Genomic DNA, 268,484 nt, shown 5'->3' on the forward strand with positions numbered 1-268,484 from the left:
CTGCTGTCCAGAGGGCTTTATCTTCTGGTACTCCAGGGGCACTTATTTATATATATATATGTTCACTTATTCATTTTTAAACAATTCAAATAGAGCTCTTTAAGAATTTTTTGCTATTACCACCTGGGCATGAGACTATACATTGAACAGGCAAACAGACACAAATAGAAAATTACTCATGAGAAACAGAAACACAGAAATACTTTTGAGAGGGACAAATAAAGCATTGATTATTCTTTATCTTATCCCATTTCTGCCCTTTGGAGAGCAATTATAGAGCCATTCTCATGCCATTTCTCTGTTGATTCTAAATTATATTGAGGCCAGATTGTGTTACAGAAATAATCTTTTTCTCATAGACTCAACTAAAATATTTCCAATTTTCAATACAGTCCAAAGCTTTCTGTTTTAAAGAATTTCCATAATCAGTAATCAGTTAGTTCTAACTTGACCAATACAAATGCAATAAGACACCAATTATCAAATGTAAAGACACAACACTACATTTTTAAGTAACATAACCATTCACAACTAGACCAAACACACAAATTGACAATTAAATAAGCATTTAACACTTACTATGCTGTTCCCGTAAGCACAACTCTAAGACCAAGGAATGTGCAGACAGAAGATTAGCCCTGAGTCTAACCAGGGACTTATGGACAGGAGGAAGATCTTCCCAATGGTGGCCAGCTTGGAGGTGAAAGTCTGCACTCCACCGAAAGCCAAGAGATAGCTGTCCAGGAACAGCTTCTAAAGTTTAGCAGTCTCATGAGATTTGGCTACAATGGAGTTCCAGCAGACTCTCTTGAGATTTGGCTATTAGGGGAGGGGGGTTTTACATTCTTTGACCTTTGACATCTGTCTTGGTCATGTAGGCAGTGTGTGACTTGCTCTGAAAATGGAGGAGGGGGCGGGGCCAGGCCCTGGGTCCTTACCGTCCACCCTACACGGCAAACTATGTTGACCATGGGACAGACCTACATTCAGTAATGGTGTGAGACATAGAACATCAGAGATAATGGCTCCACAGTGAGGCCACCTAGAAAGGGAATGTAATCATTCTACTGATGATTGATGAAACCTGTGATTAGTCCTAAAGGAGCTTCTCTCCCAGGTTTTCTGATATGCTGAATTTTGCCAGGCCAGCAGGGTATTCTCCATAGTCCAAGGCAGCTGGTGGCACCTGACAGTGGCAGTTCAGTGCACACTCAGCATTGAGATCTATCATGCACGTAGTTACCACAGAAGCCTATTGTATGAAGGTATTTGCTATGACACTAAGGGCAAAAAGAATATAAGCTAAATTTCCATTAGTAGACATACCACACCTTTCCCCTCTGCAATTGTAGGGAGCTTTCTGAAGTCAACTCCACACTTAGCCTGGGCATAATAAGTGTCCACAGAGTCATACGTACTGTGCTTTGGGGTATTGGGGGGGGGGGTCCCCTCCTGATTACATATAAAACTTGGGCATTTTGTGTATAAACTTTGATCTAATGCTTAAATTCTGGGTGATACCAATACCCCAGGGACCTGGGATTCCTGGCCAGCATGGCTGCATTGGCCAGGACCATCACCAATCAACCTTATTTTCCCCAATTTTTAATGCTGTGGCACAGGCAAGAGCAAGTCATTTTCATTACCTTGTAGCTATCATGTTGCTGAGCCTGAATTCACAGAACCTGCATGGGCTCTGCTGTTACCAGTGCAACAAGGGCAGGAGCAGCTGCTGGGGCCATTAGTTGATGCAGGTAAGGGCCAGTACAGCCAGTGTGACCACTGCTGCAGAAGTTGCTTATCATCTTTTAATGGCTCTTTTAAAAGCTTTATCATCCTTGCAAATACAAATGGCTAAAAAGCACATGAAGAGATGATCATCATTAGCTATAAGGGAAATGCAAATCAAGATGACCATGAGAAACGGAATGATCATATGTTAAGAATGTTTGAGTTTCTTTCTTGTCATATATTCTTTTTCATTTAAAAATTTAAAAAAACAAAACAACTTACTAGGCAGAACCTGTGCTTTTTCTCTGGACTCTAGTCAGAAGTAAAGCACTTCCCTTTCCATTAGAGCCCTGTTTGATGAATAGGTCATAAAATGTTTCCTGCTCATTGTTGCATTTTGCTTTATGCGTAAGAACTCTGGTTGTCATTTCTTTAAACATGTATAAATGTAGTAGTTTTATTAATTAACCTAGCAGACATTTATTAAGTGCCTTCTATATACTAGGCACTGTATGTAGAAGTGGACACTGAGATGCAGAAAATAAGACTTATTTCCTTGTCATTCTCTTTAACTTAAAGCAAGCACTTTGAATCCAGGATTATTTGTGTCATATTGGTTTCATCCAGTATCTAGCACATGACTTTGTATTCATGTTTAATAAATATTTAACAAATTCAAAAAAAAAAGATGACAATGAGATATCACCTCACACATATAAGAATGGCTACTATTAAACAAATAGAAAACTAAAAATGTTGGAGAGGATGTGAAGATATCAGAACACTTATATACTGTTGGTGGGAATGTATAATGGTACAGATGCTATGGAAAATAGTTCAGCAATTCCTCAGAAACCTAAATATTGAGTTGTCATATCACCCAGTGTTCTAGTTTGCTAGCTGCCAGAATGCAATATACCAGAAACGGAACGGCTTTTAAAAAGGGGAATTTAATAAGTTGCTAGTTTACAGTTCTAAGGCCAAGAAAATGACCCAATTAAAGCAAGTCTATAGAAATGTCCAATCAAAGGCATCCAGGGACTGATACCTTAGTTCAAGAAGGCTGATGAAGTTCAGGGTTTCTCTCAAGTGAGAAGGCACATGGCAAACACAGTCAGGGCTTCTCTCTCGGCTGGAAGGGCACATGGTGAACATGGCGTCATCTGCTAGCTTTCTCTCCTGGCTTTCGGTTTCATGAAGCTCCCCAGGAGGTGTTTTCCTTCTTCATCTCCAAAGGTCACTGGCTGATGGACTCTGCTTCTCACGGCTATGTCATTCTGCTCTGCTCTCTCTGAATTGCTTATTCTCCAAAATGTTTCCTCTTTATAGGACTCCAGAGACTTACAGAACCCACTCCAGTGGGTGGAGACATGTCATCACCTAATCCAGCTTAACCAACCACTCTTGACTAAATCACATCTCCAGGGAGATGATCTGATTACAGTTTCAAACATACAGTATTCAATAGGGATTATTTTACCTTTATGAAATGGGATTTTGATTAAAACATGGCTTTTCTAGGGTCCACATATCCTTTCAAACCAGCACACCCAGCAATAACAATACTTGGCATATACCCAGAAGAGCTGAAAGTAGTGACACAAACAGACATTTACACACTGATGCTCATAGTGGCACTATTCACAATTGCCAAAAGATGGAAACAATCCAGTGCCCATCAACAGAAAAGTGGATAAATAAAATGTGGTATATACAGATGATGGAATATTATGCAGCAATAAGATGAAGTGAGGTCCTGAAGCATATGACAACATGGATAAACCTTGAGGACATGATGCTGAGTGAAATAAGCCAGACACAAAAGGACAGATACTGTATGATTTTGCTATTATGACTCTGGTAAACGTAATCTCAGTGGTTACACTGTACAATATAGCAGACCTAGAGGTACACAGAAGCTAGAGACAGGGGAAAGGCTACTCAATGAGATTGAACTTAAATGTAAGTGAATGGATAAAAGTGATGGTAACTAATTAGTGGGGTTATTAGTAACATTGCCATATTTAAGGCAATGAATATGATTGAAAGGGAAAGTGTAGTATCTGGTATCCCACTGACTAAATCTACAATTTTAAATAAATTCTTGCATGAACTATATCAAAGGTTTGATATTGGACAAACAGTCAATAGTGTAGGGGTATGGGGGAAAACTAAAAATGCATGTTATGGCTGATAGTTAACAGGAAGGCATCAACAGTACCATAGCACTGCCAGGGGCAATTGGGGAGAGGGGACAAGTGATAGGGGTAGTTTTGATTTGATATTTGGTGAGGCTATGTGTGCTAGTTTCAAACTGGTTATGCACCCCAGAAAAGATGTTTTCTTTCAATCCTGATCCAATCTTGTGGGACTAGACCTATTGTTTAGGGTGGAACCTTTGATTAGATTACTTCCATGGAGATGTGACACACCCGACTGTGGGTGTGGCCTTTTAATTGGATGGAGATGTGACTCTGGCCATTCAAGGTGGGACTTGATTAGTTTACTGGAGTCCTTTGAAAGGGGAGACATTTTGGAGAAAGCTCAGTTGCTTCATAGCTAACAGAGAGACAAATATTGGAAATGCAGAAGCCCCAGGAGATGCCAGGAGCTGAGAGAGCTGACAGAGATGCAGACATTTGGAGATGCTTGCAGTGCTGATAGAGAAAGCAGATGCCTAGACATGATGTTTGGAGATGCAAGACCAGCAGCTGTCACCATGTGCCTTCCCATGTGACAGAAAAACTCTGGATGGGAATTGGTCTTTCTTGAGTGAAGGTATCCTCTTGTTAAGGCCTTAATTTGGACATTTTTCATGGCCTTAGATATGTAATCTATTTAATCCCTTTTATAGAATCCTTTTTATAGAAGCCATTCCATTTCTGGTATATTGCATTCCATCAGCATTAGCAAACTAAAACACTGTATCTGTAAGTTCTTTGTATCTATGGACCAATGAAGATTGTCTACAACTGAGAATGCTGCTGATTGTACAACCAAATGAGGATACTGTAAGACATGGTTTATTTAGTTTGGATATCATCCATGATGTCCAAAGGACAGATGGAGCCAAAGGCTACAATGACTGAGAAGCAGAATGGTGAACTGTGATATGTTTATATGATGGAATACGGTACAGCTACAAAAAGGAATGATGTTCAATGAACTGAATAAACCTTGGGGACGATGTATTGTGCAAAATAAGCCAGAAACAAAAGAACAAATATGCTAAGGTCTCTTTCAGAAAATATTTATGAGAAAATGGGAGCCTAGATTATAAACTCATATAGCAGTCAAACTTAACCTGAAGTTGTAAGTGTATTTCTGGATTCTGAGACATTGTGCTGTATGTTATCAGTAGGTATTTACCTGAAAATTTGAGTAACTCTGTGACACCTAAGACCCAGAAATGGAGTACTACAGCACTGAAAGTGAGCACAGCTATATACAACATCAGTTAAAGTAACTGAAAAAGAGATTAGGCCTCAATTAGAGATAAAAACAAAGACAATCTGGCCGAGACTAAGGTAAATCAGAGTAAAAGATGATCCGTGTATGTATGCTAGACCTTCACCTACTGTACGTGGCCAAAGGCAGAGAGGTTTATTATGTCTAGAAGTTAAAATCTATAACACACAATCTAAATTAACCTGTCTGGATAGTTCATTTAAACAACCCAAACTCCTGAGGATGAGGCCTTGTAATTCTGTATAGCTTAATTTAATACCCAGATATATCCCAGACTATGGTGGATACCCAGATACATCCCAGACTATGGTGGACTTATATTTAAATAGTATTTGTAGAATCCTTAGGGTCTGAAGAAAAAAAATAGAACTATTAAACTTTCCCTTCTAGGAAACTCTGGTACCTTCTCAACCACTGGGAACTCCCAAGAAAATAGGCCAAGCCTTGATTTTGAGGCTTGCCCTTATGAAACTTATTGCTGTAGTTGAAGAAACTACTACCTATAACAAGGCCTAGGAGTTGCTTCCAGAAAACCTTTTTTGTTGCTCAAATGTGACTCCCTTTAAACCCAACTCTGCAAGGAAAATCATTACCTTCCCTTCTATGTGGGACATGACATTCAGAGGTGAAAGTCTCCCTGACAACATGGGGTATGACTCTGGAGAATAAGTCTGGCCCTGGCACATAGGATCAACAATTACCTTCCTGACCAAAAGAGGGAAAAGAAGTGAAATAAAATAAGGCATCAGTGGCTAAGAGAGCAAATAGAGCCAAGAGGCTATTCTGGAGGCTACTCTTATGCAAGCTTCAGTTAAATTGTATTAATTGCCATGGTTTGCTAAAGCCCAACCAACATCACTCCTATAAAACTCTTAAGAATATCTAGGGCTCAAACTGAGACTCTCTAAAAGTTTCATGCATTAAGTTTGCTTTCCTGGAACCTATAATTTCCAGAGGGTTCCTAGGCCAGATAAATCTTGAAACCCAGAAGGACCAATCTCTACAAAATTATCAACTAATAACATCCCCAAACTTTAGTTTTGATATCCTTTCTCAACATGAAAAAGTCAGACAGCATTACCTAAAGAGCCCTATACATTGGAAGAAGAATCAAAGGAGAAATAGGGATTATAACAGAGAAACTAGGATTTAACAGCTGAGTATGACTGCTGAATTACTATATTGATATTTCTTCTAACCTCCAGTGTTTCGAAGAAGCTAAAAGGAAAAAATCTGAAATAGTGGAATAGTAGCTCATGACAAACTCTGAAATCTGTTCTGTAACTACTTGCTGATGTGTATTTTGAAAATTACTGCTTTTACTTTTTCTTTTCTTTGTATTTATTTTATATTTTACAATAAAAAAACTTAATTGAAAAAAAAAAAGCCCATTCAGCATTTGAATTAACCCTGCTGCTGTGGGGTTGTAAGGAAAATGAAATGTCCGTAAGATGTCATGTTCAGTAGCCTGAGCTTGGGACAATTGTCCAGGAAAGGGGGATCCCCATCACTCTCCACATGCAGGGGACCACGAAGAACACACTGAACTTTTCTAAGCTATGTATTGTAGCTCTTTGGTTAGCTTTCCTTACTAGGAGTTCGGCAACAGTCCAGTAGCTGTATTATGGCTATAAAGCTATAGTTTGCACCTCTGGATAAGGGAAGGGGTCCAGTAGAATTTACCTGCCACTTGGTGACCGGAACCTGCTCACAGCCGATGTGACCAAGTTAATGAGAAAGCATCCTTGGGGATCGCAGCAGACAGGAGGGGCAGGTGTCCACGACTTCTTTAAGTTGTTGTCTGGTGATGGACAGCTGGAACTGCTGTGCTTTCTCCACGAAGTGGTACTCATGACGACTTGCTTCTCTATGCAACCACTCGGCATCCTCATGTGATGTTGGCTTTAAGCCAAGAATTTTTGCTAAACCATCTGCTTCAATACTGCCAGGTAAAGAATCAGTGTTATGGGAAGAGACATAAAACATGGTTACCTTTTGCTTGTGACAGGTAGTCCAGATATCTTCCTACAATCTCTTTTTCCCATAATGGGCAGCTGACATCAGTCCATTGCTCTTGCTTCCACATGGCTGTTCACACGGCCAGGCCCTGGTATACAGGCCAATTGTCAGCACAAATGGTTAATGCATCTCCTGGCTCATGAACAATGACCATCCAAACAGCCCTTAATTCAGTCCATTGGCTGCTTTGCATAGTCCCAGTTTCCCACAATATAATGTCTGTATTAGGTTGCACGGCTACTGCCATCCAGCTGGTAGGCTGCCCATGTGCTGACCCATCAGTAATACCAGGCAGACTTAGGTATACTGCCACATCCATCAACAGTGGACACAGACACAGCAACCTTGGGAGGGCCAGCAGGGAGGGGTAAGCATTGCTCTTCCACATAGAAACCTGGTCTCAGGATATCATGCATTTCTGCACTTAAGGGGCTGTTGTTGAAAATGCCATATCAGATAAGCTTTCCATGTCATTAATGTGCTCAATTATGTACTACCAGAGTGAGGCTTAGTGACAGTGTCCCATATCCACCCCTGTATGAGGATGGCTGTTCTTAATTTCACAGGACATTTCTGAGTTAGTCCTTCAACTTGCAGAAAAGCATTATAGGCAGCACGTAGCTTAAGGGACTGTACTGCAGTTTGGCTCTTTTAACTCATTTTGCCTGTTACCTTTGCCACCATCCCCACCCAAAACCAATATCCATATTGACTTTATCTAATTCACCAGTCACATCTGTGTTCATCTCACACAAAGTCTGAACCAGTGTAATGGCCCATGTGGATTTTTTAAAAGCAGTCTGCTGGGAGGTATTCCATTCCCAGGGATAGCTTTTCCTAATCAAAACATACATAGGTTTTAACATTTGGGCTGAGTGAGAAACAAAAGGTTTCCAATACCCTAACAATCTTTAGAAAACCATTAGTTGTTTTTGGCATATCCACATAGGAAAACATTGTGCCTTATCAATTACGACAAAAGGAATACATTTTGCCTTTCCCAACCATTCAATACCCCGAAGAATCTGACAGGGTAACCAAGGCATTGCAGTCCATCATGATTAATTGTCCATCCCTGGCTATTAAGATGAAATAGCAATGAGATTGAAGCTTGTTTTAGTTCTGGAAAAGAATTACTATTTAACATGACATCATCAATATAATGAAATAGACTTACATTTTTCCATTTAGCCAAATCCTTTGCTATGAGCCCATAGCAGATGGTCAGGCTATGTGAATAGCCTCACAGGAGCACTATGACATTCCTTTGTTCTCTTTCCCAGGTGAGGTAAAAAATGGATTGACTGACCCTATTTAAGGGACTATTAAAAAATTGAGTGTTAATTACTAGTAGTAAAGACGCAACATTTGGAAATGTGGCATACAAGGTGATGTCATTCCACTCTTTGCCTCCCAAATTTCTTCTTTTTTTCTCCTTTTCATTATCAGATAAAGAATCTCTGGGATCCCAGTCAGGGGAAATCAGGATATGTCCTCTTACTCTAGCATACCAGCATGCTAATATTTCTAAACTCTTATGTACAAGGTGTAGCCTGTCTTTGAACGCATCCTCCAAATCTACTGATTTCTGTCTTTCTGAAATAGTCCACTACAATGGAACCCAAGAACTTGCAGACTTCTCTGTCTTCTCTGAGACAGCCTGCCATAGCTGGCTGCATCACACACAATGGCCAACTGATTGCAACATAGTTAAGCAACTGGGTGACCAAGAAAACAGGCCACACTGGGATTACCCAACAGAGCGCCCCTTCCCCAGACTTATGCTCTCTTTGGTTGGCAACACTTTGATCTCCTGGCTGGCTCACCAAATGTTGCAGCCCAGCTCTGCCCTGAGACTAAAGAACACACAGACAGAAGAATACCCATGCATTTAGTTAGGGGCTTACAGAAAGGAGGAAGATCTTTCCCAGTGGTGGCTGGTTGGGAGATGAAAGTCTTCATCTGCCTAAAGCCAAGAAATGGAAAGAGAGAGAGAGAGAGAGAGGCATGCCCAGGAATGGCTTCAAAAGTTGAACAGTCTTATGAGATCTGGTTATTAGGGGAGGGAGGGTTTATATTCTTTGATCTTTAACCACTATCCCAATCATGTAGGCGGCTGTGTGATTTGCTCTCAAAATGGAGGAAGGGGCAGGGCCTGGGCCCTGGGTCTTTATATATACCTAAGTTACATACCTGTTAACAGCTAAACAGGCACCAAAAGAGTCTGCAGTGCTGGCAGAACAGAGAAAACCCGGTTGCCAAGCCTCTGGAGAAAAGAATGTCTAGGGCCGTGAAAGGTTTGATTACCACATCTACCTGCTCTGCTGGGGCTCCAGAACTTCCAGCAGTTGGACTCCTTAGGAATCTTTGTCCCATCTAGGGGTCACCAAATTGTAACCAGGCAAAGGTGGGGAGTCTTTTGTTCAATGTGCTCAAATGACCAATTCCTGAAACACAGGGGATTCAAAGAATGAAAGAGTTTATTGCTATGTAGCAAGCAGGAGAGCAGAAGGCCTACTGGCTCAAAAGTCTGTCTCCCTGAACTGCAGTAATTCTGAAAGTTTTATAGTATCAAAAGATGGGCAAGATTTTAAGATAATGAGCATAGTGGCTCCAGATGATATAATTAGAGGGGATCTACTTATTGAACATGCACAGATTGATTACGTGCTTAGTCACAGAACATATGTAAGAAAATGGTGGCCTTAATATAATGATGGGTATGATTTTAGTATTAGAGGTATAGGTGATTTATAGGTTAAAGTCTAAGCTACTGCGCATGTCAGGCAGCTCGTTTTGGTCAGATCCAGCTTGGCTTATCAAAATAACTTTGGAATTGAGGTGGATTAGTTCCAGGCTGACTCAAGGCCCTTCATTAATAAACATAAGGGGCCATCTTTAGTGATAAGAATAGCCTCTGCCCTGCATGGGACCAGCATCCTGGTCATGCTCCCCATCATCCCTGTGCGGTGGGGCTACTAAGGAAAACAAGACCTGCAAGCACCATGCCATCCCTTGCAAGCTGAAGGACCCTGTAGCCCTGTGCTAGTTGTCTCATCCCCAGCCCCAGAGGCACTGGCAGCGTCACGGCTTGGGTACCCAAGAAGCTGCTGCCATTGGCAAGTAATGACGATGGCTGCACAGCCACTCCAGGCACTTTCACCAAGACCATCTTTGAGGCCATTTCTGAGACCTACAGCTGTCTCCTCCCTGACCTCTGGAAAGACTCTGTGGTAGTTAGATTCAGTTGTCAACTTGGCCAGGTGAAGGCACCTAGTTCTGTTCCTGCAGACAGGAAATGGTTCATGAACCTCATCTGTTGCTGATTACATCTGCAGTCGGCTAGGAGGAGTGCCTGCTGCAATGAATGACGTTTGACTTAATTGGCTGGTGCTTAAATGAGAGAGCGCAATGTAGCACAGCCCAAGCAGCTCAGCATACCTCATCTCAGCACTCGCAGTTCAGCCCAGGCCTTTGGAGATGCAGAAAGAAATCACCCCAGGGAAAGTTATTGGAACCTAGAGGCCTGGAGAGAAAGCCAGCAGGACCATCCTGTGCCTTCCCACGTAAGAAAGAACCTCAGTGGAAAGTTGGCTGCCTTTTCTCTGAAGAACTAACAAAATAAATCCCCTTTTATTAAAAGCCAATTGGTCCGTGGTGTGTTGCATTCCAGCAGCTAGCAAACTAGAACAGACTCTGTTCACCAAGTCTTCTTCTCAGGAATTTGCCTGCCATCTTGTCAGGACCCATGCCAGAGTCTGGGTACAGAGGTCCCAGGCCCCAACTGCAGGCATCAGGTAGGGTTTTTATGAGAGTAAAATAAAGTGAATTAATTAAGTTTGTTCAAACAAACAAACCACCACAAAAATACCAAAACAACCCTACAGTAATTAAAATAGTGTTATATTGGTACAGGATAGACAAAATGGAGCAGAATGAAAAGCCCAGAAATAGAGCCAAATATACCTAGCCAACTAATTTTTCAACCAAGACACAAATGCAATTCAATAAGTGAAAGCAATGTCTTCTTATCTAATGGTACTTGAGTAACAAGATAGCCACATAAGAAATGATCACTGACCTCTGTCTCACATCTTACACAAAAATTGTTTTGAAATGGGTCATAGATCCAAACATAAAAGCTAAATTTTTAAATATTCTAGAAGAAGGATGCACAAACACACACACAAAATAAATTTGACATCATTGGAATTTAAAATTTCTGATTACCAACAGATATTGTTAAAAACAATAACAAAGTCCTGACAAAGGACTTATAGTCAGAATATAATAAAATGCCTATAAATCAATAAAAAACTTAATTTTAAAATGGAAAAATAATCTTAAATTGCTATGACAGAAAAGAAGATAATACAAATCCCAATAAGCATTTGAAAAGGTGTTCAATGCAAATTAAAGCCGTAATGAGATACCATTACACATCCATTAGAATGGCTAAACTTAAAAATATAAAAGATGGACAATGCTAAACTTTGTTGAAAATGTAAAGCAACTGGAAGTCTCCTAACTTGCTTGCTGGAGTGTAAAATGGAATGATCATATTAGAAAACTCTGGCAATTTTTTAAAAAGTTAAATGCACACCTGTCCTATGATGCAGCAATTCCATCTCTTAGTCAAGAGAAATGAAAACATATGACCATAACAAAACTTAAACAAGGATGCTCATAGCAGCTTTACTCATAATAGCCCTAACTGGAAACACTCCAATTGTTTATCAACAGATAAATGGATGAACACATTGTGGAATATTTATACTATGAAATTTGGCAATAAAAAGAAATTATGATATACCCAACATAACAACTCTTAAAAACTTTATAGTGTACAAAAGAATCCAGACACAAGTACAAACTGTATAATTTCATTTACATGAAATTCTAAAAAAGCAAAATTAATATACAATGATAGAAATCAGAACAGTGGTTACCTCTGTGGGTATGGGGGATAGTGACTGGAAAGGAGCATGACGGAACTTTCTGGGCCAACAGGGATGTTCTACTTGATTTGGGTTTTGGTTACATAGACGTACACATTTGCCAAAATTCTTTGAACTGTACATTTAAGATCTGTGCATAATGCTGTTTATAAATATGTCAAAAAAGAAAAAAGAAAAATTCAATCACATTTACAACTCAAACATGGCATCTGTGCTTGAATTCAAATATAGCACAGTCAAACTTGTGTTGTTTTGTTTATAACTTAAGTCCTACAAGTTTCATTTAATTTAGGTTACAACCTTGTAACCAAAAGGGAAAGCTTGTTATGATAATGTTTGCTTAAAGGAGCCAGATCTTTCAAAACATGGTTTCTCCAGGACCAACCAATGCACAGAAGAATGAATGCAAAGGACAAGGCCAGAGGAAGGTAAAAGTCTGAAATGTTTAGTTTGTCTTGACATCCAAGTTTAGTTTGCTTTCTGACATATTCTCTGCTCTCTGGACCTATTCAGTCCATCCTCCCCACCGCAGCGAAAGAGATCTAAGATGCAAATTTGAACCTAGCTCATGTGATCTCTCTCGAGTTATTTCCAAACTTTTGCCAGGCCCCAAGCACCCCCCCCCCCCCCCCCGCCCAAATACTCACACACACTAATAGAGGCTGTTCACAACCTATACCAATCTCTTTAATGCTTCTTCCCGTTTGGAATCCAGCCCCTCCAGTTTACCTTCAAACCTTTCATTCTTTGACACCAGCTATCTCCCTTTCAAGCTCCCTGTATTTCTTCCTCAACTCTAGTGAGGATGTCTTATACACATTGTCATCTCTACTTGCCCAGTATCGTGTCTGGTTCACAGTAAGTACTTAACAAACATTTGAAAGAAAGAATGGAGAGCTGGTGGTGGCGGGCAGGGTAGCATTTACAGTTCTCCTCCCAGGGAGTATCCCTGAAGTTTTAGGAAGACAAATGAATTATCTTCACGTGTGTGTAGTTCATGTGGGTGTTCGAGTGGATAATGTTTGGTGGGAGAATCTGAGGCTTTGAACTCGCTCCAGATAGTTGTAGGAAGGGCCCAGAATTCAGTTAAAATTAATTCAGTGAAGGAATTGTTGAGAAAGACAGGAAATTGAAGGTAAGGACTGTCTTACCAGCTCAGGCTCAACTGACGTCTGAAGAGGAGGGGGAAAGGTCAGAGATGAAGCAAAGATAACTGATTTTTCCTAGTGTGAAAGGTGAGATGAGCATCTTTGTGCGAGAGAATTCAGCAACAGTTTATGAAAAAAGTTTGAGCAGCAAAGGAATGTGGTGAATAGATGTATCTAAATGTTTTCCCCCTATAATTTCTTCCCCCTATAATGTATTCTCTCATTTTGCTAAGATGAACAAATTTTCATCATCATAATCTCATTATGAGATTGGTATAGGTTGTGAACAGCCTCTATTAGGTTTGTGTGTTGCTTATCCAAGCTGGCATCCTACTGCTTACTAGATGAAATGCTATGTGAGACTTTAAAATGCCTACATTTAGGCAGATCAAAGAAAGTGGCTTCTCAAGAATACTGGCAACTATACCTAACTGCTCTATTTTGTTATTCAAATGTAACTTGAATCATGTTTTTTCCTTTGGGGTAGTATTTTATTATGACAACACAGCCTAAAGTATAAGGAATAAACTTATTTAGGAACAAATTATGTTCATCCCTGTCCATGTGCAAACACGGCATATTCTTTGATTCAAGAATTGTATGCCAGTGATGCTAATGACTTGTCCTATTAGGCATCCTGCTAGGTCAGGTGCTGGGAGTGCAGAGGTGAATAAAACCCAGGCCCTTATCACAAGGAACTTATGGGGACAGACACGTGCTTTTGTTTTTCTAGCAGTGGTAAGGCATTTGTCCAGGCATCCACTTTCTTAGTCCAGTGGCTGGTCAGAAAGGCAGCTGTGGTCAAAGAACAGTTTTCCAAGAGAAGATCTGTCCAATAGCACAATATTGAATGGACAATCGATGTCAACCATTGAAGCAGCCAAGTTGGACATGTGCAATGTCTATTTTAAGTAGAAATAGAGGTTTCCTGTTGATGTCACTTAAACATTCCTCATCCACCCCATTATGCTTTTGACTGTTGGGGTAACCACTGAAGATTCATCAGGTAAATTAGAAAAGAGACAGCTGGGCACAACAGCTCATAAAAGGAGAAACGCCCAACCTCCCACTCACTCACAAAATGCTACTTTGTGTTTTCTAAAACATCATTCTAATTTTAATTAAAAAAAAAGATGGTTCCCCCAGAGATGTTTTAAAAACTATCATTTTCCTTCTGAGGTTTTTGCAAGCTTTGCTTCTGTGGTTTTGTGATGTCATAAGCATCCTGAATAAAATAACATATTGCAAATCATGGGGTGACTACATGTCTTGTGTGTAGTCTCTGCAAGACAAGTGCAGTCTTATAGATTTCTAGGCACACAGAGAACATTTTAACACTAAACCTGATTACAAGAGTACTTCTATATTTAAAAATTCACACAGACACAAAGTCAATTAAATTTTATTACAACCAAGAATATAAAATAAATGCAATGTAATTTATTTTAGTTTTAACAGTCATTTCAAGAAGGATGTCAGGACAACTCAAAAGCGATAACACTCAGCTCCAAAGCGGCAGCTCGTCCTGCACCCCCATGGTGCAGGCTCATGGTGGGTGCAGATGGCTCAGAGCGCGCCCCTTGCAGTGGAGCATGGAAAGTGTACACAGTTGTCTATATAATCATAGAAAGAGAGATGCGTGCATAAAATTACTGAAAAAGGAGACGAGGACAGGCACACTTCACAAATAGGAATTATGAGAAATACAAACTAGGGCAGTTTAGAAAGGATATAACTACATAACATATAAAAAGTACTTTAAATTGTTGTTAAAAAGGACATCTTTAGTCCAGATTTTGTGTAATACTTTTAGTGTCTACACAGACAAATCTTTAAAAAAATTAAATAGTATTAATTTACTAAATATTTAGGAGATAACAGTGCATTAAGGATTTTTTTTCATATAATACATACATATCACTCCTTCGCAGTGATAGCATAGAAGAGTAAGTATGGCCTTAGGTACAACACATTTTTAAAAAATCCTAAAACAATGAACTTTGCTTTATGGTATTCGTGTTTATCCTGGAAGATTATGGGGACCTAAACTGCTATGTTTTCTACTAAAGATTACTCGTACTTGAATCCTTCAAGCCTCTTCTGGCCTAACTGCTACTGCACTGCCTCTCTGTCTGACCTAGGAAGACGTCCTCACAGAATTAAGGGTTTGTGATTTTTGCAAAATTCTTTCTTCATTGTATAGTTTCTGCTATATCAATTTATTCAGAGCAGATCAAGCTGCAGTTTTTATTCATCACTGCTTCTTTTCCCTTTAGTAGAGAAAATACCATCAATTTAGAGGCATATAATTAGGGTTACTTCACCAGGAATGAGGCAATGAACATGCAGGTAAATGTTGTCCTTTTCCATTCTTAAACTGTTTTTGTAAAAGCAAAACAGCAGTGCAGAAAACCAAAATTCTAAGTCCTAAAGTTCCAAAACCACACACATAAAAAAAATATACATGTCCCTGGTATTTGTGTTACTGCATGATCCACTGCATCACCAGGGTTGCTTCAGCCTCAGCCCTGCCAACCAGGATGCCCTACCCCTGACCTCATTTCTCCTGTGACTCTAAAATTCCTTTTCCCAAATACACATCTTGCCAGAAATCCAACTCAAAAACGGAGTTGTAACACAGAGAGCCGAAAACTTTCACTTTGATTCATTCTTTCTTTTCAACGACCTCCCCTGGCCTGGGGACTGCCATGGGTGGTGTATGTCCATGGAAGAGTGGCTCAATGTCCCTCAGGGGACATGAATGTATCTAATGATCTTTTGAAGAGGAACATGGTCATTTGGGGACCACAAAGGTAAATTTTAACCTCAAAATGCTTCACAAGTTTCCTTAGAGGTCCCACAGTTTTAGGGTCCATGTGTGTTAAATGCTTTGTTCTCCTTTATAAATTTTGGTAATCTGGAAAAGGAAATTACCAAAATTATTTCAAAGGGCATCAGAGGTTGTCACCAGCCCTGAGGCAAGAACAGAGGAGAAAAGGCCCAGTACCAGTGCAGTGACCAAGAAATCCTGTCTTCTGTAATGGGGATTTCTGACTATGTCTTGGAGAACCCAGTGTTCTGTGGGGAAGTGAGAAAATCTCCTTAACAGTTTATATAACAGTTCTGCAGTAAAATTCATTATATACATACAAAGAAAACAGGGTATCCTGTCAATGTTTGAATACGTATCACAAGGGTTGTATGTCAAAGTTGCTTATAAAGTATTAAAGGGCATGGCATTTTGGTTTTTGCATATATTTGGGTTTGTCTTTTTATTAAATGTAAGTTCCCCTTGAAGGCAGGAATGAAGCTTCTTCTATTTTCATTATAATTTCCTACAACCCTTAGTAGAAGCGTTTTCTGTCTGTAACGGCCAACTGGTTGCCGAGAGGCTGCTGTGACAGTTGTAAATATACAAGAATGCCTTCTTTGATAGTTGACCTCTGGCTTTCTCTAAGGTAGACAGACATAGAAAACTCTCCATAGCACTGTTTACGATAAAGCAGAGTTAGGAATAATACCTTTATCAAGTAGGTTTAGAAATAAACAAAAGGACCTTCATATGGTTAAGAAGGTTTTACCTATAAGTCAATCCCATGGCATAAACATCCCAGAAGACCTTAACTTGTCACCAAATCAATCTTAGGTTCCTTAATGCAAGTATGTCTTGGCCTTCCTTTGTGTCTTCCACCCAGTACGTGCCGGGCACAAGATGAGAGGGCAGCAAGCATCTGATGACGACAGCTCTGGACAATGAGGCTTCAGGATACAGGACAGAACTTTATACAGGTAGCTGCATTATACAGAGGGCTATTCAGTTCTTATTTTAAAAAATGGAAGGGGTAAACTATCATGGAGACAATCAGAAATTCCATCAAATGGAGCATGTCAACTGTTTCATCTTCAGTCTTGATGTGTCACTATACAGTCTTTATTAAGAAGCATTATTTTGCTGAGATCAGTTAAGGTCCTTTGCTGGCTACGGTATCACATCAATAGTGCAAAATGTATACTGGCTTTTGTCTAAAATCTTATTTTACTTCTGTATGGACCCAGAGTATCATAACCAGGTAGATAAGTTCACAAAGAATAGTAAAAAAATGCATAAAATTTGCATATACAACAATCAGCTATTCTTCTAGCTCAAGAAAACAATGTTTAAAACAAGGCTGGTGCTGCTAGTAGCATTGAGAAAAACACGAATATCTTGCCCCTTACATTACAATGGGAGCTCTAAGTCTTTACATTACCTTCTGATTCTGGGGAGGAAAAGGTTCCTTAAACTGGCCAAGAAAGAACTCAGCCTCTAATTCATAGATAATGGAAATGCAAAATTCACGTTATCTAGTACAGTCTTATACTATCTGCCCATAGTTTTTAGGCACAATTATTAAGTTTTCTCCTAGGGGCAAAAGAAAGCATTCAGTGCAATGAAAAGCTTCTTGATAGAACTGTTTCAGTAACAACAACAAAATTATGCATACATAATACATACTTTAAACGTGAATAAAACCTAAATTTTTAACATGCTTTAAAAATAGTCACTCTATGTCTAATGCAAATATGAATGGAGAACACTGCCTTTTTATTTTAAAAGCACATTAATTTCAGGCTTCTAATTGAGTACCCTTGATTATTTAAGAAAGTTACTCAAGTTGACCCAGACGTGAAGAAACCAACAGTTCTTTAGCGAAGTCAACTTTTCGTGTATAATACACATTAAAATCTTTTCCTTCAAAGCGAAGTCATATATCCTTTTAGCAACGTTACTCCTTAAATCCTAGTGCAGTTAAATCTTCTCTTCCAGCTTTTTGGTGTGGGTCACCAGAGGACTGTATTTCATCAAAACTCTTGAAACCCTTTTTGAAAGTAGAATTAGCTATGTGAAGATTAAAATTATAATTTGTAATTACTGAATATTATTCAGATAAGATGGTGATTCTGGGAACTAAGTTCCATATGAATGCTTATATAAAAATTACAACAGACTTCAGTTTTTCATAGCATAAAGCATAGTAACTGCAAAGGTCTAGGCTGTTTTTGGTTGTAAGTTCACTCTGTCCCACCATTTTGTCTTTTTATCAGACCTTCCCTGAAACTAGATAAATAAAAACATAACAGTAAAGTACTTTGGACAGTATTAGTTTCTGTTTGAGACGTCCATGGGCAAAACAGTTTATATGCTGTGAACACAACACATCTTAAAAAGGTGCATCTTTACCTGTGTTGCTAATTCAGTTCATGTCATATAAAACTATACACTACTGGAATCCTGTTTCTAAAACATTAAAATACTATTAAAAGAGCTTTGAAAAGACAAATCATAGTGATTGCTAGAGCATGAGAAAGGTGCACCAGGAAATCCTTCAAAAAAATGCTGAAGGTTACAGAAGTTAAGTGCTGGAATTAGATCAGACGCTTATTAGAGAAATCACAATGCAACACATGCAGGGGGAAGGTGTCTGGGAGACTTCACAAGAATCCTCTTTAAGAAAGAAGAGCGATCGGTCCTGCAAAATGCTCAGGATTATCAAGTTTTCCTCCTAAACGTGTGAGTTTTAAATCGGCATCATAGGTTGCATTTTTTGGTTCTTTTCAATGCAGACGTCATATATTGCTGGAGTCCAGGAGGGCTGGTTGGTCAGTACCGGTGCGCCTGGTGAGAGGGGTGGTACTGAGCACTCTGCTGAGAGGAGGAGGAGTAGCCCAGCGCGCTCTGGGACTGTGACTGTCCCTGGACACTGCTTTGGTAATTCAGACGTGAACTGGAGTGCTGGGAGAAGGAAAGAGGATAAGGAAATTAGGGATGGAAGGAGAGAATGGCTTGAGATTTAATCACAAAAGCAGGGGGAAATGAGTCATTTTCATCATCAGGCTCTTGATTTGAGTCCAGGGTAGCTGGGAAGCTACCCTGGCTTGTAATATATTGTGCTTATTTGAAACCACAGCCTCCTACCACTGTAATCATATGTTCTGACAGGCACAAAGTTTGTCTGGGATTTCCTTGAGAAATAAGCTATACTGGCAAAGAAGAGCAGAAGGGAAATTTATGCACTTTAAAGTATTGATAAGTTTTAATAAGTATTTATAAGTATTAGTAAATATAAGAGCTTAAATATATGCTCTTTTTTTTACATGGGCAGGCACTGGGAATCGGACATGGGTCTCCAACATGGCAGGCAAGAACTCTGCCTGCTGAGCCACATGGCCTGCCCTAAATATAATATGCTCTTTATATTGACTAATTCTAGGGTCTGATTTAACCCTTCACATAACAGAGATCTGCAAAATAATAGTCAATCTGGCACATCTAAGCAATGGTATTCCTAATGTATACCAACATGCTGTTACGTTTTCTCATTATCTATAACACAAAGCTGTGATTAAGAGATCATTATTTTTAGAAAAAAAGAGTTTGCAGAGGTAGAGGTAGCATGGCATCAGCAGCAGCATCTGTGAGACAAAGCAAGGCTAGGCCGGATAGAGTGTGGCAGCAGTAAATGTGTTTTATAAGCTTTAGGTAATAGTTAGAGGAAACCAAATACATGACTGACCTCAAGAGAAGGCAGAGACAAAAGTATTTCAGTTCAATATGTTTTTATCACTTTAAATGAGAGATTCATCATGGTACCAAAGGCAAATATGAAAAACTATGTAGAAGGCACATTCAGCTATAGAATAAGACCATGGTACCTCGTTAAAAATAAACAGAGCTGGAACTAGTGTCTCTGGCTATGCTCAGAAGGCTGGGTCTTTCTTGAGCAAAGTGGGAGCAACCGTACATAACAGAATTATTACTTGGAGTTAAAAATGTAATGACCTTAAGGTGGCAATGGGGGTCCTCTCCTAAGTGCACAAAGGCTGCCAAACTGGATTTGCAACATCTGGTCTAAGATAACAGTGTAGTAAAATAGTCTTGGTCAAAAACAACTGGGTTAAAACAAAACAAAACAAAAATGGCTATGCTCCTTCCTAAGGTATATAAAACTCTGACAGGTTGTGTTGGTGGAAGAAGCCTTTCAAAATTCCAAATTTTAACTGCATGCTTTATGTTGAAATTTGCTATGAAAAATGTTTCCACTCACAAGGCAACAGTGGCAATTTTTGCTATTAAATATAATGTAGACATACACAAATCTAGTATGTTGCATATCTTTTCTAATAACATTTTTTTAAGACAGAAAAAATGCTAATGCCCTATTTTAATTGTACTTGCTTATAATTCACTGATGAAACACCACAAAGCCTTGTCATTCTACTAATGGAATGCACGAAAAAAATAGCAGAAGTTCTACTTAATAGCAAAGTTAAGTCTAGTCTTGCATAAATTGAGATAAAAGTAACTCAGAGAGGGCAGGCAATGGTGGCGCAGTGGCAGAGTTCCCGCCTGCCATGCGGTGCCTGATCATGCAAAAAAAGTAACTCAGAGAGAAAAACATACTATATTAGCCTTTCTTTGACATTCTGAAAGATGGATATTCATTTTTCATTTTAAAACGTGTTCATGATGAAACTGAGATCCAAATATAAGATGTTTTATTCTTGAAAGGGCCTAATAGAACTGGGAAATATGCGAGAAAAGGAAGATAATGATAAGAGTAATGACTTGTAATTGTTAAGCTATGATTACTCTCTTTTTTTTTGTAAGATTTTTTGTTTGTTTATTTTATATGCAAAGAGCTAGCACTGTTTTTTAGCTGGGTAGATAGATGTCTTGGATAATTCATTCCAGGAGGATCACTTAGTACAACTTGATAAAGCCTCTATTCTTCATATACTGGCAGGAGCATTGCAACACATATTTAGACCATTATTTCCAGATCTGATCATGCAGGTTTGGGCAGATACAATATGTGTGGGGAACCCTGGTCGAAATATTCCTGGGTGACTCCAGTAGAGCTGCTGGTAAGGCATCTTGTTTTCAGGGATACAATGAGGCAAAAGGGGACTATGATTATTTCTACTTTAGCAGGTTAGCAAAAACAGCTCTTCAATACTAGTTGCAAATCAAGTGCAATGGAGACTTCTCTCCCACCACCCACCCCACCTCAAGCTAGTCTCTCCAACTAAAAAGCTCAAATATCTATCCATTTCAAAGATGAGCTGCTTTATTCTTAAGCAGATAGCACAGTAAGGACAAAGAAAAGCATCGAGTTTGAAAGAATAGGGGGAAAGGTAATATTTAAGTAATCTGTCTATAACTATAATCAGGATAATTTAATATAATCAGAGATACAAAGAAGAGCCAGTATATAGCAAGGTTTGTTGCTTATATAATAGGAATGAACTAATATTAAGGTTTGGGAAAAAACTGAATTTATAACAAAATTCAAGGATGTCCATGACTACTACCCAAACAACAAACTGCTTTCAGTGGCTCAAAACTGAAGCCAAGACTTTGTTTGGGGTCATGTAAAAGAACTTTTCAGAAAAGTAGTGTGTAAAAACAGATTAGTTTAAGATATTCACAATGTGAAACCGGTTTAGGCAGCTCTTTATTAAGTTGTTTTTGTTCATGTTTCTCTTTATCCCAGCTCCTTATCACTGAGTTTATGGCTCCCTTGCCTGAGGTCTCTTTTCTATTTTCTCCATCCTAAATGTTCCTCCTACACCAGTTCTCCGAGGGATTATGGTTCTAAACCTTCTTTTACCTTTCATTTAACATTTCCCTTTTTCAGTCTTTTCTTAGCCTGTTCCTCTCTCAAAAATCTTTTGTTTTTTTTTTTTGTTGTTGTTGTTCTTAAAAGATTCCCTTCTGTTTTCACAATGGGTATTTTTACTTCTCTCTCCAAATACCAACCCTCAGCCTCTTTCTAAAAAAAATTTCCTTTATTAGTAATACAATTGGAGCTTTTTTTATTTTAATACCAAAAAATATTTTATAGTTTCAAAATAATTTCTGAGACAACTATTTCTGAGAAGTCACAATCTTATCCCCTTTCTCTTCTATACCTATGCAGCTACTTATAGATTATTTCCTCCCAGTAAAAGCATATCCTTCTGAAACATGCTGCTTCTTTTGCCCAAAGTAAGCCTAAGCTATTGCCTCCCTCTCTCCCTTTCCAATTGCTTATCTGCTTTATCCAGGTATTTCCCCCCACCTAAAGCTGACAGGTAGCTGTAAAGGTAATGATTAAATTTTCTCAGGATGTAGGGATAAATGAGTCATGAAACAAAATATCTTACAATTACACGAAGTATGACAAAAATCTTCATTTTCACATAATGCAGATAAGAATGCAAAATCTGTACAGTGCTACTTAAGTCTAAAAGAATCTGTGATAATATCTAATTGAATCTATCTGGTTAATTTATTTAAACAACATAATTACATGGAACCTAGAATAGGGAATGAGATCTTGTTTTTCTGTACAGGTTAATGTAATACCCAATACACTCCAGAGCATTTTGGGCAGAAAATTTAAAAAGTACTTGCAGAGTCTCCCTGAGGGACAGGGGAAAAATGTGGAAATACTAAACTTACCCACCTAGGGAATTCCTGATATTTTCTCAAGCATTAGGGACTCCCAGTTTAATAAGCCAAGACCTCACTCTTAAGGCTTATTCTAGTGAAATTTAGTTCTGAAATGGTGAAGCTAAGCCTACTTATAATTATGCCCAAGAGTCACCCTCAGAGAGCCTCTTTTATTGTTCAGATGTGGCCTCTCTTAGCCAGCTCTGCAAATAAACTCAACATCTCCCCCAACGTTGGATGTGACTGGGTGTTAAGTCTCCCTGGCAACACAGGACATGACTTCCAGGGATGAGCCTGGCCGTGGCATCCTGGAATTGAGAATGCCTTCTTGACCAAAAGGAGGAGAAAAGAAATGAAACTAAATAAAGTTTCAGTGGCTAAGAGATTTCAAATAGAGCTGAGAAGTCATTCTGGAGGTTGCTCTTATGCAAGCTTCAGCCAGAAACTGCTAATTGCCACAGTATGCCAAGCCCCCACTAACAACAGTATTCCTAGAGAATACTCTGGGCTCTATCGAAGACTCGATAAAGATATACAGATTAAAAAAAAATCTGTATAATGAGTCAGAAGTCATAATCCTGTGTTAGAAACCAATTTCTTAGTTACTCCTCCTCCCTCTCATTTCAGTCTTCAGGGATATCTAGGCAATGACCATTTTAACTTCTTAGTGCTGGAAAGGAATGTTGACCTTTTTGGGGGGTTTTTAGAGGAATGAAACTTGCTGATGTTCTTGGAGAGACTGCTATCTCTGGGTTTCAGGGCTTATCTGGCATAGGAGAAATCTGGAGGCCTTAAGTTTCTGAAGAAATAAACTTACTAAGAAAAACCTTTATTGAGTCTTCAATAGAGCCCAGAGTATTCTCTAGGAATACTGTTAGTGGGGGCTTGGCATACTGTGGCAATTTGCAGTTTCTGGCTGAAGCTTGCATAAGAGCAACCTCCAGAATGACTTCTCGGCTCTATTTGAAATCTCTTCGCCACTGAAACTTTATTTTGTTTCATTTCTTTTCTCCTCCTTTTGGTCAAGCAGGCATTCTCAATTCTAGGATGCCATGGCTAGGCTCATCCCTTTTTTTAGTTTCCAGTGTATTATAATAGCTAGAAGGAAATACCTGAAATTGTTGAAGTGTAATCCAGTAGCCCTGATCTTTGATAGTGATTGTATAAGTACACAGCTTTCATTGTGTGATCATAAAAACTTTATGACTGACACTCCTTTTATCCAGTGTATGGGTGAATGAGTAATAAAATAAAGGCATTAAAAAAAAAAAAGATCTGTGATAGATCTGTTTTCTGTTTCAAAAATCATGAGCCCAGACAAGAACAACATTCAGGGAGTACCTGATAATCTGACTGCATGACAGGCCCCCCGGAGCTTGCGCCTGAAGGCCCCAGCCTGGGCTTCTTGCTGGGTGGCACCTGGTTGAGGCCAGCGTCCTGGCTGTGTTGCAGCCCCGCCCCAGCACCCGCAGCCCCAGCCCCTCCTGCAGTCCCATTGGTCTGGGTGCTGTTCTGCTGCGGGGGAGGTGGTGCTGGTGGAGGGGCTGCTGCCTGCTGCGGGGGCGCAGCTGGCTGCTGATGTTGGTTCTGCTGCTGTGGCTGGTTCTTTTAATAGGAAAAAAAAAGTACACGGCATGAAACTAAATTCACAGTAAATTTCATTATTTGATATGTGCATGTAGCTGCTGATAAATCCAGGGAGCAACATGGGACACCAAAGAGACTGGAGCAGCTGGAGGAATACAGCATCCTCCAGTGGTCAAAGAACCCAACCCTGAACATGTCTCATTCCCTGAAGTTCATTTAAGTTGCACAGTAATTCTCTGAATCAGTCACCAATATCTCAGTCAAGGCCAAAAGGCACATAGGAAATAATCTTGCACTCATTTAAAACAACTGTAAGTAAGACTTTTCATCGTGATTTTAGGAAAGTAGAGGAGTATGGGGAGAGCGCTGATAATAAGCAGTTATGATAAAAGAACAGGGGGATGCTTTGATAAGCCAGCCTGCCTGAAGTAATGCTACCAACACTGAACAAAGAAAAAGAAAGAATTAGGTATCAGGGATAAAATGGGCTATAAAACAAACCAGGAGTTCACCAGGAAGTTCATTCATTTAGCTGCAAGCTTATCATATTTCAGATTTGAAGGTATTCCTACAATCCTTAAATTTCCACAGAAACTAAAGTAAAAACATAATTAAATAAAAGGCAGCTAAATATATAGAAATTATTAAGTTATACTTCCCTAACGTCCTTTTGCCTCCCTTCCTCTCTGTAAAGAGCAAAGTATACCACGCACTTATACCTTGTCACCTTTCTCTTCAGGTTCATCTTCATTAAGGAATTCTCGTTTGGGATAAGGAATCTGGCAGCCAGCAAATACACTAAAATCAATTTTTAAAAAAGAAAAAGGGATACATGTCATGGCCTAAAATATTGACCACGTTAATTTAAAAATTCTACTTCTTTTCTTAATAGAGTTATGTTCTCCTACTCCTCATGTATGGCTATTGTTTACTGGATGTCTTCCAACACAACTTGAGCAATAATTAGTTTCGGAAATTTTACGTAATTGAGACTTTCAATAACAAATTTAAACAGCAGTTAGGTAGTTGACATATATGATATAGAAATTTCTCCAAACTAACTTCATCAGTACCAAAAAACAACTGAATTTGCATTTATGGCAAAGGAAAAGAATTTTTTCTCTAAGAAAAGCTGTACTTCTAATAAATCCAAGAACAAATCATACACTTGAGTGTAAGGAAATCCAATGATAAGGAAATAGAGGATGTGTGTTTTAGTAGACACACCATGGAAAACAGAATTTTAAACTTTCATTTAACTTGGAAGTTAAGGGTGACGTCTCAAAAGAAAATATTTAAACTTGGTTTAATCTCTCTGATCTGGTGAGGATCCCATCTATTCTCAGTTTAGTTTTTATCTGTAAAATAGATTAATGGTCATTTCTAAAACAGTTATTCTTATCACACCTCTCTACAGCTTTGCTTGTTTCTAAATACAAATGCTACTTTCTTTGGTAGTTTTTCTCTCAGGTATTATCAATAAAGAGAATAAAAATTGTTTAGTAAAAGTGTTTTTTTTTTTCTTTTAGCTGTCATACCACATTCTCACTCTGGAGCAAAGGACACAGGAACAGGAAGGATACATACTCTAATGTTGGCAAGGGATCCTCCTGAAAATAGGGATCCTGCAGAGCCTGCTCTGAGGTAATTCTCTTGGTTGGATCCATAGTAAGGAGTTTCTGCAGCTAGAGTAACACACAAGAAATCGGTAATATGTGAACAACATGCTGACCCGTGCATTAACGTCTGACAGGATTAACATCAAATACAGTTCACTGTATAATTGGTATGTTAAACTCATTTATGCAAAACTGGCAGAAATCATCAGCATTCAAGCCCTTTTAGAATTTTTGTTTCTGCTGATAAATCTTCTAAAAAAATTCAGGCTGGAAGTTAAGGGTGACGTCTCAAAAGAAAATATTTAATTTTGCCTCAGCATCCACCAATTTCTCTTCTTTCTAACGAGGAGGAATAGCTGGGACAATACCATGATAAATAGGGTGAGAGGAGAACTGTGCTAAGATGAGACTTCACAGTCTGGGAGAGAGGCACCTACCAAAAGGAACACTTTGCTGTCAGGCTTGACCTTGTGTTTCTCCATGTACTTGATGAGGCTACTGTTGGCGTACCTGCAAGGACATGGACAATCACACGTCATTGGGAACACTCACACAGTTCATATTTCTTAATGTAAAGCCCCAAGGTTGGGGTTCATATAAGGCCCGTGTGTGTAAGCCACTGTTTTCTCTGATTAAAAAGGAATACCATCCCTGATGTTGGGAAATGTGTGAATAAATAGGAATTGTTACAGACTGTATGAGAGAGCTTATATTGTTACAATCATTCTGGAAAATAATTTTGCAAAAACCACTAGAGTTGAAAGTAAGACAAACTGGAAACAACACAAACCTCGATCAACTAAAGAATGGGTAAATAAATTTTAAATATACACAGGATGAAATGTTATACTATAGAAAAAATGAACTATAGCTTTATACATAAGGTTGAGTGGGAAAAAAACAAGTTCCTGAAGATAATACACAGTATGATACTATTTATATAAAGTTCAAAGACATATTAAACTGAACAATAATTTATATAGAGATACATACATGTTATAAAACCTTAATGAAAAATGGGAACGACAAACACAAATTCAGAATAATGGCTGCCCTTTGCAAGGATGTCTCAGAGAGGGGGACCCTCAGGGTACCTCAGTGATCTTAGCAATGTCTATTTCCTAGGTTGAAGGGTGAGGAGAATGGTACTCATTTTATTCTAAATATACTACTGTTATATTTTTACCATGTATATTCTCTCTTGTATAAGAAATACTTCAACTCTAAAGTGTCAAAAATAGTATATTCATGGGAGAAAATTCAGAGAACATAGAAAAGTATAAGGAAGAAAATTAAAATCATTTATAATCAAACTCCTCAGTGATAAATAACCACTATCAAGACTTTTGATAATTTCCTTTTGGAAATGTATATGATACAGACAAACACAGGGAGATTTAAAAAAATAAAATTTGGATCATAATATGTAAATGGTCTGTAGCCTTTTTTACTTGGTATTGCTTCATAAACATGTTCCCTTGTCAAATACTCTGTAAGTTTATTATTTTTAGTGGCTGTATACCTCCTCTTGTTACTTATGTTGTTTGTTTCATGATGACTATGAAATGAGGAACCTTGTAGGTCCCTGTAAATCTGGGGTACATTGGATGGAAGCAATGTTGCAGAGGATGCGAGAATCAGAGGCCCTACTGGACCCTGACTCGGTCATTACCAGCTGTGTGGTCTCGAACAAGCTGGTTAACTGCTAGTAAGCCTTAGATTTCACATCTGAAAAATGGGGATGATAATTATACTTACCTCATAGAGGGGTTATGTGGAGCCTATGGAAAATGTAGGTAAAAAGCTTGGCACTATGCCTGACACATGGTAAGTACTCATCTATCTGTGGCTGCTCTGATTACTTCTACAGGATAAATTCCTGTATAGGTCGAAAAGTATTACATGTTAAAGCCTTTTCTATGTTTTCTAGAACTTTTCTTACATTAATGTGGCCCTTGGACCAGCAGCATGGGCATCACCTGAGAGCCTGTTAGCAATGAAGATTCCTAGGTCCCAGCATGGAGTCTGTATCAGAATCTGCATTTTAACAAGGTCACAGGTGATTTGTAGGTATATTGCAGTTTGAGAAACACTCATTCTCAACATAGTGCACAAGTAAAAGTGCTCATTTTACTGCACTCTTGCCAACACTAGGTATTTTCATTAAAAAACAAAACAAAACAAAACAAAACATTCCTTCAAATTCAGGGAAAATTTTATTGGTGAAGTAGCCACATGGAAAGAAACCTTAGTGTTTAGGTAGAGAGTCTGTTTACATGTCTTTGGTCTTTATATTGAATGAATGTTCACATGGTGCTATGGGTTGAATTGTGTCCCACAAAAAGATATGTTGAAGTCCTAATCCCCCGTACCTGGGAAATGACCTTATTTGGAAACAGGGTCATTACAGTTGGACTTGGTTAAGTTAAAATGAGGTCATGCTGGAGGCAGAGTAGGCCCTTAATCTAATAAACCTAGTGTCCTTATAAGATGAGGAGAAGAGAAGCAGACAAGGGGAGAATGCCATTTGATGACTGAGCTGGAGAGCACCAAGAATTGCTGGTCTCCACTTGAAACCAGGGGCCTGGAAATAATTTTTTCTCATAGACTTTAGAGGGAGCCTGACACTTCTAACACCTTGATTTCAGACTTCTAGCCTCTAGAACTGTGGGACAATAAATTAGTTGTTTTACTGGTGCTGGAAAAGTCTGTGGTACTTTGTTACAGCAGCCCTAGGAAACTATGACACTTGGGTGAATACTCCAGATTTTAGGTTATTTGATATAATTTATGATGTAATTTCATTCTTGACTCTGAGATGTCCTATGCCCAGTCTTGGAGTCCATCTACTTGAATCTATTCTGTTTGGGGTACGCTGTACTTCTTGGATCTGTAAGTTTAAGTCTTCAGTGATAATTTCCTCCATTAGTTTTTCTCCTCTTTTTCCCTTCTCTTTTCCTTCTGGGACACCCACAACATGTATATTCATGTCCTTCATGTTGTCATTCAATTCCCTGACTCCCTGCTCATATTTTTCCATTCTTTTCCCTATATTTTCTTTTGCTTGTCAGATTTCAGATGTCCCATCCTCCAGTTCACTAATCCTGTCTTCTGCCTTTTGAAATCTGACATTGTAGGTTTCCATTGTTTTTTTCATGTACCTTGCATTCCCATAAGTTCTGTGGTTTATTTTTTCAGACTTTCGATTTCTTCTTTTTTTCATTCCTTGCCTTCTTTATATCCTCCCTCAATTCAATGACTTGATTTTTGATGAGGTTTTCTGTGTCTGAACATTCTGAATTAATTGTTTCAACTCCTGTATCTCATTTGAATTGTTGGTTTGTTCCTTTGACTGGGCTATATCTCCAATTTTCCTAGTATGATTTGTTATTTTTTGCTGGTGTCTAGGCATTTAATTATGTTAATTAGTTTATTCTGGAGATTGTTTTCACTTTTTTAACCTAGGATTTTCTTGCTGGATAACTTTGACATTCAGTTCAGCTTATTTTGGACCTCTAGCTTAGGTTTTGTTTAACAGATCAGAATTTTTCAGTTCTTGTTTTCTTGTTTCTTGCCCTGCCTGTATGGGGCCTTTTTTCTCCCCTTAGGAGGGTCTACTTAGGTATTATAGACCCCAGCCAGATTTTCCCAGATCAAACTGGCCTCCTGTCAGGAGGAAAGAAAGAGTCACCTGCATCAGTTTTCCCTGAGGGTGAGACCCAGCAGATTGAAAGGCTTTCCTATGAAGCCTCTGGGCTCTCTGTTTTTCCTATCCTGCCCAGTGTGTGGCACCTGTCTGCCTGCAGGTCCCACCAGCATAAGGTGATGTGGTCCTTTAACTTCAGCAGACTCTCCCTGCTTGGGACATGGTGGAGACAGAGGACAGGCTGTAGTCTCGTTTTAATCGCTTTACTTTTTCAGACCCTGAATCCTTGAGGGAGGGATTCCACCTGAGCTGGACCCCATCCCCTATGCCCAGTCTTGACACTGAGGTAGCCTATGCTCAACACTCATTTTGGTTTCTTCTTATACTTCCTAATATTAAAGTTAAGCTGAATTTTATAACATTTTCTGAATCATCCTTTCCATGTTTGCTATAGTTTAGGAGCTGAACAGTTTTCAAAATGATTTAAACTCTTTACATGCTTTATAAAGCATTATTTGCTTTACTTTGCGTTTATTTGAACAAATTCAATTTTTTAAAGTTAATTTTATGATTTCATTTTAATTCTGTTTTCACCTTACCTTCTAATGAGGTAGAGTTGACATTTTAGAAAGATTACAGAATCTTCATTTTAGAAAGATTACAGAATCTTTAGAAAGATTACAGAATCATTTTAGAAAGATTACAGAATGATTTCATTTTAATTCTGTTTTCACCTTACCTTCTAATGAGGTAGAGTTGACATTTTAGAAAGATTACAGATTATCCTTGCCAATTCACTTGGAGAATAATTTTTTAAATCTAGTATTAATGAAAACAAGTTACTATCCTTTTACTTTTTAGGTCATTTGAAATAGCATTTTTCTTCTTTACACTGTACTTTATTACTTACATGTATTTCATTTTAGGTTTCTGGACAGCTTTACATTTTGGTACTTACTAATAAATCCCTATTTGTATTAGTAGCCTGCTTTCATGTGGGGAGAACAGTTTGATTAGGAAGTTGGGCTTTTATCTTTGGACTTCCTATTGTTTTCTAACTGAATTTCATTTACCTTTAAAAATCTATCTTCTATTTCTGGTAATTGAAAACACTATCATTTTATTAATTCTCAGGTAAAAATTATCATTTAGTTTTTAAATACTAACAGTAAGTGCCTTGGTTAATTTTCTCCATTTTTTTATATTGTTAGAGTGTCTCCCATTACTTAAACCACTTTCATCCAGTGCCCACTTGACAAGTTAATTATTGAGCACGTACTATGTGCCAGGCTTGGAGATATAATAGTGTGCAAGGTAGACATGATTTGTACTATCTAAGTAGAAAGACAGATGAGTATCCAAGAACTAACTGTAGTGCAGGTGGCCGGTGTGGAAAGAAACAGCACAGGATGCAACAGGCCTCACAGATGGGGAGCACCTAACTCCTACCGGGAGCGCATAACTCAGAACTGAAAGGTCAGGGGAGGCCTGGGAAGTGGTGTCTAAGCCTAGACCTAAAGAATAGCAGGAGTTAATCTGATGAAGGAGGCAGAAGGAAAGTGTGTACTAGATTTAGGGAACAGCATGTGTAAGAATCCAGAGGTCAAAATAAGCTCACAGTATCTGAGGTACTAAAAGAAATCCATGATGTCTGGGCTATAGAATGCACAATGTACAGTGGTCAGGAGGTGAATGTGGATAGGTAGCAGCCAAGGCTTCATAAGCCATATTAAGGAACTGAGAGCATGGTGAATTAAGGGCTGCCAGGTAAATGACATGATCAAATTTGTACTTAATGAGGATCGCAGTATCGATAGTGAGCTGGAATGATGAGTAGAGGGAGAAACATCACTGAAGAGGAGACTACAGGGTTCTAGGTGAGAGATGGTATAGTCTGGACTACAATAGTGGCAGGGTAAATGAAGAGAAATAGGAAGATTCAAAGGATATTCAGAAGAAAGAACTGACTAGATTTGGTAATTGTTTGGACACTCATGATAAGACAGAAGAAGGATCAGGGTTAACTCCCAGGTCTTCAGCTTGAGCAATTAGGTGAATGATGGGACCATTTCCTAATATAGGAAATACAGTGGAAGGAGAAATTTAGAGGGATAGATGGTAAGTTCTGTTTTGGACATTTAATTTGAAGTATTTTTGGACACTCAAGTTGGGACTCATTCCATAAGGCACATAGATGAATGGTTCTGAAACTTGGGAAAGAGATCTGAGCAGGATCTACAAATTGGGAGTTACCAGGCTAACTGATAACTCCTCATTGAAAATTGAGAGACTGATTGGGAAAATGTCTAGAGTGAGAGAAGAGCCAAGAGCAGAACCTTGAGCAATACCAGTGTTATTCTTTAAGAGATGGATAGAGGCAAAAAACCCTACCAGGGACAGTACATGAAAGCAATGATGGTGGCATCCTCTACTTTTCTTTAGGATGTGTGGCTTCATTCCTACATGCTATCCTGCCCTGAAATTCTTCTGTTAAGTTGCCAAAAGGGAACCTTTTCTACCTTTTCCTCTGCATGTATGTTTATAACAAATTCCGATATGCCATCACCTTTACTCTCCTCTCATTTCTACTCAACATACATCTTTCTACCAGTCTGTTTTTCTTATATCCCAGGCCAGGTGTTCTTCTTCTGCCATCCTTCCTGGTTGCCTAGTCATCCATTTACCAGTCATGACTCAGGTAAAAATAAAAATCACAGCTCTAAAGGTTTGAGTGGCGGATTGGTGTATGGGAATCCTGAATTTTATGCACGATTGTTCTGCAAACTCACAACTTCTCTAATAAACAAAAAACTGTTTTTAATTTTTAAAAAATTGTATTAAAAAAACCACAGCTCGTGGTCTTGAACTAAGATCTTTATCATGGTAAAACAGAATGGACTTTAAACTACTACTGACCCATCTTAAAAGTTTAAACATTCTACAACCTAAACCTGACATACACACTAACACCACCTGGAATATCTTCTTGAGATCATAGGCACAATTTATGTGCTAAAACCAAAGTTTCAGGTTTTAATAATAATTTATATCTGGATTTTATTTTATTTTTTTGGTGCAAGATCTGGGAATCAAACCCCGGTCTCCCGCATAAAAGGCAAGCATTCTACCACTGAACCACTCATGAACCCTATTTATCTGGCTTTTTAAAAAATTAATTAAAATGTTTCCATTGAAGTTATGACCTATATGTAATATTGAATTACTTACGTTGTTCTTCTAAAGTCTTTTTGAAGTGTGGGGTATTCCGGCATCTTTCTAATATCTTCCCAGTCTTTATCTTACAAAACAATATCAAATATTGTTACATGAAGTAATGTGTTACTCATAAATATCACTTAATTGTTTAAAATATTCATAAATACATAAAATATACTTAAAATATACTTGATTTTGAAAAGGGAAATAAATTACCTGCAGGAAAGCCCATGACACTAAAGATCCGATCTAGTTGATCATGATGAAAGGGATTGCTTGTTTTTATATCTTCCTGACGACAGTGAAAAATTGGTTCTGAAGTCAACAATTCAGCAAATATGCAACCTATTGCCCATATATCTATGAAAGAATAAAAGCAATTTTTGGTACAATTTATTATATTTTCTTGGTTATAACTCCTGGATATGATCACAACCTACATATAAAAATATTTTTTCACTGAAACAATATACAAAGCACCACATATCAGATTGAAAGCCAAATAAAAAGTGTTTATCTGTAAATTTCTTGATGAAGTTAAGCCTGGGAAACTTAACTTAGTAACCAACGAATTCCTTAGATTTAGGCAAAAGCCTTTCTAACTGCTATTAATAATTTAATCAAAGAATCATTCAAGTGAAAATCAAGAACACGGCGTAGTACTCAAGATCTGATTAATTGAAACAAAAACATTATCGGATATAGTGATATAACTTCTTTTAAAGCAATCAAATGCATAATGATAGAAAAGAACTAAACCATTATAAAAGGATTTGGAGAAACTCAACTTTTATCTGAAAGACTATCAACTTCAGTCTTTTCAGCAAATTGTAAAGTCTAGAAGCTAATAAATACTGCACTACATGAAACCACAGAGTCAGGGTTTATCCATACAAATATTCACTTAGATGTTGCCCCTCAACCTCCAGAATAAAGTTAAACATCTTTGAAAGCTTTATTAACTCTATCAAATCACTAGTTATAGATTATTGTATTTGAATTTTACACGCCAAAAGGTTGCAATTTATATTCTAAGACCATAATATTGTATTCACAATGCATTGCCAAATGTACAAGTGAATTAATTTTTGTGAAATATACAGTCATATTTTTCCATTTAAATAAGTGCTATTTAGTATTTTTTTATAAAAGATAACAATGGAAGGACTACTGTATAGTATTTAAAAAGTACAGTGTTTTTTTAGTAGTCTATAAAATATAAGAATCATACTCTGCAAACAAGCTACATAAGAAAAAACTTTAATTCTATCCATTATCAAGAATTAACATGGGGCGGTGCAACAGTGGCTCAGTGGCAGAATTCTCACGTGCCATGCCCGAGACCCAGGTTTGATTCCCAGAGCCTGCTCACGTAAAAAAAAAAAAAAAAAAAATTAAATTAATGTGGATGTGTTACCTAATAAACAGCCAAATGGAAAAAACTATATAGTAACATCTAATTTATCTGGCCTCATTCAGAAATGGTTCCTGTCATGGTCAGGTTCATGTGTCAACTGGGCCAAGTGGTGGTACTTGTTTGTCTGGGTGGGCAAGTGCTGGGCCTATCTTTTGCTATGAGGACATTTCATAGAATTAAGTCATGATTGGCTACATCCACAGCTGATTCCATTTGTAATCAGCCACGGGGAGTGTCTTCTGCAATGAGTGATGGTTAATCTAATTACTGGAAGCCTTTTAAGGAGGATTCAGAAGAGACAAGTTCTCTTTCCTGCTTTGGCCAGCGAGACTTTCCTGTGGAGTTCATCCAGACCCACCATCAGAATCGTCAGCTTCACAGCCTGCCATGCAGATTTTGGATTCTACGTTCCCACGGTTACGTGAGACACTTTTATAAATTTTATATTTACGAATATTTCCTGTTGATTCTGTTTCTCTAGAGAACCCTAACTAATACAACGTGGTACCAGGAGTGGTTCTTAAGAGACAGAATCTTAAAGATGGGTTTTTATGAATGGTTTTCTATTCTGACTGGACCAAAAGGTACTAAGGACTCTGATTCCCATAATCAGAATGAATTACCAATCTATGAAGTGAGCTGGCAAAAGAGATAGTCAAAATATCACCATTAGATTCTTCTAATGCTTTGCTTGTTCAAAGTCAGGCTCTGGGGATTAAGGTTTTGACACCTTTACGGAGTTTTGTGGAAATAGGAAGTATAGAGGTGTTGGCTGATTGTTGTTACATAATACTGTATACACTAATGAGTGAAAGGTATGAGCTTAAGGCTTCAAACGAGAAGCTTAAGCATGGTATGACAGATGTAGACTTTTTGGTGAGTGTCCTGAAGGAAAATCTTATTTCCTGTAGCAGTAGATTTGAGACCTCCAAAAATCAGACTCAGAATCTTACTGTTAGAGTAGCAACTTTACAATGTAAATTGAAACCTCAATCTTGGATGGTGTCTGACGTTAGGTGGGGGCATTGATTAGAAAGCAGTGGGACCCTGAAAAATGGGATGGTGACATATGAACGGATAATGATGTCGGTGGCAAGGTTGAAACCCTAGGTCATGCTGAGTCTTCTCTAGATAACCAAGTAATAGTCTGTCCTGAGGACACAGCTGCCCCACCTACAGCCTGCCTTGAGGAGTTGGCCACCCAAACTCCATCTGAAGGGATAAGCCCTAGAGTGATTAATCCTGTTTCACCAGATGAAACTGCAAAGAATGCCCTGAAGCAAATGGTTTGGAAGAAACTTTTAATTCTTTTCATGACCCACCCTCACACCCCTCATTTCTTCCAGACCTATATTAGACTAAAGTCCCAACAGGCCCCTAAAGGTGAGGTACAAAGTATCACACATGAGGAGGTACGTTATACTACAAAAGAACTGTGTGAGTTTTCTAATTTATATAGACAGAAATCAGGGGAATATGTGTGGCAATGGATTTTTAAGGGTGTGGGATAATGGTGGTAGGAACAGAAGGCTGGATCAGGCTGAATTTATGGATATGGGCCCACCAAAGAGAGATTCTGCATTCAATGTTATAGCTCGAGGGGTCAGAAAAGGTGTTAACAGTTTGTTTGGATGGTTGGCTGAAATATGGATCAAAAGATGGCTGACATTACCTGAGGTTGAAATGCCAGAACTGCCCTGGTATAATGTAGATGAGGGAATCCAGAGACTTAGAGAGACTGGACTGTTAGAGTGAATTTATCATGCAAAGCCTGCTCTTACACCTGAGGAATGTCCGAAAGAGTGAGAAATAAATTTGTGAGACTAGCACCATCATCCCTTAAGAGCTCTGTAGTTGTACTTCTCTGTAGCTCAGATATTACAATGGGAACTGCTGCCACTGAGCTGGAATCCTTAAACACAATGGGGATGACCGGACCCCGACTTGGCAGAAGTCACGTGGCAGCACTTAATGGCCAAAGACAGGGTGGATATGGCTATTATATTAGACAGCTAACTCAAAGCAGGAATCAAAATAATCTGACTAGCAGAGATTTGTGGCGTTGGCTAGTATATCATGGGGTACCTAGAAATACAATAGATGGGCAGTCTACTAAATTATTTTTTGAGTTGCATAAACAAGACTTCTAGGTCAAGTGAACAGAAGTCTAACTTGAATTACAAAAACACAGAGTCACAGCCCCTTAATCAATTTCCAGACTTGAGACAGTTTACAGACCCAGAGTCCCTTGAATGAAGGGGAGATCAGGTCCCTTTGGGGGAGAATCCTGTTACACTGCCACAAATCTATACTGTTAATCTTCCTCCAAGACTTCCCCAAGGGGACCGAAGGCCTTTTACCAGAGTAACTGGGCACTGGGGAAAAGGAAATGATCAGATATTTCGGAGATTATTAGACACTGGTTCAGAAGTGACATTAATTCCAGGGGATCCAAAACGTCACTCTGGTCCATCAGTCAGAGTGGGGGCTTATGGAGGTCAAGTGATTGATGGAGTTTTAGCTCAAGTCCATCTCACAGTGGGTCCAGTGGGGACCTGGACCCATTCTGTAGTTATTTCCCCAGTTCCAGAATGCATAATTGGAATAGACATACTGAGCAACTGGGAGAATCCCCACACTGGCTCTTAAACTTGTGCAGTGAGGGCTATTATGGTGGGAAAAGCCAAGTAGAGGCCACTAGAACTGTCCCTACCAAGAAAAATAGTAAATCAGAAGCAATACCAGATTCCTGGAGGGACTGCAGAGATTACTGCCGCTCTTAAGTAAGGACTTGAAGGATGCAGGGGTGGTGATTCCCACCACATCCCCGTTCAACTCTCCTATTTGGCCTGTGCAGAAAACAGATGGGTCTTGGAGGATGACAGTGGATTATCGTAAATTCAACCAAGTGGTAACTCCAATTGCAGCTGCTGATCCAGATGTGGTATCATTGCTTGAGCAAATCAATACATCCCTTGGCACCTGGTATGCAGCTATTACTCTGGCAAATGCTTTTTTCTCAATAGCTGTTAGTAAGGACCACCAGAAACAGTTTGCTTTCAGCTGGCAAGGTCAGCAATATACTTTCACTGTCCTACCTCAGGGGTATATCAACTCTCCAGCCCTATGTCATAATCTTGTCCGCAGGGACCTGGATTGTTTCTCCCTTCTACAAGATATCACACTGGCCCATTATATTGATGGTATCATGTTGATTGGACTTAGGGAGCAAGAAGTAGCAACTATTCTAGACTTACTGGTAAGGAACTGGTGTGTCAAGAGGATGGGAGATAAATCCAACAAAAATACAGGGGCCTTCCACCTCAGTGAAATTTCTAGGTGTCCAGTGGTGTGGGGCATGTTGAGATATCCCTTCTAAAGGTGAAGGATAAGTTGCTGCATCTGGCCTCTCCTATGTCCAAAAAAAAGAGGCACAACACCTAGTTCGTCTCTTTGGATTTTGATGACAACATATTCCTCATTTGGGTGTGCTACTCCAGCCCATTTATTGAGTGACCAGAAAAGCTGCTAATTTTGAGTGGGGACCTGAACAAGAGGCGGTTCTGTGACAGATCCAGGCTGTTGTACAAGGTCCAGCGGATCCAATGGTGCTGGATGTGTCAGTAGCAAATGGAGATTCTGTTTGGAACCTTTGGCAGGCACCTATAGGAGAATCACAATGCAGACCCTTAGGATTTTGGAGTAAAGCCTTACCATCTGCTGCAGATAACTACTCTCCTTTTGAGAAACAGCTTTTGGCCTACTACTGGGCCTTAGTAGAGATGGAATACTTCACCTTGGGCCACCAAGTTACCATGAGACCTGAATTGCCTATCATGAGCTGGGTATTGTCTGACCAACCAAGTCATAAAGTTGGGCGTGCGCAGCAACACTCCATCATAAAATGGAAATGGTGTATATGAGATAGGGCCAGAACAGGTCCTGAAGGCACAAGTAGGTTACATGAGGAAGTGGCCCAAATACTCATGGTCTCCACTCCTGCCACATTACCTTCTCTTTACCAGACCAGAGCTATGGTCTTCGGGAGTTCCTTACAGTGAATTGATGGAGGAAGAGAAAATTCATGCCTGTTTACAGATGGTTCAGTATGATATGCAGATACTACCCGAAAGTGGTATCTACAGCACTACAACCCCTTTCTGGGGTGTCCTTGAAGGACAGTGGTGAGGAGAAATCCTCCCAGAGGGCAGAACTTTGAGCAGTGCATCTAGTTGTTCATTTTTCTTGGAAGGAGAGCTGGCCAGAGGTGTTTGTATACTGATTTACGGGCTGTTGCTAATGGTTTGGCTGGCTGGTCAGGGACTTGGAAAGACCGTAACTGGAAAATAGGTGGCAAAGAGATCTGGGGAAGAGGTATGTGGATAGACCTTTCTGAGTGGGCTAAAAACATGAAGATATTTGTGTCCTATGTGAATGAGCATCAGAGAGTGACTTCAGCAGAGGAAGGTTTTAATAATCAAGTGGATAATACGAGCCATTCTGTGGATACCAGTCAGCCTCTTTCCCCAGCAACTCCTGTCATGGCCAAATGGGTTCATGAACAAAGTGGTCATGGTGGTTAGGGATGGAGGTTATACATGGGCTCAGCAACATGGACTTCGACTCACCAACACTGACCTGGTTACAGCCACTGCTGAGTGCCCAATCTGCCAGCAGCAAAGACGCACATTCAGCCCCCAATATGGCACCATTCCCCAAGGTGACCAGCTGGCTACATGGTGGCAGGTTTACACTGGACCACTCCCTTCATGAAAGGGGCAGCGATTTGTTCTAACTGGAATAGACACATACTCTGGTTATGGGTTTGCTTTCCCTGCATGCAATGCTTCTGCCAAAACTACCATCCCTGGGTTTACAGAATGCCTTATCTATCGTCATGGTATTCCACACAGCATTGCTTCTGATCAGGGAACACACTTCACAGCAAATGAAGTGTGGGAAGGGGCACATGCTCATGGAATTCTCTGGTCTTATCATGTTCCCCATCATCCAGAAGCAGCTGGATTGATAGAATGGTGTAATGGCCTTTTGAAAATTCAATTATGGTGCCAACTAGGTGGCAATACTTTGAAAAGCTGGGGTAATGTTCTCTAGGAAGCTGTTTATGCTCTGCATCAAGTTGAAGAATGAATATTACCCAAGGACTTGCATCCTATTCTAGAGAGATTTAATGTGTTTCTGATTATATGCAGAATAGTTCAGTATTGTTAGATGAGAAAAAAAATGTATCTTATTGTTTTCTATTTAGAAATTAGGTATGGTTTAAGGTGATGAGTATAGCTGCCAATTTGACATGGGGTGGACTGTCATGGTCAGTTTCATGTGTCCACTTGGCCAAGTGGTGGTATCTGTTTGTCTGGGTGGGCAAGTGCTGGCCTGTCTTTTGCCATGAAGACATTTCCTAGAATTAAATCATGATCATACCGGCTATGTCCACAGCTGATTCCATTTGTAATCAGCCAAGGGGAGTGTCTTATGCAATGAATGATGGTTAATCTAATCACTGGAAGCCTTTTAAGGAGGATTCAGAAGAGATAGGTTCTCTTTCCTGCTTCAGCCAGCGAGCCTCTCCTGTGGAGTTCACCCAGAACCTCTATTGGAATCATCAGCTTCACAGCCTGCCCTGTAGATATTGAACTCTACGTTCCCATGGTTATGTGAGACACTTTTATACATTTTATATTTACAAATATTTCATGCTGATTCTGTTTCTCTAGAGAACCCTAACTAATACAGTTTCTTTTTATGTAAGTTTGCCTTCTGGCTAATGGGAACATGTCCCTTCAACAACTACTTTTTATTACAACATTACCTGCAATTTAAAAGACCATAAAACATAATTTAGTCATTCTTAATGACACAGTAAGGTCATCATCATAAATATCCATCACTAAAGAGGAAGGTAATAATACTGGGTCTAATTTTTAATTCTTGCCCTCCTCCACCCCCGCAACATCCCCACCTCATATTGACTGCCTGTCCCTCTTGGCCCTGGTATAGGAGCCTCTGACAGTCTCAGCTCCTTTCCTGCTGGCTGCCTCTACTCCGCAGTTGACTAGGACTGATATGCTGCCCATCATGCGATTTCTGGTTTCATCTAGATCTCCCTGTGAATTGCCAAAAAAAGGAAACTTGGTATGGCAAAGAGGCTTAAATTCTAGGGTTACCCACCTCTTTGTAGCCACTAATTTTAAATGGCCATATGACTCCTGCACCATCTATACCCACCTCTTAGCTCTCTTGCTCTGTCAGTGATTTGTTCTCAACACACAAACACATACCACCTGAAATATCACTCCATAAATGTCCACTAACAGCAAATCATCATCTCTTTTTCTCTATACTCTAAATAGGAATAATACTCATTTCTGACATGGACCAAGTATGGAGAAAATAAAAGTAAGTGAATGTGTATAAACACTGCTAGAATATGAATATATTTCAAGCCCCAAAATAACTGATTTGGGAATTATTCGTTTTCTGTGTTCTCACTCTTCTCCTAACTCCTATCTACAATGGATAACTAGAACTTGACTAAAGTTAGAAATAAGAGATCATATTTTAACTTTGCATTAAATATCATTTACTTGCTAACAGTGAACCTTATTGTAAATGATGGACTATAGCTAATAGTACAATTATAAAAATGCTCTTTTATGAATTGCAAACATGCTAATACAAGGTGTTAAATAATAGGGTGGTATATAGGAACTCAGCATTTTATCCATGATTTCTCAGTAATCTTACACCTTCTCTAATTAAAAAAAAAACTTTAAAAAATCCCATTTACTGAGCAAGTAAGTTGCAAACTAGATAAAATTTCAGTTCCTTACGCTGAGGAAATAAGAAATATGATTGGTTTTCAATTCATACCCAATAACCTTTCCTTCTGAAAAAACCACATCTATTTTTATTTCAACACCGAAGCACTTAACAGAAAATACTCATAAAACTGTATTTTTCAAAGTGTGGGCTTTAGGATCATTCTCAACAGAATCACCCAAGGGCACATAAAAAGAGGCCTTACATCCAGACCTTCATAATGGGAACCTCCTTTTTAGACACAGACTGTACCAGTGTTTGGTGAGAGCCCAGCGCATAGGGATTTGTATATCATCACATCATCTACTTTCTACCCCTCATCCTGGGTTACTGCACCACTAACAGCTGTTCTAGGCTGTCACCTGTTTGCTGGCACCTAACGTTCCCCCTTTCCTTGGTTTATTTTCAGTCTCTTCCTATCTTCTGTTGCCTTCTGAGATTGTCTAAGGGATTTTACTGTTTTTAATAGTGGTGAAGACTAAAAGGCTCAAAAATACAACTCCACAGTAAAAGTCACTCATAAGAATGTAAACAGAGTTAGCCTCTGATTTTAGCGCCTCATTACTCTTGGGACAACTCAATCCCTTCCATTTGCTTTTGGTAGTTCTCCTTTCTTCGTCCTTCACCCACAGCTGCCACTGTCCATAGCTGATGGTGTGTGCTTGGCAGCCTATGATCTAGGGGTTCTGCTGTCAGGGGGAGGCTCTAAGGTTAGTCTCAAATCCTCTACTGTCAAACATGAACTGGTTTTCCTCACAGTTCTGAGACTACTAAATTAGAGGGTTTCCCCCTAATTTAACGAAATCAGTCAAGTTCTGGCCCTGTGCTAGGGTCTCAGTCCCTGGACAAAGGATAGGTACGTTTTGGGTGTTTAAGTTTTGCAGAAATCAGAGTACCTGATAAATGAGGACATTATTATATTTTAACTTGTTTGCCTTTTTTACCCATGAACAAGTTAATCATCAGAATCTTTCTAAGTGTAAGAACTGCTTACCAATTTTTCACAAGCTTGCTTACAAAGAAAGTATTGAGCTCACTTGTCTGTTTTTAATAATTTATACCTTTAGTGCCTTTGTTCATTGGAACGCAACAAAAAAAGCTAAATATAGTCAAAACTGATATTAACCTAATACCAGTAAACAGACTATTCAGCAAAAATAAAATTTAAAGAATTAATCCTAGCAAATTTAGATAACTTACAGAGCTAGCCCTTCATTTAAAAAAAATTATTTTGTATTATCAAACCAAGACAACATACAAACATGAATACTCTTAACATACAAATATTATGTGTATGGTGTACAATCAATGGCTCACAATATCATCACATAGCAGTAAATTCATCACCATGGTCATTTTTTAGAAAGTTTGTATCACTCCAGAAAAAGAAATTAAAAAAAAAACTCACACATACTATACCCCTTACTCCTCCCTCTCATTGACTGCTAGTATTTCCATCTACTCAATAGATTTTAACCTTCGTTCCCCCTATTTTTTTCTATACCCCTTACCACTCCCTTTCACTGTTCACTAGCATTCAATCTACTCTATTTTAACATTTGTTCTCCCTATTATTTATTTATTTTTAATCCATGTTTTTTACTCATCTGCCAATATCACAGATAAAAGGAGCATAAGACACAAGGTTTCACAATCACACAAGTCACATTATGAAAGCTGTATCATTATACATTCATCTTCAACAAACATGCTACTGGAACATAGCCCTACAGTTTTAGGCATTTCCCTCTAGCCTCTCAAATACACCTTAAACTAAAAAGGGGATATCTATAAAATGCTAAGAACAACCTCTTATCTTATTCAGGGTAACCTCTCCATTCTGTTTGAAATCTCTCAGCCACTGACACTTTATATCGTCTCATTTCTCTTTTCCCCTTTTCGGTCGAGAAGGTTTTCTCAATCCCTCGATGCTGAGTCCCAGCTCATTCTAGGATTTCTGTCCCACGTTGCCAGGGAGGTTTATACCCCTGGGAGTCATGTCCCACGTAGAGAGGGGGAGTAGCCCTTCATTTTAACAGCTATTGTTTCCTCTCCCTGTTCTCTCTTTTACCCACTTTAAGGAAATCTCTAGAGTTGAGGAGGGCCCTTTCCTTCTGATTTCCTCAATTCACAGCTGGGCCCTCTGAGGACACCACAGTGACCAGGTAACAGTATCTCTGAAGCCTCTGCTAACAGGTAATCATACGCAGTATTTTTACTTGGTTAGATGGCAAGATGCTGAGTACCGCTAATCCACCCAGATTCAGTCTACTTCATTCCTTAAGGAAGAGACTGCAGTTCCGATAAAGGGCAAGATAGAAAGATTAGTCACGCTGTTTCTTGTTTAGAAAAGGAGGCAACTGATGAACTTTTCCCTAAACAGAAGAGGCTTTGTCCAACACCATACTACTTCTGTTTTTCTTTTAGTGAATAAAACAATTCTAAACCTCTTTCTAGCTCTTCTGATCAATAGCTAGGTAATGGCAATGTAAAATTTATGTGTTACTTTTTCATAGCAACTCAACAGGATGGGATCAGATACCTCTATTCTCTGAGCTTTCTGCTTTTAAAAGAACTGTATTCTCCTGTACAGTTCAACTCAACAGAACAAAGTCTTGGAACATAGAAACAGAACTTATATAAAGAGACATAAAGTGGTTATTACCAAGTAGCTTTATTATTATACCATTTGGTATTTATGATAGCACAATGCCAGTGTAGTAAAATCATTTTAGACCAACTTACCAATGGCCTTTGTATAATGCCTTGCACCAAGCAAAAGTTCTGGAGCCCGATACCAAAATGTCACCACTACTGGATCCAAATCTGCCAGAGGCTTTAGAGGAGAATTGAACAATCTGGCAAAACCCATGTCAGCTAAAAAATAAAATAAATTAATATAAAACTTAGCTTGCTATGCAATTAAATCCATGTAGCCATATAAAATTGACAACAGTAGCTGCTAACCTTTAAAGAAAGCCTTGCCTTCCCATCTTAAGAAGGGACTAGAGAGGAATGAATTAATTTATCTCTAGTTTCCCTCTTTGAGGTATATATTTTTATTATGCCTATTTTACTGGTGAAGAAAATTAGTATCTCTGTAAGATACTCTGACTTGCCCAAGGTCATAGAACTGGTAAATACAGAATTAGAATCTGGGTCTGACTTCAGATTCTTGGCTTTCAGAGACATCAAAAATAAAATCCTTAAATGTTTTAAAAATCCAAAATAGTCTAAAAGTCTCCATGATGAATTATGATGTCTATATGCCTATTCTTCCCAAACCTGAGCACATCCTAGTTTGGGGCATGCTGGAGCTGGCTTCCATGGGCTCAGGAGAGCCAAATGGGTGCTTCTCTCCCCTACTCTAGGTTCAGGGACATCATGTTGGGGGCCTGAAACTGGCTATGGAGGGAGTCTTTACCTCATGGAAAATAGCAAATGCTAAAAATTGGGGCTTTTTTTCCCCAGAAGGCCAGGTGTTGAACATTTATAGGCACATCAATTTTAGTAATACATATTTCCTAAGTAACATGTATAGAATACATGAGATAATTTGCTATAATCCAACATTAAACAAAGATCTACACCAAAGCTAACTGATTTAAATATTAGAGAGTATAACAGTAGTAAAAAGGAATCTCTATTACTATAATTCGGTCTTAGAGATGATAAAATTTTCTTAAGATTTCATAACAAATACCTTGTATTTACAAAACATTTTATAGTTAACAAATGATTTCACAAACATCACTGATCACCTCATTTAATCCTCATGAGAACACTGGTTTAGCGCATATTTTAATCCTCCTTTCTGAGATGAAGAATCTAATGCCCAGAGCAGTTAAACAACATGACTGTAGTCATGGGGATAGTAAGTAGAGATGCCAGTGCTCAAACAGAAACCACACTATAATTTAGGATCTACATTCTTAACCACGGATCTGACATAGAATAAATTATATATATAATAATTGCAAGCACAAGAATGATAAACCTCTCTAATTTGAAATACACAGGGTATATTTTGATTGTATAAGGTGCCCCAATGTACAACAAATTGCACATGTAGCACATAAAAAATTTCAACTATAGAGCATCATTTAATCTAAAACCAATATGCTATAATATAACACATTAAAATTTTAATTTACAGTGATTTTATTTCTTTAGCATTTGAATAACTTATAAGACATTCTAAGAATACTTTAGAATACCCAAGTCTTAAAAATAAAGCTGTCTATACTTCTTGGGGTGATGGAAAAATTTTTATAAGGATGTGATGATGGCAGCAACATTGTAAATGTGATTAACACCCCTGAATTGTATACTCGAGAGGGGTTGAAATGTGAAATGTTATGTTGTAAATACATTACCACAATAAAAATTTTTAAAATAAATTTAAAAAAACACCTGTCCAAGGAAGCCTGTGACAATGCTACTCTTTCTTAACTAACTCTCCCTATATCAAAGATATTCAAAATCATTGTACCAATAGTACATTTACTTTAAAGCACTGCGTCATATATTTAATAGATACTGATTATCGTTGATGGTAAAGTAATATGATGGAATGTTGTTTCATCCACTAGAAAGCACTTTATTTTCAAGAAAAATATTCTAAAGCCAGTATTCTTCCCCTTATTCTCTACTTCCTTAGTCTTATCTAGATGCCATCTATTCACCATCACATGAAATCAAGGCCAGGAAGAAACAATAAATAGTCTTAAAAACAATTCCTGTCTACTCTATGAACTTTAAAGGTGCTTCAAACCATTTTGAAAATAATTAAAAAATTATTTTTCAAATAATTACTAACTCAGCCAAAGGTAATGAGCCTAAATGTTACTGGCATTTGTTTTCCTAAAATTAGACATGGGTAAAACTGTTTCATTCAATGAATAGGGATAATAAAATTCTGGTATGAATGTTAAATAGACAATAAAAGATAAAAAAGCAGCAGAAGACAATGCCTACTACCCAAGATGCTCATAAGAAGGCAAGATGACAAAACAAATGTAGTTGAAGAAAATAAAAAGGAGATAAGTACTTTAAGAATAAAAGAAAAGTTTTTACTAGCTTCTATAAGATTCTTAGTTCCTTGGAGCAAGGGTTTTTTTCTCCTTCATGGTTTTATCTGGAACAATGTTTAGTAAATATCTGTAGAAGCGGACTAAATTGAAAATGGAACTTGAGCTAATTCCTGAAGGATGAACCATTTTAACAGTAAAAGAAAAGACAACAAGCATTTTAGGTAAGGCGTGAGCAGAAGATTGTTAGATATGAAAGGGTGTATATCTAATAACTAGGCTTTTCTTTTAAGCTAAAAAAAAGAAGTGTTTTAAAGTGTAAGTATAGGTATCAATGCGACTACTTCAGCTAGTCAGGGAATATCTTTTAAGATCCAGATAGCAGAATAGTCTATAAAGAATGAAGATTTTGAGGCCATAAGAATTTATGAATTCCCTAAAGATGTCATTGTGGAGGAGGCCACGTGCCAAGCCAGTGCCTTGAGTCTGAAAACAAGAGGCTAATAGGAATAAGAGGCAAAAGGACTAATAAAATTCAGAAATAAGAGCAAGAGTGTCAGGTAGAAAAATGGGAATTGTGCACAGAGGGAGAAGATAAGCCTCAAGCCAGGTTGGACAGCAGAACAAATGGTTTAAGGCAGTAAAGGAGAAGGGAGGCTGAACACCTAAACACAGGCCTTCTGAGTAGGTGAGAGAGGTCATGGGTATCCTTTTAGAGAGCAGTTTCAATAGGGGATGGAATTAGATGCTGAAAGTTTCGGAAGTATAGGAAGAAGGAAATACAGCAAACGCTTAAAAAGACAATGGGGGTATGAGAAGATTTACTTTCAAGTTGGAAAGAGAAGTAGGAGTAAGTGTTTAAAGGTGAAGAGAAATTTGAGAGGGGTAGATGGAGATACTGTCCTATGAGGAGCGTTTAAGTACATCAGGAAGATGTTTAGTAGCCATGAAGGGCAAGAGTAGATAGGATTTAAGAAAGGGAGGGCCACTTGTTCTCTGAGACAGTTTCAAAGACCAAGATGTGGAGAGGAGGCTGGGGTCAATGTCAGCACACGCAGGCCTCACTCTGATACCACTGGGCAGAGACCCGGAGTTCAAGTCTCCCCTTTGAAAGACTGAGCTAGACCCCTCTAAATTCGGCTTCCTTATGGTAATATCTATCTTGGGGAAGCATCGTGTAATATACATGAGGTAACAAATGAAACTACTGTGGAATAAACAGTTTATTTTATTGTCTCTCTCATAGGGAGGAGCCATTCTTTCTCTCCCTTCATCAGTGTCTGTGGCAAAAAGTAGGTACTCAAAAAATGCCCGTAAGAAAAAGAGTGTGAGAGATAAACAGAAACAGGAGTTAGTGACCAGTAGTGGAAAGTAGGGGGAAGGGATGAGGAAGAAAAGAGGGAAAAGAAGGAAAGCAGCTTCCAGGTACCTAATCAACAAATTTTGGAATGAGTAAGAATCTCAGTAAACACAGAGTACAGATGTAAAAGAAAGGGAAGTCACTTCAAAACTGCTTCTTCCCGGACTCAGCCAGAAGTTAGGTGAGGTAGAAAACCAAGCCACGCAGACTCAGTTGAAGCTGGACAGCCTGAATTTTTAGCAGGTGACGTTAGCACAATTTTGCATCAATGTAGCATGATGTATTCTAATAGCAAAGAAAGCAGGCAGATGAAACGTCTATTTAAAAATCCTTCTAAAACCACTGAACATTCAATAAACATAATTTCTATTAAATGCAATTAAAATAAAGCATTTCTTAGCTCATTTTCTCCCCACATATATCACAGGTTTAGATGATGCTAATTTCTTTTAGAACCTTCAGGGTTGCAAAGGAAATTTTAATATACAGATAAGACCCCTACCAGTGCCTGAGAGATAGTAAACATATATATTCATTTCAAAATGTTGTGTTGAAACCTGGCACACTAGGCCTGAGGGCAGGAGGGACCTGTGAGGGTCTATATGAGGTCAGGGTGGGGAAGGATGTATTTCAGGAAGGGAACATTTGGCAAAGCTGGGCCAAAAGTAAGATTTAAGGGATTATGTTCAGGGTGATGTACAGTGGTGGTGACATAAACGTATGCTTTGGATATGATGTGGGAATCAGTGTTTTTGTGGGCTTGCTGGTCAATTCCCAGTGATGGCTCAGTTGGGATACAGAGAATCATATTTTGGGAATAAATGTGAGGAGTTATAAATTATGCATTTACATGTCCCCACATCTTTTCTAAAAATATTGTGAGGAAGTAATTGTAAAATTAACTACTTAAATAGTATTAAAAAAGGGAAACCATCTTTGCAGTCACTTCAGTGTCTTGGTAAATTATTTGAGGAATAATTACCTACCTATTTTGACTCTCCCCCTCTCAGGACCTTCTCCCATTACTAGGATATTTGCTGGTTTCTAGAAATAAAAAAATAGAGCATTCAAATTACTATGTTTATTCTTTTGACATGCTCAAAAATGAAAAAAAGAGAAATAATTTTTGCAATGTGAAATTGTCACTTCTATATTTTCATTAAAACTATAGTCAAATATTAAGCACCCTTGACACAGTTGAAGCATCTAACAAACTGGAAGTTAACACTAACTTTATATAGGCATTGTTGCTATGGAAATATACCTTATTTTCAAAATTATATCATACAAATAATTACGAAGTAATTAAAGCTACTATTTCTATTCATCCTATAGAAGAAACTAATAATAATAATAATAATAAACAGCCCTGTACAAATTGTAAACTGTCTGTTATCGCCCCAAACAAAGAAACTTATGTGGTTAAAAATTGTATATCATTTTAAACCACAACATAATTATAATCATTTACATGAATCAATGGACTATACCTCACTAAATGTTTTTTTAATTACTATAGGGAAACATTGACCAATTATTCCATAGAAACCATTAACATTCATACATCGTTTAAGCTGCAGTGCAAGCAAAAAGTGACAAATTCCAAATATAAAAACCAAGGCTGGGCGGGCCACAGTGGCTCAGCGGCAGAGTTCTCACCTGCCATGCCGGAGACCTGGGTTTGATTCCTGGTGCCTGCCCATGTTAAAAAAAAAAAAAAAAACAAGCAAGGCTCTTTGGAAGCAAATAACTGTAGGAATAGGGTTTTTTGGTTTGTTTTTTATTTTAGCTAAGTTTCCTTTGTAAACTCTTTAGGGAGAAATTGTGTGGGTTTTTAACTGACTGGACTCATTTATTTAATCAATTAGTATATTTTTATTGTCTTCTAGAGACAAAGAACTATTTTAAGCACTAAGGAAAAACAAAAGTAAACAGAGTTCCTAACTCCAGATGTTTACTATATAAGTAAAAAGAAAACTATAAAGCTTTGTGTAATAATGTTGGATAAAGCCCTATCACCTTACACACAGTTCCCTTGCCTCCCCTCTCCTGAAATCACAGCCTATAATATCAAGGTCAGGTTACTTCCCTTGGCTTAAAAGTAGTGCTGTGTATGTTACATATAAAGAGGATTCCAGTCTTAGATTAGACGTTAAAATGGATTTCTTTTAATATCCTTTCCAATTTGTTGATTAAAAAAATTTCTATGAAAACAATTAGCCAAAAAATAGAAATAAGAAAATTCAAAGAAAGCCATGATTAACCAGGAATTCCATTGTTAATGGAAATGCTCACTGGGGGGAAGGGAGGGAAGCTGCCCATTAGCCAGGTCCCAAAGAATGGACAGGAACCAGCATGGCAGAGGAGAAGGTCAAGGGTGCTGCAGGAGAAGGAAACGGCTATGCACATGGTATATGTGTAGGAGATAGAAAGAAGTCTGATTTGGCAGAAATGAGAGGGCTCATGTTGGGGGTGGAAGAATGAACCTATACTCAGTTCATTTTAAGACTATTTAAAAGCCAAGGGAAGTAACCTGACCTTGATATTATAGGCTGTGATTTCAGGAGAGGGGAGGCAAGGGAACTGTGTGTAAGGTGATAGGGCTTCATCCAACATTATGCCAACTGAAATGGAGAGGAACATACGGAGTTGAGAGACAGTTTAAAGGAGCAATTAACAGGACTTTGTGAAAGGTTAAAGTCAGAAGATTAAGAAAATAGGAGATAAAGATGTCACCAAGGTTCTGAATTTATGTGATTGGCAGAATGATGGTGCCTTTTATGGTAACAGAGAAGTTACGTCAGGCACTAGTTTGGGACAGGGTACAATGCAGAGAAGAGGATGACATACTGAATTTGAGTAATGTGAGATGCCTAAGAGAAGAAGAAAATTGGGATTTGAAAGCTACTGTCACTAGAGTGTGAGGACTGAAGACATGAGACAAGATTAGTACACCACAGCACAAAGAGAAAAATAGCAGGGAGACAAAAATTGAACCTTCAAAATTGAAGTTTTGTTAACTATTTATCAAAGATCTATCATATATAAAACACTGCACTGGAAACTTCCAGCAACAAAGAGAAATAAAACATTAAGACCTTGACTTCAAAGGAGCTTAAACTCTAGTAGAGAAAGAAAGACAGCTTTTTAGAATATAAGGCAGATAATGAAAAGTACCAAGGCAGCAAACTAAAATGCAAGGAACAAAGTGTTTTCAGTGAACTTCAGAACAGTCTTCAGGAAAGAGATGACTATACATGACTTAAGGACCACTGAGATTTTGGTAAGCATAACAGAAGAATAATTTTCAGGCTCATGGAATCACATAGATAAGGGCACAAGTCATAAACAAATACAAACACAGCATATGGGGCAAGCCCATGAGTATTTTGTTGTGTCAAGAGCACTGGATATTTAGTATAGAAATAAGACTGGGAAAATAGGTTGGGAATAAAATGCCACATTAACGAGACAGGAATTTATTTTACAGGAAAAATAGATCAGGCAGTAAGATAATGAGATTTATATTTAGGAAGAATTCTGGTAGCAATGTGCAGGAGGATTAGAAAGGATCTACAGACCATAAAATAGAGACAGAGTGAACAATAGGCAGTGGCCTGGGAAACAGTCCAGGGAAAAGTAAAGAGCCCCTAACTTGCAACAATGGTCAGGGCAGAATATATAAGAGCATATCACTGTAAAAGATCAAACTTGGCATCACTTTTTTACACCATCCCCACCCCCACGTCCCTTCATAGGGATTCACTCAACAAATATTTATTGAGTAGTGGTTTAGATGCTTAGTTGCTGAAGATACAGCAGTGAACATAACTTGGAAAAATCCTTGACATCATGGAGCTTACATTCTAATGGGAAGAAAAAGACAAATATATGGTATATCAGGTATTAATAAGTATTGTGGAGAAAAATAAAATAAGGAGAACACGAGATACTTCCACATCTGGCATTACGGCTGACTGGGAGCTCTGAAGGACACTGCCACTACAGAACAGTTTATGCTGCATGAGAAGCATTGCTTGAAGCATCCTGATCTCAAAAGAGGTCAGGGACATCTACAACAACCTCTCTGCCCATGCCACATAATGCATCCATATAATGTAATGGAGTTAAGTGGCTGGGCCAGAAGTTTGGAAAGCCAGAGGGAAAAAAGGACAGACCTGAGGGCAGCTAATGACACACATTAGTAGAGATACCTAACCTTGGGCCACCAGAAAGGTGAGGAAGCTGAGCCTGCTCTTCCCCCACAGTCAACCAAGATTCAAGGGGACTAAAGTAAACCTTGATTAGTAACCTAGATGCTGCCAAAAGAAGCAAAAGAAACCCTTCTCTGAAGGAAGACATCCCAACTTAGGCCTAAAAACTAAAACAAGACATCTTCTAGCTAAAGGTTAGATATTTTTATGTTGGATTTAAAAAATCCATTCACATGCTAGTTACAAGAGACCCACCCAAACATTAGAATCCATAAGAAAGTAAGGCTGAAAAAAATATATGAGGCAAGCTGCTAAAAGAAAGCTGATCAACTACAGTAATGTTAGACAAAATAGCTTTTAAGACAAAAAGTATTATTAGGGCTAGAGGCATATGCTGTATAACAATACAAGGTTCAACTCACCAAGAAGAGACAACAATCTTAAACTTCTCAGGTAATTAAAATATATATATATAAGACGGTGGGGCAGGGCTCATTCCTCTTCTAAAAATACATAGTGGACAGGCAGAAATGTTTGAAACAACTATTCTGGAGCTCCAGGGATAAGGGGAGTACTGTACAGCATCCAGGAAAGAGCAGGACAAAGAGACTGAGAAACCGCAGTGAAAACCTGTGCTTAACTCACTCAGCTGGGGCTCCTGGCATCCATCATCCGCCCTCGAGGCAAGCAGCTTTGGGTAGGCCCAGTGAGCTACCTGGTGGGTTGCTGCATACAGGGAGGCTGTGGAAGCCCTCCTCCCCTCCTCCCCAAGAAGAGACAGGGAAATGGCCCAGTACCGATGCTCAATATCACTAGCTGTCAGGGAAATGCAAATCAAAACCACAATGAGATATCATTTTACACCCACTAGAATGGTCATTATTAAAAGAAAAACAAAACAGAAAACTACAAGTGTTGGAGAGGATATGGAGAAATAGGAAAACTTTTTCACTGCTAGTGGGAATGTAAAATCATGCAGCCACTTTGGAAGACAGTTTGGCAGTTCCTCAGGAAGTGAAGTATAAAACTGCCATTTGACCTGGCAATCCAACTACTAGGTATATACTCAGAAGAACTGAAAGCAAGGACACAAACATACATTTGCATACTGATATGCAAAGTGGCATTATTCACAATTGCTGAAGGATGGAAGTAGCAACTGAAGAATTAATAACAACTGATGAATGGAAAAACAAAATGTGATATATACATGTAATGGAATACTATTCATCTATAAGAAGAAATGAAGTCCTGATCTTAATTATATGAAGAAACAGATGAGTGTCTTCCATAGTGGCTGTACCATTTTACATTTCCTCCAACAATGAACAAGTGGTTCCTATTTCTCCACATCCTCTCCAATACTTGTTATTTTCCATTTTATCAACAGTAGGCTTACTAGTGGGTGTGAAATGATGTATCTCACGTGGTTTTAACTTGCATTTCCAGAATGGCTGATGATTTTGAGCATATTTTCATGTGCTTTTTGGCCATGTGTATATCTTCTTTGAAGAAATGTCTATGCAAGTCTTTTGTCCATTTTATGACTGGGTTGCTTGTCCTTCTATTGATGGATGGCAGGATTTCTTTATATATTCTGGATATTAAACCCTTATCAGATATGCAGTTTCCAGATATTTTCTCCTACTCTGTAGGTTGTCTTTTTATTTTCATGAAGTCCTTTGATGTAAAAGATTTTTTAAATATTGATGAAGTTTCATTTGTCTATTTTTTCCTTTGATGCTTGTGCTTTGGGTATAATGTGTAAGAAATCGCCTAACACAAGGTCCTGAGGGTGCTTTCCAATGTTTTCTTATAGGGGTTTTATAGTTTGGATTCTTAAATTAAGTCTTTGATCCATTCTGAATTAATTTTGTATGTGGTGTGAGGTAGGGGTCCACCTTCATTATTGTGAACATGGATATCTAGTTTTCCCAGCACCATTTCCTGAAGAGACTATTTTTTCCCAATTGAGTGGAGTTAGAACCCTTGTGGAAAGTAGCTCATAGATGTAACAGTTTACTTCTGAACTCTCAATTCAACTTCATTGGTCTATATGTTTGTCCTTGTACTGTACTGTACTGTTCTGATTATTTGGCTTTGTAATAAGTTTTAAAATTGGGAAGTGTGAGTCCTCCAATATTCTTCACTCTTCTTTTTCAAGACTGCTTTGGCTATTAAGGGCACTTTACCCCTCCATATAAATTTAATGATTGGCTTTTCTGCTTCTGCAAAGAAGGCTTTTGGAATTTTGACAGGAATTGCAATGAATCTATATTGCTTTGGATAGAATTAACATCTTAACAATATTTAACCTTCCAATTCATGAACATGGAATGCCCTTCCATTTACTTAGGTCTTCTTTGATTTCTTCCAGCAATGTTTTATAGTATTCTGTGTAAAAATCCTTTAGCTCCTTGAATACATTTATTCTTAGATATTTGATTTTTTTAGCTGTTACTGTAAATGGAATTTTTTTCTTGATTTCCTCTTCAGATTGTCCACTGCTACTGTATAGAAGCACTACTGGTTTTTGCATGTTGGCCTTGTACCCTGACATTTTGCTAAATTTGATTATTAGCTCTGGTAGCTTTGTTGTGGATTTTCCAGGATTTTTCTATATATAGGATCATATATCTGCAAATAGGGAAATTTATACTTCTTCCTTTCCATTTTGGAGGCCTTTTTTTCTTGCCTAGTTGCTTTGGCAAGAACTTCCAGTACAATGTTGGATAACAGTAGTGACAATGGACATCCTTGTTTCATTCCTGATCTTAGAGTGAAAGATTATTGAAATAATCTTAGCAGTGGATTTTCCTATATGCCTTTTCTCGTGTTCAAAGCGTTTCCTTCTATTCCTAGAAGTGTTTTTATCAAGAAAAGTGGTGGATTTTGTCAAATGCCTTTTCTGTGAGATTTAAGATGATCATGTGTTTTTTCTTTTGTCATATTAACATGGTGTATTACATTAATTGATTTTCTTATGTTGAAGCATGCTTGCATACTTGCATACCTGGAATAATAAATCATTTGATCATGATGTATAATTTTTTTACTGTGCTATTGGATTCAATTTGCCAGTATTTTGTTGCAGAATATTGCATCTCTATAAATAAGGGATATTGGTCTGTAATTTTCTCTCTCTTTTTAGTATCTTTACCTGGCTTGGGTGATGTTGGCCTCACAGACTGAATTGGGGATTATTCCCTCCACTCCGATTTTTCTGGAAGAGTTTGAGCAGGATTGGTGTTGATTCTTCTGGAATGTTTGTTAAAATTCAACTGTGAAGCCATCTGGTACTGGGCTTTCCTTTTTGGGAAGGTTTTTCATGATTACTTCAGTCTCTTTACTAGCTATTGGTTGAGATCTTCTGTTTCTTCTTCAGTCAATGAAGGTAGTTGGGTGTTTCTGGGAATCCGTCCATCTAATGTAGGTTTTCTTATTTATTGGCATACAGTTGTTCATAGTAACTTCTTATAATCCTTGATTTTTGTGGGATGGTAGTAATGTTTGCCTTTTTCAGTACTTGCATGCTCTTATTTGTCAGTCTGGCTAAAGGTTTATTAATTTTATTGATATTTTCAAAAAACACATTTTTGGTTTTGTTAATTCTCTCTATTGTTTTTCCTATTCTTTATTTCATTTATCTCCACTCTAATCTTTGTTATTTACTTCCTTTGGTTTTCTTTCAGTTCAGTGGTGCTCTTCTTTATCTAGATATTCCAGTCGTGAGGTTAGATCTCTGATTTGAGCCCTTTCTTCTTCTTTACTGTAAGCATTTAAAGTTATGAAGTTCTCTTTTAGCATTATCTTTGCTACATTTCATGCTCTGTTATGTTGTGCTTTTGTTTTCATTTGCAAGATTGTTCTAGTTTGCTAGCTGCCAGGATGCAATATACCAGAAATGGAATGGCTTTTGAAAGGGGAATTTAATAAGTTGCTAGTTTACAGTTCTATGGCTGAGAAAATGTCCCAATTAAACAAGTGTATAGAAATGTCCAATCTAAGGCATCCAGGGAAAGATACCTTGGTTCAAGAAGGCCGATGAAGTTCAGGGTTTCTCTCTCAAGTGGAAGGGAATATGGCGAACACAGTCACAGTTCCTCTCTCATCTGGAAGGGCATATGGTGAGCATGGCATCATCTGCTAGCTTCTTCTCCTGGCTTCCTGTTTCATGAAGCTCCCCGGGAGGTATTTTCCTTCTTTATCTCCAAAGGTCACTGGCTAGTGGACTCTGCTTCTTGGGGCTATGTCGTTCTGCTCTGTTCTCTCTGAATCTCATTCTTTCTATAAATGTTTCCTCTTTTGTAGGACTCCAGAAACTAATCAAGACCCACTCAAATGGGTGGAGACATGTCGTCACCTAATCCAGCTTAACAACAACTTTTGATTAAGTCACATCTCTGGGGAGATGATCTAATTACAGATTCAAACATACAGTATTGAATAGGGATTATTCTGTTTTACAAAATGGGATTTAGATTAAAACATGGCTTTTCTAGGGGGCATACATCCTTTCAAACAGCACAAAGATATTTCTTGATTTCCCTTGTGATTTCTTCTTTCACCCACTGGTTGTTTAATGATGCATTCTCTACTTTCCACACATATGCGAGTTTTCAGTTTTCCCACTGTTATTGATTTCTAGTTTTATTCCACTTTGGTCAGAAAAAAAATACACTGTATGATTTCAATATTTTTGAATTTATTGAGACTTGTTTTGTGACCTAACATATGGCTATATTGGAGAATGATCCATGTGCACATGGGGAGAATCTATATCCAGCTGCTGTTGGGTGAAGTGTTCTGTATATGTCTCTTAGCTCTAGTGGGCTTATAGTACCATTCAAGTCTTCTATATACTTATTGATCTTACGTCTAGATGTTCTGTCCATTACTGAAAGTGGTGTATTGACGTCTCCTACTATTACTATAGAATCATCCATTTCTCCCTTTAAATCTGCCAATATTAGCTTCATGTATTTGGGGATTTTTTTTAAAGTACATATATATTTGTAATTGCTATGTCTTCTTGTCGAAATGAACTCTTTATCAGTTAAGAGTGACCGTCTATGTCCCTTGTAACAGTTTTTGACTTAAAGCCCATTTTATTTCATCTTAGTACAGGCACATTATGCTTTTTTGTGCTTTGCTTTACTGTACTTTGCAGATACTTTTTTTTTTCCCTCAAATTTAAAGTTTATGTCAGCTTCTACATTGGTAAATTCTTACAGTGCCATTTTTCCAACAACATGTGCTCACTTTGGGTCTCTGTGTCACATTCTGGTAATTTCTGTAATATTTCAAACTTTTTCATTAACATATCAGTTGTCTTTGATGTTACTATTGTAATTGTTTTGGGGTATCACAAACAGTGCCCACGTAAAATGGCAAACAACCAATAAATGTTGTGCGTGTTTTGACTCCTCCACCAACTGGCCATTCCTCCATCTCTCTCCTCTCCTCAGGCCTCCCTACTCCCTGAGACACAAACATATCAAAATTAGGTCAATTAATAACCTTTCAATTGTCTCTAAGTGTCAAAGTGGAAGGAGGAGTCACCACATCTCTCATTTTCAGTCAAAGGCTAGAAACGATTAAGCTTAGTTAGGAAGGAATGTCAAAAGCCGAGATAGATCAAAAGCTAAGCCTCTTGTACCAAACAGTTAGCCAAGTTGTGAATGCAAAGGAAAAAGTTCTTGAAGGAAATCAAAACTGCTACTCTATGAACACAAGAAATGATAAGAAAGTAAAGCAGCCTTATTGCTGATATGGAGGAAGTTTTAGTGGTTTGGATAAAAGATCAAACAAGCTACAACATCCCATTAAGCTAAAGCCTAATCCAGAGCAAGGCTCTAACTCTCTTCAATTCTATGAAGGCTGAGAGAGGTGAGGAAGCACAGAAGAAAGGTCTGAAGCTAGCAGATGTTCAAGAGGTGTAATGAAAGACCCTATCTTCATAACATAAAAGTGCAAGGTGAAGCAACAAGTGCTGATGAAGAAGTGGCAGCAAATTAGCCAGAAGATCTAGCTAAGATGACTGATGAAGGTGGCTGGCTACACTAAAGAACAGATTTTCAATGTAGATGAAACAGCCTTCTTTTAGAAGAACATGCCTTTTAATACTCTCATTCTAGAGAAGTCAGTGCCTAGCATTAAAGCTTCAAAGCACAAACTGACTCTTGTTAGGGGCTAATGCAGCGCATGACTTGAAGTTGAAGCCAATGCTCATTTACCATTCCAAAACTCTCAGGGTCCTTAAAAATTATGCCATATCTATTCTGCCTGTGTTCTATAAATGGCAAAACAAAGTCTGGAGGACAGTACATCTGTTTGCAACATGGGTTACTGAATATTTTAAGCCCACTTTTGTGACCTACTGCTCTTGAAAAAATACTTTTTTCAAAATATTACTGCTCATTGACAATGCACATGGTCACCCAAGAGATCTGATGAAGATTTACAAAGAGATTAATGTTATCTTCATGCCTGCTAACAAAACATCCATTCTGTAACCCATGTACCAAGAAGTCATCTTAACTTTCAAGTCTTAGTATTTAAGAAATATATTTCATAAGGCTATAGCTCCCATAGTGATTCCACTGATGTATCTGGGCAAAAAAAGTTAAAAACCTTCCAGATGCCATTAAGAACTTCATGATTCATGGGAGGAGGTCAAAATATCAACATTAACAGGAGTTTGGGAGAAGTTGATTCCAACCTTCATCAATGACTTAAGATTTCAGTGGAGGAAGTAACTGCAGATGTGGTGCAAATAGCAAGAGAACTAGAATTAGAAGTGGAGCCTAAAGATTGGAGACTGAATTGCTCCAATCTTACAATTAAACTTGAATGGATGAGAAGTTGCTTCTTAAGAGATGAGTATTCTTGAGATGGAGTCTATTCCTGGTGAAGATGCTATGAAAAGTAAAGTCAATTGATGAGGTAAACATCACTGTTGTCTTATTCTACAAAATTGCCACAACCACCCCAGCCTTCAGCAATTACCACCTTAATCAGTCAGCAGCCACTAACATCAAGGATGTTTTGGGTGCTCTTTTTTACTTTTTTTTTTTCTGGGGTAATAAAAATGTTCAAAAATTGATTGTGATGATTAATGCACAGCTAAATGGTGATACGGTGAATCATTGATTGTACACTTTGGAGGATGATATGTGAATATATAATATACATCAATAAAATTGCATTAGAAAAACAAATCATAATGAAAGAAAAAAAATATCAAGGCAAGACCCTCCACCAGCAAAATGCTTATAACTCACTGAAACCTCAGGTGATGGTTAGAATTTTTTAGCAATAAAGTATTTTAAATTAACATTTGTATATTTTTTTAAACATAATGCTATTTTACACTTAATAGAATACAGTATAATGTAAACATAACTTTTATATGCACTGGGAAACCAAAAAATCTATATTCCTCACATTATTGTGATATTTGATTTATTGTGGAGGTTTAGAACCCTACAACATCTCCAAGGTAGGCCTGAATAGCTACCCCAGCTTTCTTTTCATTATTATTTGCATGGTATATTTTTTTCTATCCTTTCACTTTCAACCTACATGTCTTTAAATTTAAGGTTAGTCTCTGGTAAAAGGGATATAAAATCTATTCCTATATTCTCTGCCTTTTGACTACAGAGTTTAATCCATTTACATTTTAAGTAACTACTGATGATGTATGACTTTCTCCTGCCATTTTGCTATTGGGTCTTTATATGTCTTTTGTCCTTCAATTCTTCCATTAATGCCTGTCATATACATTTCATTTTTTGTATTGTACCATTTTGAGTCTCTTCTCATTTCTTTCTGTATACATTTTTCCTGTATTTTCTTTCTAGTTACCATGGGCATAAATTTAACATCCTAAGCATATAACAATCATGTTTGATTTGACACCAACTTAAATAGCAGATGCAAATACTATTCCTGCACCCCTCTGTCCCTGTACCATTTTTTTTGTACTTTTAACAAATTATCTTTATATATTGTATATGCAAAATGATAGATTTTTATGGGTTTGCATTTTGGAAGCTGTAAAATGTAAAAGTGGAGTCACATACCAAAAAAAATAAAAAATAAAAAAAGCAATGTAATTATAATTTATAAAAACTACCCATAAGGCTACCTTTACCAAAGGTCTTATATTTTATACAACTCTGATTCACTGTTTAATGTCTTTTCCTTTCAGTTTGAAGAACTCTGTTTAGCACTGCTTGCAGGGCAGGTCCAGTGGTGATGAAGTTCCTTGATTTTTGTTTACCTGGGAATGTCTGAAGCTCTCTCTCATTTTCGAAAGACAGTCTCACTGGTTATAAAATTATTGGTTGGTAATTTTTTTCTTTCAACATGCAGTAGTTTGGAAGCTGCCAAATGTGATATACCAGAACTGGAATGAGTTGGGTTTTTTTTCACATGGGCAGGCACTGGAAATTGAACCCAGGTCTCTGGCATGGCAGGCTTTGAGAACTCTGACTGCTGAGCCACTGTGGTCCTCCCCAGAACAACTTTTAAAAAGGGGAATTTAATAAGCTACAAGTTTACAGTTCTAAGCCTATAAAATTGTCCAAACTAAGACATCCAGGGAAAGATACCTTAATTCAAAGAAGGCCGATGGGTCAAGAACACCTCTGTCAGTTGAAAAAACACATGGCTGGCATCTGGTGGTCTCTTGCTCCTGCGCTCCATTGCTTTCAGCCTCTGTTCCTGTGGTGGTTCCTTACTTTACTTCTTTGGGGCTGGCTTTCATCTCTTGGCTTCCCTTGGCTTTCTTCAGGTTCCGGCTTGCTTAACATTTCATGGCAATGTCTGCTGGGCTCCAAACATCTCCAAACATCTGTGTCTCTGTTCTCCAAATGTTGACATCTGTATCAGCTCTGCTCTGAAATTCTATTGGCTCTATCATTTCTCCAAAACGTTTCCTGTTTAAAGGGATTCTGGTAAAATAATCAAGCAGAGTCACATCTCCATCTAGTCAAAGGGTCACACCCACAACTGGGTGTGCCACATCTCCGTGGAGATAATCTAATAAAAAATTTCCAACCTACAGTGTTGAATCAGGATTGAAAGAAATGGCTGCTGCCACAAGATTGGATCAGGATTAAAACATGGCTTTTCTGCGATACATACTTTCAAACTGGCACATAATACTTCAAATATTTTGTCCCTCTGCCTTCTTGCCTGTATGGTTTCTGATGAGCACTACTTATTGGGACTCCCTTGTACGTGACACATTGCTTTTCTCCTGCAGCTTTCAGAATTCTCTCTACATTCTACAATTTGACTATACATCTGGACTTTGTTCTCCTTGAGTTTAGGGTCCACTGGGCTTCTTGAATGTGTGTATCTATGTCTTTTGTTAAATTTGGGACATTTCCACCATTATCTCTTTGAATATTCCTTTTGCCCTTTCTCTCTTTCTTTTCCTTTTGGGACTTCTGTAATGAGTATATTGGTATGCTTGAGACTGTTCCAAAGGTCTCTTAGGCTCTGTTCACTCTTTTTTATTCTTTCTGCTCCTCAGCCAGAATCATTTCAGCTGTCTTGTCTTTTAGATCACTGATTCTTTCTTCTGCCAGTGCCAAATCTACTGTTGAAGCTCTTGGGGAATATTTAATTTCAGGTACTATGACTTTCAGCTCCAATAAGTATTTCATTTCTTTTTAAAATTTCTGTCTCTTTACTGAGATTCTCATATCGTTCATTCAGTCTTATCTGATCCTGTGTGGAGCCCACTTCTTACTTCTGGGCTTGTGCTTGCTTGTGGGCCTTAGGAATTCCCGTTTGTAGGAATTCAAATGCCCCTTAACTCTTTATGAAATACTTTCACCCTCAGCTGGATGCCTATTGTATGACTTAACGCAGTCAATCCTTTGCCCCGGGCAACTTTGACTTAATTATTTCTTACACTGCTTTAGCTGTCTGAAAGCTGCTTCTACCTGCAGCACAAGTTCTGGGAGCACAATCCCAAGACAAGTTTTCTGGTCCAGTCTTTCAGGCTGCCATCAGACAGGCACCACAGTATGCAGGTAGGGTTTACTCTGCTCCCTCGGGAACAGGCCAGGGACCCACAATGGGAGTGCAGGCTGGCTCCACACAGCTCTGGGGTAGGGGCAGGCAAGGATACCACAAGCTTTGCCCACTGTTTTGCAAGCTGCATTTTCTTGATTCAGCCCTTGCTCTTTACTGCAGCCCTTTCACTGTTTTCTGGAGTTCTGAGGAAGATGGGGCTACTGGTTTTTGCTAGACATTCAAATATTCTATGGTTGAACAGCACCCAAGAGCATCTTACATCACCATGTTGGTTAACCGGAACCAAGTAATAGATTCTTGACTGTTTACTGTGTTATTATGAGTTGCAACATACATTCATGCTCCAAATATTTTCTGTATGTATCATACATTATATTAAAAAGATAAGGAAGGCAAAAATACAGCAAGGAATAGGAAGAGCACTGGTGGGGCTGGGGTGGGAAGATATTGTCTTAAGCATTATTTTAAGCTCCTCAGAAAAAGTGTCTTTAAGAAGGTCATATTTGAGATAAAACCTGAAGGAAGTACAGTAATAAGGCAGGTGGAGATCTAAAGGAAGGGCAATCGAGGCAGAGGCAGAGAGAAGAGCAAGATGAAAGGTTTGAGGCAGGAGTGTACCTGGTGAACTAAAAAGGACACCAAGAGAGAACACAGAGAACTGGAAGAACAAGTTAGGATGAACGGAGAGATGAGACAGTCATAGGGCCAGACAGAAGGCAACCCAGTGGAGGGATTGCATGCTATTTCGGATATTCCACTTGGACACAAGTTATTTTAGCATCAGAACTGAACAGGTTCTTAAACACTGTATGGCCTGGGATCTGAAAGTTGGTAAGGGCTGATACAAGTTTTGTAGAAGGGCAAGGTCATAGAGCAGTTAGGAATAACCTTGGTGAGCTAGTGGACTGCAAATTGGAGAAAAAACAGAAGCCACTGTGGCTAGAGTCAATGTGGAAGGAAGAGAGTAGAGGTAGAAGGAGTCAGAAGGTAAAGGCAAGGGTTGGGGAATGGGGTGTTGATCACACAGAATCTTACAGGAACTTGGAGGGACTTTAGGTTTTACGTGACAAGAATTAGCATCACTTTGTTTTTCACGTTTCTGTCTTATCCATAATTTTTACATAGTTGCATAAGATATATAGATTTTGGTATTTTGCTCAAAAACTGATAGCCAGGCCAGGAGAGACTGTCATTTTCTACTTCATTATATATTTCTATAAAGTTCTATTTGGTATATTTTGGTGTTGTTTACCCATAAAAGTGGTAATTTAAAAATAAGTAATGGTGAGGAGAATAAAGGAAAGTTAGATGAAAAAGAACAATGAAACAACCTTGAAGGTAGAAAACCAAAGGTGAGAAAACCTAAATAAATAGCACAAGGTGCTAGAAGCCAAGAGAATAAAAAGGGAAGAGGTGGCCATCAGGTGCATTAGAATGAAAACAGAGAGGGATTGAATTGGACAATAAAAAAGCCATTGATAACTTACAAAAAGATTATTTCTGCGCATTTATAGAAGCCAGACATAGTAAATGAGGTTTAAATAAATAGAAAGAAGATCAAGATTGGTGGAGAGTACACTTTTGAAGGCCTTAGTGATAATGGTATGCTTAGGACATCATAACTGAAATGGTATTATTAGCAAATAGCCATCTTACATACTATTTGTCATATCATTTGTAACTCCTAAATTTTGAGCTTAAACCCTCTGCAAATAATGATAGCAAGATAAAAACACAGATTATGAGATATGGGAGCAAATACTGCTTTGTGGAAGAAATGAAAACATATTATGAACTGCTGGATGGGAGAAATGCAGGAAACTGGTTTTAGATGACTGCTAGGTAACTCCTGCTAGAAGGTTTTGCAGTCATGCTATGTTGAAAGAGAGTACATGAGCACCACAACAGAAGGAGGATACAAAGAGAGAGAAAAAAGAAACTAGTTAGCATTGAAATTAGTAGAGAATACCTTGGATGGAAAATACTTGAAGCCTATGAAAGTTCTAAGGGTGGGGTTATCATGGAGACCTGAGACAAGGGCAGAGGAAGTGACATGGTTTAAGAGAGCAGTCGACAACAATCTCTTTCGTAATTTCTAAGAAAGGAAGTCAGAGTTTGGGCAGTATATAGTATCTACAAAGGAGGACTCCCGTAGCCAAGTCAAGACCCAGAATTGCAGAGTGAGTCACATTTTAAAATGTGTATCTCTTAACCCTTTAGAACAAGTAAATAAATATACTTGTTGTTTCAAAACAATAGTCAAGAACAACAACAAAAAATGATACAATCATCACTAAAGTGCTTTTAACTTCTCAAAGCATTTTCACACCAATCATTTCATTTTCTGAATGAGAAATTTGTGCAGGGATATAGGGCAAGTCTCAGAGCATACCCATCCAATCTTCAAGGTTCTACATTGACTTGTGTTTACAGCTGTTATGCTTAGTTTTCAAAAGACTAACTTTGAAAGCCATATGTTAAAAAAAAAAGGAAACTGAAGCTCATATGCACACACCTGCACCCCTACACACAGACCTAAAAGGATGAAGAAAGGATATCAAAATTGTTCTGACCTAGTTACATTCCAATTAACACAAACTATGCTTTACTAAAACTCCTCTTCTTACTGTGAACACAAAATGCCAGCTGTGAAAGAAAGTGATACTGCTGGGTTTGCACACTTTGGTTACCATAGAAACAGCAGAAATGGCAAGAGTTGGATACCTCACAATTAAGTTATCAACAATAAAATCAGATAGGCAAATCAATGCTGAAAGATTCATTTCAGTTAAATTGTATTTTAAAGGCAATAGTCAGGGAAATAATGAGACAAATAATATGATTACAAAGAAACTATTCTTGAAATATCTGCTATTTTAGTAGAACTTAGTTCATTCTTGAATTTATATTCATGATGCTTTATATGTACTCTAGATTTGCTTTTGCTTTTATAGAATCAATTTTCTCACAGGATTAAATTTATTTCAGTTAACTGGCATATCACAAATAGAACAGTTTAATGATACAAAATCCCTCTACTACGTTTGTTTTGCACTCCCCACCCCAAGACATCTGGAACACAAATATGAAACTCACAATATGATTCTTAATCTCTATCAATAAACAAGGCAGAAAACACAAGCACAATTGTCTACAATCCTGAATAATAGGAACAAAAACTATCAGAATATCAATTGGACTAGTTTCCAAAACAATGAACAGTGCTGGCCTAACACTAATGGCTATAACCATTCTTTTACTTAAATACAGTGGGGGTACAAATCTCACATTTGATAAAGAAGTGCATTCCCAAGAGAAAACCTTCAGTTCATGTTCCTTTCTTTACACTGTTCTCCATTGTTTATCCTGAACAAATAAGATTCTGTGTTAGAAGAAATAGGGCAAAGAATTATCTAAAAGTAAGATTTATGCTTTTTTGGCAAATATAACAATCATTTGCTAATAGCATGTGTCTATCAAGGCTGCTTACTCCTTAAAACAAGTACACTAATCAGAGAGTGGTGGGTTCTAAAATACAGAGAATTGCAGCATGTCATGAAGATGCACAGATTCTGGACATTGTACTGCACAACCTCCGGGAGGGCAATGAGTATATTTCCAGCACTACTTTATATTTCTGCTGAAATCCAGGCACACAGTGAGTGTTTAATAAATATGAGGTGAATGAACGAAGAAATAAATGAATGAAATAAAATTGCTAGTGGCTAGTATTTATGGTCCATACAGCTATGAGCTAAGACACAAGTACCTTTCTTTGATAGGCAAGTACCCAGTTTTAAAAGTTACAAGAAGCAAGAATAAGTACTTATCCCCAAATATGTGAGCTCATTTACAAATACAGATTTTTTTTTAAATCATGATTTTAGCTTTACTCCAGGGTTTACACAATCATCCATAAGCTAATGACTCCCAAATCTATACCTCTATGTCTCTAAACATCCATATATCTTAGAGATATAATAATTGTGTGCTGGCCACCTCTACAATCAACTCAAACAAATATATCCAAAACCCAACTTCTACTTTATCCTGCCTAAACTGCCTTTTTCTGATATTCTCTTCTCAGTCATTCAATCACCTAGGGCAAAAGTCTGAACTCTACCTTCTCCTTTAGCTCTCAAATACTAAATATTTATCTACTATCTCCCCTCCCCTCTATCTTGGCCACCTCTGCACTAATTCAGTTCCACAAAATTTTTCAACCAGCCTACTAACAACAGCCTGATAAAGCTGGCATCCCTGGCTTCTCAAATGCATTGTCAATACCCCTTTCTGAATGGTCTGTCTTAAACAAAAATCTGACCAGCTCAGTTTCAATGCTAACCATAGAATAAAATGCACACTTCTAAACAAGACAAATCCTGCCTCTGTCTCTCTTTTCTGGCTTCTTGCACCCCCCCCACCCCCACCCCCAGTACCGAAGTGCTTGTTGTTTCTTAGCCATGCCCTTAGTCTCTGCCTGGAATGCTCTCCCAGCCCTCACCCCTCTTCACTGTATTAGTCCCTACTCTCCTTTTAGATGCAGTTCAGTGTGAGTTCTCCAGGAGAGCACCCATCCCACCCAGTGAGGTGTTCTCCCAGTGCTCTCAGGACTATGCACAGACGATCCTTGACTGTACTCCCTAATTTCGTTTTTAACTCTGGTTATTTTATGATTACGCACTTAGTGTACCTTCCCTACCTTGCACTCACGAGGGAAGGGATTGTACTTTATTAATCCCTGTATTCCTTGTGCCAAGCAAAGTGCGTGGTACACATTAGATGGTCAAAATATATTTCTAAAGCAAACATTCAAAGTCTGTACATCAGCATAAGCTGTAGAAAAATACAGGTACAAACAATCTAGTTAAAAACGACAACTACATTTCATAGTTCTATTAGTGTTCTACTTTAGGTATACTGTGGGTTAAACAATTTAGGCATTTCTATTCAGAGAGCTTAATCATTATTTAAAATGTTGTTTCTGATTGAAATTGCCTTCCAAGTTCCAAATTACATAATTACAACTAGAATCAGGCTATCTGTAAAATGGGAACAATCAATAAAATTAAATACTGTGATTGATATCACTTTAAAATTGTCCAGTGGTATCTGTAATACAGAACTTATGTTAATTCAATTTTGGTATTCACAGTAAACAAAGCCTGCCAGCCCAGCACTGCCAACAGTTAACAATGCACTTCTTTGTCTTTGCCTTTTAGGAGTGGTTACAGGCCTGAGCAGCAGAGATAAGGTTTTCTTTCCTCTAACATGAACCACTAAAAAGCAACCATTACAAAGCTACCATGCAAGACAAATACAAGGCTATTTACCTAACTTCAAGGTCACTCAGAGGGTATAATCAAGATATATTCCAAGTCAGACAGCAATGGCAGGAGTGATGTTACGAACACATTCGGTCTGTCCTATTCATTAGTAAGTACAATCCATCCTCTGAGAAGCAACACCAGTGGAAAATAGTTTTCCATTTACATTTGTGACATTCACATTCAAATCAAATCACTCAGTCCTATTTTTATATCATCAGAAAATAAGAGTGCCAGAGATAGAGACATTCAAACTACTCTCTCTCATTTTATTGATGAAGAAACTGAGGCCCAGAGAGGTGAAGACCTTGACCCTCAACCAAACTCATTCCACAGGGACAGCAGCAGACCTAAGGTGAGAACCCAAGTCTCCAGGGATGTACTCTGTCAGGGTATGAGCACAAAGCTGCCCTACACATGGAAAATGCACAGTACTTAATTGATTTATAGTTCTCGCTTCCAGAAGACTTCTACCCAGACATATGCTTAATTGAGATTATGATCCCACAAAATAACCGTCATAGGTAATTTCCTGGCAAAATGAACAAATCATCAGTGTTTTCATGCAAGATCCTCCCATCATTCTCAATAAGGAATCTAGAATCATCCTGTACTGCTAGTCAAATAAAATGTCTGTGGTAGTGATTACACAAGTATATGCATTTATCTAAACTCATCAATTTATAAAGTTAGAATGGATGTACCCTACTGCATGTAAAGTCTACCTTAATAGAATTGCTCTAAAAAAACCCCAGCATGCCTGAATTGATTTTTAAATTTTAACCACAGGCCTCAAAGTACTAGGGCTCCTGTGTGTGGCCTTTGGTTCCTAACTGGTTCCTGCCATTACTGCCGACGTGGAATATATCTTGATAATAGCCTTAGTGACCTTGAAGGTGACGTGGAATATATCTTGATAATAGCCTTAGTGACCTTGAAGGTAGTCAGGTAAACAGCTTGTAGACACTGTTTGTCAGCACCAGATACCAAAACTTTATGCCAAATTCAAGGATCATTCAAAGGAGAGAACCCTGTCTTGGAGCCGGACCTTAAGAGGCTTCCTGTGGCACTGTGGGGTCAAACCACAGCCCTTTGCAGTTGGCCCTCTGCAAATGTGATTCTTCATGTGCATGCTCTGCTTAGGGAACAGACAGCAGAGCACTGCACTCGAACTCAACTGAAGGTGCTGAAAGCTTCAGTTACTGGGCTATGGTGTGGAAGAGGGAAAAACTGTTATGCCAAAAAAACAACACAGCCCATGTATAGAAAACACCTCCACAGCACTTTCAACATCAGCAAGGTGCATGTCAGTGTAAGATGCCTGGGCCAGTCTAACCTACCCCCAAGTCTTGTGAAGAGGTAGGGTAGGTGTCACTGTGCATGGATGACATTGTTACCAGCAAAAGCTCCCGAAAGCAGATGTGAGTGAATGAACCACAAACTTCTGAGGACCCAGTTCTAAGGCATGAGTTAAATCAGAGGACACAGGCAGGAATCCCAGTGTGGTTTTTCATGGTGACAAGATTTGCCGTTGTCTAAACCACCTAAAATCACCGGTTAGATGATATCCTAGCAATGCTTTACTTTTTATTGTTAGGTCAGTCTTTTTTTCTTTCTTTTTATTAATAAAACCAATCAACATATAATATGAATATTCTTTTTTTATCACATAGCTGTATATTTATCATCACAATCATTTCTTAGAACATTTGCATCAATTCAGAAAAAGAAATAAAAAGAAAACAGAAAAAAATTCATACATACCATATCCCTTACCCCTCCCTTTCATTGACGACTAGAATTTCAATCTACTAAATTTATTTCAACATTTGTTCCCCCTATTATTTATTTATTATTAATGCATATGTTTTACTCATCTGTCCATAAGGTAGATAAAAGAAGAATCAGACACAAGGTTTTCACAATCACATAGTCACACTGCGAAAGCTATATCATTATACATTCATCTTCAAGAAACATGGCTACTGGAACACAGCTCTACATTTTCAGGCAGTTCCCTACAGCCTCTTTGTTATGCCCTAACTAAAAATGTGATACCTATTTAACGTGTAAGAATAACCTCCAGGATAACCTCTCACTCTGTTTGGCATCTCTCAGCCATTGACACTTTATTTTGTCTCATTTCTCTCTTACCCATCTTGGTCGAGAAGGTTTTCTCAATCTCTTACTGCTGAGTCCCAGCTCATTCTAGGATTTCTGTCCCATGCTGCCAGGAAGGTCCACACCCCTGGGAGTCATGCCCCACATAGACAGGGGGTGAACGGTGAGTTTGCTTAGTATATTGGCTGAGAGAGAGAGGCCACATCTGAGCAACAAAAGAGGTTCTCTTGGGGGTGACTCTTGGGCCTAATTTTAAGTAGGCTTAGTCTATTCTTTGCAGGGTTAAGTTTCATATGAACAAACCCCAAGATTGGGGGCTCAGCCTATTGCTTTGGTTGTCCCCACTGCTTGTGAGAATATCAAGGATTCTCCATTTAGGGAAGTTGAAATTTTCCCCTTTCTCACCATTCCCCCAAGGGGACTTTGCAAATACGTTTTATTCACTATTCAAATCATTCTGGGATTTACCGAGGCATCATCCTGGACAAACCTACAAAAGTCTCATGCCCTACTCAAGGTTCCATGTACTTACGATGTTCAATTAAGCTGTCCACATAAGTTATATTAGGAAATGCACTATTGGAAATTTTGTACCAAATAAATATTTTTTGCTTTAGTTTCACACATAAAACTTTTAAAATATTAACTACCATCAATTTTCAACACCCTGCATCATTGACATTCCTTTGTTCTTCCTCATGCAAAACATTTTTAAATTCGTACCTTTAGTCACTATCACTATACACTCTAGGCATTCCTACATTATACCATCTCAGTCTTTATCATCTATCTTTCCTTCTGGTTTCATATGTGCCCCCAGCCCTCCTCCCTCTATCCTTCTTATGTTCAGCTTCATTCAGTATACAGACATTATTGTGCTAACATCAGGTAGTATTATGCTATCCATTTCTGAATTTTTACAATTAGTTCTGCTGCACAATCTGTATCACTTCAGCTTCAATTACCCAATATCTACCCTATTTCTATCTCCTGATGACCTCTGTTCTTAACTGAAATTATCCACGTTTATTCATTAATGTTAGTTCATATCAGTGAGACCATACAGTATTTGTCCTTTTGTTTCTGGCTGATCTTACTCAGCATAATGTACTTAAAGTCTATCCATGCTGTTACATACTTCACAACTTTATTCTGTCTTACAGTTGCCTAATATTCCATCGTATGTATGTACCACAGCTTGCTTAGCCACTCATCTGTTGATGGACACTTGGGCTGTTTCCATCTCTTGGCAACTGTAAATAATGTTGCTATAAACACTGATGTGCAAATGTCCATTTGTGACTTTTTCCTCACGTCCTCTGAGCTTTTACCTAACAATGGTATTGCTGGGTCATATGTCAATTCTATACTTAGCTTCCTGAGGAAACACCAAACTGCCTTCCACAGTGGTTGTACCATTTGACATTCCCATTAAAAGTGTTGAGTGCCTCTTTCTCCACATCCTCTCCAGCACTTGTTGTTTCTGTTTTATTAATAATGGCCATTCTGGTGGGTGTGAGATGATATCTCATTGTGGTTTTGATTTGCATTTCCATAATAGCCATGGAAGTTGAGCATCTTTTCATGTGCCTTCTGGCCACTTGTATTTCTTCTTCTGAGAAGTGTCTGTTCAAGTCTTTTGCCCATTTTGTAATTGGGTTGTCTGTCTTTTTTGTTGATGAACTGAACAATGTCTTTATATATTCTGGATACAAGTCCTTTATCTGATATATCATTTCCAAATATTGTCTACCTTTGTGTAGGCTGTCGTTTTACTTTCTTGACGAAGTTCTTTGATGTACAAAAGTGTTTAATTTTGAGGATCTCCCATTTCTTTCTTTCTTTCTTCAATGCTCATGCTTTGGGTATAAGGTATAGGAAACCTCCTCCTATTATAAGATTTATAAGATATTTCTCTACATTTTCTTCTAACAGTTTTATGGTCTTAGATCCATTTTGAGTTAATTTTTGTATAGGGTGTAAGATATGGATCCTCTTTCATTCTTTTGCATGTGGATATCCAGTTCTCTAGTGCCCTTTATTGAAGAGACTGTTCTGTCCCAGGTGAGTTGGCTTGACTGCCTTATCAAAGATCAATTGTCCATAGATGAGAGAGTATATATCTGCATACTCTGTTTGATTCCATTAGTCAGTATATCTGTCTTTATGCCAGTACCATGCTGTTTTGACCACTGTTGCTTCATAATACGCCTTAGAGTCAGGTAGCGTGAGACCTCCAACTTTATATTTCTTTCTCAGGATATTTTTAGCTATTTGGGGCACCCTGTCCCTCCAGATAAATTTGGTTATTGGTTTTTCTATTTCTGAAAAATAAGTTTTCGGTATTTAATTGGTATTGAATTGAATCTGTAAATCAATTTAGGTAGAATTGACATCTTAACTATATTTAGTCTTCCAATCCATGACCACGGTATGCCCTTCCATTTATTTAGGTCTTCTGTGATTTCTTTTAATGAGTTCTTGTAGTTTTCTTTGTATAGGTCTTTTGTTTCTTTAAATTTATTCCAAAATATTTTATTCTTTTGTTTGTAATTGTAAATGGAATGCTTTTCTTGATTTCCCACTCAGATTGTTCACTCCTAGTGTATAGAAACACTACAGATTTTTGAGTGTTGTTCTTGTAACCTGCCATTCTGCTGTACTCGTTTCCTAGCTCTGGTAGTTTTGCTGTGGATTTTTTGGGGTTTTTGACATATAGTATCATATCGTCTGCAAACAGTGAGAGTTTTACTTCTTCCTTTCCAATTTTGATGCCTTGCATTTCTTTCTCTTGTCTAATTGGTCTGGCAAGAACTTCCAACACAACTTCAACAAGAACTTCCAACACAATGTTGAATAACAATGGTGATAATGGACATCCTTGTCTTGTTCCTGATCTTGGGGGAAAGTTTTCAGTTTCTTTCCACTGAGGATGATGTAAGCTGAGGGTTTCTCATATATTCCCTTTAACATGTTGAGGAAGTTCCCTTCTATTCCTATTCTTTGAAGTGTTTTCAACAAGAAAGGTTGTTGAATTTTGTCAAATGCCTCTTCTGCTTTGAGTTGTTGATATGGTGTATTACATTAATTGGTTTTCTTATGTTGAACCATTCTTGCATACCTGGGATGAATCCTACTTGGTCATGGTGTATAATCCCTTTAGTATGCTGCTAGATTCGATTTGTAAGAATTTTGTTAAGGATTTTTGTATCTATATTCATAAGAGAGGTTAGTCTGTAGTTTTTTTTTAATATCTTTGTCTGGCTTTGGTATGAGGGTCATGTTAGCTTCATAGAATGAGTTAGGTAGCTTTCCCTCCGCTTCAATTTTTTTGAGGAGTTTGATCACGATTAGTACTAATTCTTTCTGGAATGTTTGGTAGAATTCACATGTGAAGCCATCTGGTCCTGGACTTTTCTTTTTGAGGCACTTAATAACTGATTAAATTTCTTTACTTGTGATTTCTTTGTTGAGGTCGTCTATTTCTTCTCAAGTCAACATTGATTGTTCATGCCTTTCTAGAAACTTGTCCATTTCATCTACATTGTCGAGTTTATTAGCATAAAGCTGTTCATAGCATCCTCTCATTACTTCCTTTATTTCTGTGGGGTCAGTGGTTATGTCTCCTTTTCCAATTCTGATTTTATTTGCATCCTCTCTCTTCTTCTTTCTTGTCAGTCTTGCTAAGGGCCCAGGAATCTTATTAATTTTCTCATAGAACCAACTTCTGGTTTCACTGATTTTCTCAATTGTTTTCACGTTCTCAATTTCATTTATTTCTGCTCTAATCTTCATCATTTCTTTTCCTTGGCTTGCTTTGGGGTTAGTTTACTGTTCTTTCTCTAGTTCTTCCAAGCGGACAGTTAATTCCTCAATATTTGCTCTTTCTTCTTTTTTGATAAAGGCATTTAGGGCAATAAATTTCCCTCTTAGCACTGCCTTTGCTGCATCCCCCAAATTTTGATATGTTGTGTTTTCATTTTCATTTGCCTTGAGATATTCACTGATTTCTCTTGTAATTTCTTCCTTGACCCATTGGTTGTTTAAGAGTGTATGGTTGACCCTCCGTGTATTTGTGAATATCTGGCACTCTAACTATTATTGATTTCCAACTTCATTCCTTTATGATTTGAGGAAGTGCTCTGTATGATTTCAGTCTTTTTAAACTTATTGAGACTTGCTTTGTGACCCATCATATGGTCTATCCTTGAGAATGATCCATGAGCACTTGAGAAAAAGGTATATCCTACTGTTGTGGGGTGTAATGTTCCATAAATGTCTGTTAAGTCTCGCTCATTTATTGTATTATTCAATTTCTCTGCTTCTTTATTGATCCTCTGTCTAGATGTTCTGTCCATTGATAAGAGTGGGGAATTGAAGTCTCCAGCTATTATGGTAGATGTGTCTATTTCTCTTTGCAGTATTTGCCTCATGTATTTTGTAGCATTCTGGCTCGGTGCATAAATATTTATGATTGTTATGTCTTCTTGTTAAATCGTTCCTTTTATTAATAAATAGTGTCCTTCTTTTTCTCTTTTAACTGTTTAACATTTGAAGTCTAATTTGTTGGATATTAGTACAGCTACTCCTGCTCTTTTCTGACTGTTATTTGCATGAAATATCTTTTCCCAACCTTTCAATTTCAATCTATGTTTATCCTTGGGTCTAAGATGCATTTCCTGTAGACAGCATATAGATGGGCCCTGTTTTTTAATCCATTCTGCTTGTCTATGTCTTTTGATTGGGGAGTTTAATCCATTAACATTTAGTGTTATTACTGTACGGGCAGTATTTTCTTCTACCATTTTGACTTTTGCATTTTATATGTCAGATCTAATTTTTCTTCTTTTTACCTTTACCGATAGTCTTCATTTCTACACTTGTCCACGCCTCTCTCTCCTGTCTTTTCGTATCTTTCTCTAGTGTTTCCTTTAGTATTTTTGGCAGAGCCAGTCTCTTGATCACAAATTCTCTCAGTGATTTTTTGTCTGAAAATGCTTTAATTTCTCCCTGATTTTTGAAGGACAATTTTGCTGGATATAGAACTCTTGGTTGGCAGTTTTTCTCTTTTAGTAAAGGAAATATATCATCCCACTGTCTTCTCACATCCAGTCTGCTGAGAAATCTATGCATAGTCTTATTGGGCTTCCCTTGTATGTGATGGATTTTTTTCTCTTGCTCCTTTCAAGATTCTCTCTTTCTCTTTGACATCTGACATTCTGATTAGTAAGTGTCTTGGAGTACATCCATTTGGATCTATTCTGTTTGGGGAACGCTGCATTTTTTGGATCTGTAGTTTTATATCTTTTGTAAGAGTTGCAAAGTATTCAGTGATAATTTCCTCCATTAGTTTTTCTCCTGCTTTCCCCTTCTCTTCTCCTTCTGGGACACCCACAACACGTATATTCATGTCCTTCATGTTGTCATTCAATTCCCTGACTCCCTGCTCACATTTTTCCATTCATTTCCCTTTTTTTCTTTTGCTTGTTGGATTTCAGATGTCCCGTCCTCTAGTTCACTAATCCTATCTTCTGCCTCTTGAAATCTGACGTTGTAGGTTTCCATTGCAGTTTTCAACTCTTCTACTGTGCCTTTCATTCCCATAAGTTTTGTGATTTGTTTTTGCAGACTTTCGATTTCTTCTTTTTGTTCATCCCTTGCCTTCTTTATATCCTTCCTCAATTCACTGATTTGATTTTGATGAGGTTTTCCATGTCTGTTTGAACATTCTGAATTGTTTCAACTCCTGTCTCTCATCTGAATTGTCAGTTTGTTCCTTTAACTGGGCCATGTCTTCAATTTTCAATATGATTTATTATATTTTCTGGCGTCTATGCATTTAATTATGTTAATTAACTTATTCTGGAGATTGTTTTCATTTTTTTACCTAGGATTTTCTTGCTGGATGACTTTGTTGTCTAGCTGTTCTTTGACATTCACTTCAGCTAATTCTGAACCTCTAGCTTAGGTTTTGTTTAACAGATCAGAACTTTTCAGTTCTTGTTTTCTTGTTTCTTGCTCTGCCTGTACGGTGCCTTTCCCCCCTACTTCCCCTTAGTAGGGTCTACTTAGCTATTATGGACCCCAGCCACATTTCCCAGACCAAACTGGCCTTGTTTCAGGAGGAAAGCATCACCTGTGTCAGTTTTCCCTGAGGGTGAGACCCAAAATATTGAAAGGCTTTCATATGAAGCCTCTGGGCTCTCCTTTTTTCCTATCCTGCGCACTATGTGGCTCTTGTCTGCCTGCGGGGCCCACCAGCATAAGGTGATGTGGTACTTTTATCTTCAGCAGACTCTCCTTGTTGGGGGCGTGGTGAGGTTGTAGTCTGGTTTTAATCACTTTACTTTTCCAGATCCTGTGGTCTGAACTCCTTGAGGGAGGGATTCCACCTGAGCTGGGCCCCACTCCTCTCCTGGGGAAGGCAGAGGCTCCAGATAAACACTCAAACAAGCTTAATTCAGCCTATGCCCGGGGCAGTGGAGCCCGAGAAGCCTTGCAGGGTATCTGAAGAGCAGTCAAGCCATAGAAACACAGCCACCAAAATGAAAGAGATAAATCCTTTTCAGAGCAGGACCCCTTTTCCTCAGGTTTGCCAATCAAGAGCTTAAGTTGGTACGCTGCTCCATGTATCTCTAGGTCCTGTGTGCCCCACCCTTTCCTTCAGGGCTCAGACCTTTTCAGATCCAAAAAATCCTGTTTTTTTAAAATTTTATTTTCCATCAGCCCTGCCCCCTGTGTGCTGGAGCAAAAGCCAGCAACCTCTGCTTTTACTTGAGATTCAGCTGAGCTGGGGCCTATTTTTAGTAGTCTGAATTTGTTAATTAATTCCACAATTGGAGTTTGGTTACACTCAGCACCTGCTATTTTTAAACTCTCTTTCCTTTCCCCTCTGGGAAGCAGCCTGTGGTGGAGGGGCGCTGGCCACCGTGGCTTGGGGTACTCATGGTTCTGGGTGGGCTCATAGCTGGCCCAGCTTTTCCAGACTGGAGTACGCTATGTGTCTGGTCACTGATGTGACCCCAGCAGTTGTTCTGTACTGTTCCTCCCTATTTATTAGGTGCTCTGGAGGACAAACTAAATCCCACACCTCACTAAGCCACCATATTTGCCTGAAAACTAGCTCAGTCTTTTGAAAGAAACTTGGATGGATAAGTCTTTTAAAAATAACTACTTTTTCTCATAACTCATTTTAAGTAGAATGTTAATAAATCAATGAAAAGTAATCAAAAAATCATTTTACTAGCATGGAATTGATACCACCAAAGCCTCTCTTAGCTATGTCTCATTCAAGAAGAAAAAAATGCAAAGTTATTTGAAGCACATATTAATTCTGAGTTCACTTAAGCAAGGTTTTTTTTTTTTAACTTTCATATTTTAAAATATGAATACTGGGCAAAAAAATGAAATATTTAAATATAAGTGGGGATGAAACATGGCCTATTTTTTTTTTTTTAAACACCAGAAGATATACTTCACATATTTATTTTAGGTGAAGCAGAACAAGTTAGGAAGAATATCAAGCTAAAGAGTTTTGGGGAAAGAAAGAGGTTAAGAGAAGGGCATCCTTGGATCCGTTTTGTTGATGGGACCAAGAAAGAATTTACAGAAGCTTCTACAAAGGAGAATTTAGGAGGAATTCAGTAACTGTGGAACCAAGTCAGAGACTGGGTATTTGGTTGTGTAGGGGCAGTATGTAGGAAGAGGATTCCTAGAGAAAGAAGGGCAGGGTACTGTAGTCTCACTCAATAAAGATCTTACACATATCATGTGCTAGGTACTGGGATGTGATAATGAAAAAGAGATACTCTAATTTTTAGTTCAGCTTATGCCACTGATCCAATGGCAAATATTTTGTAACTGAGGAGCCATAAATCTCCTTAACAATACTATTATTTATCCAACATTTCTCCATCTTTGCTAAAGAATTATGTGAAATCGTCAGATGCTTCGCTGAAATTCAATTCAAGTAATTTATGAGAATAAACAATATGCCAATGCTAGGGATACAAAAATTAGTAGGACATGATCTCTGCTCTCACAAAGCTCATAATTTAGAAAAAGAAATAAACTATATCTCCGCATTCCTCTAGTCTACCAGAATAGTAACCCCATAAAAGTGAGTCATTCTGTATTTCATCTTCTTATTCTCTGCTATATTCTTCTGTAAAATTAAAATACATCTTTTCTCCCATGATGTTTACAAGTTCCAAAATTTATAGACTTATGTCTTATTTCACTGTCTCTCAGCCAAGATGAACATATTTAGCCCTTTTTCTCTTTTTCTTTTAAAGCAGTTCCTCAATATAAGTAATCTTATTGGTGACTTTATTTAAATTCTCTATTTCTGTATTAAATTCTACAATCCAAATGACATAATTAAATTACTATTTCAGATATATCAATCATAATGAAAATCACCAACCTCCTTGATGATATAATGCTTCTGTGAGTGAAGTCTAAAACACTGGCTTCTATCTACTTTTTTTCTTTTCAGAGGGTGGAGGATGATTAATACTACCACACTACAAATTTGTATTTACTCTAACACCTTTAATTGTATGGATTTTCAAGGTTTCTCACATCAAATGAAAATTAGAGAAGGTGACTACTCTGAAACCATTGTGACTAAAAAATAGTGTAAAGCCAGATTTCTTACAGCAATAGGAAATGAAGCATTAAAAAAATCTACTCACTGACAAACAGCAACTCCACTCTAAAGCTCATAAAAAACAATTTCTCAAAAGCTCCATCATCCTCATTTTAGCACCATATTCATATTTTTTATTCTTGGAATTTTATATCTGCTACAGAATATATCTACAAAGTAAACACACAGTTTAAATCTTCTACTCCTGAAAACACTCTGACAAAATGATGACAATACTTTCCAGATATCAGGATTATAACCACTGAAAAGAATTGAGGGGGCTGTCACAGACAAGATTCCTATCAATTTAAAGGTTCATACGTTATTGAGAGTTACTTACTTAAGCAGGAGAGATGTTCAGTGAATGTGTAAGTAGAATATACATAAGAACTACACTAGAATACACATCAGAACACAATTCAATACTGTGTTTATGCTATGGATGAGGTAATAATAATGAGTGCTGGCTTCATGAGTTAGGAAAAAAAATTCATTCTATTGCTCACAAATATCAGCACTTAAAAAAAATGCCTAAACTTGATATTCAGGGTCTTCCCCAATGGGGCTCCAACCCTTACCTTTCCAGTCTTCCCTCACACTGCTCTAATTAAACCTACCCATATTGAGCCAGATAGAATTATATACCCTTTCTGGGATAATCCAAGTTCTTTCTCATGTCAGAAGTTTTACATTCAACACTCCCTCAGCTTACCCTCATCCCATAAATCTCTATTTAAATTCTACTCACACTTCAAAGTCCAGCTCAAAAACTACCTGATTTCTGGAGCTTTCCCTTTTCCCCATTCAGAACCTCTTCTGACCATGAATAGCATTTAGTCTTTGCCTCTCATGTAGCCACGATTATATTCTTTCTCAGCTATCTTAAAGTATATCTGTTTTTGTGTACATCATCTTCTCCTGGAGAAATTCTTTGATGCAGTCATAGTTGTACTGTCCCCATCCTTCTATGCTTTAAACACATAAGCAAATAATAAATATTTATCAGGGGCACTTTGTTCAAATATATAATGTATGTCTACTTGATAAAAAAAAATCTATAATATTTGTTATGGATCAAATTATGTCCTCTGCAAAGGCATGTTCATGTCCTTAACCCACACTCCTATGGATGGCGACCCATTTGTAAATAGGATCTTTGAAGATGTTATTTGTTAAGGTGAGGCCAAACTAAATCAGGATGGGCCTTAATCCAGTATGACTGGCATCATTACAAGCAGAGGAAATTTAGAGACAGAATGAGGCAGACTTCAGAGAAAGCGTGGTCCTACCAACACCTTGATTTTGGACTTCTAGCCTCCAAAACTGGGGGACAATAAATTCCTATGGTTTAAACCAACTAGTCTGTGATACTTTGTTGCAGCAGCTTGGCAAACAATGACAATATTCAATCAACACTTTTACTGATACTAATTCACTAAAGAAATATTTACATAGCACCTATCATATACATGGGTAAGTATATAAAAATCAATCAGACATAGCACCTTCTTTCTCAAGATTTTATGGTCTAGAAGAGAATCTAAGACCTCTATGTAACTTGCTATAATACTGAGATAAATGCCATAAGAGCAGTAAAGGTGAGGTGCAACAGGAGTCAACAAGGAGAGATTATTTCCAAGTATGATGGATATCAAGGTAAGTTTTAACATGTGTGCTAGATCTGGAAAGACAGGTAGTATTTGAATATGTAGTGATGGGGATAAAGTGTTTTAAGACAAAAAATAAAGATCAGGAGGCAGGAAATCTCTGAGAAATATAAGAAACAATCAATAGTCCAATAAGACTATAGTATAATGTATGTGAAAGACGATGGGGTTAGCAAAACTTGTACGCTGAAAACTATTAAAACATTATTGAAAGAAATTTTAAAAGACATAAATAAATAGAAAAACATCCCATGTTCATGGTTTAGGACTCTTAATCTTGTTACAATACTCTCCAAACTGATTTAAAGATCCAAGGCAATTGTTATGTCACAATCCCAGTTGACTTCTGTGTAGAATGGATAAGCTGATTCTAAAATTCATACAGAATTCGAAGTGACTCAGAATAGTCAAACATCCTGAAAAGGAAGAACAAAGTAGGAAGACTAACATTCTCTGATTTCAAAACTTACTAGGAAGCAACAGTAATCACGACAGTGTAGTACTGGCACAAGGATAGACATATCAATCAGTGGGATAGAACTAAGAGCCCAGAAATAAAATCATATATCTATGGTTAAATAATTTTCAACAAGAATGCCAAGATCATTCAATGTAGAAAGAATAGTCTTCAACAAATGATGCCGAAACAATTGGATATCCACATGCAAAAGCATGAAACTGGATTCTTACCTCACACATTATAAAAAAATTAAATCAAAATGGATCAATGATCTAAATATAAAACTATAAAACTCTTAGAATAAAACAAAGGGCAGTATCTTCAGGACCTTGTATTAGGCAGTGGGGTCTTACAATTTACACCAAAAGCATGAGCAACAAAAGAAAAAGATAAATTCGAATTCATCAAAATTAAAAATTTGTTCATCAAAGAAAACTTTCAAGAAAATAAAAAGACTATCTATGATGATATTACTATTCATGTAGAAAATCCCAAAGAATTGACAAATATCTCTTGGAACTGATAAGTGACTTTAGCAAGGTTACGGTCAACAAGGTTAATATGCAAAAAAGCTAATTGCTTTCTGATTTACCAGCAATGAACAACTGAAATCTGAACTCAAAAACATGCCACCATTTAAATTAGCACACACACACAAAAAAACAAAGAATATATGGATAAGATATATATGAGGAAAACTACAAAACTCTGATGAAAATAATAAAATGGAATGTAAGTCCATGTTTTTAGATAGGAAGACTCAATATCATTAAGATGTCAATTCTTCAACGCAATCTCAATCAATCCCAACAAGTTTTTTATGAGCATCGACAAACAGATTCTAGAATTTTTATGGAAGGGAAAAAGACTCAGAATAGCCAACACCATAATACTGAAGAAGAAAAAAGTCAGAATACTGACACTTTCAGGTATCAAGACTTACTATTACAAAAGACAATTCACAGAATGGAAGAAAATATTTGCAAATCATATGTCTGAAAAAGGATTTGTATTCAGAATAAAGAACTCTTATAACTCAATAATAAAAAAGACAAATAACCCAATTAAAAAACTAGCAAAGGATCTGAACAGACATTTCTACAAAGATGATATGCAAATAGCCAATAAACACGTGCAACATTTGCTCCATATCATTAGACATCAAGGAAATGCAAATTAAAACCACAATGAGATACTACTTTGCACACATTTGAATGGGTCAATAAAAAAGTCAACAAGTGTTGGCAAGGATGTAGAGGAATTTGAATTCTCATAGACTGCTGGTGGGAATGTAAAATGTGTACAGCTGCTTTGGAAAACAGTCTGGCAGCATCTCAAATCTAATTACACAGTGTTATCATATGATCCAGAAATCCCACTCCTAGGTATATACCCAAGAGAAATGAAAAGATGTTGTGCTGGTTTGAAAGGATGTATGTCCCCTAGAAAAGCCATGTTTTAATCCTAATCCCATTTGTAAAGGCTGTCATTTCTTCTAATCCCTATTCAGTATTGTAAATTTAGAACTGTAATTAGATCTCCCTGAAGATGTGATTTAATCAAGAGTGGTTGTTAAGTTGGATTAGGTGATGACATGTCTCCACCCACTTGGGTGGGTCTTGATAAGTTTCTGGAGTCTTATAGAGAGGAAACATTTTGGAGAATGAATGAAATTCAGAGAGAGCAGAGAATGCTGCAGCACCACGAAGCAGGGAGTCCACTAGCCAGCGACGTTTGGAGATGAAGAAGGAAAACACCTCTTGGGGAGCTTCATGAAACCGGAAGCCAGGAGAGAAAGCTAGCAGATGATGCTGTGTTCGCCACGTGCCCTTCCAGCTGAGAGAGAAGCTCTGATTGTGTTTGCCATGTGCCTTCTCACTTGAGAGAGAAACCCTGAACTTCATCGGCCTTCTTGAACCAAGGTATCTTTCCCTGGATGCCTCAGATTGGACATTTCTATAGACCTAATTGGGACATTTTCTCAACCTTAGAACTGTAAACTAGAAACTTATTAAATTCCCCTTTCAAAAGCCATTCCATTTCTTGTATATTGCATTCCGGCAACTAGCAAACTAGAACAGATGTCTATCTAAACACCTGTACACAAATGTTTATTGCAGCATTATTCATAAAAGTTAAAAGATGGAAACAATCTAAATGTCAACTAATGGAGGAATGGATAAATAAAACATGGACTATCTATACAATGGAATATTTGACCATAAAAAGGAATGATATTTGAAATAACTTGGATGAATCCTGAGACCATCATGTGAAGTGAAAAAAGTCTGTCACAAAAGTCAAGATATTTTATGATTCCAGTCATACAAAAGTCCAGAATAAGGAAATATAGAGAGAAAGAAAGAAGATTAGTGGTTGCTTAGGGCAGGAGAGGAAATGGGGGATAGAGGAGTGATAGTTAAAGGGTATGGGGTTTCTTTTTTGGGTGATGAAAATGTTCTAAAATTAACTGAGGTGATTGTTGCACTCATCTATGAATACACTAAAAACTATTGAATTGTATGCTTTATTTAAATGGGTGAATTGTGTGGTATGTAAATTATATCTCAATAAATCTCTTTAAAAGAAAAAAAAAGAAAGGTGATGGGATAGAGAAAGTTAGGAAAGACAGTTGGAGCTGTATCTGGCAACACCCTTAAAATCAAATAAGGAACTAGAGTTTTTAGTCAGTAAGCAAGAAAAACTATTTCACAGTTCTTGATCAGGAGCTGAGTAATCAGTTAAAAGACCTAAATTGGTCTGGAGGGGAAAGAGTTTGTTGAGAAGGATACAAATTAAGAGGTGAGTAACAACTCAAGAAAGAGGTAATAAGGCCTGAGCTAGGAATGGGGCACTGGGCAAAGTAAAAGACGAATTGGAAGAGATATTCTGGAGGTGAAATTAGCAGGACTTGCAAATTATGGATATGAAATGCAAATAAATAAATAAAGAAGTCTACAAGGTATAAAAGTTTCCAAGCTGGGAGGAGATAGTGCTAAATCCAAAAGAGAAGACACTAAAGCAGCAGGAAGTCTGGATGGGAGATAAATGAATCTTGGTCATATTGTGTTTTAGAGAGAGTGGATATTCATCTCAAATAAAATGTGTTAAACTATGTTGTTTAGAACTGAAGATACAGTTTTGTGGAAAAAAGGGAGAGAAGCTCAGAAATTAGTAAATACTAAATAAAAGATTCTGATTAATGATTCAAACATGACTGTGACTTCAGAAATATAGCCCATATAGATTACTTAAAGTGCATGGTAAATTAAATTCTAAAAGCCCGTTTAGAAAAGATGTTTTCTCTCGATCTAGAACTACCTACACTGAGGAATCATTTAGAAATGCGCTGATTCATAGTTAATAGTAAAGTACATAGGTGGAAGTTTTTGAGAATCTTATAGTTTAAAATGTTTCAGTAAATGCATCCTTTGTTCTGTCATTTTGATCCTAATTTAACTTCACTGGTACAGCAAAAGGTAGCTAACACAGATAATTAGGCCTGACTAACCATATCACTTTATGCATTCATTCCTTTCTATAAAAAAATACTTCTGCTCTGTTAATAAAACTGGACTCTACCTAGATATAGCCCTACAATTCCCAAAAGCCTGAGAATTAAATGATGAGGAAACTACTTTAGGAGGGCAAAATAAAACTTTCAATCAAAATTCAGGGTGATGGGGCGGGCCGCGGTGGCTCAGCGGGCAAGAGTGCTTGCCTGCCATGCTGGAGGACCCCGGTTCGATTCCCGGCCCCAGCCCATGTAAAAAACAAACAAACAAACAAAATATAATAAAATAAGAAAATGTTTAAAGATGTTTCCCTTTCTTCCTCCCTTCCTTCCTTCCATCCTTCCTTCCTTCTCTGTCTTTCTTTCTTTCCTTCCCTTCCTCCCTCTCTCTTTAAAAAAAAAAAAAAAAAAAAAAAAAATTCAGGGTGATTATAGCTAGTCAGTACCCATAGCTACTTTAAAACAAAAAATCTTATCAATATAGACTAAAATGGCAGCAATATAAAGATGAATATCTAGCATACAATTTTATATCAGTATATGATTATTATATCTATATATATATTGGATTAAAAAGTAAAATCAATAATTTCGACAGACTTCCTGGAAGATGGCGGCTTAGTAAGACGCGCGGATCTTAGTTTCTTCTCCAGGACACCTACTAGGGGAGTAGAAACGATACAGAAAGCGCCCAAAGCCACAACAGAGATAAAAAAGACAGCGTACCCCATCCTGGAACGGCTGGCTGGCTGAGAGAAGCAGCTCGGGTGAGATCGCCGAGGCGCGCGGGCCTTACCAGGCGGGGTGGCAAGCGGCCGGAGTTACTCCCTTTCCCCTTCCCGGGCCGGCTGGGAGAATTGGAGAGGTGGTCCCCTGAAACCAAGGCGACTGGCGCCCACACCACGCGCAGCCCCCGGACCAACTGAGAGAATTGGATCGGAAACCCCCAGGCCGCGGAGAACGGTGACCCCGTGACTCCCGGGGAACGTGCACTCTCTCGGGCGGGCCGCTGCCGCTGGCGCCCTCCCGCCATGCTTGTTGCCCAGGGCCGACTAGGAAATTCGGACGGGCTCTTTCCCTGACTGCGGCGACCAGCAACCCTCCCTGCATTCGGACACCCTCCCTGCATTCGGACCCCGGGCCGGCTCAAGCCACTTCGGCTAGCGAACCCCCAGGACGGCGAGAGTTTTCCAAAGTTTAAGGTCCCACAGCACCTTTTACTGGTGGGACCCGCAGACAAACGTGTGCCACGAGCGCCACCTACTGGGTAGGATAAGAAAAACAGAACCCAGAGATTTCACAGAAAAATATTACAACCTTGCTGGGTCCAACACCAAGAGAAATCTGAATAAATGCCCAGACGCCAGCAGCAGAAGATAACTGTCCACGCTCAAAAGATTGAGAATATGGCTCAGTCAAAGGAACAAACCAATAGCTCAAATGAGACACAAGAGCTGAGACAACTAATGCTGAATATACGAACAGAAATGGAAAACCTCTTCAAAAATGAAATCGATAAATTGAGGGAGGACATGAAGAGGACATGGGCTGAACATAAAGAAGAAATAGAAAAACTGAAAAAACAAATCACAGAACTTATGGAAGTGAAGGATAAAGTAGCAAACATAGAAAAAATAATGGATAGCTACAATGATAGATTTAAAGAGACAGAAGATAGAATTAGTGATTTGGAGGATGGAACATCTGAATTCCAAAAAGAAACAGAAACTATAGGGAAAAGAATGGAAAAATTTGAACAGGGTATCAGGGAACTCAAGGACAATATGAACCGCAGAAATATACGTGTTGTGGGTGTCCCAGAAGGAGAAGAGAAGGGAAAAGGAGGAGAAAAACTAATGGAAGAAATTATCACTGAAAATTTCCCAACTCTTACGAAAGACCTAAAATTACAGATCCAAGAAGTGCAGCGCACCCCAAAGAGATTAGACCCAAATAGGCGTTCTCCAAGACACTTACTAGTTAGAATGTCAGAGGTCAAAGAGAAAGAGAAGATCTTGAAAGCAGCAAGAGAAAAACAATCCATTACATACAAGGGAAACCCAATAAGACTTTGTGTAGATTTCTCAGCAGAAACCATGGAAGCTAGAAGACAGTGGGATGATATATTTAAAATACTAAAAGAGAAAAACTGCCAACCAAGACTTCTATATCCAGCAAAATTATCCTTCAAAAATGAGGGAGAAATTAAAACATTCTCAGACAAAAAGTCACTGAAAGAATTTGTGACCAAGAGACCAGCTCTGCAAGAAATACTAAAGGGAGCACTAGAGTCAGATACAAAAAGACAGAAGAGAGAGATATGGAAAAGAGTGTAGAAAGAAGGAAAATCAGATATGATATATATAATACAAAAGGCAAAATGTTAGAGGAAAATATTATCCAAACAGTAATAACACTAAATGTCAATGGACTGAATTCCCCAATCAAAAGACATAGATTGGCAGAATGGATTAAAAAACAGGATCCTTCGATATGCTGTCTACAGGAAACACATCTTAGACCCAAAGATAAACATAGGTTGAAAGTGAAAGGTTGGGAAAAGATATTTCATGCAAATAACAACCAGAAAAGAGCAGGAGTGGCTATACTAATATCCAACAAATTAGACTTCAAATGTAAAACAGTTAAAAGAGACAAAGAAGGACACTATATACTAATAAAAGGAACAATTAAACAAGAAGACATAACAATCATAAATATTTACGCACCGAATCAGAATGCCCCAAAATACGTGAGGAATATACTGCAAACACTGAAAAGGGAAATAGACTCATATACCATAATAGTTGGAGACTTCAACTCACCATTCTCATCAAGGGACAGAACATCTAGACAGAGGATCAACAAAGAAATAGAGAATCTGAATATTACTATAAATGAACTAGACTTAATAGACATTTATAGGACATTACATCCCACAACAGCAGGATACACCTTTTTCTCAAGTGCTCATGGATCATTCTCAAAGATAGACCATATGCTGGGTCACAAAGCAAGTCTCAACAAATTTAAAAAGATTGAAATCTTACACAACACTTTCTCGGACCATAAAGGAATGATGTTGGAAATCAATAATAGGCAGAGTGCCAGAAAATTCACAAATACGTGGAGGCTCAACAACACACTCCTAAACAACGACTGGGTCAAAGAAGAAATTGCAAGAGAAATTAGCAAATACCTCGAGGCGAATGAAAATGAAAACACAACATATCAAAACTTATGGGACGCAGCAAAGGCAGTGCTAAGAGGGAAATTTATTGCTCTAAATGCCTATATCAGAAAAGAAGAAAAGGCAAAAATGCAGGAATTAACTATCCATTTGGAAGAACTGGAGAAAGAACAGCAAGCTAACCCCAAGGCAAGCAAAAGGAAAGAAATAACAAAGATTAGAGCACAAATAAATGAAATTGAAAACATGAAAACAATAGAGAAAATCAATAAGGCCAGAAGTTGGTTCTATGAGAAAATCAATAAGATTGATGGGCCCTTAGCAAGATTGACAAAAAGAAGAAGAGAGAGGATGCAAATAAATAAGATCAGAAATGGAAGAGGAGACATAACTACTGACCTCACAGAAATAAAGGAGGTAATAACAGGATACTATGAACAACTTTACGCTAATAAATACAACAATTTAGAGGAAATGGACGGGTTCCTGGAAAGACATGAACAACCAACTTTGACTCAAGAAGAAATAGATGACCTCAACAAACCAATCACAAGTAAAGAAATTGAATTAGTCATTCAAAAGCTTCCTAAAAAGAAAAGTCCAGGACCAGATGGCTTCACATGTGAATTCTACCAAACGTTCCAGAAAGAATTAGTACCAATTCTCTTCAAACTCTTCAAAAAAGTCGAAGTGGAGGGAAAGCTACCTAATTCATTCTATGAAGCCAACATCACCCTCATACCAAAACCAGGCAAAGATATTACAAAAAAAGAAAACTACAGACCAATCTCTCTAATGAATACAGATGCAAAAATCCTCAATAAAATTCTAGCATATCGTATCCAACAACACATTAAAAGAATTATACATCATGACCAAGTAGGATTCATCCCAGGTATGCAAGGATGGTTCAACATAAGAAAATCAATTAATGTAATACACCATATCAACAAATCAAAGCAGAAAAATCACATGATCATCTCAATTGATGCAGAGAAGGCATTCGACAAGATTCAACATCCTTTCCTGTTGAAAACACTTCAAAAGATAGGAATACAAGGGAACTTCCTTAAAATGATAGAGGGAATATATGAAAAACCCACAGCTAATATCATCCTCAATGGGGAAAAATTGAAAACTTTCCCCCTAAGATCAGGAACAAGACAAGGATGTCCACTATCACCACTATTATTCAACATTGTGTTGGAGGTTCTAGCCAGAGCAATTAGACAAGAAAAAGAAATACAAGGCATCAAAATTGGAAAGGAAGAAGTAAAACTATCACTGTTTGCAGACGATATGATACTATACGTCGAAAACCCGGAAAAATCCACAACAAAACTACTAGAGCTAATAAATGAGTACAGCAAAGTAGCAGGTTACAAGATCAACATTCAAAAATCTGTAGCATTTCTATACACTAATAATGAACAAGCTGAGGGGGAAATCAAGAAACGAATCCCATTTACAATTGCAACTAAAAGAATAAAATACCTAGGAATAAATTTAACTAAAGAGACAAAAAACCTATATAAAGAAAACTACAAAAAACTGCTAAAAGAAATCACAGAAGACCTAAATAGATGGAAGGGCATACCGTGTTCATGGATTGGAAGACTAAATATAGTCAAGATGTCAATCCTACCTAAATTGATTTACAGATTCAATGCAATACCAATCAAAATCCCAACAACTTATTTTTCAGAAATAGAAAAACCAATAAGCGAATTTATCTGGAAGGGCAGGGTGCCCCGAATTGCTAAAAACATCTTGAGGAAAAAAAACGAAGCTGGAGGTCTCGCGCTGCCTGACTTTAAGGCATATTATGAAGCCACAGTGGTCAAAACAGCATGGTATTGGCATAAAGATAGATATATCGACCAATGGAATCGAATAGAGTGCTCAGATATAGACCCTCTCATCTATGGACATTTGATCTTTGATAAGGCAGTCAAGCCAACTCACCTGGGACAGAGCAGTCTCTTCAATAAATGGTGCCTAGAGAACTGGATATCCATATGGAAAAGAATGAAAGAAGACCCATCTCTCACACCCTATACAAAAGTTAACTCAAAATGGATCAAAGATCTAAACATTAGGTCTAAGACCATAAAACAGTTAGAGGAAAATGTTGGGAGATATCTTATGGATCTTACAACTGGAGGCGGTTTTATGGACCTTAAACCTAAAGCAAGAGCACTGAAGAAGGAAATAAATAAATGGGAACTCCTCAAAATTAAACACTTTTGTGCATCAAAGAACTTCATCAAGAAAGTAGAAAGACAGCCTTCACAATGGGAGACAATATTTGGAAATGATATATCAGATAAAGGTCTAGTATCCAGAATTTATAAAGAGATTGTTCATCTCAACAACAAAAAGACAGCCAACCCAATTACAAAATGGGGAAAAGACTTGAACAGACACCTCTCAGAAGAGGAAATACGGATGGCCAAGAGGCACATGAAGAGATGCTCAATGTCCCTGGCCATTAGAGAAATGCAAATCAAAACCACAATGAGATATCATCTCACACCCACCAGAATGGCCATTATCAACAAAACAGAAAATGACAAGTGCTGGAGAGGATGCGGAGAAAGAGGCACACTTATCCACTGTTGGTGGGAATGTCAAATGGTGCAACCACTGTGGAAGGCAGTTTGGCGGTTCCTCAAAAAGCTGAATATAGAATTGCCATATGACCCAGCAATACCATTGCTGGGAATCTACTCAAAGGACTTAAGGGCAAAGACACAAACGGACATTTGCACACCAATGTTTATAGCAGCGTTATTTACAATTGCAAAGAGATGGAAACAGCCCAAATGTCCATCAACAGACGAGTGGCTAAACAAACTGTGGTATATACATACGATGGAATATTATGCAGCTTTAAGACAAGATAAACTTATGAACCATGTAATAACATGGATGGACCTAGAGAATATTATGCTGAGTGAATCCAGCCAAAAACTAAAGGACAAATACTGTATGGTCCCACTGATGTGAACGGACATTCGAGAATAAACTTGAAATATGTCATTGGTAACAGAGTTCAGCAGGAGTTAGAAACAGGGTAAGACAATGGGTAATTGAAGCTGAAGGGATACAGACTGTGCAACAGGACTAGATACAAAAACTCAAAAATGGACAGCACAATAATACCTAATTGTAAAGTAATCATGTTAAAACACTGAATGAAGCTGCATCTGAGCTATAGGTTTTTGTTTTGTTTTGTTTTGTTTTGTTTTGATTTTACTATTATTACTTTTATTTTTTTCTCTATATTAACATTCTATATCTTTTTCGGTTTTGTTGCTAGTTCTTCTAAACCAATGCAAATGTACTAAGAAATGATGATCATGCATCTATGTGATGATGTTAAGAATTAATGATTGCATGTGTAGAATGGTATGATCTCTAAATGTTGGGTTAATTTCTTTTTTTCCGTTAATTAAAAAAAAAAAAAAAGAGAGAAGGGATAATTGGAGATGAAGGGATACAGACTGTACAACGGGACTGGATATAAAAACTCAGAAATGGACAGCACAATACTACCCAATTGTAATGCAATTATGTTAAAACACTGAATGAAGCTGCATGTGAGGTAAAGGTTTTTGTTTTTTTTCTTTCTATTATTGTTTTAATTCTTATTCTGTTGTCTTTTTATTTCTTTTTCTAAATCGATGCAAATGTACTAAGAAATGATGAATATGCAACTATGTGATGTTATTAAGAATTACTGATTGTACATGTAGATTGGAATGATTTCTAATTGTTTTGTTAATTCTTTTTTTAATTAATAAAAAAAAAAATAAAAAAAAATAAAAAAAATAAAAAAAAAAAAGTAAAATCAAACACTTGAACTGTGGTTAATTTGTCTAAAAATATATTATATCTGTTAGACTTATGTATTCACTTTTTTATTCTTAATACTGATAACATTATTTTTACCAGATGCAATGCTTAGATCTTAAGGATAAAAACAATGAGGACTCAGTCTTTAATTATTACTGATTTTACTAATGATGAACAATAATAATAGGTAGAACGGTATGAATAAACAAGTATTATTTCACACCACTGCCCCGCTAAAATAATACTAACAATTTGCTTAAAAACCACATCTACATTTTATAGCTGTGCAAAAGTATAATAAAAGAATATATGCCATGGTAATAATGATCTTTTGAGTTGTAGGTATATGGATGTTTTTTATTCCTTCTCTTTTTCTGCTTACAAGTAATTTCAAAATTGCCTACAATCAATGTTTTATTATTATTATTGCATCAAGAAGTAAAAATATTTTTTGAAAGAGGGAAAAAGAACACATTGATTAATTCACACGAGGAACATACTTACCAGGTCTCTATGAAGCACCCAATTTGCATGGAGGTAATGGATACCATCAAGAATCTGGTAAAGTAATGATTTAACCATAGATCTTGGTAACTGCATGGGCTTTTTATTTGCTTTTGATGCACGATGAAACTTAATAATATGCTAGAAATTAAAAAAATAAAACATAGTATAATAACATATAGTTTTTGCTAAATATCTAGTCACTAAAATACAATCAAGGCAATAAAATGTCCTTATTTTAAGATTACTTATTGAAAGCCAGTAACAACAGTTAGAAAAATAGTTTGTGTAATTAAAACAATCAAAACTATATCTATGGTGAAGGTAAAACACAACACTGTAAATAAAATTAATGCCACTGAACCGTACATTTAAAAATGGTTAAAATGACTAATAAAATAATTTTTTAAAAACTGAGTATTTTTAGAGTAAATATGGCTGTTACTGCCAGGTAAAACGACAGAATTTATTGAACCATTAGGATTTTCATTAAACAAAAACAATGTAAGAGGCTTGATATCTAAAAATTTGCCTAAATAATTTAGACTGCCTCCTCAAATGTCATGTAGTTTTATCATTCTATAAATATCATTCTTTCATAAGAACCATTTCCAGTTCAAGGAAATATGTTCAGATGCAATTTTAAGACAAGAAAACATTTCACAAATAAATGTCTCCTGTTGACTAAGGTAATTCAGAAACAAGGATAAGGAAAACATTGTTTATATTTTAGAATTTAATGAAGAAAGGTTTATTTTGTCCAGAATCTAAATTTTCTGTAACACATAATCTAAATCAAGCTGTTTGGATAGATCATTTAAACAACCCAAACACAGGGAGCTCAGAATAAGAATAAGAGCCTTTAATCCTGTATAGATTATTGTAATGTCTAGATACAACCCAGAGTATGTTAAGCAGATAATCAAAAAGTATTGGCAAAGTTTCTTGAGGGATAGGAGAAAAAATATGGAACTATGAAACTTTACCACCAGGGAAACCCTCACACTTGTGTTGAACACTAGGGACATCCAAATCAATAGGCCAAGCCCTTGATTTTGAGGCTTGCTCTTGTGAAGCTTATGTATGTAGTGGAGAAGCTTAGCCTACCTATAGCTATGCCTAAAAGTTATTTCCGGAGGACCTCTTTTGTTGCTCAGATGTGGCCTCTTTCTCTAAGCCCAACTCTGCAAGTGAAATCATTGCCCTCCCCCCTATGTGGGATATGACATCCAGCAGTGAAAGTCTCCCTGACTCCCAGGGATGAGTCTAACCCTAGCACCATGGGATCAACAATATCCTGACCAAAAGGGGAAAAAGAAGGGAAAGAAATAAGGTATCAGTGGTTGACAGAGTTCAAATAGAGTCGAGAGGCTATTCTGGAGGTCATCTTACTCATGCTTCAGTTAGACATTGCTAATTATCACAGTTTTCCAAACCCCAACGAAAATCATTCCTGCCAACCCTAAAGAATACCAAGGATGATATATAAGGTTCTACAAAGGTTCCAAGCACTAGGGGTAACTTTCCAGAAACCTACAGCCTCCAGATGGGTCCCTGGACCAGGTAAATCCTGAAATGCAGAAGGACCAACCTCTCCAGAATATCAACTATTCCATATTACCAACAGCCCCTTCCAACATGAAAAAATCAGAATGAGTATAGCTCAAATACTCCTAAAAAGTGGGAGAAAGATCAAAGGTGATGGTGGAGTTAAACAGAGAAGGTAGGAGGTAGGGTTAACAAATGAACATGACTGCTGAATCACTGACACTTCTTTTAGTCTTCAGTATCTTAAAGCAGTTAGAAGTAAAAACCTAAAATTGTGGAACTGTAACCCAAACCAAACTCTGAAATCTGATCTACAACTAATTCTTGTGAAGTGTTTTGAAATGTATTGCTTTTTTGTATATATGTTATGTTTCACAAAAAAGGGGGAAAAAAGTCAATTGTAATGATAAATGCACAGTTATATGATGATATTATGAACAATTGCTTGTACACTCTGGATGATTACATGGCATATGCACATATAAGATATATCAATTAAAAATGTCTCCTGTATTTGTAAAATTTTCCTGTATTTATAATGACTTTTTAATTGACTCAAAACTTGCATAGTTTCAAAATATATTCAAAATCAGTAGTATCTGCTTTCCCCAACAAAAATAGGTATCAGTAATCTCTTTAGAAACAAAGTATTAAATACCTAAGGTCAAAAGTACCAGTAGTATTCTCTCACAGAATGAGAGATGGGGAAAAAACCCAACAAACCTGTAAATCTTTACTATTCTATAAAAAATTTAGAGATAATAGTGTATTTGGGTAAAATCACCAAGTAAGTTTGTATTAAAATTACTGGAAAAGCTCCAACTGCTTTTGGCACAGAATGAAATAAGATATATTCTTAGTGGCTTATATTAAATAGGAAATCATCAGAAAGGAAAAGGGAAAGTAATTCCATTAGAATAAAAACAACTGGATTATGACATTCAAATTTGTATGTCCACATGCTATACTGTGGGTTATAAAAACACTGTAATGAAAGGGAAGAAGTGCTACCTGTCTCTCCTACCCCTCTTGATGTTCCAAAACATGCCAAAGTGGGTACTGAAGGCCATTTAATACCCTACTCAAACAACAGTGTTGAATTGTCAACAGTGCTCCCCACTGGCCTGAAAATAGTTAAATGCTACTGGAAAATTAATAAGCTATTTTTATAGCTTTCTGTTTAAAAAAAACTGTTAACAACATTTACTAAATTTTAAGAAATCACAGAAGATTAAGGTTTATACTACAGTAGAGTTGTCCAACTGAAATATAACGGGAGCTATCTAGGTAACTTAAATTTTTAACAGCCACATTTTTTAAAAAAAAGGAACATGTAAATTAATTTTAATATATTTTAAGTAATCCAATATATCCAAAATATTATTTCAATATGTAATCAGCATAAAAATATTAATGAGATATTTTAGTTTTTTTTTACTAAGTCTTTCAAATTCAGTATATATCCCACATTTACAGCACATTTTAGTTTGTACCAGCCAAATTTCAAGTGTTCAAAAAGCACATGTGGCTAGTGCCCACTATATCAAACAGAAAAGTCCTATGGGAGCTGACTAATCCAATGTGTTACACTTTCTTTGAGGTGATTCATCACATTATTGATGTTCAAATAGAAGTATATATGAATTATCAAGTAAATCTTGGTAGAAATGTAGGCCACAAAAAAGGGGGGAAATGCAATTTTCATGGATAATCATGAAAAGAATTGAGAAAAATATACTCAAGGTTTTTATCAATAGCTGCTGTAATAACTTGAACTCTGAAAGTTCATTCAAGACTCTGCGTCTGTTAGAGTAAGTCCTAAACAGATTTGTAGTTTGTACAGATGACAAACCATAACATATTGAACCAAAATTTAATTATCCATAATTTGAACTTTTTACCAATTTTGAATATTCTCTGATAGGAATTCCTCTAATAAAATGTTTAAATATTTGACTACTAACTTACAGAGTTAGAAATTAGAGTTTTGAACTTCCTTCATGTCCTTCTTTCATATATTGATAAAACATTCTTAAAATTTGAAAATCATAGATACCCTTTCTATTCAGTGAAGCCAGTTTTAAAAGGCAAAATGCTGCAACACGTAGACCTTAACTTAGAATAAGGAACTATTCACAAATGCATAACTGATTAAATTTGAACTACTTTGTATACCATTTCACATGTATACTGATTAACTGCCATTAATTACTTCCATAAAATTATAATCTCTCACTCTTATTACAGTTTTCTGAAGTGAAATTTCTGAATATTACAAACGCTATATTGTCAATAAAATGCTAATGGTTATTGCTCAAATTCTTTCAAATCAAAACTTACCAAACTATAGTAAACAGAGCAAGCATTAGTATTATGTATCACATACATGTATGTCTCAATACATATAAAAAATAATATTTAAGGTAAAGTGAATTTACACTTACCCATAAATCATGTTCTGCATAATCAAACAGCAGCCACACCTTCCGGTCACTGTGAGAAAGGAACACCTTCTGCAATGCGATCACATTAGGGTGCTTCAATTCCCGCAAAAGCTGAATAAAGAGGAAGAGAAGGGTCACTACTCTGTTAGCAGATGTAGCAGAGGAAAGATAAAGAATTTCCTACAACTTCAAAATGAAATTTTTGAAAATTTAGAAAATCCAGATAAGCAAAATAAAAGAAAAAATACCACTATTCAGAGATAAGCAGTCAATATTTTTCCAATCTCTTTTCCATGCATACGGGTATGTTTTTAAAAAGGAAGCATAACGTAAACTAATGGTTCCCAAAATAATTGGCATATTAGAATCACCTGGAGAGCTCTGAAATACTCCAAAACTAAGTACCCCAAACTAATAATTAAATCACAATTTCCTTAAACCCCCCCAAACGATTCCAGTGTGCAGAGAAGTTTAGAAACCATTGCTCTATATGCCTTTGCATTGTATCCTGCCTTTTTCATTAAAAAATCTTGACCATTTTTCGAGCCATTAAAAACATTTCTATAACATGGATTTTAATGATTACAAAATGTTCTATGGATTACAAAGTATTTCATGGATTCTATTGGTTAGTAGTAGATCTTATTTCCAGATTGTCTTGTTAACAAATTATGATTGCAGCATAATGGATCAAAGGATGAATTCTGGGATGAAACTTGGATCTGGTTTCAAATTCTGGTTCTATTACCTTTTAACTCTGTGATCTTCAGCAAGTCACTTAACCTCACTTTCCTGTCCCCTCATTTGCAAAATGTGGGTTTAAAAAAATGACTCTTCTTTTTTTCAGACTTGCTGCCAGCAAGTAACTGAACAAATTGCCTGTCAAGTGCTCACCACGTGACTCCCCATGGTCAGCCCTCAGTTAATACCACTGCCATTACTGTCAACATCAAGACCACAATGAATATTCTTACAGCGAAGTCTTTGTACACATCTTTGATTACTTGTTAGGATAAAATCTTAGAATTATTGCTTCAAAAGACCCATATTTTTAAGGCTTTTGAAAGATCATGTCATATTATCCCCTCAGAAAATTTAAACAGACTCTTACACCATCATTCCCCAAACACTAGGAAACACTGAAGCAGAGTAGGATGTATGGTTGTTCTCAGTACCTTTAAGTCATGAAAGCAAAAATTTAGCTTTTTCCCTGAAAAATTACCTGCATCATGTACCACATAAATTTTAAAAACATTTTTTTTCAAATGGTAGTAAGTCTCTCTTCTGTGCTACTGGGAATCTCTGATGGCAATATCTTAAATCTAGGCCCCAAATGTGAGAGAAATTATTTGGTTCTTACTAGGTTCTGTGCAGGTACTTTTTTCTTTAAACCCGATATTTATTGTTGGATAAATGTTTTCACCACTCTGAGATTCAGTTTTCTCACCTTTACAATGGGAATTTACCCAATTCATTCAACTTCATGGAGGTTATAATGTGGCTCAAATGAAATAGTGGAGAAAGTTCTCTGAAAACAGTAAAATGGTAAACAAATGTAATATCATATTGCTAAAGAATTAATTATATTTTGATATGTGATATATTTTTTACCAGAGGAAAAGTTCCTGGGGGTGGGGGCAGGAATCATGTATTAATACTATTCATATCTGCCCTAGTACCATGTTGGTGCTTTATAAATATCTGACCAAAGAAGGAAAGATATTTAACAATCCCTATACTTAGAGATGCCTAGAGTTTGTGGTTTAGGTTTTCTTAGAAGATTGATAAGTTTAAGGGATGGCTTTCATATCCACTAACAAAAATTGGTGTGAAGAAGAGGTCCTGTCAAGAGAGAAGAGGAACAGGTCTTCCCAAAGTACAAGCTTCAATTTGGATTCTAATAAGGAGAGAGATGAGAACAGTAAGTGAAACCTTAGCACTTAGCATATAACAGACAGTTGCATGATAAAATATTTAACAACAATGACATTAGCTGCTCAAGGTAAAAGCCATATAAACATGCCTGCCTCAGACTATCCTTAAAAGAGGGTTCAGCATTAATAGGTAGAGAAAAACATACTCAATCTGATATATATCTTTAATATCTTTTAAATGTAAAATTCTGAGGAATATACAAAAAGGAAGGAGTAAAGAAACTTCTATTGAATACTTTCTATTTGCATGATTATATACATATATTTTTTCTCATTTAATCTTTATAACAACGCTATGATATGCAGACGTTCAGAATGATAAAATAACCTTACCAAAGGCAAACAACTAGAAAGAGAAGACATTTAGATTTAAATAGATCTGCCTGATTTCAAAGTTCATTCTTTCTCCACTACAGCTGAATTCTTTGCCTTTGCCACAATATAGTGGGGAAGAAAGACACAACAGATCAATGAGACAGAGAGAAATAAATTGCTTACCCACTCTAATACCTTAAAATGAGTAAAGATGACCTTAAGTGCCTGTGCTGGGATCATGTTAAAAAAAAACTACCTCTGGTGTCTGGAATCTTTATGGACCATCCCCCAGTTGTCTACTTCTACTACTTTTAATGATACATTTCCTAGTTCCTCAATTCCCTCATTTTGGCTCTGCATCTCAGCTCTTGATCCTTACCTACACCCTTTGCTGGAAAGTGCTCTACCAGCTATAATTAGGCACCGTTCCAGGGTATGACTCCCAGTGTTCTCCCTTCAACCAGCATGCCCTGAAACATAGCTAAAAGGTAAGTGCTAAGATAGGCTGCCCCTAACATGCTTAAATAACAGTCTACTCTTTACAGCCTGCTTCAGGCTTCTAGCTATATTACCTATTGGATATAGGTAGAAAGGAAGAGCCAGTAGGGAAAGACATAACAGTGCTACACCCTTTGGGAGTGGGGAGAAGAAAGGACTAAGGGGTGCTTGAATACCAGCTGCTATCTCTGTTGCCACTGCCTAAAAACTGTCTTAGTGATTCCTTTAAGCAGCCCTGCTTCTTGCTTCAGATGCAGTTCTAAGATATTATTAGTTCCTAATTAATGATGGAATCAGAGAAAGTTGTACTTTAGAGGGAAGTAAAGTTATATCTAGACAGATTACTGCTTTTGAATGCGTTAGATTTCCTGGTTCTTGAGTAACATGCTTAATGACCCCTCTTGTGACAACTGCCATGGCCAGCCTTCAAGCAGATGGACCCTGCTAAGAGGCTTCGCCCCAAAGCATGCTGACTTGGTCCCCTCTTTTTCTAATTTTTTGGTATTGGTGGACTTGGGAGAGTTTACCCAACTTTTTTATTAAGTCCCTACCCAAGACTACAGTGGGAAGATGACATTCCATTTCTGCATCTAAGCCAGTCTCTTGAAACACCGAACATTGGCATAGACCCCTGACTGCTGGATGCCACTTGTCTGGGAGAGGGGATGTCACATGTAGCAATATTTAATCAGCATCTCTAAAAAAATGATTCTCTGTAACTACGAATTGTTGATCCTTCTATAATAAATTCATTTAAGTTCCATATTAAAAAATTATTAATAGTTAATATATTTACATGTTTCAAAGATCAAAAGTACATAAAAGAATATAAACTGAGATGTCTCAACACCACTCCTATTCCCTGTGCCTCCACTGGTAACAATTTATATTAGTTTCTTTATGCAATAAAAGGAAATAGGAATGTATATTTTTATTTTCCCCTCTCTTACATAGATGATAACACAATATACACACTGTTCTGTACTTTTTTTTTTTTTATTTAGTCTATTCTGGAAATCTCTCAATATCAGTATACAGAAATCTTAATTCTTTTTGACAGCTGCATGGTATTTCTAGGCCAGCTTTTAATATGGCACACAGAGAGGAAAAGGGTAAAGTTTGCAACTACCAACATTTACGAAGAAGTTTTTCCTAAACCCCAAATTTGCATTTTCTAGTGCAGCAATACATACTTTCTATTTCTGTATATCCATATACTTTTTCTATCCTACAGGTCTCTGTAAATCACTAAATATCAAAGTGAAAGCAGACTGAGGCAAAGAAATAGCAAACAAACTGTTAGGTATGTCTATATTTTTCCCTCTTATAATTCATTTTTCACTCTAGAGCCAGAATATTTCAGAAATATAAAACTGATCATCTCTGTTGTTGCCAGGGACAGGTCTGAGGAGCAAAGCAAAAAATAAAGCAAGGTCCAAATAATGGGGAGCGTTGTAAGCCACAGAGAAGTGTCACTAAGGAATTCTCTGTTATCACTGGGAAGATGACAGGGACAATAGGGTGGTGGAGAAGGCAACTCTTACAGATAAAGGGTACCACATTTTGGCTGCCTCTTCTACATGTCTCACAGTCAGGTCACCGAACAAGGGAGTTTGAGGGTGAGGTGGATCCCACTCATCTTCCCTGAACTCCATATTTTTTTTATTCAACTGCTTACTCAAAATCTCAGTTTGGAATTCGAAGGGCCAAAATTGAGATTACCTCCACCTCCCACTACCTCCCACCCCAACTCCTCTTCCCCATCTCATTTAACAGCAACTCCATTATTTCAGTTGCTCAGGCAAAAAACTTCACCTGCTTTAGTTCTATATCCACTTTCTCAGAGAGTCTCCCCAGGCCTTCTATTTAACTGCAACCTGCCTCCCCCACCTCTATTTTTCTGCAAAATACTATCACTGTCAAACATACTACAGGATCTATATTCCTTATCCACAATTATCTACAATTCTGAAGAGCTCAGAAAATGAAAACTTTCTTGTAGTTCATGTAACTCTAGTAATTCATTTGTTTTTCAACAGAAAAATATGCACTGTCAAGGGCACATTCTTTCAGGTTATCTGATTCTGACTCTAGGGAAGCTATTTTACAACTCTGTACATATTAGATAACTGACAATAATGGAGAACAATTCTTATATATAAACATACAAATTCTGCCTGTCCAGTAGAGGTTCACTGACTTTCCTCCCACAACTTGAAATATGTTAATCTACATATTCATTTCAATATTTCTGATCGATAAATTTGTCTTTCTGAAGATTCTTCTGTGAATGAGTGATAACATCTAATGGGTTCCTTCATCTAATTAAGTTAAACAAAATCTTAAACGTGTTCATTTTATATCTGTATGACAGTCATGATTTTATCCTTTTTTGAAAATTATCCTTTATTATTAATTTTGCAGCAATATCTGACCTAAACTGACATGAAGCTATTTGTAGTCTTCAGCACACTGAATGTAAATGTTCATACTTTTATTTCAAGAGACATTATTAATAGGTTTGACTGCTACCTCAGACTTCCCTGAGTGTTAGGTAATAAATAGTGTATGTATCATATTGCCTTTCTAAAGTTGAAAAAATTCTGAATCCAAAACACATTCTATTCCTAAGACTTTGGTTAAGGAATTGTAGAACTAGGTACCATTTACTTATTTCATCTTATTTATTATCTGTCTTTCTCCACTAATACATGCACTCCACAAAGGCAAAAATTTTTGTTAGTTTTGTGTCTCCAGTGCTTAAAATGGTACCTAGCACATAGTAAGCACTTGATATTTATTTGTCAAATGAATTAAATGTCTACTGAACTCACCTGGTTCTTACACACAAAATAAACCAGTCAGTAGCTTGTAACATAAAATGTTGCTACCCTTTCATATATTATTTCTTTTCAAAAGGTGTTTTAAATGATTTTGGTTTTAATAAGTTGAATAGATTATGTCTAAACTACTTATTCCAGGGACACTAGCTTTCCATAAGCTACACTTACTAAAGAGGAATGGTCCTCTCAGCTACCAATCACTCTTACAGAAGTATAAGAGTGCTGGCTTGATGTAAAGAGCAGAAGCATAGCTCTTAATAACTCAGCATATATTTAGCTTGGTGTATAACCCTAAAAGCAAAGGGATGCAATAAGGGTGTCTCCTGAAGTAAATGCTAGATAATCCAAAAGAAAATAGTAACCGGGACAAGGGTCCTCACCTGAGGAATTAAAGTAGAGATTCACTCAATCAGTAGTACTTCCAAAGTTAATTTACTTATAAAACGTTGAGCTTATCTACGGCCTAGCTCAACAGAAGAGTATTTTCTCTATCCTTATTTACCAAGGAAAAAAAAAATGTAGACGTCTCTACCACTATGTAAGGAAACAAATGAACAAAAATAGCAAATAATCTAAATGCTTAGAATGCAGTAATAAGAAAACTGATAAGTAAATTATGGTATATACAAATATTGTAGCCTTATATATGAGATTTACTAAAAGTTTTTAATTACATGGAAAAGGTCTTATGCTATAATGATATGATAGAACAAAAGAAGGCTATAAAATATAAAATGTTTACAAAACAGGAAATATGCCTGTTTTTGTTTTTCTATTTTCTATTTATTTTGTTTTCTACAAAAAAAGCATTATTCTTAAAATTAAAAACAAAAAACAGCACATATCAAAAGATGGACTTTTCTCTGTAGAAATCTATTTACCAAGAGGGCATACTATCATATTATCTCAGCTTCTTATGGGTTATTCTGAGAAGGGAAATAATGAAAGAAGGAAATGATCAGCTTGTAGTTTCCCTAAATTCTTGGCAAAATCAGATTTCAACAATGGACTTTCATCTTTTGTCTCACAAATATTTGTTCAGCATGACATCATGCAACTACAAATATGTTTTAAGAATTTCTAAATGTCAGTTAAGTATACCATGATTTTCCTGTGACCCATGCCAGATACTCATAGAATAGTTATACGATGCAAAAGGAGTCTAAAGAAGAATGGGCAACAGACATGTTAATATTTTATCTGATCCCCCTCAAAGGCATGTAATGAGTGTAAAAAGTGTCCACTTTTCACCGTCCAAAACATAAGACAATATAAATCCTAGACTTTTTTGCTAGAATAAAAATTCCACAACCTATTTGTATTTTTACCCACACATTTTTCTTCTCTTTTTGTCTCCACTTTCTGTTCTCTAAATCTCAAATGCCCCCATGGGTACCAGAATCCTTTTCTAGGGCACAACACCATTTATATCTGAAGAGAAGACTTGAATGGAAAGAGTCCTCTTATGCTTCAATAACTCTGCTATCTCAAAGAAATTCCAATTTTCTATTCTTATTTGATCTGCTATAAGTATGATTCATCTGGCCATCTATCTGTCCCACTGGTGAGAAGAGTGTCAGTGACTTTATTTTGGAAAGCACTGAGTGTATCATTTTTAAAAATGTATGTCCTTGCACAACCCTTCCCCCTGCCCCCCAAAAGAACAGAATATAAATGATGCAGTTTATTTTATGGCTAATCAGAGGATTCACCTAACTCCAAAATGCCCCATTATTTCTAAAACTGAAATTTTGAAACCTGACACTCTCATATCTCTGAGAGGGTTTTTGGAGCTGGTCTTTGCATTCCAGCAGGTGGCACTCATACTCTGAAAAGGAGTCTATAAAGACAGTAACTCAGATGGCCCTCACACCAAGATGGCCCTAATTTTTTTGCTTTAATTTAGTGACACTGCTTAGGCACCAGTCATAAGCTTCAGGGAGGTCAGTGTTCCCCCATTGCCACCCAGGATAAATGACAAGGAGGCAGCAGGTATAATGCAAAAAGTACCTGAGTTTGAGTCCTGACTACTAGCTGTATGACATAAAGTTTACTGGCTGCAAAACATAAAACAAGTTGCTTAACATCTTTGTGTCTCATAGAATAATACAAATAAATACTCTCAAACATCCATACAGCTTCTGTAAGGATTAAATGAATGTCAGTACATGAAGTGCCTGATGCAATGCTTAGAACATGTAAAGCACTTGATAAATTATAGTTATTACTCTTATTATAACTATCATCAGTTGAAGAATGTTGTGAAGACTAAAAGAGAAAATAAAGAATGCTTAGTATTCAATCTGTTCTTGATAAACAAGAGTTGTTATTATTCTTTTTTACTGTACTTAAATGAAAAACAGTAACTACTCTAAGCAGCAGATACTTAGAGAGAGACACTCTGCAATGGGGAATGCATCACCATTTCCTTATTAAAGTGCTTGAAACGATCCTTCAGTAGATTAATTTTAGAATGAATATTATGCCTATATGAAAGTGATTGTTCACTTTACAATGAACAATCTGGCTTCCTTTTTTCTCTGACTTGCACGTACTTGGTCTGAGAGAAATCTAGAAACCACATTAGGTCTGTAATAAATAAGAAATTCATATCACCTTGATTATGATAGCAGTACATGTTCTACTTTAAATATGTGTCTAATCTTCTAAAATGGATATACTTCTTATAAGTCAATAGCACCCAATACACCAAGTTTAAATATGTAAAATAAAACTGATATAAACCAAAAAAAGTTTACAAAGTAAAACCTTAATTACTTCAAATTCCCAAGGGGTTCTCATTTATCTTCTGAGTCATTTGAGGGTTAATCAGAAAACCTTTACTTGGTTCAGCCTTCCTTGCTGAAAACGTTCCTACCTTCATAATTAAAACATGAAACTAAATTTTTCTTTGACTGTGACCATTTTTTTGTCTTGGGATATCAATAAATAAACTAACAAATGCTTATTTCCATCTAATTTATCCTTTTCTGTCTATAAGGTAAAGTGGAGAGGAAAAAAAGCTCTTTAGTTAGAGCTTAAACAATTTGAAGCTCCTGACTTAGAGCCCAGCTTAAAAAGAAAAAAGGTATTGGTTTATCCCCTGAAATTCTGTCCCTATTCCTCTTTTCTTTCTCCACTGTGTTGCAGTTTTCCTTAACATCTTATCTCAGATTTAGCTACTATTTCTGTGGAGAATCCTGAATCACAATCTTTAGTCCTAATCTCATTCCAGAACTACTGACATCAATTTAGAACTATCTACACATACATTCACATGGAAATCCACCAAACCTCAAAATCCATGGATTCCAAACTGAACATCACTTGCCTGCCTCTGCCCCGCAGTGTGTCCACTATTCCTGCAATGACACCATTATTCATCAGTCACCAAGGCAGGTGCAAAACCTTATCATCACAGTATAATATCTGTCAATGTTCAGCCACCAAGTGCTACATACTCTGCCTCTTAGAATGTCACTAATGAATTCTCACCTCATCAATTAAAATGAACCCTTAACTAGCATTTACACATGTACTCTTCTATGCCTGGAAAGATCTTCCCTAACCTATTTCCTGAGTAATGCCTACTTGCTTTTTGGAAAGGACTAATTTGTCAATTCTTCTAAGAAGGCTTCCTTGAAACAAGGAGTCTCAAGTGAGTGCCTCTCTTCTGTTTCCATTTATACTAAGTGGTTTTCCCTTAACAAACCACTAATTAAGTGAAATTATGATATAACGTAATCACCTTTCTTATCCCAAAAGACAACTGTAAGGTCCTAGAGGGCAGGGACCATGTCTTCCATCTCTCTATTTCCATTGTCCTGTACAAGCCAGACACACATAGTAGGTGTACAATAAATGTTGGCTGAATAAACAAGTGATCATCTATCTCTGGTTTCTTCCAATACTAACTGACATCAGAATATCTTTCTAAAATAAAAAAATTAATGTTCATTCCTCAATCCTAAATCTTAAGTCAATTCAAAGTTAAAACTCCTAAATGGAGCACTCACAACTATCTCCTTGAAAGGTTAAAACTATTTTTTCTACAAATAATTTCTTAAGGGAAAGGGGTTGTGACATTCAAAATAAAATTAAATTGTAAAGAGTGTAACAAGAAATGAGACCAGTGGACAATATCCAACAGAAAGCAAGACAAAATATATATATTCATTAATAAGCATTTTAAAGCATATTCCAGCCACAGGGAGCCTCAGGGAGTTAAAGGCCTAATAGAGACTGAAGAGGAGACAGACATCAAACAAATAATTTTTAAATTATAATTATGAGACATTAAAAAAAAATACAGGCATATTCCGGAGAGCTAATCCAGTCTGGAAAATCAGAGATAGTGCTCCTAATGAAATGGGCCTTACTGGAAAAAGAGGGAACTGGAATCATGCAGAGCATCAAACCAGCGAGAAAGTGTACTAATAGGTATTCTCATCATGTTGTAAGTATACTGATCTAAGAAAGAATTTCACTAATCATATTTTGGAACTGAATATCAAATCACCCCTATGTTATTCTAAATTTGCTATGGTAGACTTCGACCTTGATGTAACAGGATCCACTTCTTTTTTTTTCCAGATAAATATTTATAAAACCACCTAATATAGAGTGCACAAAGTACCACTCATCAGGTTTTGTTGAGTAAGTAAATGAAACCAATCACACGTGAATTAGTTTTCAACCATCTTGGTTAGATGACATTTATTCCATATGGCTACGGTTAAGCTAGCTAAGACATCCATTTTTGGTGGTTTAAGTGTACTGCTTGCTTTTTTAAATTTAAAAAAAAACTTTGAAAAAAGGATATTACTTTTTAAATTGCCCATTGTCTTTCATTTATAAAGCAACTTTCAAACAAAATTAAGATTTGTCAAGGAATTTACTCATTAAATCTCAAAAACAACTTAACATTCCTTTTGATTAAGCAAAATGAACCAATCATTTTAGCCTATGTGGCCACAGTAAACCTAATTTTTACCTCAGTTTAATCTCAGATTATTGGGCTCTATACCTAACCCATACCCTTGTAATTTATAATTCTAAAGTACACAATTTGCATCTTTTATAGCAAAAGCAGGTTACCAGGTAGACTTTCTCAGTAATTCATCTCTTTCTCTTTCTCCTAGACCTCGCTGGGAAGAATCTGCAGGGAGAGGTCCACGCTTTTGCTTTGTGATAATACTTTTCTAATATATGTTGAATGTTTCTATTTTTAGAACATCTGGCATTATCAATAGTCAGACACCCCATCCAGACACTTAAGAAATTGTACTAACATTTACAATTTACAGCTAAGGGTTTAGATTAATTATTGATGGCTAAATTACTAGTACCAATGATTCACCATATATCAGATCCCTATGCTTAAGATAAACACTGTAAAGTCAAAGCTCAAAAAAATTAATTGTTTATAGTTCCTGAAGACCTCATAGGAATTTTAACAATAGTAATAAGGAAAGCTACTAAATGATCTGATTAAAACAATCCAGGAATTCTCTACTGCACTCTTTCCATTACCCAGAAAATTCACTTACTTCCCACTCTGCTAAGAAACCTTTATATGCATTGTGAGAAAACAAAGAAAAGGATGAGTTTCCACAATGAAATAAATAACTTACTTTATATTAAGCATCTCCTAAACTTAATCAATAAATCCTAAAATAGTATTTCCACTAAGATTGTTAAATTTCATTTTTTACAAAGAGCTACACTGTGATATGACTTTTATAAAAATATGATAATGATCAGAAAAAGAATCTAGAAATCACTAAATTGTAATTATGAAAATTAACTCACACTATAACTTTCAATAATTTGTTAACAGAGTGCATATGCAAAAACGGACATTTACTTTAAAGTTAGCTTTCTTTGAATGATTTTGGAACTTTGAAATTGAATGTCTCATATGTTGAGTGAAATGTCAGAAACAAAAAGACAAATATTATGCCTCACTTATATGGATCAACCGTAATATATAAACTCAGAGAACTGAAGTTGAGAGCATGGGTTATCAGGTTGGGGCCTATTGTAAAAGTTTCTAGATTGTAAGCTCTTATAGTAATCACATCTATTTCGGAGTCATAACTGTTATTTCTAAATTCTGAGATGCTGAGCTACCTGTGAATAATCTGGTCGTTTCTTGAAATTTCAGGTATTTGTGTGACACCTGAGACTCAGAGTTAGAGTTCTGAGGCTATGAAAGTCAGCCTTATCCCATATAGTAACTGTTTAAAAAGTTGAAAAAGTGATCAGATTTCAACTAGAGATATGAATGAAGCTGATCTGGATAAGACTAAGGTAAATCAGAATACAGGGTAAAGGATGATATGGTCTATATTTTAAAACTGCAACTTCTGTGTGAGATCAAAGGTAGAGATGTGTATTTGGCACAAAATTTATATTTTGGGTAGTGATTATCTCATTTAACTTGTATGAACAATTTATTAGAATACCATAAATACATGGAATCTTGAATGGGGTATCAGATCTTGTGGGTGATGCCTTGATACATCCCAGAGTAATTTGGGCAGAGAATAAAAAAGTTATTTGCAAAGTCCCCTGGGGGACTGGGGAGAAAGGAAATATTTAACTTCCCCACCTGTGGAATTCCTGATATTCTCACAAGCACTGGGGACAACTAGTTTAATATGCCGACCCCTCAATCTTGGGACTCACTCCTATGCAATTTATCCTGAAAAGGAGAAGCTAAGCCTACTTATAACTATGCCTAAATGTCACCCCCCAGAGAATCTTGTTGCTCAGATGTGGTATCTCTCTCGAAGCCAACTGGCAGGTAAACTCACTGCCCTCCACCCTAGATGGGACATGACTCCCAAGGTATAAATTTCCCTGGCAATGTGGGACATGATTCCCAGGGATGAGCTGGGACCCAAAATCATGGGATTGAGAAAGCCTTCTGAGCAAAAGGGGGAAGAGAGAAATGAGACAAAGTTTCAGTGGCTGAGAGATTTCAAACAGAGTTGAGAGGTTATCCTGAAGTTATTCTTATGCATCATATCGCTATCCCTTTTTAGTTTATGGGATTATTGGAGTGGCTGGAGGGAAGTACCTGAAACTTTTGAATTGTATTCCAGTAACCTTGATTCTTGAAGATGACTGTATAACTATATAGCTTTTACAATGTGACCATATGAATGTGAAAACCTTATGGCTTATGCCCCCTTTCTCCAGAGTATAGGCAGATGAGTTAAAAAAAAAAAAAAGAAATTTTCAAGATTGCTTGAAAAATATATATAATGTGTCAAATTTCCCTAAACTCTCCTCTTTCAAATCGAACATAAGTTCTGCTCACACTCTTTAGCACATTTAAAATGAACAAATACCCACTATGGGGCAAGCCCCTTTTAAATAAAACACAAAGGGTAAAGATCAATAAATGTGACTACAAAACTATCCTATATAGAAAACATACTCTAAACAATGTCAAAAGACTAACAAAACTTAGAAAACCTCATCAAATCTGATTGTAAGGCAGTAAAGGGGTAATTTGCTTGATTTACAGAGTTTATAAAAATCAATAAGAAAAAAAAAACACATCCCTAGAACAATGGGCAGAAAATGTGCAGAGACATTTCACAAAAACAAAAAATAAAACAGCCAAAAATACATGAAAATATGACTACCTCAGTTAATTAGGAAATATAAATTGAAACAATGGAGATGTACTTTTCAGCTATCCGACTGGGAAAATGTTGAAAGCTTAATAATATCTAGAGTTCGAAAGGTTGTGGAAAAGGCACTCATAATGTTTACAGCATTTTTGGAAGACTATTTGCCAGTACTTGTCAAAAATCTCAAATGCACAAACACTATGATGCAGAAATTCCACTACCTGGAATTTACTCACAAAAGAATATCACAAAGTAGTGGACCAAGATGCTCACTACAATGTTACTTGAAAGCAAACAAAGAAAAATAGCAAACAAACAAGCAAAAGCTGGGAAATATCTAAATGGCATTAATAGAGACTTGGTTAAATAAATCAAGGTCCATTCCTATAGTTTGATATTATATAGCATTAAAAAGAATGCAATAAGAATAAAAGAGATCTGTAAAGTTGATAAGATCACTAAGATATAATACAAGTGATAAAGAAACAAGGAATATACATATTTACATAAACTATTTGGCAAACTGTGTACAGTTCATTCCATACTATGAGTGTAGTTATTATTAATAAATCCTTTTGGTTAACTTTTTACATTCTTACATAATCCAAAAGTCAAGAGTTGTTCATGGGTTCCATGACTAAATAGATTCAAGTAATCTACCTACGCCCCTGGAATCTGGGACAATTGGCCAAGACTAACTCCAGGAGCAATAAGCCCAATAAGTCTAAGAGAAAGAGCTGGAGGATAGTACCTGACATGTCTACGGCAATAAACACAGAAAGGAGGGGATGGATACAAAGAAGGCAGGACAGAATCAACAGGATCTAGTGATTGATAGGGAGGGGGCAAATGATCCAGGATGGTACAAGCAACTGAATAGACAGTGGGACAATTTAGGGAAAAGGGAAAGCATTAAAGTTAAAGGTGAGGAGAAATGTTGATTTTAGTATCAAATATGATGAATTTGAGATGTCCATAGGGCATATAGATGCCCCATATAGATGGGGCAGGAGAGAGCACTCAACTGGAGGTAGAGAACTGAGGATACATCAGCATACAGGGAAATTGCCCAGGAATAGTGTTTTACATGAGAAGAGAGAAGAGAAATTAGTAATGAGCTCTTTTGGGAAAGAAAAACATTGAAGGCCCTGAAAAAGAGACATTTCAGAGAAAAGGGATCACACGAAGACTTGTGACAAATGCTCAGAGAAGTAGAAAGCTCCTTATCCCAGAAGAGGACAATGTTATGAAAACCAAAAAGAAGAATTTCTTTCTTCTAAGAAAGAAGAACAGATAATGATTTCAGGTGTCAAGAGAAGTATCTACTGGATTTGTCAACCTTTATTGAAGGTATCTATGAAGATTATAAAAACAGTTCCCTGAGTGAAGCTATAAGTTCTAAAAGAATAAAGACCACAACTGTCTTGTTTATTGTTATCTGCTGCACAAGGCCAGCCATAAGGTAACACTTAACAATACTTTCTGAACTAAGCTGAAAGTAGAAACAAAACCAGATGGCAAGGAAAGCTGGGCTGCCCTTGATGAGTGGATGGGAAAAGAAACCACCTGACTACCAACAGAGGGAGGCATATGGTTCACAGAAGAGGTATTTCATTGTTTTGCTTGTTAAGGTAAGACAGACTTCAATATTTTTAAAAGGGGAAGATAGAGGAATCTATGGAGGGAGAGAAATTAGAGAATAATAAAAGGAAGAATTGAGGAAAAGAGGGATGGAAAGAGTTGGATTCCAGAACCCAAGCAAATGGGTTAGTTTTTGGAGAAGAGAATATCTTTTCTCAGAATGAATTTGAGGTCAGTGTGGCAAAGAAAGAAGGTCCTAGGAATAAGGGAGTCTTCTCCTTTATTTTTGAAAATTGGAATAAGCCTGTGGTACAATTCTAAAATGAGTTAATCTCTTTCACCTCCTAATTTACCTTCTTCTAGTGCCCAAAGTCCTCCTGCTAACTACACTGCAGTTCCTACCAGGACTAACCAGTTCTCCCTCCAAAAGCTTCTGTGCTTCAAATCATAGAATTGTTCTCCTCCAAGCAGATTTCAACATAAAAGAGAAAGGAAACATCTACTCAGATCTCACATGTGACGCCTTCCAGAATTACTTTAAAGTTTTAGTCCAAATGAATTGGTTGAAGATCTGAAATATTTAAAATATGAATAATGAAAAATCAAATGAAGCAAATTAGTATCATGATACAGAACATAACAGACCCATAAACAAATGATTATGGCAAAATCATCTACTATTGTACCTCTTCCTAAGTTCTTACCTTCCTTTACTGCTAAACTCACAAATTCTTTAAAGATATCCCTACAGCATGGCAATAAGACCTCATGGGAGTGAAGGGTTAGTAAGGGTAGAGTGGTGAGGAGGGAAAAGAAGAGAGGAGGGAGGGAAGAACTAAGAACTGAAAGATCCTTTAATTGGGGTATTCTTATATCAAGGATTGCCAATACAGATGCATTTGTCAATATGGTGATATAATAAAATCATATCATTTAAAAAAACAAAAAGCATGGTCCACATGGACATCCAGTGTTCAGAATACCATATTCTAAATCTGTGGAATCTACTCAATGTGAGTATTTTTAAAGATGTGGTCAAGAAAACTGGCAGTTTCTGCTATCCTAAGAATATTCTTGAAAGTATCACCACTGAAGCTCCTTGCCCTGATTCTCCAACTTCAGAGAATCATTAGTTCCCCTCTTCCTTGCATTCTATCCTCTAGTCACACCAAACCACCTCCAGGCTACCAGTATACCATGTACCTCATACCACAACCTTCAAACACCCAGACATTCACCTACAATATTCAGCTCCACCTCCAAATTCAATCTATGGGGCCAACATTTACCCTAAACCAGAAAAAGATATCACAAGAAAAGAAAATTAAAGAACAATATCCCTTATGAATATAGGTGCAAAAAATCCCTCAATAAAATACTAGAAAACCAAATCCAAGAGAAAATTAAAATACCCTGATCAAGTGAGATTTAACCCAGGTATGCAAGGGTGCTTCAACCTAAGAAAATCCAATTAATACAAGACAGCACATTAATAGAATGAAGAGGAAAAAACCCATATGGCCATCTCAATAGACACAGAAAAGGCATCTGACAAAATCCAGCACCATTTCTTGATAACACTTTAAAAACCAGGAATAGAAGGAAACTTCCTGTGTTAGTTAGTACACTGTTGGATTGCAATATACCAGAACTGGAAAGGCTTTTAAAAAGGGGAATTTAATAAGTTACAAGTTTACAGTTCTAAGTCTATAAAAATGTCCAACCTAAGGCATCCAGGGAAAGATATTTTAATTCAAGGAAGGCTGATGGGTCAGGGACACCTCTGTGAGCTGGGAAGGCTCCTGGCTGGCATCTGGTGGCCCCTTGATCCTGGGCTCCATTGCTTTCAGACTCTGTTCTTATGGGGGCTCCTCACTTTGTTTCTCCAGGGCTGGCTTTCATCTTTTGGCTTCCCTTAGCTTTCTCCAGGTTCTGGCTTACCTAACATCTCATGGTGACATTTGCTGCACTTGAAGCATCTCCCAACATCCATGTCTCTGTCCTCCAAGTATTGGCATCTGTGTCACCTCAGCTTTGGAGTTCCTGTTGGCTCCGTCTTTTCTGACTCTCTAAAATTTTTCTTCTTTTAAAGGATTCTAGTAAACTAATCAAGACCCACCTAGAATGGGTGGAGTCACATCTCCATCTAATTAAAGGTCACACCCACAATTGGGTGTGTCACATGTCTATGGAGAGAATCTGATCAAAAGTTTCCAACATACATTACTGAAACAGGATTAAAATAAATGGCTGCCTCCACAAGATTGACTCAGGATTAAAATATGGCTTTTCCGGGGTACATGATACTTTCAAACAGGCATACTTCCTCAACAAGTTAAAGGGCATACAGGACAAACTCACAGCTAACATCCTACTCAATGTGAAAGACTGAAAGCTTTCCCTCTAAGATCAGGAAAAAGACGAGGATGCCTATTGTCACTATTACTATTCAACACTGTACTGGAAGTTCTTGCCAGAGCAATTTGGCAAGAAAAAGAAATATAAGGCATGCAAATTGGAAAGGAAGGAGAAAAACTTTTCCTAGTTACAGAATTGATCCTATATAAGAAAATCCTGAAAAATCCACAACAAAGCTACTAGAACTAAAAAAAATTAATTCAGCAAAGTAGCAGGGAACAATAGCAATATGCAAAATTCAGTTGTGTTTCTTTTCATGTTTTTACTGATTTTATTTACACACATTTTATATCCACCAAACATACACTCCTTCCCCTGGTAACTTCTAATCAACTTTTGCCTCTGTGAATTTTCTATTTCTAGTCATTCTTAACAAAATATATCATACAATACTTGTCCTTATGTGTCTTGCTTATTTGATTGAGCATAATGTTTTCAAGTTTCTTCCATGTTGCAACGTCTCAGAACTTTATTCATTCTTATGGCCAAATAATATGTTAGTGTGTATGTATCACATTTTATATATCCATTAATTTGTTGATGGACACTTGGGTTGGTGGGTCCACCTTTCAGCTATTGTGAATAATGCTGCTATAAAGATTGGGGTTCAAGTATCTATTTAAGATTCTGTTTTCAATTTCTTTAGGTATATCGATAGAAGTGGCATTGCCAGATCATATGATAATTCTATGTTTAACATTTTGAGGAACTGCAACATTGCTTTCCTATTTTACTTTTCTTCTTTGTTAAACAATGGGAATTTATTTGCTTGTGGTTTGAGGCTAAAAGAAAGCCCAAATCAAGGCATCATCATGATGATGCTTTCTTCCTGAAGACTGCGGTGTTCTGGGTTGGCTGCTGGCCATCCTGGGTCCTTACCTTGCCACATGACAAAGCATGTGGGTATCTCCTGGTCTCTCCCTAGGCGAAGTTTCATTGATTTCAGTTTTTGCTTTCCCCTTATAAAGGACTCCAGTAATAGGATTAAGACCCATCCTGAGTGGGCTGGGCCACACCATACCTGAAATAACTTCATCAAAATGTTCTACTTACAATGGATTCACAGCTACAGGAATGGATCCCACTTAAGAACATGTTTTTCTGGGGGTACATACCACTTCAAACCACCACAGTATTTTTAACTTTCTAAGCATATGAAGGTTTTTCTACGTATCTTTTTTGTTAGGAACCTCTTCCTTTACTTGCATTCTTGTCTGAGCTCACACTTTTGGTGAGACAAGTCTCTGAGATGCACTGAGGCTTTTTCCATGGCCTCACAGGAGCTGTTCAAAATAAATTGTAGAATTTTATATATTGCCCTAGGTGTTTTTTTAGGATTGGCTGGAATGGTTTCAGCTGGGGTTTGGCAAGTTATGATAAGTAGCAATGTCTAACTGAAGTTTGCATAATAGTTGCTCCAGAGTAGCCTCTTGACTCTATTTGAACTCTCTCAGCCACTGATACTTTATTAATTACACTTCTTTTCCCCCTTTCGGTCAAGATGGAATTGTTGATTCCATAGTACCAAGGCTGGACTCAACCCTGGGAGTCATCTCCCACGACACCAGGGAGACTTTCACCCCTGGATGTCATGTCCCACATGGGGTGTGGACAATGATTTCACTTACAGAGTTGGGCTTAGAGAGGGTGAGGTATGACCAACTGATATTTGACAAGGGTGTCAAGCCCACTCAACAGGGAAAAAAATAGTCTCTTCAACAAATGGTGCTGGCAAAAACATAAATCCATATGCAAAATTATTAGGATGGTGGGAGACCTGGGTTCGAGTCCCAGCCCATGCACTTCTTAAAAAAACAAACAAGCAAAAATAACAAAAATCAAAAGTCAACAAATGGTGCTGCAATAACGGGATACACCCATGGAAAAATAATGAAGTGTGACCCTGCCCCATTTATATGCTTATATATAGCATATAAATAAATAAATAAATAAATAAAAATAATTAAGGTAGACTACTCCTTTATAGATATATAAAAACTAACTCATTCCCCGCTCACGCACTTCCCAAACAAAGAACGCAACAAAAACAAACAATTCAACAAATGGTGCTGCAATAACAGGATAGTCACATGCACAAAGAATGAAATGTGACCTTGCCATACAGCGTACCAAAATAAAAAAAATTAACTCAAAATGGATGAAAGACCTAAATATGAGAACCAAACCTATGAAATTTCTAGAAGAAAAATAGAAGTGTCTTTAGGACCTAGTATTAGGCAATGGTATCTTAGATTTCACATTAAAATATGAGCAACAAAAGGAAAAAATAGATAAATGTGTGTGACGGTTTGAAGCTGTATATACAGAAAGCATGTTCTTAAATTTAATCCATTCCTATCAGTAAGACTGTAAGTAGGACCTTTTGATGAGTTTACCTCAATTAAGAAATGGCCTAGCCCAATCAGGATAGGTCTTAATCCTATTAGAGTCACTTATAAGTGGAATGAAATTCAGACATAGACAGAAAGCCAGAGGGAGCAGCCAGAAGCTGAACATCAGCAGAACCCAAAAGAAAGGGAGAGACCTGGAGATACACCATGTACCTTGCCATGTGACAGACTAAGGACCAAGGATCCATCAGCAGCCAGTTCCAAAATGCCACAGTTTTCAGGGAGAAAATACTATCACAATGATGCCTGGCCTTTTTTCCAGCCTCAAATTGTGAGTGAATAATTTCTATTGTTCAACTTGGCCCATTTGATGGTATTTGCTTGAATAGCCTAGGAAACTAAAACAATGTAACTCGATCAAAACTAAAAACTTTGGTGCATCAAAGGACTGCATCAAGAAAGTAAAAAAAAAGCCTATAGGATGGGAGAAAATATTTGGAAACTACATATCTAACAAGGGTTTACTATCCAAAACATATAAAGAAATCAACAACAGAAAGACAAATAACCCAATTATAAAAGACCTGAAATGACAAGTCCCCAAAGACATACAAATGGCCAATAAGCACATCAAAAGATGCTCAACATCATTAGCCATCAGGGAAATGCAAATCAAAACCACAATGAGATACCATTTCATACCCACTAGAATGGCCACTATTAGAAAAAAAAGGGAAAATAAATGTTGAAGAAGATATAGAAAAATAGGAAAACTAGTTCATTGTTGGTGGGAATATAAAATGGTATAGCTGCTGAGGCAAAAAGTTTGGCAGTTCATCATAAAGTTAAGTACAGAATTACCATATGACCCAGCAATCCCATTTGAAGCAACCCAAGTGTCCATCAACAGATGAATGGATAAATAAAATGTGGTATATACATACAATGGAATATTAGTTAGCCAGGAAAAGGAATGAAGTTCTGATACATGCAACAATGTGGATGAACTCTGATGACATCATGTTGAAATAACCCAAACAAAAAAGGAAAAATTTTGTATGATCTCACTGATATGAAATAATTAGAATAAACAAATTCATAAATTCAGAAACTAGAATACAAATTTTTAGGGACCAGGGTGGGAATGAAGAATGGGGAGTTAATGTTTACTTGGCACAGAATTCTTGTTTGGGGTGATGAGAAAGTTTTGATAATGGATGGTGGTGACAGAGGCACAACATTCTGAATGCAACTAACAATACACAACCATGTATTTGAATGTGGCTAAAGGGTGAAATTTTAGGTTATATACATGTTATTAGAATAAAAAAAAATACATAGGACTCTATAACACAAACAGTGAACCCTAATATAAACTACTGACTAGAGTTAACAGTATAATTATTAATAATAGTGTTTCATCGATTGTAACAAAGGTACTACACTAATGCAAAGTGTTAATAATAGGGAAAACTGTGTGTGTGGCAAGGGGAGAACAGAGTTAGTATGGGAATTCTATGTTTTACATGATTTTTCTGCAAACCTACAACTTCTCTAATTAAAGGGTAAAAAAGTTCAGCTCAAGCATCCTGTCCCTTGTGAAGACTTTTTCTACCAGTCTTTGCACCTCTTCCTCCCCATCACTCACCCTGTCTCAAAATACAGTTGGCCACTCCTTTACTGATACCCACTGTCCACTGTAACTGCTTACTTCCTTTTTCTTTCTTTCTTTTTTTTTGCATGGGCAGGCACTGGGAATTGAGCCCAGTCTCAGGCATGGCAGGCAAGAATCCTGCCACTGAGCCAACCGTCCAACAGCTTACTTCTAACATCCCACTTATAACATCGGATTATTTTAGTTGTTTAGTTGTATTCCCCACCACTCTGACCTTGAGGGCTGGTACCTTTTTTTCCTTCACCTTATTATTCCCCAAAACCTGGAACATAACTTGACACACAATGTGGACTCTATGCAAAATGAAATAGAAAACATTACTATCAAAAATTTTGGTAACGCAAAATTCAAGACTATCCACCAAGGCAATATCTTAACTATAAGTCTATAGCTTTACCAACAATTCACACAACCATTAGAGCTACTGAATTTGTGCAACCCTAGAAATAAGCAACCACAAAACAGAATCATTTCAAATAGAAATAAATGTCTTGTTTTTGCCTGGATTATAAAAGATGCAGGTTCAAACACAAATCAGTGCATTCTACGTTGTCTTCCCAGATATAAATGTGATTAAAACTATAACTCTACATGCAGGAATATGTTCCAACTACACTACTTTATCTCCATTGGCTTTAATTTTACATATTTCTTATGGTCATAAAAATGGTTGTATAATTATAAAGAGAGTGATGAAAGCTATATTAGATATCATAAATCTCTCAGCACTCACCATGAGTAATTTTTTTGCTTAAATGGTATATCTTAGGTTATTGACTATTAGGCACATAGACAGCTTTAAACATTTTTAAATTGTAAAAATAATACATGCTCAAATGCAAAATAAGAATCAGAAAATGGAGAAAAACCCAAAGAACATATACATCACCTGTAATCTTACCAATCATGGTCAATTTGTTAATTTTTTTATATGTATCTTCTAAACTTTCTCCAAAACCCATAAACATATCATAATATAACAACCACCTTGATCACAGAAAAGCTGCTATTTATTATGCTCCTATCACATGATAACAGAGACACCATGCTAAGCAATGCAGATACCAATGGAGTAAGTGCTTCTTTTTTCATTAAACTTTTTTATTTTGAGATCACTGTAGCTCCACATGTCAATATAAGAAATAATACAGGGAGAATTCCATATACCCTTCATCCAGGATCCCATGATGGTAATATACAGTAAAACTACAGTACAATATCATAACCAGGAAATGGACACTGATACAATCCACCTATCTTGATCAGATTTCACCAGTTTTACTTGTACTCATCTGTGTGTATGTGTGTGTGTGTGTATTTAGTTCTATGCAATTTTATCACGTGTAGGTTGGCATAATCAACACCAGTCAAAATACAGAAGTTGGGAATTGTTTTCTTTTTAAAAAAATTGCGTCAAATACGTGTAACATAAATTTAACCATTTTTAAATGTACAATTCAGTGGCATTAATTCCATTCACAATGCTGTATAACCATTATCACCCCATCTCCAAACTCCTTCAACAAACCGAAAGCCCAAATAGAAATTTCACATCTGGTAAACAATAATTTCCCAATCTCCTCTACCCTCAGTCCCTGGTAATCTCTAATCTACTTTCTATTCTGAATTTGCATATTCTAGGTATTTCACAGAAGTAGAATCACTTTCGTATCTGGCTTATTTCATGGAACATGATGTTTTCAAGGTTCAACATGTTGTAGCGTGTACCAGAGCCTCATTCATCTTTAGAGCTAAAAAAAATTCTATTATACCTATATGCTACATTTTGTGTATCTGTTCAGCTGATGAGAAACACTTGGGTTGTTTCCCTTTTTTAGATATTGTGAATAATGTGGCTATGAATATTAGCATGCAAGAATCTATTTGAGTACCTGTTTTCAATTCTCTGGGGTATATATCATGGAAGAAAATTGCTGGATTGTATAGTAGTTATATTTCAAACTTTTTGAAGAATCACCAACTGTTTTATACAGCAGCTATATCATATTACATTCCCAACAGTGATGCAAGAGGGTTCCAATTTATTCACATTCTTGCCAACACTTGTTCTTTGTTTATTTATTTACTTAAAGTTGTTCTAGTGGTATGAAGTGGTATCTCATTGTGATTTTGATTTGCATTTCTTTAACAGATAACGATTAGAACATTTTTCAGGTGAAGATAAGTTTTATCTTTAAACAAATGTCTATTCAGGTCCTTTGCCCATATCTTAATTGGGTTGTTAGTTTTTTTGCAGTGGAATTGTAAAAGTTCTTTATATCTTCTGGATATTAAACTTTTATCAGATATTTGATTTGTAAATATTTTCTCCCATTCAGTAGGTTGTCTTTTCAGTCTCTTGATAGTGTCCTTTGATGGAAAAATATTTTAATACTGATGAAGTCCAACTTTTTTTTCCTTTTTTATTTGTCTTTTTCATGCAATATTTAAGAAACCACTGTCAAATCCAAGCTCATGAAGATTTGCCCCTATGTTTCTTCTAAGAGTTATATGGTTTTAGCTCTTAAATTTAGGTCTTTGATGTATTTTGAGTTAATTTTTGTATACGGAGTAAAGTAAAAGTCCAAATTCATCCTTTTGCATGTTGTTGTAGTACCATTTGTTGGCAATATGTGAGGGTTTATTTCTGGACTCTCAGTTCTTTTCCATTGATCTATATGTCTGTCCTTATGCCAATACCACACCATCTTGATTACTATAGTTTTGTAGTATGTTTTGAAATGGGAAAGTGTGAGTCCTGCAACTTTGTTCTTTCTTTTCAAGACTGCTTTGGCTATTCTAGATCCACTGAAATTCCATGTGAATTTTAGGATAGGATTTTCATTTCTGCCAAAAAAAATGCCATTGGGATTTTGATAGGAAATGCATTGAATTATGTGGATCACTTTAGAGAGTATTACCATCTTAATATTAACTAAATCTTAATATTAAGATAATCCCCAAACATGGGCTGTCTTTACATTTATTTAGATCTTTTTAAATCTCTTTCAGCAACGTTTTGTAGTTTTCAGGATACAAGTCTTCTACCAGCTCGGTTAAATTTAAACTAAGTATTTTATTCTTGTATATTGTAAATGGAAGGTTGTCATAATATTTTTTTCAGATTATTCATTGCTTAATATGTAAAAATGCAACTGATTTTTTGCTCCATGTTGACTTTGTATCCCACAACTTTGCTGAATTTATTACCTCTAACCATTGTTTGTTGATTCTTTTGACTTTCTAAATATAAAAATCATGTCATCTGCAATACAGTTTTACTTCTTCCTTTCCAATGTAGATGGCTATCATTTCTCTTTCTCGCCAAATCACTCTAACTTAGAACTCTAATACCATGCTGAATAGAAGTGGGGAAAACAGCCCTTTTTGTCTTTTTCTTGATCTTAAGGGAAAAGTTTTCAATCTTTTACCATTGAGTAAGATGTTAACTATGTGTTTTTCATATATGGCCTTTATCATGTAGAGAAAGTTTCCTTCTATTCCTAGTTTATTGAGCATTTTTATCATGAAAAGCATTTTCTGCATCAATTGACATTATCATGTGTGTTTTTTTCTATATTCTATTAATACATTGATTTTTGTATGTTGAACTACGCTTTTAATTATGGGATTAAATCCCATTTGAGCCTGGTGTATAATCCTCTCAATATGTACTAGATTCAGTCTGTAAGTATTTTGTTGGGAATTTAAAAATCATATTCATAAGGGATACTGGTCTGTAGTTTTCCTTTATTTACGTTTTCTTTGTCTGGCTTCAGTATCAGGTAATTCAAGCCCCATAGAATTACTTAGGAAGTTTTCCTTCCTCTTCAACTTTTTAAGAGTTTGAGAAGGTTTTGTGTTAATCCTTCTTTAAATGCTTCATAGAATTCACCAGAAAAGCTACTGGTCCTGAGCTTTTCTTTGTTGGTAGGTTTCTTTATTATGTAGTCAATCTCCTTACTTTATATAGGTCTATTAAGATTTCCTATTTCTTTTTGAGTCAGTTTAGGTAGTTTGTGTGTTTCTAGGAATTTGTCCATTTCACCTACATTACCATATTTGTTGGTATGTAGGTTGTTTCCAGTATTCTCTCATAATTCTTCTTATCTGGGTAAGACTGATAGTAATATGCCTGCTTCCATTTCTGATTTTAGTCATTTGAGTCTTCTCTCTCAGTTTCAGACAGTCTGTCTAAAGGTTTGTTAATTATGTTGATCTTTTCAAAGAACCAATTTTGATTCCATTGATTTTCTCTATCTTGTTAGTCTCTATTCCATTTATCTCCACTCTGATATTTATTATTTTTCTTCTTTTGGTAGGCTTAGATTTTGTTTGGCCCTTTTTTTCTAGTTCCTTAAGGTGACAGGTTATTGATTTGAGCCTGTCTTCTTGGTCACAGTTTAAATTCCCCCCAGGTACTGCATTTGCTGCATTCCATAAGTTTTGGTATATTTTCTTTTTCACTTGTATCAAGGTATTTTCGAGTTTCCCTTGTGATTTCTTCTTGCATCCATGAATTAAAAATGAACTGTTTAATTTCCAAATATTTGTGAATTTTCTAGTTCTCCTTCTGTTATCAACTCTAGTTTCATTCCACTGTGGTCAAAAGATACACTTTGTATAACTTCAATCCTTTCAAATTTCCAAAGTTTATTTTTTAGCCTAGGATATGGTCTTTCATGGAGAAGGTTCCATGTACACTTGAACAGAATGTATATGCTGCTGTTGTAGGGTGAAGTGTTCTATATATATGCCTGTTAGGTCTAAATGGTCTACAATGTTATCCCAATAACCAAACTTATCCTAATCATTCCTGATTTCCATAAATGACATTAAAGACCATTTTCATACTTTAACTCTTTTCTTTTACTCTTTTTTTAACGGTAAAAAAAATCATATTTAGAATTAGCCATCTGGACTCTGATTAGATGATCCCAATTTTGTTGGCAGCATCTAAAGCATCCTAGCCAGGAGCCAGTAGAACATATGCTTTTTCTCTCCATCAAGCCTGATCAGGGTATTGACCTTGGCCACATCAGTGTCATCGGGCTTCTTCACAGCCTATTTGATCTGGTTCTTGTTGGCCCTGACATCCACAGTGACCATGTATGTTGTTGTCTTTGATCTTCTTTGTGGCTGACTCAGTAATCACAGGGAACTTGATAATGGCACAGTGATTAAACTTGTTTCTCCTTGGGGTGCCCTTCCCAAGATATTTTGGCTATCTCCAGAGATACAACACTGGGGGCCACCAGAAGGAGAGTGATGTGCAGAAATTTTGCATGTGTGTGGCTTTCAGGACTGCCTTCTTGGCCTACAAAGCCTTTGCTTTGGTTTTGATTCTGGGAGGGGCAGGAGCTTCCTTCACTTTTGGCACCATCTTCACAAAAATGATTCTCCCACTCTTAAAGAAGTCCCACAGAATTAGATTAGCAAAGCCATGGCCAACAGGCTCAAATGCAGGCTAAACTGTCTATATAAATTAAGGGTGATATTTATTTTTACCTCAGGTGATGTTCTAGTTTGCTAGCTGCTGGAATGTAACATACCAGAGATGGATTGGCTTTTAATAAAAGGGGATTTATTTCATTAGTTCTTCAGAGGAAAGGCAGCTAACTTTCATCTGAGGTTCTTTCTTATGTGGGAAGGCTCAGGGTGACTCTGCTGGCCTTCTCTCCAGGCCTCTGGGTTCCAAAAACTTTCCCTGGGGTGATTTCTTTCTGCATCTCCAAAGGCCTGGGCTGAGCTGCTTGTGCCGAGATGAAGTATGCTGAGCTGCTTGGACTGTGCTATGTTGTGCTCTCTCATTAAAGCACCAGCCAATTAAGTCAAACATCATTCATTGCAGCAGGCATGCCTCCTGGTCAACTGCACATGTAATCTGCAACAGATGAGGCTCACATACCATTGGCTCAGTTCCACAGCAACAGATCTAGGCACCTTCACCTGGCCAAGTTGACAACTGAATCTAACTACCCCAGGTGAGTATTAGAAGAATATCCCCTTGCCATTATTTATAGAGAATGATTAACAAAGTACAATAACTAATAGCCAATTTGTCTTTCACATGTAATCTACAGCTGATGCAATAATTGCACAACTGAGGGCCTGGAAAACACAAACATTCTAAACAAATTAGTTTTAGAACAGAATAATAAAAAATTAACTACAGCATTTGAGCATCAAAGGACTTCATCATGAACGTAAAAAGACAACTTATATCTTTTAAAACTGAGGGAGAGAGTAAAATTTCAGTGGACAAATTCTGAAAGAATCTGTCAATAAGAGACCAGACCTATAAGAAACACTAAAGGGAGTTCTGCCAGCTGAAAAAGAAAGGACAGGACAGGAAATTCTGGAGGAAGGCACAGAAATGAAGAGTACCAGTAAGAGTAACCTAAAGGATAAAAAGAGAAAGAGAGAAAAGAATATATAGATTTAATGAATAAAATCCAAAGGATAAAATGGTGGATTCAAGAAACACCTTTTCAGTAATAACTTTGAATGTTAACGGACAAAACTTAGCAATTAAAAGATATAGATCGGCAGAATGGATTAAGAAATATAATCCCACTATATGCCGCTTACAAGAGACTCATCTTAGACACAAGGATACAAATACATTGAAAGTAAAAGGATGGAAAAAGATGTTCCACACAATTTGTAACCAAAAGAAAGCAGGAGTGGCTATAGTACTATCAGACAAAATAGACTTTAAATGCAAAGATATCATAAGAGACAAAGAAGGACACCATATAGTAATAAAAGGGAAAATTCACCAAGAAGAAATAGCAACCATAAATGTTTATGCCTCCCAATCAAGGAGCTCTAAAGTACATGAGACAGACACTGGCAAAACTGAAGGAAGCAATGGAAATGTTTCAACAATAATATTAGAAGACTTCAATACACCACTCTCCTCTATAAATAGAACAACCAGACAGAGGATCAACAAGGAAATAGAGAAGTTAAACAACTTAATAGACATTTTTAGACCTAACAGACATATATAGGTCATTATAAAACACAGGATATACATTCTTCTCTGGTACTCATGATACATTCTCCAAGACAGATCATATGCTGAGGCACAAAAAATAGTCTTTATAATTTTAATAACATTGAAATAATACAAAGCACTCTCTCAAATCACAATGGAATGAAGATGTATATCAATAACCACCAAAGAACGAGAACATTCACAAGCATATGGAGATTAAATAGCACACTCTTAAACACCAGTGGGTCAAAGAAGAAATTGCAAATCAGCAGCTATCTGGAAACAAATAAAAATGACACTACAATATATCAGAAATTATGGGATGCAGCAAAGGCTGTGCTGAGAAGGAAATTTATTACCCCAAATGCCTGTATTAAAAAAACAAGAAACAGCAAAAATTGACGATTTAACAGCACACCTGGAGAAACTTGAAAAAGAACAGCAAACTAACCCCAAAGCAAAAAGGAGAAGAGAAATAACAAAGGTTAAAACAGAGATAAATGAATGGGAGAACAAAAGAACAACTGAATAATGAAACCAAAAATTGGTTCTTTGAGAAAATCAAGAAAATTGATGGACCACTAGCAAGACTACAAAGAAAAGAGAAAGGATGCAAATAAACAAAATCAGAAATCACAAGGGGTACATTACCATAGACCCTGAAGAAATAAAAGAAATCATAAGAGGATACTATGAACAACTATACACCAACAAACTAGACAACTTAGAGGAAATGGGCAAATTCATGGAAACACACAAACAAGCTACAATGACTCAGGAAGAAATAGAAGATCTTAACAAATCAATCACAAATAAAGAGATTCAGTCAGTCATCAAAAAACTTCCTACAAAGCCCAGAGCTAGATGGCTTCACAGGGGAATTTTATCAAACATTCCAAAAAGAACTAACACAAAACCTGCTCAAGCTTTTTCAAAAAAGTGAGGAAAAGGGAACACTACCTAAGTCATTTTTTATGAAGCTAACATCACTTTAATACCAAAACCAGGTAAAGATGCTATAAGAAAGGAAAACTACAGACTAATCTCCCTAATGAACATAGATGCCAAAATTCTCAACAAATATTAGCAAATCAAATCCAACAATACATTTAAAGAATTATACACCACAACCAAGTGGCGTTCACACCAGTAATGCAAGGATGGTTCAACACAAGGAAATCAATTAACATAATACAGCACATAACAAATCAAAAGGGAAAAATCACATGAAAAATCTCAATTGATGCTGAAAAAGCATTCGACAGAATTCAACATCCTTTTCTGATAAAAACACTCCAAAAAATAGGAATCAAAGGTAATTTCCATAATATGATAAAGGGTATATATGAAAAACTAATAGCCAGAATCATATTCAATGGAGAGACACTGGAAGCTTTTCCCCTAATATCGGGAATGAAACAAGGATGCCCTCTGTCACCGCTGTTATTTAACATGGGAGTAGAAGTTCTAGCTAGAGCAATTAGGTAGGACAAAGAAGCAAAAGGCATCTAAATTGAAAAGGAAGAAGTAAATTTTCATTATCTGCAGATGACATGATGCTATACTTGGAAAATTCTGAGAAATCTACAAAAAACTTACTTGAAATAATGAAATTCAGCAAGGTGGTGGGATATAAAATTGAGCAAAAATCAGTAACATTTCTATAAACAAACAATAACCTAACTGAGGAGTCAGTTAAGGAAAAAATTCCATTCAAAATAGCAACTATAAATGAATCAAGTAGCTAGGAATGAACTTAATTAAGGACATAAAAGATTTGTACACAGAAAACTACATAACCTTGCTATAAGAAATCAGAGAAGATCTAAATAGGTGGAAAGACATTCCCTGCTCATGGATAAGAAGGTTAAATATAGTTAAGATATCAATTCTCCCCAAATTGATCTACAGATTCAACACAGTACCAAGAGAAATTCCAACAACTTACTTTGAAGACGAGGAAAAGCTAGTTACCAAATTCATCTGGAAAGGAAAGAGACCCCAAACAGCTAAAAGCATCCTAAAAAAGAAGAACAAAGTGGGAAGATAAACACTTCCTGATTTTAAAACGTATTATAAATCCACAGTGGTCAAAACAGCCTGGTACTGGCAAAAAGATAGAAATACTAACCAATGAAATCTAATCAAGATTGCAGAAATACACTCCGAAATCTATGGTCAACTGATTTTTGACAAGACCTCCAAATCCACTGAACTGTGACCAAATAATCTTTTCAATAAAATGGTCACGGGATACCTGGATATTAATAGCCAAAAGAATGAAAGAGGACCCTTACTTACTTAAAAAGAACAATACAAAAATTAACTCAAAGTGGATCAAACACCTAAATATAAGAACCACTACCATAAAGCTTCTAGAAGAAAATGTAGGGAAAAATCTTCAAAACCTAGTAATAGGAGGTAGCTTCCTAAACATTACAACCAAAAAACAAGAAAGAAAAGAAAAAATAGATAAATGGGAACTCCTCAAAATCAAATGCTTTTCTGCCTCAGAAGATTTTGTCAAAAAGGTGAAGAGGCAGCCAACTCAATGGGAAAAAATATTTGGAAATCATACATTGGACAAAGGTTTGATATTCTGTATACATAAAGAAATCATACAACTCAATGACAAAAGAACAAACAATCCAATTACAAAACGAACTAAAGATATGAATCAGAATTTTTCTGAAGAGCAACTACAGATGACTAAAAAGCACATGAAGAGATATTCAATTTTCTATAGCTATAAGGGAAATTAGATCAAGACTACAATGAGATACCACCCCACACCAAAAGAATGGCTGCAATCAAACAAACAGGAAACTACAAAGGTTGGAGAGGATGTGGAGAAATTGGGACACTTAAGCACTGCTGGTGGGAATGCATAATGGTACAGCTGCTATGAAAGACAGTTTGGCAGTTCCTAAGGAGACTAAATATTGAGTTGCCCTACGACCTGGCAACAGCAATACTCTGTATATATCAAGAAGAGCTGAAAAGGAGTCCAAGATGGCGGCTTAGTAAGGTACATGCGTCTTAGTTCCTCCTCCTTCAAAGCAACTACTAGGTGAACTGAAAGAGTGCAGAACAGCTCCCAGGGCTACGGCAGGGAATGGACACACAGCGTAACCCAGTCTGGACTGGCTAGTCTGACTGCGAGACTCGGCTGCGGTGAGATCCCCGAGTGGCGCGCGATTTCCCGAGCAGCAGCAGCGGCGGCGGTCGGAGCTACTCCCTCCCTCCTTCCCGGGCCGGCTGAGAGTCTCGGAGAGGCAAGTTTCCCAAGTCGAGGCGGCCGGCGCCCCTCTTTTGCGGGCGGCTTCGAGTCCGCGGCTACGAGTCTCGGATCAGAGGTCTATCCAAGCCGCGGTGGCCCCCCCCCGCGGGCGGCTTCCTGGTCCAGTGGGGAACACGCCAGGCCGCGGCGGCTGGTGACCGACGCTCCGCCCCCACGGGTGAATTTCCGGTCCGGTGGCGAATTCCCCGGGCCCGCTGCGGCCGGCGACCAGCCACAGGGTCCCCTCAAGCCGCGGCGGCTGATGCCCCCACCACGCGCGTCCCCTGACCCAACGGAGAGAATTGGATCAGAAATCCCCAGGCCGCAGAGATCGGTGAACAGGGGGGATCTATTCCAAACACTTGAGACAAACATGTGCCATGAGCGCCACCTACTGGGCAGGATAAGAAAAACAGAACCCAGAGATTTCACAGAAAAATCTTACAACCTTGCTGGGTCCGACACCCAGGGAAATCTGACTAAATGCCCAGAAGCCAGCAGCAGAAGATAACTGTCCACGCTCAGAAGATTGAGAATATGGCCCAGTCAAAGGAACAAACCAATAGTTCAAATGAGATACAAGAGCTGAGACAACTAATGCGGAATATACGAACAGAAATGGAAAACCTCTTCAAAAATGAAATCGATAAATTGAGGGAGGACACGAAGAGGACATGGGCTGAACATAAAGAAGAAATAGAAAAACTGAAAAAACAAATCACAGAACTTATGGAAGTGAAAGATAAAGTAGAAAAGATGGAAAAAACAATGGATACCTACAACGACAGATTTAAAGAAACAGAAGATAGAATTAGTGATTTGGAGGATGAAACATCTGAATTCCAAAAAGAAACAGAAACTATCCGGAAAAGAATGGAAAAATTTGAACAAGGTATCAGGGAACTCAAGGACAATGTGAACCGTACAAATATACGTGTAGTGGGTATCCCAGTAGGAGAAGAGAAGGGAAAAGGAGGAGAAAAACTAATGGAAGAAATTATCACTGAAAATTACCCAACTCTTATGAAAGACCTAAAATTACAGATCCAAGAAGTGCAGCGCACCCCAAAGAGATTAGACACAAATAGGCGTTCCCCAAGACACTTACTAGTTAGAATGTCAGAGGTCAAAGAGAAAGAGAGGATCTTGAAAGCAGCGAGAGAAAAACAATCTGTCACATACACGGGAAACCCAATAAGACTATGTGTAGATTTCTCAGCAGAAACCATGGAAGCTAGAAGACAGTGGGATGATATATTTAAGTTACTAAAAGAGAAAAACTGCCAGCCAAGACTCCTATATCCAGCAAAATTGTCCTTCAAAAATGAGGGAGAAATTAAAACATTCTCAGACAAAAAGTCACTAAGAGAATTTGTGACCAAGAGACCAGCTCTGCAAGAAATACTAAAGGAAGCACTAGAGTCAGAACCGAAAAGACAGAAGAGAGAGACGTGGAGAAAAGTGTAGAAAGAAGGAAAGTCAGATATGATATATATAATACAAAAGGCAAAATGGTAGAGGAAAATATTATCCAAACAGTAATAACTCTAAATGTCAATGGACTGAATTCCCCAATTAAAAGACATAGACTGGCAGAATGGATTAAAAAACAAGATCCTTCTATATGCTGTCTACAGGAAACACATCTTAGACCCAAAGATAAACATAGGTTGAAAGTGAAAGGTTGGGAAAAGATATTTCATGCAAATAACAACCAGAAAAGAGCAGGAGTGGCAATACTAACATCCAACAAGTTAGACTTCAAATGTAAAACAGTTAAAAGAGACAAAGAAGGACACTATATACTATTAAAAGGAACAATTAAGCAAGAAGACATAACAATCATAAATATTTACGCACCGAACCAGAATGCCCCAAAATACGTGAGGAATACACTGCAAACACTGAAAAGGGAAATAGACACATATACCATAATAGTTGGAGACTTCAATTCACCACTCTCATCAATGGACAGAACATCTACACAGAGGATCAATAAAGAAATAGAGAACCTGAATATTACTATAAATGAGCTTGACTTAACAGACATTTATAGGACATTACATCCCACAACAGCAGGATACACCTTTTTTTCAAGTGCTCATGGATCATGCTCAAAGACAGACCATATGCTGGGTCACAAAGCAAGTCTTAACAAATTTGAAAAGATTGAAATCATACACAACACTTTCTCGGATCATAAAGGAATGAAGTTGGAAATCAATAATAGGCGGAGTGCCAGAAAATTCATAAATACATGGAGGCTCAACAACACACTCTTAAACAACAAGTGGGTCAAAGAAGAAATTGCAAGAGAAATTAGTAAATACCTAGAGGCAAATGAAAATGAAGACACAACATATCAAAACTTATGGGACGCAGCAAAGGCAGTGCTAAGAGGGAAATTTATTGCCCTAAATGCCTTTATCAGAAAAGAAGAAAAGGCAAAAATGCAGGAATTAACTGTCCACTTGGAAGAACTGGAGAAAGAACAGCAAACTAATCCCAAAGCAAGCAAAAGGAAAGAAATAACAAAGATTAGAGCAGAAATAAATGAAATTGAAAACATGAAAACAATAGAGAAAATCAATAAGACCAGAAGTTGGTTCTATGAGAAAATCAACAAGATTGATGGGCCCTTAGCAAGACTGACAAAAAGAAGAAGAGAGAGTATGCAAATAAATAAGATTAGAAATGAAAGAGGAGACATAACTACTGACCTCACAGAAATAAAGGAAGTAATAACAGGATACTACGAACAACTTTACGCTAATAAATACAACAATTTAGAAGAAATGGACGGGTTCCTGGAAAGACATGAACAACCAACTTTGACTCAAGAAGAAATAGACGACCTCAACAAACCAATCACAAGTAAAGAGATTGAATTAGTTATTCAAAAGCTCCCTAAAAAGAAAAGTCCAGGACCAGACGGCTTCACATGTGAATTCTATCAAACATTCCAGAAAGAATTAGTACCTACTCTCCTCAAACTGTTCAACATAATCGAAGTGGAGGGAAAACTACCTAATTCATTCTATGAAGCCAACATCACCCTCATACCAAAACCAGGCAAAGATATTACAAAAAAAATAAAACTACAGACCAATCTCTCTAATGAATACAGATGCAAAAATCCTCAATAAAATTCTAGCAAATCGTATCCAACAACACATTAAAAGAATTATACATCATGACCAAGTAGGATTCATCCCAGGTATGCAAGGATGGTTCAACATAAGAAAATCAATTAATGTAATACACCATATCAACAAATCAAAGCAGAAAAATCACACGATCATCTCAATTGATGCAGAGAAGGCATTTGACAAGATTCAACATCCTTTCCTGCTGAAAACACTTCAAAAGATAGGAATACAAGGGAACTTTCTTAAAATGATAGAGGGAATATATGAAAAACCCACAGCTAATATCATCCTCAATGGGGAAAAATTGAAAACTTTCCCCCTAAGATCAGGAACAAGAAAAGGATGTCCACTATCACCACTATTATTCAACATTGTGTTGGAGGTTCTAGCCAGAGCAATTAGGCAAGAAAAAGAAATACAAGGCATCAAAATTGGAAAGAAAGAAGTAAAACTATCACTGTTTGCAGACGATATGATACTATATGTAGAAAACCCAGAAAAATCCACAACAAAATTACTAGAGCTAATAAATGAGTACAGCAAAGTAGCAGGCTACAAGATCAACATTCAAAAATCTGTAGCTTTTCTATACACTAGTAATGAACAAGCTGAGGCGGAAATCAAGAAACGAATCCCATTTACAATCACAACTAAAAGAATAAAATACCTAGGAATAAATTTAACCAAAGAGACAAAAAACCTATATAAAGAAAACTACAAAAAACTGTTAAAAGAAATCACAGAAGACCTAAATAGATGGAAGGGCATACCGTGTTCATGGATTGGAAGACTAAATATAGTCAAGATGTCAATCCTACCTAAATTGAATTACAGATTCAATGCAATACCAATCAAAATCCCAACAACTTATTTTTCAGAAATAGAAAAACCAATAAGCGAATTTATCTGGAAGGGCAGGGTGCCCTGAATTGCTAAAAACATCTTGAGGAAAAAAAACGAAGCGGGAGGTCTCGCACTGCCTGACTTTAAGGCATATTATGAAGCCACAGTGGTCAAAACAGCATGGTATTGGCATAAAGATAGATATATTGACCAATGGAATCGAATAGAGTGCTCAGATGTAGACCCTCTCATCTATGGACATTTGATCTTTGATAAGGCAGTCAAGCCAACTCACCTGGGACAGAACAGTCTCTTCAATAAATGGTGCCTAGAGAACTGGATATCCATATGCAAAAGAATGAAAGAAGACCCATCTCTCACACCCTGTACAAAAGTTAACTCAAAATGGATCAAAGATCTAAACATTAGGTCTAAGACCATAAAACAGTTAGAGGAAAATGTTGGGAGATATCTTATGGATCTTACAACTGGAGGTGGTTTTATGGACCTTAAACCTAAAGCAAGAACACTGAAGAAGGAAATAAATAAATGGGAGCTCCTCAAAATTAAACACTTTTGTGCATCAAAGAACTTCATCAAGAAAGTAGAAAGACAGCCTATAAAATGGGAATCAATATTTGGAAACGACATATCAGATAAAGGTCTAGTATCCAGAATTTATAATGAGATTGTTCAACTCAACAACAAAAAGACAGCCAACCCAATTACAAAATGGGAAAAAGACTTAAACAGACACCTACCAGAAGAAGAAATACGGATGGCCAAGTGGCACATGAAGAGATGCTCAATGTCCCTGGCCATTAGAGAAATGCAAATCAAAACCACAATGAGATATCATCTCACACCCACCAGAATGGCCATTATCAACAAAACAGAAAATGACAAGTGCTGGAGAGGATGCGGAGAAAGAGGCACACTTATCCACTGTTGGTGGGAATGTCAAAGGGTGCAACCACTGTGGAAGGCAGTTTGGCGGTTCCTCAAAAAGCTGAATATAGAATTGCCATACGACCCAGCAATACCATTGCTAGGTATCTACTCAAAGGACTTAAGGGCAAAGACACAAACGGACATTTGCACACCAATGTTTATAGCAGCGTTATTTACAATTGCAAAGAGATGGAAACAGCCAAAATCTCCATCAACAGAAGAGTGGCTAAACAAACTGTGGTATATACATAACGATGGAATATTATGCAGCTTTAAGACAAGATAAACTTATGAACCATGTAATAACATGGATGGACCTAGAGAATATTATGCTGAGTGAATCCAGCCAAAAACTAAAGGACAAATACTGTATGGTCCCACTGATGTGAACGGACATTCGAGAATAAACTTGAAATATGTCATTGGTAACAGAGTTCAGCAGGAGTTAGAAACAGGGTAAGACAATGGGTAATTGAAGCTGAAGGGATACAGACTGTGCAACAGGACTAGATACAAAAACTCAAAAATGGACAGCACAATAATACCTAATTGTAAAGTAATCATGTTAAAATACTGAATGAAGTTGCATCTGAGCTATAGGGTTTTTTTTGTTTTTGTTTGCTTGTTGGTTTGTTTGTTGTTGTTGTTTTTTACTATTATTACTACTTTTATTTCTTTTCTTTATATTAACATTTTATATCTTTTTCTGTTGTGTTGCTAGTTCCTCTAAACCGATGCAAATGTACTAAGAAACAATGATCATGCATCTATGTCATGATGTTAAGAATTACTGAGTGCATATGTAGAATGGTATGATTTCTAAATGTTGTGTTAATTTCTTTTTTTTTTTTCTTTCCGTTAATAAAAAAATAAAAAAATAAAAAAGTTAATGGACTGAATTCCCCAATCAAAAGACATAGATTGGCAGAATGGATTAAAAAACAGGATCCTTCTATATGCTGTCTACAGGAAACACAACTTAGACCCAAAGATAAACATAGGTTGAAAGTGAAAGGTTGGGAAAAGATATTTCATGCAAATAACAACCAGAAAAGAGCAGGAGTGGCTATACTAATATCCAACAAATTAGACTTGAAATGTAAAACAGTTAAAAGAGACAAAGAAGGACACTATATACTAATAAAAGGAACAATTAAACAAGAAGACATAACAATCATAAATATTTACGCACCGAACCAGAATGCCCCAAAATACGTGAGGAATACACTGCAAACACTGAAAAGGGAAATAGACTCATATACCATAATAGTTGGAGACTTCAATTCACCACTCTCATCAATGGACAGAACATCTAGACAGAGGATCAATAAAGAAATGGAGAATCTGAATATTACTATAAATGAGCTAGACTTAACAGACATTTATAGGACATTACATCCCACAACAGCAGGATACACCTTTTTCTCAAGTGCTCATGGATCATTCTCAAAGACAGACCATATGCTGGGTCACAAAGCAAGTCTTAACAAATTTAAAAAGATTGAAATCATACACAACACTTTCTCGGATCATAAAGGAATGAAGTTGGAAATCAATAATAGGCAGAGTGCCAGAAAATTCACAAATACGTGGAGGCTCAACAACACACTCCTAAACAACGAGTGGGTCAAAGAAGAAATTGCTAGAGAAATTAGCAAATACCTCGAGGCGAATGAAAATGAAAACACAACATATCAAAACTTATGGGACGCAGCAAAGGCAGTGCTAAGAGGGAAATTTATTGCCCTAAATGCCTTTATCAGAAAAGAAGAAAAGGCAAAAATGCAGGAATTAACTGTCCACTTGGAAGAACTGGAGAAAGAACAGCAAACTAATCCCAAAGCAAGCAAAAGGAAAGAAATAACAAAGATTAGAGCAGAAATAAATGAAATTGAAAACATGAAAACAATAGAGAAAATCAATAAGACCAGAAGTTGGTTCTATGAGAAAATCAATAAGATTGATGGGTCCTTAGCAAGATTGACAAAAAGAAGAAGAGAGAGGATGCAAATAAATAAGATCAGAAATGGAAGAGGAGACATAACTACTGACCTCACAGATATAAAGGAGGTAATAACAGGATACTATGAACAACTTTACGCTAATAAATACAACAATTTAGAGGAAATGGACGGGTTCCTGGAAAGACATGAACAACCAACTTTGACTCAAGAAGACATAGATGACTTCAACAAACCAATCACAAGTAAAGAAATTGAATCAGTCATTCAAAAGCTTCCTAAAAAGAAAAGTCCAGGACCAGACGGCTTCACATCTGAATTTTATCAAACATTCCAGAAAGAATTAGTACCAACTTTCCTCAAACTCTTCAAAAAAATCGAAGCAGAGGGAAACCTACCTAATTCATTCTATGAAGCCAACATCACCCTCATACCAAAACCAGGCAAAGACATTACAAAAAAAGAAAACTACAGACCAATCTCTCTAATGAATATAGATGCAAAAATCCTCAGTAAAATTCTAGCAAATCGTATCCAACAACACATTAAAAGAATTATACATCATGACCAAGTAGGATTCATCCCAGGTATGCAAGGATAGTTCAACATAAGAAAATCAATTACTGTAATACACCATATCAACAAATCAAAGCAGAAAAATCACATGATCATCTCAATTGATGCAGAGAAGGCATTTGACAAGATTCAACATCCTTTCCGGTTGAAAACACTTCAAAGGATAGGAATACAAGGGAACTTCCTTAAAATGATAGAGGGAATATATGAAAAACCCACAGCTAATATCATCCTCAATGGGGAAAAATTGAAAACTTTCCCCCTAAGATCAGGAACAAGAAAAGGATGTCCACTGTCACCACTATTATTCAACATTGTGTTGGAGGTTCTAGCCAGAGCAATTAGACAAGAAAAAGAAATACAAGGCATCAAAATTGGAAAGTAAGAAGTAAAACTATCACTGTTTGCAGATGATATGATACTATACATCGAGAACCCGGAAAAATCCACAACAAAACTACTAGAGCTAATAAATGAGTACAGCAAAGTAGCAGGTTACAAGATCAACATTCAAAAATCTGTAGCATTTCTATACACTAGCAATGAACTAGCGGAGGGGGAAATCAAGAAACGAATCCCATTTACAATTGCAACTAAAAGAATAAAATACCTAGGAATAAATTTAACTAAAGAGACAAAAAACCTATATAAAGAAAACTACAAAAAACTGTTAAAAGAAATCACAGAAGACCTAAATAGATGGAAGGGCATACCGTGCTCATGGATTGGAAGACTAAATATAGTTAAGATGTCAATTCTACCTAAATTGATTTACAGATTCAATGCAATACCAATCAAAATCCCAACAACTTATTTTTCAGAAATAGAAAAACCAATAAGCAAATTTATCTGGAAGGGCAGGGTGCCCCGAATTGCTAAAAACATCTTGAGGAAAAAAAATGAAGCTGGAGGTCTTGCACTGCCTGACTTTAAGGCATATTATGAAGCCACAGTGGTCAAAACAGCATGGTATTGGCATAAAGATAGATATATCGACCAATGGAATCGAATAGAGTGCTCAGATATAGACCCTCTCATCTATGGACATTTGATCTTTGATAAGGCAGTCAAGCCAACTCACCTGGGACAGAACAGTCTCTTCAATAAATGGTGCCTAGAGAACTGGATATCCATATGCAAAAGAATGAAAGAAGACCCATATCTCACACCCTATACAAAAGTTAACTCAAAATGGATCAAAGATCTAAACATTAGGTCTAAGACCATAAAACAGTTAGAGGAAAGTGTAGGGAGATATCTTATGAATCTTACAATTGGAGGCAGTTTTATGGACCTTAAACCTAAAGCAAGAGCACTGAAGAAGGAAATAAATAAATGGGAACTCCTCAAAATTAAACACTTTTGTGCATCAAAGAACTTCATCAAGAAAGTAGAAAGACAGCCTATAAAATGGGAATCAATATTTGGAAACGACATATCAGATAAAGGTCTAGTATCCAGAATTTATAATGAGATTGTTCAACTCAACAACAAAAAGACAGCCAACCCAATTACAAAATGGGAAAAAGACTTGAATAGACACCTCTCAGAGGAGGAAATACAAATGGCCAAAAGGCACATGAAGAGATGCTCAATGTCCCTGGCCATTAGAGAAATGCAAATCAAAACCACAATGAGATATCATCTCACACCCACCAGAATGGCCATTATCAACAAAACAGAAAATGACAAGTGCTGGAGAGGATGCGGAGAAAGAGGCACACTTATCCACTGTTGGTGGGAATGTCAAATGGTGCAACCACTGTGGAAGGCAGTTTGGCGGTTCCTCAAAAAGCTGAATATAAAATTGCCATACGACCCAGCAATACCATTGCTGGGAATCTACTCAAAGGAATTAAGGGCAAAAACTCAAACGGACATTTGCACACCAATGTTTATAGCAGCGTTATTTACAATTGCAAAGAGATGGAAACAGCCCAAATGTCCATCAACAGACGAGTGGCTAAACAAACTGTGGTATATACATACGATGGAATATTATGCAGCTTTAAGGCAGGATAAACTTATGAAGCATGTAATAACATGGATGGACCTAGAGAACATTATGCTGAGTGAGTCTAGCCAGAATCTAAAAGATAAATACTGTATGGTCCCAATGATGTGAATCGACACTCGAGAATAAACTTGGAATATGTCATTGGTAACAGAGTTCAGCAGGAGTTAGAAACAGGGTAAGATAATGGGTAATTGGAGCTGATGGTATACAGACTGTGCAATAGGACTAGATACCAAAACTCAAAAAGGGACAGCACAATAATACCTAATTGTAAAGTAATTATGTTAAAACACTGAATGAAGCTGCATCCGAGCTATAGGTTTTTGTTTTGTTTTGTTTTGTTTTGTTCTTAGTATTATTACTTTTATTTTTTTTCTCTATATTAACATTCTATATCTTTTTCGGTTGTATTGCTAGTTCTTCTAAACCGATGCAAATGTACTAAGAAACGATGATCATGCATCTATGTGATGATGTTAAGAATTACTGATTGCATATGTAGAATGGTATGATTTCTAAAAAAAAGGACAGCACAATACTACCTAATTGTAATGTAATTATGTTAAAACGCTGAATGAAGCTGCATCTGAGCTATAGTTCTTTTTTGTTTTTTTTTTTCTTATATATTTTTTATTTTTATTTTTATCTTTTCTCTATATTATCATGTTATTTCTTTTTCTATTGTCTTGCTATTTCTTTTTCTAAATCGATGCATATGTACTAAGAAATGATGATCATACATCTATGTGATGATATTAAGAATAACTGATTGCATATGTAGAATGCAATGATTTCTAAATGTTGTGTTAGTTAATTTTTTTTAATTAATAAAAAAATGTAAAAAAAAAAAAAAAAAGAAGAGCTGAAAACAGCGACACAAACAGACATTTGCACGCTGATGTTCTTAGGAGCATTATTCAGAATTGCCAAAAGATAGAAACAATCCAAGTGCCCATCAATGGAGGAGTGGATTAACAAAATGTGATATATACATACAATAGAATATCATGTAGCCAGTAAGACAAAATGATATCCTGAACCACACGACAGGATGGATGAGCCTTGAGGACATAACACTGAGTGAAACAAGCCAAACACAAATGGATAGATACTTTATAACTCCACTTTTATGATCATGGTAAAGGTATAATCAGAGGCTTATAATACAGAATATAGGAGACCTAAAGATACATGGAAGCTAGAGATACGTGTACATTTAGCTAATGAGGATGAACTCAAATGTAAGGGAATAGATAGAAGTGAAGGTGGTTCACTACTGGATCCATAAGAATTATTACCATATTGAAGGTGAACAGGATAGAAGGAGGTTGTATATACCCATGTGTCCCACTAATTAACACTACAAATATAAATAAGTTTTCGCATGAACTACTTCAAAGGTATGCTTCTCACACAAAGAGTGTATAAGTTCAGGGTATAGAGGGAAAACTGCTACTGCATGCTATTGGCTATGTTTAACAGGAAAATATCAACAGTACCACAGCAACACCAAGGGTAAATAATGGGGGGAGGAACAAGAGTTTAGGGGAGGTTTAGATTTTCCTATTTGGTGATGGTGTTTATTGGTTGTCCTGATTTTGGGAGCAATGAAATTATCTAAAATTGCGAGTGTTGATAGATTGTTGACTTTGGACATTATACATGATGCCTAATGAATAGAGGTGGCTGAAAGATGTATGACTGAGAAGTAAATTGGAAAATGATGGTGCATACATTTGATTGAATAGCATGCTGCTACAAAAAGGAATGAAGGGTGGGCAATGGTAGTGCGGTGGCAGAGTTTTCACCTACAATGCCAGAGACCCAGGTTCAATTCCAGGTGCCTGCCCATGGAAAACAATAAAAAAATTTTTAAAAAAATGAGTGAAGTTGCAAGACACGTAGCATTGCAAATGAACCTGTGGGACATTTGATGAGGCAGAATAAGCTAGAAACAAAAGAACAATTATTGTATGGTCTCCTTTAGAAAATGCTTATAAGAAAGAAAACAGGGGACGAGATTGTATACATGTACAAGAGTCACGTATAGTCTGCAGTGGTAATTATTATTTCTAGATTTTGAGAGACTGTTTTATATACGTATAACCTGGTACTTAGAGATAAGAATGAAGCTGATTAGTTTGGGATAAAGGTAATTCAGAACACAGGGGTAAAGAAGACATTGTCTATATTTTAGAACTTCACCTACTCTTTGAGACCAAAGAAATAAGGTTTTATTTTGTCCAGAACCTAAATCTTCTGTAGCACATAATCTAACTCACCCTGTCTGGATAGCTCATTTCAACAATCAAAACGCAGAGAGAATAAGAAATGAGGGTCTTTAATCCTGGATAGTTGAATGTAATGCCTAGATATATCCCAGAATATATTAAGCAGAAAATCAAAAAGTACTGGCTAAGTCCCTTGAGAGATCAGAGAAAAAATATGGAACTATTAAACTTTACCACCAGGGAATCCTCTGATAATGTGTCAAATATTAGGAAAACCCAAATCATTAGGCCAAGCAGTTGATCTTGAGGCTTGCTTATATATGTAGCAGAGAAGCTTAGTCTACCTATAGGTATACCTGAGAATACATCTGGGGGACTTCTCTTGTTGCTCAGATGTGGTTTCACTCTCTCTATGCCCAACTCTGCAAGTGAAATCACTGACCTCCCCCATACAAGGGAAATGACATCCAGGGGTGAAAGTCTCCCTGGCAGCATGGGAGATGACTCCCAGGGATGAGTCTGGCCCTAGCATTGTGGGATCAACAATGCCATCCTGACCAAAAGGGCGAAAAGAAGTGTAACAAATAAAGTATCAGTGGTTGAAAGAGTTCAAATAGAGTCAAGAGGTTACTCTGGAGGTCACTCTTAGACAAGCTTCAATTAGACATTGCTACCTATCATAACTTGCCAAACCCCTACCAAAACCACTCCAGCCAATCCTAAAGAATACCTAGGATAATATATAAGATTCTACAAAGGTTCCATGCACTAGGTAACTTTCCAGAAACCTACAACCTCCAGATGGGTCCCTGGACCAGATAAGTCTTGAAACCTTGAGGGGCCAGCCTCTCCAGAACATCAGCTAGTTCTAGTTCCATCTCCCTACCCCATATTATTGACAGCACCTTCTAACATGAAAAAGTTAGAGTGGGCATATTCCAAATACCCCTAAGGAGTGGGATAAAGATCAAAGGTAATGGTGGAGTTATACAGAGAAGGTAGGGTTTAACAAAAGAGAATGATTGCTGAGTCATTATATTACTATTCATTTAGATTCCAGTAGGTTAGAGCAGCTAGGAGTAAAAACCTAAAATTGTGGAACTGTAACCCATACCAAACTCTGAAATCTATTCTATAACTATCTATTGCTACTGTGCTTTGAAATGTATTGCTTTTTGTATATAAGTTATTTTTCACAAAAAGAAAAAAAAGGTCAACTGTGATTAAAAATATATATATTCCTTCTAGCCTCCAATGTTCTGGAGCACCGAGAAGGAAAAATATGAGATGATGGAATGGTAGCTTATGACAAACACTGGGATCTGTCCTGTAACTACCTGTTGAAGAGTGCTTTGAAAATTATTGCTTTTTCTCTTTCTTTACTTTGTATAAATGTTTTATTACAGAATTTTAAAAGTTAAAAAAAAAAAAGACAACCTAGGCAATGGAAGAAAATATTTCTGAAACCACAAATCCAGTGTTAGAGCTTAATATCCCAAATATATAAAGGTAACCTACAATACAACAAAAAGACAACTCAATTATAAAATGGGTAAAACATTTGAATAGCTATTTCTCCAAAGACGATATACAAATGGTCAATAAGCACATGAAAAGCTATTGAACATCAATCGCCATTAGGGAAATGCAAATCAAAACCACAATGAGATATAATTTCACACTGACTAGAATGCCTCCCATTTAAAAAATGGAAAATTACAGCTGTTAGAGAGGATGTGAACAAATAGGAACACTCACTGTTGGTGGGAAAGTAAAATGGTACAGCTCCTATAGAAGCAGTTTGGCAGTGCCACAGAAAGTTAAGTATATAATTACCATATGATCTGGAAATCCCATGTCTAGGTATATACACCCAAGAATTGAAAGCAGGATCTCAGAGATATTTACAAACCAATGTTCATAGGCAGTATTATTCACAATTGCCGAAAGGTGGAAGTAACTCAAGTGTCCATCAACAGATGAATGGATAAATAAAAAGTGGTATATACACATAAGAGTATATTATGCCACCGTTCTGATACATGTGCTAACATAGGTAAAACTTGAAGACATCATGTTGAATGAAATAAGCTGGACACCAAAGGAAAAATATTGTATGAGCACACTGATGTGAAATAATTAAAATAAGCAAATTCATAGAGTCAGAAACTAGAAATCAGGTCACCAGGCACCAGGGTGGGAATAGGGATTGGAGAATGTATTTTTAGGTTCAGATATCAATTCCACCAGGTGATGGCACCCAGTTGTACTTCTGCTGTGGACTTAAACCCTTAGCATGTCAATTTCATCTATGATTGATTACATCTGTGGTCAGCCAAAGGAATTATCTTCAGTAGTGAGTGATATTTAATTAAATTAGCTGGAGACTTAAAAGAAAGAGTCAGAAGAGATCCTAAGCGCCGTGCTCAGCGCCGACATAGACCCAGATGTTTGGAAATGCAGAAAGGAAATGCTCCAGGGAAAGACATTGCTGTGTGCTTTCCCATGTGACAGAGAAACTCAGAGGAAAGCCAGCTGCCTTTCCTTCAAGCAACTGTATATTTGTTAACTAAATTAATTTCCTTAATGAAAGCCTTTCATCTCTGGTGTGTTGCATTCTGGAGCCCTTAGCAAAGTAAATCAGTGAGTTAATGCTTAATTGGTACAGAGTTTCTGTTTGTGCTGACTGAAAAAATTGGGGGAATGGGAATGGTGGTGGTAGCACAACATAGTGAATGCAATTAAAACCACTGAATTATATATTTGAACATGGTTGGGGGGGTTTTAGGTTGCATATATGTTACTAGAATAAAAATTTTAAAAAAACCATAGGACTGTACAACACAAACAATGAACCCTAACGTAAACTATGGGTTACAGTTAATAGTATAATTACGATAATATGATTCATCAGTTTTTTCAAAAGGTATCACACTAATTCACAATGCCTTCCTGACTAAAAGAGGGAAAAGAACCTTACATAAAGCCAGAAAATAAGGCATCAGTGGCTAAGAAAGTTCAAATAGATTCAGGAGGCTATTATGGAAGCTACACTTATGTAAGCTTTAGCTAGATATTGCTAAATCGGTTTGCCACACCCCAAATAAAACCATTCCTGTTAATTCTAAAGAACACCTAGGGCTCTATCTGAGAGTCTACAAAAGCTTCATGTACTAAGATTATTTTCCAGAAAACTAAAACCTCCAAATGGATTCCCTACATCCTGAAACCCAAAGGGGCCAGCCTCTCACAGAACACCAATGTGCTAGTTTGAAATGATGTATATAGCTTAGAAAAGCCATGTTTTAATCCAAGTCCCATTTTGTAAAGGCAGCTGTTTCTTCTAATCCCTATTCAGTATTGTATGTTTGAAACTGTAATTAAATCATCTCCCTGGAGATGTGATTTAATCAAGAGTGGTTGTTAAGCTGAATTATGTAGAGGTGTGTCTCCACCCATTTGGGTGGGTCTTGATTAATTTCTGAAGTCCTATAAAAGAAGGAAACATTTCGGAGAATAAAAGAGATTTAGAGAGAGCAGAGCAAAACAACATAGCCGCAAGAAGCAGAGTCCACCAGCCACCAACCTTTGGAGATGAAAAAGGAAAATTTCTCCCAGGGAGCTTCATCAACCAGGAAGCCAGGAGAAGAAGCTAGCAGATGATGCCTTGTTCACCATGTGTCCTTCCAAATGAGAGAGGAATCCTGACCGTGTTCACCATGTGCCTTTCCAGATGAGAGAGAAACTGTGACTATGTTCGCCATATGCCCTTCTGCCTGAGAGAAAAACCCTGAGCTTCTTCAGCCTTCTTGAACCAAGGTATCTTTCCTTGGACGCCTTAGATTGGACATTTCTATAGACTTGTTTTAACTGGGACATTTTCTCAGCCTTAGAACTGTAAGCTAGTAACTTAATAAATTTCCCTTTTTAAAGCCATTCTGTTTCCAGTATATTGCATTCCGGCAGCTAGCAAACTAGAACAATCAACTAGTTCTATTTCCCTAATCCAAGTGCCCATTCTAACTTTTTCATGTTGACACCCCTTCCCAACCTGAAAAAGTTAGAATGGGGATAGCCCAAATACCCCTAAAGACTGGAGAAGGTTCAAAGTAGGAGGAGGTGTTGTAACAGTGAAGTGAGTATTTAACAAATGAGTATAACTGCTGAATCATTATATTGATATTTCTTTTAGTCTCCAATGTCATAGAACAGCTAAAGGAAAAGCCTAAAATTGTGGAACTGTAACTCATACCAAACTCTGAAATCTATTCTATAACTATTTGTTAAAATTTACTTTGAAATTGATTGTTTTTTTGTATATGTTATTTTTCACAATAAAAAGTTGAAGAAAAGGGTTATCACACTAATAAAAAGGGTTTAAAACAAGGAAAATGGGGGAGGGAGATATGGGAATTCTGTCTTTTATGCATGATATTTCTGTAAACATACAATTTCTCTAATAAAAATAATTAATTAATCATCCACTGTAAATGCCACAAAGTTCATGAAGCCTTACTAAATTGTAATCAGTGACTCAAGAAAACAGAAGTAGTTCTGAAATAACTCTCTAGTACTATTTTCAAAAGCATCCATTCTACATATTTTAGTATCTGAAAAGAAAAAATATATTATTAACAAGACAAGTTAATAATATGCTGAAGAGTAAAAGAGCATGACTGCCCCAGCTGATGTTTAGAGACAGGTTAGACTGCCCACCCTATCTCCTCCAAATTCTTAAATGAATGGTTTTCATTCCAGCTGGAAACATTTTAGAGCAGAGGAGTGACACTCCTATCTATATATTTTAGGAAGATTAATTGAATGGTTATGTTTAAGACAGGTTGGCAGAGAGGTAAAGAGAAGAGTTAGGAGACTACTGTTAAAGCTTAGGCACAAAGATAATAATCTTATTATCTTAGTCTAGGGCAGTAAAAGTAAAAATGGAAAACTAAGTTTGAAACGTTTTTCAAAGAAAATTAACAAGACTTGGTAAGCAAGTAGGGTAAATCTTGAACAATTACATAAAAGACATTCTAAATAGATTTGAGAAGACATATAGCTAGATAAAATCATTCTTTGGTTTCTGAGCATTAGTCAAATATGACTAAAACTACAGTGCAATATCAGAAAGTATTAATATACAGAAACATAGCTGGGAAATGACATATACAAAACCACCCAGAACTATGAATTATGCAAAGATGTGAAGGTGTGGTAGTTTGAAGCTGTATGTACCCCAGAAAAACAGGTTCTTAAACTTAATCCATTCCTGTGGGCGTGAACTCATTGGAAGTAGGACTTCTGATGAGGTTACTTCAGTAAAGATGTGGCCCTACTGAATCAGGATGGGCCTTAATCCTATTAGTTGAGTCCTTTATAAGCAGAATGAAATTCAGACAGAGAAGAAAAAGTCACAGAGGAAGCAGCTGGAAGCTGAACATCCACGGAATCCAGAAGAAAAGGGAGAGACCATGAAATACTGTCGTGTGCCTTGCGATGTGGTAAGTTTAGGACTAAGGATTACTAGCAGCTGCCCCAGAATGCCATGTTCTATAGGGAAAAAGCAACACCATGATGATGTCTTGATTTGAATTTTCTCTTAGCCTCATAACAGTAAGTATAAATTCCCATTGTTTAAGCAGTCCCTTTGCTTGGCATTTTCTTGAACAGCCCAGGAAACTAAAACAGATTGGTACTAGCCCGTGGAAGCTTTCAAAATAGCATTGTGAATACAAAGACAAATAGAGCCAATTAAGCAAATGGAAAGGATGGTCACAAAAGTATTCACAATAGTTAATTCTCTAACTGATAGCCGCTATGTAAGTTCCATTATGAGAGGATTATTACAGTCTGTGTTTTGCACTCTTGTATCTCCAGCACCTGGAATTTATTCAGTGAACCAATAATTATATTTAATGGAAATTATATTTAATGTGCTTTAATTATTGGTTCATACAATCCATGGTAGCATCAACGGATTTCATACGGCTCCGTCTGTAGCTTTCAAAAATTACAGAAACAAAAGGAAAAAAATGGTAACCAAACTAGAACAAATTAATTCATGCTTTTGGAATGTTGAAAAAGCCTAAGTTAATAGAAATCAAACCAAATTTAGAGGGAAACAATTAAAGTAAAAAAAAAAGGAAATAGGTGATTCATATTTTAATTATAAATATAATATCTTCCCTAAGCCCTCTTAGAAAAATAATTAATCAAATGCTGAGATGAAACTGAACGTTATTTAATCAATAGATTTACAATATTTTGATACCGATTCATAAAATATTTTGATACTGATTTTTTTTGGAAGACCAAAAAAAAAGACACAAAAAAAGAGGAAAAGATCATGAATAAAATCCAACACACAGCCCAGGATGTTGGGAAATCATAACAAAGGTTTCACAGGCATTGCTCTAACAGTCTCATAAGCAGCCTGTGAGCTTCTGGGTACAGGTAATAAGCAGTCTTAAATAGAATTTAGAAATTATTTAACAGAAATTTGGCAGTACTTAAGTTTTTTACTTAAGCTGTTTAAATCTAATTTTAAGAAAAAAATGTAGATTTGATACAAATTCAAATATAGACTTTTACATAAAGCAAGAAACTCACTGAGAAACTATACATGTGCAAAAACCTTTGCTACATTCTGGTTAAAAATGCTTTTTTAAAAATAAATGATTATGCCTGGTTAGCTTGATTTTATAAATAAACTCTTCCAGAAAGCAGTTCTCTTTTCAACCCAAGTTGTAAAAGATGCAGTATTTCCCATAAGAAACTAGAAGGGTGTTGCTATGGGAACAACATTTTAGTACCATTTTAAAATAACAGTTGCTTCAGAGGACAATGAGGTAAAGAAAAACTAAAGAAAAAAAAGAAGGGAATCTACTGCCATCTGATTAGGAACAGATATCCCCAGTATTTCACGATTCAACTGCTGTGATCATGCAGCAACAGAATTTCAAGTTCTTTTTTCCTTATGTACTTGGGCAGGTAAGGAGGAAACTACTAGGAGAGTATTAGTAAAAGCAAACTAACACCAGCTGTTTTGACTAAGCATAAACAGATGTTAAAAGGTTCTTCTTCTCAGAGGTGAAGAAAGGAAAGGATGCAATATGTGGTACAATTCCTACAGCATCATCCCCTTTCATAATCCTGGAAAGCCTTCTGAATTAGTGTAAGTGTTCTTTCTACTCAAGCCTGAAGAAGATGGAAGAGGGGGCATTGATGAGTTAATAACTGATAATAGTTAAGGACTGAAAATGTTATGAACCTCAATATAGGTGTCTTTTTTCTTAAATTTTAACTGGGTAACTTAGAAAAATGTTTTCAACTGGTGGTTTAAGGTTATTTTATTTGTTTTAATAAAGAACTTTTTTTTTTATAGCAAACAAACTAATTGAGTGGGAGTACTAATCACTTCCAAAATGAACCTTCCTACAGAGAGCTAGGTTGCTCAGACCACAGAATTACTGCTCAGGCACAGCAATTCAATTAATTTCATACAGAGACACAGGAGCAAAAGGATACTACTTCTAGGTTCTGAAGAGAGGTGTGGAAAATGTGGAAGAGTTGATAATAATAATACAGTATATTTTGCATTTGCATAATTTCATGAAGCCTACAAGGTATCTTTTTATAAATTAACTCAGATACCGTTTTTTTCCTAAAATATCAATCTGGAAAGGATAACTATTATTCAGTGGCACATCTTTCTAACAGTCTGACAGAGAACAGTAATGGGTTATGGGTTAATATAATGCTGGGTTTAAATAATATAAACTTTTCAGTAAGTAGGAAAAGTAGAAACAGATAAGACAAATATGTTATATGACAATTTCTCAGTGTACTGAGAATACATTATAATAGACTTATGTACAAAAGACTCTTGATTAAGCTGTGCTGAATAATAAATTGTACCATAATTAGTAACTGACCAACAAGATACTTGCCAAGCCCCCTTTCACTACCTTTCTCAAGTTTACTGCCAGAATGCTTTCCCCTCCCTCCCACGCTATTCATTCTTCAAAGCCCATCTTTAATATTTCCTTATCTATGAAAAGTTCAGATCACCATGTCCAAAGTAGTTTCACTCCACCCACTGCACTGCTCTTTCAGAATGTACTCATTTGTGACTTTGTTATATTAATTATACTCTCAAATGTGTCTCATCTCCCTGACCAGAATATAACTCTGTGAGGGAAAGAACCAATCATAGATTTATTGCCCTTATATAATCATCTTCATTATATTCATCATGATTGTCCCCTTCTCTCCTTAGATGTCTCAGAGGAATGTCTAACTCAACATGCCTAAAAATAAAACATGTCCTCCTCCTCTCCCCAATCCAGTCATCTTCTAAGATTTCACTCTCAGAAAGAGCCACCATGATACATTCGGTTGACTGCCTAAGCCAGAGAAAACCAGAAATCCTTGTCACCTTTCTCTCCCTTGCGGCCCACATCCAATCCATCAATTTCTATCAATGACCTAAAAGATGTCATCATTGTTTTCACTTCTTTCTACATCTCCTAGCTTGGATTTCTGCAATGGTCTTTTAACTACTCCCCTTATATATTCTCTCCCATCTCCCCTCTCATCTATTGGCCCTCTTTTTTGATGCTGCCATTCCCTGCTAAGGCCCCAAACAGCTCTATATGACCTTGCCCTGCTAAAGGACCTTTCTTAAGTCTCTCTTATTCTCACTCATCACTCTAGCCACCCTGGCATCCTCTATACACTCAAATGTGCCATGCTCCCACACACTTGCATATAAGGTTCCCACTAATCTTTCCCTCTTGGCTCCTATTCATTCTCAAACCCCTGCTCTAATGTTACTTCCTTGGGGAAATACTCCTTGTTGTTTTAAAGCTAAGTGATATTCCACTGTTATTCTGCCATGGTTCTCTGCTTTTCCTTAGCTCTTATATTACTGTGTAAATACTTATTTGTGTGAATATTTGTTTAATAACTATCTTCCCCAAAAGGCCCTTAGTGCCTAGCATATAGAAGAGTCAATATACAGTTGCTGAATGAATAATAATAATAGAACTTAATATTTAAAGGACCTTATATGCCAGGCACTGTGCTAAGGGCTTTCCAGACATTAGATCATTTAATCTTACAAAATACTATTAAGCCACATTGTTGCAAGCTGTTAATAATAGAGAACTCTACTTTATGCATGATTTTTCTGTAAACCTACAATTACTCCAATAAAAAAACGGAAAAAAGAAAAACACTATTAGGTAAATACTGTTTATTATCCCTAGTTTCACAGATGAGGAAAGAAAGAGGAGTAATTAATCTACGGTCACAGAGCTCTTAAGAAGAAGAAATGGGACAGATACCTACGTCTGTCAAACATAAAAAACCATGTTTTTACTATTAATTGAATCTACTTCTCATACCATGGCTTGTTGGACTAAATAATTATTTCCTGACTGCTTAAAGTGTCTACATATATTAAGCAGATAAATACTAAGATACTTTTATACTAAGTTAACAAGTAATGGCAAAAAAAATATTTAAACAGAGTCTCATTTCTTTCAGAACTATTAACCTGCTGAGTTACAAATCAGGGTTACCAATTAGATCCCAGACAGAGAGAAGTTGTGCTGGAAGTAAAGAACTAAGCAAAGAGGCCTCCATTTATGTGAGCACAGCTCTGTGCTGGAAAGCATAAAGCTTGCTGTGGCTAGCCAGGTTCCCAATTCTGCCTTCATCAGGAATCTTAACAGCCAAATCCAGGGTCTCTTGATGGAATTTATTAAACTTAAATTAATTGGAGTGGGAGGGAGTAGGGAGGAGTCTTCAACAATTCTCAAAATGATTTTTGTGTGCAGTTTAACTTGGCTAATTTACCAAAGGAGGTAGTGATAGTGGTTGTTTTATTTCCTGGAAAGTTTACCAACCCAAAGACAGTGCAAAGAAGCCCATGTCTACCCAGAATTAGGATGGATAGAGAAATTATTTGAGTTTGTCAATAATCAATTAATACGAAGACTGGAGGAAAATTTCTTTCAAAAACTAGTTATACATTGTGACAAGTGAAAAAAACAACTGCCAACCAAGAATTCTATATCCAACAAGACTTTCCTTCAAAAATGAGGGAGAGGTTAAGACATCCCCAGATAGGCAAAAAGAGAGGTAGTTTGTCACCACTATACCTACACTAGAAGCAATGTTAAAGGAGGTGCTTCAGATTAAAAGAAAAGGAACCAGATGGTGAATCAAAGAGGCATAAAGAAATAAAGAATCCAGTAAAGGTGACCATATGGTTAATTATAAATGCTAGTACCACAGTGTTGTACTTTTTTGGCATGTAACTCCACTTCTTACTTCTTACAAGCGATAAAATGCAAACGAATAAAAAGTAATGATAAATGTATGGTTCTGGACATACAATGTACAAAGATATAATTTGTTAAAGTACAAAAAAGTGGGGGTAAAGAGGGATATAGTAACACTGTATGTGTATATAATTGAAGTTAAGTTGGTATCAAATCAAATATAAATTTACAGATGTAAGATGCTAAAATTTAAGTTCTATCATAATAACCACAAAGAAAATGTATGAAAAATATAAACAGAAATAAATTTAAAGGAACTCAAATGGTATACGACAAAAATCAAATAAATATAAAAGTAGGCATTAATGGAAGACTTGAGGGACAAAGATTTAAGACTTACAAAGACCAAATAGCAAAAGCACAGAGGAAAGCTATGCATTATCATTAGTTACTTTAAATATAAATAGAGTAAACTCCCCATCAAAAAACAGAAATTGGCACAACTGATTTAAAAAACATATGTCTCAACTATATGCTGTTTACAAGAACCTCACCTAAAACACAAGACATAAGTTGGTTAAAAGTGAAAGGACTGAAAAATTACATCATGCAAACAGTAACCAAAGAGAGCTGGGGTGGCTATTTATCTGTTAAATAAGATAAACAAGATTTTAAGTTAAAAACTGTTAACGGGGCCAAAGAAGGTGACTATATATTGATAAACGGGTAAATTCAATAAGAAGATACAATTAAAAATATATATGCACCTAATAGCAGAACCCCAAAATAGAGGAAGCTAATTTTTGGAAGACTGGAGGGAGAAATAGATGATTCTACCTTAATAGTAGGAAATATCCATATATTACTTTAAATGAGAGATAGAACATCTAGAGAGAAGAAACAGGAAGGAGGTAGAAAACCTGAATGGTACTACACACCAATTAGACCTAATACACACACATAGAACACTTCACCCAACAGCAACAGAACACACATTCTTCTCTAGTGCATATGCCACATCATCTAGGCTAAGCCATATGCTAGGTCAAAAACCAAGTACGAAAAATTAAAAAATGTTGAAATCACACAACTTATCATCTCCATGACCATGATGGAATGAAACTAGAAATCAGTAATGGAGAACTGGAAAGTTCACAATGTAGAAATTAAACAATGCACTCTTAAAGAGCCCATAGGTCAAAGAAATCACAATGGAAATAAGGAACTATCTTGAGGCAAATGAAAACAAAAACACAATACACCAAAACTTATGGGATGCAGCAAAGACAGGGCAGAGAGGGAAACTTACATCTCTAAATATTTACATTAAAAAAGAAGATCTCTCCTGGACCATGCACCCCCACATCCCCCCCCCAAAAAAAGAAGATCTCAAACTGAAGAATCTAGAAAAATACACCAAACTAAACCCAAAATGAGAAAAAGGAAATAATGATTTGAAAGGAGATAAATGAAGTAGAGAATTAAAAAAAAAAACAATACAACAAAGAGACGCAATGAAACAAAAGGTTGTTCACTGAAAAGAATAATAAAATAGGCAAACCTTTAGCTAGACTGACATGGAGAAAAATGAAAGAGGATACAAATAACTAAAATTATAAATGTAAATGGGAACATGACTACCAACCCACAGGAAAAAAAAGAATTATAAGAGGATACTGTACACAACTGCATAACAACAAATTAGAAAACCTACATGAAATGGGTAAATTCCTAGAAACACACAGACTACCCACACTAACTTAAGAAGAAACAGAAGATCTCAACAAACCAACAACTAGTAAAGAGACTGAATCAGTAATCAAAAACCTCACAAAGAAAGGCCCAGGACCAGAAGGCTTCACCAGTGAATTTTACCAAGAATTTCAAGAAGAATTAACCCTAATCCTGCTCAAATACTTTCCTAAAAATTAAAGAGGATGGAACACTCCTGATTCTGTGAGGCCAACATCACCCTAATACCAAAGCCAGGCAAAGATACCACAAGAAATTGGGGCCAAGATGGTGGTTTAGCAAGGTGTGGGATTTAGTTCGTCCTCCAGAACAGCTAGTAAATAGCAAGGAACAGTACAGAACAACTGCTGGGGCCACGTCAGTGACCGGACACACAGCGTACCCCAGTCTGGACCAGCTGGATAGGCTGCGAGCCCACCCAAAACCATGAGTTCCCCAAGCCGCAGTGGCCAGCACCCCTCCCCCACAGGCTGCTTCACAGAGGGGAAAGGAAAGGGACATTACCAGCAGCAGGGGCTGAGTGTAACCAAGCTTCAATTGTGAAATTAATTCACAAATTGTGACTACTAAAAACAGACCCCCAGCTCAGCTGAACCTGGAGTAAAAGCAGAGGTTGCTGGGTTTTGCCCCTGTGTAGAAGGGGCAGGGCTGATGGAAAAAGAAAAAAGAAAAAAAGAAACAGAGTTTTTTTTGGATTGGATAGCACACAATACTTGAAAGGGTCTGGGTCCTAAAGGAAAGGAGGGGGCAAATAGGACCTGAGGTACACAAAGCAACATACCAACTTAAGCTCTTGATTGGCAAACCTCAGGAATGGGAGTTCTACTCTGAAAAGGATTTTTCTCTTTCTTTTTTGTGGCTGTGTTTCTATGGGTTGACTACTCTTTGGATACAGATATAGGGCTTCTCAGGCTCCATCCGCCCAAAAATAGGCAGAATTGAGTTTGTTTGAGTGTTTGTCTGGAGCCTGTGTCTTTAGAGGGGTGGGGCCCAGCTCAGGTGGAATCAGTCCCTCAAGGACTTCAGACCCAACGGTCTGGAAAAGTGAAGTGATTAAAGCCAGACTAAACTCTCCTCTGTCTCCACCATGTCCCCAGCAGGGAGAGTCTGCTGAAGTTAAAGCTACCACATCACCTTATGTTGATGAGACCTGCAGGCAGAAAAGCGCCACGTACTGGGCAGGATAGGAAAAACAGAGTCCAGAGGCTTCATAGGAAAGTCTTTCAAACTGCTGGGTCTCACCCTCAGGAAAAACTGATACAGGTGACTCTTTTCTCCTGACAGGAGGTCAGTTTGGTCTGGGAAAATCTGGCTGGGGTCTCTAATACCTAAGTAGACCCTCCTAAGGGGGGAAAAAGACACCATACAGGCAGGGCAAGAAAAAAGAACTGAAAAATTCTGATCTGTTAAACAAAACCTAAGCAAGAGGTCTAGAATAAGCTGAACTGAATGTCAGAAAAGACAGACAAGAAAGTCATCCAGCAAGAAAATCCTAGGTAAAAAAATGGAAACAATCTCCAGAATAAGTTAATTAACATAATTAAATGTCTAGATGCCAGCAAAAATAATAAATCGTACTAGGAATATTGAAGATATGGCCCAGTCAAAGGAACAAACCAACAATTCAAATGAGATACAGGAGTTGAAACAATTAATTCAGAAAGTTCAAACAGGCATGGAAAACCTCATCAAAAATCAAAGCAGTGAACTGAGGGAGGATGTAAAGAAGACAAGGGATGAACAAAAAGAAGAAATTGAAAGTCTGCTAAAACAAATCACAGAACTTATGGGAATGAAAGGCACAGTAGAAGAGTTGAAAACAACAATGGAAACCTACAATGTCAGATTTCAAGAAGCAGAAGATAAGATTAGTGAACTGGAGTATGGGATATCTGAAATCTGACCAGCAAAAAAAAAAGGGGGAAAATAAAGGAAAACTATGAGTAGGAAGTCAGGGGACTGAACGACAACATGAAGTGCACGAATCTACATGTTGTGGGTGTACCTGGTAAAGAAGAGAAGGGAAAGGGAGTAGAAAAACTAATGGAGGAAATTATCACTGAAAATTTCCCAACTCTTATGACAGCATTCTCCAAACAGAATAGATCCAAATAGACATACTCCAAGACACTTACTACTCAGAATGTCAGATGTCAAAGAGAAAGAAAGAATCTTGGAAACAGCAAGAGAAAAACAATCCATCACATACAAGGGAAGCCCAATAACACTATGCATAGATTTCTCAGGAGAAACCATAGAGGAGAGAAGACAGTTGGATGATATATTTAAATTACTAAAAGAGAAAAACTGCCAACTGAGAATTCTATATCCAGCAAAATTGTCCTTCAAAAATGAGGGGGAAATTAAAACAATTTCAGGCAAAAAATCAATGAGAGAATTTGTGACCAAGAGACCAGCTCTGCAAGAAATACTAAAGGGAGCACTAGAGATACATACAAAAAGACAGGAGAGGGTGGGCCACGGTGGCTCAGCAAGCAAGAATGTGTGCCTGCCATGCCAGAAGACCCGGGTTCAATTCCCGGTGCCTGCCCATGTAAAAAAAATTAAAAAATAAGTAAGAAAAATAATAATAATAAAAAAAAGACAGGAGAGAGAAGTGTGGAGAAGAGTGTAGAAATGAAGACTATCAGTGAAGGTAAAAAGAAGAAAAATTAGATCTGACATACAAAATGCAAAAGGCAAAATGGTAGAATAAAGAACAACCCAATGTTAATGGATTAAACCCCCCAATCAAAAGACAAAGACTGGCAGAATGGATTAAAAAACAGGACCTATATATATGCTGTTTACAGGAAATGTATCTTAAACACAAGGATAAACATAGGTTGAAAGTGAAAGGTTGGAAAAAGATATTTCATGCAAATAACAATCAGAAAAGAGCAGGACTAGCTATACTAATATCCAACAAATTAGACTTCAAATGAGAAACATTTAAAAGAGAAAAGAAGGATACTATGTGTTAATAAAAGGAACAATTCCACAAAAAGACATAGCAATCATAAATATTTATGCACCAAGCCAGAATGCTCCAAAATACATGAGGCAAACACTGAAAAGAGAAATAGACACATCTACCATATAGTTGGAGATTTCAATTTCCAACTCTCACCAATGGACAGAACATCTAGACAGAGGATCAATAAAGAAACAGAGAAGTTGAATAATACAATAAATGAGCAAGACTTAACAGACATTTATGGATCATTACACCCCACAACAACAGGATATACCTTTTTCTCAAGTGCTCATGGATCATTCTCAAGGATAGACCATACGATGGGTCACAAAGCAAGTCTCAATAAATTTAAAAAGATTGAAATCATACAAAACATTTTCTCAGATCATAAAGGAACAAAGTTGGAAATCAGTAATAGGCCGAGTGCCAGAAAATTCACAAATATATGGAGGATTAACAACACACTCTTAAATAAGCAGTGGGTCAATGAAGAAATTACAAGAAAAATGAGTAAATTTCTCGAGGCAAATGAAAATAAAAACACAGCATACCAAAATTTATGGGATGCAGCAAAGGCAGTGCTAAGATGGAAACTTATTGCCCTAAATGCCTATCACAAAAAAAGGAGAAAGGGTGAAAATCAAGGAATTAACTGTCCACTTGGAAGAACTAGAGAAAGAACAGCAAACTAACCCCAAAGCAAGCAAAAGGAAAGAAATAATGAAGATTAGGCAGAAATAAATGAAATTGAGAACATGAAAAAAATCAAGAAAATCAACAAAACCAGAAGTTAGTTCTATGAGAAAATCAATAAAATTGATGGACCCATTCAAGACTGACAAAAGAAGAGAGAAGATGTAAATAAATAAAATCAGAATTGAAAGAGGAGGCATAACCACTGACCCCACAGAAAAAAAGGAATTAATGAGAGGATACTATGAACAACTTTATTCTAATAAACTCGACAATGTAGATGAAATGGACAACTTCCTAGAAAGGCAGGAATAACCAACATTGACTCAAAAAGAAACAGATGACCTCAACAAACCAATCACCAGGACAGAAATTGAATCAGTCATTAAGAACCTCCCCAAAAACAAAAGTCCAGGACCAGATAGCTTCACATGTGAATTCTACCAAACATTCCAGAAAGAATTACTACTAATCCTGATCAAACTCTTCAAAAAAATTGAAGAGGGAAAGCTACCTGACTCATTCTACAAAGCTAACATCACCCTCATACCAAAGCCAGACAAAGATATTACAAAAAAAGAAAACAACAGACCAATGTTTCTAATGAATGTAGATGCAAAAATCCTCAACAAAGTTCTTGCAAATCGAATCCAGCAACACATTAAAAGAATTATACACCATGACCAAGTAGGATTCATCCCAGGTATGCAAGGATGGTTCAACATAAGAAAATCAATTAATGTAATACACCATATCGACAAATCAAAGCAGAAAAACCACATGATCATTTCGATTGATGCAGAAAAGGCAGTTGACAAAATTCAGCATCCTTTCCTGCTGAAAACACTTCACAAGATAGGAGTAGAAGGGAACATCCTCAACATGATAAAGGGAATATATGAAAAACCCACAGCTAATATCATCCTCAGTGGGGAAAAACAGAAAACTTTCCTGCAAGATCAGGAACAAGATAATCACGACTATTATTCAATATTGTGTTGGAAGTTCTAGCCAGAGCAATTAGACAAGAAAAAGAAATACAAGGCATCAAAATTGGAAAGGAAGAAGTAAAACTCTCACTGTTTACAGGTGATATGATATCTTATGTCAAAAATCCCAAAAAATCCACAGCAAAACTACTAGAGCTAATAAATTAGAACAGCAGAGTGGCAGATTACAAGAGCCACTGTAAAATCTGTAGTGTCTCAATACACTAGGAATGAACAATCTGAGGGGGAAATCAAGAGAAGAACTCCATTAACAATTGCAATCAAAAGACTAAAATATTTAGGAATAAATTTAACTAAAGAAACAAAAGACCGATACAAAGAAAACTACAAGAAATCATTAAAAGAAATCACAGAAGAGCTAAATAAATGGAAGGGCATACCGTGGTCATGGATTGGAAGACTAAATATAGTTAAGATGTCAATTCTACCTAAACTGATTTACAGATTCAATGCAATACCAATTAAATCTCAAAAACTTACTTTTCAGAAATAGAAAAACCAATAACCAAATTTATCTGGAGGGACAGGGTGCCCTGAATAGCTAAAAGTATCCTGAGAAAGAAAAATGAAGTTGGAGGCCTCACACTACTTGACTTTAAGGCATATTATGAAGCAACAGTGGTCAAAACAGCATGGTACTGGCATAAAGACAGATATACTGACCAATGGAATCGAACAAAGTGTTCAGATATAGCCCCTTTCATCTATGGACAATTGATCTTTGATGAGGCAGTTAAGCCAACTCACCTGGGACAGAACAATTTCTTCAATAAATGGTGCCAGAGAACTGGATACCCACATGCAAAAGAAATGAAAGAGGATCCATATCTCACACCCTATACAAAAATTAACTCAAAATGGATCAAAGACCTAAACATTAGATCTAAGACCATAAAGCTGTAAGAAGAAAATTAGGGGAATATCTTATAAATCTTATAATAGGCGGTGGTTTCCTAGACTTTACACCCAAAGCATGAGCACTGAAGAAAGAAAGAAAGAAAGAAATGGGGACTCCTCAAAATTAAACACTTTTGTGCATCAAAGAACTTTGTCAAGAATTAAAACGACAGCCTATACAATGGGAGACAATATTTGGAAATGATATATCAGATAAAGGTCTAGTATCCAGAATATATAAAGAGATTGTTCAACTCAACAACAAAAAGACTGCCAACCCAATTACAAAATGGACAAAAGACTTGAACAGACATTTCTCAGAAGAGGAAATACAAATGGCCAAAAGGCACATGAAAACATGCTCAACTTCCCTGGCTATAACGGAAATGCAAATCAAAACCACAATGAGAGACTTCTGGAGAAGATGGCGGCTTAGTAAGACGCGCGGGTCTTAGTTCCTCCTCCAGAAAAGCAACTAAAGAAACAGAAACAATACAAAACAGCTCCCGGAGCCACGACAGAGACCAAAAAGACAGCATACCCCATCTGGAATGGCTGAACGGGCAGGGAGAATCCGCTGCGGTGAGACACCCGAGGGGCGCGCGTTTTCCCGGCCGGGGCGGCTGGCGACTGGGGTCCCCTCCACGCACGTGGCTCCCCGGTCTGACTGGGAACGTTGGATAGCGGGGCCCTCCCGCCACGCTTGGCGTCTCGGGCCAGCTGGGCAATTTGGACCGGCACTCCCCCAAGCTGCGGCGGCCGGCGACCCCCGCCTCCAAGCGCGGTTTCCCGGGCCGACTGCGAGATTCGGATTGGCAAGTTAAAGGAGCCACAGCATCTTTTACTGGTGGGCCCCGCAGACAGACGAGCGCCACGAGCGCCACCTACTGGGCAGGAAAAGAAAAACAGAGCCCAGAGATTTCACAGAAAAACCTTTCAACCAGCCGGGTCCCACACCCAGGGAAATCTGATCAAATGCCCAGACACCAGCAGAAAATAATGGATGACGCTCGGAAAATTGAAGATATGGCCCAGTCAAAGGAACAAACCAATAGTTCAAATGAGATACAGGAGCTGAGACAACTAATGCTGAATATACGAACAGAAATGGAAAAACTCTTCAAAAATCAAATCAATAAATTGAGGGAGGACATGAAGAAGACATGGGCTGAACAAAAAGAAGAAATAGAAAATCTGAAAAAACAAATCACAGAACTTATGGGAGTGAAGGACAAAGAAGAAAAAATGGAAAAAACAATGGATACCTACAATGGTAGATCTAAAGAGACAGAAGCTACAATTAGTGAACTGGAGGATGGAACATCTGAATTCCAAAAAGAAACAGAAACTATAGGGAAAAGAATGGAAAAACTTGAGCAGGGGATCAGGGAACTGAATGACAATATGAAGCGCACAAATATACGTGTTGTGGGTGTCCCAGAAGGAGAAGAGAAGGGAAAAGGAGGAGAAAAACTAATGGAAGAAATTATCACTGAAAATTTCCCAACTCTTATGAAAGACCTAAATTTGCAGATCCAAGAAGTGCAGCGCACCCCAAAGAGAATAGACCCAAATAGGCGTTCTCCAAGACACTTACTAGTTAGAATGTCAGAGGTCAAAGAGAAAGAGAGGATCTTGAAAGCAGCAAGAGAAAAACAATCTGTCACATACAAGGGAAACCCAATAAGACTATGTGTAGATTTCTCAGCAGAAACCATGGAAGCTAGAAGACAGTGGGATGATATATTTAAATCACTAAAAGAGAAAAACTGCCAACCAAGACTTCTATATCCAGCAAAATTGTCCTTCAAAAATGAAGGAGAAATTAAAACATTTATAGACAAAAAGTCACTGAGAGAATTTGTGACCAAGAGACCAACTCTGCAAGAAATACTAAAGGGAGCACTAGAGTCAGATACGAAAAGACAGAAGAGAGAGGTATGGAGTAAAGTGTAGAAAGAAGGAAAATCAGATATGATATATATAATACAAAAGCCAAAATGGTAGAGGAAAATATTATCCAAACAGTAATAACACTAAAAGTTAATGGACTGAATTTCCCAATCAAAAGACATAAAATGGCAGAATGGATTACGACCCAGCAATACCACTGCTAGATATCTACTCAAAGGACTTAAGGGCAAAGACACAGACGGACATTTGCACACCAGTGTTTATAGCAGCATTATCTACAATTGCAAAGAGATGGAAACAGCCAAAATGTCCATCAACAGATGAGTGGCTAAACAAACTGTGGCGTATACCTACGATGGAATATTATGCAGCTTTAAGACAGACTAAACTTATGAAGCATGTAATAACATGGATGGACCTAGAGAACATTATGCTGAGTGAGTCTAGCCAAAAACTAAAGGACAAATACTGTATGGTCCCACTGATGTGAACCGACATTCGAGAATCAGCTTGGAATATATCATTGGTAGCAGAGACCAGCAGGAGTTAGAAACAGGGTAAGATAATGGGTAATTGGAGCTGAAGGGATACAGACTGTGCAACAGGACTAGATACAAAAACTCAAAAATGGACAGCACAATAATACCTAAGTGTAATGTAACTATGTTGGAACACTGAATGAAGCTGCACCTGAAATACAGTTTTTTGTTTGTTTGTTTGTTTGTGTCTTTTGTTTTTGTTTTTTTCTTTTTCCTTTATATATATATTTTTTTTTATTAGTATTATTATTTTAATTCTCTTCTCTATATTAACATTCTATATCTTTTTCTGCTGTTTTGCTAGTTCTTTTCCTAAATCGATGCAAATGTACTAAGAAATGATGATCATACATCTATGTGATGATACTAAGAATTACTGAGTGCATGTGTAGAATGGAATGATTTCTAAATGTTGTGTTAATTTCTTTTCTTTTTTTTGATTAATAAAAAAAAAATTAAAAAAAAAAAACACAATGAGATATCTCACATTCACCAGGCCATTATCAATAAAACAGAAAATGACAAGTGCTGGAGAGGATTTGGAGAAAGAGGCACACTTACCTACTGTTGGTGGGAATGTCAAATGGTACAACTGCTGTGGAAGGCTGTTTGGCAGGTCCTCAGGAAGTTAAGTATAGAATGCCAGATGACCCAGTGATACCATTGCTAGGTATCTACTCAGAGGACATGAGGGCAAGGACACAAATGGACATTTACACACCAATGTTTATAGCAGCATTATTTACAATTGCAAAGACATGGAAACAGCCCAAATGTCTATCAACAGATGAGTGGCTAAACAAGCTGTGGTATATACATATGATGGAATATTATGCAGCTCTAAGACAGAATAAAGTTATGAAGTATGTAACAACATGGTTGGACCTTAAGTACTACATTATGCTGAGTGAAATTAGCTAGACACAAAAGGACAAATACTGTATGGTCTCACTGATATGAATGAACATTAATGAATGAACTTGAAGAATTTCAGTTAAGAACAGAGACAAACAGGAGATAGAAATAGGGTAGATATTGGGTAATTGGAACTGAAGGGATAGAGATTGTGCAAGGGAACTGACTGTAAATATTCCAGAAATGGACAGCACAATATTACCTAACTGTAATACAATAATGTTAGAACACTGAATGAAGCTGAATGTGAGAATGACAGAGGGAGGAGGCCTGGGGACACAAGGAAGGAAAGATAGATGATAAAGACTGAGATGGTACAATCTAGGAATGCCTGAAGTATATACTGATAGTGACTAAATGAACAAATTTAAAAATGTTTTTGCATGAAGAAGAACAAAGGAATGCCAATACTGCAGGATGCTGAAAATAGATGGTAATTAATATTTTAAAATTTTAACTTATGTGTGATACTAAAGCAAAAAATGTTTATTTGGTACGAAATTTATATTTTGACTAGTGCATTTCCTAAAATAACTTATGTGGACAGCTTAATTGAATACCATAAGTACATGGAAGCTTGGGTAGGGCATGAGATTTTGCAGGTTTGCCCAGAGTGATACCCCAATAAATCCCAGAATGATTTGAACAGTGAATAAAAAAGTATTTGCAAAGTCCCCTTGGGGGAATGGTGAGAAAGGGGGAAAATTCAGCTTCCCCAAGTGGAGAATTCTTGATATTCTCACAAGCAGTGGGGACAACCAAAGCAATAGGCTGAGTCCTCAATCTTGGGTTTTATTCATATGAAGCTTAACCTCACAAAGGATAAGCTAAGCCTACTTAAAATTAGGCCTAAGAGTCACCCCCAAGAGAATCTCTTTTGTTGCTCAGATGTGGCCTCTCTCTCTCAACCAACATGACAAGCAAACTCACCACCCTCCTCTTCTTTACATGGGACATGACTCCCACAGGGGTGGACCTTCCTGGCAATGTGGGAAAGAAATCCTAGAATGAGCTTGGACTTAGCATCAAGGAATTGAGAAAACCTTCTCGACCAAAAGGGAGAAGAGCAAAATGTGACAAAATAAAGTGTCAATGGCTAACAGATTCCAAACAGAGTTGAGAAGTTATCCTGGAGGTTATTCTTACGCATTAAATAGATACCACATTTTTAGTTAGGGTGTAACAAAGAGGCTGTAGGGAATTGCCTGAAAATGTAGAGCTGTGTCTCAGTAGCCATGTTTCTTGAAGATGACTGTATGATATAGCTTTCGCAATGTGACTGTGATTGTGAAAACCTTGTGTCTGATGCTCCTTTTATCTACCTTCTCGACAGACGAGTAAAACATACAGATTAAAAATAAATTATAGAGGGAACAAATGTTAAAATAAATTTAGATTGAAATGCTACTGATCAATGAACAGGAGGGGCAAGACGTATGGTATGTATGAATTTTTTTGTTTTCTTTTTATTTCTTTTTCTGAATTGATACAAATGTTCTAAGAAATGATCATGATGATGAATATACAACTATGTGAGGATATTGTGAATTACTGATTATATATGTAGAATGGAATGATCATATGCTAAGAATGATTACATGTGTTTGTTGTTATATTTAAAAAAATTTTTAAAGTAATTAACAACAAAAAAGATACTACAAGAAAAGAAAATTTAAAACTAATGTCCCTTATGAATACAGATGCAAAAATCCTCAAAGAAATGCCAGCAAACTAAGCCCAACAGCACATTAAAAGGATTATACGCCCTGATCAAGTAGGACTTATCCCCGGCATGCAAGTTTGCTTAAACCTAAGAAAATCAATTAATGTAATACTCCACATTAACAGAAAAAAGAAAAAAAACCACATGATCATCTCAATTGACACAGTAAAGGCATTTGACAAAATCCTGCACCACTTCTTGAAAAAAAAAAAAAAACTTAGAAAACTAGGAATAGATGGAAACTTCCCCAACATGATAAAGGGCATCTATGAAAAACACACAGCTAACATCATACTCAGTGGTGAAAGACTGAAACCTTCCCTCTAAGATCAAGAACAAAACAAATATGTCCAGCCTCACCACTGTTATTCAACATTGTAACAGAAGTTTTAGCCAGAGCAATTAGGCAAGAAAAAGAAATCAAATAAATCCATATTGGAAAGAAGTAAAACTTTCCCGATTTATAGATGGCATGAACCTATATACAAAAAATCCTGAAACATCCACAATAAAGTATTAGAGCTAATAAACAAATTCAGCAAAGTGGTAATGTACAAGAGCAATGTGCAAAAATTAATAGTGTTTCTATATACTTATAATAAATGTATTTATTACCACAACTAAAAGTACCAAAGATCTAGGAAAAAATTTAATCACTGATGTAAAAGACTTATACATCGAAAACTATAAACACTGCCAAAGAAAGCAAACACTTAAATAAATGGAAAATGGAAGAACACTACATATTCATGGATTAGAAAACTAAATATAGTTAAGATCTCAATTCTACCCAAAGCACTTTACAGATTCAACAAAATCTCAACAAATTCCAGAAAACTACTTTGCAAAAATGAAAAAGCCTATCATCACATATTATAAGGACAGGTAAGGGGCTCTGAATAGGCAAAACATTTTTTAAAAGAACAAAGAGAACTCACACTTCCCAACTTTAAAGCTTATTACAAAGCCACAGTAATCAAAACAGCATGGTACTGGTACAAGGACACGAATATAAACCAATGGAAAACTGAGAGTTCAGAAATAAACCCTCATATCTACGGTGAATTTATTTTTAACATGTATGCCAAGCCCACTCAATGGGGAAAAAATAGTCATTTCAAGAAATGGTGCTGAGAAGAAATGGATATCCATATACAAAAGAATTCACAAGAAGAAATAAAGGGCGCATAGGTAATATAAAAAAAATAGAAATGTATTTTCATTTATAACTCTTTTCTTCCCCTATATGATTCAAAAGACAACTGCATAAAGCAACAATTATAAAATTGTGTAATGGGCTTATAATGAATAAAGACGTATGAAATTAGCCACTGTGCAATAATATCTATGCTAAACTTGTATCAAAATCCTGATCATTGTGTGGCTAAATATTTAGGGTAGTGATAACAAAGTATTCAATACAGAAATTCTGTATAATTTCTAATTGGGTAAACTCTGAATAACAATATAAGCTGCTCCTGAAGGCTGTAAACGACTTGGAAGAGCTAAACTTCTCCATCACTATCTATACAAATTAAAATCATGGGATTCCTCAGGACATGGAAGTTTTTGTTCTAAAAAAGACATTTACAATTAAGTTTTCATTTCCTATTAATCAGGACCTTAAATTTAAGCCGCTAACCCCACTAATTCATAGAAACTGAAAAATGGTATTCTAAATTACTATACTGTGAAATAGCAAAACAGCACACCAATGATATTCAGAGTAGTTGAGATAATAACATATAAGAATTTTAAGGAGTTAAAAATCACTTATCAAAAAAATAATAATAATAAATCACTTATCAAACGCTTACTCTGACAAAGCATCATAAACAGCACTTTACTATTAATGGTAAGGTCACAAATTGAAATTTTTCAAACAATAAATTCATGTTCTAAAAAGAACCTAGAAGCACAAACCATTGGTAGATTTTTTTTACTTCTGATCATTCATTTGTTTACTATATGCCAGGCACTATGCTAACACAAGGCATTCCCAACCTAGAATCACAGAGTTTATGACCAGAAGGAACATTGTAGCTCCCTTAGTCCATGGATTAGGAAACTGGGATTCATGATCGACAAATATTACTTAATGGCTGAGGAAGACAGATACCCAGGTTTACAGATTTCCTGCATGATGTGTTCTTTGCACCACACTTTATCTTACGACTAAGAATGATGAAAGAATGGTTCCATGGGAATAAAGCACAAAGGTGGAACTGTGGGCAATATATGTAATAGTTAACAAACTAGAGATAGAAATCCCTATTAGATGTGATATCATGATAGAGCCCCTATAAGCAGCCATTACTGAAGATCTAAAATAAAGTAATATAATAGTAAGCCTTTTGAGTCGTAATTCTGATTTTACCTATGTTTCTTGATCTGTAAAATGGGGATATTAAAAGTAGCTATTTTACAAGATTGTTTTGAAGATTAAATGAATTAATACTTGTAAAAACTTTAGTGCGCCTAGTACCTAGCAAATACTGAGTAAATGTAAGGTGCTCTTATGGACAATCATTTCTTAAATGCACAGTTGTGTCATATAAGACAAAAAAAGTAAAATAAAAGGGACTTTAAGGGATTACCCTATTTTCATAACAGTTTTATCTCTTAGCAACTAATAGAATCTATCACTAAAATATATTATTTCAGAAAAAGTTTTTAAATGTATAAGAGCTAATACTGTCTCACTTGTATAAGGATACACAGCAGTCCGAAGTAAATCATCATTTAGTTCGGTATTCCTAAGATTATAAATGTTAAAATATCATTAAGAGAATATTCAAAGGTGAAAGTCAAATAATTTAAAATTTTATGCAGCTTTTCTCATCTTATATTAAATCTCCTTAAATAACAAGGTATTGTATACATTAATAAAACTATTTCATATTAAAATAAATCAATACCCAATGTCAATAATAAAATAACTGCATTTATATCCACTTACTGCAATCTCTCTACAAGCCGACATGGATATTCCTGTGCCTTCAATCTGCTTCAATGCATATTCCTTTTCATCCTTTCTGCACGTGAACAAAAGAAAAATTTTTTTATTTTTTCTACACATTACTTTCAGATTCAAAATTATAACTACAAAAATAATGTAAGTGCACCAAGTCTTATCAGTGATATGTAAACACTCTCACTATGCCATGCATTGCTTAATATTTTTGATAATTTTTCAACTACAGAAATATGAAATACCAAAACAAATTCATGTCACAATGAAAACACCAGACAGCCAAAACACAAAATTCAAAATTGAACAAGATACTAAACACAGCACTAGTTTCAAAGAGTAAACAAGCATAAATATAAACTCCAACATATTGCAAGATAATTCTACTCCTGTCTTAATATCTGGAGTCTTGAAAAGCATTCTGTTATACACATTGGCTACAAAAATAACTGATAGATGTAAACTCCTAGACTCATTTAAAGTAATTCCATAGTATAAAAAGTACTTATAGAAGGAAAGCACCACAGAAGAAAGGGGACCCACTGGCACACTCTGGTACTCACCCAGGTTAAGGGACATTCAAAAGCCCCAAACCTTAGCCAACAGCCTTCAAAAAACTCAAAGCTTTAGGCAGAAACATCTTACCATCAGGACCTCTAGGAGAAATCCAGTGTTTACAAGCGAATTCTCCAAATAATTGAGGTAGGATTAAGAATTCTGGGGAACTCCAAGGGTTACTAGGGTGCTCACCCAAGGGAAGACAGCAGTTCAACAATGGTCATAAATCCCCTTAAAATACTAATAGTATCAGATGCATGTCTAACGCAACTCAACATCTTTAAGGTGCAGACACCAGAACCAAGCACACCAGGGCCCCTGCTGACTGTAATAACTGTGGTTTATATAGTGGGCCAAACCGTTCTAACAACAGGGGCATAACCCACAACCTTCAGTTTTGTCATGCGATCGTGTTAGAGCCTCAGCTAGGTATCAGCATGTCATGATTCCTTTATGAAATAATACTAGGTAGTGCCACAACTGTACTACCTAGCTGTTCCTCATTTACCCTAATTCAGTGTTTGCTAACAGATAATGCCATTGAAGTGGTTATTAATAATATGCATTTAAAAATTGTTTTACATACCTTTTGAAAATTTTCAGAATCATCCATGTTTTGGGAAAATAACTGGCTTATGCTTACTTTCCCCCATGACCAGTTTGAAAATTACAACCATTATTTCCTAATACATGGCATTCAGGAAATAATTAAGCAATATTTTCATAAAGAGAAAATGTATCATATGCACCAGGACAAACCATTACATAACTATTAAAATGATAGCCATCAAGATCATTAGAAACATGAAAAATGTTTACCACATACGACTGAGAAAAGATGAATTATACTATGTAAAAACATACACATTTATACACATATGTTGAACATAATTAAAAAAATGAAAAACAGCTATGTCAAGATGGTGGTATTTTACATAGTTTTTGTTGTTGTTGCTTTTTGTTTTTCAGCATGGGGAGGCACTGGGAATCGAACCCGGGTCTCCGGCATGGCAGGTGAGAATTCTGTACATAGTTTTTAAAACTAACTATAGTGCTATTATTACATCGCCTTTTCAATTTACATTAGGGGAACAAAAGAATCGAGTCAAAATAATTTGATGCTCTGGAAATATTCACTTACTGAGACAATCTTTAGTATTTTCAAAGAACAAAGTCAAAAATAGGGAAACCCTAAGTGATCATTTTTTTCCTTTTCTACATCCTTTCTTCTCCTTTGTTCAGACCACCCAGAAGCCACTAAGAAGCACAAGTAGTAGGTAACTGAATAATTAAAGCCAAAATCCCCCCCCACCTTAAATGTACGTGCGGGCATGTGTTAGAGAACACATGTCTGAGATGCTCTGACACGATGCTTGCTTTGTAAATTTTATACATTTAATAATTAAATCAATCACCAGGTATCTATTACTAAACATTTTAGCTTAATAAATTATTGAAACAAAATTATATAAGCTTTCTCACAAAATCGTCATATGGAATCATAATTTCTTAACAGTATTTCAATTCCCAGTTCGCCTAAATGAAGTACTCCAGAAACTCAAGTAATTGCATACAGTTTTATTTTTAATACCGTAAAGAATATTACACAATCTGGATAGGTTATTGTTGCTATGGAAACTATACGATTTTTTTTTTTTTTTTTTGCAGTGAAGTCAAAAAAGTGCAAAATTAACACATCACATTAATGGCTTTTGAATTTCACATCCAGGCTGTCAAAGGAATTTGAAAGCCTAATCAGAAAAGGCTGAAACATAGGCCACTTAATCTGAATTATATGGATAGGAACAAGGAACAAACCCAATAATTATTTCACTTAATAAGTTCAAATATAACTTCCATCTGTTAAATTAATAAAATACTCAAAGATCTGCAAATTTGAGATTTGCAGATTTTACACTGAGAATGAAGGAAACAATATACATCATTACCATTTGTCTTTTGTACAGTAACTGTCAGATGATAAGTGATGATGTCGCACCTCTGAGGTTCATCACATAAAGAAATGACAAGGTCCCAGAGGGTATATGGGACTGCCTGGCACAGGTCTATGTCAATGCCAATCTTTAGTCAGATGCAAAGACTAAAGATATGTCATTTACTATGGTGTCTAGAAATATTTCAATTTATGGGAACGTTATTGTTCCCATCCCAAGTGAGTGTCCCTTTCAGGAGTTTTTCCAAGTGGTAGTGGCAACTGATATCCCACGGCTTATATGTCTCAGGCATGCATAATATTAGGTGTAATAAAAAGTATAAATTGTTCTTTTACATGAAAAGACAGAAAGGCAGGTGAACCTAGTGCACACTGCTCTTAAGCCTGGCTTTTAAAGGAAGCATAGTTCTCTCCTAAATCTATTTTATTTCTAAATAACATAAAAACAGACAAAGCAAGTCTTTAGTATTTAGCCTTCAGTGAAACTGCTTTCTAAATTTTAATTCATTTTAGATAGTATGATTAGAGCTACTATATATTGATGAAAATAACCAAAGGATCTTATTAAATAAATTCAAAAGAATTAAAATGTATATATATTTTAGTATATACATGGATATAAGCTATAAAGAACTTTGAAAAATATTTTCTCTATATGTCTGTAATGTGTATCAAAACCACTAAAGCTTTACTCTCAACGGTCACAATGAAAGTATCTGTTCCATGAGAACATTATGTAACAACCAAACAAAAATAAATTTGGCATATACTGTGATTCAATTAGGTTTTCCATCTCAGAAACTATGTTCTGGAAAACTCTTGATGCAAGCAGAAAAAACAAGAACAGGTTTGGTACTTAGATTCAGTTGTCAACTTGGCCAGGTGAAGGTACCTAGATCTATTGCTGTGGACATGAGCCAATGGCGTGTGAACCTCATGGGTTGCTGATTACATCTGCAGTCGGCTAGGAGGCAGTGCCTGCTGCAATGAATGATGTGTGATTTAACTGGCTGGTGCTTAAATGAGAGAGCTCAAGGTAGCACAGCCCAAGCAGCTCAGCATACCTCATCTCAGCACTTGCAGCTCAGCCCAGGCCGTTGGAGATGCAAAAAGAAATCACCCTGGGGAAAGTTGTTGGAACCCAGAGGCCTGGAGAGAAGGCCGGCAGAGATCACCCTGTGCCTTCCTGGATAAGAAAGAACCTCAGTCGAAAGTTAGCTGCCATTCCTCTGAATAACTAACAAAATAAACCCCCTTTTGGTGTGTTGCTTTCCAGCAGCTAGCAAACTAGAACAGGGATTTGTGCAAAGAGTACACAATCTTAAATTAAAATGAAAACTTTATCCTAAGTAGAAAACCAGGCTCAATGATAGAGTTCAAATATAATTTAGAGAAGAGCTTCTTAAGCCTAGAGAAGCAAGTCTAGTAAGAGTATTTCTTAAATGAAATATTAGGAACTGGTTTAATGAAAAAGAGAGTCTTATACCTTTCAATAAGATATCAGAGAGGATATCATTTATATTTAATATAAGATATATTATAACCCAATAACATCAGAGATGTCAAGTTTGAAATGTAAATAATAAACTGGTTTAGGTATGTTGAGTTTAATATATGAAAATATCCATAGCCAGAGTAGAATTTGGAAAGTTTGAAAAAAAAGAAAGGACATTTTTTGAGAGGGGAAGGCAGGGACAGTAAAAGGAAAAAAGTTGGTCATGAATATGCACAATATTTTGAAATAGCTGATAAGGACTATTGAAATTAGAAGTTCAAGAGAAGATTGGGAGAGAAATGATAATATGACATAAATGGAGAGCTGGAGATTTAAGACTTTAATCTAAAGGTACTGCAAATTACCTAAGAAAGTTAAATTGATTAGAAAGAACTGAGAAGAGGCATGAAAAACAATTAGGTGACTGCAATGTAAGTGTGAGAAGATGAGAATATGTATTGGTATAATAGAATGTTAGCACTGAAAGACATTTAAAATTTTCCTGTACAATCCCTCATTTTAAAGATGGAGAAACTAGGCTAGCTGCTAGAGGCAGAGCTGAGACCAGTACCCATATCTTCCAATTCCAACATTCTCCAAAACAGAAGGGAATAATAAGATTGGAGAAAAAAAAGGTTCACAGGGACAGTCATTTAAAGGAGAAATCAGCAGCACCAAATCAGTAGATAAGGACAATTCAAGGATGAGTCTGAGGCTCTGAGTCTGGCTGATGCGGAGGGAGCTATCAGTGAGAACAGGGCTTACTCAGATCACATCTCGGAAGGTTCATAAATGTTCCTTTCACATAGAAAGAAATTTTAACCAAAAATGAAAATATTGAGAGGTTCAAAAAGGAGATTTCCTAAGGATGTTTACTAAGGGCCTACCATAGGAAAGCTTCAGAAAAGGCCTGATCCTATAGATGTGCTGCTACTGGATTGCAAGAAGTAGCACAGATAAGAAGATGCCTTTTTTGTGCCAGGAAAGAATTTGAGGCAGGAAGGGAGTGAGGGAGGAAAGCAAAGAAGTAAAGATGGAAGAATAATTTCTGAAAGCACTTCTCTCTCACATCCCTCCAAAAAAGACAATTCTATGTATTCATCCTGTAAGTTTGCTTTTCCAAGTACAGAAATTAAGAGTAGAATTCAAATACTGAAATCATCAGAAATACAGTATCCAACATAGTATAGCATTACCACTTTTTAAAACTCGGTTCTACCAATGAGACATTCTTCAAAGAATATGACATGAATCCTGCCAACAATCTTTTCCTTCAAAAAGAATGCTAGCATAAATCGATGTTGAATCCCTTTCCTATATTACATGATGATATAGTTAGTAGATTAAGAGGTTTCCACATCACACAGGAAAAAAAGAAAAAAATAATATGGAATAAAAATTTGGAATAACAAAAACCAAAAGAGATTACTTGGTTTTATGTGGGAATTGCTCCGAATTATTCATGATCATGAACCCAATATTTAGACAACCTAGTACTAATGACTGCTTATCTAGGGACATTTTTTATTATAATACCATAACTTTTTTCTACTTTTTTTTTTTCACGGGTGGTACCAGGAATTGAACCCAGGTCTCCGGCATGACAGATTAGAACTGTGCCTGCTGAGCCACTGTGGCCTGCCCAAGTCTTTGTTTTTTTGTTTTTTTTAATAGTGTTTTTAAAATTTATCATGAAATTTTTCAAAAATAAATTTAAAAAAATAATAAACAAAAGCCATACTCACTATATCCATCACACTCCTTCAACAATCATAGACACATGACTAACCTTGTTTTATCTATGCTACCCACCCACTCACTGCCTCCCCTTTTCCTGATTATTCTGCAACACATCCCAGATATCATATTTCATCCATAAATCTTCAAGGCCAGAAAATTTTTTAACATCAGAATTTTTTTTAATTTAACTGATAGTAGCCTTTTAAAATAATTTGGAAATGTTAAAAATCTGATAAGGTATTATTTTGTATTCCCCTTATTAATGAATAATGTCAAATAATACTAGCATCCTCTTTATGCTGTCATTCACCAAATAATGTAGCTACCCATTCCCTAAACCTTGCTAAAATATAATAATATTCTCTTTCATTCAAATTTAGGATTCCCTAGAAACAGAAATGTGATGACATTCTGAATATCTTTTTAATTTCCTTCTTTAGGAAAGACTGCTTTTATTTAGTCTCTTTTCTTACAAACGGATTCATTAATCAATATTTCCTTAACTAAAAAATATAATCTTAATTTTTAGTTTCCTTCTTCATTCAGAATTCTAATTCACATAAGCATTTACTATTTTTAAGGCTCTAAAATATTAAGATTTCAGAAACTCTTATTAATTTGGGAGGGGGAAATTCTCAAAACATAATTAGAATAATTTCTTCATTGACTAGTTAGTTGTACAATTTCTCTTTTTATAAGGTGTTCAGATTTAGTTGATATTTGCTTACAACCAAATCTTGATTGGAGAGTGTCATTTTATTTTAATGAAAAACAGCAATTTACTGCACTGAATTCTCACAGCAACATATTTCATCAACAGTTCACCAACATTTCAAATCTTATTAATTTGAATGTGTTGATAGCATTTCCCCAACTTCTTACTTTTTAAGCAACAACTATTTGAGTTTTTGTTACAATTCTAAAATCTCAAATTCAATGTTGCCTTGGTAAATACATTCCCAATGATTCTTAATGATACTTAAACTTGTTTCTAAAAATGGCAAACTCTCATAGCTCAGAAATGAATTTATTTAAAACAATGTATCAGCAGTAATGTTTGAAAACTGTAGGCACTGAAAGTGCTAAGCTAAAAACATAAATAAGCAAGGGACTATAGTCTACAGTAACAATATTTAGTGTAAACCTAATTTTTATATAGTATATAAATATATCTTGAGATATATATTTATCTTGAGAATTCATGAATCTTAGTCAGACTTATTTGCTACAGAAGATAACAAAGCAAATTATGTCTGATACTCATTTCAGAAATATTTTGCTAAGCATAGGCTCTGTCCCAAGCACTGCACTGGGCTCTAGGAACAGGAGGAAAGACAGTCTCCTCCCTTGTGAACATTCACACAGACAGAGGCACAAGCACATAAATCATAAAGTGAAAATCAACTATTGAAAATTACATTGCAGATGTATAGCTGTAGTTGTGGAGAAGCATTCAAGGCATTTTTAAAAGGCAAATGACAAAACCATATACTCATTTCTATAAGAAAAGTCTATCATGCACATACCAACATATTAACAATTGGTCGAAAGAATGTTATTTCCTTCTTTATGCTTATCTGTACTTTCTAATTTTTCTTTAATGAACATTAATTACCTATAGACTAACAATTTTCATTTAAAATTTTCCAGATAGGTTAACCTGAATTTCTCTGTACAGAGATCCATGGTAAACTTAACCTTGTCAAATGATCCATTTCATAAGAATCTCAAGCTGAGATCAAATTCTTGATATCAAAAAGCTGAAAAATAAGAAGTTAGGAAAATAAAACTGATGCCTAGCCAAGAGCAAAGATAAATTACCAACAATACTAGCTAATCAACCCGCAATTTATAGGAGAAAAATAGCATTTTTTTCTTTTATAGTTCGATCAACTTTAAAGCATAAAATTAATACTATCCAATATCCCAATGAATTATACTGAGTTGTTACAATAGCTAAACTTAGATTTAGTACTTACTACATGGAAGACACTGTTCAAAGGTCTCAAATATATGCACTCTTTCAGTATGAGGCAGATACGATTACCATCCCCACTGTGCAGAGGAGGACCCTGAAGCAGACAGTTAAGTAACTTGCCCTGGATCACACAGGTAGATAGTGGCAGATCAGGATTCACATCTAGGCCATGTGGCTCCAAAGTCTGTGCTTTTAATCACTACAGCAACTACATTCATTTGTTCATATTCCCCTTTAGGAAAAGAGAATCACATGTATCAAATCTCCAAGGCAAGAGAGCATGAGAGGGTACAAGGTAGGCAAAAAGCCACTGGCTTTGGAGTCAGTCCTGAGTTCAAGTCGCAGTGCCCCATGACTTAGTGACCTTGGGCAAACAACCTGGCCTCTTGATGCTGCTGTTTTCTCATGGCCCTGAAAATATCCACCTCATATTTGCTCTAAGGCTCTTATGAGATAATATCTCCAATGCTGCCCGGCATGGTGTTGGGCATGAAGGCGTTTCCTATCCCCTCCCTGCCAGGGCACTCCCTAGCTACCACAGTGGGAGGCTCTTCACCACTTATGATGCTGACCACAATACAAGCAACAGCAACTGCAGGTGGCTGTCCTGGGGGCCTCGTGGTATGCATCCTGCTACCACTCGAATCTCAATGAGCACCATGTGGTATTCGAAGCCACCGCCCATAGTGTGGCATTAAATGGGCCTCCAGCCATGGGACAGACCACCTTTCCTGCAGGGTTCAGACGATATTTCAATAGGACACTCTGGCAGCCAGACCCTTATCTATCCTGTAGAGCTTCTGGATTCTCAGTCAACTCTCTGCCTTGCCAACTGCCTCAGTTCACCTAACCACATTTAAAAATAAAATCATTTTGGGTGGTGCAAAGGTGGGTTAGTGGCAGAGTTCTCGCCTTCCATGCCAGAGACCAGGGTTTGATTCCTGGTGCCTGTCCATGCAAAAAGGAAAAAAATACTACAGAAAATAAAATTATTTTTTAAAAAAAGAGAGAGAGAGCACAATACATTTAAAGTTCAATGAGGCTGGTTAATTTGTGACTGATACATCCTTTATCTGGTGTATGGACAGATAAGTAAGAAAATTAATTAAATAATAAAGGGAGAGGATCAGGGATATGGGATGTTTTGGGTATTATTTTTTACCTTTATTTTTATTGTTTTTTGTAGTAATGAAGATGTTCAAACATTGATGGTTATGAACGCACAAATACATAATACTATGAACCACTGTTTGTACACTTTGGATGATTATGTGGTATGTGAATATACCTCAATTATGCATTAAAAAAATAGACCTATCCCAGTCTATTCTAACAAGAGTCCCTTATCAGATATGACTTGCAAATATATTCTACCATTCTGTAAGTAGCTTTGTCGCTTTCTCAAGAATGTCATTTGACCATAAAAGTATCATTTTTAGTAGACTCTAATCTTTTTTTATTTTTGTCCTTATTGTTTCTTCTTTTGGTGTCTAAGAATCCTTGCCTAATATATGGTCATGATTTATTGCTCTTATAATTTTTTCTAAGATTTTTTCATTGTGTCCTTACATTTATAGCTATAATCCATTTTTAGTTAATTCTTGTATATGGTTTGATATCAGGGTTCAAATTAATTCATTTGCCTTCAGATATCCAGTTCTTCCAGCATCATTTGTTGAAAAGACTATTCTCTCACCCACTGATTTGGCTTAGGCTTGTTGCAGAGAACAATGAACATAAATGTATGTGATTAAAAAGTAAAATAAGGCTGGTTTAGAGTAGAGGATATCAAGTAATAAGAGTTGAAGCTGAAGAAGCAAGCCAGATCACAAGAGCAGGTAATAAACATTAAGGAAACTGGGCTTGATCCCAAGAACAAAGGGTAAGGATTTTAAGCCAATCTGTGTTTCAGTTTCTAGGGAAAGGTAGAACAGTAAGACTAATTAAAGGTTTTTGCAGTAATTTAAGTAAGAGATGATAGCAGTCTAAATTAGGATGATGGCAGAGGGAATTTTAAAAAGTGGATAAATTTAAGAGATAATTAAGAAACAGTATCAACAAGCATGTACTGGAGAAACAAGAAAAGAAACTGATTCTCAGTTTCTGTATTGGGAAACAGGGTGGTGCCACTGACTAGTTAAAAAGAATAAATTGAGGAAGTATGAAGGTTAAGTTATATATCGACTTGGCCAGGTTATAATGTCTAGTTGTTAGGTCAAGCAAGGACTGGCCTAATTGTTATTGTGAGGATATTTTGTTCTTAAATCAGGAAAGTAAGTTGATTGCATCTATGGCTGATTACATCTACAATCAACTGAGGAGACAGCACTCAAGTCTCATTCAATCAGTTGAACCCTTTAAAAGAAGTGATGATTTCAACAGTCAGAAGAGAGAATTTCCATCTCTACTTCAGCCAGCCAGCTTCTCCTAAGGAATTTATCGAGGTTTTCCTCAGAGATCACAGCTCGCAGCCTGCCCTACAGAATTTGGACTTGCCCATCCCCACAGTCACATGAGACAACTGTTATAAAATTTTCATAATATTTATATATATCTCCTGTCAGTTTTGTTTCCCTAGAGAACTCTAATACAGGAAGTATTAGATAAGTTGAAGTTGAAAGGACTCTGGTATAATCTAAATGGAGATGTCCAAAAGGCATTCGGACAAACCTATGGCTTAGAATGGAAATGATGAGTAAAGACAGAGATTTGAAAGTATTTAGATAGTTAAGTCATTAGAGTAGAAGAGATCTTCCAAAGAGAGCACAGATGAAAAAAAGAGGGCCTGGAGCAAAATCCTGAAGGAAAAAATTCCTATGGTATTTACAATGCATACTATATTATTTCATACTTAACACTGCCAAATGGTTATTTTATTTTATTCTTGTCTTCTCAGCTAACACTAAGTTTCCTAAAAGCAATGATACCTCCTATAGGCCTTTTGTAGCTGAATTTTTAACATATTAATGGATATTGGCATGGTACTTAATCAACTGAGGTATGGAGACGAGGCAAATAGAATATACTTGATTTTAGGAAAATTCTTTTCTTAGTATTCCTTTGATCTTCCATTTTCTCCAGCCTCTCTTGGTTACCTGTGCACTGATTGCTCTAACCCAGCAATAAAGATGAGCTTGGGAGGTGATGATATGGGAGTTACCCAATGGTTCTATAATCTGCTCTCAACACTGCAGCAAATCTAGGGGAAATTATTTTGTTTAAGAGAAAAATAGAATGCAAGGAGTCCCTTGTTTGAAATAAAAGATAAAACTTGTTCTTCGGCATTTTAGTCCTATATTTGAAATTTTTATATTATTAATTGCAAAGCATTCACTGTTTTTTCCCCTCAGTCTTCACCACATTGAATGCTCTCCCTAATCTCTTCTTTTTCTTCCTATTCATCCATCACACATTTTTTGTAGTGTGTGATATGAATAGCTTAGACTATGGAATCATACACCTATTATACTAGGTAACTAAGTTACTAATACCCACAGACTCAATTTCTATATCTGTAAACTGGGAATAATACTACTTACTTTGCAAAACTCTTTTGAAGACAGAATGAGATCATATATGTAAAGCACCTAGTACAGTATCTAGTTCCTGCTATTAGCCCAATAAAGATTAGTTCCTGAATCAAAATTATAAGCTTCATTTCTTAAGGGAATATGGAAGAAGTATATGCATAGACATTTCAATCAGACTCATTAGGAAGGAACACAGCAGTATGAGTTTATGGTAAATACACATCTGCAAAACTGGAACACATATTTGAAATTCTTATATGGCTATTACATTTCCTGAAAGAAGATATCATTATCATGTGTGTCTTTGTAGCCATCATAATACCTAGCAACTAAAATGAAATATTTGATGGATTGATTGATTACATAACTAACTTTACTGCTATATGCCTCTTCTAATAAGATGGAGGTTGTACAGTGAGGGCCTAGAATTAACTTTTTCACTCATTTGTTACTGAGTGCCTCCTGTAATGCTTACCAGGCACTACAAGGATTGCAATAATATACTAAGCTGGAATCTTTGCCCTACAGTAGTTCATGAGAGAGTTATTCACAGTTATTAAATATGAGGCATAATATGAAAACTACTTGTATCCCATCATTTAAAATACTTCTATAACCACCCACTTAATCCCACCTTTCTCACAGAACTGGGGTGGAGGGGTTCCTCCTATGCCCTGACATGAGCAGTAATTTACATCTTTTATACTACTGATAAGGAGAATGTTTGAGATTCTCAATTAGCAACATAATGTACCACATTCAGATTAGTTAAACAAACATAAAAACGTATAATTCAACATTGGTGAAAATAGCCAAGTAGCCTGAAAATGAAGTATTGAAAGGCCTTCCAGAAATTACATCCATTCTAACTTGTATCAGTAAATAGAAAACATCCTCAAAATGACAGCTGAAAAGAATGAGAAAAGACTTCAGAGGTAAAATTGCAGGTTACCTAAATAAACAGCCTAAAATGCATCTACATTCTCCACTGTAAGCAGAAGTAGATGCTCTGAATAGGAGGGTGGTGAAGGAAATAGTGAAATCAGATTGCCTATAAGATGGAGCCATCCTGTGCTAGGCAGACAGGAGAGATTTAATAAATATGTACTATTCTAACTTCACAAAGGGTGTACATCCCAGACAGAAGGTACAATGTGCAGCTGCTCACTTGATATCAAAACAAATATAATTTCCAGAAGACATAAGAAACCATTCCTCTAATTTTCATTCCTAACTTATCTAAAAACTAGCCACCTTTTTAACTTTATATCAAAGAGAACAAGATGTTGGTGATATAGATCTTAAAAAAGAGAAACACTATAATTCAAGCATCATCTGAACAAAGTTCATAAGTGGCTGCATAAATTTGCAGAAAGTTATATTTATATATCTGGCACATAAATGGCAAAAGTTTCTATTTTTTAAAAATCAAAGAAGCATTACTCTGGAAAGGTATGTTAGAATTTCTGATCTCTAGTTATGCTATATCTTTAAAAGTAACTTATCATGAAGGTTTCTATAAAAACATTTTACGAGTACGTAGGATGTGTTTCTCTACTGAAATAAGAACAAACTTGAGAGAAAAGCATATTAATATACAGCACAGTCATGGACTAGGCTGTCTTTCAGTTTACTGGGAAGTAATCTTTCAGTGAAAGGAGCAGCGAGGGAGAACTACATATGAATAATAAAATTTGGACAACTTCCCTTGAAGAAAGCATAGTGAAGCTAGGTCTCAGAAATTAAAATAGTATATACTATACATAATAGTAATGCACTCTTTTCTTAATTACTCCTACTCCTTAGTCAAGGGCAGAGAGAGTAAAACTTTGAGTCATTAGCTCTATTAAAATTTTCTATTTTTTAATGGATTTTAGTAGTACTGAATAAAATTATATAGCTACTACATGGTTTTAATTTTTGTGAAAGTGAATTCTTTAATTCAGTAGTATAAATTATTTTGTGATGACATTCTAAAAAAGCTCTCTCACCTGTCACATACCCATCCCAGCATACACACACAATGACACCAGAAGGCAACACTCTGCTTTACCTTCTGCTGAAAAGTCTGCTACCTCCAACGCTTGAGGTCCATACACGAAGCCCTCCTGGAATCTATGAACACAGCAGAGGCAAAAGGCAGAGAAGTTTATGTAGATTTAAAAGTTACGCTGCCCAAAGCATAAAATGCCAAATGCCTATCGAAACTCTACATATCTGCCAAGGAAATCAGATTTAATTTTGACAATGAGCAAATCAACAGCATACTGATAATACTTAGAGGTCATTACATATTATGTAGCTAATTATACAAAAAGGTCAAAGGTTGAACTTAACTAATTTACATTCTCACCCTACAGAAGCAATTACACTACTAGAAAACCTAAAAGAGCTGTAAAGTATGAATATATATATAGTATACATATATATAGAAAGTAACAATTTAATTTAAAAAAAATATATATATATATATACTGAAAGTAACAATTTAATTTTTTAAATTATGTGACAGTCAAGATATGTATTAGGAATAAAAAGAAATTAAGCAGAAAAATAAACTTCGCAAAAGGGAGTGTGCTGGACTCTACAGCCCAAGGTAAATTTTCTTCTTAGGAACAAAAATTATTGGGAATATAGAGAGAAAACAATTAGAAACAGACTTGGAAGAAAAAGTCGGGAAAAGGGGCAGAAAAGGAGGGAAAGTACAACTGTAAAGATTCCAATGGCAAAATTTAGTTGAATTTTAAACAGTACTGTTGACCTGAGCAAGGTACTACATATGCTAGGCTCTATGGGGGAAATTTACCTGGCTCTACTATCATAAAACAAAATAAGCAAGAAACATGAAAGGTTTTACAGAAAACAGTCATATAAAAAATTAAAGATTTAATCAGGTAAAATATTATGTCAAACTTTATTCATTCTTTTCTGGTAATAGGAATAAAAGCTACAAAATGTAATTGGTGAATGAGAAAAGAAATCAGATAAATTTTATTAGCTATTAAATTTTATAGAGGGGTACATTAACTATGTCTAATACTTAAAAATCCCTAAAAAGTATCATCAGGTAATTAGAAAAGATAAAACTATACAAAGTATCATCTTAAAACATGATGATTGGGTGCGCGCGTTAAGTTCAGTGGTAGAATTCTCGCCTGCCGTAGGAGATCTGGGTTAGATTTCCAGCCCGTGCACCAAAAAAAAAGATGGTATGTCAAGGAAAAATATGGTATTATGAAGTATCAGCCCTGGAGTCAGGTGTCTTGAATGCAAGTTCCTGCTAGATTACTTAATTGCTTTGTGACATCAGGTCACTCAATCTCTCAGTACAATCAGAGTAGCTCAATGAGTGTTAAAACTCCTTTGCAATCTACCTCTCTGATATTTAATAACTATCAAATGAAATAAGTTTTTAAAAATATTATAAATCACAGAATGCTATATAATGGAAAATGTTAAATCAATGCATTTTTTTTTTTAAGTTGCGCTAATTAAAAACCAGAAGGGACTATGAAATACCAAGTCAAGGAATTTGGGGAGATAGGCTGGGAAGCCCAGAGAAGCAAAGCAAAAGGGCTGAGGTGGCCAAAGGAGCCTAGGGCAAATGTCAGGGCTAAATGGCAGCCAGAAGGGCATAGTCCCCAAGAGATGGTTGTATCATGTACTAATTTAGCAATTTGCCCAGCACTAGCAGCTTCAGATGTATTCCCTTCTCTTAATTCCTAAAACAACCTTCTAGACTGCACCTTCCTCTAAGGTAGCACTTGGGACACTCTAAATTAAAGATTTAAAGCACAGTAATTATTTGCACATTTTATATTATTTCTAAATATTAAAGAGATAAAATCCACCCAATAAAACAATAATAGCAGCAAGGGCTTAGATAGGATGTATGATTTGCCAGGCACTACAGGTATTAACTCATATGGTCTTCATAACTGTTCTATTATTATCCCCTCTTTACAGATGAAGAAACTAAAACAGAAAATTTTTAAAAACTTGCCTAAAAGCATGTGCCAGTAAATGCCAAATCTAAAATTCAAACCCAGCCTGTCTACTTCTACAGCCACACTCTTGGTCAGCCTAGGAAGCAAAAGTCACACAAACCAGGCAGCTCTCTAGCAGTAAGAAGCCAAACAATTATAAATATCCTTACATATATTCTTAAGCATTTGCAACAATTTCTTGGAAAATTAAAAATAAAGTGATAGTTGTACAGAATAGGTAACAAAGTAAGAAATGCTATGGCAATAAATCTTAAAAAAAATGGAAAACTTTAGAAACAAAAAAACAGAACTTATAAAAACTAAAGAATATTCAAATGACACTCAAATAATGTTTGTTAGAGTAACAAGATTGAATTATTTTATGGCCATTTTTAAAATTTGTTGCCATGTGATTATATAACTCATTCAAACTATTTGCAAACTTCAAGAACATTCAAAGGTTAAAATAAAGCCCAATTTTTTGCTCCAAAAACTTAAACAATACTGTATCAAAATAACAGCTTCAATCTTCTAGGTGTCCCCACAGAACAGCTTTTCTACCCAGTTACCAAATATATTGTTGCATTTCAAGAATCTCAATCAAATTTATCCTTTGTAATAGATCACATGTATTACCATCTAGGCATTATACCAAACTGGTCTCCCTAGACCATTCTCAATCCTCTGTGTGCTAGACACTGCTAGTTGCCAACTGTATACCCATTTTCCCTTTCTTCCTTAGTAACAGACCCTGGTTTTATTCTACAGGCATGCACCCAGGTAAAACCTTACATTTTCCAGCCTTGCTGCTGGGGCTGGTGAATGAGCTGGAAGCAGAAGTCACTGGGGGAGGATTCCCAAAAACCTCCTAAAAGCAGACTAACTTTGCTGGAAGCAACGTGGACATGATAGATGGCACTCCAGCAGTCATCTTTGACCATGAGGTAATGGAAGAAATGCCAAAGGACAGGGAAGCAGACAGAATGAGCTCAGGTCCTTGATGATCCTAGTCACCATACCAAGCCTGAACTTTAATGTGAGAATTACATCTCTATTTTATTGCAGTCACTTATTGTTTATTCTAGATAATCCTTAAATACCCACTAATTTGTCCTTTATGCTGCTTATCCATAATTTTACTAAAATGCAAAACAAAAAATGTCAAAATCCCTAACTTGGCCTTTCATGGTTTCTTTGCCCTTTGCTTACTTCTATAGCCTTACCGTGGCCTTCAGCTCCAGCCATATAGAGCCTTGTGGGCTTCTCAGACTGCCCTGCATATGTATATGACAGGTATGCTCTGCTTGGAGTGCCCTGTCCATGAATGTTTCTCCATCTATCCACCCATCCTTTAAATCTCAGCTCCTCTAAACAGACTTCCTGCTGTACCCATCATATACTCAGACATAGAAAACATTCATACACAAAATATGAATAAACAATCTTTGTGTTTGCCTTTTCTATGCAGGTATTACAATATTTTTCAACTAAAATATAATTTTGATTTTCTTGTCTGCCTTTGTCAGAGGATAGAGACCATCAATCTTTCTTTTGGCTTTCCATAGCCCTTGGCACAGTGTCTGGCACAAATAAATGGTGGTATAAATAAAGTTCAGAGAAAGAGTCATTCTAAAGTCCTTCAAAAGTCTCCAATTCTCAAACACTAAAAGCACACTGTTGGATTCATCTTTAATCCCCAAAAATGCAAATATAAAGGAATACATTAGAAGACATCAAGATTTTAAACCAGCTGGTAATACTTAATTTCCTTAACCCTACAGTACCATTTTTCTTCCAAAACAAACTAAGTGTCCTGAGTGGATACATAAATCTTTTTTTTTTCCTTTTCAGTACAACTTTTGAGGTGTTCAAGAATATTTTCATCTCTTTTCCAGATATTCCTACAATAAATATTTATTGAGCATAAATTTTGTGTCAGGTATTGTACTGGATAAAAAATACAGAATGAGAAGCTCTTTCCAAGGGGAAAAGCCCCAGGGTACTATGAGTATACAGAGTATCTAATCTCAGCTTCATGGGATAAGAAAACACATTTATTTCATTTTGTTTTTTTTTTTTTAAGCAAAACCTTTAAGGAAAAGAGATTTTAATTTTTCATTTTTAATGAGCTCAAATTTGTTTTCAGGTAAGATGGAAGGAATCAATGTCTTTTAGTGCCCACTATGTAACACCGTAGTAGGTTCCTTACATGCATTGTCAGTTAGTCCTCATAAAAATTTTGTGAGATCATTAACCTCATTTTAAAAGCCCCCAAAATAAATAATTTAACAAAGTTATTCTGCTACAATCTGAGCTCAGTACTGCATACCTCTAACATACTGTTAGAGGTATAATGTCCATTATACATTAATAGTTCTTATGAAATATGAAATACAGGGCCAAGAGAAAGTTATCAATTAAGAACTCACTAACTGGGTACATATGAAACCAGAAGGAAAGACAGAGGACAAAGACTGAGACAATTTAGGAACGCCTAGAATGGACGATGGTGATTAAATGTACAAATAAAAAACGTTTCTGCATGAGGGAGAACAAATGAGTATCAATATTGCAGGGTGTTAAAATAGATGGCATATGGGAAAAAATACAATCAATGCAAGCTAGGGTCTATAGTCAACAGTAATATTGTAATATGCTTCCACTGAATGTAACAAAGTCATTATGTCCAAACTAAACGTCAACAGACAGGGGGCATGGGTACCACCTCTTTGTGGAAGAAAAGGAAATGTCTTCAGATAGATTACAGTAGCAAAGGCATATCTATACACTTATGTTGGATTGTATGATGTGTGAATAAAACTGTTGAAAACTGAACAGAGAGAAATAAGTGCTAGAGAAAATGAGGAGGAGATGTAGCTATTCACTGTCAGTAGAGAAAATGAGAGGTGCAGCCCCTTGGAGGGTAGGGTGGTAGTTCCACAGGAGGCTGGGGTGCCATATGATCCTGAAACCCTGTTGCTCAGAATATACCTGGAGGAAGTGAGAGTGGGGACAAAATGGACATTTGCACACTGGTGTCTATGGCGGCAGTATTCGCAATCCACAAAGGATGGAGGTAACTTACGGGTACAATGAACAAGGAACGGAAGGGGAAACTATGGTGTATACATAAGACAGACTATTGACTAGCTGTAAAAAAGAACACAATTGTGAGGCTTGCAACTAGGTAAATGAACTTTAAGGATTGTATGTTGAATGAAATACCAGAAACAAAAAGACAATTATCATGACTCATTTATATGGACTAACTATAATATAAAAACTCGGTGAACTGAAGTCAAGCGCATGGGTAATCAGGTTGGGGTCTACTGTACAGGATCCTAGATCGTAAGCTCTTACAGCAGTCACATATACTCACAAGATGTAACTGTTATTTCTAAATTCTGAGATACTGAGCTGTTTGTTTATAACCTGCTCATTCCTAGAAACTTCAGGTATGTATGTGACACCTGAGACTCAGAGCTTTGAAGCTATGAAAGTCAGCATTACCCCATACAGGAACTGTTTAAAAAGTTGAAAAAGGGATCTGACTTCAAGTAGAGATATGAATGAAGCTCATCTGGATAAGACTAAGGTAAATCAGAATACAGGGTAAAGGATGGTATCGTCCATATTTTTATATATATATATATTTCACATGGGCAGGCACTGGGAATCGAACCCGGGTCCTCTGGCATGGCAGGCAAGCATTCTTGACTGCTGAGCCACCGTGGCCCGTCCTATCATCCATATTTTGAAAGTTCAACTTCTCTGTGAGACCAAAAGGAGAGATGTTATTTGGTGCAAAATTTATATTTTGGGTAGTGCATTTCCTAATCTAACTTATATGGTCAGTTTAGTTGACTACCATAAGTACGTGGAATATTGAATAAGGTGTGAGACTCTGTTGGTTTGTCCAGGTTAGTGTGATGCCCTGATATATCCCAGAGTAATATGGGCAGTGAATAAAGAAGCATTTGCATTCTCCTTGGGGCACTGGGGAGAAAGGAGGAAATATTCAACTTCCCCATTTGGAGAATTTCTCATATTCTTGCAAGGAGTGAAAACAACCAATTCAATAGGCTGAGCCCTTGATCTTGGAGTGTGCACCTATGAGACTTATTCCTGCAAAGGACAGGCTAAGCCTACTTAAAATTAGGCCTAAGGGTAACCTCCAGAGAACCTCTTTTGTTGCTCAGATGTGGCCTCTTTCTCTAAGCTGACACAGTAAGTGAACTCACTGCCCTCCCCTCCTACATGGGACATCCCAGGGGTGTAAATCTCCCTGACAACATGGGACAGAAATCCCGGGATGACCTGGGACCCAGCATCAAGGGATTGAGAAAACATTCTTGACCAAAAGGGGGAAGAGAAAAATGAGAAAAAAATGAAGTGTCAGTGGCTGAGAGATTTCAAACAGAGTTGAGAGGTTATGCTGGAGGTTATTCTTATGCATTATATAGATATCCCTTTTAAGTTAATGGTGTATTGGAGTGGCTAGAGGGAAGTACCTCAAATTGTAGAGCTGTGTTCCAGTAGTCTTATTCCTTGAAGATGATTGTAAAATGATACAGCTTTTACAATGTGATTGTGTGATTATGAAAACCTTGTGTCTGATGCTCCTTTTATCTAGGACAGATGAGTAAAAAATATGGATAAAAATAATAAATAATGTGGGGACAAGGATTAAAATAAAATGGGTAGATGGAAATACTAGTGATCAATGAGACGGAGGGGTGAGGGGTATGGTATGTACGAGGTTTTTTTTTTCTTTGGAGTGATGCAAATGTTCCAAAAAATGTTCATGGTGATGAATATACAACTAAGTGATGACATTGTGAGCCACTGATTGTACACCATTATGGAATGCTTGTATATTAAGATAAATTAATAAAAATATATTTTTTAAAACTTATCAGTTAAAGAGCATGACTGATAGAAATGAAATTCAACCTTCTTGGAAAAAAGCTCTACACCATTACCCCCCACCTCTTCTAGCTGCCATGAAAGTACAGGTACTCATCCTTCCTCACTTGGACTGCTCTAACAGCCTCCTTGCTCCCACTCTCACCTCCCTCTTGTCCTCTCCATCATCTTCAGTGCTGCAAAACTGATTATGAAATTCCCTCTAGGAGGCTATACACCAAACTGTTAGCAGTAGCTCTCTCTAGAGAGGGATTATAGGAGTCTTTCACAACCTACATTTTTATAACTTACTTGTGTTTTACAAGCATGTGTTTCTTTTATATCCAGGAAAAAAAATACACCATTGCTATTTTTGGGAACTATTGGAATGTATTCCACTTGGAATCTACTACTCTCCTTCTCCATGAAGTTAAAGTCCAAATGCTTTCGCGTGGCACATATAACGCTTCTGCCTTGCTCTCTCAAACTCATTTCCAACTCCACCCAAAGTCCTTACTCCAGCCATCTTGATTTACTTGTGTTGGGTTTCTTTACTTCATAATTGCATACATTTTGCTTCCTCTGCAAAGAATACAGAAGATGTCACAATTTTGAGGTTGTGCCTAAAAAATCAAACTGTCTCTTACTAATAGTTATGTTATTTAATATAAGGAAAAGAATAGTCTTCTTTATTTCTTCTTGTAGCACTCTATTCCTAACTGTAGCTTGCAGTCCCACGGTGACAACAATGTACTAAACTCTTTCGTTCTAATAAGGAAATTTTGATGTTTTTAAAAACAATAAAACAGGATGATGCTTTGTATTCATAGCCTAAGATATGTTAAAGGAGGAGGAGATATATGCAGAGTGCTAAATCTGGGTAGGGGCAGCAAGAACAGAAAAAAGAAACAGGGCAAGGACCCTGGTTACATTTGTAGCACAGCTTTCCAAAGTAAAACAGTTTGTTTGTGGTTTTAAAATTTTTCATATCAACTACAAGCATAATACAGAGTTAAATTTGAAAATACGGTAGCAATATCTATATTACTTTCCTCCATTCTTTAAAATGAAAAGTCAAAAGTTGGGCACTTTTTGAAAGCATAGATTAGTTTTCTCTTCTTTAGTTTCTTCTATTATGTACCAAGTACAAAAAAATCCAATAACATCTAGAGACCACATGTAACTGAGAGCTTTTCTTTTGATTGTAAATTACACATAATTTTCTGTTTCAAATCATTTAAAATACCCAAACAAAACCCAGATTTTTTTAAATACAAACAAACGCATGGAGAGAAAAAAACAAACAAAAACATTCCATTCATTTGACTGTGTAAGTGGGCCAAATGAAATCAGTAAACAGCTTTACCTAATGCAGATTTCTACCTAACAAAATAACCAGGAAAATGACGGTGGAGGAGGGAATGGGATAAAGACAGTCAATAGGTTACAATGGTTGAAGAGCAAATCTAAGGATTTTTACATTTTGCACTATATGACATAATCTTGATTCTATTAAAAATACAAAACTATAATAATGGTATTATGGTTATGTAGGGGTATGTGCTTATTTTTAGGAAAGACAGGCTGAAATCTTAAAGGGCATAGTGCCATAATGATTGCAACATACTTTCAAGTGGTTCAGAAAAATACAGACGTGTATACACACACATTTACAGAAAAGGCAGAGTAAAATGTTCACAACTGTTTAATTTGAATAAGGGAGGCAAACAATATCCTGGGCCAAATCAAGCTGCTGCCTATTTTTGTAAATAAAGTTATATTAGAACACTGTCATGTCCATTCATTTATCTAATGTCTATGACTGCTTTTTCACTACAAATGCAGAGCAAGTAGTCTAACAGAAATCCTATGGCCCTAAAAGCCTAAAATATTTACCCTCTAATGCCTTACAGAAACAATTTCCTAAGTACATACACAGATCAGCAAAGGACTAAGTCTAAACTTTTCTGCATGCTTGAAATTATTTATAACAGTTGGAAAACAAAAAATTTTATACATAAATCTTTTGATTCCTTAAGACTATAGGAAATGCAGAAACAGACGATTAAAACACAGAGCTTAAACACATTGTAATACTAACCTGACTAAACAGGGTTTTTAGTTTTCACTTTTTAGCTTTGCAGTTTTTAGTGCAAGGAGAAACTGGTACTTTTTAAGAAAGCAATTTGGTGATATCTATTTTTAAACATGCCTACCCTTGTAGGAATTTATCCTACAGAAATACCCAAGTGTGAAAAAGATTAATAGCAGTAGCAGTGCATATTTTCTGCCAGATGCTGTTTTAAGCATTTCACATGTATTATGCAATCCTCAAAACAATCCTATGAGATAGGTAATTATATTATTTCTATTTTATAGATAAGAAAATTGAGACACAATTTGCCCAAGTAATGCAGCAAATGAGTAGCACAGCTGAGATTATGAATCCAGACAGGCAACCTCAAAGCCCAATCTTAACTGCCACACAAAACTGCCTGTTGAAAAAAATGACAAAAGAAGTGAATGGAGAATTTCGAACAGATGAAACACAAATAGCCAATACATAATTGAAGCCATTTTACCTAACTAGTAATAAAAAAAATGATAATAATACAAATAAAGGCAAAACATTGTCAGACTACTAGATTAGAAAGCAGGAAAAGCCAAAACCTACAGAGACTAAAAAAAAACCTTCAGAGGTAATAAAACCTACAGACTAAAGGGGCGAAAACTTGCCTTTCTATTTTTATAATGCCGTTTTGAGATATAGCCACATACCATACAATCCATCCAAAATGACTTTCAGTATATTCAGAATGGTGCATTCATCATTACAGTCAATTTTAGAACGTTTTCATTACTCCAAAAAGAAAAACCCCATACCTCCTAGCATTTATCTCTCAATCCCTCCATCCTTCTCTAGCTCTACTAACCTACTTCTGTCAGAGCAAACACTTTTTATCCATCCCTATAAATTTATTTACGTTTACATTTTATAAAAAAATGAAGTCAAACAATATGCAGTACTTTGTATAGGGTAACGGTTTTTTGTTTTTTTGCAATTGATGGAATATTCTTTTATATTACTATTCACTACAGACCACAGTTTGTTTTAGGTGTATTTTTACCCATATACCATCCTATTATTAACACTTGTAAGAGTATCATACACTTGTTCTAATTCATGGAAGAACACTTTTTATCCTTGTACTACTGACCACACATCATCCATAAGAGGGTTCACTATATAATATGCAGTCCTATGTTTCATCCTTTAGCTTTCCTTTGGTTAACATACATGATCCTAAACTTTTCCATTCAACCACAATCACATCCTCATATCATCACTGCTAATTACTCTCACTATAATTTGCTACTATTTCCAAACATTTACAATCAACCTTATTACACATTCTGCACAAATTAGGCATCAGCTCCCCATTTTCCACCTTCATTCTGTCCTCTTGTGACTTATATTCTAGATATTAACTCCATGAGTTTGTTCATTATTTTTAGTTCATATTAGTGACATCATACAATACTTGTTTTTTGTCTGAATATTTCTCAACGTAAGGTCCTCAAGGTTCATGCAGGTTGTCCATGCATCAATACTGTATTTCCTCCTACAGCTGAATAATATTCCATCAAATGTATATATCACATTTTGTTCATCCATTCTTCAGTTGATGGACACTTGGATTGTTTCCCTCTTTTGGCAATTGTGAATAATGCCACTATGAACATTGGCGTGCAAATGTCTATTTGAGTCCCTGCATTCAGGTCTTCTCAATATATATATACCTAGTAGCAGGACTGCTTGATCACATGGTTCTATATTTAGCTTCCTGAGGAACTGCCAAGCTCTCTTCCACAGCAGTTGTACTATTCTACATTCCCAACAACAGTAAATTAGTGTTCTTATATCTCTACATCTTCTCCAAACACTCGTAGTTTTCTGTTTTTTTTAAATGGCCATTGTAGTAGGTGTGAAATAATATTTCATTGTATTTTTTATTTGCATTTCTCTAAATAGCTACAGATATTGAACATCTTTTCATGTGCATTTTAGCAATTTGTGTATACTCTTTGCAAAAATGTATATTCCACTCTTTCTCCCGTTTTCTCAATGGTTTGTCTTTATATCATTGAGATACAGGATATCTTTATATATCCTGGATATCAAATAATTCTAAATATTTTCTCCCATTAAGAAGGCTGCCTTTTCACTTTCTTAACAGTCCTTTTAAACACATATGTATTCAGTTTTGGGGAGGTCTCATGTGTCTATTATTTCTTTCATTGCTCATGTACCTCCTAGCACAAGATCTTGAAGATGCTTCTTTACCTTTTTATCTAGGAGTTTTATGATTCTAGCTTTTATGTTTAGGTCTTTGAATCAATTTTAGTTAACTTTTGTAAAAGTTATGAGATAGGGTCCTCTTTCATTCTTTTGGATATTGGATATCCAGTTCTCCCAGCACCATTTGTTGAAGAGACTGTTCTGACCTAGTTGAACAGACTTGGCAGCCTTGTCAAATTTTAATCAATCACTGATGTGAAGATGTATTTTTGAACTCTCAATTCTATTTCATTGCTCCATATGTCTGTCTTTTTTTTTTTACCACTGTAGCTCTGTAATGTGCTTTAAAGTCAGGTAGTGAGAGTCCTCCAACTTCATTTTTCTTTTTCAATGTTTTTGGCTATTTGGAGCCCAATACCTTCCAAATAAATATAACTGGCTTTTCCAATTCTGCAAAATAGGCTGTGGATTTTGATTGGGATTGCACTGAACTTGTAAATCATTTTGGATAGAACTGGCATCTTACCTATATTTAGTCTTCCAATTCAAGAATACGGAAGGACTTTCCATTTATTTAGGTCTTCTTTGATTTCTTTTTGCAATGTTTTGTAGTGCTCTGAATACATGTAACTTTATATCCTTGGTTAACTTTATTCTTAGATATGTGATTCCTCTAGTTGCTCTTCTAATTGGAATTCTTTCTTCCCGATTTCCTCCTCAAATTGCTCATTACAGGTGTATAGAAACACTACTGATTTCGCATGTTGATCTAGTATCCACCACTTTCCTGAACTCACTTATTAGCTCTAAGAGCTCTGTCATAGATTTTTCAGGACTTTCTACATAGGATCATGTTATTGCTTTTTCCTTTCCAATTTGGGTGACTTTTATTTATTTTCTTACCTAACTGCTCTAGATAGAATTTCTAGCACCATGTTGAATTACAATGGTGACAGTGAGCATCCTTGCCTCGGTCCCAACCTCAATGGGAGAGCTTTCAGTCACTCACCATTGAGTATGAAGTTAGCTATGGGTTTTTCACATATGTTCTTTATTATATTGAGGAAGTTTGCTTCTACTCCTATCGTTCCAAGTGTTTTTATTAAGACAGCATGCTGGATTTTGTCAAATGACTTTTCTGCATCAAATGACTGCATGGTTTTTCATTTTCGATTTGTTAATATGATGTATTACATTAATTGAGTTTTTGTGTATTGAACCTCGCATACCTGACACAAAACCAACTTGAGCATTGTATATAATTATTTTAATGTGCTGTTGGATTCTATTTGCAAATATTTTGTTGAAGGCTGTTGCATTTATATTCACTGGAGAGGTTGGTCTGCAATTTTCTTTTCTTGTAGTACCTTTATCTGACTTTGGTATTCAGGTGATGTTGGCTTCATGGAATGAGTTAGGTAGCATTCCCTCCTCTTCGATTTTTTTAAAGAGTTTGAGCAGGATTGGGTATCAATCCTTCTCAAAATGTTTGTTAGAATTCCCCTGTGAAGCCATCTAGTCCTGAGCTTTATTGTGTTGGGAGGTTTTTGATGACTGAATCTCTTCACTTGTGATTGGTTTGTGGAAGTCTTCTATTTCTTCCCGAGTCAGCGGAGACTGTGTGTCTCTAAAAAATGTCCATTTCATCTAAGTTGTCTAGTTTGTTGGCATATAGCTATTCACAATATCCTCTTATAATCATTTAAATTTCTGTGGGGTCAGTAGTAATGTCCTCCCTCTCATTTCTGGTTTTATTTGCATCTTCTCTCTTTTTTTCTTCATCCATCTAGCCAGGAGATTGCAAATTTTGTTTACTTCTTAAAGAATCAATTTTTGTCTTTGTTGATTCTATTGTCTAGTTTCTGTTGTTCTCGATTTATTTCTACTCTAATCTTTATTATTTCTTTCCTTCTGCTTGTTTGGGATTAGTCTGCTGTTCTTTTTCTAGTTCCTCCAGAAGTGTAGTTAGGTCTTTGATGTTATTTTTTTCTTTTTTAATCCAGGCACTTAGTACTATAACTTTTCTCTCAACACTGCCTTTGCTGGTTCCCAAAGATTTTGATACACTGTGTTCTTATTTTAATTTGTCTCGAGATATTTACTGATTTACTTTGCAATTTCTTCTTTGATCACTGACTGTTTAAGAGTGTTTTGTTTAACCTCAATAAATTTACGCACTTTTTAGTCTTCCACCTGTTGTTCCAGCTTTATTCCATTATGATCACAGAAACTGCTTTGTATAATTCCAACCATTTTGGATTTATTGAGACTTGTTTTGTGACCCAACACTTGGTCTTTTCTTGCGAATGATCAATGAACACTTGAGAAAAATGTATATCCTGCTGTTTGGGGATACAATGTTATGAATATATCTATTAGGCCTAGTTCACTTATCAAATTATTCAGATTCTCTGTTTTCCTTATTGATCCTCTGTCTAGATGTGCTATGTATTGATATGAATGGTGTACTGAAGTGTACAAATATTATTTTAGTTATGTCTAAATCTCACTTCAGTCATGCCAGTGTTTGCTTCAAGTACTTTGGGGCACCCTGCTTAGGGGCATAAGTGTTTACAGTTATTTCCCCTTGGTGGATTGCTCCTTTTATTAATATATAATGTCTTTCATTGTCTCTTATAACAGCTTTGCACTTTAAATCTATTTTGATTCATATTAGCATAGCTAACCCAGCTCTTCTGTGGTTCCTGTTTGCATGGAATATCTTTTTCCAACCTTTCACTTTCAACCTATTTTATGAGTCTCTTGTAGAGAGCATATAGAAGGCTCACATTATTTTATCCATTGTACCAGTCTGTGTCTTCTGATAGGGGAGTTTAATCCATTATCATCCAATGTTATTACTGATATGGCAATACTTACTTCAACCACTTTACCCTTCAGCTTTTATATGTCCTATCTCATCTTTGTCTCTTTTTTTATCCTTTTAGTTACCTTTACTGATACTCTTCACTTCTACACTCTCCTCTAAGCTCCTGTCTCCTGTCTTTTCCTTTCAGCCTGTAGAACTTCTGTTATTATTTCTTGTAGTGTAGGTCTCTTATTGATGAACTCTTTTTCTCTTTTTCAGAGAATGACTCAAACTCTTCCTCATTCTTGAATGACAGTTTTGCCAGATAGAGAATTCTTGGCTGGCATTTTTTTCTCTTTCAGCACTTTAAATATATCATATCACAGCCTTCTCACCCTCATGGTTTCCAAAAAGAAATCACCTTAGTCTTACTGAGCATCCCTTATATGTGATGAATCACTCTTCTCTGCTGCTTTCAAAATTCTCCCTTTATTGTTGGCATTTGACATTCTGATTAGTATGTGTCTTGGAGTTTGGAGTGCACTGTGCTTCTTGGACATGGATACCTATTTCTTTCATAATAGTTGGAAAATTTCTACCATTATTTTTTCAAATATTCTTTCTGCCCCTTTTCCCTTTTCTTCTCCTACTAAGACACCCATGTGTATGTTTGTACACTTTGTCTTGTCAATTATTTTTCTGAGACATTGCTCATTTTTTCCCATTCTTTTCTCTATTTGTTCTTGTGTCTGTCTGCCCATATTTGGATACTCTACTTTCTAGCTCACTGATTCTTCCACATTTTCAAATCTACTGCTGAATGCCTCTACTGTATTTTTAAATCTCATCCATTGTTCCTTTCATTCCATAAGAGCTGTTATTTTTCTGTGCAAGCTTTCAAATTCTTATGTTCACCCAATGCCTTAATATTCTTTACCTCTTCAAACCTCCTTGAATTGATTAAGAAGTTTGTTTGAACATCTTTGATTAAATGTTTCTGTGGCCCTCTCAATCTGCAGCTACCTGGGAGACAGGAAACAGACAATCTGAAGCTGACTTCTATGAGACCAGGGAATGGGTGCCCAGAGCCAGGACAGAGGGATTCACTCACAATCTGTTGCCATAGTTTCTCCATCTCCTTTGTCCTTCACTTTCCTGGGTGCTACACAGTATTTCCCGGAACTCCAGAACCCTAGAGCTGTCATTTTGGACAGTTTCTGCCTATTCCCTCGGTGTTGTTTCTAGAAGAGAAGTGTAGTCCACAACTCCCTAATCAGTCTTCTTCCCAGAAGTCCAGTACCATTTCCTTCTGACAGAAGAAAAATGGGCTCAATCTCTTTGGAAGAAGAAAGTGAAACAAATCTGTTCCTAAATTTAAAATGTGCAAACCCCATGTGCTGGTTTGAAAGGAAGTGTGCCCCCTAGAAAAGCCATGTTTTAATCAAAATCCCATTTCATAAAGGTAGAATAATCCCTATTCAATACAGTATGTTTGAAACTGAAAACAGATCATCTCCCTGGATGATGTGATTTAGTCAAAAGTGGTTGTTAAACTGGATTAAGTGATGACATGTCTCCACCCATTTGGGTGGGTCTTGATTGGTTTATTGGAGTCCTATAATAGAGGAAACATCATGGAGAAAGAAAGATTCAGAGAGCAGAGAAGAACGACATAGCCACAAGAAGCAGAGTCCACCAGTCAGCGACCTTTGGAGATGAAGAAGGAAAATGCTTCCCAGGGAGCTTCATGAAACAGAAAGCCAGGAGAAGAAGCTAGCAGATGACACTGTGTTTGCCATGTGCCCTTCCAAATGAAAGAGGAACCCTGACTGTGTTTACTATGTATCTTTCCAGATGAGAGAGAAATTCTGACTGTGTTCACCATGTGCTCTTCCACTGGAGAGAGAATCCCTGAACTTCACTGGCCTTCTTGGACCAAGGTATCTTTCCCTGGAAGCCTTTGATTAGACATTTCTATAGACTTGTTTTAACTGGGACATTTTCTTGGCCTTACAGTTGAAACTAGCAACTTTTTAAATTCCCCTTTTTAAAAGCAATTCCATTTCTGGTATATTGCATTCCGGCAGCTAGCAAACTAGAACACCCCATAATCCAACAATCTTCTTCTAAGGATTTATTCTAAACAGATAATGAGAAAGGTCAGTGAACATACTAAGCACTTATTAAAGTTAGAAACTTTAGAAAAAAATTAGAAACAACTTAAATGTTCATCAGTAGAGATTAATCATATAGTAAGATATAGCCAGACAAAAGAATATCATAAGTCAATTTAAAATGATTATGCAGATCTACATTTAATAACACAGAAACATAGCCAGAAAACAGTATTTAGTTTAAAAAAAATAACGAGTTAGAAAAATATATATATAATAGGGTCTTACTTGTGTAATTTTAAAAAAATTGGATGGAAATGTTTTGATAATAGATGGGGGTGACAGTAGCACAACGCCCTGGTAACAACCATGAATTGTCTATATGAATGTGAATACAATGGGAAATTTGAAGTTGTATATATGTTACCAGAAGAAATGTTTTTTTAAAGACATAGAACTGGACAGCACACACCAAGACCTTAAAGTAAACTATGGATTATGGTTAATAGTAACATCATTTCATCAGTTTAAACAAAGTTACCACACTAAAGCAAAGTGTTAATATTAAGGAAAATTGCATATGCAGGGGTGGGGGGTATATGGTAACTTCATACTTTCTGCATGATTGTTCTCTAGACCTACAACTTCTCTAATAGTCAAAAAAAAAAAAAAAAGTATGTTTTAGTTTGTTAAATGCTGCCAGAATGCAATATAACAGAAATGGAATGGCTTTTAAAAAAGGGAATTTATTAAATTACAAGTTTACAGTTCTAAGGCCATAAAAATATCAAACTAAGGCAATCACAGAAAGATATCTTGACTTAAGACTTAAGACCAATGTCTGACACATGGGAAGGCATGTGGCTGGCATCTGCTGTCCTTGTTCTCAGTTCCACTGCTTCCAGCTCCTAATGTCAGCGGTTTCCTCTCTAAGCGTCTGGGGCCTTTATGTAGCTAGGTTCTGGCTTGCTAAGATTCTTTTGGGAAAGCAGATGGTGATGTCTGATGGGCTCTGCCTCTCCAACATCCACGTCTAGGCAACTAGCTCTGTCAGCACTCCAAACACCTCCAAATATCTGTGTCTCAGTCAACTCTGAAGCAACTGTTCTCCAAGTGTCTGAACATCCTCCAAAATGTTCCCTTTTAAAAGACTCAGGTAAACTAATCCACCTTTAATGGGTGGAGTCACATCTTCATCTATTCAAAAGGTCATAACAATAACTGGTTTTCACATCTCCACAGAAACAATCCAATCAAAGTTTCCACCCTAAACAATAGGTCTGCCCCCATGAGAATGGATTAGGAAAGAAAACATGGCTTTTCTGCAGTACATAACAATTTCACGCCAGCACAGGGTATATCTGTTTGTGTGCACACCACAAATAGAGGAAAAGATATTAAGACAGAAATACACCAAAATACTATGTAATTATCTCTGGATAAAGGAATTTTCAGCATTTCTTACTTTTTCCCATGTATACTGCCTTATTACATAACAATTTTTGGAGATTATAAAACTTCTATAATTATTTTAAAAGCCAAATTCATTTTTAAATACTTGTTCTTTTACAGTTCAATAATCACCATATTTTTCCACTTATAACCACCTACTAATTAATTACTATAAAAGAACAATCTAGCCTGAAGAACGGAGGGGGCCAAGATGGCGGCTTGGTAAGGTACGCGCGTTTTAGTTCGTGCTCCAGACCAACTACTAAATAACCAGAAACAACACAGAGCAGCTCCCGGAGCCACGACAGAGACCAAACACGCAGCGTGCCCTAGTCTGGACCAGCTGGACCGGCTGCGAGTCTCTGCGGTGGTGAGTTCCCCGAGCCGCGTGCACTTTCCCAAGCTGTGGCGGCTGGCGGCCAGCGCCCCTCCCTCACAGGCGACTTTCCGGACCAGCTGCGAGGCTCCGGAACAGCGAGTTCCCCAAGCCACTGCAGCCGGGGACCGGCGCCCCTCCCCCACAGGCGGTTTCCCGGACTGGCTGCGAGTCTCCGGACTGGCTGCAAATTTCGGAACAGCGAGTTCCCCAAGCCGCGGCGGCCGGCGCCCCTACTGCACAGGCGGCTTCCTGGACCAGCTGCAAGTCTCCGGACCAGCTGCAAGTCTCAGAGCAGCAAGATTCCCAAGCTGTGGCAGCCGGTGGCCGGCGCCCCTCCCCCACAGGTGGCTTCCCGGAGGGAGAGGAGGGAGTCTCCAACAGTAGCAGGGACTGAGTTCGACCGAACACCAATAGTGGCATTAATGAACAAATTCTGACTACTGAAAATAGGCCCCCAGCTCAGGCGAAATTTATCGGGGTGGAAGTTGTCTATTGGGCTGGCTGGAAGGGAGGAAAGGGGATAAAACAGAGCCTTCTGTGGCTGTTTCTATGGAGGCTTGGTTGCCTCTGGACTCAGCGCCGGGATTACACAGGCTGCAACTGCCCCAAACGCAGAAACAGGCTGCTTTCAGGGCTGTCTACCACCTGAACCTTCCCCACGGGAGGGGTAAAACGCAACTCAGGTGGAATCCCTCTCTCAAGGAATTCAGATCCCAGGGCTTCGCAGTTTAAAGTCATTAAAACCAACCTACAACCTTTCCTCTGTCTCCACCACGCCCCCAGCAGGGGGAGCCTTCCAAAGTTGAAGGAGCCACAACATATTGTGCTGCTGGGACCCGCAGAGAGACAAGCGCCACATAGTGGGCAGGATAAAAAAACAGAGCCCAGAGACTTCACAGGAAAGTCTTTCAACCTGCTGGGTCTCACACTCAGGGAAAACTGATGCAGGTGATTCCTTCCCCCCGAAAGGAGGCCAGCTTAGTCAAGGAAAACCCGGCTGGAGTCTGTAATACCTATGTAGACCCTCCTAAGGGTAGGGAGGGAAAAGGCACCTTACAAGCAGGACAAGAAACAAGAAAATAAGAACTGAAAATTTACCCTCTGTTAAACAAAACTTAAGCTAGAGGCCCAGAAAAAGCTGAACTGAAGGTCAATGAACAGATAGACAACAAACTCATCTAGTAAGAAAACCCTAGGTAAGATAAGTGAAAGCAATCTCCAGAATAAAATAATTAAGGTAATTAAATGTCCAGACGCCAGTACAAAATAACAAATCACACCAGGAAAATTGAAGATATGGCCCAGTCAAAGGAACAAACCAATAGTTCAAATGAGATACAGGAGCTGAGACAACTAATTCTGAATATACGAACAGAAATGGAAAACCTCTTCAAAAACCAAATCAATAAATTGAGGGAGGACATGAAGAAGGCAAGGAATGAACAAAAAGAAGAAATGGAAAGTCTGAAAAAACAAATAACAGAACTGATGGGAATGAAAGATACAGCAGAAGAGATGAAAAAAACAATGGAAACCTACAATGGTAGATTTCAAGAGACAGAGGTTAGAATTAGTGAACTGGAGGACGGAACATCTGAAATCCAAAAAGAAACAGAAACTATAGGGAAAAGAATGGAAAAATTTGAGCAGGGGCTCAGGAAATTGAATGATAATATGAAGCGCCCAAAATACATGTTGTGAGTGTTCCAGAAGGAGAAGAGAAGGGAAAAGGAGGAGAAAAACTAATGGAAGGAATTATCACTGAAAATTTTCCAACTCCTATGAAGGACTTAAAATTACAGATCCAAGAAGTGCTGCGCACCCGAAAGAGAATACATCCAAATAGGCGTTCTCCAAGACACTTACTAGTTAGAATGCCAGGGGTCAAAGAGAAAGAGAGGATCTTGAAAGCAGCAAGAGAAAAACAATCCATCACATACAAGTGAAACCAAATAAGACTATGTGTAGATTTCTCAGCAGAAACCATGGAGGCAAGAAGACAGTGGGATGATATATTTAAATTACTAAAAGAGAAAAACTGCCACCCAAGAATTTTATATCCAGCAAAACTGTCCTTCAAAAATGAGGGAGAAATTAAAACATTTTCAGACAAAAAGTCACTGAGAGAATTTGTGACCGAGACCAACTCTGCAAGAAATACTAAAGGGAGCACTAAAGACAGATACAAAAGACAGAAGAGAGAGGTGTGGAGAAGAGTGTAGAAAGAAGGAAAATTAGATATGATATATATAATACAAAAGGAAAAATGGTAGAGGAAAGTATTACCCAAACAGTAATAACACTAAATGTTAATGGACTGAATTCCCCAATCAAAAGACATAGACTGGCAGAATGGATCAAAAAACAGGATCTTTCTATATGCTGTCTACAGGAAACACAACTTAGACCCAAAGATAAACATAGGTTGAAAGTGAAAGGTTGGGAAAAGATATTTCATGCAAATAACAACCAGAAAAGAGCAGGAGTAGCTATACTAATATCCAACAAAGTAGACTTCAAATGTAAAACAGTTAAAAGAGACAAAGAAGGATACTATCTACTAATAAAAGGAACAATTCAACAAGACATAACAATCATAAATATTTATGCACCGAACCAGAATGCCCCAAAATACGTGAGGAATACACTGCAAATACTGAAAAGGGAAATAGACACATCTACCATAATAGCTGGAGACTTCAATTCCCCACTCTCATCAATGGACAGAACATCTAGACAGAGGAGCAATAAAGAAAAAGAGAATTTGAATATTACAATAAATGAGCTAGACTTAACAGACATTTATAGGACATTACACCCCACAACAGCAGGATACACCTTTTTCTCAAGTGCTCATGGATCATTCTCAAAGATAGACCATATGCTGGTTCACAAAGCAAGTCTCAACAAACTTAAAAAGATTGAAATCATACACAATACTTTCTCAGATCATAAAGGAATGAAGTTGGAAATCAGTAATAGGCAGAGTGCCAGAAAATTCACAAATACGTGGAGGCTCAACAACACACTCTTAAACAACCAGTGGGTCGAGGAGGAAATTACAAGAGAAATTAGTAAATATCTCGAGGCGAATGAAAATGAAAACACAACATATCAAAACCTATGGGACGCAGCAAAGGCAGTGCTAAGAGGGAAATTGCCCTAAATGCCTACATCAAAAAAGAAGAAAGGGCAAAATTTGGGAATTAACTGTCCACTTGGAAGAAAGAACTGGAGAAAGAACAGCAAACTAACCCCAAAGCAAGCAAAAGGAAAGAAATAACAAAGATTAGAGCAGACATAAATGAAATTGAAAACATGAAAACAATAGAGAAAATCAATAAGACCAGAAGTTGGTTCTATGAGAAAATCAACAAGATTGATGGGCCCTTAGCAAGATTGACAAAAAGAAGAAGAGAGAGGATACAAATAAATAAGATCGGAAATGGAAGAGGAGACATAATCACTGACTTCACAGAAATAAAGGAGGTAATAACAGGATACTATGAACAACTTTATGCTAATAAATACAACAATGTAGATGAAATGGACAAGTTCCTAGAAAGGCATGAACAACCAACTTTGACTCAAGAAGAAATAGATGACCTCAACAAACCAATCACAAGTAAAGAAACTGAATCAGTCATTCAAAAGATTCCCAAAAAGAAATGTCCAGGACCAGACGGCTTCACATGTGAATTCTACCAAACTATCCAGAAAGAATTAGTACCAACCCTGCTCAAACTCTTCAAAAAAATTAAAGTGGAGGGAAAGCTACCTAATTCATTCTATGAAGCCAACATCACCATCATACCAAAACCAGGCAAAGACATCAGAAAAGAGAAAACTACAGACCAATCTCTCTAATGGATATAGATGCAAAAATCCTCAATAAAATTCCAGCAAATCGAATCCAGCAACACATTAAAAGAATTATACATCATGACCAAGTAGGATTCATCCCAGGTATGCAAGGATAGTTCAACATAAGAAAATCAATTACTGTAATACACCATATCAACAAATCAAAGCAGAAAAATCACATGATCATCTCAATTGATGCAGAGAAGGCATTTGACAAGATTCAACATCCTTTCCTGTTGAAAACACTTCAAAGGATAGGAATACAAGGGAACTTCCTTAAAATGATAGAGGGAATATATGAAAAACCCACAGCTAATATCATCCTCAATGGGGAAAAATTGAAAACTTTCCCCCTAAGATCAGGAACAAGACAAGGATGTCCACTATCAACACTGTTATTCAACATAATGTTGGAAGTTCTAGCCAGAGCAATTAGACAAGAAAAAGAAATACAAGTCATCAAAATTGGAAAGGAAGAAGTAAAAGTCTCACTGTTTGCAGATGGTATGATACTATACATCGAAAACCCTGAAAAATCCACAGCAAAACTACTAGAGCTAATAAATGAGTACAGCAAAGTAGCAGGTTACAAGATCAACATTCAAAAATCTGTAGTGTTTCTATACACTAGCAATGAACAAGCTGAGGGGGAAATCAAGAAACGAATTCCATTTACAATTGCAACTAAAAGAATAAAATACCTAGGAATAAATTTAACTAAAGAGACAAAAGACCTATAAAGAAAACTACAAGAAACTGTTAAAAGAAATCACAGAAGACCTAAATAGATGGAAGGGCATACCGTCTTCATGGATTGGAAGACTAAATATAGTTAAGATGTCAATTCTACCTAAATTGATTTACAGATTCAATGCAATACCAATCAAAATCCCAACAACTTATTTTTCAGAAATAGAAAAACCAATAAGCAAATTTATCTGGAAGGGCAGGGTGTCCCGAATTGCTAAAAGTATCTTGAGGAAAAAAAACGAAGCTGGAGGTCTCACGCTGCCTGACTTCAAGGCATATTATGAAGCTGCAGTGGTCAAAACAGCATGGTACTGGCATAAAGATAGATATATCGACCAATGGAATCGAATAGAGTGCTCAGATATAGACCCTCTCATCTATGGACATTTGATCTTTGATAAGGCAGTCAAGCCAACTCACCTGGGACAGAACAGTCTCTTCAATAAATGGTGCCTAGAGAACTGGATATCCATATGCAAAAGAATGAAAGAGGACCCGTATCTCACACCCTATACAAAAGTTAACTCAAAATGGATCAAAGATCTAAACATTAGGTCTAAGACCATAAAACAGTTAGAGGAAAATGTAGGGAGATATCTTATGAATCTTATAACTGGAGGCAGTTTTATGGACCTTACACCTAAAGCAAGAGCACTGAAGAAATAAATAAATGGGAACTCCTCAAAATTAAACACTTTTGTGCATCAAAGAACTTCATCAAGAAAGTAAAAAGACAGCCTACACAATGGGACACAGTATTTGGAAACAACATATCAGATAAAGGTCTAGTATCCAGAATTTATAATGAGATTGTTCAACTCAACAACAAAAAGACAGCCAACCCAATTACAAAATGGGAAAAAGACTTGAACAGACACCTACCAGAAGAGGAAATACAAATGGCCAAAAGGCACATGAAGAGATGCTCAATGTCCCTGGCCATTAGAGAAATGCAAATCAAAACCACAATGACATATCATCTCACACCCACCAGAATGGCCATTATCAACAAAACAGAAAATGACAAGTGCTGGAGAGGATGTGGAGAAAGAGGCACACTTAGCCACTGTTGGTGGGAATGTCAAATGGTGCAACCACTGTGGAAGGCAGTTTGGCAGTTCCTCAAAAAGATGAATATAGAATTGCCATATGACCCAGCAATACCATTGCTAGGCATCTACTCAGAGGACTTAAGGGCAAAGACACAAACGGACATTTGCACACCAATGTTTATAGCAGCATTATTTACAATTGTAAAGAGATGGAAACAGCCAAAATGTCCATCAACAGACGAGTGGCTAAACAAACTGGTATATACATACGATGGAATATTATGCAGCTCTAAGACAGAATAAACTTATGAAGCATGTAATAACATGGATGGACCTAGAGAACATTATGCTGAGTGAGAGTAACCAAAAACTAAAGGACAAATACTGTATGGTCTCACTGATATGAACCGACATTAGTGAATAAACTTGGAATATGTCATTGGTAACAGAGACCAACAGGAGATAGAAATAGGGTAAGATAGTGGGTAATTGGAGCTGAAGGGATACAGACTGTGCAACAGGTCTCGATACAAAAACTCAGAAATGGACAGCACAATACTAACTAATTGTAATATAATTATGTTAAAACATTGAATGAAGCTGCATGTGAGGTATAGTTATTTTATTTTTTTCTCTCTATTATCGTTTTTCTGTTGTCTTTTTATTTCTTTTTCTAAATTGATGCAAATGTACTAAGAAATGATGAATATGCAACTATGTGATGATATTAAGAATAACTGATTGTGTATGTAGAATGGAATGATTTCTAAATGTTTTGTTAGTTTTTTTAATTAATAAAAAAAGAACAATCTAGCATAAAGCATTTATTTAATTATGGAATTCAATTTGTTCTTAGGGATTTCATGAAACCCTAGAAATAGAGATATAAAAAAGTCAATGAACATCAAATTTTATATAAAAATCTAATAATAGGATTAACAATTATATATTGATTCATCTGTAAAAACATTAACTCCTTTATTCTTTACAACTCATAAAGAAATGACATCATCTCCATTTTACAGATTTCCATTTTCAGACCCTAAATCTACAATCTTACAATTTCATCCCAAGACATTAAAAAAAAAATTTAAACACTGAGAACGTATCTGGCTCAAAGAAGAACTGAAATCTCTTCCAGACTTCTGAGCTCATTATTTATTTCTCTTCTACACTATGTATTAACCATTTGTCTTCCTAAACTAAAAATCACTTCCATGTCCATTTCACTCAAAACTCAGCTATCAGAAGCCTCCACTGCTCTTGGAAGCTTTATAAACCACTCCACAGTTCTGGGTCAGTTTAGTGCCCTCCCCTAATTATCCCCACAGCACTCTATGCACACTGCATCACAGCATTTATAACCCTGTATTGTAATCTACTTATTTGATTTATTCTCCTTTCACACTGGGATGAAAGGAAATGTGGCTTTTATCCCTGTATCCCTAGTTCCCATATTGACTTATTCAATAAGTGTCAATTAAATGAATGAAGGTATCCATCATTTTTTCAAGGTATATTCAATTTGGCTAACTATACAATACATTCTTACATATTAGAACCTGTCACATGCCTCTTCCTGCCTCTTTACCTTAAAGACAAACAAACAAAAAAACACTGTCAGACCTAAATAACAAAATTCATAGAAAAAAACAAAGGAATAAATCTTAATAATTTTGGATCAGGCAATGTTTTCTTAGCCCAAACAACAAAATGAAAAATAAATAAATTGGACTTCATCAAAATTTAAAATATTGGGGCTTCAAAGGATACCATAAAAGAACTGACCAACCCACAGGATGGGAGAAAATATTTGCAAATCATGTATAGACTATGGACTACTAACCAGAATATATCAAGAATTCTTCCAACTTATCAAAAGACAACCCAATTAAAAAATAAGCAAAAGAGGGCAGGCCACGGTGGCTCAGCAGGTAAGAATGCTTGCCTGCCAAGCCTGAGGACCCAGGTTCGATTCCCGGTGCCTGCCCATGTAAAAAAATAAAATAAAATAAATAAATAAATAAAATAAGCAAAAGATTTGAATAGACACTTCTCCAAAGAAGATACACAAATGGCTAATAAGGACATGAGAAGATGCTAAACATCATTAACCATTAGGGAAATTCAACTCAAAACCAAAACCACTACATACTCACTAGCATGGCTAAAATTAAAAAGGACATACAATAACAAATGTTGGTGAGAACGTGGAGAAATTGGAACCTTCAGATATTGTAGGTGGGAATGTAAAATGGTATAGAAACTATGGAAAAGATTTTGACAGTTTCTTAAAAGGTTACACATGGAATTATCATATGACCCTGGAATTAAACTTCTAACTATACACTCAAGAAAAATGAAAGCACAGAACAATTTAAAAATTTGAACATGAATCTGTTTAGTAGCATTAGCTAAAAGGAAGAAATAACCCGAACATCCATCAACTGATGAATGGATAAATAAAATGTGGCATATCCATACAATGGAATATTTTTCATCCATAAAAAGGAAGTTTTTTTTAAAAAAAGGAATGTGGCAGGCCACAGTGGCTCACTGACAAGAGTTCTCACCTGCCATGCTGGAGACCTGGGTTCAATTCATGCCCATATAAACAAACAAACAAACAAAAAACGGGATGAAGCACTCATACTTGCTATAACACAGATGAACCTTGAAAACATCATAAGTGAAAGACCGGACACAAAAGGCCACATATGGTATGATTCCTTCCTCTGGTAGTTTGCTAAAGCTACCAGAATGCAATATATTAGAAATGGATTGGCTTTTATAAAGGGGACTTATTAAGATACAAGTTACAATTCTGAGGCCATGAAAATGTCCAAATTAAGGAACCAACAAGAAGATACCATCTCAGAAGAATGGCTGCTGGCATCTGGGACACTTCTGTGCACTGGGAAGGCCCGTGGCTGGTATCTCCTGATCCTTTATTCCTGGGTTGCATTGCTTTCACCTTCTGATTCCAGTAGCTTTCTATGCTGGCTCTCCAAGCATCTCCACATGTCTATGTCTAGGGTGTCTGTTCTCTGTGTCAGCTCTTTTAAGGACTCCAGTAAATTAATTAAGACCCACCTTGAATGGGTCACATTTCCATGTAATAATCTAATTAAAACATCTCACCCACAATTGGATGGATCACATCTCAGTGGAAACAACCTAGTCAAAGGATCCCATCCACTGTGGACTGCCCCATTCCTTTTTTTTTTTAAACTTCCTTTTTATGTCTGTTCCCACAGGACTGGATCAAAAGAGCATGTCTCTTCTGGAGTACCTAACAGTTTCAAACCTGCACATTCCTTTTATATTAAATGTCCAGAAAAGACAATTTCACAGAGATAGAAAGCAGATTAGTGTTTGCCAGAGAAGGAGGGAATGGGGAGTAACTACTAATGATTACAAGCTTTCTTTCTGTGTGATGAAAATGTTCTAAAATTAGACAGTGGTTACTGATGCACAACTATGAATATATAAAAAAACTACTGGATTTTTTTTTAAAGCCTCTCCAAAAAGGATCTAAATAAATATATGACTGTTAAAAAATGTAATAATTTATCAGTCAATATCCTCAAAGTTTGCTGGACTGCTATTATAAATACCACAAACTGGTTGGCTTAAATAACAGGAATTTGTCTCACAATAAATTGGAGGTCAGAAGTCCAAATCAATGTCTCAGTAGGCCATGCTTTCTCCCAGAGTCTGTAGCATTCTGGTGCTGGCTTGCCACAATCCTTCGAGTTCTTTGCTTGCATCTCTGCCTCCATCACATGGCAACATGCCTCATTCTCTGCTTCTGATGTCTACTTCCATTTCCAATTTCCTTTGCTTATAAGGACTTCAGCCATATTGGATTAAGGCCCTCCCTCATGCAGTATGACCACATCTTTTTTTTTTATTGACAAACCAAAACAACATACAAACATGAACATTCTTTTTTTTTAATTTTTTCATATTATTTTTTTAATTGACAAGCCAAAACAACATACAAGCATTCTTAACAAACATTCCATACACAGTGTACAATCAATGGCTCACAATATCATCACATAGTAGTATATCATGATAATTTTTTAGAACATTTGCATCAGTCCAGAAAAAGAAATAGAAAAAAGTAAAAACTCATACATACCATACCCCTTACCACTCCCTTTCATTGACCACTAGTATTTCCATATACCCAATATATTTTAACCTTTATTCCCACTGTTTTTCTATACCCCTTGCCACTCCCTTTCATTGATCACTAGGATTTCAACCTACTCAATTTATTTTACTACTTGTTCCCCCTGTTAGTTATTTTTTATCCATATTTTTTACTCATCTGTCCATTCCATACATAAAAGGAGTATCAGACACAAGGTTTTCACAATCACACAGTCACATTGCAAAAGCTATATCATTATACAATCAACTTCAAGAAACATGGCTACTGGAACACACCTCTACAGTTTCAGTCACTTCCCTCTAGCTTCACTAATACACCTTAAACTAAAAAGCGGATCTCTATATAATGCGTAAGATTAACTTCCAGGATAACCTCTCGACTCTGTTTGAAATCTCTCAGCCACTGACACTTTAATTTGTCTCACTTTTCTTTCCCCTTTCGGTCGAGAAGGTTTTCTCAATCCCTTGATGGTGAGTCCCAGCTGGATTTCTATCCCACATTGCCAGGGAGGTTTTACACCTCTGGGAGTCATGTCCCACACAGAGAGGGGGAGGGCAGTGAGTTTGCTTGCCGTGTTGGCTGAGAGAGAGTCCACATCTGAGCAACAAAAGAGGTTGTCTTGGGGGTAACTCTAAGGCCTAATTTTAAGTAGGCTTAGCCTATCCTTTGCGGGGATAAATTTCATATGAACAAACACGAAGACTGAGGGCTCAGCCTATTGATTTGGTTGTCCCCACTGCTTGTTGAGAATATCAGGACTTCTCCAAATGGGGAAGTTAAATTTTTCCCCTTTCTCACCATTCTTTATAATGATATATTATATAATCAATCAATTATATTAAAAAATAATAAATAAATACTTCTTTATTCACTGTTCAAATCACTCTGGGATTCATCAGGGTACCACACAGGACAAACCTACAAAATCTCATGCCCTATTCAAGGTTCCATGTACTTACGATGTTCAATTAACCTGTTCATATAAGTTATACTAGGAAATGAACTAGTCAAAATATAAATTTTGTACCAAATAAACATTTTTTGCTTTAGTCTCACGCAGTAGTTGAAGTTTTAAAATATGAATGATCATCTATTTTCAACACCCTGCAACACTGACATTCCGTTGTTTCTCCTCATGCAAAAACATTTTTTAGTTTGTACATTTAGTCACGATTATCATTGTACACACTAGGCATTCCTAGACTATACCGTCTCAGTCTTTATCATCTATCTTTCCTTCTGGTTAGTACGATCATATCTTAACTAATAACATCTTCAAAGGTCCTATTTACAGATGGGTTAATACTCACCAGATTAGGGGATAGGTTTTGACATGTCTATTGTGGTGGGGGTATAATTCAATTTGCCAAAAAGGATCCAAAAAAATAAATAACTGATGGCAAATGCAATAATTATCAATCAGTATCCTAGAAAGTTTATAGGAAGGTACATCCTGATAATTGATAATACTTAGTTTCCCTTCATCCGTCTAGTCTCTCTTCCTTAAAGATCATCATGGTACTGTATGAACAGTTTTCATATTACCCTTATATCACACATACTATTACAAATAAGAATGTTGGAGTAGGAGTTAGAAAACCTGTATTTAATTATTCATGTACTTAATACCAAAATACTAGGCACTGAAACACACTATGTGACTTAAGGAAGGCATTTTATATCTCTGGACTTCAGTATCCTCATTTTGAATGCAAGGAATTTGAACCACATAAAATGCCATGCAGCTCTAAAAGCTTATATTTTATGAGTGTGCTTTTTTTGGTTTGTTTATTCATTTTTGGTGCCAAAACACAGGATGGAACCAACTTATGTTGTGTTTTATCACTACCTCTAAGGGCATTTGAAAAGAGATTTTTTTAAGTTTTTAATTAAATTATGCGGGTTCTTAAAACTCCTGCTTTATATATAGACCAATACAATAATAATAGGAAATACTGGTCCACTGATATACTTTGAAGTTTCCTAATCCTGAGCTCCATTTTAAAGTTAAAAACTGTTAAGAAAAGACCTCTTAATTTATGTACTCTTTCCTATCATCCTCTACATAATTTCACTTTAGCAAGTTCCCTCTCTCAGAAAAAATTTTAACTAAATATTTGTTGATAAAAGTGCTGTTTCAAACAACACTAAAACATCAATAAACAGAGTAACTGGTTAAACAAAGGGATGAAACAATTAAATAGTGAAATATGATCATTAAAAACATTGTAGAACATTAATTCTCTGGGGAAAAAAAGATCAAAAAGCAGACTTTTATACACACCCTCAAGAATAACTGCAACTAATTAGATATATTACTGATAAAAGGGTAGTATATTTGAACAATGCATAGATTTTCTTTTTAAAAAATAGAAAACCAGTGCTGGAAGGAAACATTTAAAGAAATGGGAACATATCCATTATATCTTATTAAATGGAAAAAGCAGGTTACCAAAAGCATGTAAAATATGATCATAGACCTAGGAATATAAAAGTACATATTTACCCAGAAAAACATAAAAAAGAAAATATAATGTCATTCATAATATTCTCCTATGAATAACATGACTTCTTTTTGCTTATCTCTATTTTCTAATTTTTTCTAGAAAAACATTTTATTTTTGTAATAACTAAATATAATTTAATTTAAGGGAAAATAAGTTCCCTCTTTCACCTTTCTCCTTTATTTTAGAGGCTTAAAGTAAAATAGCCAACATCAAAACCATTTTTCTTGCCCAACACAGTTTTTTAAAACAGTTCATTATAGACTGTGAATAAAATCTTTTCTTCCTAGTGAAATTAACAAGTTAATCCTCTTTTTCAAAAAGCAATTGCAATTTTAACTGAATACCTGCCCTTTTTATATACTAATTTAATCTTTGGAGAAATTTACCATGAAAACCCCTCTATATATATTTAGAGATACTTTGCTGGGGACTGTTATACTTTATGATTTAATTACTGTTCATAGCAATCACATGAGATGGTAATTTATCATTATACAAAGTTTACAAATAGGAAAATTGAGGCTCAGAGAGATTGTATGACAACCAAAATCCTATAGCTAGAGAGTATTAGGCCAGATTTCAAATAAGGATTTCCTACTGCTAGGTTGCCTTGCACCACAGTTGTACTTTTCATAATAGGTATATTTATTGGAAATCGAATGTGAAAAAGAAAACTCTCTGTGATAAAGGAAAATTCAAGTAGTTCTTTAGGAAAGAATAAGCTTTAACGAAATCATTGGACCTAAAAGTACTCTGTTTATTCAAATGTTGTCTTAGTGAGATCAGTGTTGAATTTACATCTTGCATAAACTACACAAAGAACCTTGGTTATCTGGCCTAGAGCAAAGGTCACACATAAAATTTAATATTACTAAATCCTGTTCTCTATTTTAAGTACCAAACTTCTCTGTTATTTTCCTACCATTGTTGAAAAAACACAAGTGCAATATTAGAACTTAACTTAAAGCCCATCTTTATCCATTTAAATTTTAAACTTCTATATTTATATGAATTTGAAGGTCTGCAAAATGCGTTTTTGGTTAATCATAGAAGTCTTTACATGGTTAGTGTGAGAGACAGTTAACAGTTCATAAATAGCACTTATTGTTAAGCACTTGGGTTGTAACAAGTATCTCAAAGATTTTTCTCTCTCCCACGTTACAACTGAACCCTTAAACTGACCTATGGCAGACACTACTGACCGGCTTCCCAAAAGCCATTCACATTCTGCTTTTCCACTGCCTTCCTCAACTTCACAGGAGGTACTGCCTTTCTAGGCTTCCAAGTATGGCTACGGGACCACAATTTGGCCAAGAAATATGAGAGGTAGCACCAGGTGGCAATTCCAGGGAATCTTTTGAAAATAGTCCTAGGTGGTTAGTGCAACCCCTTTTGTCTTTCAATTTATGCCCTTTCCCATTATCCCTAACTAGATTGTGGAAGTAACACCTGAATATGACAGGCAACATGGGACCATATATCAAAATCCACAGAAAGAAGGAGGTATATCGTTAGTGATTTCCTTGAGCAAATACCCCAGCCCATCTATGGGCATTTTGTTATAAGAGAAAAATAAACTCCTTATTTGTTAAGCCATTATAGGTTGCTTTTTCTGTTGCATGAAGCCAAAATGATACATATATACACTATAAAAATCTTAGTATGTGTTCATTCTTGGTTTTAAATAAAGGACAGCTAGATCTGCTCTCTCCCCTCTCCAATAGTTTGAAATTTGAAAAATGTTTTTAACAATCTCCACCTCTAAAATGCAACATAGAACTTCATTCATTCTTTGCCACATTTTAGAATAATATTATGTACATTTTTAAAGAAATCACTTTATTCTAATGAAAGTTAAGAGTAGGAAATTAACATGACTAGAAAAATTTCCTGGCATTACATACTAACAAATATTTCTCAGCATATCTTTACCATAAAAGTAGAAAAAAAATGTGAATACCAAGACTACAGAAGCACACAGTTTCACATGGGAAACATGCTACTTTTTAACAATCAAAAAATATTTACCAGTTAAACTGAGGAAAGAGTGGAGGCTTGGTGGAACTCAACCACGAAACATATGTCTTATGGGCTAAAGAGAGACGTAAATTGTAAGGCTGGTCAGATGTTTAGATTAGCTTTCAAATAAAGCAAAAAGTAAACAGCTATAATTCCTAGCAAGATAAAACAAAAATCATTTCTTGCCTATCAAATTGATAAAGAATGTGCAAAGCTATTAAGAGTGAGATAAAAGAGGTACTTTTATATATTGTTAGTGGTGGTGAAAGAATCTGTATATGAAAAGCAATTAGGAAAAATATATTAAGAGCCTTAAAGTAACTAAAGTGATAGTCTGAAGCTGTATGTACCCCAGAAAAGTACGTTCTTGAAGTTAATCCATTCCTGTGGGTATTTAAGAAGGATCTTTTGTGATGAGTAGGAGCTTAATCTAAATTGTGACCCACCTCATTCAGGGTAGTTCTTAATCTTTTTATTGGAGCCCTTTAAAAGAGAATGAAATTCAAAGAAACAAAAAAAGAGAGAGAATGAAATTCAGACAAACAAACAAAATTCACAAAAGCTAAGAGAAAAAGTGCCAGAAGTCAAAAGCTGAAAGCAGCAAAACCCAGAAGAGAAGAGAGAAACCAGCAGATATAGTCACGTGCCTTGCCAAGTGACACAGGAGCCCAGGATTAGTGGCAGCCAGTCTTCAGGGAGAAAGTATCACCTGATAATACCTTGAATTGGGCATTTTTCTCAGCCTTTTAACTGTAAGCTTGTAAGTAATATATCCCCATTGCAAATTTCTGGTGTACTGCATATTCAGCAACCTAGCAGACTAAAACAACTAATATCCTTTGACACAGTAAATCTATGGCTCTTGTAAGGAAATATTCAGATACACAGACAAAATTCACATACAGGACACTAGTTATAGAGTTATTTATGTTATCAAAATAGGGGAAAGAAATTCATATTCAACAACTAGAAAGGGTTAACTACAGTATGTTCAGTCAAATGACGAAAGAGTATAGGTATTCATTTAAAATAAAGTTTTCAAAGGGAATTTAATAATGTGGATAAACATTCAATATATTTTAAATCAGAGGATACCAACTCATTCACAGAGCCCTTGTATCACAGTACTTTTTTCAAGGCACTTCTAGGCCAGAAGAAATGCCTAATAGCTTCATTTATTAAATATTAGGTCCAAGCAACTTAATAAGTATTTATAAAATAAAATATATAAACATATAAATTGAAATAGGAAATAACATGTTTGTTTCATTCTTAAATAACCACAATTATTTCCTAATGGGAAATTGGAAACATTGCAAAACTTATAAAATCTTGGAATCAAATTGAATACTGCGCCCCTCATTTCCTTTGTCATACTGATTTTTTCACAGTATATGGGTTTTATCAAAGCAACCAGAGAAACCTAGGCTTCCAAAAATATTGCAACATCAAAAGGAATGTAGCAAGACCTACTATTAAAACCTCAAGCTAGCTAGTAGTTCTGACAGATGTCTAGTTTTGATTTCCCTCTCAGAAATTTAAAATACCCCACAGGGCCCCTGTAAAGTTCATTCACTGCAATGCCCAGGATACCTCAGTTACACAGTTTGATAACCATAGTCTCTAGCAAAAAAAAAGCATTAGTCACAATCAACGATAGAGAATAATCTCAATATGGTTTAAAAATTATTAGCTCAACAACAAAAGGAAAGGCAAGCTAGTTTAAAAATGGGCAATGGGGGACTCCCGGGTAAGATGGTAGAATAAAGAGCTCCAGGACTCAGTTCACCCTGCAGCACAGCAAGTAAACATCCACAAACTGTCTGAAACAGGCATTTAGGGGCTCCAAAGACCAGAAGAACACTGTACAGAACCCAGGGAAGGATGGAAGGAAGAGATTGATAAGCTGCAGCAAAGCACTGTGAGTAAAACACTCCATGCTGTGGAGGCTGGTGGCTACCCCCACCCTCGCAGCAGCCCACCCCAGGACCCAGGCCCTGCAGAGAAATAAAAGTCCTCTTCCCCCAAGAACAGGGGGAGACACAGGTGAGCACAGATTGAGACTTTTGATTAGAGAACCTGGAACACTGGGTCCTGGTTCTGAGGACATCTACAGTTTCAACCAGCCCAGGGAAGAAAGCATCCAGTACCCTTTGTTTCAACCCTGCCCACAATAGGAGTGGAAGTGGGGGCAATTTAGAAACATTGCCTTCTTAGGATGATGGGAAACAGTCTGTTGAATAGCAGCTCTTGCCCAAGGGGGGAAAGGTGGCATACTCAGACAGGCACTGTCTGTTGTCTATGATTAGTAAATTCAGATCAGTAGGTTCCAGCGGTGCTACAGTTCCAACATGCCTCAGACAGAAGCAGACTACAGCCTCTGCTTCAACCTTTCCTCACAACAGAGGCACGGTCATTTGAAACTTAAAGGCAGAGTAGCACATTAGGATTGTGGTGAACAAGTTGGCTGAAGAGTGTCACCTTCAGGGTAGGCCACAGATTCAGGGAGCATCAAAGAGAAATTCATCATCCTTCTGGGCTCCTCCCCAGGACACCATGGAATCCATCTATACCCCCTTGTGAGTCTCTAGTCCTATTCTGACTGAGAAATACTGACTTAGGAAGACCTCTCTGGAGTAACCCTGCTCCCAGAATTTGCCCTACAGGCAAAAAAGAGCTAGAGACAATGAAAGGAGTGTTAAAAAACTATAGAGGTAGTGGTTCAGGGGTAGAATGTTCACCTTCCATGCAGGAGACCTGGGTTCAATTCCCGGACCATGCACAAAAACAAAAAAAAAACAAACAAAAAAAAACTACAGAGGCAAATCTCTCTCTCTTAAGCCCAACTCTGCAACTAAAATCATTACCCTCCCCCACCACGGGACATAATATCCAGGGGTGAAAATCTCTCTGGCAACATGAAACATGACTCCCAGGGATGAGACTGGTCCTGGTACCATGGGATTGACAATGCCTTCTTGACCAAAAGGGGGGAAAGAAATGTAACAAAACAAGGTATGAGTGGCTGAGAGAGACAAATAGAATCAAGAGACTATTCTGGAGGCTACTCTTATCCAAGCTTTAGCTAGATAATGCTAATTACAACAGTTTGCCAAACCCTAACCAAACCATTTCTGTTAACTCTAAAGAACATCTAGAGCTCTATCAGAAATCTTACAAAAGTTTTACTTACTAAGGTTACTTTCCAGAAACCTACAACCTCCAGATGCTTTTCCAGGACAGATAAGTCCTGAAACCCAGAGGGGCCAGCCTCTCCAAGAACATCAACTAGTTTCATCTCCCTATTCCATATTATCGATAACCCTTCCCAATATGGAAAAGTTAGAGATGGCATAGCCTAAATACCCCTAAAGATTGAGAGAAGGATCAAAGGAGGAGGAGTATAAAAGAGAACACAGGATTTAACAAATGAGTATGATTGCTGAATCATTATATTGATATTTCTTTAAGTCTCTAGCGTCTTGGAACAGCTAGTAGGAAAAACCTAAAATCATGGAACAGTAACCCACACCAAACTCTGAAATCAGTTCTATAACTATTTGTTATTGCTATATTTCACAATAAAAAATATTAATAAAAAACTATAGAGGCAAGTAAAAAACAAACATCAAAATTCCTGGAGAAAGAACAGGAGAAAATAAGCTTCTCCTGGGTGTAAACAATCGCACAATGTTCTAGTTTACTAGCTGCCAGAATGCAATGTATCAGAAATGGAGTGGCTTTTAAAAAGGAGAACTTAATAAGTTGCTAATTTACAGTTCTAAGGCCAAGAAAGTATCCCAATTAAAGTAAGTCTATAGAAATGCCCAATCTAAGGCATCCAAGGAAAGATACCTTGGTTTAAGAAGGATGATGATGTTCAATGTTTCTCTCTCAGCTGGAAGATCACATGGCGAACATGGCGGCATGTGCTGGCTTTCTTGTGACTCTACAAAAACAGCCTCTCTCCAAAATGTTTCCTCTTTTAAAGGATTAATGGGTGGAGTCACAACTCCTTGGAAACTATCCAATCAAAAGTTACCACCTACAATTGGAGAAGCTTAGGCTACATATAGGCATGCCTAAGAGTTACTTCTGGAGGACTTCTGTTGTTGCTCAGATGTGGCCTCAGTCTCTCTAAGCCCAAACCTGCAGGTGAAATCATTGACCTCACCCCTACATGGTGAAAGGTTTTAAGATATGAGGTATTTGAGAGAAAGGAAAGTAGACAAAGGATTGCAAATGAGCATGCTTTATTGGCCGCGCTCACCGAACCCAAAAGGGAATGAGGTGAATTCGCGCACGGGCTTTGGCGAGTGTAGTTTTTAAGGGCAGGGGTCAGGTGATGATATGAAAGGGGCGGCACATTAAACAAAGGATTATTATGCTAGCGGTTTGAGCAGCAGGTGGTTAGATGTCCATGAACAGATGTTTGCTGAGCAAGTACCTTTATTGTAACGGTTCACCTCTTGTTCTGGAGTGACTTCATAATTCCAGCCATAGAGCCCTCCCTTATCCCCCCGACCTAACACGTGGGACATGACATCCAGGGGTGAAAGTCTCCCTGGCGGCATGGGAAATGACTCCCAGGGATGAATCCAGACCTGGCACCATGGGGTCAACATTTTCATCCCGACCAAAAGGGGAAAAGAAGTGTAATTAAAGTATCAGTGGCAGAGAGCGTTCAAATAGAGTCAAGAGGCTACTCTGGAGGTTGCTCTTATGCAAGCTTCAAGTAGACCTTGCTATCCATTATAACCTGCCAACCCCCAACCTGGACCACTCCAGCTAATCCTAAAGAACACCTAGGGCAATATATTAGATTCCACAAGGGTTCCAGGCATTAGAGTAACTTTTCAGAAGCCTACAACCTCCAGATGGGTCCCTGGTCCAGATAAGTCCTGAAACCTAGACCAGCCTTTCCAGAACATCAGATCATTCCATCTCCCTACTCCATATTAGTGACACACCCTTCCAATAGCAAAAATATAGAATTGCCATAGCTCAAACAACCCTAAAGAGCAGTTCAGAAAGATCAAAGGTGATGGTCGAATTATACATAGAAGACAGGACTTAACAAATGAATATGAATGCTGAATCATTAAATTGATATTTCTTTTAGTCTCCAGTATTTTAGAGCAGCTAGAAGTAAAAACCTAAAATTGTGAAATTGTAGCCCATGTCAAAGTCTAAAATATGTTCTACAACTAAGTGGTGCTGTGCTTTGAAATTTACAGCTTTTTTGAATATTATTTTTCACACAAAAAAGAAGGAAAAACGTCAATTATGATGATAAAAAATTATTTAAGCCCTCTAGCCTCCTATATTCTGGAGCAGATAGAAGGAAAAATATGAGAGGATTGTGTAGTAGCCCATGACAAACTCTGGATTCTGTCCTTATAACCACTTGTCGAAGAGTACTTTGAAAACTACTGCATTTTGTTTCTGTTTTGTATATATGTTATACTATACAATAAAAAAAAGTTATCACCTACAATTGGGTGAGTCATATCTCCACAGGAACAATCAAAAAGCTCCCAGCCAGCAATATTGAATGAGGATTAAAGGACATGGCTTTTCTGGGGTATACCACAGATTCAAACCAGCACGCACAAATAGTGCAATCTCAAAAATCATTCTCTACAGCCAGGGCAAAAATCAAATGAATAAGACCTGAAAAAAATCTGATCCTTAAAACATGAACTAGTCTCAAGATCCATAATAAATTGAATCAAGTGTCCAAGAGGCACCTTAGCCCAAAGCCCAATAACAACAAAAAAACCTAGACAAGAGAGAGAAATTGACATCCAGAGTAAACTTATCAAGATAACCACATGCCTAAACTCCAGCAAAAAAACTATAAGGCATACTAAGAAACACAAAAATACAGCTCAAAGTAACAAATTAAAACTTCAGAGGAGACACAGAATTTGGAACTAATCAAAGATGTTCAAACAGATCTCCTAAAACAATTGAAGGAGATGAAGGAAAATATGACTAAAGAGATAAAGACTATTAAGAAGACACCGTGTCAATTATTAAAAAAAAAAAGAAGACGACACTGTGACCAGGAAAGAAAATGCAAAATATTAAAAGAAACATAACAGAAATTATGGGAATGAAAGACACAATAGAAGAGATTAAAAATAAACTAGAGGTATATAACAGCAGATTTGAACAGGCAAAAATAAAGAATCGGTGAGCTGGAAGACTGGACAGTTGATACAGAGAGAAATCTGTAAATTTCTTACAGATGAAAGAAAAGAATGGAGAAAATTGTGCAGGGTCCCAGGGATTTGAATGACAGCTCAAAGTGCACAAACATCTACATCATTGGTGTCCCAAAAGGAGAAGAGAAGGGAAAAGAGGCATGTGCTGGTTTGAAATGTTATGTATCCCAGAAAAGCCATATTGTTTTAATCTAATCATGTGGGGGGAAGCCTGTTACAGAGTGGGACCCGTTGATCAGGTTGTTTCCATGGAGATGTGATGCGCCCAACTGTGAGTGGGACTCCTTGATTAGATGGAAATGGGACTCTACCTATTCAAGGTGGGTCTTAATCCTTTTACTAGAGCCCTGTATGAAAAGAATAAAAGGCAGAAAATAGAAAGAGCTCAGAGCCAACACAGCAGAGAGATGAAACCAAGTGACAGATGTTTGGAGATGCAGAAGGAGAATGCCTTAAGAAACACCGGAAGCTGAGAAAGCCATTTGAAATCAGAGCTAGGAGAGGACAGCAGATGTCACCATGAACCTTTCCCTGTGACAGAGACACCCCGGACACGATTGGCCTTTCTTGTGTGAAGGTAGCCTTTTGCTGGTGCCTTAATTTGGCCATTTTCATGGCTTCAGAATTCTAACTTGTAACTTAATAAATCCTCTGGTATACTGCATTCTGGTAGCATTAGTAAACCAAAAGAGGGCAAAAAGAATTTTTGAGGAAATAATAGCCAAAAATTTTCCAACTCTTATGAGGGACATAAATAGACATAAAAATGAGTTCAGAAAAGTGGAAGGGTACAAAATCAACACACAAAAATCAGTAGTGTTTATATACACTAGTAATGAGCAACTTGAGAAGGAAATCAAGAAAAAATCCATTAACGATAGCAACTAAAAGAATCAAATATCTAGAACAAACTTAACCAATATAAACATAAAGTATATGAAGTAAAGTATATAAAGCTATAAAGTGCCTGTATTCAGAACACTACAAAACACAGCAAAAAGAAATCAAAGAAGACCTATATAAATGGAATGATGCTCCATTTCATGGATTAGAAGACAAAATACAGATGTCAATTTTATCCAAAATGATTTACAGATTCAATGCAGTTCTAATCAAAATTCCAACAGCCTGCTTTGCAGAATTGGGAAAAAAAATTATAAAATTTATTTGGAAGGTAAGGAGCCCCAAATAGCCAAAAACATGAAAAAGAAGAAAAAAGATGAAGGACTCACACCTCCTGACTTTAAGGCATATTATAAAACTACTGGTAAAAAAACAAACAAAATACCAGCATTTTACTGGCATAAAGATAATAAAGATAGACATACTGATCGATGGAATCAAATTGAGAGTTCAGAAAAAGACCCTCTGTGCCAGTTTGAATCTGTGGTGGACCGCAGAAAAGCCATGTCCTTTAATCCTCAGTCAATATTGCTGGGTGGGAGCATTTTGATTGTTCCCATGGAGATGTGACCCACCCAATTGTGGGTGGTAACTTCTGATTAGATGATTTCCATGGAGGTGTGTCTCTACCTATTGAAGGTGGAGTTGCTTACTGGAATCCTTTAAAAGAAGAAATATTTTGGAGTTATTTTTTGCAGAGCCATGAGAAAGCCAGCAGATGCTACCATGTTCACCATGTGCCCTTCTAGCTGAGAGAGAAATGCTGAACATCATCAGCTTTCTTGAAACAAGGTATTTTCCCTGGATGCCTTAAATTGGATATTTCAATAGACTTGTTTTAATTGTGACATTTTCTCAGCCTTCGAACTGTAAACTAGCAACTTATTAAATTCCCCTCTTTAAAAGCCACTTCATTTCTGGTATATTGCATTCTGGCAGCTGGCTAACTGGAACACCCTCATATCTCTGGTCAACTGAAATTTAACAAGACTACGAAGTCTACTCAATTGTGTCAGAGCAGCCTCTTCAACAAATGGTGTTAGAACTGGATATTCATATCCAAAAGAATGAATGAGGACCCTATCTCACATCTTTTCCAAAAATTAACTAAAAATGGATCAAAGACCTAATATAAGAGCAAAGACCATAAAACTCCTAGAAGAAAATGTAGAGAAGCATCTTCAAGATCTTAAGGTGGTTTCTCAGATTGGACAATGAAAACACAAGCTAAAAAAGAAAAATAGATAAATAGGACCTCCTTAAAATTAAATACTTTTGTGCTTCATAGGACTCTGTCAGGAAGTGAAAAAGCAGCCTATTCAATAGGATAAAATTTTTGAAAACCATATATCTGATAAGAGTTTAATATCCAGAATATATAAAGAAATTATAACTCAACAATAAAAAGACGAACCCAATGAAAAAATGGACAAAAACTTGAATTGAAATTTTTGCAAAGAAGATAGACAAATGATCAGAAAGCACATGAAAAAGTGTTCAAAATGACTAGCTATTAGGGAAACACAATGAGATATCATTTTACACCTTACTAGAATGATCATTATTTTAAAAAATGGAAAACTGTAAGTGTGGAAGAGGATGTAGAATAATAGGAACCTTCATCCACTGCTGCTGATAACGTAAAAATGGTGCAGTGACTGTGGAAGACAGTTTGGCAGTTCCTCAGTAAGTATGGTATTGAGATATGATCTGGCATTTCCCTTACCAGATATATCCAGAAGAATTGAAAATAGGAACTCAAACAGAGTTCATCTGCACACCGATATTCACAATTGCCAAAGGATGGATACAACCCAAATATCCATAAACCAATGAATGGATAAACAAAATGCGGTATATACATATAATAGAACATTATTCAGCTGTAAGAAGGTATGAAGTCCTGATACATGTAACGGAACCTTGAGAACACATGTTGCATAAGTCTGACAAAGAAGGACAAATAGTGTATGATCTCACTTATAAAAATAATTAGAATACGCAAATCATAGCCAGAATTTAGAATACAGGTTTTCAGGACCCAAGGTGGGGGTGGGGAATAGGGAGTTAATATTTAACAGGTAGAGATCTTCTGTTTGGGGTGATGGAAAAATTAGATAATGGATAGTAGTACATCATGAATGTATTTAACACCATTGGATTTTGTATACTTGAAAGTGCTTAAAAAACGGAAAATTTGAAGTTGTATATATGTTACCACAAAAAAAAAAAAAACCTCTAATACAATAACAAACTATACCTTTGTGCTGGTTTGAAGCTATTATGTATTCCAGAAGGCCATGTTTTAATCGTGATCCAGTTTTGTGGGGGCAGCTGTTTCTCCTAATCCTGATTCAATATTGTAAGGCAGAAACATTTTATTAGATTATCTCCAGGGAGATGTGACATGCCCAGTTGTGGGTGAAACCTTTTGATTAAGATGGAGATGTGATTCCACCCATTCAAGGTGGGTCTTGATTAGTTTACTAGCATCCTTTAGAAGGGGAAACATTTTGAAGAAACCTCAGAGCTGACAGAGAGAACCAATGTAGAGGTTTTGAGATAAAGACAGAAATAGCCTGGTGCTACACTAAGATTCCCAGAAATAGCCAGAACCTGACGAGAAGAAATTTCCGGCTGAGGCAGATGCTAACCAAAAAGATAAAACCCAGAGCTCTGTCCTGGAGCAGCTATGTGAAGGCCCACAGATGCCAAGTGAAAAACCCTCAGAGGAAAAAGAGGTTGAACGCAATGGAACCCAGGAGCTTGGGAATAGCAGATGCCAGCCATATGTCTTCCCAGCTGAAAGAGGTGTTCCAGGCAGCATTAGCCATTCCTGAGTGAAGGTAACCTTTTATTGGTGCCTTAATTTGGACACTTTCATGGCATCAGAACTGTAAACTTGTAACTTACTACATTCCCTTCCAGTTCTGGTATCTCACATTCTGGGAGCTTAACAAACTAATACAGACCTGTACAAGCAAAGAGTGAATCCTCATAAAACTATGAACTCTAATGTAAGTGAACCCTAATGTAAACCAAGGACAATAGTTCATAATGTAATTATAATATTGTTTCAGCAATTATAATAAAGGTACCATACTAGTACAAAATATTAATAGGGAAAACTGCTTTGTGAGGTGGGGCGTATATGGGAACTCTGCACTTTCAGCATTATTTCTGTAAACCGATTAACTGCTCTAGTAAAAAAAAAAATAAAACAAAATAAAACAGCTCTAATGTGGAAAATACAAGAAAGTGCTAATACATGCTACAACATGGATGAACCTTGAAAACATTATGATAAGTAAAAGAATCCAGACACCAAAAGCCACATATCGTATGATTCTATTTAAATGAAATATCCAGAATAGGCAAATCTATAGAGACAGAAAGTAGATTAGTGTTTGTCAGGGTTTACTGAGAAAGCAAAATGGAGAGGGAATGATTAACAGATGTGGGGTTTGCTTTTGGGGTGATGAAATGTTCTGGTATAGACAGTGGGGATGGCTGTGACTATACTAAAACCCAGCAAATAGTTCATTTTAAAGACGTGATTTTTACATTATGTAAATTTTACCTCAATTAAAATATATATTATTTTGTACAAATAACCCATGGCGGGGGGGGGGACTAGAATATACCAAAGTATTATCAATCTGAGGGGTCTTATTACATGTGATGCATATTTTCTTCTTTATGGTTCTATAATACCTAGATTTCCTTTACTGAATATATATTGGTTTTTATAGTAAGAAAATAAAAACTATTTAATTTTTTAAAAACAAGATTTTTGCCTTTTTTCCAATAAAAGTTATACATATTCTACTTTATAAATGTTGGTTTTTAAGATATGTAATATGCAATAGTTATTTTTTTTTCTGAAACAAAACAAAAAGATGCTTGGTGCAATTGCTTTGGATTCTGAGAAAATTTTATTTTTTAAATATAATTCTATATTCATCCAAATTATCAATCAAGTAAGAAGGCAATATAAATATAAATATCTACAAATATCTACAATACAGTTTTGATCTGTGGTCACTGAACAAAACAAGGTTAGCTAGGGTGTTTGGTATTTAAATCCATTCCCTAATCACAACAGCTTAGCAACCAAGATCCATCAACCAGGAAGCATCACTGAAAAAATGTTTTTAAGTAGAAAACATACAAGTTTAAAGTCCCTAGTGTGTTTTTTCTTTAGCAAGACATTATAATAGAAATTAAAGAAATTTTTATAAGGATAACAACTACTTGAGAACTTTACAGGTTTTTATTCTCTCTGATTTCTCATTCACTTCTGGGTAAGAATTCAAAACCTCAATAAGAAACTACTGCTACACACTTGTATCCTGAATTAGAGCCTGTCATCTCTCTCGAGACTTTCTTTTATCCTACACAATGCATGGTCAAAACAATTATTGCAGGAAGTGTTGGAATATTTATAAATATTAGCTATTTATAAATGGACAAAAATCTTTAAATAGCTTTGTCCACTACTTCTTTATGACTCTAGACCCAAAAATAAACCTACCTATTTTTAACAAAATAGTCATGTTAGTAATTCAAAATATTAAAATGCTCTCTTGAAAAAAAAAACATTTTTTATCCCTTTATTTTGGAACCCAAAGGCAATACTAACAGTATAGTCATAACACCACACAAAAAAGTAACAAGTTGATCTTTAAAAACCATTAGACAAATACTCTTATTCCAATAGTTCACCACCAAGAAAATCATCAAATTGTAATATATTGCCTTAAGTTCTTCTTGAGATCTAACCCTCACTGCAATATTTTAAAATTTTCCAAAACAATACACAACTCAACATCACATATTAATTTATTTTCCTAGCATACCCAGTTCAGAAATATAGTCACCAAAAAAAAAATACTTAATTCATTTACTGGTATCCATTGTATTACAAAACCTTGCCACAGAACCGCTTCTTTCTTCTTTAAACTCAGAGACATGTCTTTCTCATGTTGCTAAATAGTAACCTACATTTCTTACAGCCAATGACTCAGAACTCATTTTTGTATATTAGCGATTATTTTTAAAGATTATTTTAAAACATTTCTCTTCCTTATTCTTAGTCCTTCAATCCCAGTCTTTAGGGCGTTATATCTTGCACGTGTCCAAAAATGCCAATTTTCAAGTCATCACTTCCAAAGGCAAGCAGCTTCTAGGAATTCAAGTTACAGATAATATTAAAATGCACAAATGTCATACACACTAGGATATTAACTGTAGATTAGTACTAGCAAAAGACCAGGGACCATCTTTATGTCTAAATGTCCATAAAGAGGGATGATTTTGTAAGCCAATATAATAATAAAGTGTTAAAAGGAACCAGGCATCTCTGTACATAAGATGTACAATGATTTTCAAGTTATTCTTAAGGTTAAAAAAACACACAAAGAATGTGTACAGTACATTATTATCTGTCTTAAAACACACACACATACACCAAAGAAAACCTCTCCATAAGGACACCCAAGAATGGTTGTCTCTAGAGTAAGGGAAAAGGTTGGGTGCGGAACACAAGACTTACTTTACATTTTATATCCTCTTATGCCCATGCCTGCATTACTTACTAAAAAACATTTTTTTTACAAAACACTTTTTTGAAAAAGTAATCAGATATCCTTGATTTTATTCACAAATTGATAGTTTCTCAGTTCAAATACTGGTTTGCTTTATTAGGCTATTTCAGCCTCAAAACTTTTCCTATCACTTGAAAGACGAGCCAAGAATTTTCCTATTTCATTTGTCCACACCCTGATTTTACATTTTTAAGAAAAGGTCACTTCATGGATTAGAGAATTATAAATGTTTTGCTAAGCTACCCATCCCAAAGAGCCTAAACCTGCACAGTCCAATATAAGAGCCACTAGCCAAGGGCTATTTAAATTCTTCAAGTCAGAATTTCTCAGTCGAAAGAACCACATTTCAAGTGCTCAATGGCCACACGTGACTGATATTGGACAGTATAGGTATGGGACATTTCTACCATCACAGAAAATTCTATTAGACATCATCGTTCTAGACCAGGGGTCCACAAACTAGTTTGCAGGCCAAATTTAGTCCATCACCTGTTTTTATCAATAAAATTCTACTGGAACCCAGCAATGCTCATTCATACTCACTTATATAATGTTCACACTGCTTTGGAGCAGAGCAGAGTAAATGCAACAGAGACAGTATAGACACAAAGCCTAAAATATTTACTATTGCCTCTTTACAGAAAAAAGTGGCCGGCCCCTGCTCTAGACAATCAAATTTCATTGAAAAGAATATCTCTTTTCCTTGGACCTCAAAAACAAAGTTTTTAAATGTTTGCACCAGAGAAATGAAGAACCAATTAAACACAATGTCTACTTTATTATTAAGTGATTTATTAAGTATTAAAGATACTTAATTTTTTTAACATACACAATACCTAAAAGCTTCCTAAAATGTTTGAATACTGACATTTTCTAAGCATCTCTGTTAAACAGCTAGTAAAAACATAGCAGATTACTATAGTCTAGCAATTCTAAAAGAACTGGCCTAAGAGAAAAAATATATTTAATATCTCAAAATAATGTGCCTATTAATATCTATTAATAGAAATGTATTGACTGTCTTGAAAGCAGCAAAAAAAATTCTTAGAAAACATACACCAGGACTAGTCAGTGCATTTAAACACCTATCTCAGTCAATATCACTACATTTCAGGTTTTCAAAAAAATTACTGAAAACACTACTTTTTAAGAAAAGTAAATAAACCTATTTTTAAAAGGATTTGATCTGCTTTTAAAGATCAGTGAAGCATGTTTACCAATTTAGGGGGTTTCCATTTCTGTTTTTTAAATTTAACCAACTTTTCAATGTGTATTATAAGCCCAACCCTGTAAGGTGTGGGAGCTAGAAAATTGATGACAACCCTTTTGGAGCGAATAAATATGGGGAATATTAATAGCACACAAGGGATATTACACACATAAGAACAAAGGGGTGCAGAACCACAGCTAATAGACACCATAAGTGAAGGCTTTTAGAAGATAACTATTTGAGTTAGGCTTTGTAGTGTGAGTAGAAGTTTGCAAGTTTTATGGGTGTTAGCAGAGAGAGTGGCAAGACAAGGCCATTCTAGATTGAATGCAGCACAAAGAAAATGAGAAATCCTCTTGCCAGAGAACCTGGCAAGTCCTAGAAAATATGAGTTCAATGCTGTGAAAACATACAGCTTGTATGCAATGGAAAAAAGGAGGGAGTTGGTGGCAGATGTAAAGGCTGGAAAGACTTCAGGATCAGAATGTGAATGGCTTTATGTCAGACTAAGGAATTAAGGATTGGATTTGATTCTGTAAACCATAGGGTATATATAATTTTTCAAGAGATAGAACATGACTGATTATATTTTGTAGGAAAATGACAATGGCAGCAACTTGGATCCTGTACTACTATGAAGAAAGACTAATGGCAGAGGCCAATTAGGATACTGTGCAAATCAGAGATACTGGCCAAAGTAGTGACAACAGACTTGAAGGAAACCAGATGAAAAGCAGCAGCTACATACTGTAGAATCTATATGACTGTACACCTACTTTTTTAAGTGTCTTCATACATAATATTTTCCCTTTTTCATAAATTCAGTATATACTTATGTTTTGCAGGGAAAAATTTTATCCAATAAAATTATTAAGACTGGAGGTAATAGGACCTTTTTAATTTGGTATTAGGAAATTAAACAGTAGAAAATGCAAGAACTCTGAGTCAAGAGATCTGGATTACAGGTGTGTTTTTTGTTCTAAGAATTTGGGCACGTCAATGAACCTCTCAAAGCTCTAGTTTTGTCATCTGCAAAATGAGGAAGTAAAATTAGGTATCTAAAACTTGAAAGTCCTAAAACAGGGCTGATGATACTGATACATCTTTAATCTTCTGGAGGTCTCCAAAAAAATTGCAAATATAACAATATTTTAGCTACCAATCAAATGTGAAAATCCATCAACTACTGGATGATAATATTGTACCTATTATTTATCTATGTGCACTTACATGTACTTACTAGATTTATTCATGAAAATGTCATGACATATATTAAGCTATACAATCACAACTACTCATCTGAAACCCTCAGGCAAGACTGAAACTCTGTAAGATGTCTCTGTCAGCCATTTCACTTTCAGTTACTAAGTATCTTTCAAAAACACAAATCCAATAAGGAGCAATTCTTTTTCTGGAGTAATTTAAAGGACTAAATGAGTATCTGCTAAATTGAACAACAGCCACTGTTGGGTATAACTTTTCAGACATACCACTACCCTATTGGAATCACATTTGTCTGAAATGTATTGATGAAAGAACTTTTTAAACAATATTCCTGTAATAATCCAAACAAAAAGAACTTCCAACTTGAGAAACAGGGATTTGAGATTTGAAACCATTAATTGTTAACATGTGCCTTTTCTTACCAATGTTAAAAGAAAAATGTTTACAAACTTTTGTTCATACTAAAAAACCTCTAGAAATATTCTAAAATTGTTTCTCTTCAAGAGTAATTTTTAAGTCTGATTTTTAAAACAGGACATTTGGATCAAAAGACTCTTTTCAAAAAAGAAAAGTGGGGGTGGGAATAAATGGGGGTGGAACAAATAACATTTGTATTAAAGGTGAAAACCCTAGACAGAGATCTAGGTTATAAATTTGTATAGCATAATTTATATGGCCTAAATTAAAGCCACATTTCAAGAGAAAAACTATTTTAAGATTTTGTAAACTATAGTATCAAATTTTAAGCAGAGGCTCTTCTAATGATATTTTCTATTAAGTTACTTCTTCCAATGATTCGTCTACAGACCTGAACAATTTTTTAACTATATATTATATACAACAGAATAATTTCTCTTTAACAACACCATGTGATTTCTCTTGTTTCCTAAAATAGCATTATACATTTTTCTGAGTCAACCAAAATAAAATCTGGAAACATCATGATCAGGGTGTAAAATCCTTTACTCAGGAATTCTGCATCAGTTCAGAGCCATCACTAAAAACTTTCTGTTCTTTCAAATAGCTGAAATCATAAAACTAATAAAATAAAAAAATAACGTCCTATGAGCCCACAAGAGATGTGTTTACTGTAATGCCTCAACTCTCAACCACATTCTAGATCCAGGAAAAAAATGTATGGTTTCTCTAAAATGCAATATAGTGATTTAAGCTAATGCTTCTAAATCCTAGTTAGAAAAAAAATAAAAGCATATTGTTTTGAAGATACATAAACTAATCTGCTGTGATGAAACCTTGTTAATCTCTTAAAGCAACTTTATTATTTCTAATCAAATAAATTTCACTCAAGAAGGAAGTGTATTTGAATCAAGGACTTTATTAAAGGAAAAATATTCAAAAAGGACAAACAGAGGCGGGAATTAAATTATCTGGGTTTTTTGTTGTAAGTCTGTGCTATACAGATACAACTCTGAATTAAAATTTTAAAAATTTTAATTTTTCTGAAAAGTTTGATAAAAAGAAGCTAACAAAAAATTAAAATACATTATAAAATTCTAGACAATATATACTACAAAGCATGTGTGAAAAGAACCACCTTTTGATTTATTTTGTAACATCAATGTCCAAATAAGAAAACTTGATGTGCTTTCCCCAAATATATATGACTCCTACAAAAATAACAGTGTAACGAGTGGATATTCAAAAAACAAAACTAAATTAAAAAAAAATAAAATGAATATCATATTCCATGATATTCATTCAAGACTACCTGGTGATTAAAAGAATTGAGAAAAGTTTACAAATAACTGAGTAGTATAGGGCCTCTGACATGAGAAAAAAGATATCTGCAAAAATAATAGTCCATTACATTTGTATAGTGCTTTGTATTTTCCAACATACTTTCACAGAAACCACTTTCTCAAGTGTCAAGTCTCATAATTCCTGACACCAATAATCAATCTAGACGGGGTAAGGAGTGCAAACGCCTCCCAACACTTTATGATAACACCCTTTATAAAGTTATGTTCAATAGCACGATCGTGTGCACACACGCAGGAACATACGTACATACATACACACACACACACACACACACACACTCTTCCTACTTTGGTCCTAGCATTCATAAATCAACCATATCAAATTGCTACAGAATGCACAGAACGATAAACAACACTACAAATCTACTAATGTCAAAGCGGCTTGTAATCAGTTTATTCAGAAATGTTTTTATTCAGAAATTCTTTAAAACTCTCCTTCCTACAGTATGACCGAATGTAGAGAATAAGGGGGCCAGACAGATCTTTCTTGGCTCCCTAACCTGGGGGAGGGGAATTCCTGCAAGGATTGGACATAGGATAACAACTGGTTTAAACCTACATTTCGCAGCCAAGGACTTGGTTCCACCTGTCCTGCAGTAAGAGCTCGTCTGCCCTCAGGATGTACGTATGTCAACTGATAACTCAGCTCATCTCCTAAGGGAACATTCCTAGGGGGTTCTACAGTTCTCCCTAAACTTCCAAGAAAACAAAGGTTTAGGCCCAACTCTGTCGCCCCGTGTTTCTTTCTCGTTACTCTAGGTGCCCGGTAAGCTCCAGCTCGCAGTCACCTGGCAGAGGATAGAGTGGAGGACAGAAGAGCACCCAAAGTGGGGGAGAATGGAGGGGGGGGGAGCGGGGGTACCAGAGAACCTGGACCAACTCTGAAATTCTGGCGCACAAAATCGGGTTAGTCTCTAGGGAGGTCCCACATTCGAGGGAACGTGCGGAACTCTGAATGCTTGAGAATGCGAAATCTGAGGCGGGCGAGGAGGGGTCAAGAAGTCACCGGGTACACGACTGGGTCAGAAAGGGCTGTGCTGAAGGCTCAACTCGGGCAGGCTGGCCCCCGGGGCGGAGGTCGTGTCTGGAGGTGGCGATGCCGACGGGTCAGACCCCGGAGGCTGGCGGGGACCCCGGCGCTCGGCCGCCCGGCCGGCTCCGCTACGAGGTTTCAAACCGCCGCCCCCGGGAGGGGCTCAGCCGATTGGAAGTTCAACAACGACCGTCACCAACCCAGGGCCGGAGCGGCAACTCCTTGGCGGAGCTCTCCCCGCCCTCCGCGTCTCCCCAGGAGACCAGACCCCACAAACTCCACCTCCGACCGAGGTTCTAACTCGAGTCCGCCGCGGCTCCAGGCACGCGCGGAGAGCGCCCTCCGGTACCGCACCGACGGCCCCCGACAGGAGTGCGCCGCCGGAGCTCGAGGGGCGCGACGGGGCCTCGCGGGAAGGCGCGCAGAGGAAGCCTCCCTCAGAGTCCGCTCCGGGACGCGGCCCGGCGACCACCTCCGCCGCGCCCCGCGGCACAGCCCGACAGGGCTCCCACCCACCTATCCCGCCGGGTCGCGGGCAGGGCGAGGACCCGAGCGAGCCTACTCCCCCCGCCCCTGCTCTTACCCATCTTTCCGCCTCGCCTTGTAGACGTGCCCGTAGGTGCCGCGTCCCACTTTGCACCCTTCGTACTCAAACAAATCCTCCACCCGCTCCCGCTCCGCCGCCAGCTTCGCCTTGAAATCATAATCCATTGTCTGTTTCCCCCATAGAGGCACCGGGACGCGGGGGCCGCCGCCGCTCAGTCCCTCCTCCTCTCCTCCTCCTCCCCCCGCGACCGCCGCTCCACTTCTCCAACAGCCGCCTCTCGGGCGCGCGCGCGCGCGCCGCCCGCCACTCCACGGTCCGCCTTCAGCAAGGGGTTCCTCGGCGGCCGCGGCAGCCACCTCCTCCACCCCCTCCTCCTCCTCCTCCTCCTCCTCCGCGGCGGCGGCGGCTCCCGCAGGCAGCCCCAGTCCCGCCTCCCCCCTTCATTTCCTTGTTTTGGAACCTGGTGGGCCGCGCCACGGCTTTCTCGAGCTCATTAACAAACCAGCCCGCCCCCCGAGGCCGCGAAGACTCCTGGGAAATGCAGTCCCGAAGGCCTCAGGAGCGACGGAGGCTTGTCCCGCGAAAGAAATACAATTCCCATGCTGTCTTGGGCTTTCACAGCCTCGCCCCCAACAAGGCACGCACGCCTGCGCACTGGGACCGCCCCACCCCCTCAGGTAGCCGTGCACTCCCAGTTCCTGTGAAGGTGGAGAGCTGAAAGTTGCGGTGTATTATTTCACCGCGGTCCTATGGGTACTGACCTCAAGATAGCCCTTGTTCTGGTGGAAGTGTCATACTCCACTATGACTGTCCCCGGGCGAGTAGAAGAGTGGAAAGTATTTAACAAGTGCCTTGCTCAGAACTTTGCTCCGATGGTTTGGGAGACGAGTAGTGTGGTTGGAACAGTTGTACAGCAGATTGTTTTTGCTACGGCATTTGGTCCGCCTGTTGCCCCGCCACCGTCCGGCCGCTCATTGGCGGAGACTAGAGAATAACGTCCTTGTTGGTGCCTGGGTATCCCCAGTCTTTGGCTTCTTTCCCGCTCGTGATTGGAAATTCGTTGTGCTGAGTTCTTCCTGATAGGCTAATCTTTTTTTCTTTACAATGCAAAAACCGTATTTCAAATGCGGAATTCACAGCGGTTTCCTAGTTGTTGCCTTGGTTTGAGGAGAAGATATAACTTCTAAGCCCCAGTAGCCAATCACCCTATTCTAGGCGCTGTAGTCGGTCCCCTCCTCGCATCACCCACCTTCCCCAACATCTGCGATTCCCGTAGTGCCTGAAGGATGCAGCGTTTTAAATAACAATCGTTTTGGTTGTATAGAAAAGGGGGTTTTATGGTGTATGCAAAGTGATGAGGGTGTCCTAGAAAGTTCAAGGATGTCTCTTTAATCGGTGTGAACTATGATTTATTTCATTACTACGTCCATGAAATCGTGTATGTTTGGCATACAGATGAACATAAACGTGATAGGTGCTAGGATAGGATTCAGGTACCGCATTCAGTGGGAACCCAAAGGAAGGAATAGTCAATGCTAACTCAAGTGGTAAAGAAAGCGAAGAGTGAGTCCTGCCTACTAAGTTTTAAAAGAAGCCTGGAAAACTAGAGGGAGGAAACAGGATCGTTTATTTACAACAGCTCCTCCCTAGGAAACTTCTTCAGCTCTTGATGATATTTGCAATCAAGTAGTATCTGAGTTTCTCTTATTGCCTGGCACTGTAATCAGTGCTGGAGATACCAGATGAAAACTGTTCTTTTCCTGACTGGGAACTAAAATCTTTTGAAGTAACATAAAAGCATTAAAAAGCTGTTTCAGGGGGTATGGGGATTAATGCTTAATGGATGTAGGGTTTTTGTTTGAGAAAATGGAAAAGTTCGAGTAATGAAAAGTGGTGCGTGGATCACAATATTGTGAATGTGATTAAGTTCATTAAATGGTGTGGGTGGGAGTGGTTGCGATGGAAAAGTTTATGTTTTATATATATATAATATATTTATATATATACCCACAATTAAAAGAGAAGAAAGTGCAACTAAAGAGACTGACAAATGCAGTACATGATCCAGGATGGGACCTAGCAAGGAAGGAGAAAAGGCCCTAAGGGACATTAATGGGACATATAAAAAATGTAGAATATAGACTAAGATTTATATCAATGTTAAATTTCTTGAACTTGGTTTTTGCACTTAAGCTAGTTACATAATGAATACCTTTGTTCTTGGGAAATGTACATAGTCATATTAAATGTTGGGGGAACATGAGAATACAACCTACACTGAAGTGTACAGAGAATGAATAGGTAGGTGTGTAGGTAGGTTGATAGTTAGAGAGATAGATAAATTTAATAATATAGTAAATGTTGCAAAATTTTACATCTTGGTATGAGTTGTAGAAGTATATTGGGTTTCTCTGTATGGGGTGCATATTATTTTTGTAACTGCTCTGTAAGTTGGAAAGTATTTCAAAATTTAAAAATAATAATAAATAAACCGTGGGTACAAACAGTAATAGGAGTTCTTAAATCTAGGTGCGTCGGGGTAGGTGTCACAAAGGAGGTAGTTTTGAGCTAAAATTTAAAGTTTGGGTAGGGCTTTGCCTGGCAGACAAATGAGGGAGTAGGAAGCAGGGGAATTATTTCAGAAAGAGCAGCAATACATATATTATGAGACAGCATATCTTCTAAGATAAGCAAAAAGTTGAAATAAAACAGACCAAGGCAGGAAAATGAGGTGGATAGGAAGAGAGATGGGATTCTCTGGGCTTGGAGTTGGTTTGCCTCAACATGGCTAAATGCACCAAGCTGGTTGGAATGGTAGGTACATGCTGGACGCGGATGGCCCCTCCCTCAGGAAAATGGTGAAGAAAGTTGAAATCAGCTAGCACGCTAAGCGCACATGTTTCTTCTGTGGTAAAACCAAAATAAACAGAAGAGCTGTGAGGAGCTTTCAGTGTGGTTCTTGCTTGAAAACAGTCACCGGAGGTGCTTGAGTCACCGTGAGAGGACTGGCGGAGATGAAAGACATTGGAAGCTCAACAATTTGAAACATCTCTAGTCTGTAATAAATGAGTTAATTTATGTTAAAATAAAAAAAAAGAAGTCAAGGAAGAGAAGACTGGACAGATAGATGATTAGAAGTCAAGTTATGACAAGGTAGATTTAGCAAGCAGAGGTGTAAGATTTCATAGGCAATATGGGAGGTATTAAAGACATTTGAGCTAAGGAGTAATGTAAATCAGTCTTTTGTATTCAGAAGATCTTTCTGACAACACTGTTCCAGACAAACTGAAGGAAGGTAAGAAGAAAGTTATTACATTAGTGTTTGGGCCCAGACTGAGTCACACAGAGCACAGGCTGGTGCTGATGCAAGACTGAAAAACATGCCAGGCACAGACATATATGTAGATTTATTGGGATTTAAAAACAGGAGAGGGTCTCAGTGGTGGCTGGTTTGAAGAAATAGCACTCCACAAGGAATAGGGTGTGTGTGTGTGGGTTCATACACACACACACACAAAGAGTAATATATGATTTTAGAACAAAGACATTCCATGTAGTATGAGGCCATTGAGTCTCTAGAATAATCATTGAAGGGGCCTAAGAGCTGATGTTTTACTAAGTTTAGTGTTTAAGACTCAGATACAATCAATACTGTTTTTACATCTGTGGTTACATTCCTCCCCCTCCAGGGAGATTGTTTACTTTCTTGACCTTTGTTCTCTCCTAAAGCAGGTGTATTAGGGCTGTTTAGGAGGGGGGCTGGGCCCTGGGCCACCACAGTTAGTGCTGATTGAATACAAAGTCTGAACCATAAAATATGAAAAAAAAGGCAGATACCAGGATTATGTAGGAATAAAATTCAGTAGACTTGGTAGGTAATTAAATGTGGGGTTAAAAAAACATGGAAGAATCCAAGATAACTTCTAGGATTTTTAATTCAGTAATCAGATTTTACCTTTGGAAAGGAGTAGGAGGAATTTCTGAGAGAAAGATGATGAGTTTGGTTTCGTACATCGTGACTTTGAAGTGCCTGCTTGGCATCAAGATAGAAGTAACAGTTAAGCAGGGGAATAGTTTTACCTGTAAATCAGAGATCAAGCCTAAATGTGTAGGGCTTTGGAAGTCATCAGTGTATGATGGTGGAGCATGGAGATCTTTCAGTTGCTTGCTCTATGTAAACATGGGATTTTTGCATTCATTATATCATTTAAATGTGAAAATATCCCTATAAAATATGTTCAAAATATCCCTATAAGATGTGTTCTACTGTTTTTCCAATTTTATATGTGAACAAACAGACAACTAGTAAACTGCACAGCTAGGACTTACTGAATATATTCTTGGGGTAAATGGAAAGTCATAAATGTGTAGGTAGGAAAAAAAATCAAATACGGATTATAAAAAGCTTAATTACAAACTCAAAAAGTTTGATAACACTCTTTGTTATCAAGAATATGGGGAAATGGATACTTTCCTGTGTTGTCAGTGAAAGTGTACATCACTAAATGTATGTATATATCAATATGTATAAGTCTTTGATTTTAGCAACATCTATCAAAATTAAAAATGTATGTGTGCTAAGACCCTGTAATTCCATCTAGGAATTTATACTACATTTATTCTCCTGCGGTCTAAATTTGCCCAGCTGCTGTGATAAATACCACACAATGAATTGGCTTAAACAAGGGACATTGGAATTTCTTTTCTCTTAGTTTCAGACACTAGAAGTCCCAAATCAAGGTGTCAGCAAGGCCAGGCTTCATCTCCAAAGTCTGTAGTGTTCTGGTCTTAGCTTTTTGCAATCCTTGGGGTTCCTTGGCTTGCATCCCTGCCCCGCCCCCCACCTGCCCATCGCATGGTGATGTCCTCGATCTCTTTGTGCCTGGTTGCCACTGTCTTCCAGCTTCTCCTTGTCTCTTTTCTTCTGCTTTAAAAGGACTCTATGAAAATGGATTAAGCCCCACCCTAATTCATTTGGGCCACATCTTAACTAAAACTAACATTTTTTACAGGTCCTATTTATAAATGGGTTCATAGCCACAGGAATATGTATTAAGATAAAGAACTTGTTTCTGTTGGGGTCCATAATTCAATCTACCACATCTGTGATGTGCCTTTCAGTTCCCCTTTAGTACTAAAAGAAGAATTCTTCCCAGGTGTTGTACTGCTACAGATAGTCCTCAGTTGACAGCACTCTTGTGTTAAAAGGGGAAATGTTAGGTTGTTTATATGGTAACAAAATAAAAATTAAGAAAAAAAATCCAGTGAACCCTACATTAAACCATGGACTATAGTTAATAGTACAGTTATAAAAATGTGCTTTCATCAATTGTAACAAATGTCGAGCATGAATGCAAGATGTTAATAATAGGGTGGTATATGGTAATCCTGTATTTTATGCATTATTCTGTAAACACACAGCTTCTCTAATAGAGTAAAGATATGTATTTTTTTTAATTATTTAAAAAATCCTTAGCTGAAGAGATGCATCACCTCAGGTCATGAGCAGCCTGCATCTAATGCAGAGATTTAAAGGATGGACCTCGCAGCCCACTTCAAAACTGCTCTAATGAATTGTCCTGTCTTCAGAATTTGAGGCTATCACTGAGAATGCATTGGAGACCAACTTCTTAATCTCCCTAATCCTGCCTTTTTCCCTTTTCTTCCACAGGTATTGATCACAAGATCACTCCCTAATAAACTTACTACATGTTAATCTCCATCTCAGAGTCTGCTTCCCCAGGAGAATTTGTGTAACTCCCACATGGTCAAGATGATATAGGGTTATTCATTGAACATTGTAATAGGGAAGGATGGGAAACAACAAATGTTCTAGAGAGGACTGGATGAAGAAATTATGGCCCATCTATCAGTGGGATTATTATGCAATCCTAAAAATAATGTGAAGACCATGAAAATATGCTTTTCAGATCTCCTCCTACAGGGAGTACACAGTTGCTGAGCTGTGAAGCTGCCATTACATTTGTATTGAGGCCCACTTCCCATGGGCAGCTTCCAGCCAATGACTGACCATAGTGAGCATATCAAAGCAATCCAATTCCTACAAGATGAAGGAGTCTCTTGATGGGTGAGTTTGACTTAAGAGCTCCTCATTAGCCTGGCTGAAACTTTCTTAGATAATGCTGAAGTCTGAGTCACTGCCTACCTCTAACAAATCTCCTGCATATCTGATCCCAGCTTGGCATCTGTTTCTCAGAAGACATGAAATAACATAAACATTGGGGAAATTGCTTATGTACTGTTATGAAAAAATCTCCAAATTATATTTTCAAGTGAAAAGAAAACACAAAATTCAGAAGTGTCCATAACATGCTAACATTTGCATGGCTGTCTCTGAAAAGATTGCAAGAAACTGTTCACTCAGGAAAGGGGAAATATGTGCTTGAGAATTAGGGGTAGGAAGAAGATTTTACTGTATATCCATGAACTTTGACCAATAAGGTATTTCCTTTTTACAAGATAAATTAATAAAATTTAAATTTAAAAGTTAGGAGCCTGCCTAAGAAAAGAAGCGAAAGATATAAAGATAGGATTATAACTACAATGGTCAATAGATGTTGAGAATTTTGGGTTTTGTTTGGTTTTACTTGGAGAAAGGAAATTCTCATACATTGAGGGAAAAGAGCTGGTGAGGAAAGAAAAGGTGGAGACATAGGATATAGTAGCAGAACTAAAATATGGAGCACCAAGAGGATGGGAGCCAGGCACAGGTGGCATCACGTTAATGGAGGAAAGAGCTTTAGAAAGTGGATGGGGGAGCTATAAAGAAAAGAGATTAAGAAGCTGAGAAGTTCCTAACCTAATAGCGTTTATTTTCTGTGTGAAAAGTGGGACCCATCATTAAGTGCAGAGAAAAAAAAGCAGTGGAGGTAAGGGCAGGAAGTTTGAGGTAGATGATTTTACTTTTTTTTTTTTTTTTGGAGAATAAGCGTAGTGAGGATGAGCACTAACGTTTATTGAATCCAAGGCATTTTGCTAAAGATTTTTAATATGATCTCCATAACTGCCCTATGAAGGTATCTCCATTTTACAGGGATTCCTGCCTACTGCTGATAAAGTGGAGAAAGAGTTTTGTGCCCAGGCTTTTACTCTGTTACTGAACATGGTCTGTCCTGAGAAAGGCAATAAAATGGTCCTTCTCCTCATCCCACACCACGTTCAGTGGGAGTGGGAGATGACCACTAGCTTCCCTAGCCTGGGCTTTCTTACCTTTATTTTTCTATTTGTAGAAGTGAGTCTAACTACAAGAATGTCCTTGAAGTGCTTCTTCCTCATCTTTTAAATGTACTGACAGAAACAGATTTCAGGGTAGATTAATTTGGTCCTTAAAAATTAGACTAGTAAAAAATACACACAGAAGAAAATGAGAAGGGATTATAAATATTTCACTACAAAAATTCAACTAATAATAAAAGAAAGCAGTAAGCGAATTAAAGGGGAAAAACGTTTAAAACTTGCAAAGCTCAAATAACAAATTAGCACAAGTCCTGCATTATCACTAGTTACTTTAAAAGTAAGTGCATCAAACTCAGTACTCAAAAGGGCAGAGATTAGATAAAAAAGAGCATGATACAACTAAATACCAGTTACAAAAGACTCACTTTAAATTGAAAGAAGCAAGTAGGTTAAGAATGGATGGAAGGTCCTGGAATGAGCTGAGACTCAGCATCAAGAGACTGAGAAAAGCCCTAGAATGAGCTGAGAACTAGCATCAAGGGATTGAGAGAACCTTCTCGACCAAAAGGGGGAAGAGTGAAATGAGACAAAGTGTCAATGGCTGAGAGATTCCAAACAGAGTCGAGAGGTTATCCTGGAGATTACTCTTACGCATTAAGTAGATATCACCTTATTGTTCAAGATGTAGTGGAGAGGCTGGAGGGAACTGCCTGAGAATGTAGAGCTGTGTTCCAGTAGCCATGTTTCTTGATGATGATTGAACAATGATATAGTTTTCACAATGTGACTCTGTGAATGTGAAAACCTTGTATCTGATGCTCCTTTTATCTACCATATCAACAAAAGAGTAGAACATATGGAATAAAAATAAATAATAGAGGGAAGAAATGTTAAAATAAATTTAGTTTGAAATGCTAGTGGTAAATGAAAGCGAGGGGTAAGGGGTATGGTATGTATAACTTTTTTTTCTCTATTATCATTTTATTTCTTTTTCTGTTGTCTTTTTATTTCTTTTTCTAAATCGATGCAAATGTTCTAAGAAATGATGAATATGCAACTATGTGATGATATTAAGAATTACTGATTATATATGTAGAATGGAATGATATATTATTGTTTTGTTTGTTAATTTTTTTAATTAATAAAAAAATGGAAAAAAAAAGAATGGATGGATGGAAAAATAATATTCCATGCAAATAGTAAACAAAAAAACAGCTGGAGTAGCTATACTAATATCAGAAGGAAATCTACTGTAAGTGAAAACCTGTTTCAAGGGACAAAAGAAGGATACTATATATTGATTAAAGAGTCAATTTATCAAGAACTCCCAGGGATGAGTCCAGCCCTGGCACCATGGAGCAACAATTCCATCCTGACCCATAGGGGAAAAGAAGTGTAACTAATAAAGTATTGGTGGTTGAGAGAGTTCAAATAGAGTCTAGAGGCTACTCTGGATGTTACTCTTGCGCCAGCTTCAGGCAAATATTTCTACCTATCATAACTTGCCAAACTACAACCAAAACCATTCCAGCCAATCCTAAAGAACATCTAGGGCATTATATAAGATTTTACAAAGGTTCCATGCACTAGAGTAACTTTCCAAAAACCTACAACCTCCAGATAGGTCCCTGGACCAGATAAGTCCTGAAACCTATAGCCCAGCCTTTCCAGAATATCATCTAGTTCCATCTCCCTACCCCATATTAGTGACAGACCCTTCCAACATGAAAACATCATAATGGCCATAGCCCAAATACCCCTAAAGAGTGGGATAGAAAGATCAAAGGTGATGGTGGAGTTATACAGAGAAGGTAGGGCTTAACAAATGCATATGATTGCTGAATCATTAAATTGATATTTCTTTTAGTCTCCAGTATCTTAGAGCAGCTAGAAATAAAAACTAAAATTGTGGAATTGTAACCATACCAAACTCTGAAATCTGCTCTACAAGTAATTGTTGTGCTGTGCTTTGAAATGTATTGCTTTTTTGTATATATGTGCTATTTTTTACAAAAAAGAAAATAAGTCAATTGTGGTGATAAAAAATATATTTATGCCTTCTAGCCTCCCATATTCTGGAGCAGCTAGAAGGAAAAATCTGAGATGATGGTATGGTAGCCCACGACAAACTCTGGGATCTGTCCTATAATTACTTGTTGAAGAGTACTTTGAAAGCTATTGATTTTTTCTTTCTTTGCTTTGTATATATGTTATATTATACAATAAAAAAAATGAGTCAGTTTATCAGGAAGATATAGAGGAGGTGGAGCAACATGGCTGCGTAGTGAGGTAGGAAATTTAGTTCGTCCTCCATAGCGGCTGGTAAACAGCCAGAAACTGTACACAACAACTGCTAGGGGGACATCAGTGACTGGACACACACTGTTCACCAGTCTGGAATGGGTGGAACAGCTGAAATTCCCCATGGAACTGTAAGTCTCCCAAGCCATGGAGTCTGGAACCCCTCCCCCATGTGCATGGCAGGCTGGTTCCCCAAGGGGAAAGGAATTGACTCAACCAAGCTCCAATTGCAGAATTAATTAACAAATTCTGACCACTGAAAATAGGTCCCAAACACAAATAAACCTAGAATAAGCACAAAAGGAACCAGGAGTTTTCATCCCTTCTGAGAGGGGGTGGGGATGGTGGGGGAAAAGATGAGATTTTTTTTAGTTGGACAGCACAAAATACTGGAAAAGGGCTAGACCCCAAGAAAAGGGGGCACACAGAGTCACATGCCAACTACAGCTTTTGATTGGCAAGCCTGGGGAGCAGGGGTCTGGCTCCGGAAAGGCTTTCCTTTTTTAAAAAAACATCTTAACAGCTCATTAGGAGCACTCTGAGGCTCCAGCATTGCCCAGACAAAGGTGGAATTAAGGCATGTCAGAGAGACAAAATAAATAGTCAAGTGGGTGGGGACAATTCCCTAAAGGGTGTATCTTCCCCAAGAAAAGGGGGGTAGGGGAAAGCTCAAGTGGAGGCCGTCCTTCAGGGAATTCAGGCCCCAGGGGTTGGAAACCAGAAGCAATCTAAGCCTGCCTACTGCCTCAGCCTCTGTCTCAACCACACCACTGTCAGGGAGAGGGTGCTGATAATTGAAGGCACCATATCACTTTACACTGGTGGGAAGCTGCAGACAAAGAAGGGACACTTGCTGGGCAGGAGGAAAAGCACAGAGTCTAGAAGCTTCATAGGAAAGTCTGACAACCTGCTGGGCTCATCCTCAGAGGAACTTGATTTCGGCTACTCTCTCCTCCTGAGATGTGAGCCTGTCTGGTCTTAGAAAATCTGACTGGGGTCAATCATATCTGAGGACACCCTCCTCAAAAAAAAGGTTTCATATGGGCAGGATTTTAATTGATTAAACTCCCCAATCAAAAAACATAGACTTGTAGAATGCATTTAAAAACAGGACCCGTCTAGATCCTGTCTACAGGAGACTCACTTTAGACCCAAGGACAAAAAAAAAAGGTTGAAAGTGAAAGGTTGGAAAAAGGTATTTCATGCAAACAACAACCATAAAAGAGTAGGGGTAGCTATACTTATATCTGACAAATTAGGCTTCAGATGTAAAACAAAAGAGACTAAGAACAACACTATGTAATAATAAAAGAAAAATTCAACAAGAAGACATAACACTCATAAATATTTAAGCACCAGGCCAGAATGCTCCAGATCACATGACGCAAATACTGACGACACTAAAGGGAGATGTAGACACCTTTACCATAATAGATGGAGACTTCAATTCCAAGTTCTCATCAATGGATAGAACACCTAAATAGAGGATCAATAAGGAAAAGAAGATTTTGAATAATGTGATAACTGAACTAGACTTAACATTTACAGAACATTACACCCCACAATAGCAGGATGCATATCTTTCTCAAGTGCTCATGGAATTCTCAAGGATAGACCATAAGCTGGGTCACAAAGCAAGTCTCAATAAATTTTAAAAGATTGAAATTATACAAAATATTTTCTCTGATCATAAAGGAATGAAGTTGGAAACCAATAACAGGAAGAGGGCCTGAAAATTCAGATATATGGAGGCTAAGCAAAACACTCATTTTTTAAAAATATTTTTATTGACAAATCTTCACACACATACCATAAATACATGGTGTACAATAACAACACACTCTTAAACAACCAGTGGGTTAGGGAAGAAATTACAAGAGAAATCAATAAATATCTTGAAGCAAATGAAAATGAAAACACAACATATCAAAGTTTATGGGATGCAGCAAAGTCAGTGCTGAGAGGGAAATTTATTGCTTAAATGCCTATATTTTAAAAAAGATAAAAGAGTGGGACATCTGGTGAGACAAAATAAGCCAGAAACAAAAGAACAAGAATGATATGGTCACCTTTAGAAAATGCATATAAGGAAACAGGGGCCTAGATTGTAAGCTTTTAGAGCAGACACATTAAGTCTGGAGTGATGATTATTATTTCTAGATTTTGAGAGGCTTTTTTAAGGAAGACAGTGTCTATATTTTAGAACCAAACAAACTCTTTGAGACCAATGGAAGAAAGAGTTGGTCTGGATCTGAAATTTTCTGTAGTGCATAATGTAATTCAACCTATCTGTATAGCTCATTTGAACTATTGAAATACAGGAAGCCCAGAATAAGAAAGAGGCCCTTTAATCCTATACAGATTATTATAATGCCTGGATACATCCTAGAGTATAGTAAGCAGGTAACCAAAAAGTATTGGCAAAGTCCTCTGAGGGATGGGAGAAAGAATATGGAACTATTAAACCTTACCATCAGGGAATCCCCTGATATTGTGTCAAACTTTAGGGACACCCAAATCAATAGGTCATGCCCTCTATCATGAGACTTACTCCTGTGAAGCTTTCATAGGTAGCAGAGAAGCTTAGACTACCTGTAGGCATGCCTAAGAGTTACTTCTGGAGGACCTCTTTTGTTGTTTAAATGTGGTCTCAGTCTCTCTAAGCCCAACTCTGCAAATGAAATCGTTGCTCTTCTGCTATGTGGGACATAACATCCAGGTGTCAAAGTCTCCCTGGCAACGTGGGAGATGACTCCCAGGGATGAATCCAGACCTGGCACCATGAGATCAACAATTCCATTCTGACCAAAAGGAGGAAAAGAAGTGTAATTAATAAAGTATCAGTGGCAGAGAGAGTTTAAATAGAGTCGAGAGACTACTCTGGAGTTTGCTCTTACACAAGCTTCAGGTAAACCTTGCTACCTATCATAACTGGCCAACCCCCAACTGTGAACATTCCAGCCAACCCTAAAGAACACATAGGGCAATGTATAATATTCCACAAGGGTTCCATGCACTAGAGTAACTTTCCGAAACCTACAACTTCCAGATGGGTCCCTGGCCTAGATAAGTACTGAAACCTAGCCCAGCCTCTCCAGAACATCAGATAGTTCCATCTCCCTACCCTATATTAGTGACAGACCCTTCCAATATCAAAAATTTAGAATTGCCATAGCCCAAACACCCCTAAAGAGAAGGATGGAAAGATTAAAGGTGATGGTGGAGTTATACAGAGAAGATAGGATTTAACAAATGACTGTGAATGCTGAATCATTAAATCGATATTTCTTTTAGTCTCCAGTATTTTAGAGCAGCTAGAAGTAAAAACCTAAAACTGTGAAATTGTAACTCATGTTATTTGAAATATGTTCTACAACTAATTGTGGTGCTGTGCTTTGAAATTTATAGCTTTTTGTATATATGTAATTTTCCCCAAAAAATGAAGGGGAAAAAGTCAATTGTGATGATAAAAAAATATATTTAAGCCCTCTAGCCCTGGCTGCATAGTGAGATAGTGAATTTAGTTCTGGAGCAGCTAGAAGGAAAAATCTTATATTCTGGAGCAGCTAGAAGGAAAAATCTGAGATGATGGTATGATAGCCCATGACAAACTCTGGGATCTGTCCTGTAACTACTTGTTGAAGAGTGCTTTAAGAACGATTGCTTTTTTATTTCTTTGCTTTGTATATATGTTATACTATACAATAAAAAAAGTTAAAGCTCAAAAAAAAAGAGGTAAAAGAGCAAAAATCAAGGAATTAACTGTTCATCTGAAAGAACTAGAGTAAGAAGAGCAAACTAACCCCCAAGCAAACAAAAGAAGAAATAACAAAAATTGGAACAGAATTAAATGAAATTGAGAATATGAAAACAATAGAGAAAAACTGACAAAACCAGAAGTTGAGTCTTTGATAAAATCAATAATATCAATGGACCCTTAACTATGCTGACAAAAGAGAGAGAGAAAGAGAGGATGCAAATAAATAACATCAGAAATAGAAGAGAGGACATAATCACTGACACTGCAGAAATAAAGGAGGTAATGAGAGGATACTATGAGCAACTATATGCTAATAAACTAGACAATGAAGATGAAATGGACAACTTCCTGGAAAGGCATGAACAACCAACATTGACTAGAAGAGAAATAGATGACCTCAGCAATCCAACCACAAGTAAAGAGATTGAATCAGTAATCAAGAAGCTCCCCCCCAAATGCTTCACATGTGAATTCTACCAAGCCTTCAAGAAAGGATCTACCAATCCTGCTCAAATTCTTCAAAAACATTGAAGAGGAGGGAAAACTAACTAACTCATTCTATGTTGCCAACATCATCTTCTTGAACCAAGGTATATTTCCCTGGGTGCCTTAATTTGGACATTTTCATAGCCTTGCCTTAATTTGGGCATTTTCACAGCATTAGAACTGTAAACTTACAATTTAATAAATTCCCTTTTTAAAAAAGCTGTTCAAGTTCTGGTATATCGCATTTCAACAGCTAGCAAACTAGAACATGGGGTAAAGGATGATATAGTCCATATTTTAAAACTTCAAATTCTGTGTAAGACCGAAGGACAAGATGTTTATTTGGTGCAAAATTTATATTTTGGGTAGTGCGTTATTTAACTTGTACAATCAGTTTATTCTAACACCATAATTCCATGGAACCCTGAATAGGGCATGAGATCTTGTTGGTTTGTCTGGTTAGTATGATGTCCCAAAACATCCGAGAGTAATTTAGGCAGAGAATAAAAAAGTATTTGCAAGTCCCCTTGGGGGACTAGGGAGAAAAGAAGAAATATTTACCTTCCCCACCTGGGAAATTCCTGATATTCTCACAAGCATTGGGGACAACTAATTTAATAGGCCCTCAATCTTAGGGCTCATCCCTATAAAACTTATTCTTCAAAGGAGAAACTAAGCCAACTTATAACTATGCCTAAGAGTCACATCCCCCCACCACCAAAGAATCTCTTTTGTTGCTCAGATTTGGTCTCTCTCTAAGCCAACTCAGCAGGTGAACTCACTGCCGCCCTCACCTGCTACGTAGGACCTGACTCCCAGGGCTGTACATCTCCCTGGAAGCATGGAACATGATTCCCTGGATCCATTGGGTCCTGGCATCAAGGGATTGAGAGCGCCTTCTTGGTCAAAAGGGGTAAGAGAGAAATTAGATAAAATGAAGTCTTAGTGCCTAAGAGATTTCAAACAGAGTTAAGAGGTTATTCTGAAGATTAATCTTCTGCATTATATAGATATTCCTTTTTAGTTCATGGGTTATTGGAGTGGCTGGAGGGAATTATCTGAAACTGCTGAACTGTGTTCCAGTAGCCTGATTCTTGAAGATGATTGTATAACTATATAGCTTTTACAATGTGACTGCATATTGTGAAAACCTTGTGTCTGATGCTCCTTTTGTCCATGGTATGGAAAGATGAGTTTAAAAATATGAATAAAAATAAATAAATAATGGGGGGATAAGGGTTAAAAATTTTGGTAGATTTAAATACAAGTGGTCAATGAGTGGAAGGGGTAAGGGGTATTGGATGTATGAGGTTTTTCTTTTTATTTCTTTTTCTGGAGTAATGGAAATGTTCTAAAAATGATCATGATGATGAAAACACAACTATCTGATGACATTGTGAGCCATTGATTGTATAATTTGGATGGACTGTATGTGTGTGAAGATATTTCAAAAAATATGAAAAAAAAAAAGATCCTAGGAAAAGATTCTCAGATTGGTGAGCCTAAATTCTGAATCCTCTTTTATAACTTCAGAACATTTGCTGATTCTGGACATGGAGCAAGAGAGTGAGAGTCCATATAAAGATTCAAGCAGTGGGTAAATACTAAGAGACAGAGCAATCAGTAGAGGCTGGGGTAGTCTCAAGGGGACACTGAAAGAAAAAAATATTAAACTTATTTTGTCAGAATATTGATTAGGAGGGAGAGGTATAGAACTTAGCCTAACAATGAGCTTGTTTACCCATAAAGACATTTTCTGCATTCCGAAGCTGTGCAGAATGGAAGGTTGAGAAAGTAAACAGAAAAATTCTGGAAAGGAGAATGAATTTTTCAGTCAGTGTCAAGGATACAATGTTTAGAATTCAGGAACTTCCAGGGGAGACAGCCCCAGGGAACACCAAAGACTCTCAATTTGAAAACCTCTAGAGAACTACATCCAGGGTAAATCAGAGGTGGTGGCACACAAAAGCTGCAACCCAGCTTCAAATAGGCTCAGAAAAAAAGGAAGCTATAACAATTATAAGAACAAATATATCTGTGCCAGTTTGAAACTATTATGTACCCCAGAAAAGCCATGTTTTAACTTTGATTCAATCCCATGCTGGCAGTCGTTTCTTTTAATCCTGATTCAATAATGTGGGTTGGAATATTTTGATTAGATTATCTCTGTGGAGATGTGACATGCCCAATCGTGGGTATCAACTTTTTATTAGATGGAGATGTGATTCCACCCACTCCGGTGAGTCTTGGTTAGTTTACTGGAATCTTTTAAAAGAGGAAACATTTTGGACAGAGTCGGAAATGACAGAAGCAACAGAAACAACAGAGCCTAGAGAAATGACAGAAGCCTCAGAGCTATAAGAAACTTCACAGCAGAGCTGACACAGCCGTGGACATGTGAAGAACAGAGACACAGATGTTTGGAGATGCTTAGAGCCCAGTAGACATTGCCCTGAGAGGTTAAGCAAGCAGAAACTTGACAGGGTCAAGGGAAGCCAAGAGATGAAAGCCAGCCATGGAGAAGTAAAGTGAGGAACCTCCACAGGAACAGAGGCTGAAAGCAATGGAGCCCAGGAGCAAGGGACTAGTGTGCATTCCCAGCTGACAGATGTGTTGCAAATCATTGGCCTTCTTTGACTTATGGTATATTTCCTTGGGTGCCTTCGTTTGGACATTTCCACAGGCTTAGAACTGTAAACTTGTAATTTATTAAATTCCCCTTTATAACAGCCATCTAGTTCTGGTATATTGCATTCAGGCAGCTTACAAACTAACACAACACCTAACAAGAGAACACAAAATAAATAAAACAAATATTGACAGATATGAAGGAAAAAATAGACAGTTCTACACTAATAGTAGGAAATGTCAATACACTACTTTCAATAATGGATAGACCATCTAGACAGAAGAGCAACGAGGAAATACAGGACTTAAACAATACTATAAACCAATTAGACTTAACATTTATAGAACTCTTCACCCAATAATGACAGAATATGTAGTCTTCTCAAGTACACATGAATCATTTTCCTGAGTAGATTATATGTTAGATCTAAAACAAGAAACAGTAATTTTTTCAAATGTTGAAATTATACAGAGTATCTTCTCCAAATGCACCAGAATGAATTTAGAAATCATTAGCAGAGGAGTGAAAAATTCGCAAATGTGTGGAAATTGAACAATACAATCATAAACAATAAAAAACAAAGAAGAAATCACAAATAAAATTGGTAAATATTTTGAGATGAATGAAAATGAAAACACAAACATCAAAGTTTGTGGGATGCAGCCAAGGCAGTGTCAATAGGACAATTCATAGCTTTAAATATTTACACTGAAAAATAAAGATGGAGGACCTAAAAATAGAATAACAAACCAAACTCCAAGTGAGTAAAAGGAAGGAAATAGTAAAGATTAGAGGAGAGATAAATGAAATAGAGAATGGAAAAATAACAGAGAATCAGCAAAACCAAAGTTTGGCTCTTGGAAAAGATCAATTAAATTAAATTAGCTAGAGTGACAAGGAAAAGGAGAGAGAGTATACAAATAACTAAAATCAGAAATGAAAGAGAGGACAATACTACCCACATCTTAGGAATAAAACAGATTACAAGAGGATACTATGAACAATTGTGCACAACAAAATGAAATGAACAAATTCCTAGAAGTACACAAATTACCTAAATGGAATAAAAATGAAATAGATTATCTCGACAGAACAAAAACATGTAAAGAGATTTACTCAACTTTGAAAACCCCCCACAAGGAAAAATCTCCTCTACAAATGGTGCTTGGAAAACTGGATATCCATAAGCAAAAGAATGAAGGTGGACCCATACCTTACACCATAGACAAAAATCAAACAAAATGGATCAAAGACCTAAATATAGGAAATAAAACTATGAAACTCCTAGAAGAAAACATAGGGAAGAATCTTCAGGACCTTGTTTTAAGCAATGGCTTCTTAGACTTTACAACAAATGCATAAGCAAAATAAAAAAACGATTAATGGGACTTCAACAAAATTTAAAACTTGTGTATCAAAGGACTTTATCAGGGCCATGGTGGCTCAGCTGGCAGAGTTCTTGCCTGCTATGCTGGAGACCCAGGTTCATTTCCTGGTGCCTGCCCATGCAAAAAACAAAAAAAAGGCTTTATCATGAAAGCAAAAAAGAAAAGACAACCTACAGCATGGGAGAAAATGTTTGAAAATCACATATTCAATAAGGGTTTAATATCCAGAACATATAAAGAACACCTACAATGCAACAGCAAAGATACAAATAATCTAATATAAAAATGGGTAAAGAACATGAATAGACATTTCTCCAAAGGATGTATTCAAATGACCAATAAACACATAAAAAATGTTCCATATCATCAGATATTAGAGAAATAAAAATCAAAACCACAATGAAATAACACCTCAGACCAACTAGAATGGCTATTATTTAAAAAAATCAAAACAACAAATGCTGTCAAGGATGTGGATAAATAGGAGCCTTCTTGCATTGTTGGTTTACATTCTGTAAAATGGTTGCAAACACTGTAGAAAACAGTTTGACAGTTTTTCAGTGTTCTAGTTTGCAAGATACTGAAGCAATATACCAGAAACAGAATGACTTTTAAAGGGGGGAACTTATTAAGTTGTAAGTTTACAGTTCTAAGGCTGTGAAAATGTCCATATTAAGGTAAGACTATGAAAATGTCCAAATTAAGGCACCAACAAGGGGTTACCTTCACTCAAAAAATGCTGATGATGTTTGGGGTTTCTCTCTCAGCTGGAAGGGCACATGGCAAAGTCTGATAGCCTTCTCTCTGCTTCTTGTTTCATGAAACTCTTCTGGGGGTTGTTTTCCTTCTTCATCTCCAAAAGTCTCTGGCTGCATGGACTCTAAAGCTTTTTCCAAAATGTCTCCCTCTTAAAAGGCCTCAGTAAGCAACCCCACATTGAATGGGTGGAGACACATCTCCATGGAAACTACCTGAACAAAAGTTACCACCCACAATTGGGTGGGTCATCTCCATGGGAACAATCAAATCTCCCACTGAACAATATTGAATGAGGATTAAATGACATGATGTTTCTGGGGTCCACAACAGATTCAAACTGGCACACTCAACAAGTTGATTATAGAATTACCATATGACCCTATAATGTCATTTTAGGTATCTATTCCAAAGAATTGAAGGCAGGGATTTGAACAGATATTTGCAAGTCCTGTTCTGCTCATAGTGGAATTATTCACAATTGTCAAAAGACAAAAGCAACCTGGGTCTATAGGCAGATGAATAGATAAACTATGGTATGTACATATAATGGAATATTATTCAGCCATAAAAAGAAGTGAAATTGTGCTTCATACTGCAATGCAGATGAACCTTAGAGATATTAATGTCAAGGGAAATCAGTTCAGCCACAAGAGGACAGGTAGTGTATGATTCCACTTATATGGGATGTCTACAATAAGCGAATTCATAGAGACAGAAAGTAGAGTACAGGTTACCAGGAGTGGGAAGAGTGCGTTATGGAATGTTAATGTGTAATGGGTACAGATTTTTGTTTGTTTGTTTGGGTTTGTTTTAGCTTGCTAAAGCTGCTGGGATGCAATACACCAGAAATGGATCAGGTTTTATAAAGGGAATTTATTTAGTCACAAATTTGCATTCCTTGGAGGAAAGGCAAATTGCTTTCATCTGGGTTTCTCAGTCACATGGGAAGGCACACAGCAACCTCTGTGTGCAGGTCCTCTCTCCCAGCTTCTTGGTTCAAACTGTTTTCCCTGGGGTGATTCCTTTCTGAATCGCCAAACATCTGGGTCTGTGTTGGCTCTGAGCTCTGGGCTGTGTTGTACTAGGCTGTGCTGAGCTCCTTCTCCCTCTTCTGACCTCTCCTTTTAAGCTCACTCATTGCAGAAGGCACTCCCCTTAGCCAATCAGCCGTAGATGAATTTAACATGCTGATGATTTAAGTCCACAGCAACAGAATGACTGGGCACCATCATCTGGCCAAGTTGACATCTAAACCTAACTATTACAGAGGTGATGAAAGTTTTAGTAATTGATGGTGATGATGGCAGCACAACACTGTGAATGTAATTAATAGCACTGACTTGCACATGTAAAATGGCTAAATTAGAAAAAATTTACGTTGTATATATATATTACCACAGTTAAATTTTTTCCCGATTAGGCCAGTATTTTCTCAGGAAGACTACAAGATCTTTTAATTCTTTTTATTGTCCTTTTTTTTAGTAGCTCATGTATAGGAAAATACAGGATGTCTTCAAATATACAGTAAATATACTATGTTACAAGACAACAAAGTATGATGAGATCGATGTCCCACAACAAGCTGATGCTTATTTCAAAGTAGACTTGGGGATGTGGGGATTCTTTATTTTTCATTCAGAAAAAAGGGAAGATAGAATTCCTTCTAAGTAGTAGCAAGACTACATATGAACCTGATCTGTCTCTTTGGCTAATTACATTTTTAGAAAAACATGGAGAAATAGAGAGAAAAGGCCTGCATATGTGACATTGCTAGTCATCTGTGCATTTGCTAAACTTTTTAGCCCCAGCAAAGCAGGAATTATGTATTCCCCAACACCAGAAGCAGACTTGCCTATGCAGGAAAAAAAAAAAAGACTGAAGAAAAAGAGGGAGGGAGTGAGGGAGGAAGAGAGGCTGAAAGAGAGAAAGCAAGAGAGAGAGAATAAAGAAAGAAACAAAGGAAAAAAGAGAGCTAGAGTGGGAGTGAGAGAGAGAGAGATAAAGGAAGGAAGGAAGAAAGGAAAGAAAGAAAGAAAAAGAAAGAAGGGATGGAGGGAAGGACAGAGGGAGGAAGGAAGGAAGGAAGAGAAAGATCCCGCAGAAATTAATGAGGTCTCATTACAAGTCAGTGAGGAATTTGGAAGTTTTGTATAAACATTAAAAAGTTCTGAATTCAGTCAGACCAGGTAGAGAACCTGAATTAAGGGAAAAAATGATAGCTTCAACAGTTTATTCAAGACAAAAGGAAAGGTGGGTGTGCCCACCAGCCAGTGGATTAGTCATAAAGAGAACCTTGCAAATCTTGCAAGTCAGGTTCACTGTATATGTGATGAAATTAGTTAGCAAAATTGTGGCTGTTTTTTAGTGCTCATGCTGTTAGTCATGACCAGTTTGTGAGATATGTGGAAATTGTATCTGAATATGGAGATAAAATTTCTCTTACCATAGACCAATCTCAGTCAGGGAAATTTATTGAAGAGGTTTACCAAGTTGTGTCCTGGTGATCTAAGGATTGTAGTTTTCAGGAAATCGTCCCTCACCTCCCTGAGACTGAGATGGGTAATCCTGGGGCTGTGTTCAAAGCACCCTCTGCAGACCTTTTCATGCTTTCCTTATCCTAGCATATGCATGTCATGCATACCAGTTGGGAGTGCTGAGGTGGTGGTAGTAGAGGGAAGGAAGGAAAATATGAGAGGAATAATAAACTAAAATGAGTTTAAAACTACCAACCCTCAGGCATATCCTTATGAAAGATTATGTGTCTAAGATTAAATAGATCCTAAACATTTCTAAGAGAAAAAAGACACTTAAAAAGGGATAAAACAGATTTATCACACAGCTGAACTACTGAATGCTAGAAAATAGTGGGATAATGCCTTCAGCGTTCTGAGGGAAATTTATTGTTAATCTAGAATTTTATATCTAGCCATAAAACAATCCAAATGTAAGAGTGTGGGCAACTGGTGTGGAAAACAGTTGGGAAGTTCCTTACAAAGTTAAGCATAGAATTGTCATGTAAGTGACCTGGCAATTCCACTTCTAGATATTTTTCCAAAACAACTAAAGCAGAGACTCAAACAGAGAATTGTATACTAATATTCATAAAAGGTGGAAGCAACCCAAGTGTCCATTAACAGATGAATGGATTAACAAACTGTGGCATATCTGTAAAATGGAATATTATTTGGCCTTAAAAAAGAATTTTCTGTTACATGCTGCAACATGAATGAACCTTGAAAACACTGTGCAAACTAAAAGGACAAATATTGTATGATTCAATTTATGTGTAATATCTAGAATAAGAAAATTCATAGAGACAGAAAGTAGATTAGCACTTACAGGGACTGGGGATAGAAAGGAATGGGGAATTATTGCTTAAAGTTCATGGACTTTTTGGGGTGATGAAAAAGTTTTGGTAATGAATAGTGATGATAGTAGCAAAACATTATAAATATACTGAATTGTATACTTACAATGGTTAAAAAGACAAGTTCTATGTTATATATATTTTACCACAATTAATTTTTTTTAAATGTGAGTTTGGAAAGCAACCAGTTTAATCCTTGCTCATTGAGGAACTCATAACCTTGCTGGGGAGAAAAAGACATATGACCTTTTGGGGGGGTGCCTTTTGAATTTTATTCTGTATACATATATGACTTCCTCAAAAATAAATGCCATTAATTTTTAAATTATAGTTACCTGTAATAACTTCTGATACCAGCCACAATGTCATTCTAACTCTAACCCATCTTTAACCCCCAAAAACTGCTCTCACTTCAGGCACCTGCTGCAAGTTGGTTTTCCCCAGGGCCATCCTTACTTCTGGCCAACCGGCTACAAATTTGCATGTTCCCACCACTCCCCAGGTTTAGTAATTCACTAGAATGACACCAAACTCAGGAAAGCACTAAATTTTCGATTTCAGTTGCATTACATTGTAAAAGATACAAATAAGAAGCCAAACGACGCAGCACTAGGGCGAGGTCTGGGAGGGTTCCCAAATGCAGAGATTTCCTGTCTTCACCTGGTGAAGTCAGGGTGCTTCACCTCCCGGACACACCCTTGCTTCAGTGCCCAGAGTTTTTATTGATGTTTCATTACCCAGGCATGATCAATTGAATCAATGCCCATGTGGGTGAACTCTGTCTCCAGCCTCCCCCCTCTCCCTGGAGGCTGAGGTGATATGAGGTGTCTCAAAGCCACAGCCCTGTAACCAAGTGGTTGGTTTTCCTGGTGGGGCACCCCCCACTCTAATACTACAGGCGTGGCCGGCCCCACCCTGGGTCTTCTTTCCTTAGCACAAACTAGCAGGTGTGACCTGAGACCACCATCTATGCTGAAGATGCTTGTCAAAGATTTAAAAGATACATCCCAGGAATAAGGGACAGAGGCCAGCCAACATTCATTATACAACATTACCAAACACAACTTTTACTGTGAATAATTTAAATCATTCCTTAGCACCTACTGCAAAATATCAGAAATCATTTTATTTAACTATATTAAAGAACCATCCCCACTCCCACAACTAGGGAAAACTACCTGATGAGACATTTTCTATGATAATACTTTCAATGCCACAAAAAATGCCTAAACGGTTTCAGTAGTATCTTTAAAGAATCAAACTCCGACTTGCAAAACAGAACTCTTTCGTCCAATTGTTATAGGAAAATTCATTAATGGAATATTTGTCCAACAAGTACCAGCAGTAATTGAATTGAAAGGAAAAGTCTTGATTTTGATCTTAAAGCCATATAGACATATAAACCACATTAGACTAGCACTCTTTTGTGACCAATTGTCAAATGAAAGCCACTGAAGAAACGGAAATGTTGTTTTTCGGCAATAGTCAAAATATAGAGTCATTTTGTGAAGTTTTTGGTGACACTATGAGTCAGCAACACAGTCACCTGATTTTCAAAAATATTACCCTCCGCCGTTACTGTTCATTTCAAAGTGAATAAATGAGAACTAAATCTCATATTACTCCACATTCTGGTTCTACTAAAAGTAAAGTGAAAGGAAACTCTTAAGTTGATATTTTACTTTAAGCAGTTTTACTATGAGGTATTATATAGTTGGACTGAATTATGGATAATTTGCCAAACTATTTTTCATTTAGGATGTCTCCCAAACATTTTCCATCATTTATCTTATGTGTGTGTGTGTGTGTGTGTGTGTTTGTGTGCATTTGCAGGCACCAGGAATTGAACCCAGGTCTCTGGCTTGGCCACTGGGCCACGATTGTCTGCCCCATCATTTATCTTTTGTTTCATATTTTAGGAGATTCATAGGAAATTTATATGCGAATATTTCCATTTTGAAATAAGAATAAAACATAAGGAATAAAACAACTGGATGGAGTTTGGGGTTTTTGTTTGTACATTTGTTTTTTAATGTAATTTCGTTTATTTTACTGGGCATGAACCTAGTGGGAAGAGCCAGCTGATAATATATGTAGGCTGGTGAAGAGTTAGTTCTATTGGTAGGTATGAGTGAATATTTTCTTCTAATCGTCTACAGGCCTTCTATGCAGGATGGAAGAATTCTGGCTGAAGTTTCGTGAGGTCCATAATAGATACATGAAATAGTCCTTCTGACTGTATAGATGAAGTTATCTGTGAGTTAGAGATCATCCATTTCTGGAGTGCTTATTAAGCAATTTCTTTTCAGCCTCTGCTAGGTTTTGTTTGTGTTTTTCTTTTTCTTTCCTTTTTTATTTAATTTTTGGAGTGGTTGTAGGTTTATAGAAAACTCAGGCAAAAGTACAGTGTTCTCATTTATCCCCCACCTCATACATATTATAAATCAGATTATAATTCATAATTATACAGATTATAAATCTGTTACCGTTGATGACCCAATATTATTTTAACTATTTATTAACTAAAACCCATAGTTTAGGTTTCACTCTTTGTGTTGTTCAGTTCTATGTTTGTTTTAATTTTACTGTGGTAATATATATAAAACATAAAATTTCAACCACTTTCAAGTATACAATTCAGTGAGGTTAATTACAGTTAAAATGCTGTGCTGCCATCACCACCATCCATTACCTCTGTTGGTTGTTTAATAATGAAGGACAAAGTAAAGTTCAACCTATATTCAATTTACATTTGGCTCCTTCAAAGTCATATTTTTATTATGTTCACAACTACTTCTCACTTATACTATTAAAAATACACCTCATTAAGTTGTTCAACACCTCCTTTAACAAAGAGTTATGTAATATGTTCCTTTTGAAACTTAATACCAAAGAAATTGTTTCTATAATAATTTCCTTATGTAATTACTGGGTTTTCCTCTTGGGGTTGGTGATTAGACAGCTCAGCATTACATTTGAAACCCACCGTACTAACTCTATTAGGCTAGGTGATAGGCATCTTTTGCTTCTCATCTTTCAATATCATTTTAATTGAAATGTTTTGGTATGCATCTTTGTTTTAGTTTCCTAGGTTGCTCAAGCAAGTACTATGAAGTGGTTAGGCTTAAACAATGGGAATTTATTAGCTTATGGTTTATTTAGCTTATGGATAAAAGAAAGTCCAAATCATGGCATGATCAAGGCAATGCTTTCCCCCTAAAGGCTGGCATTCTGGGGCTGGCTGCTGGTAATCCTTGGCTCCTCTGTCACATGGCAAGGCACACGGTGGTCGTCTCCTGGTCTCTTCCTTTGCTTCCAGGTTCTATTTCAGCTTCTTTCTTCCTGCGGCTTTCTCTCTCTGTGTCTGAATTTCACTCTGCTTATAAAGGACTCCAGTAATAGGATTAAAAGCCCTTCTGATTGAGGTGGACCACACCTTCTTAACTGAAGTAGACTCATCAAAGGGATCCTACTTACAATGTGTTCACACCAACAGGAATGGATTAAATTTAAGAACATGTTTTTTCTACGGTACATACAACTTCAAACCACCACTGTCTCTTCTATTATAAATTGTATTTTATCCTTTGTGGAAATAATAATCATTTGCTATCTTACCTATTCATGAGCAAATATTAATTATTTTAATATCTGACATTTCATATGGATTGGTGAAAACACTGCTTTCCACACATTTGAATGATAGGAAAAAAGTTATTTTATTTTCTCTAGTCAGGGTGTGAAAAGGAGAGTAAACTAATGTTTCTTGCACATCTACTCTGTATTAAGCACTTGTCACAGACACTTTTTATATTCCCTTTTTATTCCCTTAACAACCTTGTGAAATAGGGAACCTCCATTTACAAATGTTAAGTGGCTTGATGAGGGTCAGGCTGAGGCATGGACCTCAGGTACTGATTCTAAACCCATACTTTCTCCACTGTACTATATGGTACTGAGGCATCAGTAACAGCCACAGCTTCTTCCAAGTATTCTTCTAGAGCAGTGCTTCTCACGCATTAATGTACACAGGAACCACCTTGGGTCATGTTTAAACGTAGATTCTGATTGAATGTGGCTGGAGAGGAGCCTAAGAATCTGCCATTCTAACTCCAAACCTGGTGGGGTGATGCTGATGCTGTTGGTCCCGGGCCCCACTTTGAACAGCAAGTTTTCAGAGTGTGTTAACACTGCAGTGATCCAAGTAGCTACTGTAGTGAGGTTATTAAATTGACAACGTACAACATTTCAACATGCAGTATTTCTAACGTTGCCGAAAAAACAATTGCCTGATGCAACACAGGCCTTACTTCCTGTGTACGGTAAGTCTTATCTGGAGTGATATTTCTCCCAAAGCAGAAGAATCTTCAGATAACTAGGGGGAAAAAATCCAATTAACTAAAAAGTCTCACTCAACAATGTTAAGCATATTCTTTTCCAAATCTGCTAGCGTTCTGCATAGATTCAGCATCATACAGGTGACTAATGATAACTTGGCCTCCGGTAATGGTTGCCTCCCCTGCCTTTCAGCCACTCTGGCAACCTGGCAGATTAGATTCATGGAATAACCCTCACGCACACACAGACACACACAATATTAAATGCTAGATAGAACGTGAAAAACATCTGTTAAAATACATTGCTAGCAAAACATTAAGGAATACTCAGTGGCCAATAAACCAAATGAACCTGGAAAGGTCAAACCCAAAAGGCAGATTGTACCCTGGACACATCTTTTGAACTCTGGTGACCTTGACCTACAGTTCTAATGGCCATGAAGGATGGGGATAGGAAGCAAACTCGAAGCCCCAGCTAGACTCCTCAAAAGTAGAGAGTCCAATAGGAGAGCCCACCCACACACACATACACATATATAGTAGGACACCCTCACAAAATATAAACCTCCCCTGCACCAGAGGATAGCAGGGAAACTTAACTGTCTTGATCTTGGCTGTAGGTAGAAGTTGGAGGAAGGGTGCAAACTATCCTAAGAATTCGCAGACACAAGCATGAGTTCCTAGCCCAAATTCAAACTCCCTATTGTTAGGAGATTGTTCTAGTTTGCTAGCTGCCAGAATGCAGTATACCAGAAATGGAATGGCTTTTAAAAAGGGGAATTTAATAAATTGCTAGTGTACAGTTCTAAGGACGAGAAAATGTCCCAGTTAAAACAAGTCTATAGAAACATCCATTCAAAGGCATCCAGTAAAAGATATCTTGGTTCAAGAAGGCCGATGAAGTTCAGGATTTCACTCTCAAGTGGAAAGGCACATGGCAAACTCAGTGTCATCTGCTAGTTTCTTCTCCTGGCTTCCTGTTTCATGAAGTTCCCTGGGAGGCGTTTTCCTTCTTCATCTCCAAAGTGCTGGCTGATGGACTCTCTGCTTCGTGGTGCTGCACCATTCTCTGCTCTCTATGAATCTCCTTCATTCTCCAAAATGTTTCCTCTTTTATAGGACTCCAGAAACTTATCAAGACCCACTCCAGTGGGTGGAAACATGTCATCACCCAATCCAGCTTAACAACCACTCTTGATTAAATCACATCTCCAGGGAGACGATCTCTGTTTGAGAGTTTCAAACATACAGTATTGAATAGGGATTATTCTGCCTTTACAAAATGGGATTTAGATTAAAACGTGGCTTTTCTAGGGGGCATACATCCTTTCAAACTAGCCCAGAAACCATTCTTCATGAGTCTCTCACATTTCTGCACATCTTATGAGCAGAGGCACTGACTGCCTTTGTTTCAGGCTATCTTTTCAATGATGCTTTTATAGAGACAAACCTTGTAAAATTGAGATACTGTTACCTGAAGAGAAAAGGGCAAGCATGCTACTGCCCATTATTAAAAAATTCGCATTGTCTAAAGTTCAAGGTTCTTTTCCTGTAAAGCAACCCACTGTGTGTACAGGTGCCACCTGGCCCACTTTAGGTTCCCTGCAGCAATTGGGGCTCAGGACTGACACAAATGCTAACTCTCTGGCTATTACTATTGCTTTGAACAAAAAACTGTTCTCAGTCTCTGACCCAAGCATTGTGCATTTCCTGCCAACATCCCTGAAATTGTGGCTAACTGTGACCGGGTAAAATCTCAGACCCTTCAAAGTTCTTAATGCCTGTGTGGTTCCAAACATTTCTAAAAAATTAGAAATTTATTTCTAATTGGTCCTAGGTTGGTAGCGCTCCAAGACAGCGAATATAAGCAAAAGAAAACCTTCCTGGAAGAGCACCATTCAACCCAGACCTCAGGTAATTCTCACAAACAATGTACCATGAGCTTATAAAAGATATTTAAAAAAAAAAAAAAAAGAGGGTGGGCCACGGTGGCTCAGCAGGCAGGAATGCTTGCCTGCAATGCCAGAGGACCCAGGTTCGATTCCCGGTGCCTGCCCATGTAAAAAAAAAAGGTAATATGAGTAAAAACCAACAAAAGAGCAGACACCAGAAGTAGACTCACAAAGCTTCAGATATGAGAATTATTAGACACAGTGTGAAATACATACATTCAATATCTTTAAAAAATTGGAATTATGAGTAACAAACAGGAGGTTTCGAAAAACTGGCTGGTAATGTTTGCAAGGAAATCAAATATGTTGCCAAAAAAATGAAATGTATAATTATTAAGTTAAAAATTGAATGTGTGGGTTAAACAGCAGTAAAGATAGAGATGAAAAAAGAATGAGTGCCTTTTTTCGCATTAGGTTTGCCACCAGAACAGAGGGGTGGTAAAAACCATCCCGAAATCTTAAGCCAAAATGGGAAAGAAAAAGGCTCATATCAATATTGTCCTAAGTAGACACATAGATTCAGACAACTGAATACTACTACAAGTAGTATTTCACTACTAGTCACCTGATCTATAAATGTGGTAGAATAGACCGAAAAAAAAAAGAAAGAAAGTGAAAAATTTGAGAAGAAGGCTGCTGAGATGGGAAAGGGGTCTTTCAAATAAGCCCGGGTCTTGGATAAACTGAAAGATGAGCATGAGTCAGGTACACCATGGATATCTCCCTGTGGAAATGTAAGACCAGAAAGTAATGTGTTATCACTGATGCCTCAGGACACAAAGACTTTATCAAAAACAAGTTTATAGGCACATCTCGGGCTGATCGTGCTATCCTGATTGTTGCTGCTGGTGCTGGTGAATGTGAAGCTGGTACCTCCAAGAACGGGCAGACCCATGAGCATGCCTTCTGGCTTACACACTGGGTGTGAAACAACTGACTGTTGGTGTTAATGAAATGGAGTCCACTGAGTCACCCTATAGCCAGAAGAGATATGAGGTAAACATTAATGAAGTCAGCACCTGCAATAAGAAATCCGGATATAACCCCAACACGGTGGCATTTGTGCCAGTTTCTGATTGGAATGATGACAACATCCTGAAGCCAAGTTCATGCTTTCATCAAGAGATGGAAAATCACCTGTAAGGATGGCAATGCCAGTGGATCCAGGCTGCCTGAAACTCTGCATTGCATCCTGCCACCTTCTTTTCCAACTGACAAGCACTGTGTCTGCCCTTCCAGGGTGTCTACAGAATTGATGGTCGTGGTCCTGTCTCCTGTAGCTGTATGGAGACTGGTATTCTCAAATCAGACCTGGTGGTCATCCCTACTCCACTCAGTGTTACAACTGAAATAAAGTCTGTTAAAATGCACCATGAGGCTTTGAGTGAAACATATCCTGGGTACATCATGAGCCTCAAAGCAATGGACAAGAAGGCTACTGGAGCTGGCAGGGTCACCAAGTCTACTCAGAAAATGCCAAAGGCTAAGTGAATATTACCCATAACCCCTGCCACCCCAGTCTTAATCAGTGGTGGAAGAATGGTCTGATCTCAGAATTATTTGTCTCTATTGGCTCTTTAAGTTTAATAGTAAAAGACTGGTTAATGATGACAATGCATTGTAAAACCTTCGGAAAGAAAGGAACACTTTGCAAGCTATTGGTTTCTATCATGTAGCAGTTTTAAGTTATTGATTATAAAAAGTAGTATCAAGCGAGCAATGGTGATTCAGTGGCAGAGTTCTCACCTGCCATGCTGGAGACCCAGGCTTGATTCTCATGCCTGCCCATGTGAAAAAAAAAATAAATAAAAATTAGCACCTTTCAAATGGAAACAATTCAACCAAAAATCTGTCACAGAATTTTGAGACTCATTAAAAAAATTTAATGAGGAAATAAAGGTCTAATGGAGTTCTAGAAGAAAGGAAGAGAATAAAAGAGAAGAGGCAATATTAAAAGTTACAATGGCCAAAGACTTTCCAGAATCTATGGAAGATACTCTATTAGTTTCCTGTCATTGCTGTAACAAATACCATGATTTAGTGACTGAAAATAGCACAAATTTATTATATTTAGTTCTATAGGCTACAAGTCTAACATAGCTGTCCTTAGCTAAAATGAAGATGTTAGCAGGGTTACATTCCTTTCTGGAAGCTCTGGGGAGAATGTTTCCTTGCCCTTTCCTGCTTCTGGAGGCCATTCATGTTCCTTGCTTTGTGGCCCTTTTCCTCCATCTTCAAATCAGCAACAGTAGGTAAATTTCTCACATCACATCACTTCTAACCCTTGGCCTCTCTTCCACATTTAAAGACCTTTGTGATTTCACTGGGTCTATGCTGGTACTCCAGAAAGGCCATAGCTTTTAAACCTGATTCAATATTGTAGGATGGAAACGTATGATTAGACCGTTTCCATGGAGAGTGACCTACCCAATTGTGGGTGTGGCTTTTTGAATAGATGGAGATGCAACTCCATCCTTTCAAGGTGGGTCTCGATTAGTTTACTGGAATCCTTTAGAAGGGGAGACATTTTGGAGAAAACAGCGTTGCTTTAAAACCGACAGAGACTCGGACATTTGGAGATGCTTGGAGTATTGACAGAGAGCAGATGCCTGGAAAAGGACGTTCTGAGATACAAATCCCAGCAGACATCACTGCGTGCTTTTCTATGAGATGCTGAGCAAGCCAGAACCCAAAGTTGCATGCAGAGAAGCTAAGTGAAGGCCCACTGATGCTTAGAGAGGAAACCACTGGCATCAGTAGCTGGAAGCAACAGAACCAGGACCAAGAACTAGCAGATCCCAGCCACATGCCTTCCCATGTAACAGACAGCAGCCTTTCTTGAGCCAAAGCACCTTTCTCTGGATGCCTGAGTTTGAACATTTTTATGGCCTTACTAAACGTGTAATTTAATAAATTCCCTTTACAAATGCCAACTCATTTCTGGTATATTACATTCCAGCAGCAGTCCCATCCAGATTCCAGAATAATCACCCTATCTTAAAGTCAGCTAATTAGTTACCTTAATAAAATTCCCCTTTGCTATGTAACTTAATATACACACAGCTCCTGGGGATTAGGACATAGACATCATTTGGGGGACCATTTTGCCTATCACAGACATTAATCCCAATAAACTAAAGCAGGATAAAATGAAATTCATGCCTAGTCAAAATCTGTATCTAGTCATTTAATAATGAATATTCAGAATGCCAAAGATGAGAAAATATCAAAAGCATCCAGGAAGAGAGTGATTTCATACAAATGGACAATTATACTGACAGCTGACTTCTCAATAACTACAACAGAAGTCAGAAGACAAGAATATATCTTCATTCTATTGAGAGAAAATAATGATCAGCTTACACTTATTTAAACTAAAACAGTGTTTCAAGGACAAGGAATAAAGTCGTTTTCAAGTAAGTGAATTTGCTCCCTGATTTTAACGAACAAAACTTAGGGAGAAAGAAAGCACAAATCTGAGAACAGAAAAGAATGATGAACAAATAATCTGCCATATATGCATTAGCTAGGCAAATATGATGCATAACAAACCACTGCCAAAACTCAATGGTTTACAGTAACAAACACTTGTTCTCATACTTACTGGTCTGCAGGTCAGCTGTGATTCAACTCAACTAGCTTGGGCTCAGCACTGCAGCTCCCTTCTGGTTGCAAGTTGGTTCACATGTGCTGTTCTCTTATTCTGGGTAGGTTGCTTCAAGGGAAAGTAGTTATTTGGGCCATGGGAAGCATCATATTTCATCCTCTATTGAATTCCTGGTAGCTAGTACTTTGCCTGATACTTAATGGAAACTCAATGAACTTTTAATAAAGAAATACATAAATCAACCACAATTGCATTTATAATTGCCAAAAAGCCCAGCAAATGTTAGGCACTTAGTGAGGTTCAAAAAATGTTTTGAACCTCATTAATGGAAGGAGGGGAAAAAAAGAGGGAAAATTTATTTTAAAGTGTAGGAGGCATGGGGAGAGAAAGATTTCATGAATTTTTGAACTATATATATCTAAAATTCACTATGCTTACTTATTAAGCCTTTCCATTAATTTGGCCTGTAGATAACAGAGTAATTATCTGCTCTTATGTTCTTTTTTAAAAATACAGTATATATATATATATATATATATATAGTATATATATATACTGTATATATATAGTATATATATATACTATATATAGTATATATATATATATATACACAAAAAAGCAAATTTCAAAGTACATTGTAATAAGTAGTTATAGAAAAGATTTCAGAGATTGGTATGGGTTACTGTTCCACAATTTTAGTTTTTTCCTTCTACTGCTCCAAGACACTAGAGACTGAAAGAAATATCAACATAATAATTCAGTAGTTATACTTATTTGTTAAATCCTCTCTTCTCTGCTATAACTATTCCTTCTCTTCTGATCCTTCTCCCATTCTTTAGGGGTATTTGGGCTATACCCTCTCTAACTTTTTCATGTTAGAAAGGGGTGTCAATAATATGGGATAGGGGGATGAAATTAGTTGATGTTCTTGGAGAGGCTGGCCCTTCTGCGTTGCAGGACTTATCTGGCCTGGAAACACATCTGGAGGTTGTAGGTTTCTGGAAAGTAATCTTAGTACAGGAAACTTGTAGAATCTCAGATGGAGACCTAGGTGTTCTTTAGGGTTAACAGGAATGGTTTTGGTTGGGGTTTGGCAAACCATGGCAATTAGCAATATCTAGCTAAATCTTGCAAAAGAATAGCCCTCAGAAGAGCCTCTCAATTCTATTTGAACTCAATCAACCTTATTTTCTTACATTTCTTTTCTGCCTTTTGGTCAGGAAGGCAATGTCGATCCCACGGTGTGAGGGCCAAGCTTATCCCTGGGAGTCATATCATGTTCCTTTTTTTTCACTGTTTAAAGAATATTTTTATTGAGAAATCTTCACACATATACATTCCATACATGGTGTACAATCAGTGGCTCACAATATCACCACACAGTTGTATATTCATCACCATGATCATTTTTTGAACATTTGCATCACTCCAGAAAAGGAAATAAAAAGAAAAAACTCATATTATACCATATACCTTACCCCTCCCTCTCACTGATCACTAGCATTTCTATCTGTCCAATTTATTTTACCCTTTGCCCCTCTTAGTATTTATTTATTTATTATCCATATATTTTTTTCTCATCTGTCCATACCCTGGATAAAAGAAACATCAGACACAAGGTTTTCACAACCACACAGTCATATTGTAAAAGTCATATCTTTATAAAATTGTCTTCAAGAATCAAGGCTACTCAACATAGCTCAACAGTTTCAGGTACTTCCCTCCAGCCACTCCAATACATCACAAACTAAAAAGGGATAGCTACATAATGCATAAGAATAACCTCCAGGGTAACCTTTTGACTCTACTTGAAATTTCTCAGCTGCTGAAACTTTATTTTGTCTCATTTCTCTCTTCTTCCTTTCGGTCAATAAAACTTTCTCAATCTCTTGATGCCAGGTCTTGGCTCATCCTGGGATTTCTGGTCCACATTGCCAGGGAGGTTTACACCCCTGGGAGTCATGTCCCACATTGGAGGGGAGAGCTGTGAGTTCACTTGCCGAGCTGGCTTAGAGAGAGAGGCCACATCTGAGCAACAAGGGAGGTTCTCTGGGGGTGATCATGTGCTTTTGAAAACAGCTCTCCAAAATACAGAGGCCTTTTTTAAAATTTTTTATTTTTTTTGATTGTGAAAAATAACATACATACAAAAAAAGCAATAAATGTTAAGGCACACTGCAACAATAAGCTATAGAACAATTTCACAGTTTTGTATGGATTACAGTTTCACAACTTTAGGTTTTTACTTCTAGCTGCTTCAGGACACTGGAGACTAAAAGAAATATCAATATAATGTTTCAGCAGTCGTGCTCATTTATTAAATCCTGTCTTCTCTGTTATAACTCCACCTTCCCCTTTGATCTTTCTCCAAATCTTTGGGGATATTTAGGCTATGTCCATTCTAACCTTTTATGTTGGAAACACTGTCAATAATATGGTAGGGGATGGAACTAGTTGATGTTCTAGAAGTGCTGGCCCTCCTGGGTTTCAGGACTTATCTGGTCTGGGGACCCATCTGGAGGTTGTAGGTTTCTGGAAAGTTACTCTAGTGCATGGAACCTTTGTAGAAGCTCAGATAACCCCCTAGGTGTTCTTTAGGATTGGCAGGAACGGTTGTGGCTGTAGTTTGGCAAACCATGATAAACAGCAGTATCTAGCCAAAGCTTGCAAACGAATGGCCTCCAGAGAAGCCTCTTGACTCTATTAGAACTCTCTCAGCCACTGATACCTTATTTGTTACAATTCTTTTCCCCCTTTTGGTCAGGAAGGCATTGTCAATTCCATAGTGCTAAGGCTGGGCTCATCTCTGGTAGTCCCATTCCACATTGCCAGAGAATTTCATTCCTGGATGTCATGTCATATAGGGGGGAGGGTAATGATTTTACTTGCAGAGTTGGGCTTAGAGAAAGAGAGAGGACACATCTGAGGCCAGAAGCATTTTTAATTCATAAATTATTCATTTGCTTTTGTATTTAGACTTAATTTTTTTAATGTTTTGTGTGATGTACTGAAATTGAATTTTATAAATTTATTTTGAAACTTTACTGTGGATTCTGAATGTCCTCTGACATTAATAAAAAGACAAAATTTCATTCTGATTTACTTTCATTCATTTTACTTTTTAAATTAGTTAAGAATGGTTATAACATTCTACCTCATTCATAAGGGGATCACAGACCTAAAGGCTTTCCTTGTCTACTCTTGTTGGCTCTCCACTTTATCTTTCCAGACACTGTCCTAGCCTTAAAAAAATCATTGCACTCTTAAGTCCTTCTTTACATCTGCTTCCAGGAAGACCCATCTTCACCAACATCAACCATATGTATTCTGTACACAACAAACAGACTCCCAAAAAGGGAATTTGGGAACTGGACTGCTCACCTAGGATAGCATGAAAATAGTGAAATTAGTATACTAGTAATCCATGCAGGTTTGGTCAAATTAAATTGTTCAGTGGCTCTGGTTCCTCTCTCACACTTGGTTTAATGCCCTATAGATGTGTCTTGAAATTCATAATAGTTTTATCTTTGATCCTCTGTTTTATAAGTGAAGTCCCATAGGACAGTGGAGCATACATGTGTGAACTGCAGAGACAAACCCGGAAGCAGCATGTGCACACGTGGGCTCTGAGCCAAGGGGACAGCCGGCAGCAGGAGTGCTGGCCAACTGGCCTGCCAGCCCAGTGCCCATGTGCATGCCCAGGCCAGGATCTGGACACAGATCATTAGTGGTGACAGTGGTGGCCGCAGCAGAAGCAAAGGAGGTGGCAGCAAGGCTGTGCCCGTGGGAGGGGAGAGGGACTCTGCATGGGGGCAGCACTGGGACCCAAGGTTGGGGACTGGTTTGCCCATCCATCCCTAGAACATGTTCCTGTGGCATCTACAAATATTTACTCTTTAGTTCGAGCACTGGGACAGGAACTGCCAGCACTCAGGAAATAAAGGCCTTCACTACATTATTACAAAATAAAAGAGTACACATGGATAGTGTAATAAAACATATCAGGGAGTTCTTAAAATTATTCAGTGTAGAATGGCCAGTTTTAAAAACAGCAGCAACAAAAAGCAAATATCCTTTCAAAGGCTCAGAAATAAAAATTAAATTCATTAAGGTCATATTAAATAGAACACTATTTTCACATGAAGCTTGAGTGAAGAAATTAGTTGAGGAAGAAAAATTTTTAATTAATTTTTTTCATTTAATTGAAGACAAAAAATAGAAGGCATAAACAGGCATTTGAATTGTATACAAATCATGAAGCCACTTTTGTGTTTCTTATATGACCTTTACAAGTTACAGAAATGTCAGAGGAACATTAAAATTTACATATTTGTAAATTTGTAAAAAAAATTACATATTATAAATTTACATTTAAAATTAAACTTAGACACATGTAACTGATGTGTATGCAAAGTTAAATCTTTTTTGAAAAATTAATCCTTATGAATCATCAGCTCTGGATGTATTAAAATATGTATCTCAAATTAATTCATCAGTAATTTATCTCAATATTGTCAAAGCTTATAAAATACTCTTAGTAGTGCCAAAGACAATTGCATCAGCAGAAATCTTCTCAAAATTAAAAATTATCAAAAATTATTTGCAATCTTGCATTTGCCAAGTGCCGCTGACATTACTTTCAATTGTATTGATTGAAAATGAAGTTGCTATAAATATTTATTTTCATGACCTAAGAAATGAATTTGCAGAAAAGTGAGCCAGAAAAATTTTAGGCTCAATCAAGTTATTACATTAATGAAGTATTATTATTTGTAATATATAAACTTACAGCACGAAAATATAGTTTTTGAAGTTATTATTCATATATCATTCATATTAAGTTTTATAAGTAATAAAATATTTTTAAAGGAAAAAGCTTAATATTTTAGTACTATTAACAGCAATTTTTTCCTGCTTTTTGAGAAAAGAGACCCATATTTTCATTTTGCACTGAGCTGTATATATATATAGCAGCAGATTTATTAAAGAATTATTTGGGCAGCTGGCTACAAGTCCAAAACCTGTACAGCAGTCCAGCAGGCAGGAAAGTCTCAGGAAGGACCTGCTAGTGTCCATAGGTGGATTTTTTTTCTTCCTCATGAAAACCTATTTTGCTTGTAAAGGTTTCCAATCAATTTAATCAATCCCTGCCAGATTATGAAGGTTAATCTCCTTACTTAAAGTCACCTGATTGTGGATGTTAACCACATCTACAAAATAGTTTCACAGCAACACCTACATTAGTATTTGTTTGAATGGCCAAGTTGATATAATGAAAGAAGTCATTACAGCATGCAATGGCATCATGATTTCTTAAAATGTGATCTGGGTTGGTTTGAAAAGCAGGCTTTTGGAGATTCAAGTATTGGTTATAGTTGCCTAGAATGATAATAAAATGGCCATAATGACTGTAAGGTGGGATAACTTCTAACAGCACTGGAGAATGAAGGAATATTCAATAAGAATAAGTAAAAGTCAGGACTTCAAACTCTCAGCTCAAGAAATTGGTACAGAGAACCAGAGAATGTATCTGGTAACCATAAAAGAATTGATCTCTTGCAACTGCCTGGCAGACAGGAACCCAAATTTAATTTTGCATATCATAAATCTCACTAAATATTTTTTTCTTTATTAGTTATGTTGTGCATTTATAGAACAATCACGCATAAAATACAGGATTCCCATTTACCACCTGTTTTAGTTTGTTAATACTGCTGGAAATGCAATATACCAGAAATGGGTTGACTTTTATAAAGGGAACTTACTGAGTTATAAGTTTACAGTTCTAAGGCCATAAAATTGTCCTAACTAAGGCATCCAGAGAGAGATACCTTGACTCAAGAAAGGCCAATATCTGTCACATGGGAAGGTGCATGGCTGGCATCTGCTGGTCCTTATTCCCAGTTCTGTTACTTCCAGCTTCTAATGCCAGTGGTTTCCTCTTTAAGCATCTGTGGGCTTTCACTTAGCCCACAGTGAAACCCAACAACTTTGGGTTCTGGCTTGCTTAGCATCTCAAAGAAAGGCACAAGGCAACATCTGCTGGGCTTTGCATCTCCAAATATCCGTGTCTAGGCATTTGCTCTCTCTGTCGGCACTCCAAGCATCTCCAAATGTCTACATCTCTGTTGGCTCTGGGCATTCCCCAAAATGTTTCCTCTTTCAAAGGATTCCAGTAAACTAATCAAGGCCCACTTTGAGTGGGTGGAGTCACATCACCGTCTAATCAAAAGCCACACCCATAATTGAGTGTGCATCACCTCTCCATGGAAATAATTCAATCAGAAGGTTCCTCCTACAACTGGGTGTGTCACATCTCCATGGAAACAATTCAAAATTTCCACCCCACAATATTGAGTCAGGATTAAAGGAAACATGGCTAATTCAATACTGTAGGTTGGAAACTTTTTTTATGAACAATAAACAAACATACATATGTACTTGACATACAAACATTCTTGGCATGGTTACAATCAATGGCTCACAATATCATCACATAGTTGTGTATTCATCACCATGATCTTTTTTTTTTGAACATTTGCATCTCTCCAGCAAAAGAAAGAAAAATTCATACATGCCATACCTGTTACCCTTCCCTCTCATTAACCACTAATATCTCAATCTACTCAATTTATTTTAAATGCTCCCTATTATTTATTTCTTATCCATATTTTTATTCATCTGTCCATATCATAGATAAAAGGAACATAATTACACAGTCACATTGCGAAAGCTATATCATTATAGAATCATCTTCAAGAAACATGGCTACTGGAACATAACTCGACAGTTTCAGGTACTTCCCTCTAGCCACTCTAATGCTCCATAAACTAAAAAGGGGATATCTATATAATGCATAAAATAACCTCCCGGATAACCTCTTGACTGTGTTTGAAATCTCTCAGCTACTGACACTTCATTTTGTCTCATTTCTCTCTTCCCCCTTTTGGTTGAGAAGCCTTTCTCAATCCATCGATGCTGAATCCCAGCTCATCCTAGGATTTTTGTACCACGTTGCCAGGAAATTTACACCCCTGAGAGTCATGCCCCACATAGTCAGTCCACTTGCCGTGTCAGCTGAGAGAAAGACAGGCCATATGTGAGCAACAAAGGAGGTTTTCTGGGGGTGACTCTTAGGCCTAATTTTAAGTAGGCTTAGCCTATCCCTTGCTGGGATGTTTCTTAAGGGCAAACCCCAAGATTGAAGGCTTGGCCTATTGATTTAGTTGTCCCTACTGCTTATGAGAATATCAGGAACTCTCCAAATGAAGAAGTTGAATTTTTCCCCCTTTCTCTCCATTTCCTCAAGGGGACCCTGCAAATACCTCTTTATTCACTGTTCAAATCACTTTGTGATTTATTGGGGCATCACCCAACTGGAAACTTTATATTAGATTATCTTCATGAAGATGTGCCACACCCAATTGTGAGTATGACCTGTTCATTAGATGGAAATGTGACTCCACCTATTCAAGGTAGGTCTTGATTAGTTTACTGGGATCCTTTACAAGAGGAAAGATTTTGGAGAGAGATAGAAATGACAGAAGCCTCAGAGCCAACAGAGAGCTGACAGAAAGCCAACAGAAACTTCACAGCAGAGCTGGCACAGAAGCTGACACTTGGAGAACAGAGACAAAAATGTTTGGAGATGCTTGGAGCCCAGCAGACTCTGCAATGAGATGTTAAGGAAGCCAGAGCTTGGAGAGAGCCAAGGGAAGCCAAGAGATGAAAGCCAACACCAGAGAAGCAAAGTGAGGAACCACCACAGAAACAGAGGCTGAAAGCAATGGATCCTAGGAGCAAAGGATGAGCAGATGTCAGCCACGTGACTACCCAACTGACAGAAGTGTTCCTGACTGTGCTAATTTGCTAGCTGCCAGAATGCAATATATCATTACTGGAATGGCTTTTAAAGGGGGGAATTTATTAAGTTGCAAGTTTATAGTTCTGAGGCCACAACATTGTCCAAATTAAAGCAAGTCTATAGAAATGTTCGAATTAAGGTGCCAGAAAGAGGCTATTATCACTCAAGAAAGGCCAATGAAGTTCAGGTTTTCTCTCTCAACTGGAAGGGCACATGGCAAACATGCAGACATCTATTAGCTTTCTCTCAAGACTTCTTATTTCATGATCTTCTCCCAGGGTCATTTTCCTTCTTCATCTCCAAAGGTCTCTGGCTGCACAGGCTTTGTAGCTCTTTCCAAAGTAATTTCCTCTTAAAGGGCTCTAGCAATCAACCTCACATTGAATGGGTAGAGACACACCTCCATGGAAATCGTCTAATCAAAAGTTACCACCCACAATTGGGTGGGTCACAGCTCCATGAATAATTGAAAAACTCCCACCCAGCAATACTGAATGAGGATTAAAGGACATGGCTTTTCTGGGATCCACAAATTCAAGCCAGTACACTGACCCATAAGCCTTCCTTGAATTAAGGTATCTTTCCCTGAATGTCTTAGTTTGTACAATTTTATAGGCTTAGAACTATAAACGTGTAACTTACTAAATTCCTCTTTTCAAAAGCCATCCTAGTTCTGGTATATCACATTCCAACGGCTTGAAAACTAACA

At 36.9% G+C, this 268,484-nt stretch overlaps 1 protein-coding gene across 3 annotated transcripts; it reads right to left on the reverse strand.

Moving 5' to 3' along the window:
- Positions 1–14,710: 14,710 nt before the first annotated feature.
- CDK19 (cyclin dependent kinase 19) lies at positions 14,711–228,490 on the reverse strand. Of its 3 annotated transcripts, XM_077162655.1 has the most exons (14): positions 228,165–228,208; positions 177,328–177,389; positions 164,008–164,083; positions 95,068–95,178; positions 91,076–91,216; positions 48,504–48,561; positions 43,873–44,004; positions 33,084–33,227; positions 32,880–32,949; positions 26,443–26,515; positions 25,974–26,071; positions 25,106–25,184; positions 24,141–24,404; positions 19,137–20,213 (listed from the first exon to the last, which is right to left on the reverse strand). In XM_077162655.1, the coding sequence occupies exons 3-14, from the start codon at positions 164,029–164,031 to the stop codon at positions 20,022–20,024; spliced, it is 1,386 nt and encodes a 461-aa protein (XP_077018770.1). In that variant the 5' UTR covers positions 164,032–164,083; positions 177,328–177,389; positions 228,165–228,208; the 3' UTR covers positions 19,137–20,021. The 3 variants fall into 3 exon arrangements, with proteins under 3 accessions (XP_077018769.1, XP_077018770.1, XP_077018768.1); XM_077162654.1 differs by lacking the exons at positions 19,137–20,213; positions 177,328–177,389 and adding an exon at positions 14,711–19,097 and having other exon boundaries at positions 228,165–228,487; XM_077162653.1 differs by lacking the exon at positions 177,328–177,389 and having other exon boundaries at positions 19,138–20,213; positions 228,165–228,490.
- Between the last annotated feature and the right edge of the window lie 39,994 nt (positions 228,491–268,484).

Source organism: Tamandua tetradactyla, chromosome 5 (genome assembly GCF_023851605.1).
Source record: "Tamandua tetradactyla isolate mTamTet1 chromosome 5, mTamTet1.pri, whole genome shotgun sequence".
Taxonomy (NCBI): Eukaryota; Metazoa; Chordata; class Mammalia; order Pilosa; family Myrmecophagidae; genus Tamandua; species Tamandua tetradactyla.

Excerpts from the sequence above, each read along its gene's own strand:
- CDK19 (XM_077162653.1), bottom strand. The coding sequence starts at position 228,292 with ATGGATTATGATTTCAAGGCGAAGCTGGCGGCGGAGCGGGAGCGGGTG. Across the intron at positions 95,179-164,007 it reads CGGCTTGTAGAGAGATTGCA|CTTTTGCGGGAATTGAAGCA; the intron begins GTAAGTGGATAT and ends CTCTTTATTCAG. Across the intron at positions 26,516-32,879 it reads AAAGACTTTAGAAGAACAAC|GTACGCCAACAGTAGCCTCA; the intron begins GTAAGTAATTCA and ends ATGTCCTTGCAG.